The sequence below is a fragment of the Symphalangus syndactylus genome, chromosome 14 (assembly GCF_028878055.3).
Source record: "Symphalangus syndactylus isolate Jambi chromosome 14, NHGRI_mSymSyn1-v2.1_pri, whole genome shotgun sequence".
Taxonomy (NCBI): domain Eukaryota; kingdom Metazoa; phylum Chordata; class Mammalia; order Primates; family Hylobatidae; genus Symphalangus; species Symphalangus syndactylus.
The window spans coordinates 51,319,948-51,606,756 of NC_072436.2; the positions used below are offsets into that span (position 1 = coordinate 51,319,948).

Sequence of the window (286,809 nt, forward strand, 5' to 3'; positions counted from 1 at the left end):
CTCAGCTTCCTGAGTAGCAGGGACTATAGGCATGTACCACCATGCTGGCTAATTTTTGTATCTTTTTGTAGAGACAGGGTTTCACCATGCTGCCCAGGTTGGTCTCAAACTCTTGAGCTTAAGAAATCTGTCTGCCTCGGCCTCACAAAGTGCTAGGATTACAGGTATGAGCCATTATGCCAGGCCCAGTTGATCTTTTTTAAACAAATAAAAGTCTGAATATAAATGATGTCGCTTCGGCCAGGCGCGGTGGTTCATGCCTGTAATCCCAGCACTTTGGGAGGCCGAGACGGGCGGATCACGAGGTCAGGAAATCGAGACCATCCTGGCTAACACGGTGAAACCCTGTCTCTACTAAAAATACAAAAAATTAGCCGGCCTGGTGGCGGGCCCCTGTAGTCCCAGCTACTGGGAAGGCTGAGGTAGGAGAATGGCGTGAACCCAGCAGGCAAGAGCTTGCAGTGCACTCCAGCCTGGGCAACAGAGCAAGACTCCGTCTCAAAAAAAAAAAAAATGATGTCGCTTCTTACCCACCTACTGTTCTACTTGCAGAACAAAAGATACAAACATTAATTTAAACATAATTGCCAAGAGAGGGCTTTCAAACATCACCAGTTCTTCCCTCCTTCCATCCCTCCCTTCCTTCCCTGCCCCTTTCTTTCTTTAAATTATGTGCTTACCAGTTTTAGGGTAAGAACTATGAGAAGTCACAAATACAGGAGAACACTGGGAAAGTTCTGGGAGGAAATTGCATCCATTTGATAGAAGCCACAGGTTTACAAGTCATCTCAAGCCCATCCTGTATGACTCAGAATTCATTTTGAAAAGATTCCCACCCCATGTATTGCTTGCCGATTGAAGCATAAAAACATATCCACTAACACAAAGTTAATTCTCCCGAAACTTCTCACTGCCCAGATTATGTTCGGCGGAATATAAGCCACTGGATCTGCTGAGGCAAGTTAGGGAAGGGGAAGCAAGGAGCGTGGTAGGGAGTCCTCAAGTTCAGAGACTTCCATTCTGCCTCATGGCCTGCACCTCTCTGGTTCTATTTTTCTCATACTCATTCTAACACCAAGAAAAGTGGAAAATGTACCTTGAACTCCGGTGACCTTCATCCACTCTCTTTGAATGTGGTCACATGCCTCTATGGGCTGGACATTATTCTAAAATAATTCACCTCTTGGAATCCCCGAGGATAAAAAGAGTAACCCAGATGCAACAGAGCTCAGCACGTGGGCTAACATGGCTCCAACCACCTCTTTCCATGTTGATGCTCTGCCTGTAACTTAGAGGGTGGGTCCATTACACGAGCTTATGAATACTCTGGGATAACCCAGTTGAGTGTGATGCAGTAGAGGTTGTAGATTTTAAAAAGTCAAAGGACCCAGAATGTAATGCAGGTGGAGGAGAGTTGTCTTGGAAAGTGATAAATGTCCCACTGTGACAACACAAAGCCCTCCTCTGCTTTATACTGCAAGACCCACCTCTGGCTAAGAGACCAAAAAGGTAAAGAATGATCTAGAGGTAGAGATGGGTGTTTTTTAACATCCTAAGAAAAATATGAGAGTATGATTAGAAAAAATAGATGATACAAGGAGGATGGTGTAATGGTGTAAACATAAAAGAGAAGAAAACTGTATGAAATTCTCTAAATAAAAGCATTAAAAGATGTCATTTAAGAGTCTCCCCAAATTGTACTAAAAACCTACCTTAAGAGTTATGAGTCACGTAAGGCCCTGTTTGTAACTGCAAGTACTAGACCAAACAATTAATCTCGAGTTAGCAAATCTTTCATGATGTCAAAGCTTCAATGCTTTCAAATACTAAGATGCTGCTGCTGATGATAGTGATGATGATGATGGTCACTATTATTACAAGAGAAACAACAATGAAATTCTTCTAAGTAAACAAAACCTTAGCTAAGTACTGAGAAATCTTAGCCCATTAAATCCCCACACAATCATAGGAGTTGGATCCTTTTCACAGATGAGAAAACTGAGGCATAGGGAGGTTAAACACACTCATTTGGCACCATGAGAGGCTGCCAAGCTCTGCTGTAGGTGATGATAAAGACAAAGATGAAGCCATCTGCTCCAGGAAGGTGGGTCCTTTTGGGGTACTTTGGAGTCACCCTGGGTTTCAGGGTCTAGTCCTCAGCCTGACATATTCAACAAACTCCTTTGTTAATTCAGAGGTAATCGAGTCTCGAGAATTATACCAATTAACATAGGTTCAGATTTAATTATAAATCAGAATACCAAATTTTTAATTCAGAGGTTCCTAAACTTCCATTGGTTCATGGCTCAGTATTTTTTTCATTGTGCCCCTAAGTCAAAAGAAATACAGTTGACCCTTGAACAACAGGGATTTGAACTGCCTGGATCCACTTACATGTGACTTTTCTTCAACCAAATGCCAATTGAAAATACAGTATTCAGGCCGGGTGCGGTGGCTCATGCCTGTAATCCCAGCACTTTGGGAGGCCAAAGTGGACAGATCACGAGGTCAGGAGATCAAGACCACCCTGGCTAACACGGTGAAACCCCGTATCTACTAAAAAAATACAAAAAATTAGCTGGACGTGGTGGTGGGCACCTGTAATCCCAGCTACTTGGGAGGCTGAGGCAGGAGAATGGCGTGAACCCGGGAGACGGAACTTGCAGTGAGCTGAGATTGCGCCACTGCACTCCAGCCTAGGTGACAGAGCGAGACTCTGTCTCAAAAAAAAAAAACAAAAACAAAAAAAAAAAAGAAAAGAAAATACAGTATTCTCTGGATGTCAAACCTGCCTATAAGACCTTTTAGGGCCAGGTGCATTGACTCATGCTTGTAATGTCAGCACTTTGGGAGGCTAAGATGGGTGGACTATCTGAGGTCAGGAGTTTGAGACCAGCTTGGCCAACATGGCGAAATCCCATTTCTATTAAAAATACAAAAAATAGCCGAGTGTGATGGTGCACACCTGTAATCCCAGCTACCTGCAAGGCTGAAGCAGGAAACCTGCTTGAACCCAGGAGAGGAAGGTTGCAGTGAGCCGAGATTACACCACTGCACTCCATCCTGGGCAACAGAGCGAGACTCTGTCTCAAAAAAACAAAAAACAAAACAAAACAAAACAAAACCTTTTTATTTATTTATTTATTTTTGAGATGGAGTCTTGTTCTGTTGCCCAGGCTGGAGTGCAGTGATATGACTTCCGCTCACTGCAACCTCCACCTCCCAGGTTCAAGCAATTTTCCTGCCTCAGCCTCCCAAATAGCTGGGACTACAGGCCTGCACCACCACGGCTGGATAATATTTGTATTTTTAGCAGAGATGGGATTTTCTCATGTTGGCCAAGCTGATCTTGAACTCCTGACCTCAAGTCATCTGCTCACCTTGGCCGCCCACAGTGCTGGGATTACAGGCGTGAGCCACCACGCCCAGCCTAAAAAGACCTTTTAGTATAGGCAGGTTCTGCAGGGCTGACTGCAGGATTGAGTACGCGGATTTGGTTATTTGCTGATGGTCCTGGCACCGATTCCCCGCATACACTCAGTGAGACTGTAAAGACTTTTATTAAGCAGTTAGCGCCAAACAATTTATTTTTATTTTTATTTTTTTCAAACAATTTAATAAGGTTTTATGTCTTAAACTTTTAGATGCTTGACCAAATATATATGAAAAGTGAAAGGAAAATTACCTATTAATGTGAGTAAGTACCTGTTGGATGCTGTATAAGTCCTCCAACCTTGAAATTGGAGATACTACTCCCTCGTATCCTGCTCCACATTGATTTGAGCTGTACCTGCTCTTATCACAGCAACTGCTAAAAACCCAACTTCAGAAAAATCAAAGGAATGTAGCACAAGCTAATATTGGAACTGCAAACTGTTTGGAGCTAGTGGTTCCTGAAGTATTCAATAAATGTTCGGTATTGCAGGGCTTCCCTTGAGAACTTATCTCGTGCCCACTAACTTGCTACTGGGGTCTGAGGCACTTCAGCAAATAGTTTAGGAACTGCAGCATTAATTTATACTAAGAAATAGAACTGCTACTTAAGAAAGATAACTGCCGGCCGGGTGCGGTGGCTCACGCCTGTAATCCCAGCACTTTGGGAGGCCGAGGCTGGCGGATCACAAGGTCAGGAGATCGAGACCATCCTGGCTAACACGGTGAAACCCCGTCTCTATTAAAAATACAAAAAATTAGCCAGGCGTGGTGGCGAGCACCTGTAGTCCCAGCTACTCGGGAGCCTGAGGCAGGAGAATGGCATGAACCCGGGAGGTGGAGCTTGCAGTGGGCCAAGATCGCGCCACTGCACTCCAGCCTGGGCGACAGAGTGAGACTCGGTCTCAAAAAAAAAAAAAAAAAAAAAAAAAGAAAGGAAAAGATAACTGCCGAGGATACTGGACTTCTCACTTTTTGTTCCCAGTAGGATTGAGAAACAAAATCAGAGTCAGAAAGCCTTTGGTGCCCAGAGAGATAATGTGGGGATGATAGATTGACCCCGACATGGATCTAGTTATTGCAGTTACTGTGTGTGTGTGTGTGTGTGTGTGTGTGTGTCTGGGTGCAGGCATGTAATACATTGTTTTATTTAGCTATCTCAAATCTCAGATAGAACAAAAAGTTGCAAGTTTGTGATGCTTTTCTGCAACATTTGCTAAAAGACAAAGGATTGATTTGTTAATTATTCAACTTTTTATTAACTATAATTTTCATGTAAAACATGTAGATGTATTTTGCAATGTTTCTTTAAATTGTTCTGATTGTCATCTCAGAGAGAGTTACTTACCAAAGAAAAGTATTGGTTTTTAATTTTTCTTTAAAAAGTTGTATTTTATATATATTCCAGGGATATTAACAGTCTTTTTCTTCTCAGGAAGTTGGTATATTCAGTATTTTAAATGTCAATAAACAGATTCAGAAAGTTAAAGATCTGCCTTCAAAATTAAAAGCCAGAAGGGTCAAGTTAAAATAACCTAACACACCTTCATCCATTGTGGGATAAAACTACAACATTTAATGGGTTCTAAGCATCCTCCCCTCATTGTCAGTATCTCTGAGGTCAGGGTGCATCTTATGGTTACTGTGGCAGGTGGCAGCTGTGATCAAGTTGTCACAGGCCGGGCGCAGTGGCTCACACCTGTAATCCCAGCACTTTTGGAGGCCAAGGCAGGTGGATCATGAGGTCAGGAGATTGAGACCATCCTGGCCAATATGATGAAACTCTGTCTCTACTAAAAATACAAAAATTAGCCAGGCATGGCGGTGCGTGTCTGTAATCCCAGCTACTCAGAAGGCTGAGGCAGGAGAATCGCTTGAACCAGGAGTGGGAGGTTGCAGTGAGCCGAGATTGTACCACAGCACTCCAGCCTGGTGACAGAGCGAGACTCCGTCTCAAAAAAAGAAGAAAAAAAGAAAAAAAAAGTTGTCACTGCATGCCACCTTCTGGTGGGATCAAGAAAGCACCAGCATCAAAACTAGCTGAAAAGACACTAGAGCTGGACTCTCAATGGAAGGACATTTTTAGGAATACCTTCACCAACTTACAGGAAGACCTCATGTTATTGCATGTTACATATACTGTGTTTTTTACAAATTGAAGGGTTGCAGCAACCCTGCATCAAGCAAGACTATCAGTGCCATTTTTCCAACAGCATGTGCTCACTTCATGTCTCTGTCACATTTTGATAGTTCTTGCAATATTTCCATCTTTTTCATTATTATTATATCTGCTAGGATGATCTGATCAGTGATCTTTGATGTTACTGTTGCAATTGTTTGGGGGGCCACAAACCACACCTATACAAGATAAACAAACTTGCTCGATACATGTTGTGTATTCTGGCTGCATCACAGATGGGCTGTTTCCCTATCTCTCTCCCTCTCTTTGAGCCTCTCTATTGCCTGAGACACAGCAATATTGAAATTAGGCTAACTGGTAACTCTACAATGACCTCTAAAGGAAGCATTGGACATCTCTCACTTTAAATCACAATTTAGAAATGATTAAGCTTTGTGAGAAAGGCATGACAAAAGATGAGATAGGCTCAAAGCTAGGCCTCTTGCACCAAACAGTTAGCCAAGTAGTAAATGCAAAGGATAAGTTATTGAAGGAAAATTAAAAGTGCTACTCCAGTGAACACATGATGGATAAGAAAGCAAACAGTCTTATTGCTGATATGGAGAAAGTTTTAGTGGTCTGGATAGAAAATCAAACTAGCCACAACATTTCTTTAAATCAAAGCCTAATCCACAGCAATGCTCTAACTCTCTTTAATTCTATGAAGTCTGAGAGGTGAGAAAGCTGCAAAAGAAATGCTTGAAGTTAGCAGAAGTTGGTTCGTGAAGTTTAAGGAAAGAAGCCATCTCGGCTGGGCATGGTGGCTTGCACCGGTAATCCCAGCACTTTGGGAGGCCTAGGTGAGTGGATCACTTGAGGTCAGGAGTTTGAGATCAGCCTGACCAACATGGAGAAACCCCATCTCTACTAATAATACAAAATTAGCTGGGTGTGGTGGCGGGCACCTGTAATCCCAGCTACTCTGGAGGCTGAGGCAGGAGAATCACTTGAACCCAGGAGGCAGAGGTTGCAGTGAGCCGAGATCATACCACTGCACTCCAGCCTGGGACACAGAGTGAAGCTCTGTCTTAAATAAATAAATGGATAAATAAACAAATAAGCCATCTCCATAACACAAAAGTGCAAGGTAAAGCAGCAAGTGCTGATGTGGAAGCTACAGCGAGTTATCCAGAAGATCTAGCTAAGGTCATTGATGAAGGTGGTTACATTACACAATAGATTTTCAGTGTACATGAAACAGCCTTCTGTAGGAAGAAGACATTATCTAGGACTTGCATAGCTAAAGAGGGGATCAATGCCTTGCTTCGAACTTCAAAGGACATACTCTTTTATTTGGAGACAAATTCTCTTGTTAGGAGCTAATGCAGCTACTGACTTTAAGTTGAAACCAATGCTCATTGACCATTCCAGAAATCCTGGGGCCCTTAAGAATTAGGTTAAATGTACTCTGCTTGTGCTCTATAAATGGAAAACCAAAGCCTGGATAATAGCATATCTGTTTACAGCATAGTTTACAAAATATTTGAAGGCCTAATGCTCAGGATACAAAGATTCCTTTCTAAGTATTACTGCTTGTTGCAATGCACTTGTTACCAAAGAGCTCTGAAGGAGATGCACAAGGAGATGAATGTTGTTTCATGCCTGCTAACACAACATCCATTCTGCAGCACAGGGGTCAAGGAGCAATTCTGATTTTCAAGTCTTATCATTTAAGACATTTATTTCATAAGGCTGTAGTTGCCATAGTGTTTCCTCTGATGCGTCTGGGCAAAGTGAATTGAAAACTTTCTGGAAAGGATTCATCATTTTATATATATATATATATGGATACAGAGTCTGTCCTTGTCACCCAGGCTGGAGTGCAATGGTGTGATCTCAACTCACTGCAGCCTCCACCTCTGGGGTTCAACTAATTTTCCTGCCTCAGCCTTGTGCGTAGCTGGGATTACAGGTGCACACCACCACGCCCGGCTAGTTTTTGTATTTTTAGTGGAGACCGGATTTCACCACATTGGCCAAGCTGGTCTCAAACTCCTGACCTCGAGTGATCTGCCTGCCTCGGCCTCCCAAAGTGCTGGGATTACAGTCATGAGCCACCATGCCCAGCCAGACTCATCATTCTAAATGCCATGAGGACATTCGTGATTGATGGGAGGAGGTCAAAACATAAACATCAACAGGAGTTTGAAAAAAGTTGATACCAATCCTCCTGGATGACTTTGAGGGGTTCAAGAATTCGGTAGAGGAAGTCACTGCAGATGTGGTGGAAACAGTAAGAGAGCTAGAGTTAGAAGTGGAGCCTGAAAATGGGACTGAATTGCTACAATCTCATGATAAGACTTTAACAAACCGGAAGTTGCTTTTTATGGATGAGCCAAGAAAGTGGTTTCTTGAGAGACGGAATGTACTCCTGGTGAAGATTGCTGTGAGCATTGTTGAAATGACACATTCCACTGTTGAATATTCCATAAATGTACTTGATAAAGCAGCAGCAGGGTTTGAGAGGATTGACTCCAATTTTGAACAAGTTCTACTGTGGATAAAATTCTATCAAACATCCTTTCATGCTACAGAGAAATCTATCATGAAAGGAATCAGTGAGGAAAACTTCATTGTTATGTATTTTAAGAAATTGCTCCAGCCACCCCAACTTCCAGCAACCACCACCCTGATCAGTCAGCAGCCATTAACAGTGAGGCAAGGACTGGGTGCAGTGGCTCCCACAGGATTAAATGCCTGTAATCCCAGCATTTTGGAAGGCCGAGGTGGGCAGATTGCCTGAGGCCAGGAGTTCAAGACCAGCCTGGCCAAAATGGCAAAACCCCATGTCTACAAAAAATACAAAAAAGAAAAATTAGCCAGGCATGGTGGTGCACACCTGTAGTCCCAGCTACTCGGGAGGATAAGGTGGGAGAATCGCTTGAGCCTGGGGAGTTGAGGTTGCAGTGAGCTGAAATTGTGCCACTGAACTACAGCCTTGGTGACAGAGCAAGATTCTGTCCCCCCCCACCACGCCACACATACACACAAATTGAGGCAAGACCCTCTACCAGCAAAAATATTACAACTTGCTGAAGGCAAGATGATTGTTAGCATTTTTTAATCAATAATGTGTTTTTTAATTAGCATATGAACTTTTTTTACACACACTTAATAGTCTACAGTAATCATATAATGTAAACATATTTGTCATACATACTGAGAAAACTAAAACTTTGTGTGACTTGCTTTATTGCAATATTGAGTCTGGAACTGAGCCTGCAATATCTCTCTTATGCCTCTATTTTACCTTTTAAAAAATGTATGCACAAGAGGGATATGTAACAAAAATCTACATTCCATTTTGTCCAAGCAAGATCTTTTAAACATATAAAATAGAACCAAGGGAGCAGTGTGAAGAAGAAAAGGGGAGAATGACCCCCTGACCAACCAAGCCCATGTGCCGCTGCATCCCATGCCCAGCGCCCACGTCCTGCCACTGTCGCTGCCGTCACCACCATGCCCAAGAGAAAGGCTGAAGGGGATGCTAAAGGAGATAAAACCAAGGTGAAGGACGAACCACAGAGAAGATCTGCGAGGTTGTCTGCTAAACCTGCTCCTCCAAAGCCAGAGCCCAAGCCTAAAAAGGCCTCTGCAAAGAAGGAAGAGAAGGTACCCAAGGGAAAAAGGGAAAAGCTGATGCTGCCAAAGAGGGGAATAACCCTGCCGAAAATGGAGATGCCAAGACAGGGCAGGCACAGAAAGCTGAAGGTGCTGGAGAGGCCAAGTGAAGTGTGTGCATTTTTTTTTTTTCTTGAGACGGAGTCTGGCTCTGTGGCCCACGCTGGAGTGCAGTGGCATGATCTAGGCTCACTGCAAGCTCTGCCTCCTGGGTTCATGCCATTCTCCTGCCTCAGCCTCCCGAGTAGCTGAGACTACAGGCGCCGGCCACCATGCCCGGCTAATTTTTTGTATTTTTAGTAGAGACGGGGTTTCACCACGTTAACCAGTATGGTCTCGATCTCCTGACCTCGTGATCCGCCCGCCTCGGCCTCCCAAAGTGCTGGGATTACAGGTGTGAGCCACCGTGCCCGGCCCATGTGTGTGCATTTTTGATAACTACATACTTCTGGTGACTGTACAGTTTGAAATATTATTTTTTACCATGTTTTATAAAAATGCAGAATTTTGTTTTACTTTTTTTTTTTAAGCTATGTTGTTAGCACACAGAACACTTCATTGTTGTTTTGGGGGGACGGGGCATGTGTCACTAATAGAATGTCTCTGAAGCTGGATCGATGTGGGGAAAACACCTTTCCCTTCCAGTTTTGAGAGACTTCCTTTTGGCTCCCAGGAGGAGGGATTCCCTGACTTTGACACACGTGACCACCTTGGCACAAAAGCCTTGTGGTATGGAAAACAAATTCGTTTTTATGTCCTCTTCTCCCTTTCCATCTTTCAGCAGAGACTTAACTCCCTTAAACCAAGACATCTGTTGGGACCTGACCCTCAATCATTGGTTACCAGTGTGTCAGGCAATCTGGACTTTCCAGTGATGCCACTGAGATGGCACCTGTCAAAAGAGCAGTGGTTCCATTTCTAGATTGTGCATTTTCAGATAAATTCTACCATTTTCATTTCACTTCCGGAAAGTCAGGGTCGGCTTGTGAAAAGTTGTTAAACAACATGCTAAATGTGAAATGTCAACCCTCACTCCAAACTTTCCCTGTTCAGAGCATGAGACGAAGACTTCATTGGGTTTTATAATGGCTTTCTGATTTCTGGTAGTCCATCGAAGAAGAGAGTTTGAAAGTTGTTCTGTACTGTTAACGATTGTCTGCCCATGTCCTGCCTGAAATACCATGATTGTTTATGGAAAGTATCTTTAATAAAGCTGCGTACAGTTTGGCTTGGGAAAAAAAATATAGAACCAAGCTCCATGCAAGTTCAGACTCATGCTGCACCACAAGCATCCACACTGGGTCATCTGTGAAGTCCTTCTCCAAGGCACAGACACTTGCTCAGCCTTTGTGTAAGGACAGCCTGGAAGTGCAGGGCAGTTCACTCCCCTGGGGCACCCTCAAGTGGTGGAGGCCAGAGTTGGTGATAAAGCAAGATCCCATCTGTGGGTGGACAACTCTGGGAGGTCATCTACATGCTTCTTAGAGGTTTCAAAGGGATTGGGTTTCCACTGCCACCAGCCCTGACCTCACATTCCCACCCTTCTGTCAGCTTTTCTCTTTCCCGGCCTCTGTCTCTCAAAGCCCTCATGGCTTCATCTTTGTTGTTTTGTTTTGTTTTGTTTTGATACGGAGTCTTGCTCTGTTACTGAGGCTGGAGTGCAGTAGCACAATCTTGGTTCACTGCAACCTCCACCTTCCGGGTTCAAGGAATTCTCCTGCCTTAGCTTTCCAAGTAGCTTAAAGTACAGACGCGCATTCACACAGCCAGCTAATTTTTGTATTTTTTAGTAGAGATGGGGTTTCACTATATGTTGGACAGGCTGGTCTCGAACTTCTGACCTCAGGTGATCCGCCTGCCTCAGCCTCTCAAAATGCTAGGATTACAGGCGTGAGCCACCACACCCAACCACATGCCTGCATCTTTGGATCTCCTCTCAAACAAACTGTATCCAAGTCCCTGCTCAGGCTCTGCATCTGGGCAGACCCAAACTAACACCTATGTGTCCCTTTAGTTCTGGCACTTTACTATAGACACATGACAATCAAGAACTGAGTGCCACCTTTCTTACAGGAGTTACGATTTCCTTTTTCTTTTTTTTTTTTTTTTTTTTTTTGAGACAGAGTCTCTGTCAGCCAGGCTGGAGTGCAGAGGTATGATCTCACTTCATTGCAACCTCTGCCTCCTGGGTTCAAGCAATTATCCTGCCTCAATCTCCCAAGTAGCTGGGATTACAGGTGTATTGCACCATACCTGGCTATGTTTTGTATTTTTAGTAGAGACAGGGTTTCACCATGTTGGCCAGGCTGGTCTCGAACTCCTGACCTCAAATGATCCACCTACCTCAGCCTCCCAAAGTGCTGGGATTACAGGGGTGAGCCACTGTGTCTGGCACAATTTCCATTTTGATGTGATTCATGAACTGCCATATTTTAAAATACATTTAATTTTTTTAGTATGGTTTTAGATTTGCAGAAAAATTCGGAAGCTAGTACAGTGAGTGCTCATATATCCTGCACTAGTTTTCTCTCCTCTTAACATCTTACATGAGCATGGTACACCTGTTACAATTAATGATTCGGTATTGACACATAATTAGTAACTAAAGTCTATCTGCTTTCAGAGTTCTGTTGTTTCTGACTGATGCTCTTTTTCTGTTCTAGGACCTTATCCAGGACACCACATTCCATTTACTAGTCAGGTCTTCTTAGGCACCTCTTGGCTATAAAAGTTTCTCAGATTTTCCTTGTTTTTGATGACCTTGATAGTTTTTCTGGTCAGCTATTCTGTAGAATGTTCTTCAATTTGGACTTGTCAGATGTTTTTGTCTTAATTGTGGTTTGGTTTTCTGGAGGAAGACCAAAGAAGTAAAGGGTCGTTTTCATTACATCATCCCCAGGGTCCATACTACCAATATGACTCATCACTGTTGATTTTGACCTTGATCACCCAGCTGAGATAGTGTTAGGATTCTACACTACAAAGATACTCTTCCTAGCCGAGCGCGGTGACTCATGCCTGTAATCTCAGAACTTTGGGAGGCTGAGGTGGAGTTCCAGACCAGCCTGGCCAACATGGTGAAACCCCATCTCTACTAAAAATTAAAAAAAAAATTAGCTGGGCATGGTGTTGGGTGCCTGTAATCCCAGCTACTGGGGAGGCTGAGGCAGGAGAATCACTTGAACCCAGGAGGCGGAGGTTGCAGTGAGCTGAGATCGAGCCACTGCACTCTAGCCTGGGCAACAGAGCAAGACTCCAACTCAAAAAAAAAAAAGGTACTCTTCCCACCTCCCTTTTCATATTGTACACTTTGAAAGGAAGTTACTATGGACAACCCACACTTAAAGAATGGAATATCTTAAGTAGAGTATCTATACGTTATTTGGAACGCTGCCTGGGTGACAGTCTCTTCTCCTCCACTTATTTATTTTCATTCATATATATATACGTATATATTATGCATATACACGTGTATATATACGTATATATATGGGTTTCTTTGTGTTTTTTTTGTTTGTTTGTTTTTTAGATGAAGTTTCGCTCTTGTCACCCAGGCAGGAGTGCAAAGGCGTGATCTCGGCTCACTGCAACATCCACCTCCCGGGCTCAAGCAATTCTCCTGCCTCAGTCTCCTGAGTAGCTGGGATTACAGGCACTTGCCACCATTCCTGGCTAATTTTTGTATTTTTAGTAGAGATGAGGTTTCACCATGTTGGCCAGGCTGGTCTTGGAATCCTGACCTCAGGTGATCTGCCCGCCTTAGCCTCCCAAAGTGTTGGGATTACAGGTGTGAGCCACTGCGCCCGGCAACTTATTTATTCAATCATTTTTTTTATCAGTATGAACTCATAGATATGTACTTTACATTTTGGGCTATAATCCAATATTTATTTTATTGCTCAAATTGTTCTAGCTTTAGCCATTGGGAGATCTGTCAGTTGGCTCCTGGACCTCTGACATACTCTCATCATTGTGGTTTTGTGTTTGTTTGTTCAGCAGTTTTTTGCATTCTGGAATTACAAGACGCTCCAGGCTTATCCTGTATATTTCCTGCTCAAGTTTTAGAATCAGCCATTTCTTCAAAGAGCATTGGTTCCTTTTTTGGAGAATGAGATTAGAAATCAAGATCTAAGTGTCAGGTGTGTTCTTTGCTACTGGGGTGTCATTCCTTTTTAAGCCTCCCTGAACTGACAGAGCAAGGAAATATGCGTGTGTATACTACCCCATGCATGTACATTACCTAAATATTTCTGTTCATAAGCATCTATATCTATATTAAACTAAACAGGAGTGGCCAGGCACGGTGGCTCATGCCCATAATCCCAGCACTTTGGGAGGCAGAGGCAGGTGGATCACCTGAAATCAGGGGTTCGAGACCAGCCTAGCCAACATGGTGAAACCCTGTCTCTACTAAAAATACAAAAATTAGCCGGGCGTGGTGGTGGGCACCTGTAATCCCAGCTACTCGGGAGGCTGAGGCAAGAGAATTGCTTGAACCAGGAGGCGGAGGTTGCAGTGAGTTGAGATCGCTCCACTGCATTCCAGCCTGGGCAGCAGAGCAAGACTGTGTCTCAAACAAAAAAACAAAAACAAGAAAAACCTAAGCAGGAGTTCATGGTGATGACTCCAACTCTAATCCATTACCACATGGATTATTTTCACTTACACTCACCTTTGCCCCACTTATCTGTAACCTCTGATGCTAACAGTGAGAAACCTGGCTCCCACCATCTTCCATCTATGTATTTAACTGTTCGATTCTCTGCATATGTATAGCAGTGTTACAACTGTTAATTCACACCCATGTGATAAATGACTTTATCAACTAGAGACAGGGCTTGTGTACAGCTTGTTTTGCCCTTCCCCTCATGGACTCCACTCATTTCCAGTGCTGCTTAGGTTAGCACATTTCCCCCAGCCCCTTTCTGTGAGGTTGTTTCATACATTTGTAATGCAGTTAGATTGTCTTGTCCCATCCTGCATTTCATCCAGGCATTCCCCAACCCTCTAAAGATTTTTTGAAATTTGCATATATTAAGATTCACTCTTTGTGCCATGAAGTTCTATGAGTTTTGACGAACCCCTATTATCATCTCTCCACCATTACTGTATCATTCAGAATAGTTTGACTCCCTAAAAGTGCCATGTGCTTTACCTATTCAACTCTTCCACTCTCCCCTGAACCCCTGGCAACCACTGATCTTTTTAATGTATCTACAGTTTTGCCTTTTCCAGAATGTTATGTCTTAGTCCATTTAGTGTTGCTAGAAAGAAATACCAGAGGCCGGGTAATTTATGAAGAGGCTTATTTGGCCCACAGTTCTATAGGCTATACAAGAAGCATGGCAACAGCATCTGCTTCTGGTGAGGGCTTCAGCCTGCTTCCACTCATGGTGAAAGACGAAAGGAACCAATGTACAAAGATCACATGGCGAGAGAGAGGGGAGGGAGGTGCCAGGCTGTTTTTAACAACCAGCTGTCACGGAAATTAATAGTGAGTACTCATCCCATTGCGCGTACCCCCTTCCCTTCCAGGGAGGGTGTGTTAGTCTGTTCTCACATTGCTATAAAGAAATACCTGCGACTGGATAATTTATAAAGAAAAGAGGTTTAATTGGCTCATAGTTCGGTTCTGCAGGCTGTACAGGAAATGTGATGCTGGCATCTGCTTCTGGGGAAGCCTTAGGAAGCTTCCGATCATGGCAGAAGGCAAAGGGGGAGTGAGGCGCCTCACATGGTGGGAGCAGGAGCAAGAGAGAGAGTGAAGGGAGAGGGGCTACACACTTTTAAACAATCAGATCTTATAAGAACTCACTCACTATCAATTGTGAGGACAGTACCAAGGGGGATAGCGCTAAACCATTCATGAGAAATCCACTGTCATGACATAATCACCTCCTACCAGTCCTCACTTCCAACACTGGGGATTACAATTGAACATCATGGGATCTGGGTGGGGACACAGATCCAGACCATAACAGAGGGTATTAATCTATCCATGAGGGATCCACCTTCATGACTTAAATTCCTCCTATTAGACCCCACTTCCAACACTGGGGTCAAGTTTCATCATGAGGATGGGGAGATAAATATCCACATTCCCTTTCAGACTGGCTCATTTCACTTAGCATCCACGTTTTGTGTGTGTGTGTGTGTGTGTGTGTGTCTGTGTGTGTGGTTTGATAGCGCATTTCCTTTTGTTGCTGAAAAACATACCATTGTCCTGATATACCACAGTGTGTTTACACATTCATCTATTTTTTTTTTTTTTTTTTTTTTTTTTTTGAGACGGAGTCTTGCTCTGTCACCCAGGCTGGAGTGCAGTGGCCCGATCTCGGCTCACTGCAAGCTCTGCCTCCCGGGTTCACGCCATTCTCCTGCTGAGCCTCTCCGAGTAGCTGGGACTACAGGCGCCCGCCACCACGCCCGGCTAATTTTTTTGTATTTTTAGTAGAGACGGGGTTTCACTATGGTCTCGATCTCCTGACCTCGTGATCCGCCCGCCTCGGCCTCCCAAAGTGCTGGGATTACAAGCGTGAGCCACCGCGCCCGGCCCACACATTCATCTATTGATGAACATTTTGATTGTTTCCAGTTTTGAGCAATAATGATTAAAGATGCTCTAAACATTTGTGCGCAGGTTTTATGTGAACATAAGTTTTCAAGTAGTTGGGGAAATACCTAGGAGCATGATTGCTGGATCATATGGTAAAACTATTAAGAGTGTTATCTATTTATGTTTACTGTGATTACTGTTTTAGATTTCTTTCTAAAATCTTATTTTGGACTTTCTAAGACCTGCTTTCCTGTTTCTTTTTATTCTTCCATCTGGTCTTCTTTTGAATTAACTGAGATTTTTTCCCCCATTACTTTAAAAGTTATACACTCAATTTTTTTTCTTTTACTGTTACCTTGAATAAAATATTTTTAACATGCGTAAGTTTGCCAACCTCTTGAATACTTTGTAAAGATCTAAGAATGCTTGAACTCCAGTTTATCCTCCTTCAGCTTGTGTACTCTTTTGTCCTTTTTTTTAGTTGTATTTTGTTCTTTATGTCCCAAACAAGACATTCTTTGCATTACTATGTGAAGTCAATGTTCATTAAGATTTCCACTCCCCTTTTTTAGGCCAACATGCTTTCTTGAACCTTAGACCTTTCATCAGTTCATCATCCTTCTGCACAAAGCAAATTCCATTTTTTTTTTTTGGACAGAGCTTCATTCTTGCCCAGGCTGGAGTGCAGTGGTGCGATCTCAGCTCACTGCAACCTCAGCCTCCCGGGTTCAAGCAATTCTCCTGCCTCAGTCTCCCAAGTAGCTGGGATTACAGGTGCCTGCCACTACATCCGGCTAATTTTTGTACTTTTAGTAGAGATGAGGTTTCACCATGTTGGCCAGGCTGGTCTCGAAATCCTGACCTCAGGTGATCCACCCACCTCGGCCTCCCAAAGTGCTGAGATTACAGGTGTAAGCCACCGCTCTTGGCTGCAAATCCCTTAACTTTCCTTTAGTGAGTGTCCACTGGTGACAAACACATCCATTCTATGTCTGAAATGTCTATTTCATCTAGTTCATCCCTACAATACAGCTTTACTGGCTGTAAACAACTTTGGGTTAAGAGTTGCTTTTTCCCTTAAGCCACTGATGACACTATTCCACTGTCTTCTGGCTTTCCTTCCTGCTGTTGGGAAGTCAGTAAGCCTCATCATTACTATCTCATAGGTTGTCTGACTTTCGTCGCTGCCTGATATCCTGCAGCTTCAATATATATGGAGGTATGGATTTATTTTATTTAACTCACTTGGGATTTGTGTAAGTTTCCAAATCTGCGAATCGGTGTCTTGCATCAATTCTGGAAAATGTCTTTATATTTTCAAATACTTTATACTTCCAGTTCTCTCCTAAAATTTATTTGAGACATGCAAGACCACCTCAGTCTTCCACATCTTTTTTCTTTTTTTTTTTTTTTTTTTTTTTCGTTTTTTGTGTTTTTTTTTTTTTAATTAATTTTTTTTGCATACAAAAACAATAAACATTTTCTAAAAATACATACAAACAAAAAGATGTGTATCAAACATATTAGGAAGGTTGCACATGGGAAGTCGGGGAATAGAAATGGGGGTGGGAGTTAAAATAAATGAGAGAGGGACTTTATATGGATCAGTGATAATAACTCAATCCTCTATTTGACAAAGAAGAGGGAGAAGGAAGAGGAAGAAAAAGAAAGTGGGATAAAGGATCAGAAAGGGAGGAAAATAGAAAAAATTAGAGTATGACTCCAGGGTAGACCTGTTTTGTTGTCATTGAGTTGGTTGATTGGTTTGTCTGTTGTATTCTTCATGTTTCGCCAAGTTGGCCAGACTGGTCTCGAACTCCTAGCCCGAAGTGATCAACCCGCCTCGCCCCCCAGAGTGCCGGGACCACAGGCGTGAGCCACCACGTCCAGCCCCCACATTGCTTCTGGCCTCCGTGGTAGACCTCCCAGACGGAGCGGCCAGGCAGAGGAGCTCCTCACTTCTACCCAGACACGGGGCGGCCGGGCAGAGGGGCTCCTCACTTCCCAGATGGGGCGGCCAGGCAGAGACGCTCCTCACTTCTTCCCAGATGATAGGTGGCCGGGCAGAGGCGCTCCTCACTTCCCAGACGACGGGTGGTCGGGCAGAGGCGCTCCCCACTTCCCAGACGATGGGTGGCCGGGCAGAGGCGCTCCTCACTTCCTCCCGGACGGGGCGGCCGGGCAGAGGCGCTCCTCACTTCCCAGACGATGGGTGGCCGGGCAGAGGTGCTCCTCACTTCCCAGACAGGGTGGCCGGGCAGAGGCGCTCCTCACTTCCCAGACGATGGGTGGCCGGGCAGAGGCGCTCCTCACTTCCCAGACGGGGCGGCCGGGCAGAGGCGCTCCTCACTTCCCAGACGGTGGGTGGCCGGGCAGAGGTGCTCCTCACTTCCCAGATGGTGGGTGGCCGGGCAGAGGCGCTCCTCACTTCCCAGACGATGGGTGGCCGGGCAGAGGTGCTCCTCACTTCCCAGACAGGGTGGCCGGGCAGAGGCGCTCCTCACTTCCCAGACGATGGGTGGCCGGGCAGAGGCGCTCCTCACTTCCCAGATGGGGTGGCCGGGCAGAGGCGCTCCTCACTTCCCAGACGGTGGGTGGCCGGGCAGAGGCGCTCCTCACTTCCCAGACGGGGCGGCCGGGCAGAGGCGCTCCTCACTTCCCAGACGGTGGGTGGCCGGGCAGAGGTGCTCCTCACTTCCCAGATGGTGGGTGGCCGGGCAGAGGCGCTCCTCACTTCCCAGACGATGGGTGGCCGGGCAGAGGTGCTCCTCACTTCCCAGACAGGGTGGCCGGGCAGAGGCGCTCCTCACTTCCCAGACGATGGGTGGCCGGGCAGAGGCGCTCCTCACTTCCCAGATGGGGTGGCCGGGCAGAGGCGCTCCTCACTTCCCAGACGGTGGGTGGCCGGGCAGAGGCGCTCCTCACTTCCCAGACGGGGCGGCCGGGCAGAGGCGCTCCTCACTTCCCAGACGGTGGGTGGCCGGGCAGAGGTGCTCCTCACTTCCCAGATGGTGGGTGGCCGGGCAGAGGCGCTCCTCACTTCTTCCCGGACGGGGCGGCCGGGCAGAGGCGCTCCTCACTTCTTCCCGGACAGGGTGGCCGGGCAGAGGCGCTGCTCACTTCTCAGACGGGGCAGCCGGGCAGAGGCGCTCCTCACTTCCCAGACGGGGCGGCCGGGCAGAGGCGCTCCTCACTTCCCAGACGGTGGGTGGCCGGGCAGAGGCGCTCCTCACTTCCCAGACGATGGGTGGCCGGGCAGAGGTGCTCCTCACTTCCCAGATGGTGGGTGGCCGGGCAGAGGCGCTCCTCACTTCCCAGACGATGGGTGGCCGGGCAGAGGTGCTCCTCACTTCCCAGACAGGGTGGCCGGGCAGAGGCGCTCCTCACTTCCCAGACGATGGGTGGCCGGGCAGAGGCGCTCCTCACTTCCCAGATGGGGTGGCCGGGCAGAGGCGCTCCTCACTTCCCAGACGGTGGGTGGCCGGGCAGAGGCGCTCCTCACTTCCCAGACGGGGCGGCCGGGCAGAGGCGCTCCTCACTTCCCAGACGGTGGGTGGCCGGGCAGAGGTGCTCCTCACTTCCCAGATGGTGGGTGGCCGGGCAGAGGCGCTCCTCACTTCTTCCCGGACGGGGCGGCCGGGCAGAGGCGCTCCTCACTTCTTCCCGGACGGGGCGCCCGGGCAGAGGCGCTCCTCACTTCTTCCCGGACGGGGCGGCCGGGCAGAGGCGCTCCTCACTTCTTCCCGGACGGGGTGGCCGGGCAGAGGCGCTGCTCACTTCCCAGACGGGGCAGCCGGGCAGAGGCGCTCCTCACTTCCCAGACGGGGCGGCCGGGCAGAGGCGCTCCTCACTTCCCAGACGGTGGGTGGCCGGGCAGAGGCGCTCCTCACTTCCCAGACGGTGGGTGGCCGGGCAGAGGCGCTCCTCACTTCCCAGACGATGGGTGGCCGGGCAGAGGTGCTCCTCACTTCCCAGACAGGGTGGCCGGGCAGAGGCGCTCCTCACTTCCCAGACGATGGGTGGCCGGGCAGAGGCGCTCCTCACTTCCCAGATGGGGTGGCCGGGCAGAGGCGCTCCTCACTTCCCAGACAGTGGGTGGCCGGGCAGAGGCGCTCCTCACTTCCCAGACGGGGCGGCCGGGCAGAGGCGCTCCTCACTTCCCAGACGGTGGGTGGCCGGGCAGAGGTGCTCCTCACTTCCCAGATGGTGGGTGGCCGGGCAGAGGCGCTCCTCACTTCTTCCCGGACGGGGCGGCCGGGCAGAGGCGCTCCTCACTTCTTCCCGGACGGGGCGCCCGGGCAGAGGCGCTCCTCACTTCTTCCCGGACGGGGCGGCCGGGCAGAGGCGCTCCTCACTTCTTCCCGGACGGGGTGGCCGGGCAGAGGCGCTGCTCACTTCCCAGACGGGGCAGCCGGGCAGAGGCGCTCCTCACTTCCCAGACGGGGCGGCCGGGCAGAGGCGCTCCTCACTTCCCAGACGGTGGGTGGCCGGGCAGAGGCGCTCCTCACTTCCCAGACGGTGGGTGGCCGGGCAGAGGCGCTCCTCACTTCTTCCCGGATGGGGCGCCCGGGCAGAGGCGCTCCTCATTTCTTCCCAGACGGGGCGGCCGGGCAGAGGTGCTCCTCACTTCCCAGACGGGGCGGCCGGGCAGAGGCGCTCCTCATTTCTTCCCGGACGGGGGCAGCCAGGCAGAGGCGCTCCTCACTTCTTCCCGGATGGGGGCGGCCGGGCAGAGGCGCTCCTCACTTCTTCCCGGACGGGGCGGCCGGGCAGAGGCGCTCCTCACTTCTTCCCGGACGGGGCGGCCGGGTAGAGGCGCTCCTCACCTCCCAGACGATGGGAGGCCGGGCAGAGGCGCTCCTCACTTCCCAGACGATGCGTGGCCGGGCAGAGGCGCTCCTCACTTCCCAGACGGGGCGGCCGGGCAGAGGCGCTCCTCACTTCCCAGACAGGGTGGCCGGGCAGAGGCGCTCCTCACTTCCCAGACGGTGGGTGGCCGGGCAGAGGCGCTCCTCACTTCCCAGACGGTGGGTGGCCGGGCAGAGGCGCTCCTCACTTCCCAGACGGTGGGTGGCCGGGCAGAGGCGCTCCTCACTTCCCAGACGGTGGGTGGCCGGGCAGAGGCGCTCCTCACTTCCCAGACGGTGGGTGGCCGGGCAGAGGCGCTCCTCACTTCCCAGACGGTGGGTGGCCGGGCAGAGGCGCTCCTCACTTCCCAGACGGTGGGTGGCCGGGCAGAGGCGCTCCTCACTTCCCAGACGGTGGGTGGCCGGGCAGAGGCGCTCCTCACTTCCCAGACGGGGCGGCCGGGCAGAGGCGCTCCTCACTTCCCAGACGGTGGGTGGCCGGGCAGAGGCGCTCCTCACTTCCCAGACGGTGGGTGGCCGGGCAGAGGCGCTCCTCACTTCCCAGACGGTGGGTGGCCGGGCAGAGGCGCTCCTCACTTCCCAGACGGTGGGTGGCCGGGCAGAGGCGCTCCTCACTTCCCAGACGGTGGGTGGCCGGGCAGAGGCGCTCCTCACTTCCCAGACGGGGCGGCCGGGCAGAGGCGCTCCTCACTTCCCAGACGGGGCGGCCGGGCAGAGGTGCTCCTCACCTCCCAGACGGGGCGGCCGGGCAGAGGCGCTCCCCACCTTCCAGATGGGGCGGCGGCCAGGCAGGGGCTGCAATCCCAGCACCCTGGCAGGCCAAGGCAGGCGGCTGGCGGGTAGAGGCTGCCGCGAGGCCAGACCACGCCACCGCACTCCAGCCCGGGCAACACCGATCACTGGGTGAGCGAGACTCCGTCTGTAGTCCCAGTACCTCGGGAGGCTGAGGCGGGCAGAGCACTCGGCGTCAGGAGCTGGCGACCAGCGTGGCCAAGATGGCGAACGCGTGCCTGCATCCAAAGGAGAAAAGGCAGGCAGCGGTGGTGCATGCCGGCAGTCCCAGGCAGTCCGCGGCGCGGGCAGCAGCAAGCCGAGTAGATTGTAGCCTGGGCCAGAGAGGGAAAGAAAGAAAGAAAGGAAGAAAGAAAGAAAGAAAGGAAGGAAGGAAGGAAGGAAGGAAGGTAGGAAGGAAGGAAGGAAGGAAGGAAGGAAGGAAGGAAGGAACCCACATCTTTTTTCTTAAGCAAATTAACACAAGACTACATTTTTTATTTTTAAGATGGAATCTCGTTCTGTGCCCAGGCTGGAGTGCAGTGGCACGATTATCTCAGCTCACTGCAACCTCCGCCTTCCAGGTTCAAGTGATTCTCCCACCTCAGCCTCCAGAGTAGCTGAGACTACAGGTGTGCACCACCACACCTGGCTAATTTTTGTATTTTTAGTAGAGACGGGCTTTCACCATGTTGGCCAGGCTGGTCTCGAACTCCTACCTCAAGTGATCTGCCTGCCTCAGCCTCTCAAAGTGCTGGGATTACAGGCATGAGCCACCACACCCAGCCAGGATCACGATTTTAAATGTAACATTTAAAATTTGTCCCACCCGTTTGTCCCTGTGCTTTGGGGGAATTGGCTCTGCTTTCTAGTTCATTAATTCGCTGTTCTGTTAGTTATTTTTTTAAGGAATTCATTTTTATATAAGGTAGTCTGTTTTTTTTACACTTTTATATAACATAAAAAACTTTTTTAAATATGTTTTTACACTTTTATATAACATATAAAAAACATTCATCGTATATTTTATGCCTGAAAATTCCACTCTCCTGTCTTTGCAGGTCTGGCTGTGCTGTCTGTTTTCTGCTGGCTTTCATTCAGGATGCCTTATCTGTGGCATCCTGTGATTTTGTGGGTTTGTGATATTTTTACTAGAAGCTCATGTTCCTTGGAGCTTCTAGGAGAGAGTTTGAGGCTAAACCAAAGGTGTGCTCTAGCATAGATACGCAGTTGCTTTGGCCGTGAGCTCAGAGGTACTACCAGCTTAGGGCATCTTTTTTTTTTTTTTTTTTTTGAGACGGAGTCTCGGCTCACTGCAAGCTCCGCCTCACAGGTTCACGCCATTCTCTTGCCTCAGCCTCCGGAGCAGCTGGGACCACAGGCGCCCGCCACCATGCCCGGCTGATTTTTGTATTTTTAGTAGAGACAGGGTTTCACCATGTTAGCCAGGATGGTCTCCATCTCCTGACCTTGTGATCCGCCCGCCTTGGCCTCCCAAAGTGCTGGGATTACAGGTGTGAGCCACTGCGCCCGGACTTTTTTTGGGGGCGCGGGGGTGGGGGGTGGGGGACAGAGTTTTGCTCTTGTTGCCCAAGCTGGAGTACAATGGCGCGATCTCAGCTCACTGCAACCTCTGCCTCCCGGGTTCAAGCGATTCTCCTGCCTCAGCCTCCCAAGGAGCTGGGATTACAGGCGCCCGCCACCATGCCCAGCTAATTTTTTGTATTTTTTAGTAGCGACGGGGTTTCACCGTGTTAGCCAGGATGGTCTTGATCTCCTGACCTCGTGATCCGTCCGCCTCGGCCTCCCAAAGTGCTGGGATTACAGGCGTGAGCCACCACGCCCGGCTGGGGCTTTATCTGTGGAGAGCGTTTGAGGTTAAATCAAAGGTGTGCTCTAGCATAGATATGCAGTTGCTTTGGCCGTGAACTCAGAGGTACTACCAGCTTAGGGTGTCTCTCTCTTTCTTTCTTTCTTTCTTTCTTTCTTTCTTTCTTTCTTTCTTTCTTTCTTTCTTTCTTTCTTTCTCTTTCTTTCTTTCTTTCTTTCTTTCTTTCTTTCTTTCTTTCTTTCTTTCTTTCTCTTTCTTCTTTCTCCTTCCTTCCTTCCTTCCTTCCTTTTTCTTTTTTCTTTCTTTCGAGACAGACTTTCGCTCTTGTTGCCCGGGCTGGACTGCAACCTCTGCCTCCCAGGTTCCAGTGATTCTCCTGCTTCACCCTCCCAAGTAGCTGGGACTACAGGTGCCCACCACCACACCCAGCTAATTTTATATTTTTACTAGAGACAGGGTTTCACCATGTTGGCCAGGCTGGTCTGGAATCCTGACCTCAGATGATCCACCCTCCTTGGCCTCCCAAAGTGCTAGGATTACAGGCATGAACCACCGCGCCCAGCCTAGGGCCTCTTTGAGAACCTGGTTTGAGAGGATTTTAGACCTGATGTAGCACGAGAATTAGAACTACAAACCTGCATGAAGGAAGGCTTGTAGTTGGCATCTCAGAGACAACTATGTTCTCTCCCAACTAGTGCCAGTTTCCCCTAACACCGAATGCAATCTTTTGGGATTCCAGCTGTTTGCAGGGAGACTTCCTAATCAGACCCCCAACTTAGGCACTCCTCAGGCTAATCCCCTGTCACCTGGGCCCCACAAGTCCATCCTAATAGAAGTACAGCATCACTAAGATTTGGTTTGTGTCCCTAGGGAGAGAAGTTGAATGCCCCCTTACCTTCCTGGAGTTCTGCTTTCACTTCGTTTTTGGCCTCTCAGAATGTTTTCCTTTCTTACCAACTCAGTGAAACAGTTAAGAACATAAAATTTAAAAATAAGTTTTATCCAACAGCTTGAGTCGTCATCAGGTGGGTTGTTCAGTGTTCTTCAAGTACTGGAAATGGAAGTCCAAAAGCCGGGCCCATGAAGTTACTGAAAGGCAATGATGACAGCTAGTGGCAGGGAATACAGACTACCCTTCTGTTATGTCAAGTAATTCAGCATCGGGCAGTAGAAAGCTAGAATGAATGTTTTGTTTGAGGTTTTCTTTGACAGGTGGTTTTATCAGGAAATGCATCAGCTGCTGCTAACAGAGACCAAGACGGAAGTTATGTCTTTCCTAATGACAGAAGTCCAGAGAGGACAGTCAAGGGCTGGGATATAGTGGCTCCACAGCATCTTCGGGAGTATTGTCCTTACTGCTTTGCCTCTATATATAAATACCTCATGGCCCACGTAGGCTGCAGTCGCATCCACACTTCCGTCAGAAAGTAGAAGGGGGTTAAGTCCACAAAGGGCACATGGCAGTTGTCTCTCCCTTGTAGCAGCTTGCCCAGAACTGAACTCCCAGCCAACCACCCACAGCTCAAAAGAGGCCAGGGTTTACTCTTTCAGCTGGTCCCATTGCCACTGGAGTAGGGGGGGAGAATCCTGGATACTGGTGGGCAACCAGCAGTCTCTGCCACAGGACCCTAACACTGTTACTACCTGAAGGCCCCGTGTCCAGGGAGAAGCAGAAATCAAGACGGATGATTACTGGAGCAAAGAATGGGGTAGAGAATGTGGTCAAAAGCAGAGAGGGAGGGAGGGGACTTGGAGATAGGCACGTCTTCACTTGACACTGAGAGCCACCTGTCTCCAAGGTTATATCTGTAATAGCTGGTTTCTGTAAGCAGGACAAAAGCACTTTCTTTCTTTCTTTTTTTTTTTTTTTTTGGAGACAAAGTTTCACTCTTGTTGCCCAGGCTGGAGTGCAATGGCGCTATCTTGGCTCACTGCAATCTCCGCCTCCCAGGTTCAAGCAATTCTCCTGCCTCAGCCTCCCAAGTAGCTAGGATTACAGGGCGCCATGATGCCCGGCTAATTTTTGTATTTAGTAGAGATGGGGTTTCACCATGTTGGTCAGGCTGGCCTGGAACTCCTGACCTCAGGTGATCCACCCGCCTCGGCCTCCCAAAGTGCCGGGATTACAGGCGTGAGCCACTGTACCCAGCCCCTTTCATGGGAGCATGTTTCTCACGCAGGCGCTGCAGTCACAACACTTGTTGCCTGCCATACCTGAAAAGTAGTTGGTCAAGATTTGGGATTATAGGCTGGGCGTGGTGGCTCACACCTGTAGTCCCAGCACTTTGGGAGGCCGAGACTGGCAGATCACAAGGTCAGGAGATCAAGATCATCCTGGCTAACATGGTGAAACCCCGTCTCTACTAAAAATACAAAAAAAAAAAAAAAAAAAATTAGTGGGGCGTGGTAGCAGGCACCTGTAGTCCCAGCTACTCGGGAGGCTGAGGCAGGAGAATGGTGTGAACCCAGGAGGCGGAGCTTGCAGTGAGCCGAGATCGCGCCACTGCACTCCAGCCTGGGTGACAGAGCGAGACTCCGTCTCAAAAAAAAAAAAAAAATATATATATATATATATTTGGGATTATATAAGAAGGTTGAGTTTAAAGCTGGAGGTAATAAATGCCAAAAAAAAAAAACACAACTTTTGGCCCTCCCTGATGTGGGACACCCTTCTAAATTGCCCTTCCAAATTGCCCTTCCATCTCTCTCATAGATGCCTTTCATAGCCAGTACAACTTTTTTTTTTTTTTTGAGACAGAGTCTCACTCTGTCACCTAGGCTGGAGTGCAGTGGTGTGCTTGGCTCACTGCAACCTCCACTGCAACTTAAAAAAAATAAGTTTTATCCAACAGCTTGAGTCGTCATCAGGTGGGTTGTTCAGTGTTCTTCAAGTACTGGAAACGGAAGTCCAAAAGCTAGGCCCATGAGGTTACTGAACCTCACGGGTTCAAGTGATTCTCCTGCCTCAGCCTCCCAAGTAGCTGGGATTACAGGCGTTGTGCCACCATGCCCTGCTAATTTTTTGTATTTTTAGTAGAGATGGGGTTTCACCATGTTGGCCAGGCTGGTCTCAAACTCCTATCCTCAGGTGATCTGCCCATCTTGGCCCCCCAAAGTGCTGGGATTACAGGCATGAGCCACCTCGCCCAGCCCAGCACAACTTTCTGAAGTCCTTCTGAACCACCAGGAAGCGGCTCCGCTGTAGGTCTCTGCAGAAGCAATGACTCAGGGTGTGAGAAGGTGAAGTTAGGTGTGCAATGAAGGAGGTGTATGTCATCTATCCACATCCTTTCTCTCCTCCACAAAAGAAGGAAGTATTTGATTATACAATCCTATCAATTTCACTATTCCCAATCATTTATTATCCCAATTTTCTGGAACCATTTCCCACCAATCACTTAAGAAAGGGCTACCCAGGCCGAGCACAGTGGCTCACAACTATAATCCCAGCACTTTGGAAGGCTGAGGCAGGTGGATCGCTTGAGCCCAGGAGTTTGAGACCAGGCAGGGAACATGGTGAAACTCCGTCTCAACATAAAATACAAAAAAAAAAAAATTAGCCTGGTATGGCAGTGCTCACCTGTAGTCCCAGCTACTCAGGAAGATGAGGTGGGAGAATCGCTTGAGCCTGGGAAGTTGAGGCTGCAGTGAGATGAGATCATGCCACTGCATTCCAGCCTGGGCAACTGGAGACCCTGTCTCAAAAAAAAAAAAAAAAAAAAGTGGGGGTAGGGGTGGCTACCTAGTACCTGCTTAACCTTTCCCCACAACCCTTTCCTCCAAGCACAGAAGACAGCTTCCAGGTGTCCTTGTGTCCGCCACTGGTCACTGCTGTGGAACTGGGGGGACTCAGTGCTTAAGCACCAAGTCTTATCACCTCTGTCAAAGGAATTAGAAAGATAATAGTATTACAGGGAAGTCTCCGAGAATTAATCAGGGCTCATTTGCCAATGCCACAGGCACCTGAGCTTTTGCTGTGCTCAAACTAAATGCCTTCATCTGGTGTGCAGGCAAAATTATGGGGTGCAGTTTTCACACTTTGAAGTGGCACAACTAATAATTTAGAATTAGATCCTGTGTGGGCTTCATAGTGGACTCAAGCTCTTATCTGTCACTGTGGACGCTGCCCCGTTCATGCACCACCTTTTTTTCTTCGTAAATGTGCACATTAAGGCTCTCAGGCACATATAGCATTGAACTTTCCTCCTTTGTTCTTCCCTCAAGATCTCATAATAATGTCAGCTACCAAGACCAAAATCTAAGAAGGTAGCTCTCCTACAAACCCCACGGAACCAGCATCCAAGTAAGAGGACTGACCAAATTTGTTCCAACCCTGCAATTAAAATTCCATGAAACACTTTCAAAGTACACCACCAGGGAATATGTTATTGGCAGTGCTGGCTCTTGTGTATGTGGGCGGGATGCAGTGACTCACACCTGTAATCCCAACATTTTGGGAGGCGGAGATGGCAGGATTGCTTGAGCCCAGGAGCTCAAGACCAGCCTGGGCAACACAGGGAGATTCCGTCTCTATTTAAAAAAAAAAAAAAAGAGGAGGTGGAATCCAAATCTCAGACACCTCTGATAAAATGGGTCCAAGTTGCTTGTCATTCTTTGAATTAGAGCAAAAATAAATTTTACAACATAATCTAAAAGAACTCCATGCTGATTCTTAAGATTCTAACCAGCACTAAGTACATCATTCAACACAAATATCAGAAAATAATATTTCCTCTAATTGTTCAGTATCAATGTTCGTTTGTTAAGTGAGAAATACTAACAGGATCTGGTTGACAAAACATCTTGATATGTTGTTTTTTTCATGTCATATGGGTAATGTGCCAACAGCCTAACAATATTTGAGGGGGGCACATCTCACACACGTGATACCTATGAACCACAAAATGAGTTGATTTAGTTTATTTATGTGTATGCTTATGTATTTCCATAAATTTAATGTCCTCTTATAGTAATCAAAATTAGTTAACAGGCCAGGCACGGTAGCTCACACCTGTAATCCCAAAACTGTGTGAAGCTGAGGCGGGTGGATCAGGAGTTTGAGGTTGGGAGTTTGAGACCAGCCCGGCCAACATGATAAAACTATCTCTGCTCAAAGTACAAAAATTAGCTGGGCGTGGTGGTACAGGTCTGTAATCCCAGCTCCTCAGGAGGCTGAGGCAGGAGAATTGCTTGAACCCAGGAGGCGGAGGTTGCAGTGAGCTGAGATTGTGCCATTGCACTCCAGCCTCAGCAACACAGCAAAGCTCCATCTCAAAAAAAAAAATTAGTTAACAGTCTAAGATAAACTATTTTAACAAGAAAACACATTTAACCAAATATGGCAGTAAACTGGAACCTTTCAGTTATTGCTTCGATAAGGGAATGTTTCACAAAAATTGTCTGTTTCTTCAATACTAAGATTCTTTTGCCCTGGAGACCATTCCTGTAGTTTGAGTTAATAATCTCATTGCTCTCTTTATAAAATAAAAATAAACAATGTATCCAAAGGCTTAGTTTGCAATTTTCCACTGTATAATTTATTCACATTTAAAACTATTTCTTTTTATAGTTATATGTCAAAAAATAGTGACTAGGTTTTATGGCTTAAAATATAAATGAGGAAAACAGACATTTGCCATACAAATGGCTGGTTTTAATTTTTTTAAAGGAAATACTATAATTTAAAAAAAAGAGTTCCAAAATATTTAACAGAATCTCCAGCAATGATTATTTGCAAAATGTAAAGATTTGAAACATAATTTATACAAAACTAAAAACCACAAGGATTCGTTCTTGCTTTTTCCTTTTTTAAAAAATCCAGCCAATTTGTCACAAGGAAGTTCGGCATGTGACAGCAGCTGTAGCCTCAGTCACCCTCGGAATCGCTGTGCCTCCTCATGAGGACAGAGCGCCGCACTGACGACAGCAACACGTCTTCAATCGGCTTCTTAGGGTTTTCCTCCAGGTCCGTCATAATTGCTCCAGATTCAGACAGTTTCCATTCCAACTCTACATGGTAAAGGAAAAGCAAATCACCTAAGGAACTGTGCTGCAAAGGTCCCCTCACCCTAAGTCCATCAAACTAGTTTTTTCTAAGTAGAAAATACAATTATTGAAATTTGGCCCAGCACAATGCCTCACGCCTGTAATGCCAACACTTTGGGAGGCTGAGGCAGGAGGATCACCTGAGGCTAGGAGCTGAAGACCACCCTGGGCAATATAGTGAGACCCTCGTCTCAAAAAAATTTTAAATTACCTGGGTACGCCAAGTGCTGTGGCTCACGCTTGTAATCCCAGCACTTTGGGAAACCAAAGCGGGTAGATTGCTTAAGCCCAGGAGTTCCAGACCAGCCTGGGCAACATGATGAAAAATTAGCCAGGCATGGTGGCATGTGCCTGTGGTCCCAGCTACTTAGGAGGCTGAGGTGGGAGGATCACCTGAACCTGGGAGGCAGATGTTGCAGACATTTAAGATCACACCACTGCACTCCAGCCGGGGCAGCAGTGAGACTGTCTCAACAATAAAAATAAAACTAAATAAAAAATAAAAATTCGCTGGATACAGTGGTGGTGTGTTATAATCCCAGCTATTTGGGAGGCTGAAGTGGCAGGATCGCTTGAGCCCAAGAGTTCAAGGCTGCAGTGAACCATGATCATGTCACTGCACTCCAGTCTACACAATAGAGCAAGACCCTGTCTCAAAAATACAAAGAATAAACCTATCCTCTGATGACTACAATTTCCCAGTTTGGACAATTTCCCAGGAAGGAAATCAGCATGAAAAATTTGAAGGAAATAATTTTCACAGACCTGCTGGCAATCTAATCATTAAATCCAATTTTAATAAACTCTTCAGCCTCATGTCCAGTATCTCAATCTATTGGGGTCAAAGAATGTGGTGATACCCTAGAACTTACACATTTGTTCCAACTAATAAAAAAAAGTAAAGCACCAGATAAAGAATCAGTAACTGAAGACTCAGCTCCAATACTTCACTCTTAAAATCAGCAAAATTCCTGCGGTCTGAGACCAAGTGAAGCAAAATCAAGTGATGTATTTGCCTACTTCAGAGAAGAGCCCCGGCAGAACCAAAGGACTACCTAAGAGATTCTACAACAAATGGCTTCGCTTAAAGGAACATCAAGGCAGAGCGTTCTGCTAATTGGACACATCGATTAAAACCTGAAAACCAGGCTGGGCGTGGTGGCTCACGCCTATAATCCCAGCACTTTGGGAGGCCGAGGCGGGCGGATCATGAAGTCAGGAGATCGAGACCACCCTGGCTAACATGGTGAAACCTCATCTCTACTAAAAATACAAAAAATTAGCCAGGCATGGTGGCAGATGCCTGTAGTCCCAGCTACTTGGGAGGCTGAGGCTGGAGAACGGTGTGAACCTGGGAGGCGGAGCTTGCAGTGAGCCGAGATCACGCCACTGCACTCCAGCCTGGGCAACAGAGTGAGACTCTGTCTCAAAATAAAAAAAATCTGAAAACCAATTTTACTGAAGTCTTATCTTACTCTACTTTTTTGGAGACAGGCTCTCACTCCATCACCCAGGCTAGAGTGCTGTGGTGCAATCATAGCTCACTGTAACCTTGAACTCCTGGGTTCAAATGATCCTCCCGCCCATCTCCCTAGTAGCTGAGACTACAAGTGTGCACCACCACACCTGGCTAATTTCTTTTTTGTAGAGATGGGATCTCGCTATGTTGCCCAGGCTGGTCTCAAACTCCTGGCCTCATGAGATCCTCCAGCCTTAGCCTCACAACATGCTAGGATTACAGGCGTCAGCCAATGTGCTCAGTCGAATTTTACTTGTCTTATTAACTTAAAGTGTTCCATGAAACAGAATAGAATGGTGGTTATTGGGGGCAGGAGTGGAAATGGGAGATGTTGGCCAAGGATACAAACTTTCAGTTATAAGATGGGTAAGTTCTGAAGACCTAATGTAGAACATGGTAACTACAGTGAATAATAATATATTGTATACCTGAAATTTGCTAGGAAAGTAGATCTTAAGGATTCTCATCACAGTCACAGCAGCTATGTGAAATGATGGATGGTTAATTAGTTGGATGTGGTAATCACTTCACATTGTACCGCTATTAAATCTCCATGTCGTGTATCTTAAATATATTCAATTGTTTTGGTCAATCATACCTCAGTCATGCTGGGTAAAAAAAAAAAAAAAAGTGCACCACGAAGATGAGTAACACCAGTATTTTTAGCTCTAGGTACTTTGGTTGAATGTTACGCAAATTCAACCTGTTTCTTTAAAAAAAAAAAAAAAAGATTTCAAATTCCTTACTCAAGAATTTATATCCAGATGGATGTGGTGGCTCACGCCTGTAATCCCAGAACTTTGGGAGGCTGAGGCGGGTAGATCGCTTATCACTTGAGGTCAGGAGTTCACAACCAGCCTGGGCAACATGGTGAAACCCCATCTCTACTAAAAATACGAAACTTAGCCGGGCATGGTGGCGCATGCCTGTAGTCCCAGCTACTCAGGAGGCTGAGGCACAAGAATCACTTGAACCCAAGAAGCTGAGGCACGAGAATCGCTTGAACCCGGGAGGCAGAGGCTGGAGTGAGCCAAGATTGCGCCACTGCACTCCAGTCCGGGTGACAGAGCAAGACCTTGTCTCAAAAATTATTTAAAAAAAAAAATATATATATATATAAATCTTTATATATCCACACATACGTACATAAATGTATTTAATGTTACTGTTCACTTACACAAAGCAATCGTTATATGTAAGTTCACTAGACCTCAAGACTTTTTTTTAGAAATAAAGACAATTGCACACTTCTCTCTCCCCTCATGGTACATTCAAAAAAGGTCAAGATAAGATGCAAACATGTATTTAGTTTGAAATGCTGTACGCCTTTGAACACTGGAATATGTAACTGATGTATCTCCTATACATGTGTGTTTGTATATTTATACTTCCCCCAGCTGAATATCTTTTTTTTTTTTTTTTTTTGAGACAGTTTCACTCTTGTTTCCCAGGCTGGAGTGCAATGGTACGTTCTCAGCTCACTGCAACCTCCGCCTCCTGGGTTCGAGTGATTCTCTTGCCTCAGCCCCCGAGTAGCTGGGATTATAGGTGCCTGCCACCATGTCCAACTAATTTTTTTTATTTTCAGTAGAGACGGGGTTTCACTATGTTGGCCAGGCTAACTTCGAACTCCTGACTTCAGGCAATCCGCCCGCCTCAGCCTCCCAAAGTGCTGGGATTACAGGCATGAGCCACTGCACCTGGCCGCCAGATGAGTATCTTAGTGGTCTAGTATATAAAGTCATGTTTAAAAATGTTTTTCTAGTAAAGCATAGTTGGAAATATTATTTCTTTTTTTTTTTTTTTTTTTTTTTTTTTTTTTGAGACGGAGTCTTGCTCTGTCACCCAGGCTGGAGTGCAGTGGCGCAATCTCGGCTCACTGCAAGCTCCGCCTCCCGGGTTCACGCCATTCTCCTGCCTCAGCCTCTCCGAGTAGCTGGGACTACAGGCGCCCGCCACCACGCCCGGCTAATTTTTTTGTATTTTTAGTAGAGACGGGGTTTCACCATGGTCTCGATCTCCTGACCTCGTGATCCACCCGCCTCAGCCTCCCAAAGTGCTGGGATTACAGGCGTGAGCCACCGCGCCCGGCGGAAATATTATTTCAATAAAGAGATCAAGAGTTTCACCTAGCAAGAATGCCGCTGGGCTGAGGTTCTCTTTCACATTCTGTGTGGATACGTATTTTGATATCTCCATGTTTAACAGGTAGAAAGGAATTAAAAAAACACAGCTGGGCATGGGGGCTCACGCCTCTTATCTCAGCACTTTGGGAGGCTGTGGTGGGCAGATCATGAGGTCAAGAGTTCAAGACCAGCCTGGCCAACATGGTGAAAACCTGTCTCTACTAAAAATACAAAAATTAGCCAAGAGTGGTGGTGGACCCCTGTAACCCCAGCTACTTGGGAGGCTGAGGCAGAATTGCTTGAAACCAGAAGGCTGAGGTTCCAATGAACCAAGATCGCGCCACTGCACTCCAGCCTGAGCGAAAGAGCAAAACTCCATCTCAAAAAAACAAACAAACAAACAAACACCACCTCCTTGCAAGCTAACAGGCAGAATTAAATAAAATTTTAATTTAATTTAAAAGCTGGCCAGGCGCAGTGGCTCACACCTGTAATCCCAGCACTTTGGGAGGCCGAGGCGGGCGGATCACCTGAGGTCAGGAGTTCGAGACCAGCCTGACCAAATGGAGAAACCCCGTTTCTACTAAAAATACAAAAAAATGAGCCGGGCATATTGGCATATGCCTGTAATCCCAGCTACCAGGGAGGCTGAGGCAGGAGAATCGCTTGAACCTGGGGGGCAGAGGTTACAGTGAGCCGAGATCACGCAATCGCACTCTAGCCTGGATGACAAGAGTGAAATTCCGTCTCAAAAAAAAATAAATAAAAGCTACTACCCGGGCGCAGTGGGTCACATCTGTAATCCCAGCACTTTGGGAGGCTGAAGTGGGTAGATCACTTGAGGCCAGGAGTTCGAGACCAGCCTGGCCAACATGGTGAAACCCCGACTCCACTAAAAATACAAAAATTAGCTGGGCGTGGTGGTAGGTGCCAGTAATCCCAGCTACTTGGGAGGCAGAGGCAGGAGAATCACTTGAACCCGGAAGGCAAAAGTGAGACGAGATTGTACCATTGCACTCCAGCCTGGGTGACAGAGCAAGACTCTGTCTCAAAAATAAATAAATAAATAAATAAATATGTAAATAAATGTAAACGCTACTAAGATACTCAACTGAGAATATTTGTATAGAAAAATACAAATGTATACATTAACATCTCCCTGTGTTCATGTAAATTAAAGCAAAACTGAATGTTGTGATCTCAAGCTACAAAAACATCCAACTGTAGAGACAAAATATATTCCACACCAATACAAAAAATGCTTATATTTAAGTCTATCAATGCCTTCCTTGAACTAAGAATCCGTAGAGCCCAGTTGTAACTGCTCCTGATAATGCAACTAAGATGAGAGATTAAATGTGCCTCTGTCCTCTTAACAGTCACTCATACACAGGCAGGTGAACTTGACCCACCATCATAACAGGAGTCCACGAAACAGACACTCTCTCCAACAGAAATGCACCTCCCATCTCTCACGGCCCCGCCTGTCTCCCAGAGCCCTTACCATCTCTTGTCAGGTTCATGCCGCCAAACACCAGAGGACCAATAAACTGAGCCTTGATATCTCCTTCCAGGTAAACAAATATCGTGGGCAGATTCCTATCAGGATAATTGGGTATGCAGGTTGTTGAAATGGCTTTGATAAATTTGACATCAGGAAACTTCCTGGCAAGTCCACTGAGGTGCTGATTTATCAGGGCACAGAGGGGAATTCTATAAAACACATACAGAAAACAGAAGCAATTATGATCCTACATTTATACACAACAAAGTTCAATGACCCTTCTACCCTACGTAAAACCTTGTAACAGTTTCACAAGTAATTCTGCTGCTAGCTAAGATGAATTAACGTTGTTGTTTTTGACATAGGGTCTTGTTTGTCACCCAGGCTAAATGGAGTGAAGTGGTGTGATCTCGGCTCACAAGCAATCCTCCCACCTCAGCCCCCCCAAGTAGCTGGGGTTATAGGCACACACCACCATGCCCAGCTAATTTTTTGTTTTTTGCTTTTTTTTTTGTAAAGATAGGGTTTCACCACATTGTCCAGGCTGCTCTTGAACTCTTGAGCTCAAGATCCGGCCGCAATGGCCTCCCAAAGTGCTGGGTTTACAGGTGTAAGCCACCATGCCCAGCTGAATTAACATTTCTTAAAAATTTCCTAATATGCTGAGGGAAAGTGAAGAACACAAATCCAAAGTCCAATTTATTTGACAAAACAAGTCAGAAAAACAGCTTCAATGTAAAAGATAATGGCTATACGTTTCTTATAAAGTTGAATGAGAAAACGCTGAAGGTTTAGAAAGTGTGAAATGTCAGAAAATGTTTTCTGCTTTAAAGAAATTCCTGGCTGGGCGCGGTGACTCAAGCCTGTAATCCCAGCACTTTGGGAGGCCAAGATGAGTGTATCACGAAGTCAGGAGTTCAAGACCAGCCTGGCCAAGATGGTGAAACCCCGTTTCTACTAAAAATACAAAAATTAGCTGGGTGCGGTGGCAGGCGCCTGTAATACCAGCTACTCGGGAGGCAGAGGCAGGAGAATCGCTTGAACCCGGGAGACAGAGGTTGCAGTGAGCCGAGATCACGCCACTGCACTCCAGCCTGGTCAACAGAGTGAGACTCCATCTCAAAAAGAAAAGAAATTCCTAAATAAGCACTGGACTCTATAGTTTAAGACAAGACTGGAGAGCTGAGAAACATCAGAGGCCCTCAGTATCACACAGTTCAGGCAATTACTACTGTAAAGGCCAACCTTGCCATCTATGAGGATAAATTCATTACATAGAATGTTGAAATGTCAGAGTTCCTGTAAAGGAATAAATAACTTAGGAATTCCTTTTCAAAAACAGAAAAGCATAGTCTTCATTGCTATACTTTAACAAAGGCATTCGTATTAGTCACAGATATTAATTTGAAAGTCTTAAGATAAAAAATTAAGTAATAACGTTTGGGCAAACCGGCAAAAAAACACAAAAAACTCAGTACTAGAAATTTTTTTTTTTTTTTTTTGAGACAGAGTCTCACTCTGTCACCCAGGCTGTAGTGCAGTGGTGCAATCTCGGCTCACTGCAAGCTCCGCCTCCCGGGTTCATGCCACTCTCCCACCTCAGCTTCCCAAGTAGCTGGGACTACAGGCGCCTGCTACCACGCCCGGCTAATTTTGTTTTTGTATTTTTAGTAGAGACGGGGTTTCATCATGTTAGCCAGGATGGTCTCGATCTCCTGACCTCATGATCCACCTGCCTCAGCCTCCCAAAGTGCTGGGATTACAGGTGTGAGCCACCGCACCTGGCCCAGAAAAAAAATTTTTAAACCCTCTGATATAGGTAAGGCCTGAGATCCTGAAGACATAAATTCAAATTAACATTTGATAGATGGAGTGGAAAATCAGCTCACCCTTGTTTGTAAAGGTGCAAGATGACCCACAAGCCCTCGCCAGCTTTGGTAACTTCTTGAACATAATCCTTCCCTGAGATCTCCAAAACTTCTCCAAATTTATCCTTCAGTTTAGTTGCTTTCCACTCAGCCAGTCTCTGCCGTCTGCACAAAACACGGAGAGAAACATCTTACATCACACACACAAACACGTGTACACACACATCTTCTAGAAGGCAATCCTTGTAAAAGCCCAGGTTTATTTATTGGTCTCATGGCAAAAATCTAAGATCAGTTTGCTAAAATTCACAGTATTATTATTTAACTATAGTCGCTCAGATGAAAATTAATTTTTTGAAGGTCACACATTTCATTTTATTTTTTGAGACAGAGTTTGGTTCTGTCGCCCGGCCTGGAGTGCAGTGGCATAGTCTCAGCTCACTGCAACCTCCATTTCCCGGGCTCCTGAACAGCTGGAACTATAGGCGTTCGCCACCGCACCCAGCTAGTTTTTGTATATTTATAGAGACGGGGTTTCACAGGTTGGTCTCAAACTTCTGAGCTCAAGAGATCCGCCTGCCTCAGCCTCCCAAAGTGTTGGGACTACAGGTATGAGTCACCATGCTCAGCCCACACATTTTATTGCCACAACAAAACAAACAACAACAAAAAAACAAACAGCCCCTCTGGGTGGCACTTACCTGTACATTTCAATAGCACGTTCATCCTCCTCATTAAACTCGTCTTCATGATCCTCCAGCTCTTCCAAAGTCATATCTTCATATGTTTTCACTGAATTTAGTTACATTGGCAAAAAGCAAAAATTTAAAAAGATGAACAAACATGCATTTTTCTTTTTTCCCCTCTCTTTTCTCCTAAAGATATGCACACAACACCAGATCCTTAGCCCATCTAAACAAAAATTACTTAAGGCAGCACCACAACTACATTAGAAGCTGAGGCCGGGCATGGTGGCTCACACCTGTAATCCCAATTTCTTGACTGACAGCATTTTCCCCAAGCCCTCAAATCCTCCTCCCCTCTCTTCTCCTACCCCGCCTCACCCTGCCCCACTTTTTTTTTTTTTGAGACAGAGTTTCACTCTTGTCATCCAGGCTGGAGTGCAATGGTGCGATCTTGACTCACTGAGAACCTCTGCCTCCCAGATTCAAGCAATTCTCCTGCCTCAGCCTCCTGAGTAGCTAGGATTACAGGCGTGTGCCACCACACCCAGCTAATTTTTGTATCATTAATAGAGACAGGGTTTCACCATGTTGGTCAAGCTGGTCTTGAACTTTCTGACCTCAAGTGATCGGCCCATCTCAAAGTGCTGGGATTACAGGAGTGAGCCAACCGCCCTACTTTTGAACCCTTTTTTTATTAAAATTCCCCAGGCTCAAACCTTTGACTACTTTCCTTCTTTACCCACACCCACTCCCTCGGTGATTGCATCTAATCTCATGGCTTTCAATGCTATCAATATGCTGACAACTCCCAAAGTATAGGCCTCCAGCCCAGACTTCTCTAATGTGGAGAAAAACATACCCAAGGGCCCTCTTAATGTGGCTATTTGTCTAATAGGGATCTCAAAGTTAATGCATCCCTTGGCCGGGTGCAGTGGCTCACACCTATAATCCCAGCTCTTTGGGAGGCTGAGGCGGGCGGATCACTTGAGGTCAGGAGTTTGAGACCAGCCTGCCAACATCGTGAAACCTCATCTCTACAAAAAATTAGCCAGGCGTGGTGGCACATATCTGTAATCCCAGCTACTCGGGAGGCTCGAACCTGGGAAGCGGAGGTTGCAGTGAGCCAAGATTGTGCCACTGCACTCCAGCCTGGGTAAGAGAGCAAGACTCCCATCTCAAAAAAAGAGAGACAATGTCACTCCTCCGTTTAAACTTCCAAAAGCTTCCTGCCTCATTAGGTGTAAAGGCCAAGGTCCTTACTAGAAGCTACTGGGTCTGCTGAGGCTGCTCTGAACTCACTCTCCCCCAGTGCCTCCAGCTCCTCAGGAATTCCCAGCCATGCCAGGGCCCACGTTTCACTTGCTCACGTCACCCCCTTCAGGAATACCCAGATGTCTTTTTCACCTCCTTCAGGTCTCAACAACTCCCTCAGGTCTATTCAAATGTGTTCTTCAGCTCCTTCAGGTCTTTACCCAAATGCCAACTTCACCTCCTTCAGGTCCATGCAAATGTCATCTCAGTGGGGCCCTCTCTGACCCTGCTTCTCCTCCAACCCTTGCTAGTCCCTTTTACTGCCTTATTTTTTTTATTGTTTACTGTCTGTCTCCCCCACTCAAATGTTGGTTCTCTGAGGGCAGAGAATTGTGTCTGGCTTATGCAGAGCTAAATCCCCAACCCCAGAAAAGCACCTGACAATGATAATCATGCAGTAAGCACTCACTGGATACTTTCTAATAAATCCTTAACTAAATTAGCGCTAATGTGTCAACAGAGAACAAAAGTACTAGTACCTGTGACCAATGCTTCTCAAACTATGACACACATCAGAATCCTTTAAGGCACTTGTTTAAAATGCAGATTTCTGGGCCTCATTCCAGAGACTGCTTCAGTAAACACTAGGTGGGTGGGGTTACCAGCACTCCAAGGGACTCCAATACAGACAGTACGACTGCCTTTGAGAAAACCCCCCTCTGACTCCCACACATTGCAAACATCTTACACCTCCCCAAATGAAGCTATTTTTAGTTAATATCCTCAATGAAACCACAGAGAATAAAGTATATGTTCAGGAAAATACAAATACTAAAAACCTTGAACAAATTTCCATGACATTATCAATGGGAATCACAGACCAGAAAGCAGAAAGAAGTATTTTCTTCTGTGCTCATGTGACATGGACAAGGACTCGTGGGACATATCTGAAGTCCCCTAAGTCTATGGCTCAGGAAGGTGAAGGTGAGAGATGCCCTGTGTCTTGTCTGAGGTCCCACAGACACAGAGTGTCCATGCTGCCACTCCGACCTGTCTCCTGGCAATCAGAGGCTTAGGGAGCCATCTCCTAACCCAGACAGATGCAGAGGAAAGCGAGTGAACTCACCCACTGACTGCTGGAGGATGCGCTGCTCCTCTTCTGCCTCCTCTTCCAATTCTTTCAGACTTTCCTTGGGGGGTAAGATACCCTTTTTGCGTAAGATGTCATTCCACTCAGTGTCTGCGTTGGGGTCCTAGAAGAGCAGGACCAAGGTTACCATGAGTGCTAAGTCTAGTATGTAGGGCGCCATATTGGGCAAGGGGCCAAATGGGAAAAGTGACAGGAAGGGAGGAATTCATACCAGTCTGTGAACACTTTCTGAGAAAGTGTCAAAAGATCCACAGCCCCTGTTTTGTTCTTCCTGTCTACGCCTCCCTGAATGGAGGAGCTATTCTTGGGGTAAAAATTAGGATAGGACGTGCAGATCTGTATCAATACGGATACTAAGGCTCTGATTTGGCCTGTGTTCAATATTTTTAATAATGACTGAGTGCCGGGCACGGTGACTCATGCCTGTAATCCCGGCACTTTGGGAGGCTGAGGCAGACGGATCACGAGGTCAAGAGATATAGACCATTCTAACACAGTGAAACCCCATCTCTACTAAAAATACAAAAAATTAGCCGGGCGTGGTGGCAGGCATCTGTAGTCCCAGCTACTTGGGAGGCTGAGGCAGGAGAATGGCGTGAACCCGGGAGGCAGAGCTTGCAGTGAGCTGAGATTGTGCCACTGCACTCCAGCCTGGGTGACAGAGCAAGACACAGTCTCAAAATAATAATAATAATGACTGAGAGTGATTCATTCAACAGATAAAATTTAAGCATCTACCACATGTAAATTATTGTAGGCAATGGGGAAGAGTGGTGAATGCAAGAGTCACCTGTGTTACAGTCAAGAGGAAGAGACAGGCAACAACCAAGTATATATACAAACTGCACATAGAGAGATAAAACTGTGGCAAGTGCAATGACAAACAGGCTGTCGTTTTAGAGAATTACCCAGGACCCACATTCCACAGAGTAGATAGGGATGTTCCCTACAGAGGAGGTGACATTCCGTCTGAGGGTGGAAAGCAACCTGTGACAGGAGTCTGGGGGCTTAAAAATAATCTTCCAGGCCGGGCACGGTGGCTCATGCCTGTAATCCCAGCACTTTGGGAGGCCGAGGCGGGCGGATCACGACAGTCAGGAGATCGAGACCACCCTGGCTAACACGGTGAAACCCCGTCTTTACTAAAAATACAAAAAATTAGCCGGGCGTGGTGGTGGGCGCCTGTAGTCCCAGCTACTCGGGAGGCTGAGGCAGGAGAATGGTGTGAACCGGGAAGGCGGAGCTTGCAGTGAGTCGAGATCGCGCCACTGCACTCCAGCCTGGGCGACAGAGCAAGACTGTCTCAAAATAGAAAAAACAAACAAACAAAAAGAGCAGAATCCTTTCTACAGGGTGGTCAGGGAAGGCCTCAAGGGACCTGAAGGACAGGGGATGCAAAGGAGGCCAAGGCAGCCCTCAAGCTCCCACTTCACCATTTAAAGTGTCTAGGCCAGGTGTGGTGGCTCATCCTGTAATCCCAGCACTTTGGGAGGCTGAGACTGGGCAACATAGGGAGACCCCATCTGTACAAAAAAGTAGCCCAGAGTGGTGGGTGCACGTCTGTGGTCCCAGCTACTCCGGAGGCTGACAAGGGAGGATGGCTTAGCCCCGGGAGGTCGAGGTTGCAGTGAGCTGTGATAGAGCCACTGCATTCCAGCCTGGGCAACAGAGCAAGACCTGGTCTCCAAAAAAAAAAAAAAAAGTGTCTGGCTCCTGGCAGACACGCCCTCCCCTCCACCCCCTAATGCGTCCCCCTCCAGCCCCTAATGCGTCCCTCCCCAGCAAAACTCGCACCATCTCCTCTCCATCCGCCACTGAGCAGAGATTAGAATTTCTGACCACAGCGGGATCCTTGGACAGTGACAAAATTTAGTTGGCATAGGTTTTTGCCCACAAGGGTGCCCATTTCCACGGTGTTTTCATTCATTCTCTTTAGGCTTTAACCAAATTCCGCTAGTAAATTGCAGCTACAGAAAAATAATTTATTTTACCTAATTCAATTAAAAACAAACAACAAAAAAACACGAAACAGAAGGACCCTCGCGGGGAGCTCTGGAACCCGAGCGGTCAGATAGGGAGCGCGCCCCAACCGGACCCCAGGGCTCGGGTGAAGAGGGTGTAACTAAGCCCTCACCTGGCTCTCAGCGGAGCCAGAAACACCGGCTGCGCAGCTGCTTTACGTGCGGAAGACCCCGGGCCGGACCCTCTACTTCCTAACACCTCTGCCCAGGTGTGCCTTAGGGGAGTTCAGGAGAGGAGGTAACTTTTGTTAGGCGGGATCCGGCAAGACCTTCACAGACCCGGATGGGGAGAGACCTCGAGGAGACGTAGTCCCGGAGGACGAGGTTTGGGGGACGGGGCACACCGAGGCGGGTAGCCCAGGCCGCGAGTCCTGTTGGGACCACGCCCGCCCTCCCGCACTGCGCCTGCGCAGGGCCTGGACGCGCCGGGCCTCCCTCGTGCCTGCGGCGCCGATGCTTCCCACAGGGCGGGCGTCCACCGCCGGCCTGGGCCCAACGAAACAAACGAACGGACCGCAGCCCCCAGACCCAAGCCCCGTCCTAGCTCACCTGCATCTTGTTTCCAGTTCAGCTGCTCAAGCCAGCTGTGCCCTAACGCCCCCGCCCCTCAGTTCCTTTTTGTGCACGCGCACAGCGCCGCCACGCCTCTTCCCCCAGCCTGGCTTCGCCCCGCCCAGGGACGAGCTGAAGGGAGTAAGGGCGGAAGCAACAGCTTTGAGTCTGCGCCCGCTCTTCAAGGAACCGGCACAGAAGCTGTTCGCATGCGCAAGATAGGATCTGCCCACTGACCTGCCCGGAGTGCACTCCACCTGGTTCTAATTCTGGTCACTGACTTATTAGGGCTGGTCTTCAGCGGAGGAGGGGTGGGGCTGGGTGGAGGAGGAGCCCGGGGCCCTGTGCCTCTTCCAGCTGCCGGTCCAAACCTGTAAAGACGTCTCGCTCTGACTAGCCTAACAAGTCAGAAATAGAAAATTGCCTCTAGGCCGGGCGCGGTGGCACACGCCTGTAATCCTAGGCTGAGGCGAGCGGATTACTTGAGGTCAAGATTTCGAGATCAGCCTGGCCAACATGGTGAAACCCCGTCTCTAGTAAAAATACAAAAAAATTAGCCGGGCGTGGTGGCGGTTGCCTGTAATCCCAGCTACTCTGGAGGCTGAGGCAGGAGAATTGCTTGAACGCGGGAGGCGGAGGTTGCAGTGAGCTGAGATTGCTCCACTGCACCCCAGCCTGGGTGACAGAGCGAGACTCCGTTTCAAATTAATTAATTAATTAATTTAAAAAATGATGCAGGGTCTTCTGGAATTCACCCACAATCACTTCAGTATTGGAAAAGGCAACTCATTAATAAGACATTGAGAGCCTGCTGTGTACCAGGCACCATTCTAGGCTCTGCAGATGCAGCAGTGAGCAAAACACTAAAACAAAGGTGAAAGTCATCTGCCGTGCCTGAGTATCAGGAGACCCATGTATGCAGGCACACAGGCACTGAGCAAAAACAGCGATCTGACTTGTAAAATGGAGGTATTGGGCTCCAGAGCTTCTGCCCAGGCACACTCTGAGTTTAAGAGAGCAATATTCCTACCTGGTATGGAAGGAAGCATCTTGCACACGTGGGCTAACTTGCTGCCTCCTGGCAACTAAGCAGACACAGATAGTAGAGACCTACACACCTGTGAGATAGGCGCAGGGCTTCCAACCGTGGCTATGCTTTAGAATCACCTGGAAACCCTCAAAAACTACGACTGTCCTGGGGCTTCATCCCTAGACAAATTAAATCCTTGGAAATGAGGCCTGGCACAGATTTTCTTAAAGATCCTCAGGTGATGCTAAGGTGCACAATCGTTGATATAGAATGAATCAAATGATTGCTTGAGAGCAAGGAGTTTTTATTTAATTTATAAGGATCCTTAAGATTTTTCTAACTCATTTCAACTGAATTACAGGCCCTTTTAGGGATTTGTTTATTAATGTATCTGGCAGCACAATGTTTGTTAATAAATTTTCCTTGAGTCTCACCACCAAAGTCAGAACTGGGACTTACTTTGAGTTTGATCCTGTGCTTCTTGCCCAGTCCTGCACAGAAACAGAGCAGGTGGTGTTTTGTCCTTTCCTCATCCCCAGCCTTTGCTGTTCCCTGAGGCCTGTTTTCTAGGACTCAGCTATTCTACAGTTGCTCTTCCCCACATGATCCGGTCAGAGGCATTCCAACCAAAGCGACTCCATCTTGAATAGGGGTGGGGAAAATGAGGCTGAGACCTACTGGGCTGTATTCCCAGAAGGTTACGCATGCTTAGTCACAGAATATTTACACTTAAGGGAAAAAATTAATAATGTTTACCAAACAGACCTAAGACTTAACAGACCCAGGAGATGTCCTGGTGTCCTGAAAGCTTTCTTTTTTCTTACTTTTTTTTTTTTTTTGAGACGGAGTCTTGCTCTGTCACCCAGGCTGCAATGCAGTGGCGCGATCTCGGCTCACTGCAAGCTGCGCCTCCCGGGTTCACGCCATTCTCCTGCCTCAGCCTCCCAAGTAGCCGGGACTACAGGCGCCCGCCACCACGCCCGGCTAATTTTTTGTATTTTTAGTAGAGATGGGGTTTCACTGTGTTAGCCAGGATGGTCTCAATCTCCTGACCTCGTGATCCGCCCATCTCGGCCTCCCAAAGTGCTGGGATTACAGGCGTGAGCCGCCGCGCCCGGCCTTTCTTTCTTTTTTTTGAGATGGAGTTTCACTCTTGTTGCCCAAGCTGGAGTGCAATGGCGCGATCTCGGCTCACTGCAATTTCCACCTCCTAGATTCTTTTTTTTTTTTTTTTTTTTTTTTTTGAGACGGAGTCTCGCTCTGTCGCCCAGGCTGGAGTGCAGTGGCGCAGTCTCGGCTCACTGCAAGCTCCGCCACCCAGGTTCACGCCATTCTCCTGCCTCAGCCTCTCCAAGTAGCTGAGACTACAGGCGCCCGCCACCACGCCTGGCTAATTTTTTGTATTTTTAGTAGAGACGGGGTTTCACTGTGGTCTCGATCTCCTGACCTCGTGATCCGCCCGCCTCGGCCTCCCAAAGTGCTGGGATTACAAGCGTGAGCCACCGCGCCCGGCCCTCCACCTCCTAGATTCAAGCAATTCTCCTGCCTCAGCCTCCCGAATAGCTGGGATTACAGGTGTGTGCCACCATGCCTGGCTAATTTTTTTTTTTTTTTTTTTTGTATTTGTAGTAGAGACGGGGTTTCACTATGTTAGCCAGGCTAGTCTCAAACTCCTGACCTCAGGTGATCCACCTGCTTTGGCCTCCCAAAGTGCTGGGATTAAAGGTGTGAGCCACCGCACCCGGCCTTGTTTTGTTTTTTTGAGAGAGTCTGTCTTTGTTCCCCACCCTGGAGTGCAATGGCAAGATCTCAGCTCACTGCAGCCTCCACCTCCTGGGTTCAAGTGATTCTCCTGCTTCAGCCTCCAAGTACGTGGGATTACAGGCATGCACCACCAATACTAAGTTTTGTATTTTTAGTAGAGACAGCGTTTCTCCATTTGGTCTCGAACTCCTGAGCTCCGCCTCCCAAAGTGCTGGGATTACAGGCGTGAGCTACCACGCCCGGCCAAGAACAAAAGCATTCTTAAAGTTTTGTTTTAACAATAACATAAATTGGCCGGGCGCGGTGGCTCACGCTTGTAATCCCAGCACTTTGGGAGGCCGAGGCGGGCGGATCACGAGGTCAGGAGATTGAGACCATGGTGAAACCCCGTCTCTACTAAAAATACAAAAAAATTAGCCTGGTGTGGTGGTGGGCGCCTGTAGTCCCAGCTACTCGGAGAGGCTGAGGCAGGAGAATGGCGTGAACCCCAGAGGTGGAGCTTGCAGTGAGCCAAGATTGCGCCACTGCACTCCAGCCTGGGCGACAGAGCCAGACTCCGTCTCAAAACAAAAAAAAACCAATAAGATAAATAAATTATTGGGAAAGACAGTAGTTATGAAATCTGGCCCAATAGTCCCATAGACAGTTGTTTTTGGATAAACATAGACATTGACCCTCCTGCTGTTAAAACTTGAAACCTGTATCTGTTTTATCTGAGTTTCTTCCTCAGGAAAGGACCTTCAGGCCTCTCAGAAAAAGTATCAAAGAACTGAAACTCAACAGATCACCTCACCAGATGCCTCCTTGCCCCTCCCTGTTCTTGTTTTCTTACACAATGTTGCATTTCTTTCCTGCTATATAAACCCCTCGTTTTAGTCAGACGGGGAGATGGATTTGAGACTGATCTTCTGTCTCGTCTCCTCGTCTTCTCGGCTGCAGCACCCAATTAAAGGCTTCTTCCTTGGGAATACTTGTCATCTCAGTGATTGGCTTTCGTTGTGGCCAGCAGCAGGACCTAGACCTAACCCCTGGTGTTTTGGTAACAGTTACACAGTCGTTTGTCACAAGCCTTGGTAGTAGAGCACGTGTGCCCATGATTTTCACTTTGTTATATCTACATAAGCATTGTATCTAAGGTGGATGCGTTCCTCCTCTTGCTTTCTGGAATGCCCTACTTTGTCTATGGAGCAGCCATTCTTTCATTCCTTTGCTTTCTTAATAAGCTTGCTTTCACTTTACTCTGTGGACTTGTCCCAAATTCTTTCTTGCCAGAGATCCAAGAACCTTCTCCTGGGGTCTGGGTTGGGACCCTCTTTCTGCTAACAATCCCCCTCCAGGGATTAACAGACCAAACACCCATACCCTACTGCCCTATCAGCAGTTTGAAAGGTGTCCCTCTTATTTATTTATTTTTTTTCTGAGGCAGAGTCTCGCTCTGTCGCCCAGGCTGGAGTGCAGTGGCGTGATCTCCGCTCACTGCAAGCTCCACCTCCCAGGTTCACGCCTTTCTTCTGCCTTAGCCTCCAGAGTAGCTGGGACTACAGGCACCTGCCACCACACCTGGCTAATTTTTTGTATTTTTAGTAAAGACTGTGTTAGCCAGGATGGTCTTGATCTCTTGACCTCGTGATCTGCCATCCTCGGCCTCCCAAAGTGCTGGGATTACAGGCGTGAGCCACCACACCCGGTCCTATCCCTCTTACTTTTGTCAAAATCATTCTTTTGTTATTCTTTCCACCTGTGCTCCAGATCCTCTCACTTCCCTCAGGGACTTCTTCCATCTTTCCATCCTTCTTGGCTGTGGAGAAAATAATTACAGCTTATGAGAAAAGATTAGAGACACGCGAATTAGAAAAAATAAGCTATTTCTATTTGTGGATGATATAGCATTCCTAGAAAACTCAGCGGAACTGAGTCTTAAATTCATACTAACAATATGAGAATTCAGTATAGGAGCAGGATATAAAATTAACATAAAAATAGTCTTCATCCGTGTTTATAATAACAAACTACAAGATATAATGGACTCCAATTACAATAACAACAGAAAACAAAAAGCTCTTGGAAATAAAGAAGTAGGCAAAACCTGCATGAGTAAATTTAAAAACTTTTCTGAAGATACAAAAGTAGACTAGAACAAATGGACACACATCCTTTATTTTTGGATAGTATGACTCAACATCATAGAAATACCAATTTTCTCCAAGTCAATATGTAAAATTTAACACAATGTCAAAAATCCAACAAATTATTTTTTGAGGCTAGGCAGCTTGACTCCAAAGTTTTTATCAAGAATAGCACAAGGCAGGAGGGAGAACTAGCCCTACTAAACCTTAAAACAATGTGGTGTTAGTACACAAATAGACAAAGAGATCAAGAGAGCAGCATAGCAAGTTCAGAACAATCCCAGAAATAGAGCCCAGTACGTATAAACATTAGTGTATGCTTAGATGAGACGGCATCTCAATCTGCTGGGATGGACTTTAAATAAATGGTGTTGGGACAATTGGATAACCATTTGGAAATAGGTAAAACTGGATACATACTTCACAGTGTATATCAGAATAAAAAGTAAAAACTAAAAGTACTAGGAGAACACATGGCATAATTTCTTTATAACCTAAAAATGGAAAAAAACTTTGATTACTCAAAGTCTAAAAGAAATCAAATTAACACAATGATAGATTCTACTACTTAGTTTTTTTTGTATAGGAATAATGTATATAAGCATGCTGCCTTTTGTGTAAAATAAAAGGTGAAATAAAATACACTTATGTCGGCCAGGCGCAGTGGCTCACGCCTGTAATCCCAACACTTTGGGAGGCTAAGGAGGCTGGATCACATGAGGTCAGGAGTTAAGACCAGCCTGACCAACATGGTGAAACCCTGTCTCTACTAAAAATACAAAAAATTAGCCTGGCGTGGTGGCACATGCCTGTGATCCCAGCTACTGGGGAGGCTGAGGCAAGAGAATCATTTGAACACGGGAGGTAGAGGTTGCAGTGAGCCGATACTGTGCCACTGTACTTGGGCCTGGGAGACAGAGTGAGACTCAGTCTCAAAAAAAAAAAAAAAAAAATTCTGTATATATTCACATTTGCTTAATTTTATAAAAAGTATCATAGGAAGAGGAAATGGGGAATTTTTGGAAATGGTTAACTATTTGAGGAGGGAGCCGATGAAGTGGTGAGGACAGAGATAGAAATGAGATTCTTCTGATAAACTTTTATTTAGGAGCAAATAGACTTTAAGCACTTTCAATCCTGAATGCTGCTATAGTTCAGATGTTTGACCCCCAAACCTCACGTTGAATTTTGATCCTCAGTGTTGGAGATGGGGCCTAATGGGAGATGTTTGGGTAATAGGGCAGATCCTTCATGAATGGCTTGATGCTGTTCTCGTGGGAATGAGTGAGTTCTCCATCCATTAGTTTGCAAGACAGCTGGTTGTTAAAAAGAGCCTAGCACCTCCGTCCTCTCTCTCTTTCTTCTGTGCTCTCACCACGTGATCTCTGCACACACTAGCTCCCCTTCACCTTCCACGATGAGTGGAAGCAGCCTGAGGCTTCACCAGAAGCAAATGCTGGTGCCATGCTTCTTGTACAGCCTGCAGAACTGTGAGCCAAGTAAACCTCTTCCTTTTACAAATTACTCAGCCTCAGGTATTCATTTGCAGCAACACTAACAGACTAAGACAAATGCCCTCTTTAAGAATACAAAATTAGGACTGAAAAACTAGGCATGAATGTGAATATTTAGAATATTCTTCTAGAACTACACAACTACTTCATCGAAACAGAGCTCCAAAGATTATATTCATATCCCATTATATTCTCTGGCCCTGAAACTTCATGTCACATCACTGAATGAGTGGCTGGTAGTGGTATTCTTGGAAGTCATTTCTGCCCTGAGATGGCCAGCAATAATCATGCATGGAGACAACTGCAAACCACACAAATACTTATCAGTAAATCTACCCTCAATTCAGCTTTCCCTTAGCCATAGTGATTTCCAGTTAATTGGAGACCACTTCATTATTTGTAGCTAATTTCTACCAATTAACCTTTTTTTTGATGTGTGTACAAAGCTTTGGGATGGCTTTTACCAGATGTTGATTTTATCTCCTTACCTCCGGCAGTGTCTATAACAACGTCAACTTTTCTTTTTTTTTTTTTTTTTTTTGAGACGGAGTCTGGCTCTGTCGCCCAGGCTGGAGTGCAGTGGCGCAATCTTGGCTCACTGCAAGCTCCACCTCCGGGGTTCACGCCATTCTCCTGCCTCAGCCTCTCCGAGTAGCTGGGACTACAGGCGCCTGCCACCACGCCCGGCTAATTTTTTGTATTTTTAGTAGAGACAGGGTTTCACCGTGGTCTCAATCTCCTGACCTCATGATCCGCCCGCCTCGGCCTCCCAAAGTGCTGGGATTACAAGCGTGAGCCACCGCACCCGGCCAACAACGTCAACTTTTCTTGATATGTTTGCACACATTTGCTCACTGCAGAGATGGAAGACCTGGGTTTGGCCTGTCTGCCCTTCATACAGTGCCTGCTTGTTCCCCAGTCCTTTCTGGATTAGGTGTTTATGATCCCTCACAAAAGATAAATGGGTTTAATAAAACAGAGAGGAAGACAAATTCTAAAGTTATATACAATGTATGGATTTCTTAACAAGTAAGTATTAGAAAAATGTTTCAACTTAGCTCAAGCACTCATAGTCATGTGACTCACGCCTAGACTTACATAGGACTCCTTCGATGTACAACTGTGTAAGACGTTACCCTTCCTTTACAAGAGCAATTTTTCTAAGCAAAATACCTGGTATTAATGACTCTTGTGCAAATTGTTGGAAAAGCTGCTGCAGCTGGTGTTGAAGTTTGATGACTGTAAGTCTTTGCCCTTATGGGATCTTGGACATAGAAATGATGTTATTAGCTCACAGTTCCTTCTGCTCCTTAAGGGGAACAGGCAAGTAGAGTAACACAATAAGCGATGTCAAAATTTCATTTCCTTCTAAGATAAAAGGCCTGTATATAAAGATTCAGCTGAGTGGCAGTGGTTAAAAGAGCAATTTCAATGAGCTATCATTAAATGTGGGATTCCATGGCTACTGCCACATACACTGAAATTTCATTTTTTAAAATGTGATTTATGTTTGATCTTTAGACAACCATCTTCCCAAGATTTACTTGTGTGTAATTTCTCAGTGAAAAACTTTTCAGTGAAAAGGAAACTCCTTTCCCCTTCCTTTCATCAAATTGTCTCTCACCCCTGATTTAGTTGTATTAAAAAGAAAGAAAGGAATTGGAAAGAGTGTGTGCTGGTGTGTTATTTAGCTGAGTTCATGGCTGCTGGCTTCTATCCGTTTTCAGATTAGCTGAAAATTAAGAGGATTAAGAGATGGGGCGGTTGCCGGGCGCGGTGGCTCAAGCCTGTAATCCCAGCACTTTGGGAGGCCGAGGCGGGCGGATCACGAGGTCAGGAGATCGAGACCATCCTGGCTAACACGGTGAAACCCCGTCTCTACTAAAAATACAAAAAATTAGCCGGGTGTGTTGGCGGGCGCCTGTAGTCCCAGCTACTCGGGAGGCTGAGGCAGGAGAATGGCGTGAACCCGGGAGCCGGAGCTTGCAGTGAGCAGAGATTGCGCCACTGCACTCCAGCCCGGGCAACAGAGCGAGACTCCGTCTCAAAAAAAAAAAAAAAAAAAAAAAAAGAGATGGCTGAAGGTACAACTAGACGCTAAAATAGTGTCTACAGTAAAAACATCTAGAAGGTTGTAGAACTTTTAGGAGTGTTGAACCCAGTGAGGCAAACACTGAAATAAACATCTACGGGAAAGTTTGGGTAACCCATGATTATGGGCAGAGCTATTTTCCTAGAAAAGGTTTTTCATTTTTCTATTTTTTTGAGACAGAGGCTTGCTCTGTCACCCAGGCTAGAGTGCAGTGGCACGATCTCACCTCACTGCAACCTCCACTTCCTGGGTTCAAGTGATTCTCTTGCCTCAGCCTCTTCAGTAGCTGGGATTACAGGCATGCGCCACCACGCCCAACTAATTTTTTGTAGAGATGGGCTTCACTATGTTGGCCAGGCTGGTCTCAAACTCCTCAAGTGATATGCCTGCCTCAGCCTCCCAAAGTGCTGTGATTACAGGCATGAGCCACCACACCCAGCCTGTTTTCACAGAAAGTTAATTGGCTATTGAAATTCAGCAACACTGGCTGAGTGTGGCGGCTCACACCTATAATCCCAGCACCTTGGGAGGCCGAGGTGGGTGGATCACCGGGTTAGGAGTTCAAGACCAGCCTGGCCAACACAGTGAAACCCCGTCTCTACTAAAAATACAAAAGTTAGCTGGGTGTGGTGGCACGTGCTTGTAGTCCCAGCTACTTGGGAGTCTGAGGCAGGAGAATCACTTGAACCCGGGAGGTGGAGATTGCAGTGAGCCAAGATCAAGCCACCGCACTCCAGCTTGGGCAACAGAGTGAGACTCTGTCTCAAAACGAAAAAAATAAATAAATAAATAAAAGAAAGAAATTCAGCAACAATTTTCTAGGAAAAGAAACAAAATGAAAATGCAATACAGCTTTTGATTTTAAGAGCAGTTTACTATGTAGGCTTTTGTAGCTTTCATAAGGAGTGGTTCACCAACCTTGGTGCATGTAAAAATTACTTAAAGAGTGTTAAAAATGTAGATTCCAAGTCCTTTTCCCAGAGTTTCTGATTCTGCGGATTGCTGGGGTACAGCCCAGCAACCTGCCTCTTGGATAACTATTTCAGGTGATTCAGGTATTGGTGGTCTTTAGACCACATTATGTTTAATACTACTTCGGTGTTTTACTGAAATTCTATTTGATCTTTTAAAAACAGTCAAGACTATCATAAGCATTTTCCATGTCATTATATAACATCAAGTAGAAAAAAGCAGGTATAAGTAGGAGATACAATATAGTATTACTACAACACCTAAAACAGTGTCTCCTTCAAATGAAATCAGTATACAAAACATTACCTCACTTGTGTCAGATTTGTGGTGGACAATCATAGACCGATTTGTCCTCCTTCCCTAATTCCAACCAGCAGAAATTTACTAGGGGACTGGGACCCACAAACTAATTATTGCCACTTCCCTCCTCGCTGGCCTCCTGCGAGGTTCTGATTCTGGCAAGCAAGATGACAGAGCAGTGGAGGCGGGGAGGAGAGGCACTTCCTGTTTCTGAATTTTGTGGGCACCCCTCCCTCCAGCAGCAGCAGCACAGAGAGGGCCCCAAGCATCCTTTCTCATGCCCAGCAGCGCCTCTCCAGGGTTGTGGGACCAGCCCAGTGCCCCACCTTGGCTGTCCTAATACTCGTTAGACCCCACCCTACAGTAAGCAAACTTCCAGGTCGTTCCAGATTCTTGGAACACCATCCCTTCCCTTTTGTTCTACCTAGCCCTAAGGATGATAGGTGCTTTCTGCAGTTACTAATCTTGGAGTTTATCCCCAATGTTGGAGGTGGGGCCTGGTAGAAGGTGATTAAATCATAAGGGTGGTTTAACAACATTCCTTTGGACGCTGTTCTCTTGATAGTGAGTTCTTGTGAGATCTGGTTGTTTTTTTTTTTTTTTTTTGAAGTTTTTAGTTTATTAATGTTCTCGTGAAACATCCACAGTGGCCACAGATAACATCATTGCAGCACCTTTACCCCTTCGGCTTTTTGCCAGCACCAACATTGGCCTTTGCAGTCCCCCTGACTTTCTTCATTCTGTTCTTGCGTTCCTTTCGTTGCTTTCTTGAGGTCTTTTTCTTCTCATACAGGCCATGTCTTGCAAGTCTATGTTTGGGTTCATTTTTCTTTGCATAATCCAGGGAATCGTAAATCATGCCAAAGCCAGTTGTCTTGCCACCACCAAAATGAGTTCTGAATCCAAATACAAAGATGACATCTGGTGTAGTCTTGTACATTTTGGCTAGTTTTTCCCGAATTTCTGTCTTAGGCACTGTTGCCTTCCCGGGGTGAAGGACATCAATGACCATCTGTTTCCTCTGAAGTAGTCGGTTGGTCATGAACTTTCTAGTGCGGATAGTTACGGTGTCGTTCATGATGGCGACCTAACCTCAGACAGCCAAGGGGGAAAAAAGCGAGATCTGGTTGTTTAAAAGTGTGTAGCCCTCCCCTCTCTATTTCTCTGGCTCCTGTTCCTGCCATGTAAGACTCTCGCTCCATCTCCGCCTTCCACCATGATTAGAAGCTTCCTGAGGCCTCCCCAGATGCAGATGCCGCCGTGCTTCCTGTACAGCCTGCAGACCCAAGAGCCAATTAAACCACTTTTCTTTATAAATTATCCAGTCTCAGATATTTCTTTATAGCAATGCAAGAAAGGACAAATACACCTAGTGTATCTTCTTTTTTCCTCCCTGGACTCTGACTAACATAGTAAAATGATGGCCATTTCTTTTCTCTAGTTTTTCACTTTTTTTGGTATGTCTGTATTGCTTTATTTTAAAATAACAGCTTTATGGAGATACAATTCTCATGGCATAAAATACACTGTTTTGAGAGTACAATTCAGTAGTTTCTAGTGCATTCTCAATGTTGTGCAACTATTACCACTCTCTTTTTTTTTTTTTTTGAGACCGAGTCTCGCTGTTTTGCCCAGGCCAGACTGCAGTGGCACTATCTCGGCTCACTGCAAGCTCTGCCTCCTGGGTTCATGCCATTCTCCTGCCTCAGCCTCCCGAGTAGCTGGGACTACAGGCGCCCGCCACCGCGCCCGGCTAATTTTTTGTATTTTTAATAGAGACGGGGTTTCACCATGTTAGCCAGGATGGTCTCGATCTCCTGACCTCGTGATCCGCCCGCCTTGGCCTCCCAAAGTGCTGGGATTACAGGCGTGAGCTACCGCGCCCAGCCACCACTCTAATACCAAAGAAATCCTGTGCCCATTGACAGTCTCACCTCCCCACGTATTCTTTCCCCAAGACAGCCATTATTCCCCCCGGCAGCCATTACTCTACGTTCTGTCTCTGTGGATTTGCCTATCCTGTGTAAAATGGAATCATACATATGTGGCTTTTTGTATCTGGATTCTTTGATTTAAAATAATGTTTTGAGGTTCACTCATGCTGCAGCATGTTTCAGTACTTCATTTCTTTTTATAGCCAAATGACATTCCGTTGTCTGGATAGACCATGTTTTGTTTATCCATTCGTCAGTTGATGGGCATTTGGGTTATTTACACTTTTTGACTATTATCAATAATGCTGCTATGAGCATTCACGTAAAAGTTTTTGTGTGAGGCCAGGCATGGTGGCTCACACCTGTAATCCCAGCACTTTGGGAGGCTGAGGCAGGTGGATCACCTGAGGTGTGGAGTTCAAGACCAGCCTGGCCAACACAGTGAAAGCCCATTTTACTAAAAATACAAAAATTAGCTGGGCGTGGTGGCCGGTACCTGTAGTCCCAGCTACTCAGGAGGCTGAGGCAGGAGAGTCACTTGAACCCTGGAGGTAGAGGTTGCAGTGAGCCGAGATCACACCACTGCAGTCCAGCCTGGGCGACAGAGTGAGACTCCGTCTCAAAAAAAAAAAAAAAAGTTTTTATATGAATATATGTTTTTAATTCTTTTCAGTATATGCCTAGAAGTGGAATTGTTGGGTCATATGGCAATTCTGTGTAACTTTTTGAGGAGTTTTATTTCCCAAAGCCAATGCCCCATTTTACATTCCCACCAACATTGTATCAGGGTTTAAATTTCTCCACATCTGTGTCAGTACTTGTTACTGTCCATCTTTTTGAGTATAGCTGTCCTGGTGGGTGGGAAGTGGCATTTCATTATAGTTTTGATTTGCATTTCCTCACTGAATAATGATGTTGAGCATCTTTTCATGTGCTTAGTGGCCATATGAATATCTTTTTTTAGGATAATGTCTTTTACAATCTTTTGCCCATTTTAAAATTGAGTTATTTGACTTTTCATATTGAATTATAAGAGTTTTGAGCCTAGGCCAGGCGTGGTGGCTCACACCTGTAATCCCAGCACTTTGGGAGGCCGAGGCGGGCGGATTACGAGGTCAGGAGTTCGAGACCAGCCTGGCCAACATACTGAAAACCCATCTCTATTAAAAATACCAAAAATTAGCTGGGCGTGGTGGCAAGCGCCTGTAATCCCAGCTACTTGGGAGGCTGAGACACATGCAAAAGAATAAACTTGGATTCCTGCCTCATACAGTATACAAAAACTAACAAAATGGATCGCAATCCTAAAAGTAAGAGCTAAAGCTATAAAACTCTCAGAAGAAAATGTAGGTGTAAATATTCACAACCTTGGGTTAGGTAAGAGTTTCCTAGATATGATGTTGAATGTGCAAGCAATAACAACAACAATATTAGGTAAACTGTCTACGGCCATACCACCCTGAATGCGCCCGATCTCCTCCAAAATGAGGTAAACTGGGGATCATCAAAATTAAAAGATTGGCTGGGCACAGTGGCTCACACCTGTAATTCCAGCACTTTGGGTGGCCAAGGCGAGTGGATCACTTGAGGTCAGGAGTTCAAGACCAGCCTGGCTGACATGGTGAAACCTAGTCTCTACTAAAAATAAAATTAGCTGGCTGTGGTGGTAGGCGCCTGTAATCCCAGCTATTCGGGAGGCTGAGGCAGGAGAATTACTTAAACCTTGGAGGTGGAGGCTGCAGTGAGCCAAGATTGTGCCAGTGTGCTCTCCAGCCTGGGCGACAGAGCAAGACTCCATCTCAAAACACACATACGAAAGTAAGATATTTTGTGCTTCAAAGGAGAGAAATTGAAAAGAAATCCCACAGAACAGTGGAAAAATTTTGCAAATCATATATCTGATGAAGGACTAATATCCAGAATATATTTTAAAACTCTCTCTCTCTCTATATATATATATATATATATACACACATATATATATATACACCCATATGTGTGTGTGTGTGTGTGTGTATATAGTTTTTTTTTTTTTTTTTTTTTTTTTAGATGGAGTCTCGCTCTGTTGCCCAGGCTGGAGTGCAGTGGTGCAATCTCGGCTCACTGCAAGCTCCACCTCCCAGGTTCACACCATTCTGCTGCCTCAGCCTCCTGAGTAGCTGGGACTACAGGTACCCACCACCATGCCCAGCTAATTTTTTGTATTTTTAGTAGAGATGGGGTTTCACTGTGTTAGCCACGATGGTCTCAATCTCCTGACCTTGTGATCTGCCTGCCTCAGCCTCCCAAAGTGCTGGGATATGTATATATTTTTTGAGACAAGTGAAGTAACTCAGGAATGGAAAATCAAACATTGTATGTTCTTACTCATAAGTGGGAGCTAAGCTATGAGGACCCAAAGAATAATACAATGGACTTTGGGGACTCAGGGGCGGGAGGCAGGTAAGGGCTGAAAGAGTACACATTGGGTACAGTGTAAACTGCTCGGGTAATGGGTACACCAAAATCTCAGAAATCACCACTAAAGAACTTATTCATGTTACCAAACACCACCTGTTCCCCAAAAACCTAGTGAAATTAAATGAATAAATAAATGCATGCAAGCCTTTAACAACCCTACAAGGTTCTATGGGGGACAGCGTCACCTCTCTCTATTATCGTGGCTTCCTTGGCCATTCCAACTGTGCATCCCAGCTGTCTTGCCCATCTTTTTCCGGGGGTTCCTCCCTTGCGTGGTACTCTCTTTTGCTCTGAAGCACATACTTGAATTATCTCCGTGCCAGCAAGCTCCCAGACCACTCTTCCACTTCAGCTCAATTATGACAATAATCTCTTCCTGGTTTTCCTTTTGCACTGTGGTTCCCAACTCTTAACAGACCCCCTGCCCCCTAGGTAACAAATATGTATGCCCTGCATCCTAATCTGAAATGAAATCTATAGATATCATAATTACATGCAAAACAATTTTTAAAAAATCAACATACTGCTGCCGGGCACGGTGGCTCACACCTGTAATCCCAGCACTTTGGGAGGCCAAGGCAGGCGGATCACGAGATCAGGAGTTCAAGACCAGCCTGGCCAACATAGGCCAAGGTGGGTGGATCACGAGGTCAGGAGTTCAAGACCAGCCTGGCCAACATAATGAAACCCCGTCTCTACTAAAAATACAAAAAATTAGCCAGGCATGGTGGTGGTCACCTGTAATCCCAGCTACTTGGGAGGCTGAGGCAGGAGAATCACTTGAACCCGGGAGGTGGAGGTTTTAGTGAACAGAGATTGCACCACTGTACTCCAGCCTGGGCGACAGAGTGAGACTCCGTCAAAAAAAAAAAAAAAAAAATCAACATATTGCCTTAACTATAAAGTAGAATGGTAAATTTTCAGTATGCAAATCCTGTAGCACAACTATACTAGAATACACAATCAAGTCATCAGGAGATTATATAAATTTCTAAGGGAAAATATTCATTTTTCTTTACTTCAAATACTTTGAAATAAGAGCTAAATAAGCACATTTGTCTTTACACAAGTAAAATCACTGTGACTACCATTGGTACTAAAGCAGACTAACACTATGTTACTTTGGTAACTGAAATGATTTTCTAAAATAGTGAACAACTTGGTAAAATTCCAATCAAAGTACAATTTACCCTCAATGTAAAAGAAAGTTGTTTTCCTAGAAAATTTGGTGTATACCTAGAAAAATGCAGTTAAAACTAGAAAAAAAATTATATTTAAATGTAAGCAGGCTTTACAGCTAATAAAGGGCCTGTGTCTTGTAGGACATTTAGCATCCTGACCTTTCCTGGCCAATGAATGCCAGCAGTACCCGCCTGACCTCACCCATCACTGCAGCAACCCAAAAGGCCTCACTTACTTCCAGGGTGCCCCCAGCATGGCCATAGAAACACACGTAGCCAATCTGACTAGCCTTGCTTTACACTTATGACCACACATCTCCAGCAGGCTCCCCAAACTACATTTCCCTGCTCTATTCACTCTCGCTCTGTCCTAAATAACTATTTTACACCTTCTCCTCTCTTCTCAAAATCCCGGTGCCTCTCCCTCTCGCCATTCTCAGAAAAGAGTCTTGAATATTAATACACAGAGAAAACCAAAGCACTCTCTCTCTCTCTTTCTCTCTTTCTCTCTTTCTCTCTTTCTCTCTTTCTTTCTTTCTTTCCCTCTCTGGCCCAGGCTACAATCTACTCGGCTTGCTGCTGCCCGCACCGCGGACTGCCTAGGACCGCCGGCGCGCGCCACCGCTGCCTGCCTTTTCTCCTTTGGATGCAGGCACGCGTTCGCCATCTTGGCCACGCTGGCTCCTGACGCCGAGTGCTCTGCCCGCCTCAGCCTGCCAGCTCCTGACGGCGAGTGCTCTGCCCGCCTCAGCCTCCCGAGGTACTGGGACTACAGACGGAGTCTCGCTCACCCAGTGCTCGGTGTTGCCCGGGCTGGAGGGCGGTGGCGTGGTCTGGCCTCGCGGCAGCCTCTACCCCCCGGCCGCCTGCCTTGGCCTGCCAGGGTGCTGGGATTGCAGCCCCTGCCCGGCCGCCGCCCCATCTGGAAGGTGGGGAGCGCCTCTGCCCGGCCGCCCCGTCTGGGAGGTGAGGAGCACCTCTGCCCGGCCGCCCCGTCTGGGAAGTGAGGAGCGCCTCTGCCCGGCCACCCACCGTCTGGGAAGTGAGGAGCGCCTCTGCCCGGCCACCCACCGTCGGGGAAGTGAGGAGCGCCTCTGCCCGGCCACCCACCGTCTGGGAAGTGAGGAGCCCCTCTGCCCGGCCACCCACCGTCTGGGAAGTGAGGAGCGCCTCTGCCCGGCCACCCACCGTCTGGGAAGTGAGGAGCGCCTCTGCCCGGCCACCCACCGTCTGGGAAGTGAGGAGCGCCTCTGCCCGGCCACCCACGGTCTGGGAAGTGAGGAGCGCCTCTGCCCGGCCACCCACCGTCTGGGAAGTGAGGAGCGCCTCTGCCCGGCCACCCACCGTCTGGGAAGTGAGGAGCGCCTCTGCCTGGCCACCCATCGTCTGGGAAGTGAGGAGCGCCTCTGCCCGGCCGCCCCGTCCGGGAAAAAGTGAGGAGCGCCTCTGCCCGGCCGCCCCGCCCGGGAAGAAGTGAGGAGCGCCTCTGCCCGGCCGCCCCGCCCGGGAAGAAGTGAGGAGCGCCTCTGCCCGGCCGCCCCGTCCGGGAAGAAGTGAGGAGCGCCTCTGCCCGGCCGCCCCGTCCGGGAAGAAGTGAGCGCCTCTGCCCGGCCGCCCCCGTCCGGGAAGAAGTGAGGAGCGCCTCTGCCCGGCCGCCCCGTCCGGGAAGAAGTGAGGAGCGCCTCTGCCCGGCCGCCCCATCCGGGAAGAAGTGAGGAGCGCCTCTGCCCGGCCACCCATCGTCTGGGAAGTGAGGAGCGCCTCTGCCCGGCCACCCACTGTCTGGGAAGTGAGGAGCGCCTCTGCCCGGCCGCCCCATCTGGGAAGTGAGGAGTGCCTCTACCCGGCCGCCCCGTCTGGGAAGTGAGCAGTGCCTCTGCCCGGCCGCCCCGTCTGGGAAGTGAGGAGCGCCTCTGCCCGGCCACCCACCGTCTGGGAAGTGAGGAGCGCCTCTGCCCGGCCACCCACCGTCTGGGAAGTGAGGAGCGCCTCTGCCCGGCCACCCACCGTCTGGGAAGTGAGGAGCGCCTCTGCCCGGCCACCCACCGTCTGGGAAGTGAGGAGCCCCTCTGCCCGGCCACCCACCGTCTGGGAAGTGAGGAGCGCCTCTGCCCGGCCACCCACCGTCTGGGAAGTGAGGAGCGCCTCTGCCCGGCCACCCATCGTCTGGGAAGTGAGGAGTGCCTCCGCCCGGCCGCCCCGTCCGGGAAGAAGTGAGGAGCGCCTCTGCCCGGCAGCCCCGCCCGGGAAGAAGTGAGGAGCGCCTCTGCCCGGCCGCCCCGCCCGGGAAGAAGTGAGGAGCGCCTCTGCCCGGCCGCCCCGTCCGGGAAGAAGTGAGGAGCGCCTCTGCCCGGCCGCCCCGTCCGGGAAGAAGTGAGGAGCACCTCTGCCCGGCCGCCCCGTCCGGGAAGAAGTGAGGAGCGCCTCTGCCTGGTCACCCATCGTCTGGGAAGTGAGGAGCGCCTCTGCCCGGCCGCCCCGTCTGGGAAGTGAGGAGCGCCTCTGCCCGGCCGCCCCGTCTGGGAAGTGAGGAGTGCCTCTACCCGGCCGCCCCGTCTGGGAAGTGAGCAGCGCCTCTGCCCGGCCGCCCCGTCCGGGAAGAAGTGAGCAGCGCCTCTGCCCGGCCGCCCCGTCCGGGAAGAAGTGAGGAGCGCCTCTGCCCGGCCGCCCCGTCCGGGAAGAAGTGAGGAGCGCCTCTGCCCGGCCGCCCCGTCCGGGAAGAAGTGAGGAGCGCCTCTGCCCGGCCGCCCCGTCCGGGAAGAAGTGAGGAGCGCCTCTGCCCGGGCGCCCCGTCCGGGAAGAAGTGAGGAGCGCCTCTGCCCGGCCGCCCCGTCCGGGAAGAAGTGAGGAGCGCCTCTGCCCGGCCGCCCCGTCTGGGAAGTGAGGAGCGCCTCTGCCCGGCCGCCCCGTCCGGGAAGAAATGAGGAGCGCCTCTGCCCGGGCGCCCCATCCGGGAAGAAGTGAGGAGCGCCTCTGCACAGCCACCCATCGTCTGGGAAGTGAGGAGCGCCTCTGCCCGGCCACCCACCGTCTGGGAAGTGAGGAGCGCCTCTGCCCGGCCGCCCCGTCCGGGAAGAAGTGAGGAGCGCCTCTGCCCGACCGCCCCGTCCGGGAAGAAGTGAGGAGCGCCTCTGCCCGGCCGCCCCGTCCGGGAAGAAGTGAGGAGCGCCTCTGCCCGGCCGCCCCGTCTGGGAGGTGAGGAGCGCCTCTGCCCGGCCACCCATCGTCTGGGAGGTGAGGAGCGCCTCTGCCAGGCCACCCATCGTCTGGGAGGTGAGGAGCGCCTCTGCCCGGCCACCCATCATCTGGAAAGTGAGGAGCGCCTCTGCCCGGCTGCCCCATCTGGGAAGTGAGGAGTGCCTCTGCCCGGACACCCATCGTCTGGGAGATGAGGAGCGCCTCTGCCCGGCCGCCCATCGTCTGGGAAGTGAGGAGCGCCTCTGCCCGGCCACCCATCGTCTGGGAAGTGAGGAGCGCCTCTGCCCGGCCACCCATCGTCTGGGAAGTGAGGAGCGCCTCTGCCCGGCCACCTATCGTCTGGGAAGAAGTGAGGAGCGTCTCTGCCTGGCCGCCCCGTCTGGGAAGTGAGGAGCCCCTCTGCCCGGCCGCCCCGTGTCTGGGTAGAAGTGAGGAGCTCCTCTGCCTGGCCGCTCCGTCTGGGAGGTCTACCACGGAGGCCAGAAGCAATGTGGGGGCTGGACGTGGTGGCTCACGCCTGTGGTCCCGGCACTCTGGGGGGCGAGGCGGGTTGATCACTTCGGGCTAGGAGTTCGAGACCAGTCTGGCCAACTTGGCGAAACATGAAGAATACAACACACAAACCAACCAACCAACTCAATGACAACAAAACAGGTCTACCCTGGAGTCATACTCTAATTTTTTCTATTTTCCTCCCTTTCTGATCCTTTATCCCACTTTCTTTTTCTTCCTCTTCCTTCTCCCTCTTCTTTGTCAAATAGAGGATTGAGTTATTATCACTGATCCATATAAAGTCCCTCTCTCATTTATTTTAACTCCCACCCCCATTTCTATTCCCCGACTTCCCATGTGCAACCTTCCCAATATGTTTGATACGCATCTTTTTGTTTTTATGTATTTTTAGAAAATGTTTATTGTTTTTGTATGCAAAAAAAATTAATAAAAAAAAAAAAAAAAAAAAAAAAAAAAAAAAAAAAAAGAAAACCAAAGCACTCAGAAGATAACTTCCCCATGCTCCAACCACCAGCTCCTCAGATCCCCTTGCACTTGAACCCATTGACCCGACTGTCTTCCAGCCCCGTGCTTGTCCTGCCTGTGCTTCTGAGAAAGGGCAACACCCTCTTTGCACACTTGCATTTCTTTTTTTTTTTTTTTGAGACGGAGTCTCACTCTGTCACCCAGGCTGGAGTGCAGTAGCATGATCTCAGCTCACTGCAAGCTCCGCCTCCTGGGTTCACGCCATTCTCCTGCCTCAACCTCCTGAGTAGCTGGGACTATAGGCGCCCGCCACCACACCCAGCTAATTTTTTGTATTTTTTTTTTAGTAGAGAGATGGGGTTTCATCATGTTAGCCAGGATGGTCTCGAGATTTTTTTTCAGATGGAGTGTCGCTCTGTCGCCAAGCTGGAGTACAGTGGCACAATCTCAGCTCACTGCAACCTCTGCCTCCTGGGTTCAAGTGATTCTCGTGCCTCAGCCTCCCAAGTGGCTGGGATTACAAGCACGCACCACCACACTCAGCTTAATTTTTGTATTTTTAGTAGAGATAGGGTTTCACCATGTTGGCCAGGATGATCTCGATCTCCTGACCTCGTGATCTGCCTGCCTCGGCCTCCCAAAGTGCTGGTATTACAGGCATGAGCCACTGCGCCCGGCCTCCCCTGTCTCTTTTTTTTTTTTTTTTTTGAGACGGAGTCTTTCTCTGTCCCCCAGGCTGGAGTGCAGTGGCGCGATCTCGGCTTACCGCAACCTCCACCTCCTGGGTTCACGCCATTCTCCTGCCTCAGCCTCCCGAGTAGCTGGGACCACAGGCGCCCGCCAACACGCCCGGCTAATTTTTTTGTATTTTTTTTTTTTAGTAGAGACGGGGTTTCACCGTGTTAGCCAGGATGGTCTCGATCTCCTGACCTCGTTATCCACCCGCCTCGGCCTCCCAAAGTGCTGGGATTACAGGCTTGAGCCACCGTGCCCGGCCCCCTGTCTCTTTTATCACAGCTAAACTTTGTTCTAGCAATTCCTCCTCCCACTCCTGTGCCTGCTGTAGGTTTTCCCCTCTCTAGGAGATCATTCTCATCAACATTTGAATATACTAAAATATTTTCAATGATAAAGACAAAAAACCATTCCTTGAGTTCACATTTCCTTCCAGCTACAGATACATTCCTCCAGCCCCTTTCCAGCCCCTTTCCAACAAGATCCCAGTGAGCTCATTGTCTGCACCTCCTCCCTCCCATTCTATTCAACTGAGTTAGGCTTTTGTTCACGCAATGAATAGGCCTTTGTTGGGGTCACTCTTGACCTCCACAATGGGAAATGCAATAACCCACTCTCTATGCACATCTTCCTCTCAGTGGACTTGCCGAGGTTGTGTGAAACCCTTTCTTTGCTTGGCTACCCAGACATCATGTTCTCCTGATTTGCCCACCTCACTGGCTGCTCCTTTGCCCCCTTAGCTGGATCCTTCTTGTCTTCCTAAACTGAACAATGGCTCAGTTCTTTTTTTTTTTTTTTTTTTTTTGGAGATGGAGTCTGGCTCTGTCGCCCAGGCTGGAGTGCAGTGGCTCGATGTCTGCTCACTGCAAGCTCCGCCTCCCAGGTTCACGCCATTCTCCTGCCTCAGCCTCCCGAATAGCTGGGACTACAGGCGCCCGTCACCGCGCCCGGCTAATTTTTTTGTATTTTTAGTAGAGACAGGGTTTCACTGTGTTAGCCAGGATGGTCTCGATCTCCTGACCTCGTGATCCGCCCGCCTCGGCCTCCTAAAGTGCTGGGATTACAGGCGTGAGCCACCGCGCCCGGCCTACAATGGCTCAGTTCTTAGCCCTCTCCTCTGCCTACCAAGCTTGTCCAACCTGCCTTATTTTGTTGTTGTTTTGTTTTGTTCTAGGCTTTTAGCAGCCTGAAACCATGGCTGCTAAAAACTGCTTTTTAGTTTCTGTCTCTAGTGATAAGCAGAAAAAAGGCATGAGGAAGGGGCTTTACTGGCCCAACCAGAAACATAAACTAAGAACCCATGACTGTATTCTCTCCCTTGGATACCACTGATCCCTACACCCTCTTCTTGAGTGATCTCAATAGGTCCTATGGCTGTAAGTGCCATCAGTATGCTGAAGGCTTTGGAAATGGAGCCTCCACCCTTAGAATCTTCCTTGAACTCCAGACTCATAGACCCAACAGCCTACCTGGATGTCTGTCAACTGTGTCAATTTAACATGTCAGACACAGAGGTCAGGAACTTCAACCCCAATCTACTCCCTCCAGTATTCCCATTCTGATAGCACTGGGCTCAGCCCAAATGCTTCAGTTTCTTCATACCCCACATATAATCCGGCATTAAATTGTCCCCCTTCTCCCTTTCCAACCTGAATCATGCCACCTTCATTCTCTCGCCTCCTATTCGCCTCCATGTCCTAACCAAACACCAGCTGTAGGTTGACTTCAGGAGAGTTCCTGAAATAAAAAAAAATGTCCTCGAATCCTCAATATTGACCCCTCCTTGCGTGCCCTCCCCAAACGCACCATGAAACCAGAATGCCAGAACACAGAGCACCCACTCAGCTGCCTTCTTGGTGTGTGGAAGGGAAAATGCCTCCCACTATTTTTTTTCTTTTTGAGACAAGAGTCTTGCTCTTGTCGCCCAGGCAGGAGTGCAATGGCGCCATCTTGGCTCACTGCAACTTCCGCCTCCTGGGTTCAAGTGATTCTCCTGCCTCAGTCTCCTGAGTAGCTGGGATTATCAGCATGTGTTACCATACCCAGCTAATTTTTGTACTTTCAGTAGAGTCGGAGTTTCACCATGTTGGCGAGGCTGGTCTTGAACTCCTGACCTCAAGTGATCTGCCCGCCTTGGGCTCTCAAAGTGTTGAGGTTACAGGCATGAGCCATTGCACCCGGCCTCCTCCCATGATTTTGGATCCCTTACACATTAATATTCTATTACACTAGGCGATAATTGCACTTTAATTACACATTAAATATAAAAGCAACACAAATAAATATATAGAGAAAAGCAAAAATTTATCTCCTCCCCTATTCGCTAGACATAAGTGCAATTAGCAGTTTCTTGCATACCTTCCATAACACTGATGATGCAAGAAGCACGCATATTCACCTGCGTCTAGCTTATAACCCACACACATACTTTGGGGCTCTCTTCAAATAGCTGAACAACACGGATAATGGAGGTTCTCTTAGAAACCCAGGGTCTCCTTGCCACCCTGCATCCATCTTTTTCTGCACATGTACACAATTCTATCCTTGGTTCTGGAGCCAGAACACCTGGGTTCATATTCCAACTCACATGCTCACTACTAGTATAATCTTGGAAAGCTACTTTGCATCTCTGGTTCCCCCGCTTCTCTCCCTGTAAAATGGAGATGACAATAATTATGTCTACCTCATAAAAACAGTTGGGGGGCACTGAATGAGTTAATACACAGTTCATTGGTGTTTACTTATTCAATAAATAGTAGATATTTGAATCATTTTCTACCTCTCTCCTTATCCTTAAATGATAAGTTACAAAGATACACATAATAGGATACGATGAGAAATGAGTAAGTGAGAAACTCAAGACTGAGGGAACATAAAACATTAGGAAAAAAGAAACCAGGAGTAGTGTCATTACTTAAATCACTGCTGCCATGTCTTTCCTAGTTGCAAAAGGGGCTGAAAACTCGGCCCTGAGCTTCCTAGAAAACAAGGAATGCTCTATCAGTTTCAAGATTTACAATATCTCCAAGGTAAAAACAAATGATTTAATAAGGTGAAATGCAGCTTTCCCTTGTTTGAGACCTAAGAAAAATGTCTATGTGGTTTAAATTTCTACTCTACACTTCTCAGCCAAACCTAGGGACCATAAATCTGGAAAAGAAAAGGCCAATCTTAGGCTGAGCTTGGAGGCCTGAACTTTTGGAGGTTTGATATAAAATGATGATAGGACCCTTGATACTGCCACCCACATGTGAGTCCTAGGCAATGATGCTGAGCGCCTGGTGAAAGGCTAGGACTGAGTGACCTAAGGTGGTTTGCCTGATTCAGGGGGCTCCAATGATTTGATCCGGCAGAAGGTGGGATATTGGTGTTGCCTAGTAAAGAGAAATTAAAAAGAAAGAAGAAGAGCAGGTAATGGGGAAGAAGCTGGTTGCTCCTGAGAGTCTGGTTTCTCAGGGGGAAGTGAGCTCTTCAGGTAAGGCCGCTACCCCCAGCCTGCTGTGAGAACTAGAGCTCTTAGCTTGAGGCCAGCATTTAAGTAAGATCGGTAGAAGTGGGAACTAGTAAGTGGTTAGCAATATTTCAAGCAGCCTGGTAGAAAATGCATCTGAAGTTCACCAAACTATTACAGTTCTTTACTTTTTTAGGATAACAAATACTATAGAGATTATTACATCAATGATATTTCTGACAAATATAGTTTGGAAGAGTGGATGATTAATGTGGTTTATTTGGTGAAATAACTCTTTCAAAGTGAGGAAGTCACAAAAAGAAAAAACAATAGGAAGAACATTGCTGTAAAAAAAAAAATTGGACTGGGCGAGGTGAGTGGCCAAGCACCATGGCTCACGCCTGTGATCCTAGCACTTTGGGAGGTCAAGGTGGGTGAATCACCTGAGGTCAGGAGTTTGCGACCAGCCTGGCTAACTTGGTGAAACCCCATATCTACTAAAAATACAAAATTAGCCAGGCATGGTGGTGTACACCTGCAGTCCCAGCTACTCAGGAGGCTGAGGCTGGAGAATCACTTGAACCCAGGAGGCGGAGGTTGCAGTGAGCTGAGATCACACCACTGCACTCCAGCCTGGGCAACAGAGTCAGACTCAGTCTCAAAAAAAAAAAAAAAAAAAGGAAAACACTGGCATGGGGGTGAGCCTTAAATTGAGGAGGCATCTGAGAAAAAAAAATTTCTAGGAGGGGAGCAGGGGCTCACACCTGTAATCCCAGCACTTTGGGAGGCTGAGGCGGGAGGATTGCTTGGGCCCAGGAGTTCAAGACTGGCTCAGAAAACAAAGTGAGACCCCGTCTCTACAAAAAATAAAAAAAATAGCCAGGGTACATGGGAGGCTGAGGTAGGAGGATCGCTTGAGCCTGGGAGGTCGAAGCTACAGTGAGCTGTAATCACACCACTGCACTCCAGCCTGGATGTCAGAGTGAAACCCTGTCTCAAAAAATAAAAAGGAAAAGAAAAAAGAAAATAACTTTTATATAAGGAAGGCAATTCCTTTTAATTATCAGGCCCAGAGAGACATTGAATTGAGAAAGCGGCCGGGCGCGGTGGCTCAAGCCTGTAATCCCAGCACTTTGGGAGGCCGAGGCGGGCGGATCACGAGGTCAGGAGATCGAGACCATCCTGGCTAACACGGTGAAACCCCGTCTCTACCAAAAAGACAAAAAAATTAGCCGGGCGTGTTGGCGGGCGCCTGTAGTCCCAGCTACTCAGGAGGCTGAGGCAGGAGAATGGCGTGAACCCGGGAGGCGGAGCTTGCAGTGAGCCGAGATCGTGCCACTGCACTCCAGCCTGGGTGACAGAGCAAGACTCCGTCTCAAAAAAAAAAAAAAAAAAAAAAAAAAGAATTGAGAAAGCAATCACGCTTTGAGCTATGTATTCATGAACTGATTGTTATTGCCACATTAGACACGATAATCCACATTCTGTGGCTTAACAATGTATAGCCAGTCACTAGGCAATGTTATTTCTGTAAACCAATGAGAATTCCTGACAAACAGCTTTGTATCAGTCCACTCCCTGCCCCCAAGTTTTGCCTTTAAAAATCCCCTTGTAACTGCTACAAATTTGAGCGCATATTCAGGGCAACTTTAATCTATGATCTGGGGTTGCAGTCCTCAAGCTTGGCCCAAATAAACTGTCTGCTTATGTTAATTTTGCCTAAGCTTTTTCCTTTCAGGTTGACACACCTGCATTGGAGATGGCCATGTGGGCCACAAGAGAGATAATCTTCAGGTTTGAAGTCTTCCAACTTCTAAAAGTTGATTGAGAGAAAACAGGTGTTTATCTTTCTCATGGAATATTTGATGAGTAAGCTGCAATTTCTCCCCTTGAATTCAAATGAGCTTATGAGGCAGGTTTGTTGGACTTGAATGTAAGCGTTTGTCAATATCGATTCCTGCACTGACGACCTAACACCGCCTGTGTATTCTTACCTGATTCTCACTGCATCTCTAAGAGGTAGGCAGGGATTTTTCATATTCTGAGGGAAAAGAAATTATCAGAATTTTAAGTAAATGCAAAGTTACACAGCTGGAAAATGAAGGGATACGTTTTAAAAAAAACTCTTGCTCTTTTCTCTCCAACAGCTGAGAAAACAGGGAATGGAGCCAACGTGGATCTACAGTGTTCGTTGATACTGTACTGGGAAGGATGCAGACTTCTAGTGAGGAAAGAGAAGAAATCACAGTTTGGAGTGGAATCCCCAGTTATAAACTATCTCAGTGGCTCCCAACTATTTTGATATGATAAAGTCTCTCTAAAATAGAACTATGGCCAGGGCTGGTGGCTCAAGCCCATAATCCCAGCACTTGGGGAGGCCAAGGCAGGCAGATCACTTGAGGTCAGGAGTTTGAGACCAGCCTGGCTAACATGGTGAAACCCCATCTCTACAAAAATTAGCCGGGCTGTGGTGGGCATCTGTAATCTCAGCTACTTGGGAGGCTGAGTCAGGAGAATCGCCTGAACCCAGGAGGCGGAGTTTGCAGTGAGCTGAGATTGTGCCACTGCACTCCAGCCTGGGTGACAGAGTGGGAGTCCATCTAAAAAAATAAAAAATAAAAAATTGAATTGTACCATTCCACTGGCATGGAAAAGGTGTGACTGAGATGTCAAATCACCAAAAGTTACTATGACCTCATTACCAACCTAAAGGAACCTGATTTTTAATGGGTCTATGTCACATGTACTTCACATACTTGACATGTGTGTGAAGACAATGCTTGGCAGCTGCTGCCCAGTTTTTCTCAGTTTCCTTTCAAAGTCTCTGCAGTGCCCTCATCCACACCTACACAGACCGAGGTCTGCATCTCACAGGCTATAAACCTTCAGGACAGAGATGGAAGCTTGGGGTAAATGAAATGTTAAGTGGTTGGGGTAGAAAAATAGGAACTGTGGGATTTTAGGGAGCCGATGTGGCACAAAACCCCAGAAAGCCTTTGAGCCTCTTCAGCCAGCACCATGCCTCACCCTCCCTGCCCACCAAGCTCACTGGTGCTGACACCCAAGGCCTTGCGAGGGAGGCAGGCATTCTTATTTTTTATCACACTTGTAGAGTTGGCACACAGACATCAGCAGGAAAGGGAGCCCCTGGGGGAGGAAGCTCCAGAGATCACCTGAAATCTGCATGCTAAATATGCGTGTAGGGGAAGATACCTATGCAGAAAGGAATGTTCCAAACACCCCATCAGATGCCCAGTCACTGCTCATTCTGCTGTTAAACTGTCAGAATGTAGCTAGCTATATGCTGATAGGAAGGGAAAAAGAAAAAAGGGGAAATTCCTAAGAGAAACACAGGCACAATAGGTACAGATTTGACTGCTGTAGACCTTCCTGGTGTGGTGGTCTCGAGCAAGGCTACCATTAGGTAGGATTCGTACTGATCACCATGCCCCATGCATGCACGTCAACTGACCGGAAGGAGGAACCCCACAAACCTGGGCAGGGACTTAAGACAGGAATAGGAAACTAGACAAAGGCAAAGACAGAGACTTAAGACAGAAGTAGGCACTTAAATAAACAGTCCAACATAATAAAAACCACAACACAAGGCTCTCAGGGCTGCGTTGGGTCAGCCTGCCCCTCTCATGATGTGTTTTTTTATTTCCTTAATAAACCTTCTTGTTTACTTTATCAATTGGTCTCTTGGCTGAATTCTTTTCTCCAAGAAGACTAAGAATTTAGGACCCCACACTTCCCAGTAACAACATTACAACATTGGCACAGCACTCTTCATTTTACTCAACACCCATGTGAACAAGGTGGTATTATTTCTGTTTCATAGGTGAGAAAATGGAAGATCAGATCAAGAGACAAGCCCATTAAATGACAGAAGAGGGGCTGAAATCTGAGCCCTAGCTGCAGGTGAGATGGAGCAGGGATCCACTCTTAGGGGCCTGTGGCACCCTTTGAGCATGGAAATAAAGGAAAATCTTGAGTTCCCTTAAGGAAAATTCCAGCTACCTAGTTAGCACTGAGAAGTAAATAAGCAGCTTGATAAGCAAGAAGGTAGTAGTAGCCTATGGCCAGGTGTGGTGGCTCACGCCTGTAATCCCAGCACTTTGGGAGACAAGGCAGGTGAGTTGCCTGAGGTCAGGAGTTTGAGACCAGCTTGGCCTACATGATGAAACCCTGTCTCTACCAAAAATACAAAAATTAGCTGGGTGCGGTGGCGCACGCCTGTGGTCCCTGCTACTCAGGAGGCTGAGGCAGGGGAAATCACTTGCACCTGGAGGTGGAGGTTGTAGTGAGCCAAGACCGCACCACTGCACTCCAACCTGGGGGACAGAGTGAAACTCTCTCTCAAAAAAAAAAAAAGTTAATAGTAGCCTAAAACAATAGCCAAGAAAGCTAGAATCAAAGGACATATGGTTTCCTATAGAAACTACAGATAACATTTTAACATATGTCTCTGAGTTGCTTTTCAGAAACTCAGACCCTTACCAAATAGATCCATCAGCATGCAGACCTCAGATAAGAGGGAACTGGGGACTGAACTCTGACCACCATGTCTTGTTCTTTTGTTCTACATTTCTTCCTGAGGGGCCTGGAGAAAGTTATACCTACGAGCCAGAGCTAACATTCTTTTCTGCTGACCCCACAATTTTTATTTTTATTTATTTTATTGTTTACTTATTTAAAAAATTGAGATGGACTCTTGCTATGTTGCCTAGGCTGGTCTTGAACTCCTGAGCTCAAGCGATCCTCCCGCCTCGGCCTCCCAAGTTCTGGAATTACAGGCGTGAGCCACTGCGCCAAGCCCTCAAATTTTTAAACAAAGTATTTCTTCCTTAACAAATTGCCACTCAGAAAAATCTCTGAATCTATCTATGACCTGTAGATAGGTCCCCACTTCAAGACATCCCACCCCTTTCAGCCAATGCCCACGTGAAACCTCCACGTATTGATTTACGATTTTGCCTGTAACTTCTGCTTTCCTGAAACTTACCCTGCCTTTAAGAACCCTTACCTGTAAGGATTAAACTCTGACCTTCTTCCTCTCTTGCTCAAATTCCTATCTAAGGGGCCTAGGTTTGCCCTACAAACCATAAAATCTCATCAGAGAGGTTTTATTTAACCCGATATAACATGGCCTGCTTTCCAAACTGACTCTGGTATAACTGAAACCGCCATTGCAAAATTATAACTGAGACCATGACAGAGATCTGACCTAACAAACTCCATCTTGCTTCTAACCTCCAAGCTGTCCTTGTTCATTCCTGGGTATAGGCTGAAATAACTTTGGGAGAAATTTAGTTTATAGTTTGAAACGAAGATGATAAGAGCCGTTTTTAAAAAAACAAATCCCCTTCTTGCCTGGGGACCAGCCTACCTAATTTGTTAGGGGTAACAAATTAGTCAAATGGTTAGAAATTATGGTTTAGGAGTCATGCAGCTGGAGGCTACAAGACTCTGATGCTCCCCAAATTGCTACAAGGAATAACATCACTATTGTAAAACCGAAGATCAGTGCTTGAGATATTCTGCAGACCCTGCACTTGATGGATCAGCTGGCACCACCCAGATCAATAAACTGGCTCATCTGATCTTGTGGCCCCATCCAGGAACTGGCTCAGCACAAGAGGACAGCTTCAACTCCCTGTGATTTCATCTCCCTGTGATTTCATCTCCAACCCAGCCGACCAGTCAGCACTCCCGACTCACTGCCCTCCTCCAACCCACTAAAAGTCTGATCCCCGAATGCTCAGAGAGACTGATTTGATTAATAAAACTCTGGTCTCCCACTCAGCTGGCTTTGCATGAAATACTCTTTCTCTATTGTAATTCCTCTGTCTTGATAATTGACTTTGTCTAGGCAGCGGGCAAGGTGAACCCATTGGGCAGTTACATAATATCACATGACAGATAAAGAAGGTAATCAAAATATTTTACCCCAAAATATGTTTCTTTGCCATATTTTGAAATGGCCTGCAAAGTCATTTTTTGTGGGGGAAGATTGCATCTGTAAAAAATCTCCTTTCTTTTTTTTTTTTTTTTTTGAAATAGGGTCTTATTTTGTCACTGAGGCTGGAGTGCAGTGACACAATTCAGCTCACTGCAGCCTCGACTTCTGGGTTCAAGTGATATTCCTGTCTCAGTCCCCCAAGTAGCTGGGACTGCGGGTGTTTGCCACCATGCCCAGCTACTTCTTGTATTTTTTGTAGAGATGGAGTTTCACCATGTTGCCCAGTCTGGTCTTGAACTCCTGAGCTCAAGTGATCCGCCTGCCTCCCAAAGTGCTGGGATTACAGGCGTGAGCCACCATGCCCACCCAAGAATCTCTGTTGCTATAACTAAATTGTTCCCCTTTCCAGGCCCCTCCCAATCCTGAAGAGATTGACTGAAAGTCTAGTACTTTTAAGGGTCTGCGTAGGAAACATTTGCCATCCATTGTGTCTAAGGACAGCATGACCTTGACTTCTGCAACTCCTTATTTATTTATTTTTTTTGAGATGGAGTCTTGCTCTGTCATGATCAGCTCACTGCAAGCTCCGCCTCCCAGGTTCACGCCATTCTCCTGCCTCAGCCTCCTAAGTAGCTGGGACTACAGGCGCCTGTCAGCATGCCTGGCTAATTTTTTGTATTATTAGTAGAGATGGGGCTTCATCGTGTTAGCCAGGATGATCTCTATCTCCTGACCTTGTGATCTGCCCATCTCAGCCTCCCAAAGTGCTGGGATTACAGGCGTGAGCCACCGCACCCGGCCTTGCAACTCCTTACCTTGATCCAGACACTTCTTTCTGTTGATTTCAGGTCTTTAGACAATAACTTAACTCTTTCAACCAACTGCCAATCAGAAAATCTTTAAATCCATCTATGACCATCCCCTCCCCCTACCCACTTAGACTTTGTCCTGCCTTTCTGGATGGAACCAATGCAATGGATACCCCATACGTACTGATTAGTGTCTTATGGTCTCCATAGAATGTATAAAAACCAAGCTGTAATCCAATCACCTTGGGCACAAGTTCTCTCCAGACTCTGCCTTGGGCTTTGGTCACTCATATTTGGCTCGGAATACACCTCCTTAAATATTTTACAGAGTCTGACTCTTTTCATTGACACCTGCAAGCCATCAAGGAAGTCAGAATTTAAGCATTAGCTGTCTCGTCCTCCTTGCATGGTGCCCTGCAAATAAATATCTTCCTTTCTTCTGCTGCAAACCATAGTGCAGTTATCTGGTCTTACCGTGCTGGGCAAGCAGACCCTAGTTGGGCTCTATATAACACTGGTCCTGTCCTTCTTTCAAAACAACATAGCTGACTCAACACTAGATGGGTAACAAAATGCTATATTTTGCTTCCCTGATTCTCAAAACTATAAAAAAGCTACAACTTTGTAAAGTTTGATAGAGTAGGCTGGGAAACACTGATGTCACGTTGCAGAAAAATCTAGGCTCTGAAATAACACCACGTCCCACCCAACCCAACTCCACCCTAACTGTTTTTCCTTATCTCTGATAGCTGAGCGATTATGTTAGCAAAAGCAAAAGGATTTTAAAAATGAATGCTCCTCCTGAGAGCTCTGGGTGTACCAGGGCTGATTTGCAGTTTCCTTTGGGCTAGCTTCACAAGCACTTGAGAAATGGCAACCATACTTAGAGAACCGGCTGTTTGGCTTTCAGTTATCAAGCAGTTGTGATAGAATACCTGGTTGCCAAACTGCTATATCTGTCTGAAAACAATGTTTGTGAGAAGAAGAAAGCCTGAATCACGCTCTGCCACATCCAGCTAGAACCTGAATGCACGAGGATCTGAGCAAGCTCTTTCAAGCTGTGACCATCTGGAAGACTGGGTGACGCCAAACATTCATCCTAAGCTACTTCCCCAAACTATGGAGCCAAAACCCCACAATAATCTTTTGTCTTGCTATGAGGTCCCCCAACAGAAGGTGGAAAACAGCCTGGCTTTACTTGGATCCTTTTCTATAAGGAGCTGAATCATCTTCAGAAAATTTAATATTAAAATATTAATATATAAATTATATATATATATATGGTTTTTGCGACGGAGTCTATATTATTGCTACAAGCACACACCACCATGCCCGGCTAGTTTTTGTATTTTTTAGTAGAGATGAGCACAATGTTGGCCAGGCTGATCTCAAACTCTTGACCTGGTGATGTGCCCGCCTCAGCCTCCCGAAGTGCTGGAATTACAGGCATGAGCCACCACTCCGGCCTTAATAATATTAAAAATCAGCCCTGGTACACTGAGAGCTCTTGGGAGGAACATTCATTTTTAAAATCCTCTTGCTTTTTGCTAACATAATCACTCAGCTATCAGAGATAAGGGAAAACAGTTTGGGTGGGGTTGGGTTGGGTGGGACGTGGTGTTATTTCAGAGCCTAGATTTTTCTGCAACGTGACATCAGTGTTTCCCAGCCTACTCTATCAAACTTTACAAAGTTGTAGCTTTTTTATAGTTTTGAGAATCAGGGAAGCAAAATATAGCATTTCTTACCCATCTAGTGTTGAGCCAGCTATGATGTTTTGAATGAAGGACAGGACCAGTGTTATGAAATAATTGGAGCTTATATCATGTGACAACAATTATTGTAATGTTGTATGAGTTATTAAGAAATTATTTTAGGCAGATGAGGAGAAAAGGGGTCTTTGGAAAGTTGTTTCTTTTAAAGCAGCCCCAGAAACTTTTTTTCTTTGGAGACGGAGTCCTGCTCTGTGGCCCAGGTTGGAGTACAATGGTTCGATCTTGGCTCACTGCAACCTACACCTCCCGGGTTCAAGCGATTCTCCTGCCTCAGCCTCCCGAGTAGCTGGGATCACAGGCAACCGCCACCATGCCCGGCTAATTTTTTGTAAATTTAGTAGAGATGGGGTTTCACCATGTTGGCCAGCCTGGTCGGAACTCCTGACCAGAGGTGATCCACCCCGCTTAGCCTCCCAAAGTGCTGGGATTACAGGCGTGAGCCACTGACCCTGGCTGAAACGTTTCTTGTCTAGCAGGAAAGCCCCAGTTCTTAGAGCCAAGAGGCAATCTTTGATATGCAAATGCGAGCCATTAGAAACTGAGTCCAGCCAAACAAGGCGACCTCCGCCCTCTTCTCCTTGCCCTTGCCCTGACATGTGCCTGACAATATGGCTGCCCTCACATATCCCCACGTGTGTACAACATCCTGACGCCTTGCATATTAGAAGGCTAGGGTCGGAGGGCCAGTTTTTTCGCTGGCTACGTGGATGACATGCCTGGTCAAACCAATCCCCTGAGCCCTATGCAAATCAGACACCACCTCCTCCAGCCTACTCATACAAGCAGCCACTTTTCTGTGGCACATGGGGTCTCCTCTCTTGGGTTTGGAGCCCCCTCTGACTGTCACTGTATGGGGGAGCTTCTTCCTTGCCTATTAAACTTTCCACTCCTTAAAACCACTCCATGTGTGTCCACATCGTTTTACCCAATTTGTGGGAGACAATGTGTCTGGAATTGGTGGGTTCTTGGTCTCACTGACTTCAAGAATGAAGCCGCGGACCCTCGCGGTGTTACAGCTCTTAAGGTGGCGCGTCCGGAGTTTGTTCCTTCTGGTTAGTTCGTGGTCTCGCTGGCTCAGGGGTGAAGCTGCAGACCTTCGCAGTGTTACCGCTCTTAAGGTGACACGTCTGCAGTTGTTCGTTCCTCCCGGTGGGCTCATGGTCTCGCTGGCTTCAGGAGTGAAACTGCAGACCTTCGTGGTGAGTGTTACAGCTCATAAAAGCAGTGTGGACCCAAAGAGTGAGCAGTAGCAAGATTTATTGCAAACAGCGAAAGAACAAAGCTTCCACACTGTGGAAGGGGACCCGAGCGGCTTGCTACTGCTGGCTGGGGCAGCCTGCTTTTATTCTCTTATCTGGCCCCACCCACGTCCTGCTGATTGGTGGAGCCGAGTGGTCTGTTTTTGGTGCATTTACCATCCCTGAGCTAGACATAAAAGTTCTCCACATCTCCACCAGACTCAGGAGCCCAGCTGGCTTCACCCAGTGGATCCTGCACTGGGGCTGCAGGTGGAGCTGTCTGCCAGTCCCGTGCTGTGCACTCACACTCCTCAGTCCTTGGGTGGTCGATGGGACTGGGCGCCGTGGAGCAGGGGGTGACACTCGTCAGGGAGGCTCGGGCTGCACAGGAGCCCATGGAGGGGGTGGGAGGCGGGCTGCAGGTCCCGAGCCCTGCCCCACGGGAAGGCGGCTAAGGCCCGGTGAGAAATCGAGCGCAGCGCCAGTGGGCTGGCACTGCCGGGGGACCCAGTACACCCTCTGCAGCCACTGGCCCGGGTGCTAAGTCCCTTATTGCCCGGGGCCAGCAGGGCCGGCTGGCTGCTCTGAGTGCAGGGCCCGCCAAGCCCACGCCCACCTGGAACTCCAGCCGGCCGGCAAGCGCCGCTCGCAGCCCCGGTTCCCAGTCGCGCCTCTCCCTCCACACCTCCCCGCAACCTGAGGGAGCCGGCTCCCGCCTTGACCAGCCCAGAAAGGGGCTCCCACAGTGCAGTGGTGGGCTGAAGGGCTCCTCAAGTGCCGCCAAAGTGGGAGCCCAGGCAGGAGGCACCGAGAGCGAGCGAGGGCTGTGAGGACTGCCAGCATGCTGTCACCTCTCAACAAGAGCCCTGGTGGTGTTCCTCCACTCATCGGAGCTGTATCAGTCAGTGAAGATTGTATCTTTATTTTTAATTTTATTTTTGAGACGGAGTCTAGCTCGGTCTCCCAGGCTGGAGTGCAGTGGCCTGATCTCGTCTCACTGCAACCTCCGCCTCCTGGGTTCAAGTAATTCTCCTGCCTCAGCCCCCTGAGTAGCTGGGATTACAGGCACCCACCACCATGCCCAGCTACTTTTTGTATTTTTAGTAGAAACGGGGTTTCACCATGTTGGCCAGGCTGGTCTCAAACGCCTGACCTCACGATCTGCCCGCCTCAGCCTCCCAAAGCACTAGGATTACAGGCGTGAGCCACTGCGCTCGGCAAGATTGTATCTTTAAAGAGGTTTTGGATATCAGTGTTATTAAAGGAAGACAATATTTATCTAAAATCGCCCTTTTTAAATTTTTTGAGAGAGACTAACTCTGTTGCCCAGGCTGGAGTGCAGTGGTGAGATCTCGGCTCACTGCAGCCTCCGCCTCCCAGGTTCAAGCGATTCTCCTGCCTCAGCCTCCCGAGTAGCTGAGATTACAGGCATGTGCCACCATGCCCGGCTAATTTTAAGTTTTTTGTTTTGTTTTGTTTTTTTGAGATGGGAGTCTCACTCTGTCACCTAGGCTGGAGTGTAGTGGTGCGATCTCTGCTCACTGCAGCCTCTGCCACCTGGGTTCAAGCAATTCTCCTGCCTCCGCCTCCCGAGTAGCTGGGATTATAGGTGCCTGCCACCACACCCTGCTAATTATTGTATTTTTGGTAGAGACGGAGTTTCACCATCTTGGCCAGGCTGGTCTTGAACTCTTGACCTTGTGATCCACTGGCCTCAGCCTCTCAAAGTGCTGGGATTACAGGTGTAAGCCACCACACCTGGCTATTTTATAGTTAATAATTTAATTAGTTGAAATTCTTGGAGGTCTAATCTTGCTATTTGCTATGTAAGGCTATGGGGACACCCTTCTCTTTGAATAGAATTCTCTAAATCTGGAGACTGTGATTTAGATAAGTAGCATATATTACAGAAAACATTAATTCGATCCATCAAAGGGAGATTTTAGGCTGGATGCGGTGGTTCGCACCTTTGATCTCAGCACCTTGGGAGGCCGAGACAAGGAGGAAGAGGCGGTTAACTATTAAAGTGTTTTGAATGCTACATGCATTTAATGTTTGAGATGAACATAGCCTAGCTATTTCCCCCTGTGCCAACCACTTCTGACAAGGCTTTTAATCAATGGAAATACATACTTAGTGCAAACATTTTCAATAAACTACATCCATTGCTTTGCTTTATATTTATATGTTGCCAGGAAAATTACTTAAGCATCTTTGTTCATCTGTTCTAGCATATGTAAAGATTCAAATAAAAAATGTGGGGGCACATGTTCTCAGGATTTCCGGAGGCTGTGTCATGAGCCATGGTCGCTCATATTTGGCTCAGAATAAATCTATCCAAATATTTTACAGAGTTTGACTCTTTTTGTCAACAAGATCTGATGCTATCCCTCGGTGGAGAGTGTGGGGACTGAATTGAAGGCACACAGCTGCTGTCTGCTACTTGGTGGTTGGGAAAAACTCTGTAAACCAAAAATAAAATTCTAAGTCCCCCAACCGACTGAATGGATTGCTCCTTTTGGCCAAGGGCACTACAGAGTTCATCTGAAATTCTAGCTCAGGCCATAATAAGAAATGGGGAGGATGGGGAATGCCTCATTACTGTTCTCCCTTTGGAATTCAGGCACAGCTGACCAGCATTCACACTAAAACAGAGATCTTAGGACTGACCAAGCAATACGATATCAGTATGACAGATAGCAGGTCCTTAAAAAAAATGTGTTCAGCAACCTTCATGAAGGAATAAAACTCCACTTGAACTAATCACATCAAAATTCAAAGCTTTTTGCAATATTCTTTTTTTTTTTTTTTTTGAGACGGAATCTCGCTCTGTAACCCAGGCTAGACCGCAGTGGGGCTATCTCAGCTCACTGCAAGCTCTGCCTCCCGGGTTCACACCATTCTCTTGCCTCAGCCTCCCAAGTAGCTGGGACTACAGGTGCCCGCCACCACACCTGGCTAATTTTTTTGTATTTAGTAGAAATGCAGTTTCACTGTGTTAGCCAGGATGGTCTCGATCCCCTGACCTCGTGATCTGCCCGCCTCAGCCTCCCAAAGTGCTGGAATTACAGGCGTGAGCCACCACGCCCAGCCTGCTTTTTACAATTTTTTTTTTTTTTTGAGACGGAGTCTTATTCTGTCACCCAGGCTGGAGTGCAGTGGCATGATATTGGCTTACCACAACCTCCACCTCCCGGGTTCAAGTGATTCTCCTGCCTCAGCCTCCCAAGTAGCTGGGATTACAGGCGCCTGCCACCACACCTGGCTAATTTTTGTATATATTTAGTAGAGACGGGGTTTCACCATTTGGGCCAGGCTGGTCTTGAACTCCTGATCTTGTGATCCACCTGCCTCGGCCTCCCAAAGTGCTGGGATTACAGGCGTGAGCCACAGCGCCTGGCCTGCAATATTCTTAAATCTTACTTCTGTAGTACTCAAAACAACAGTTTGTTTTTCTCCTAAGGGATTAAGATAAAAAAAATCAAGAGCCGGGCATGGTGACTCATGCCTGTAATCCCAGCACTTTGGGAGGCTGAGGCCGGTGGATCACTTGAGCTCAGGATTCGAGACCAGCCTGGGTAACATGGTGAAACCCCATCTCTACTACAAAAAAAAAACAAAAATCAGCCAGATGTAGTCGCGTGTGCCTGTAATCCCATCTACTCGGGAGGCTGAGGTGAGAGAATCATCTGAGCCTGGCAAGTCAAGGTTTCAGTGAGCTATGATGGCACCACTGTATTCCAGCCTAGGTGACAGAGTGAGACCCTGTCTCAAAAAAAAAAAAAGATAAACAAAATCGCTCATTTTCAAAACAAGGGTTTGTTGCTTCTGACATCTCTTTTTTTTTTTTTTTTTTTTTTTTTGAGACAGAGTCTCACTCTGTCGCCCAGGCTGGAGTGCAGTGGTGTGATCTCAGCTCACTGCGAGCTCCACCTCCCAGGTTCATGCCATTCTCCTGCCTCAGCCTCCTGAGTAGCTGGGACTACAGGCACCCGCCACAACACCCGGCTAGTTTTTTGTATTTTTAGTAGAGATGGGGTTTCACCATGTTAGCCAGGATGGTCTCGATCTCCTGACCTCGTGATCCACCCGCCTCGGCCTCCCAAAGTGCTGGGATTACAGGCGTGAGCCACCACGCCCGGCATGCTTCTGACATCTCTTTAAGTTAGTAAAATTGAGAGAGTCAGAAAGGGGGTGACCCATTTCCCTGTCCTAACCAGCGGGGCCAAACAGCCAAAGGCTTGATTGGAGGCAGGGCCAAACGTTGTGACTTGTTGCATCAAGTCCTCTCCATGGTCTGTGGGACAGATGGCAGCAGTGCTCTATGGAGTGGCTGGGTCTGAGTCAAGGTCAATGGCACCAACTCGAAGCACTTGCAAACTGACGGGAGCTGGTATTTGGGAAGGGTCCAGGGGTCTGAAGGAGGCAAGTGGAGAAATGAACTTTCTAAGCCAATTCACCAATGACTGCAGCAGCTTTTTCTGTGGTGTCCCTGGCCAATGACATTGGAACACCCAGTGACATGGAGCAGGGTAGCCAAAAGCATTACCAAAATCACTGAGACTATTCTCCCTCAATTTCTTAGATCTTGTGTAGGAAATAAAATCTAGAAATTTAGGAGAAAAATAGCAAGCATTAGAGCTGTCTTTCATCTTTGCATAATAACCCACCTAATAGGAAGCTAGTTAAGTAAAATATTCTTGTATTCATTCACTTATGGACCTAATGAACACTTATTGAGCTCAACATTTATTGAGCTCCTACCATGTTCTATACCCAGTGGTAGATGCTATGGATCCAAAAATAAATAAAACACAACATTCCTACTTTTTTTTTTTTTTTTTTTTTTGAGACGGAGTCTCGCTCTTTCACCCAGGCTGGAGTGCAGTGGCGCGATCTCGGCTCACTGCAGGCTCCGCCCCCCGGGGTTCACGCCATTCTCCTGCCTCAGCCTCCCGCGTAGCTGGGACTACAGGCACCCTTTTTTTTTTTTTTTGAGACGGAATCTTGCTCTGTCACCCAGGCTGGAGTGCAGTGGCCCGATCTTGGCTCACTGTAAGCTCCGCCTCCCGGGTTCACGCCATTCTCCTGCCTCAGCCTCTCCGAGTAGCTGGGACTACAGGCGCCCGCCACCATGCCCGGCTAATTTTTTTGTATTTTTAATAGAGACGGGGTTTCACTGTGGTCTCGATCTCCTGACCTCGTGATTCGCCCGCCTCGGCCTCCCAAAGTGCTGGGATTACAAGCGTGAGCCACCGCGCCCGGCCAATTCCTACTTTCAAGGTACTCACTATTGAATAGGAAGACAAGTAAATGAATAAGTTTAATCAAATATTATGTAGGGTATATCCGTTAGCACTTGCTCTGTAACAAACACTTCAAAATTTTGTGGTTTAAAACAACCATTTTTATTTAACTCATGATTCTGAGGACTAGTTGGATAGTTTGGCCAGCTCAACTGAGCTCTGCTGCTTTCTCTTACGTATCTTACGGTCATTTGGCAGCTAGGCTGGAGGCTGGACTATTTCTTATGACCTCAGTCCCATATCTGGTGATTGGTAAGCTCAACCGGTAAGATAGGAGTGGGTGACTGGGCCATGCGTTGCTCATCATCCAGCAGATTAACCTGGATTTTTTCACACGGGAGTTGGAGGATTCTGAAAAGCAACAAGAGACTAAGCCCAGTGCTCACGCACTTTGAAAGCATCTTCTGTGACATACTTGATTTTTCATTGACCAGAGCAAGTCACAGTGTGTCCAGAATTGGTGGGTTCTTGGTCTCACTGATTTGAAGAGTGAAGCCACAGACCCTCATGCTTCTTAATAAAGGCGGTGTGTGTTTGGAGTTTGTTCCTTCTGGTATTCGGATGTGTTCAGAGTTTCTTCCTTCTGGGGGCCTCGTGGTCTCACCGGCTTCGGAGTGAAGCTGCAGATCTCCACAGTAAGTGTTACAGCTCCTAAACGCAGTACAAACCCAAAGAGTGAAGGCACAAAGCTTCCACAGTGTGAATGGAAACCCAAGTGGGTTGCTACTACTGGCTGGGGCAGCCTGCTTTTATTCCCTTATCTGGCCCCACCCACATCCTGCTGATTGGTCCATTTTACAGAGAGCTGATTGGTCCATTTTGACAGGGTGCTGATCGGTGCATTTACAATCCCTGAGCTAGACACAAAAGTTCTCCAAGTCCCCGCTAGATACAGAATGCTGATTGGTGTATTTACAAACCCTGAGCTAGACACAGAGTGCTGATTGGTGCATTTACAAATCTTGAGCTAGACACAGGGTGCGGATTGGTGCATTTACAAACCTTGAGCTAGATACAGAGTGCTGATTGGTATATTTACAATCCCTTGGCTAGACATAAAGGTTCTCCAAGTCCCCACTAGACTCAGGAGCCCAGGTGGCTTCACCCAGTGGATCCTGCAGTGGGGCCACAGGTGGAGCTGCCTGCCAGTCCCGTGCCTTGCCCTCGCACTCCTCAGCCCTTGGGCGGTGGGACCGGGAGCCTTGGAGCAAGGGGTGGCGCTCGTCCCAGAGGCTCCCGCCGTGCAGGAGCCCAGGGTGGGGAGGGGTACTCAGGCATGGCGGGGTGCAGGTCCCGAGCCCTGCCCCGTGGGGAGGCAGCTAAGGCCCCGCCAGAAATCGAGCGCAGCGCTGGTGGGCCAGCACTGCTGGGGGACCCGGCGCACCCTCCGCAGCCACTGGCCCGGGTGCTAAGCCCTTCACTGCCCAGGGCCGGCGCAGCCGGCTGGCTGCTCCGAGTGCGGGGCTTGCCGAGCCCACGCCCACCCAGAACTCGTGCTGGCCCGCAAGCACCGCGCGCAGCCCGGGTTCCTGCCGGCGCCTCTCCCCCCACACCTCACCGCAAGCTGAGGGACCCGGCTCCCGCCTTGGCCAGCCCAGAAAGGGGCTCCCACAGTGCAGTGGGGGCCGAAGGGCTCCTCAAGCACGGCCACAGTGCGCGCGGAGGCCAAGGAGGCGCCAAGAGCAAGCGAGGGCAGCCAGTACACTGTCACCTCTCAACAGGACCTGCCCAGAATCCACGGTGGAGAGGGAAATCTGCCTAGAAAAAAATCATTTTCTGGCCCTTTGAGCACTCCCACCCATGGAGTGTCATGGAAATTTTAGGGGGATAGAAATGAAGAAACCTATCCTCTTGGGGTGGCAGGGGCAGGAGGCAGGAGGTATTTCATAGAAGAGGTGCTGCTATAGAAAGAGAGTGAAAGATCAGAGGTGCCAACCAGGCAGACACCAACAGTGCAGAGGCAGCTGGCACAGTGAGCAAAGGCACCAAGGCAGAAGGCTGTCATGTGCTTTTTAATCACACTCAGATGTGCTAGGTGTGAGGGGAGCTCAGAGATGGCTGACAAAGTAGGGCTGGAGATGGTGAATCGCCTATGCCCTGCAACTGGAGATATTGAGGGTGGGCTAGCGGAAGACGTGTATGAACCAAATCTGAGTTTTACTTACTCACTTTTATTTTATTTATTTATTTATTTTTGAGATAGAGTTTCACTCTTGTTGCCCAAGCTGGAGTGCAATGGTGCTATCTTGGCTCATTGCAACCTCCCCATCCTGGGTTGAAGCGATTCTCCTGCTTCAACCTCCCAAGTAGTTGGTATTACAAGCGTGCGCCACCATGCCCAGATAATTTTTTTTTTTTGTATTTTTAGTAAAGACAGGGTTTCACCATGTTGGTCGGGCTGGTCTTGAACTCCTGACCTCAAGTGATCCACCCACCTCGGCCTCCCAGTGTTGGATTACAGGCATGAACCACTGAACCCAGCCAATTTATTGATTTATTTTTAAGACAGGATCTTGCTGTGTCACCCAGGCTAGAGTAGAGTGGCGTGATCATGGCTCACTACGGCCTCAGTTTCCTCGGACTCAGGTGATCCTCCCAACTCAGCTTTTTGAGTAGCTGGAACCACAGGTGTGTACCACCATGCCCAGATAATTTTTGTATTTTTTGTAGAGTCAGGGGTCTGACTATGTTGCCCAGGCTGGTCTTGAACTCCTGGGCTCAAGCTATCTGCCCACCTCAGCCTCCCAAAGTGCTAGGATTACAGGTGTAAACCACCATGCCCGGCCAAATCTGAGTTTTAAAAACATTTCATCTCATCAAATGACCAAAGACTTACAAATATAGCAAAACAAAATTAATTTTCTTCTTAAGATGAAAAGCTATGAGCAACTTGTGGAACTATATTTCTAAGAGGGGATGAATGGATTAGTAGGGATTGCAAAATCAATTTAGTTTACACCATTTTTTTATGTACCAAAATACTGGTACTTTATTATTTTATTTATTTATTTTGAGATGGAGTCTTGCTCTGTTGCCCAAGCTGGAGTGCAGTGGTGCGGTCTTGGCTCACTGCAACCTCCGCCTCTTGGGTTCAAGCAATTCTCCTGCCTCAGCCTCCCGAGTAGCTGGGATTACAGGCGCCTGCCACCACACCCAGCTAATTTTTTGTATTTTTAGTTGAGAAGGGTTTCATCATGTTGGCCAGGATGGTCTCAAACTCCTTACCTCGTGATCCGCATGCCTCGGCCTCCCAAAGCGCTGGGATTACAGGTATGAGTCACCTTGCTTGGCCACAATACTGGTATTTTAAAAGATGCAATATTATTATTTCAGTTATGTTTAAAAAAACCTGAAACCTGATTTGCTTAAATATTGAGACCAACTCAGAAGTTGCATTAACATTTAGAATAAAAAGTTGGCCTTCATCCTTCTCAGCACACATTTCTCCTGAGTAAAACCCTGCCTACATTTCTTTTTTTTGAGACGTGGTTTCACTCTGTCGCCCAGGCTGGAGTGCAGCGGCATGATCTCAGCTCACTGCATCCTCCGCCTCCTGGGTTCAAGCAATTCTCTGCCTGAGCCTCCTGAGTAGCTGGGATTCCGGGCGCCCACCACCCCATGCCTGGCTAATTTTTTTTGTATTTTTAGTAGAGACAGGGTTTCACCATCTTGGCCAGGCTGATCTTGAACTCCTGACCTCGTGATCCACACGCCTTGGCCTCCCACGGTGATGGGATTACAGGCGTGAGCCACCGCGCCTGGCCAACCCTACCTGCATTTCTTGCTACTGAGATAAGTCATCCTTTTGTCCTCCAGGCCCATCTTGGACTTCTTATTTTTTTATTTTTTATTTTATTTTTTGAGACAGAGTCTTACTCTGTAGCCCAGGCTGGAGTGCAATGGCACGATCTCGGCTCACTGCAACCTCTGCCTCCCGGGTTCAAGCGATTCTCCTGCCTCAGCCTCTTGAGTAGCTGGGATTACAGGCGCCTGCAACCATGCCTGGGTAATCTTCGTATTTTTAGTAGAGATGGAGTTTCAGTATGTTGGCCAGGTTTGTCTCGAAATCCTGACCTCACCACCTTGGAATTCTTGAATAAGCTCCTGAAGAAGATAGGGATGGGGAAGCGAGGAATATTAAGGCCAGGATATGGACCCAATGCCAGTCCTGCCTTGGAATCTGCCCACTTTTTTTTTTTTTTTTTTTTGAGATGGAGTCTCACTCTGTCGCTCACGCTGGGGTGGAGTGCAGTGCACGATCTCCGCTCACTGCAACCTCCGCCTCTGGGGTTAAAGTGATTCTCCTGCCTCAGCCTCCAGTGAGTAGCTGGGATTACAGGTGCCCACCACCACACTGGATAATTTTTGTATTTTTAGTAGAGATGGGGTTTCACCATGTTGGCCAGGCTGGTCTCAAACTCCTGACCTCAAGTGATACACCCACCTTGGCCTCCCAAAGTGTTGGGATTATAGGCGTGAGCCACTGAGCCTGGCTTTTTTTTTTTTTTTTTTACTTTAAAGGATCAAATTAGAAATTCTACATGACATTTGCATATCCTTGACATAATAAAATTGATTTCATTGTGCTTTCAAATTTTCCCACATCCTTATTGAATATTTTGACTTTGTACTTTTGCCGAGTTAAGAGTATTGAACCAAGTCTTGATGTCTGAGCAAATTTCAGAAGTATATTTATAGCTTTGGTTTTAAGAGAGAAAAAAGACAGAAATCCATGGTATGAATGTCTAGCCAAGGCATTCCATATGGCAATGGAATATGGAATGGTGGGGAGGTAATTTGGGGAGGAGCAGTTTTTTTTTTTTGTGAGGCGGAGTCTCACTCTGTCACCCAGGCTAGAGTGCAGTGGCATGATCTTGACTCACTGCCAGCTGGGGAGGAGCAGTTCTTTACCCTGCTAAAATCTCACTGTGGACACGGCTGCCTTCATCCGAGGTCAGCATGGCTATACTGATGATGCTCACAAAGAATCAAACTGACTCTGTGTGGTTACCAGACCACAGATTTTTTTTTTTTTTTTTTTTTTTTTTTGAGACGGAGTCTCGCTCACTGGAGTGCAATGGTGCGATCTCGGCTCACTGCAACCTCCACTTCCTGGGTTCAAGTGATTCTCCTGTGTCAGCCTCCCAAGTAGCTGGAATTACAGGCACTTGCCACCATGCCTGGCTAAGTTTTGTATTTTTAGTAGAGACATGGTTTCACCATGTTGGCCAGGCTGGTCTCGAACTCCTGACTTCAGGTGATTCACCCGCCTTGGCCTCCCAAAGTGCTGGGATTACAAGCGTGAGCCACCGTGCCCGGCCAACTACAGACATTTTCACCGTTTCTTGTTTGACCTCACAACAACCTGGTGGAGCCGGCAGGATTATCTCCAGTTTTCCTAATGAAAAGCTGAGGACCGCAGATGTTGAGCCACCTAATTAAGTTACATAAAGAGCAAATGGCTGAAGCCAGGGGTCCTGACTCACAGCTGTGTAGTGTCTGAAAAATGATTCAGTTCTGAGTCAAATCTTGTTTCACTGCCCTTCCTGCTAGGAAGTCTGCTACACGTGGCAGAAGGGAGAGCTGTCACGTACAGGATTTGGCACGACTTTTGTGGTGTTCCCCACAATGGGGATGGTCTGGGAAGTACTCCTCCCCAACTTTCTTACCTGGTCCCCCTGAAGACCAAGATCCTGGGACCCTGGCATCGTCCATATGAGGTGCTGGTTGAACTTAGAAGATACAGCAGGGTGCAAAATGATGACTGGCATGTTGCATAAGCCTCCTGAGACAGCATCTTGGAATAGGTGCTAATGAAGGTCATGCGTCCAGGGTTAGAAATGAAAACGTCCGGCCGGGTGCGGTGACTCATGCCTGTAATCCCAGCACTTTGGGAGGCCGAGGCAATATAAAGAGGGATATAAAGCACCACTGAGTAGTTGGGATTAGAGGCTGGGATTACTGAGGTCAGGAGTTGGAGACCAGCCAGGCCAACATGGTGAAACCCCATGTCTACTAAAAATACAAAATAGCCGGGCGTGGTGGCAGACGCTTGTAATCCCAGCTACTTGGTAGGCTGCTGGAGAATCGCTTGAACCTGAGAGGTGGAGGTTGCGGTGAGCCAAGATCGTCCCACTGCACTTCAGCCCGAGCAACAAGAGCGAAACTTCATCTCAAAAATAATAAATAAATAAATAAAAAATAAAAAGAAAAAGAAATGATGTATGAAAACATCCACTTGCAGCAGCCCGACGTGATCTCAGTGAATGAAGCTTGCCTCCTCTTTGCCAGTCAATTAAAGCAGGAACCTCTTGGTGATGCAGCTGTGTCCTGGTTTAAATGTTCTCATTTGTGAACCAAGTCTATGGCCGCTTTAGTTCTGGTAACAGATATCCTTTCTGCTGGTGCAAAAATTGGTTTGAAAATTAAAAAGAGTGAAGATTTTAAAGCAATGCATGACAATATGTACAAGTTTCTTTGGGTGGTAGGAAAACAGGACACTCTTCTATTTAAATTTCTGAATTTTGACATTTTATGTAATGAACATGTGCCCTTCTTATAGTGAGAAATGGCTTATAAGAAGCTAAAACTCCCCATAATAGAGACATTAGTAAGTGGAGTGTCAGGGACCACCAAGCACAAGAAGGGGCTTCACTCTGCAAACTCAGCGCCTGAAGGCAGCCTTCCCCCAAATATTCTTAGTAGTGATTTCCCAGTGTCCTTCAAGGAGTATCAAGGCTGCACACTTGGAAACCCCCGGCCCCTACTTTTCATCAACAGGTCTCTTTCAGCTATGGTAGCTCCTAAGGCTGTGAGTGGAGACCGGATTTTGCTCAGAACTGGAATCAAAATTGATATGGTTTGGATCTGTGTCCCCACTCAAATCTCATGTTCAATTATAATCCCCAATGTTGGAGGTGGGGCCTGGTGAAAGGCGATTGGATCCTGGGGGTGGACCCTTCATGAATCGTTCAGCATCATCCCTTTGTTGTTGTTCTTATGAAGGAGTTCTCACGAGATCAGAGTGTTTAAAAGTGCATGGCACATCTTCCCTCTGTCTTTTCCTCTTGCTCTGGCCATAAAATGTGCTGGCTTCCCCTTCATCTTCCGCCATGATGGCAAGTTTCCTGAGGCCTCCCCAGCCGTGCTTCCTGTACAGCCTGCAGAACCGTGAGCCAATTAAATCTTTTTTCTTTTTTTTTTTTTTTTTTTTGAGACGGAGTCTCGTTCTGTCGCCCAGGCTGGAGTGCAGTGGCGCAATCTCGGCTCACTGCAAGCTCCGCCTCCCGGGTTCACGCCATTCTCCTGCCTCAGCCTCTCCGAGTAGCTGGGACTACAGGCCCCCGCCACCACGCCCGGCTAATTTTTTTGTATTTTTAGTAGAGACAGGGTTTCACCGTGGTCTCGATCTCCTGACCTCGTGATCCGCCCGCCTCGGCCTCCCAAAGTGCTGGGATTACAAGCGTGAGCCACCGCGCCCGACCAAAACCTTTTTTCTTTATTTTATTTTTATTTTTTCTGAGGTAGAGTTTCGCTCTTTTTGCCCAGGCTGGAGTGCAATGGCGCGATCTGAGCTCACTGCAACCTCTGTCTCCCTGGTTCAAGCGATTTTCCTGCTCACCCTGTCTAGTAGCTGGGATTACAGGCATGCGCCCCATGCCCAGCTAATTTTTTTTTGTATTTTTAGTAGAGATGGGGTTTCACCATGTTGGTTAGGCTGGTCTCAAACTCCTGACCTCAGGGTGATCCACCCACCTCGGCCTTCCAAAGTGCTGGGATTACAGGCGTGAGCCACTGCGCCCGGCCACCTTCTTTCTTTATAAATTACCCAGTCTCAGGTATTTTTTTATAGCAGCGTAAAAACAGACTTATACAAAAGTGGTTAGCCAAGTACTGCTCTGGCCCAAAGCACCCCCCATGGTATATCCTTTGAAAGACGAAGGAGCCATTCTGAGGCCCTCTGCTCTCCTCTGTCTGCAGCCATGGCCCACCCACCTGCCCACCCTGTTGCGGGGCTGGCCCCTGCTTCATGCTTGCAGCAACTCTCTCCAGTGAATCTTAAAACACTCCTGACAGGAGCTACCAATGAACGTCTGAGCAGTGTTTTCTAATAAGACTGCAAGCTCATTCCTTACCCTGGAGTGAGGAGCTGATAGAGCCCTGAAGCCTGCTTAGAGTCAGGTGGAGGAGAAACAGTGACTGCAAAATGCATCCTGTCAAGCAGAGTATCTAAGATGGAAGCACAGCTCTTGATAGGTGGCCCACTGGAGTAGCTCTCCAATGTACTCTTTTGATGGGGGGCAGGGGGGCGGTGGAGGGAAGTGAATTTAAAAGTGTCAGTTTGCTGAGAAGGGCTAAGTTCTCTCCTTGCAAGTGTTTGTGGTACCTTCCTTGGCAGACAGTAGACTAGAACTAGCTTTGCAGGAGACCTAGCTTCTACAAAGTCCAAAGCCCTGCTGCTGGTGGTGACCTGAGCCACTCAACCTAGGGGAGAAGCACTGAAGGCCAAGGACGGATGACTCGTGGAAGGGAATGGCTGGGGGGCACAGGAATGTGTTTTCACCTGTGTCTTATAGGACCTAGTTACCATCTCACCTGGATGCCTTTGCACACCTCCTCCTTGCACCTGCCGTGCTATATGATGATGATCTCTCTGTGCCTCTTAGTCTGGTTGCTCCTCAATAGCAGGATTGTTTATCATGTTCCTGGCTGGCCCAAATGTTTACTGAAGGAGCCTGCTTTGACCATGTCTACTTGTCTCCTCTGGTCACTTCCCTACAGGCCATGTCCCTTTGTGCAGAAGGATCTGGGAGCCAAGGGGAGTAGAGCCTCCCTGGTAGGCCCACATTTCCCTATGGCTGCATTCACAGCTACCTGAGGAGGGGCTGCTATGCACAGAGAATGTATATGGAGGTGTTTGTCTGTGTGGCTGTCAAGCTGCAGTCCTCTCAGCCCAAGTGCTGGAGCCGACCAGTAAGGTGCCTCCCAAGCCAAGGAAAGCAAGGCCGCTGTGTTGAAGATGAAGTCCAGTCACGTCCAGTTGGCCACGTACAGCAACAAGGTGCTCAACAGGCTGTGCTCCTTTGTGGCACCGCCACATCTTCCCCCACATCCCTCTGGAGCTCATTCCCAATGAAGTGGTGAAGAAGTCCAAGGCCCTGGCTTAGGATGTCTGATTCGGGGGTTATCAGGCTCCCAGTCATGTGCAGGGTCACACAACCCCAATCTTAATTTAGGGTGCTGTGCTTTAAATAAGAATTACTGTATTTTAGAATGTCTTTTAATTGCAAGTATTTTTAGATTTGAATCTAAGACGTTACTTTTATGTAAAACAAAAAGTATCTGAGACAAGTCTCAATCATTTTAGAAGTTTATTTTGCCAAGGTTGAGCAGGTGCCAGGTGACAAGGTGACAAGTCTATGTCTTTCTCCAAAGATGATTTTGAGGGCTTCAATATTTAAAAGGGAAAGGGAAGATATTGGGGAAAGAATAATAATTTTATTTTTCTTTTTGAGACAGAGTCTCACTCTGTCGCCCAGGCTGGAGTGCAGTGGTACAATCCGGACTCACTGCAATCTCCACCTCCCAGGTTCAAGCAAGTCTCCTGCCTCAGCCTCCTGAGTAGCTGGGACTACAGGTGCATGCCACCACACCCGGCTAATTTTTTGTAGTTTTGGTAGAGACAGGGTTTCACCGTGTTAGCCAGGATGGTCTAGATCTCCTGACCTCATGATCTGCCAGCCTCAGCCTCCCAAAGTCCTGGGATTACAGGTATGAGCCACCTCGCCCAGCCCAGAGATTTTTTTTAAGGTGTGGGTAAGTAAGAGGCAAACAGTTGCATTCTTTTGAGTCTTTGATCAGCTGTTCACATATGAAAGTGTGTCCGGAGTTGGTTCCTTCTGGTGGGTTCGTGGTCTTGCTGACTTCAAGAATTAAGCCGCAGACCTTCATGTTGAGTGTTACAGCTCTTAAAGATGGCATGGATCCAAAGAGTGAGCAGTAGCAAGGTGTATTGTGAAGAGCAAAAGAACAGAGTTTCCACAGCATGGAAGGGGACCCAAGCAGGTTGCCACTGCTGGCTGGGGATGGCCAGCTTTGATTCCCTTATTGGCCCCTCCCATGTTCCATTTCTGTCCTATCAGGGTGCCCTTTTTTCAATTCTCCCTGTGATTGGCTACTTTTAGAATCCTGCTGACTGGTGGGTTTTACAGAGCCCTGATTACAGAGCACTGATTGGTGCATTTCACAACCCTCTTGCTAGCTGCAGAGCACTGATTGGTGTGTTTTACAATCCTCTTGGAAGACAGAAAATTTCTCCAAGTCCCCACTTGACCCAGGAAGTCCAGCTGGCTTCATCTCTCAAAAGGACGGTAGAGGAATTGTCACTTATGCATTCATCTAGCTCAGTGAATCTGCATTTCTACATAAGATAAACAGAGGGCAGAAGAAGCAATCAGGTATGCCTGCGTCCCAGGTGAGCAGAAGGATGACTTTCCGTCCTGCACCTGTGAAAATCAGCTGTGAATTTACACTGTAAGGGTGAAATTCCACAGAACTGTTTTAGGGTAAAGATCTTGGGGCCCACAGGAATTTCCTAGAGGGCAAATTGTGAGGGAGGTATGTAGCCTTTTATCTTTGTAGCTATCTTATTTAGGAACAAAATGGGAGGCAGATTTGCGTGACACAGTTCCCAGCTTGAGTTTTCCCTTTGGCTTAGTGAGTTTGGAGTCCCAAGATTTATTTTTCTTTCACACTTATAAGACATTCCTGTGATAAACAGGAAGACTCCTATTCTGTATTTTGCATTACTTTTGAAGTGGAAAGCCGTCTGTGTGCATGGGAGGCCAAGAATATGTGGACACCGTGACATATGTCATGATTGTCTATATTGGTTATTCAAACTGGAGTGGTGCTAGCATTTAATCATGCAGCCCCTCTAAAGGAGGCTGCTGGTAAGGTGTTGTTCATCTAAGTCCGTCTGGACTTAGCCTCCAGAGTTCAGGGAGCCAGCAGAGTCCTGCTTGCTGACAATGTCTCAATCATTGCCTTTGGTCGCTGTCTGACTCAGGATGTATGATAATTCTTCAGTTTTGTCTGGCACCTGGCTCTTAAAGTCTTCTAAATGTATAATAAATATTATATGGCTTATCATCACAGAGACCATGCAAAATAGCAGGTATGTTCATTTGACTGCTCAGTGTCTCACAGTTGAAGACCAAAAAATTGGGGCTGGGAAAAATATATCAGGATCTTCCAAAATGTAGGACAGGGCTATTCTCACCATGAGAGAAAGTCACCAAAATTCTCTGTGAAAACTGTTGTTGGCTCAAAGTTATACAAGGACAGAAGCCTGATTTGTCTGGTTTTTTTGTGTGTGTTTGAGACAGAGTCTCGCTCTGTTGCCCAGATTGGAGTGCAGTGGCATGATCTCGGCTCATTGCAACATCTACCTCCCAGGTTCAAGCGATTTTTCTGCCTCAGCCTCCCAAATAGCTGGGATTACAGGTGCCTGCCACCATGCTTGGCTAATTTTTGTATTTTATTAGAGACAGGGTTTCACCATGTTGGCCAGGCTGGTCTTGAACTCCTGACCTCAAGTAATCCACCTGCCTCAGCCTCCTGAAGTGCTGGGATTACAGGAGTGAGCCACTGTGCCGAGCCTTGTATGGCTTTTTTTTTAGTCTGGAATCCACTCTGTAATAATGAACACAGGCTGCTTTGTCATGTCAAATGATTTTAGAAGCCTCACAAATGATTAAGTTTCCATTATGGAGCCCTGGGAAATGAGTATGAAGGCTTTGTTGTGACTTAAAATATCAAGATGAGTCATGGTAGGATGGAGGGAAGGAAGGCAGAGATTCAGAAATTGTTACTGCAAAGTCAGTCTCCAAATATGGCTCAGATCTCACCATATTCAACTGTTCATCACCAGCATCAGTCTCTTGTCAACCAGCTTCCCTATACTCCCAAGGACCACATTTACCACAGCAAGAATGAGCAGGGATAGATTCTGACTGCCCTTGGCCATGATGGTTTGGGGGTACAGAGAAATGGAGTGGGAGTTTTCTTATTGTCTAGGGATGGGCATATGAAGCCCAAACAAAGGTCATAGGTGAAATAAACTCATGTTCTCAAAAAATGATGGTTTGAGGCCAGACACCTCCCTTGGACTTTCTAAGATGTGGGTTAACTCTTTGCATCCTATTAGTTAGATGTCTACTGACACAGGAGATGAGCAGGTTTGCCCTTGTGCCACAATGAGCAGGGAACTGGAGTGGCCTGCTTGGCCATCACCTGGTTGTCAAGGAAAGAACAGTTTTCCAGGAGCCTGGAAATAACCAGGGTCGAATCCCTTTGTCTGGTGCATTCAAAGAGGGCTCCATGGTCTCTGAGGGGGGCCTCTGGCACTTGAGAGGCACTGAGGCTTCTGCGGGAGTGAAAAGTCGAGTGGAAGAAGAAGGGGAGCCAGCTCCTGGGGGGCTGTGCAGTAGGATGCTCACCACACCCCTCCGAGGAACTCGCAGGTGTGCTGTTTGCTGAAGAGGATCAAGGCCAGGCTGGAAACTACTGGCAGGAAAAGCAGCTGAGGACACCAACTGTTGTAGACGAGGTAAGAAGTGCCTACCCTTCCTCTTCCACTGTCCTTCCCAGGCCCCAACATCAGAGGAGTTAGGCTCTGATAGTGAGGAAGTGGTGGTATCTCAGAACCAGGCCGCCACCTCCCCTTTCCTGAGGCACCTCCTCACCCCTGCGCTGGGAAAGGGAGGGTGTTTTGGGCTGAATTGTATCCCCTTCAATTCACATGTTGAAGTCCGAACCCGTAGTACATCTGAATGTGACAGTATTTGGAGATAGGGCCTTCAAAGAAGTAATTAAGGTTAAATGAGGTCATCAGGGTGGGCACTAATCCAGTGTGACTGGTGTCCTTATAAGAAGAGGAGTTAGGAGACAGACACACACCGAGGGAAGGCTGTGTAAAGAGAGGGAGAAGGCGGCGTCTACAAGCCAAGGAGAGAGGCCTCAGAAGGCCCGAACCCTGTTGACGCCTTGATCTTGGGCTTCTAGCCTCCAGAAGTGAGAAACCAATTTTCTCTTCTTTAAGCCACCTAGTCTGGGGCTCTTTGTTATGGCAGCCCTCACAAACTAATGCAGAGGGCATGAGGTTTAAATTAGTTGGGCAAGAGTTTAAACCAGACTAAACTTCAATAACTCAGCATGTCTAGAAAACTTACGATATCTGCCCACTAAAAGAGAGGAAAGGGGAATTAGAGAAAGCACATTTAAGATCAATAATTGCCATAAAGCAGTTTGAATTTTCAATCTTACGCTGTGTTTAGACTGCTCACTCCCCACACCAACCCCAGCTCCCTCCTGGGACTTGAAGCAAACGCTGCTTTCTTATTTTTTTTTTTATTTTTATTATTATTATTTTTTTGAGACGGAGTCTCGCTCTGTCGCCCAGGCTGGAGTGCAGTGGCACAATCTCAGCTCACTGCAAGCTCCGCCTCCCGGGATCACGCCATTCTCCTGCCTCAGCCTCTCCGAGTAGCTGGGACTACAGGCGCCCGCCACCATGCCCGGCTAATTGTTTGTATTTTTAGTAGAGACGGGGTTTCACCGTGGTCTCGATCTCCTGACCTCGTGATCCGCCCGCCTCGGCCTCCCAAAGTGCTGGGATTACAAGTGTGAGCCTTGTCTTTTGAGACCTTGTCTCAAAAAAAAAAAAAAAAAAAAAAAGTTGCGAGAACTTGAACAAATTGTTCAATTGAAAAATAGTTGCGAGAACTTGAACAAATTGTTCAACCTCTCTGAGCCTGCTTTTCCATATGAAAACAGAGATGCTAATAATTATAATAAATAATACCTTCAGGGTTCCTTGGAATTATAAAAAAGATTATGTTTGTCAAGGGACCTTATAAACTATTAAGTCTCATGGAAATGCTCTTCTTCATTCACCCTGCCTGGGATGAACTTCCTTTTCCCTTCCTTTATCTAATTTCTATCCACCTTTCAAAGTCTGAGTACAATTCCCTGTTAAGAGGGCCAGAATGCTCTATTCTATTAAATAGCAACTGTGACCTCTTGGGGTCCTGACACCACTAAAAAGAAGAAAAAAACATTGGTTTGAAATAGCTTGGGAATTTTACTACCCTGGGGAAGCCTAAGAGCAATTCCCACAACTGTAGCACTTCCCCCTAACTCAGAAATATTTGTTTCGCCTCCTGGTGAGCTTGTAGCAAGTTGTGACATTCCTCCCCAAAACACTAGGAATCAGGACCTTCCTCTTGGACCATTGGTGTCCAAACCCAACAACTAAAAAGATTAAAAACTCACTTTAAGGGAAATTAGAGGCTTACAACATTTCTTCATACTGCACCAGCTATGATATCAGACTCCCAAAATGTAAATGGCAGAGCCCAGAACACCTGACTAATCCTCATAAAAATGCCCTTAACAATCATCTCTTTTAGAAAATATTCTGAAGCGTTTCCAGTCTACGATATGTTCTATTTTTCCCAAAGGATTGCATTTCATAAATGCCACCTGATTCAGATGCCACTTAAACTCAAAATCCTTCTTTTGTTAGTTTTGCCTCTCACAAAGATGTTTAGTCATTTGAGACCAGGGACTGGGTCCTTTGAATCCACACTAGAGACATGGGAGACCATCCCTAAAGATTTGTTAACCAAGGACTTCCCGTGGGGAGTGTCATTTCCTGGAATGGGATAGTCATGCTCCATTATCATGTTAAGCATCCAATATAACCATTACAATATTGGGATTCTTGAAATCTGGTGTTCTTGAGCATTCATCTCCCCAGGTTAGCATGGACCCAACCACGTGGCACCACTCAGTGATAGGAAATGGGTGAATCACAGAGGAGTTTCCATTCATTCATCTGACAAATACTTATTAGATTTCAAAACCGTTCTTAGCCCCTGCAAGGAGTTTCAAGAGAAAAGGCATATATATATGATAAAGTCCCACTTTCTAGTCTAGTACAGTGACACCAGGTTATAAGCAGACCAATAAAGTTGGATAAAGAAGCAGGCAAGAGATTTAGAAGTAAGGTCCGAGGAGGCAACATTAGGGACAGGCATGTGGGAACATGACCCAAGGGAGGCCCAGAATTGAGAACAGGTTTCAACAGCTGTCTCCACTTCTCAGACTGGCAAATGTTAAAGACTGACAACACCAGGTGTTGCTAGGGTGTGCAAAGCAGACTCCCACGTATTGCTGGAATGCTGTAAATTTGCACCAACCTATCTGTGGGGCAATCTCACAAAATGTACCAGCATTTAAAATGTATATATGTATAACTCAGCAATTACAGTCCAGACATTTATCTTGTGGGAATAACTGGGCAAATGAAAACTGACATTGGGCCGGGCGCGGTGGCTCACGCTTGTAATCCCAGCACTTTGGGAGGCCGAGGCGGGCGGATCATGAGGTCAGGAGATCGAGACCACGGTGAAACCCCGTCTCTACTAAAAATACAAAAAAAATTAGCCGGGCGTGGTGGCGGGCGCCTGTAGTCCCAGCTACTCGGAGAGGCTGAGGCAGGAGAATGGCATGAACCCGGGAGGCGGAGCTTGCAGTGAGCCGAGATTGCGCCACTGCACTCCAGCCTGGGCGACAGAGCGAGGCTCCGTCTCAAAAAAAAAAAAAAAAAAAGAAAACTGACATTGGTACCACTGTAGCCTATTCATTGTGTCACTGCTTTGAGAGGGTAAAATTGTAATCACTTGGTCACAAAGTTGTCCCTGAACCAATCACAATGGCCGGAGGGATCAAGTCTGCTTGGCCGGACCTCAGTCACACATCTCTCCTCTGTTGCCAGGGGATAGAGGAGGACTGTGATTGACAGCTGAGCCATATGGATTAGGATTAGAGAAAAGACAATTCCCTAAAGGAAAAAAAAGGAAGAACATTGTTACTAGAGGACTGAGAATGGGAAAGCCAAATAAAATCTGTAACTAGGGCCGGGCGCGGTGGCTCACGCCTGTAAACCCAGCGCTTTGGGAGGCCGAAGCAGGTGGAGCACTCGAGGTCAGGAATTTGAGACCAGCCTGACCAGCATGGTGAAACCCCATCTCTACTAAAAATACAAAAATTAGCTGGGCGTGGTGGCATGTGCCTATAATCCCAGCTATTTGGGAGGCTGAGACAGGAAATGGCTTGAACCTGGAAGGCAGAGGTTGCAGTGAGCCAAGATCATGCCACTGTACTTTAGCCTGGGTGACAGAGCAAGACTCTGTCTCAAAAAAAAAAAAGAAAAAAAAAATCCTGTAATTACCCCAGTATACCATAGCAGGAGTCACTGGTGCAGGGGGAGAACTGCTTCAGGTAGATGGAATAGATTATCTTTTACAGAGCCTTTACAGTCTGTGATGAAACCACCTCCAGAGAGGAGGAGGAGGAGCAGAGAAGGCCACCCTTGACGAAGGAGACCCAGACTTGTAAATCCAGCTCTATGAATAATTGAATAATTTTAAAGACATGGTTGGGGCTGTGAGGTAGTTGTAAGAAAAATATAAGCAACCAAGATGAATGAGGATGCTATGGGCAGAGCCAGGAAAAGTCCCTGACCATGGATGGGTCCGTGTGGTGTCCACACATGTCAGCGAGACATTGGCTAGCATTGTGGGTACCACTTGCTGCCAGGCGACCTGGGACAAATGACTTAACCACGTAAGACCTCAGTTTCCTTATCTCTAAGACTGAGAGAAGAAACTGATCTATGGTCTGACTGTGAGAATGTCATGAGCCTGTGCAGGTAAAAACACCTGTGTGCCAGTCATTGTGTACAGAACCTCAGCAAGGAGAAGGGCAGGCCAGAAATGGCCCTCCAATTTAAACAGAAGAGAAAAAAGTAAACAGAAGAGATGAAGGATGGTGGCTCCAGGAAGTCTAAAAACTAGGGGTTTATTCTAGGGCAAAGGGAGCCCTCAAATTTAAGCCGGTGGCCATAATGAGGGTTACAATGGCACTTTCCATCAGAAACTATGTTAAAAAATTGGAACTTGCCCCCCTCCCACAAGTCCTTAACTGTGTATAAGTGTTTACTTGTACATTTTTATTCTCCCATGGCTCACTCTCACTGGCTACTGAAACACTTCAGGAACTTCTTAAACCCCCCAAGACCAGGTTAGGGCACCGTGCCACCACCACCCCGTTCCTCCATTTTGCCCTGTACCAAGAGCACCACAGGCCTGCTCCTGCCTCAAGTGTCCTTCCCTGGGTCCGATGGGGGACAACGTGTACTGTGGTTGCCTTGAATTTCCTCACCTCAAATTCAGATCTAGTGATACTTGCACCATCAAGGTGGCAAGCACGCATTGTTCTGTCTGGGAGGGAAGGGGAGATCAATACCACGAGAAGTATGAGTGCGGAGAGAGCACGAGGTGGTCCCACTGCTCCTGACCCCACGAGGTCCAGTCTGTGTGAAAAACAGCATTGACCCAGAAACACAAAGGCACCCCTGTGTGTGCGGTATTGGGCAAGCCTCTGGCCTCTCCAAGCCTGTTTCTTTATCCTTAAAATTGTGGCAATTCTATCCTCTGAGGGCAGCCATGAAAAATGGGGAAAATCTTGCAAGAGCCTCGTAGCCTCCTAAGCAGCCATGCCCTGAGATGTCTGTGTCTTCTTTTTTTTTTTTTTTTTTCCCCCTGAGACGGAGTTTCACTCTTTCGCCCAAGCTGGAGTGCAGTGGTGCGATCTCAGCTCACTGCAACCTCTGCCCCCCAGGTTCAAGTGATTCTCCTGTCTCAGCCTCCGGAATTCTAAAAGTCCACAGCTGGACAGGTTTTTTTCTTTTTTTTTGAGATAGGTTCTCACTGTGTTGCTCAGGCTGGTCTTGAACTCAAGCAATCCTCCAGCCTCAGCCTCCCGAAGTCCTGGGCTTACAGGCGTGAGCCACTGTGCCTGGCCTGGACAGCATTTTTTAATAGGCTATTTCCTAGGCCAGGATTAAGACTTGTTCACTGCCTAGATTTTGTGTAATCTGATTATCCCATGTCCTAGCAAATTGCCTTACAGCACCCAAATCAAATACGCCCATTTTTTTGGTAAAATGCCACTCTACCATTAATGTTGAATCTAAATGGTTCTATAAAACCTGCCTTATACATCCATGCTCCTAGTGACTTAATTTCATAGCATATCTTACTTTTTGACCATGACCAGCAGTAAAAAATTTACATCACGATTTGCTACACCTAATGTATATATCTATGCACAGATCTATACTGCAATGCAAAAATGCACCATCACAAAACTGTATGTGATGTGCTTAGATGTTCTAATGCATTTCATTAAAAAATTCCAATCACCCACAAAAATTGATTTCAGACCCTGCAGTTTGAAAGACAAATGCTACCCTATCTTAGAGAATATGGGTACATAACCAGTGACAGTACAATCTGACATCTTTTCCTTTAAGCCTAGTGCTTGGTATAGTGTTTACATAGCAGCTAAATGGGGTTTTTTTTTTTCCTTTTTGCTTTGAGGTTGCTGAAAGGGGAGTCTGCTTTACTGTGGTTACGTTAGGACTTCTCGAAGTTCTGTTTCTTAGGCGGTCATATGCCCTACCTGTAGTAGCAACATGACTAAGGTCTCAAAATCAATGAATACTTTGCAGAGTTGGTGGCATTCGTTAAGCATTTACTAAGAAGCACCTACGTGCCAGATTTGAGTTTGATTCTAGACATGTAGAATCTTTTGAGTGCCATCCAACCTCTTGAATACTTTGATGGCTATAAAACAATCCTCAAATGTTGAACCAAACTAGAAGTCTAGTTTCTGACTTCTACACATTGGTAATGTAACTCTGTGGCAACACTGAGCAAGTTTATTCCACATATAGTAAGATTCCCTTTCCCCTTCCCATTCCATGAGAGTCCTTAATCCCATTTGCTTTTTTTTTTTCTTGGAGACAAGGGTCGCTCTGTCAACCAGGCTGGAATGCAGTGGTGCAATCACGGCTACTGCAGCCTCAGCTTCCCAGGCTCAAGCAATCCCCCCATCTGTCTCCAGAGTAGCTGGGATTACAGGCATGCACCACTACGCCCAAATAATTATTAAAATCTTTTGTAGGGAGGGGGGTCTCACTGTTACCCAGGCTGGTCTCAAAACTCCTGGGCTCAGGTAATCCATGTTGGCACCCAAAGTGCTGGGATTACAGACATAAGCCACCGCACTCAGCCCCATTTGCTCTTCCGAAATTCTGGTTTCTCCGAGACAGGGTCTTGCTCTGTTGCCCAGGCTGGAGTGCAGTGGTGCAATCACGGCTCACTGCAACCTCCCTCTCCTAGGCTCAAACAATCCTCCCATCTCACCCTCCCGATTAGCTGGGACACAGATGCATACCACTGGTCTGCCTTTTTATTTTTTTGTAGATCTGGTGTCTCACTATGTTGCCCAGGCTGGTCTCGAACTCCTGGACCTAAGTGATCCTCCCGCCTCTGCCTCCCAAAGTGCTGAGATTACAGGTGTGAGTCACCATACCCAGCCAAAAAGAACATTTTACTGATAGTAGAGGCTAAAGACTATGATAAAATAAGCATTTACAGAGAATGCAGACTCATCCTGTGAGGCCTTAATTTTTCTCTATGTTCAAGGCAGTTAATTGCTCCGAGTATGGGTTTGGAGGATCTGTACCATAAACTTAAAAGTACCAAGCTAACAAATCACTCATTTTGAAAGTCTACTACAAATTCATGGGCCATCTACCCAGATGGATTTTCTCCTGTCAACTCTAGCTGCAGAGCAACACGGTGATTCAGAATTGGTGCCCGGATAGGAAGAGGCATACCATGAATCTAAGGACTGTATTGAATAGTAAGGCTAACAAGAGTCAGGCATCTGCAGGTGCTGATGAACTAGAGACAGGAAGGGACTGAGTTAACCTTTCAGGTGGCCAGGCTCTCCTTGGAAGCTGTAAACCAAGACTGAAGCCTAATTTACTCTCTCTGTCCTGCAAATCTGCTTTGATATGGAGCAATAACCATGGATGCTTAAGTAGCTAGCTACTATATTGGCTTTTTTTTTTTTTTTGTCCCTCAATTAAATGCCTTAAGACCTGACATTCCAAGAGAAAACACAAACCATACTTTGGTTCCTAAGGATGTATGACTGGGTCCTGGCCTTCAGAGGATGGCAGACACATGGGAACCCAAGTATAAGTAGACTAGAGCATTCCATAATTGTCAACTCTGGCAAGGTAAAAATGAAGCTGCTCATGTGGACAACTCATGGGGTACCTAAGTAAATCTGGGAGCCAGGTATGTTCAAAGTGGTCAGTGGTAGAAGCCCTCATGAAGGCAGGAATGCTGCAAACCTCCACTTACTGCCTTCCAGGACCATTTAAGTCATAGTGGTAAGAGCTGCTAGAAGTAGTCATTACCAACTTGATTACCAGCAATACGCGATGTCAAGAAGACATTCCACATCCTTCTGTCATCACTAGCTCTCATTTCAACCACTAAAATAGGTACCAGCTATAGACAAAAAAAAAGGGAGACATGAAACGTTCATGGCTGTTCAAGTTAGAAAACTATGGCAGCAGCTATATTAACAGAAATGCAAATGTGTACACTAATTACAACATTTATTTACAGTCATTTTTACCAGTTGTGCAGCCTAAACTGCCATTATCTTGTTTAGTCATTCCTAAGATGCATTATTTCTGACATCAAAATATCCTGAAATTGGGAAACTACTGACCCAACCCCAACTGTGATAGAACTGCATGAACACCTTTCTAAGATGAAGGACCAGCATCACAGCAGCACATCAGGCCAACAAAGGCAGAAGTCCAGCAGCAGGAGAGGGCAATCGCACGATGACAGCATCGTGAGGTCAGCTCACCGACACTGTAGGTGTGCAGGCTTATCCTGATGACAAGAGCCATGGACCTCACCACGTGTCTGAAAACTGCAATGTTGCTACTTAAATGCTAAGCCTTTAATGGTGCATTAATAGATTGTTATTAAGTAGCAAATTAGCAGCTTAAATCTACATAAGTCAGCTGTGTACTGACTGTACCTCACAGTAACAAATTCACCAAATCTGTATCTTGTCTTCTTTGTAACAGTGTTAAATATTCGTATATCTCAGTTCTCAGGTGTGATTCCAGCAGCTATGGTGAGGCAATTGCTGCTCCTGAATCTCCACCTTCATTTGCCTTCACTGGTGTCACTGTCGCTGTCACTGCTGCTGTCAGTATCACTGTCACTGGTCAATGCAGTTAGGTTACCTAGGGCTTCCCTGTTAAGAAAAGAAAATGGAGGATTACACTGCAATTCAACTGGGTGCTGGGGTTCTCAGTGTCTCTGACACTCACCTATAGCCTGTCAGTTTTGAAATCAGAAAAAGGGACCCTGCAGCTGCATCACACTATATTAGAAACAAAAATGTTCTAACAGTCAAATCTATAGGCTTTCCTGACTTGCATGACGAATGAAATAGTCATTAAATTACTACATTCTGACTTTTTGCAAGGAAATAGAAGGGATAGAAAGCTATGAACATTTTGAATGGGCAGATGGACAAAAGGTATCCATTTTACAAACTTTGCTTCATGGTGCCCACTTACTTTTGTTCCTGGTTGATTGCAAAATCACTCATCACTCTCTGGGTGAGGCCCTCACAAATAGGTAAGCTGAAGGCACTTGCCAGCTTTACTACTTCAATGGCCTGGGAAGGGCTGTTAGACACTTTTGCACTGTCCATAAGCTCATTCAGCAACTCACTTCTGTAAAACAAAGGCAAAGTGTGAACTTTCTCCAACCCCTTCAGTAAAATATTTATAGGCAAGATCCAGTGTAAGTTCAGTAATAGAATTCCCAACAGTATTTCTGGAGACAAAATTAGATGAAGTCTAACATTTATTTTTATTTGTTTCCAGTGAGGTTACAAAGTCTACAGGGCCAAAGGGATTATCAACATTCATTCAATATGACTTCATGATGATCTATTCAATGTAGCCCCAATGGATGATGATCCATGAGCACAGATAAAAAACTGCTTGCCTCAGGATGCCCTGGATAGTAGGGAGTCGACGGTATGCTTGCCTAACAGCAGAGTGCCCAAATGTAGTGGCTAAGGCTGGTGAAGAAATTCCAAATGTGGCTACTTCCAGGCTGTACCCAAAGAGAGCTGGTTGATTTCAACTTACCTAGGAATCTTATTATGCTTCCTGAAAAGCCCCAACATTTTCCTGCTCAAGAAAGGAAGAAGATTATGAATACTATTAGAAAAACAAGGCAATCAGATACTATAGCTGTCTTCCCTCTGAAATCAGAGACTAAATGCCCTTTTCTTAAGTATACTGTAAGCTCCCAAAGACACACATCTGTGGGCTCTACTAGCTCCCAGCCCTGTCTGTACATGAGAATCACCGCAGGTGCTTAAACTCCCCAAACGAATCTACACTGCAATTTTCACAGGTAAATCTGATATGCTGCCAATGTTGAGATTTGCTGGTATAGGTTGAATATTCCGAATCCAAAAATGCTCCAAAATCTAAAACCCCATACACTTCTGGTCTCAAGCATTTTGGAAAAGGGATCACCACTGTCCTTCTAAGGAGGGAATCCATCCTGTGCACAGCTGGAAAAGAGGCACAGAACAGAACCATGCTGTCTCCCTCTCTTAAAGTACGGCAGGGGTTCAGTCTGTCTTAGAATTCTGTTATGAAGTGCAGGCTCAGATTGAGGCAACAGTCTCATGTAAGTGCTCCTCATCAGCCTGCCACACGCAGGACAAAGGAGAAACACATACATTCAGCTCCCATGACTCAGCTGAGGTCCGTACCCCTGCGCCAATCATCACAGCCTGGTCGTATCAAGTGTGTGCCAAACTGCCTGCGCTAACAACCAAATGCAAATGTCATACGTCTCTGTCACTAGCAGTAAAGTTGCTAGAGAGACGTGTGTGAGCCACACCTCAAAAACAAGCCTTCATCATCTTTTCCTGCAGATAGTTGACTAGCAATCAGATGTTCAAATAAAGTTACTTTCTTGTACAAGGAGCCATGCACAAGCACCCCCCACTTATGACTCTCAGAACACACATTTATATACAAAACAAAATCCAGGAAAACCACCTGTCACTACCTCTACAAAAGATCCTTTTGCTCATTTTTGGAAACATGAATATGCATAAGGTTCCCATTCAAAAACACTAAAAATTAGTATGTGAATGAAGTGCTGATAAAAACATAACCAGAACACAGTGGCACCAACCAAGGATGGGTTGTGGTCAAGGCCAAGTTTAGTTAATATGCGTAAATGCCAGCTTCCAGAAGTCTAAGTACACAGCCCACGTTTTAAGCTGGAGAGTGGGATGGGAGAAGCATCCAAAAATACTTCAATAACCCAAATGACCAAAACATTTTCAAAACTACGTTTCTTTGATCATATATTTCTTTGATCTTTAGTCAAGTGGAGTAATGAGGTTTAGTGACTGACTTGTCCATAGAAAGTAGAAAGATAATTCTCAGCCTATGGTTTCAGAGAACTATGCCTTATCTCAACTACATCATGCATATTGTCTTCTTCCAAAAGTTTGCTTTTTAGTTGGTATTTGCAAGTTCCCGAATCAAATACTTGTTATATGGCCAAATCAAAGAACCTCTACCAGCGTGGGTCAATGTTTTAGATCCAAATACAAAAGCTTCTAAGTGTATACTTGTGGTACTGTACTCACCAGGCTTCCTGAGTTCTCCCAGCCCTTAAAAAGAGGATAGCTATACAGTTGAGAGAGGTGGCTGGCCAATCCTGAGCAGTCTGTCTGATGGGTTGGCTTTCATACGCAGATTTGATATCAGCAGCACAGTCAGCAAATGCCACCTGAAGCTGAGAAGCTTTAGGAGTCAGCAGAACTGCCTGACTTTATAAGAATTTCAGTTCAGGAGACTTAACACAGGATCCTTAAAATCTGAGCAATGCATTTTACCATTTGAATATATTATGTGTACAGCACACAAGTAATTTAATAAAAAAAGGACTCTGTCCTAAATATTTTGATTAGCCACAACTTTCAAATTCAGCTATGCATTTCCTTTGTAGATGGAGATTTTTTAAAAAGCAAGCTGAAGACAGAAGCTAATTTCATGTTGCTTGCTTTGGACTACAGGAAAAAGGGCAACTTTAAGAAAAGATTTCTGCTAAGGGCAAGATATGTTTAGATGTATCATCACTCAAATATGGGTTTGGGTGGCAGAACTCTCCAAAATGGCAGGTGAAACCGGGGAAGCTAGCCTTAAGAAGACCTCAGTATGGGAGGATATACTGGCTGGTGAGTTACAGGCCTACCTCTGGTGGGTGCTTGTCCCTTGCCATGAGCATCAGGATCTCTTCTCTCAGCTCGCTGCGGAAAGCATGACCATATTCTTTACTATCTTGAAACAAGAAAGGAACAAGGAGTGATCATTGTTATGTAAAACCAACACTCTCTTGTTCACTGTCAACCTATTTTTTGGTGGGTAAAAATAAGTTGCTGTTATTTATTCTAGGCTTATTCCAGGATTCCAGAAACCCACCAGGATTCACAGTGGAACAAATGTAAAAGCCAATGCCTGGGCCTTGTTCCAGTGACGTGTTCATCACAGCATGTGCACTACATGGGAGCGGCCACCAGCTCCACGTGGTAAGACGTTGTTTTATAGCACTTGGGAATTTTTGATATACTTTTATTACTCATGAGAGCAGTCGTGTGAAGCAGGAGGGCAGGACTAGAGCCTACTGACTTTATAGTACAGTAGTCACCTAGTGAAAGATACAGAGTATCTATTTCATTTTGCAGCCAAGTTATACACATAAGACACACACGCGCGTGATTCGTGATGCTCATGGCTATTACTTGGAAACATAATCATCACTGACTGTGGTTAGCAAAGTGAGGCAACAATGGCACAGAGGAATCACACAGGCTTTCGGGTCAAAAACCTTTATTCAGATTTAGGGTCTGCCACGTCATTAGCATTTATTTTCTTTGGGTCATATCCCACAACAGGTGCACAAAACTCAGCTCATTCCTATGTCACGAAGGGACTGACTTAAGTCATTTTCAACGAATTTTTCTCCTGATAGCCAACATGCAACATGAGCACATGACCTTGAAGTAGATCTCAACTAACACATTCAGTTCAGTCAAAATGGAAGTTTTCATCCCTAACAGTAATGTTAGCACATTCCTTATCAAAATAGAGGATACTGAGGTGAGATGCACCTGGACACATAAAAAGTAAAACTGACCTTTCCAAATTTTAGGAATCACTTCTAGCCGGTTGGCCACATCCAATGCTTGGAGAAGATGTATCAATGTTTGGGAGTGGGGAAAGTAGACCTGATTAAGAGAAACACATTTTTAAAGCATTAATCTGCAGAAACCCAATTCATCTAGAATGATAAATAACAAGTAATAAATGAACTATCTTACTGAAGGTATCAGGTCCTCATACCACTTCAAGGTGACATCAATTTGTTCCATTAGACAAATCAAATCGAAGAACTTGGAACTGTGATGAAGGCAAAAAGTATGTTTATTCTAAAGTCCCTATGTCTAACAAAAGGGGAAATAAGGATTTAAATTACAGCATATTATATGTTACAAAGAATTTCAAAATACTTACGACTTGAAGTTAAATGAGCCAATTATTTGGTTTAAGAGCTGCCAGTATGTGCTGACTTCTCAATTAAACACCCTACCCTCGACTGGTCATTTCTAACTATTTCCTCTGTATACTCTTAGGTCATAGTGAATAGATACTGAATTTCAAATTCATTTTAAAAACATGCAACGTGAAACAAGGATTTGGATACACAGAAAACAATTCTCACACATCTGTTAACATGCTGCCTTCTTAAATTCATGTTCTTATCTGCCTAAAAGCAAACCCATTTAGGGAGTATCTCTGGGTTCCAGTATCTTGATCTTTGAATACAAAAGCAAGGGAGGTGAGAGGAAATCTTCAGGGCTCACCATGCTATAACAACTTGAAAATGTAAAATGAGAGTGGGTAGAGGAAAAAGATATGTGGATTTTACAGTGCTGCAGAAAAAAAAAAAAGAAAACCCTTAAAGGACACAAACTAGTCTTTCAAATCTGGCAGTTTTACCATTGCTTTAATTCCTAAGTGCTCAACTAACATGTCCTATTTGATCATTGGCATGCTGCCTGAAACCAGAGGTGAGGTATGAAGGGACGTCAACAGCCTCCCACTTGCAGAATCTGGTAACTCATGAAAAAGGATACGTTTCCAACACACTTACTAATAGAAATTACGATGATGTTCAAGTCCAATGAATTTCCAGTTGTCTCCGGTATTTAAAAGGCCATGTATTTGGTAGGCAAGTTCTAGATCTCTGAGAGATGAGCACTGAAAATTTGCAAGTAGTAAGTATCACTCTGATACCGTCAGCCGGTGGTTCACAAATAAATAAAAACAGTAGAGCATCTTGTGAAAATACTTAATGTTGACTCAACGTATTATTGGTCGACAGCAAATAAGTTACAAGAAATGGGGGGGAGACAAATCCCAAGTTCTGTGAAATTTATTACAGTATTATTTTAATTTAGCAATTATACCATTAGAAATTAATCCTATAACAACACCTGGTCAAGTGCACAAAAGACACCTGTAGTGCAGAGTCTGGACTAGTAAAAATCTCCATGAAGTAACTCCAAAATCTACTCACAGGAAAGTTAAGTTATAGTTCTTACTATGAAATACTGATTGCTGTCAATAAATAAAACACCCTGAAAGTATGCCTGGATATACATACACTTGAGTACCCACAGTAAAAACCTTGCGAGGATCCACACTAAATACTAGGTCGGTGAAAAGTAATTGTGGTTTTTGCCACTGAAAGTAGCAGCTTTTGTAATTGCGGTTTTTGCCATGGAAAGTAATGGCAAAGGCCACAATTACTTTTGTACCAATCTAATAGTAAAGCAATTAAATTACCCTTAGGGAACTGGGTTCATCCTAAAACTGCTTGAAATTTTTCCTATCATAAGCATGATTAAATAAACTAAAATAAAAACCATTATCAATTTTAACTTACTAACCGGCAAATCTGAAATATTATGAAAATTCATAATATTCAGGGGCATGAAAAACGTCAATGTAAACAATAAACAAAGGGTAGGGATAGTATGAGATTGAAAAGTACAGATTTTAGGCCAGGCGTGTTGGCTCAGGCCTGTAATCCCAGCACTTTGGGAGGTGGTCAGGAGTTCAAGACCAGTCTGGTCAACATGGTGAAACTCCATCTCTACCAAAAAAAAATACAAAAATTAGCCAGGCATGGTGGCGCACACCTGTAGTCCCAGCTATTCGGGAGGCTGAGGCAGGAGAATTGCTTGAACCCAGGAGGCAGAGGTTGCGGTGAGCCACTGTACTCCAGCGTGGGTGACACAGTGAACCTCCATTTCAAAGAAAAACAAATTATAGATTTTAGAGAAAGAGAAAAAACAGAAACAAAGACATGAACACAAGAGTTAGAAAGTGAACAGAACCAGGGAGAACCCTCCAGTTACAGATTAATTTAGGAAATGGATAGCGAATTAATAAAGAAATGATACTTACTATGCTCATGGCTGACTGAAAAAACTTATCTGAAAATCAAAGTTCACAAGAGCTTTGGTTACAATGGATAAAATATATTTTCAAGTCAGTAACATTAACAAAAATCCTGCCAACAAAACTGGTAACATCAAGATAAAGCTAAGAACGTAAAAACTTAAGAGAGGCAGGAACGTGCCACAGACATTTTGGCTTTCTCAGAAAGATCATGGCAAATATTACTAAGCTATATATACCTACTGTGTACTCAAATTTATTTAAAAATAAAATAAAAAAATACTTCTAAGCTACAGGGATCACAAGGCCTCTAACTGGCACTCAGGGAAACCGGCCCTCTGTCTTTAGAGGAGGAAAACACAAGTGATTTCTATACATACCATCATCCGGGTCCTTTGGAGAAAATCTCTTTCCCATTAATTCATTCATTATATCATAAATGATGAAGGATGATCTCTTTGAAGGGTTTCCTGCAGAACAAGAAAGCAAATGTGTTTAATCCACTTCCTTTACCACCACCAAACTCACAGTACCTAATACAAAGGGACACATTTCTCCTTCCTCCACCTCCAGCCTGGGTCCTCGCATAGAGCTGGGTGGAGGCCAATGCTTGCTAAAGGAAACACTATACCCTGCAGAGAGCAATTCTCTGTAAAATCTGGAATAATCAAAGGTCTCTGTTCATGTGCTCCACTGAGACTTTCCCCTTCCTTTAGTCTCTTCATATGAAGCCTGACTTACTGGAGTAGGCGGCAGACAGTAACACACACTTCCTCACCAAAACAGCATACTTAGAAAAACAAATTTTTTTTTTTTGAGACAGAGTCTTGCACTACTGCCCTGGCTGGAGTGCGATGGCACAATCTCGGCTGACTGCAATCTCCGCCTCCTGGGTTCAAGTGATTCTTCTGCCTCAGCCTCCCGAGCAGCTGGGACTAAGGCCCCCGCCACCACGCCTGGCTAATTTTTTGTATTTTTAGTAGACACAGGGTTTCCCCATGTTGGTCAGGCTGGTCTTGAACTCCTGACCTCGTGATCTGCCCGCCTCAGCCTCCCAAAGTGCTGGGACTACAGGCATGAGTCACTGCACCCGGCCAAAAATGTTTTTTGCTAGTAATCATTTGTGTTCCCTTTAAATACAATCAGAATGAGGTCAAGAAAAAGTAAACTAGAATTAATGGACAAGGCAGTTCTTAAAAATAACATGAGCTGAGCACTAATACGTCAGAAAATCATCTGCAATATTCCCAGTCAAATATTTCTCTACACTCCTTTCCCTACCTGTGCTGTATGTCGTGGTAGTAGAGCTGTAATGACAGTACAGATAGAGTTTCACAGTTTACTCAAGCATGCTTCCCTTTGCTAACATTCTTAATTTTATTAGTTACATAATATTCTCTTTTCAATGTATTGTTTCTAGGTTATTTGAGGCTCTCTCTTTTGGGTAAATTCCTAGAAACTATTATTACTATTGAGACAGCGTCTTGCTCTGTCACCTAGGCTGGAGTGCAGGGGGACAAACGCAGGTTACTGCAGCTTCAACCTCCTGGCCACAAGCAATCCTCCTGCCTCATACTCCTGAAAAGCAGGGACTACAGGGATGCGCCACCATGCCCAGCTACTTTTTTCATGTTTAGTAGACATGGAGGTCTCTCTATGTTGTCCAGGTTGGTTTCAAACTCCTGGGCTCAAGCAATCCTCCTGTCTCGGCTTCCTAAATTGCTGGGATTACAGGCGTAAGCCAAAATTGCTGTTGCAGACAGGCAATTTATATACATAAGACAAACCAACACAGCTCCCCCAGATCCCCCATCCCCCAGTCCTGGCTGTTACTTATGAAATGTAAGTACATCTGACTTTGATTAGCAATTGAACCAGTGATGAGAGTTATAGAGGAAAGGAATATACTTTGGGGTCAGAAATACTAGCTTCATCACAATCTCACCAAGGTTGAACAAAATTTTAGGGGACACAATTATGGAAACTGTTTACCTGTTTCCAAGGTATAGTCAATTAACTGTTTGGTTCCTTTTCCTAAAGATAAAATTTGCCTATACGGGTGAGGATATGGATTTCACAAAGTTAGTCCTCCAAACCAGAGAGAATCAAGTTCCCTTCTGTAATTTTTATAGTCTATCCACAAGAAAGAATGACTAGAACTGTCAATTCTGAACTCAAGGGTTATTTCTTAGGCTGGGGATAATGGATAAGACCCAAAAGATTTTGAGTGCCTCATATGTGCCTTCCAAGCACAGTAGCAGACACGGTGGGGAACTCATTTAACTACCACACCCTGCTGCTATTCCTCAGGTAGGTATCCAGTCACTTTGACATAGCTGGTAATAAATGGTAGAGTGGACATCTCAGCTCAGGTGTGTCTCTCTTCAAAGTCCATCTACAGAGCAGAGCTCCCACTGGAACTGACCTAAAAGTGGACAATGAAGGGAGCCTTGAGGTCCTCCCAAAACGCTTCACAATAAGTTTACCTTTCCTCTGGAGCAGCAACGTCCACAAACTTTTGGCAAAGATGGAAATGTTCTGAATCTGCATCACTGAACATGGTAGCCACTAGACACATGGCTACTGAGCACTAATGTGACAAAATAATTTATTATTTTACTTAATTTTAATTAACTGGCCACATGTGGCTAGTAGCTATGGTATTAAATAGCATAGCTCCAGAGAACGAAAGGAACTTCAACCAAAATACATTCTACCCAATTCCTGTTTGTACAACATCACTGCCACTACAATCCATAACCCTCACCCCTCCAGCTCAAGTTTTAGACCACAAACAAGATTGCTACCCTCAAGAATAATTTTAGGTAGTAAGACCCTGTCCAATAAAAAAAAAAATCAGCTGGGCATGCTGGTGGGCATCTGTAATCCTAACTACTCAGGAGGCTGAGGAGGGAGGACTGTTTGAGCCCAGGAGTTCAAGGCTGCAATGAGCAAGATCCTGTCTCTAAAAAAAAAGCCACAACTTTCTGCTCAGGCTGTACAGGTTAATTTACAAATTCTCTTTTCTTAATTCATATGCAGAGAAGATAACCTACAACAATTAATCACATAAATTCAAGAAAGCTGGTCAATTTTCTACATAAATTAACACAATTTAAGGCCATACATACCAGGTTGATCAAACAGCTGAATAATATGGTGATATGTTGCCAGCGAGGGTTCTCAAATTACCAGGTAGATAGAAAAAATAAACAATGAGGTAAAAACACAGCAATCCAAAATATAGTTTACTGAGACACACTGAATTAAAAACATATTGTTAATATTTAAGCAAAATATGCATTTCTATTCCTTTGAACAAAGATATTTTCCAACTCATTAATGTAAAGGTGAAAAACTATCATGAAGACTGTATCACTTTTTGAAAGTCCAAATACTTACTAGTCACATTCTTCACTGAGAACAGTAAAACATATTGAAGTGAATTGATTCCCAAAGCAACTTTCAATAAAGTAATTAATGAAAAATATACAATACACTAGCACACACTTAGGTTCAAATACCTAATTATGCTGGGAAAATGTCATGAATTTAAAACTAGCTAACTCAAAGCAATCACTTCTCCTCAGATTCAACAGATCCATAAACAAAGTACCTAAAATACTAATGAACACTAAGATGATGAAGGCACTCCCACTATAATAAGTACATGTAATTAAATGTGCCAAACGTGGAAAGAAAATTTCCAACATATTATGTAAGCAGAAGAATAATTTAAAGCTCTTTGCTTATGTAGCCCTGAAACCTCTGGCTGGCACAGTCTCTGTCCTCAGAGTACTCAAGGGCGCATCCTCACCTATTCCAATGGCTTTCATTTCACGTAAAATCTGTAAGGCTGGCGATCTTGCAAGCACATGAAATCTTCGGAGACATTTCAGAATGGTATTAAAAGTCTGCAGATTTGGTTTCACCTTCTGTGCAATCATGTGTCTTAGCAGCTCCTAGCTGAATAAAAAACAACAAGTATCTTTCATGCCTGGGTAATCTGTCCAATAATCTATGTTTCATACAAAATAAAGAATTTAGCTTTCTTGCTTATGTTTAAAGCAGGTTAGTAACTATATCCCTATTTTAAGAACTGTTTATTGATTAGCAGGTTCCACGATTCTGCCTTTTAAAGGAGCCTAATTCAAACACCCACCCTACTTGATAGAGGTGGTCAACTGTCTTCAGTCTTCTACCTAGGAGAGTTTTCCAAGAAAAGATGCAAAAATAATAGACTAGTATGATATAAAAAAGTGGTTTTTTTTTTTTTTTTTTGACAGAGTTTCGCTCTTCTTGCCCAGGCTGGAGTGCAGTGGCGTGATCTTGGCTCACTACAACCTCTGCCTCGTGGGTTGAGGCGATTCTCCTGCCTCAGCCTCCTGAGTAGCTGCAACTACAGGCGTGCAACACTATGCCTCACTAATTTTTGTATTTTTGTAGTAGAGCCGGGGTTTCACCATGTTAGTCAGGCTGGTCACAAACTCCTGACCTAAGGTAATCCACCCGCCTCAGCCTCAAAGTGCTGGGATTATAGGCATGAGCCACCATGCCCAGCCGTTTCTAAAGTTACTAGGCAAGAATCAACCCAGTGATTTCAGCTTTTTGAATTTATACCTGATAAGATTTGACAACAAATATTTATTACTTTGTAACAGAAAAACTACTATGAAAAATAAATGAATAAAATGGTCCAGAATTCTAGCTGTATACTCTGGGTCAAGTGACTTTTTCTTCTTATATGCCAGACACAGCTGAGTTCCAGGGCTGTGGAAAGGGTAGTGAGCAGGTAACTGCTACACAGTGACTGCCATACACATGCTCATCAATGCTGTCTCCAGCCCATGTACTTCTTTTTTTTTTTTTTTTGAGATGGAGTCTTGCTCTGTTGCCCAGGCTGGAGTGCAATGGTGCGATCTCTGCTCACAGCAACCTCCACCTCCCGGGTTCAATCAATTCTCTTGCCTCAGCTTCCCAAGTAGCTGGGATTACAGGTGTGCACCACCACGCCCAGCTAATTGTTTGTATTTTTAGTAGAGACGGGTTTCACCATGTTGGCCAGGCTGGTCTCAAACTCCTGGTCTCAGGTGATCTGCCCACCTCAGCCTCCCAAAGTGCTGGTATTACAGGTTTGAGCCACCACACCTGGCCAGCCCATGTATTTCTGGTAAAGAGTATCTAAGCCCTATTAAAAAATAAACTGAGGATTCCTCCTTACCAGTATTTTACTCCATTTTTCCTCAAATTTCTCATTTATCACGAATACTGTTGCTTCAATCATTGCATTAAATGTGTATACATCAGCTGTAAAAGAATAAAATGATAAAATTTGGGGTTAAAGATTAATCCCTAAATGGCTGAGTTTAAGGCAAAGCAGTCATTCCTATGTGTCCCTTGGTTAATCACATGTCCACGAAACTGCAAAACTACTCTCCTCTCTGGATCTCTACTCTTGCTTCAATCATCTATGCCTCAGGAAAAGGCAAAGTGTAGGCCAATGACTGAGGCAAAATCCAAAGCCTTCACACAGACAAGAGAAAGAAGGAAACGGAGAAAAGGACGGAGGGGAGTTCTTAAACTCACCACGGAGTCTGTTGTTTAGTAACTCAGTGTACAAGTTTAATGCCTGCTCACAAGCTCGGTGCTGGAAAAGGAAAAGGAAAAATTAAGCATCATCAAATTCATTTACTTAAGAAGTCCTTGCACATTTCTGTCCCAGAGTTTGGTAATATAGCTCAGGCTCAACAGATCAGGCTCCTGTTCTCATGAAGCTCATACTCTAGTGCAGTGGGGTTTTCTATCCACTGGTAATGCCTGAACATATTTTTATTTGTCACAACTGAAAGTGGGGGAGGAGTGTACTACTCATATCCAGTGGGTAGAAGCCAGGGAGCTACTAACATCCTACAATGCACAGGACAGACCCCACAACAAATTACCTGACCCAAAATGTTAGGGGTTCTGAGGCTGAAACACCCTGATTGGTGGAAATGAAAGACAAAAATAAATAAAACAAATGTACCTTCACCATTCCTCGGATCATTGTGCAATAGGAATGGGCATTTTTCTCTGGCATTAGAGAAAAGATTCTCTCAGCGTTGTTTTTTGCTCTAGACACAAGAGAGTAAATGTGAACCCGGGCAACAGGAAATACCAATGAGAGCTACCACCATTTACTGATGGTTTATTATGTTCTAGGCAATGTGCCAAGTACTTTACATACATTATCTCAATTCTTACAGGGCTTTATGGTTATTATCATTTTGAAAATGGGGAAAATCAAGACTTAACGATCTTAATGTGTTGTCAGGGCTTTGCAGGTTAAGTGGCAGAATTAGAATTGAAAATGGAAAGTTTATAAACAAGTATATAAATATCTATGCTATTAAAAACAAGATGCAACTATATGACAAAGTCCCTAGTAAAGTTTCCTCACCTTTCTTCAATCTTCAGATACTACTTTCCAGAGGCAAAATGGTTTCTTTTGGATCCTTCTGGTCATATTCTAGCATATGTACTTTTAACTCTTCTCTCACTCCATAACCTCCGCCTCCCAGGTTTAAGTGATTCTCCTGCCTCCACCTCCCGAGTAGCTGGAATTACAGGCACGTGCCACCACGCCTAGCTAACTGTTGTATTTTTAGTAGAGATGAGGTTTCACCATGTTGGTCAGGCTGGTCTCAAACCCCTGACCTCAAGTGATCCACCTGCCTTGGCCTCCCACGGCGCCAGGATTACAGGCATGAGGCACTGTGTCCAGCTTACCCCAAGGAATTTAATCTTTCATCCTATCAAATTCATCACTTCAATAACAATTTTAGATAATCATGGTAGCTTTCCCTCTCCAGACATTCACATGAAATATATTCCTTTTAGACACCTAGCAAATCTTCAATATAATTAAGTTATTACCTTTCATTCAAACTGCTGTGTATGTCCACATGTTGGTCAGTGGTCTTAATTTAGCAGTACACTCTAGTGTCTATGATATTTTTACTAAACAAAAGTATTAAATCTTTCAGAATTAGAGGTATATATTCCAAGGTAGCACTGTTAATGAAACTACCAAAGGAACCACACCATATGAAAGTTATGCTGAGTTAAACAGATGAGGGGGAAAAAAAGGGTCAACCACTCAACAGATTCTTGTGTTGTTGAATGGAGATAAAGACCTTATTGAAAAACGGTCTAAATGTGTATGAATACAAATAGTGAAATTTATATTGCACAATAAAAATCAATTATTTTAGGACATCACAAGAAAACATCTTCACGGGGTGATGGGGCATATTCCATGCATTGTAAGACACTGTAATTCAAGGTTCTAATTACGTGTGACACACTGCCATGTAACTCCAAACTGACGACCAGCTTTCCTCCTAGATGTCTCATCATTTTCCTCTTCCTGAAATGAATAATCATCAAGAGAGATAAAAGTTAAGGCAATGGAATGCATTTCTCAGTCAGACTACTCAAAATCAGAAAGGTAAAGGGAACTCAGAAAAATAAAGGAAACACAGATCCAGCAGAAGGCAAAGAGGAAGCCCAATAATGCTTACACCTAGACAGTTAATTTCTTAAGTGCAAATCAGATGAAAAGCCAAGTTGACTCTCAAAGCAACAAGTGACAGAGTGGAGAGAAGATGAAGCCAGTTCCCTGTTTGTCCTGGTCCTCAGATAGAAAGAGGAAAACCAAACAACACAGCATATTTGCTCAGAGACTACATCTGGCTTGATCCATGCAAACTGTCATAATTAGGGTGAAAGCAAGATAAACAACATATAGTTAATGCCTAACACTCACCCAAGCAAACTAAGACTTTTTTTTTTTGAGACAAGAGTCTCGCTCTGTCACCCAGGTTGGAATGCAGTGGTGCGGTCTCGGCTCACTGCAACCTCCACCTCCTGGGTTCAAGCAATTCTCCTGCCTCAGCCTCCAGAGTAGCTGGGACTACAGGCGCGTGCCACCACGCCCAGCTAATTTTTTGTATTTTTTTTAGTAGGGACGGGGTTTCACCATGTTAGCCAGGATGGTCTCCATCTCCTGACCTCATGATCCACCCACCTCGGCCTCCCAAAGTACTGGGATTACAAGTGTGAGCCACTGCACCCGGCAAGACCTCTTACAAGACTAAATCTTGTCTTTATTTATAAACCAAGGTCTGGGATGAGGCTGACGTAGAGCAATACAGGCTTGGTTGGCATTGCAGAGGTCAGTGCTGGCTCTGTAGCCTGCTGCTTCAAGAGCTGGGGCTAGAGAGGCAGAGGGCCAACCCGAGCAGGGCTTCACGAAGTGATGCTCCGGAAAGCAAGGTGTAACTGCAATCTACTGCCTATGCACTTTTAAAAATGTAAGGTTCTCTACATAAATAATCTACATTTGGCCAGGTGCAGTGGTCAGTAATCCGAAAACTTTCGGAGGCTGAAGGATCGCTTGAGCCCCAGAGTTAAAGACACCATCCTGGGCAATACAGCAAGACCCTATGTCTACCCACCCTCCCCACCCAAAAAAAACTAGCCAGGCATGGTGGCCCACACTTGTGGTCCCAGCTACTTGGGAGAATGAGGAAGGAGGAACACTTGAGCCCAGGAGTTAAAGGCTGCAGTAAGCTATGATAGCATCACTGCACTCCACCCTAGGTGATAGAGTGAGACTCTGTCTCTGAGGGGGAAACAAGAAATCCACATTTAGTTGGGCAAAGAGTATAAAAGATAGAAACGAAGAAAAACACCAATAATCCCATCACCGAGAAACACTTTTTAAATGATTTTTTTCTTATGCATTTGTAAAAACATTTTTACAAAAATGGAATATATACTGCTGATAGCCTGTTTCCCACTTATTGGATGAATGCTTCCATAGCCAAACAAATCTACTCTAATGTGTTCAATGGCCACACAACTTTTATCATAATTTGATCATCTACTGTTGGACATCTAGATTGTTTTCAACATTTTTGCAAATATAAATACCTCCTTATGAAAAATGTCACATGAGCATCTCTATTTGATCCAAAGGATTTGAGACCTAGTTCTAGAAGTAAAATTCACGAGTCGAGAGAGAGGCTATGACTCAGCTTACAGGTGGTCCCCAGCACACTACTGTTCTGACTCCAGCTCAGTGTTCTCTCCTCTAGGTCCACGTATGAATTTTTGAGGGGGCCCAGGCCATGGAGTCTTTCCCTGGCCAGAAGACATCATGTTATTACTCTAAGTGACACAGGCCAGCCCAAACATTTCTGATCAACGCTTTGCCTTAATATGAAGTAGGTGAGGACAACATATTGTTAAAAATAAACTAGGACAGAAGTAACTGTTTAAAATCTCTCTTCCTCCTGTACCACCTTTTATCAAGGCTATAGTACCACACATCTCAGTACAAATCTCTACTACCCTGAAACATGGCAAAACAACTCATCTTATTTTTAAAAGCAATTTCTTCAAAAAGAAGCTTAAGGAAAAAAAAAAAAATCAAGGCCAACAGTTATTACCAATGCTTCTGACTGTTCAGTTTGTTGAAAATGATAATCAGTTGAGGGCTCCTGGTCACCACAGTAACACAATAAATCCAAGAGACTATTTGTTGTTTCAAGAGACACAGTGGTTCCTGTGGGCAAGAGACAGAAAGAGAAAGAAACCTTGAAACAATGAAGAACTAAAGCCTGTTAGGTTAAAATGCGTCATTTTTTTATATTAGGGGTGGTCTTCATGGCTACATACTTAATGTTGTCCACTACTTTACGCACTCAACGTCAACTTAACCACCTGGAGTGACGTAGACAGGGACATAACCCCTATTAACCATGTAATTTGACGTAGAAGACTGGAACACAAGATGAAGTTTGGACCTGTGCTCACTTATTTTATGTACTCATTATCCTCAAACTACTTCGTGGTTTTAATTATCATCACCAAACTGAACACACTGCAAACTATCCCCACTTAGTTCCCCCAGCCCAGTTGCATTTGAACGCAAGCAGAATTATTCCATTTGGATCCAGATACTCACTAAAAACTTACCTAGAAATACTAGCATAATTGTCTAACTATAGTAGTCTCTTAAAAATTGTTCAAAACATTATGTTCCCATCTTGACACTCATTAAAAAGGCTAAAAAGGGAACAGGAGGAAGAGAAGTATGAGATATAATCTGCTATCTTATAAGAAAAGTAAATGTATCTTTTTGTTTTGAGATAGGGTCTCATTCTGTCACCAGGCTGGAGTGCAAGGACATCACAGCTTACTACAACCTTGAACTTCTGGGCTCAAGTGATCCTCTCACCTCAGCCTCCTGAGCAGCTGCGACTACAGGTATGTGCCCCTGCACCTGGCTAATTTTTAAATTTTTTGTAGCAATGAGTTCTCACTATGTTGCCCAGGCTGGTCTTGAACTCCTGGGCTCAAGCAATCCTCCTGTTTTGGCCTCCCAAAGTGCTGGGATTACAGGTGTAAGCCACCATGCCCAGCCAATAAATTATCTTTCTAAACAAAATACATTGATAAATTTAAAATGCCCATCAGGAAATGTAAAAGTCCAGAAGAGAAAGCAGGGCAGAGGGTACAGGCTATGGAGAAGCAACTGGTTCACACCATCTCAAAGCTATGAGACCCTGGAAAAATTACCTAATAATTACCATCATAAGATTACTATAAAACACACCAATGAATACGGTATTGTAGAATTAAGTATGTGAAATGGCTAGCACAGTGTTTTGCACTTATTAGGGGCCTGACAATGAAATGTTCTAGGATCCTTTCCCTGGTATGTTAGCTCACTTTGTTACTGAGCTATGGGTCTGACACCTGTCTTTACTGAAGGACTGCACAAACCTATCCAATAAAGGGGGTAAAACTAGAAAAAGACAAGCCTTAGCACTAAGAACTTTAATGCAGATTCACACCAGATGCCGATCATATTAACAAGCAGAGGGAAGTGCCTCACTAAATTATAATCTATTGCCATCACTCAGACATACATCTGATGCTGTACCAATGTACACACCAAAATTCTCAAACATAGCTTTCTGCAAATGTTTCTTGTGCTCAAGTGTATAATGATTCAGTCCAGTTTCCACCACTTCCATGTTTATTCTAAATCACCGAATAGCACTCTAGATTCTAAAAACTTAATGCCAGCTGCTTCTGATGTTGCTATATGTAGATCTTCATGGTGACTTAGCAGCTGTGCTATTTACATGTGTAGCTCCGGAAGTTTACATCCAGCTCCAATTCAGAGAACCACACAATTTTAGAGCTAGAAGCTTTGAGAAATTAAGTAACTTTTTGAACGCTAAGAAAATTAGTGACACAGATGGCACCAGCATCAAAGCCCCTGAACCTAGTTGAGTGTGCTTTTCTTTTTACATATTTCTTTCTTGTGTGTTGTGGCCCTATCTTCCAAACATCCTTAAAGAGTCCAGGAAAGCTGAGCACGGTGGCTCACGCCTGTAATCCCAGTACTTACGGAGGCCGAGGTGGGTGGATCACGAGGTCAGGAGATCAAGACCATCCTGGCTAACATGGTGCAACCCCGCCTCTACTAAAAACACAAAAAAGTTAGCTGGGCGTGGTGGTGGGTGCATGTAGTCCCAGCTAGTCGGGAGGCTGAGCAGGGAGAATGGCGTGAACCTGGGAGGCGTAGCTTGCAGTGAGCCGAGATTGCGCCACTGCACTCCAGCCTGGGCGACAGAGCAAGACTCCATCTCAAAAAAAAGAAAAAGGGTACAGGAAATCTGGGAGCACTGTGCACCTACCTAATGTTAAAAACAGAAGCTAAGGTAGAAGGGTGATACAATTTCTCTACCAGTGCTACAATAAACCAACAAAGCTGCCATTCTACTTCGCCTGTAATTCTTAAATAACTCTAAAGCTAAAAATGAAATAAACTATTAAAAATATAAAGCACGCAGCCATCATAGCAGAGTAAGTATAGCAGGACCTGTAACTTTTACTCAAAATATCTGAATCATATAACTGGGGCCCACTTCAAAGCCCGTGTTATTACAGGGGCTTTAATCGAACTCAGTCACCTGCTTGCAAAAGCTGATCAAACATGTCCACAGAGGCTTTGACTTTTCTGAGCTCGATTTGTTCCTTCAGGGCGGCTTCACTTACGTCTTTGATCTGAGGTTCAAAGTACTCAGGCATTAAACACTAGGAAAACAAGATGACTAAAGTTACTACAAACAGGTAAAGGTGAGGAAAGGATAACCGATTAGGACAAGATTTTTATCACCAACATACCAAAGTAAAACTTCACTGCTCCAATTCACGTTTCCTGCACCAGATACTATTGATCATTTTAACATGATTGTCTTCACAGGGAATGGAACTAAACCCTTCATCTCTAATGCTGTGCATCCTCTAAACATTTAATACTACCCAAGGTATGCTGATTTTACCTCATTCACTAACTTATTCAAATACTTTCTGAATGCCTACTACTTTACCCCCAGACATTAAGCTTGGCACTGGGGATACAGAGACGAAAGGCATTCTCTACCTTTGGGGTACTCACAATCTAATGGAGAAAGCAGATAACCAACAAATGATTATTCCACCACTGCCACTGTCTTAGTTCAGGATTTTAATATTTTGACTTACACAATCACACTGGCTTCCTCATCTATCTACAAGTTCTACTATGAAAACAAGAAGTGTGTGTTTCCCTCTGAGCTTTGGGAAGCAGAGAGATGTGGGGGCATGGGAGCAGTTTAGATATGATGAGTCTGAGATTAGTACTTCCACCAACAAACTCAGGAGGGCAGAGGCACATCTGTTTTGCTCACCACTATATGGACAAGCACTAAGCACAATACCCACCACACTGCATAAATCCTCACTCCAAAACTACAGAACAAAAAGGGAGCTGGAAATACAATGTGGAGTTCAAAGTAAAGGGATCTAGGCTAGATACACAAAAGAGTACCAAATGGATTATAAGGGTCACTGAAACAGAAGAGTATACACAATAAAAAGAGAAAATGAGCATAACAATCTAAGAAAGATACCGATGCTTAAGAAGTGGATTAAGGCCGGACACGGTGGCTCACACCTGTAATCCCAGGACTTTGGGAGGCCAAGGCAGGTGGATCACGAGGTCAGGAGTTCAAGACCAGCCTGGCCAAGATGGTAAACCCCGTCTGTAATAAAACTACAAAAATTAGCCAGGTGCGGTGGCAGGCACCTCTAATCCCAGCTACTCAGGAGGCTGAGGCAGGAGAATTGCTTGAACTTGGGCGGCAGAGGTTGCAGTGAGTCAAGATCGTGCCACTGCACTCCAGCCTGGGCAACAGAGTGAGACTCCATCTCAAACAAAAACAAACCAAAAAAGAAGCGGATCAAGGGCAAGCAGCAGTGGCTTACACCTGCAATCCCAGAGATTTCAGAGGCCGAGGAGGGTGTTTGCTTGAGCCCAGAAATTTGAGACCAGCCTGGGCAGTGCAGTGAGACAAGACCCTGTTCTCTACAAAAACTAAAAATTAAAAAAAATCCGCCAGGCATGGTGGCACACCCCTGTAGTCCAAGCTACTTGTGAGGCTGAGGCAAGAAGATCACTTGAGCCCAGGGGTTCCAGGCTGCAGTGAGCTATGATTGCACCACTGCACTCCAGCCTGGGTGACAGCATGATGCCCTGTTTCAAAAAAAAAAAAAAAGGGAAGAGAGGTAGTGAAGGAAACTTCAGTCATAGAATTAAAGATCTAAGAGCATGGTGTCACAAAAATCAAATGGGGAAAATATTAAGATGAAGAGCAAATAAATACAGAAAGAATTTTAAAGAGTTAGTCTTGTGATCAAAGCTAACTCCACACTTTAAAAGGCTTATCATCCAAATATCGAGGGTATTCCAATGGCTACTGAAATATTAGCCATGAAAGCCTGGTTTAATTTACATTTAGAATAGTATTATGTAAATAATGTAACTACCTCTCCTTACCGGTATATGAGGTTCAGCTATGTCCTTCTGAAAATATTTGGGGTACGAATGAATAATAAACTTGGCCACATTCTCTCCAGATTTCTTTGCCAGTGAAAATGAACGCTATATAAAGAAAAAGATTTAAATACATGTAATTTAAACTCAAGCAAGATTATAGTTACACTCTCAGCAAGAATTTCTCCCCCCTCACAAAAAAAAATGCAACAACACACAGAATCCCAATTAGAAATTATAGACTATCCCACATTTTCTACTGTGATATAATTTCAGTTAGCATCTTATACACAGCTTGAAATATACAAAAAGCAAGCCATTTAAACTGAGTGGGTCCCTCCAGTGTGAAAAAGCCCTAAGTATTAGAAACCAAAACCAAAAATCCTCTCCCCATTGACGATATGTACATGTTTTTGAAAAAAGTAGTAAAGGGTTCACAAGGTCTATCAATTTCTCAGCATTTGTAAACCTTTCCCAGGTTATTACAACTAAATTATTTATGTACTGTTGTATACAAACCAGCGAGATAAAATACTGGAAAATTATATGAAAATACTCACAGATTCCAAAGAGGATGCTGGTATAAGGTAAGGATCATCTTGAAACACATAAGGCACAGACAGCTGTGGTATCCTGTGGAAAAGACATAATACAATTTCTATATTTATTTTGAAGACAGCTTGCTGTAACTTTTAGCTCCTGAGCTCAAGGGATTCTCCTGCCTCAGCCTCCCAAGTAGCCTGGGCTACACGTGTGTGCCACCACAGCTGGCCATTTAACAAAATATTTGTAGAGAGGGTGCCGTGCTGTGTCACCCAAGCTGGTCTCAAACTCCTGGCCTCAAGCAGTTCTCTCACTTCTGTCTTACAAAGGGCTAGGATTATAGACGTGAGCCACTGCATCCAGCCCACAAGTCTTTTTAGCTAAACTTTTAAGAGGACCTTGTGAGTTTTGATAAACAAAAATTCCGTAAGTTGTAATTATGTATGTAACCTAAATGCGCAAATGTGTGTGGGCGTATATACATGTATACATAGAGAAGAAAGACAAAAGACAAACACCTGCACTGTACTCTCAGCTCTACAAGACTTGCCTTTAATTATGCAAAGCAAACGATGGCTTAAGCCTCCCTCTCCATGGCTGATTTTAATATTTAAGTTTGCTATCACTGGGGACTGTTTTAAACTCTAGGTAAGAATCATCTGAATTAACTAGTCCTAACAGCAGAATCCCAGAATAGGATTTCCTCCAAAGCAAGGTCACTATCCACCCACGCTCAACTTCACCAAGAGTCCCTCCTCCAAAGGGAAGATATCACCGTGCCCTCTCAGGAGTGAACAACAGAAGCTTCTCCCACGTCTTGTTACCCATTAAAATTGCTCCCTAAACCCGAGCATAATCAACTCTCCAATACCACCAGGGGCCCCACTGAGAAATGCCCCAGAATTGCCTTCTCTATACTCTTCTGTGTCTGAGTGCCTTACTTGGGCCTTTATTCCAAAGCAAAAACTTATCCTATATCCTTAACGCTGTTTTACTGACCTGGACTCCTCAGGGAGGGGGCGCGGAAGCTTCCCTGCAGCTCTCAAGGGAAAGCTGCTCATAGCTGGAACCTGGAGGCAGTATTTTATTTTGGACCTAGCTTTTTGCTACCCCTTTCAAAAACCCCTTTCCCTTGAGCCTCACCTTAGGAGCCCTGTTGTGAACTTCAGTTTTTATTTGAATTATACTAATGGAAAGCCAATGTTGAATTCTTAAGAGTGATATGATCCAGGGTCACTACAGCTGCTGAACTGAGAGCAGTGTGTAGGGAGGTGCAGTGGGAGATGACAGAGACTGCTGCAATTAATCCAGACTTGTAAGACGACAATAACCAAGGTGATTGGTAGTGATATCAGGCATCTAAAATTTTGATATTGTGCAGAAAAGAGTTAACAGACCTGAAACCACTATCCTTAGGAACGTCTGCTTCCAAGCCTGGCCCTTGGCTGCCATCTGGGAATCTGGATATCGGAAGGGTTCCCACCATTCCTAGAACTGCTAAGAATGGTTCACTGTGCCTAACCTGTTTGTACAACGTGTTTTGTGCCAAACACCTGCTTTCCTTCTGGGAGTGTGGAAACTTGGTATAATATATGCCAGCCAGTGGGTGGTCTACATGGCCAGCCTCCCCTAAAAACTCTGGGCACTGGGTCTCTAATGAGCTTTGGTAGACACTTTGCATGTGTTGTCACAAGTCACTGATGGAGGAATTAAGCATGTCCTGTGTTGAATCTTCTGGAGAGGTCTTTTGGAAGCTTGTGACTGATTTCTTCTGGTCTTTATCCAATGAGCCTTTTCTCTTTGCTGACTTTGCTTTGTATCTTCTTGCTGTCATATCTCTTAGCCTGGGAGTGGTCACGGAGACCTCACACACACATATCTTTTGAAGAGATAAACAAAGGCTTTGCTAATATGATTCCCAGGATTTTGGCCTGAGCAGCTGTAAGAATGGAGTTGCCATTAATGAGATGGCAAAGAAATACGTGAGGAATGTTTGGAGGGAAAGGGGTTTGGTTTTGGATATGTTAAGCTCTTTATCACACTCTGAAGTGGAAAGGTTTCCCATTCTCCACATAGCTGTCTTTTCTAAAATGTCTGCTTAGAATTCCTTTCCCCCCATCCTGGCTAACACAGTGAAACTCCGTCTCTACGAAAAATACAAAAATTAGCTAGGCGTGGTTGGGGGCGCCTGTAGTTCCCAGCTACTCAGGAGGCTGAGGCAGGAGAATGGCGTGAACACAGGAGGCGGAGCTTGCAGTGAGCTGAGATCGCGCCACTGCACTCCAGCCTGGGTGACAGAGGGAGACTCCGTCTCTATATATAAAAAAAAAAAAAAAAAAAAAAGAATTCCTTTCCCAGTCTCAGTGATATAACCCCTTCTCAGTGCTACCTCAGTCTTCCCCTCTAGAACTACACAATAACTGTGTCTAATTCTATATCCAGCACAGTGCTTGATAAGCATCATAAGGGCACAAAATATTGTTGCTGAAATGAATGGATAAACAAATAACTCTTGGATTTTAAGGGCCAGATAAGTCACAATTCTACACATAATTTCTATAACTTCTTTGATTTGAAGGTGGCCCTGGGCCATTCTCATTGAAATGCTGAGAATATCTCAGAGGTCCATTTCTATGTTTACATTTCAGGTGCCTATTTATGGATAAGTGAGCTACTGAAAATCTCAATGCTTTGCAAGTAGGGAGATGTAGTAAAGTCCTTTTTCAGAAACTGGTAGAGTACACCAGTGCACATTAGACCCAACACTATCTTTGGTAGCTCCATCTTTATTTTATGTTATATTTAATTTTATTTTTGTGGCGAGGGGGGAAAGGATCTCACTCTGTGGAGTACGGTGGTGCGATCCTGGCTCACCGCAACCTCCACCTCCACCTCCCAGGATCAAGTGAGCCTCACCTCAGCCTCCCAAGTAGCTGGGATTACAGGTGCATACTACCATGCTCAGCTAATTTTTGTGTTTTTTGCAGAGACAGGGTTTCACCATGTTGCCCAGACTGATCTCAAAGTCTGGAGCTCACAGAATCCACCCGCCTTGACCTCCCAAACTGCTGGGATTACAGGCATGAGCCACTATGCCCGGCCTAGTAGTTCCATTATTAGATGTAGTTTAATATCTACAATATAAGAACAATTCTGCGTACTTGTAATAATCGACTTAAGGAGGATCAATATTCATACAGATACTGTGGCAGAAAGAAAGACTTAATTATTTTAGACTTTTCCCCACAGATGAAATTAAAAGTTTTCGGTTAATAAGAAATACAACCAAGCAGAAAGTTCCATTTCTGATGCATTTACCAAAGTTTCAGTGTATCTACCAGACTACAAACTCTATTCTTGAGTTGCCAACAAAAACAAATTTCATGTCAATGAAATCAACAATACAGTAGTAGCAGTAACAAAATACAATGTACCAAGCATTTCCTTTGTCTCAGACTCTGTGCTAAATCTTATGTATACTTAATTCATTTGTTAATAATTCCCACTGCAACCTTGAGGTTTGGTGCTATAATTAACCCCCAATTTATAAGTCAGGAAACAGAAGTATCAAGAGGTAAAGTAACTTGCCTAAGATCATAAAGCTAGTTGCTTGGCTATTAAAACAAACCAGTAGGCTCCAGGACCCAGATTATTAATCATTACATGATTGTCTGCATGACAGGTACATTATTTCTCCAAGTTGGTACACTACAGCCAAATCATCCCCTAAGAACATACATTTCAACAAGCCCTTCCAGGGATTAAAGATCACTGGTATGGTAGAAAAACACTGCATTTCGAGATAAAAGGCGTGGAATTAAGCCTTTAATTAAGGTTTTAACATCCTAACCAGCCACTGGCCACTTTCAAAACCTTAGCTTCCTCATTTGCTACATGAAGGGATTTGATAATTTTATCTAAAAAAATTTTTTTTTTTTTTTTTGAGACAGAGTCTCACTAACTCACCCACGCTGGAGTGCAGTGGCAGGACCTTGGGTCATTGCAACCTCTGCCTCCCGGGTTCAAGAGATTCTCTTGCCTCAGCCTCCTGAATAGGTAGCACTACAGGTACCACCATGCCTCATAATTTTGGTTTTTGTTGTTTTGGTAGAGACGAGGTTTCACCATGTTCACCAGGCTGGTCTCGAACTCCTGACCTCAAGCAATCCGCCTCCCTCGGTCTCCCAAAGTGATGGGATTAGTGACAGGATTACAGATGTGAGTCACTGCGCCCAGCCAATAATTTTATTCTTTAAAAAAAAAAAAAAAAAAAATGGCCAGGCACCATGGCTCACGCCTGTAATCCCAGCACTTTGGGAGGCCAAGATGGGTGGATCACGAGGTCAGGAGATCAAGACCATCCTGGCGAACACCGCGAAGCCCCGTCTCTACTAAAAATACAAAATAGCCAGGTGTGGTGGCGGGCGCCTGTAGTCCCAGCTACTCTGGAGGCTGAGACAGGAGAATGGCGTGAACCTGGGAGGCAGAGCTTGCAGTGAGCCGAGATTGTGCCACTGCACTTCAGCCTGGGTGACAAAGCAAGACTCCACCTCAAAAAAAAAAAAAAAAAAAAAAAATGTTTGGCGCAGTGGCTCACAACTGTAATCCCAGCACTTTGGGAGGCCAAGGTGGGCGGATCACCTGAGATCAGGAGTTCGAGACCAGCCTGACCAACATGGAGAAACCCCGTCTCTACTAAAAGTACAATATTAGTTGGGCGTGGTGGCACATGCCTGTAATCCCAGCTACTTGGGAGGCTGAGGCAGAAATGCTTGAATCCAGGAGGCGGAGGTTGCGGTGAGCCGAGATAGCACCATTGCACTGCAGCCTAGGCAACAAGAGCGAAACTCTGTCTCAAACAAAACAAAACAAAACAAACAAACAAAAAACAGATGGGGGTCTTGCTACGTCGCCCAAGCTGGTTTTGAACTCCTGACGTCACGTCAAGTGATCTTCCTACTTTGGCCTCCAAAAGTGTTGGGATTACCTTCATGAGCCACCTGGCTCAGCTGGATTAGACAATTTTAAAGAAACTTTCTAGATCCACAACAGTTTACTTCTGAGTAATGACGAGGTATAAGTATTAAATGTGTTATTAGCCGAGTTAAAAAGTGTGTTATTAGCCAAGTTTTAGGTTTAAAAAAAAAAAAAACCAAAATCCTACTTACCCTGTTTACTGTGGATGCAAGTGCCTGAAGAACGGCTACTTTATCCCTAAGAAAAGGAACCACAAGTTAATCCTCATCAGAGCTCTTCATAGCCACAAACTGAACAAGTGATTCTACTCTCAGTGTACTGGCCAATAACAAACTGCAGATCTCATCTGAAGCTGGTTCTTATGTCACAAGGTCACTAGAATAAATTAGAAATTAAGAAAACTGCCGGTTCTTTCCCCTAGTTGGTACATGTTCCTCTCTTTGCCTGTCCTCTCTGGCCTGGTGCATAATGCCATAACCCAGGGCTAGTGATTTCCATCCCGCCCTCATAAAACTATCTGGCCTACTTCCTCTATGCACTTTCCTATGGATTCTTACTGCAGTTTTCGGGACTACTGTTGCCTTTACTATCGTAATTGGTAGCTCTTGATTCAGTTATAGGAGAATAAACCACAGGCTTCACTCTGGACCTATTGCATCAAAGCCTCCCAAGATCCATGGAGGACTGTCACACACACTCTTACTGAATTCCCAGATAATTCTGATGCAACCTCCTAGTTTAGAACCTCTCAACCATACATAACCTTATGGTAAGAATTGCAGGCCAGCTGTCCACTGCACCTGAGTAGAGACCTTCACTGAACTATTAGAAAAGGCTTCACCGGAATAAATGACAGACAAGATAATTTGATCTCAAATATATTTTTGCTCCTATGTTAGATTTAATGTTGTTTCCTTTCCAAAAGGGAATTATACCAAGAGCATTTTTCTAAATAAAGTTTAACATAACATTCTTAAGACTATAAGTCATCTGAGGAAAACAAAAGTACAGGAAATTTTATATTTCGTCAAAACTAATTCCCTGATGCATATAATATTCACTAAATTTTCTATCCACGTTTAGAAGTCACATTTATGTAATTTCAGCAAGTGTGATAACGACACATTCTCACATCTCTCAGCATTCCTTCAGCAGATCTTTTATTGCCCTATTTAAGTCCTACCTAGTTAACATACTTTCCTAACATATTGAACAAATGGCAGTGAAAAAATGATGACATTCAGATTACTCACTAATTCTCTTTCTTAAAACAGTTACTTTAAAAAGTTATCACACATTATCTTAAAAAAAAACCTAGAACATTACACGTTAACCTAAAGTGTCTAGTGTCATCTTGTGACCCCTCTCCATGATGAATTTGGTATTTGTATTTCCAGAACTTTTAAAGGTATTTTTACACATAAACATCTCCCTAAAAAACGTATACACACTGTCATTCTGCATGTGTCTACATAAGTTTGACTGCACTATCCACGTTATTAAATATAGAGTTAATTAATTCCTTTCAATGTAAAAAGTTACTGTATGATAACCTTTTAAAATTATCCATTCACTTTTCAATGGGCATTCAGGCTGTTTCAACCTGTTACTATTCCCAAGTAATAAAGAACAGTCTTGTCCATGTATATATGCAAATGTTCCTCCAAAGTGGCTAACCAGTAAGGTACGCACATTTCTGATTCTGATTCTGCCAAATTTCCCTCCAAAGACTTGTTCCAATTTACTGTCCCATAAACAAACGTATTTCTTCAAATCTTCTCTGCCAATATGGTAAGTTTTAATTTGCACTTCTTTTATGATCCCAGTTACCTATGCATTGACATAACTGGGCTCCCTGGCCTCCCTAAAATAATCACACAATTCAGATTAATAAAGTTTTTTAAAAAGGCTTTTTAAATGAACCCGAGTCTTTTTTTTTTTTTTTTTTTTTTTTTTTTGAGATGGAGTCTTGCTCTGTCGCCCAGGGCAGGCTGGAGTGCAGTGACGCGATCTCGGCTCACTGCAAGCTCCGCCTCCCGGGTTCACGCCATTCTCCTGCCTCAGCCTCCAGAGTAGCTGGGACTACAGGCGTCCCCCCACCACACCCGGATGGTCTCGATCTCCTGACCTCATGATCCGCCTGTCTCGGCCTCCCAAAGTGCTGGGATTACAGGCGTAGGCGTAAGCCACCGTGTCTGGCAAACCTGAGTCTTTAGGTCACATAATTTTAAGACCTAGCTTTTTGAGGGGCCATTAAATGCATTCAATAGTACTACACTGTAACAAGCACTTTTGCGAAGTTTTAGTTCCTGCATATTCAACAAATGTTGAATAAATGAGATGAGGCAATTTGTTCAAGGATATATCCAGTGAAAAAAAAAGCTAAATTTTGCTGTCCACACCATTTACTTTATTTTACCCCATTAGAGATCATAAAGACAGTAACTGTCTGTTCTTCCAACCATATGAGAGAACTTCCTTAAAAAAAATTATTCTAATGATGATGTTCATGTATAACCATGTATTATTAACCACGTAAATAGTAACCCACACTAATTCAAAATCTCTTTCAATTGTTCTTTTAAGTAAATCTCATTGCTCATTCACTCACTATTCTCCACCTTTCTATTTTTTGTCCTTTAAACTCCTAGCTTCTCCCCGCTCAGCTACTCTCTTCAAGAATGCTCTCCTATTGCTCTTCGTGTCACTGTCTCCTTACCTAACCCTTATACTTCTCTCATAGTAAGAACTCAACCATTTGCTGAATGAACATGATAGAATACTTACCAAGTTTTCTTTCTTGGAATTACTACTTCTTCAATCCCTAATGTAAAAAATAAAACATGAATCAGTTTCCTAGTACTACAATGGAATCCAACGTGTTGATATAAAAATAGAATTCAATATATTTTAAAATATACCTGTTATATCAGTTCCTTCAACCTTTGAGAGGGTTGCACTACCAGAATAAAATCTGCAAAAAAACCAAAGCCTTAAAGCTAATAGTCATTAATGAAGTACCCAGCTCACCTCCACCTATGTGTACTTTGAGCCCAAATTTTCCAATTATCACGGATTAAACTGGATAACTCATGTCAATGAATGCTGAGAAGGCAGTCTGTACAGCATGTTCAATATCATTAACGAATGGATACAGGATATGGACAAGACTATCAAAACTTTTTTTTTTTTTTTTAGAGACAGGGTCTTGCTCCATTGCCCAGCCTTTAGTGCAGTGGTGCAATTATAGCTCACTGAACCCTTGAACTCCTGGGCTCAAGCGACCCTCCTGCTTCAGCCTCCTGAGTAACTAGGACTACAGGCATATGCCACCATGCCCGGCTAGTCAAAATTTTTGGAAGCAAGCAATCTCATTACATAAATGGCAGAGGGGGAGGAAAGTTTTTAATAGCACTTGAACAATCTGGTTTGAAATGCAAGAACTTTCAACTTCAGGAACCCAAAACACTATGACATTAAAAAGAACAATTCAGTGAGCTCTTGCTTCTATACAGATACTGCCCTGATCAGAAAGGACTACCTCACTTAAAGCAATTACAACATAGGGAAGATCACCCATGGCTTCTCATTCCACTTCTTTCAACAATCAAGAACGTACCGAATACATAAGGCCTGATTTAGACTTGGAATTGCTGATATTTTCTATATTCAGAGGTTCAATATGAAATCCTTTTTAAACCAAAATATAGAATCATTGGCCCATGACTGAGTTTTTAAGTGTTCTGTTTAAGTGTTCTGATCACACTAAAAACACAGTCAACACACCACACAGATAATGTGCACGGTTAGTATTATCTTGTGTTTCCCCTTACTAAATGGCATCAGTAACATTCAGAAAATTGTCAAGATGTGATTGCATAGAAAGATACTTCCTCCAGTAGTATCTGGTTTCAGGTATCATTTTAAAACAAGAATACCCCTCTATGTTAAGGACATTTCAGAAAGAGATCAACTCTTTCAAGTCGCACTATTTGTTTCTCATGACCTTAAAACAGAGATCACAGTTATTTTAAGAACGGATGCTGAGGGAGAGATTCTACTTCAGGCAAACAAAATGAGTAGAAAAATGCTAATGATGGCTACCAGGAAACGGAGGACTGGCATTGAATGGCAGCACAAAGGTTTCTGCAGTATCAGATGGAGTGGTTTCTGTTTCTTGAGGGGAACTAAGGGAGAGTACATATAAAAAACATATTGTAAATTACATATCCCACTTCTACCTCACAAACTTTTCGGATGGTTATTACCAACTCCAGTCTGCAGACGAGGAAATCTGTCTACTATCATCCAATTAAGTGAATGGCAAACACTAAAAATAAAATTAGGCTTTTAGCAAGTTTCCACTACAAATTACTGCCTCTCATATTCCCACAATGCCACTGGTTGTACTGAGTGAAAAAAAAAAAAATTACACAAATAGGTCATACATGTTTCAAGCTATAACTATCACAGATCAAAAGGGCATGGTCACATCTTTCAGACTTTTCTGCTTTTATGAAAACCTGATAACTTCTTTAGCCAAAGTCCCCACGGTGGCGACCAGAGACTGCCTTTTATTTGGGAAGATCTTGTACGGTCTCCTCGCTCCTCCTGATTGGGTTAAAATGAGTAATGGCGGATAATTTTTAATTTGGTGTAGTGTTGCTAATAGCCACACTCACTGGAACGCAAGCTTCACGAGAGCAGGGTCCTAGCTTTGCGGATGGTGTTAACTACAGAATATTGCAAGCAACCAATAAGTATTTCTCTAACGAATAAATGCGTTGCGAACCCTATTTCAAAGGGCCACCTCCCCGTACCTGGTCTTAAGGGCACGCGGCCGTAAGGGCGAGCATGAGCAAACCACTTCTTCGTGCCTACTTCCACCGCCAGCTGAGAAACATAGGACTAAGGTGACTCCGCGGTCTTCTTCGCGGATACCCGAAGCGTCTCTTACCTGTAGCTGCGTGCCTGTTCACACAGACGCGCCCACCGACCCGTCAGCGGCTGGCCAAGCCTGCTGCGGAGCCGCAGCCAGCGAACAGCAGCTACAGCCGCCATCTTTGACTTCTCCGCAGAGCATGTTGGGAAAGCGTTCCTAGACCTTCAGGAAGGTGGGGCGAAGTGGGCGGGGAGCAGGGAACAGCTCCGCTATTGGCTGAAGCGGAAGAAGACGGAAGCAATCATAAAATGGGAGGTTGCAAGCTCATGGTTTGAAAGACTTTGTCACGGAAGCTAAAAGGTCTATACACCCGATTTCCCTCGGAGGAATTTTCCTAAATAATTATTTTGATGTCTTATATATCTTTGTTTTCAAAACAAAAGAGCGAGCAGAGAGTCGTAAAACTATTTGTTCCCCCCCCCCGTGCAGAAGTGATCTCATCCACGTAAACGTCGTTCCTGCGACCGCTTCCGCGCGCAAGCGCACTTTGAATCGCGTGGTGACTTCCGGCTTGAGGGTGAATGAAGAATAGTCAGGTGGTGAGTGGAACGTCTCTCTGGGTGTCGGAATTGAAAACGGACCTGGAGGATGTTGATCTCCAAGAACATGCCCTGGCGGCGGCTGCAGGGCATTTCCTTCGGGATGTATTCGGCTGAAGAGCTCAAGTAAGGAGTTGGTCGGGTAGCGTGCCCAGCCTGGCTCTTGACTTCGGCGCCCTAAACTACGATTCCCAGAAGCCCTTGCGCCCAGTCTATCGTCTGAGTCCATGCTTGTGTGGCGCTTGTCCTGCTGGGAGCCGTAGTTCTGGGAACGTTCCTGGGCCGGCGTGGACTGCCTAGATAAGACTCCGGTGGGGTTGGGGGAAAGAGTTTGCGCTTGGGGTGAGGGAATATAAGGGTGGGGAGGGTCCTGGTCTGCAGCGTTATCATCTGCCAGTCTCCTTGTTTTTTTTTTTTTTTTTTTTTTTTTTTTTTTGAGATGGAGTCTTGCTCTGTCACCCAGGCTGGAGTGCAGTGGCGCGATCTCCGCTCACTGCAAGCTCCGCCTCCCGGGTTCACGCCATTCTCCTGCCTCAGCCTCTCCCAGTAGCTGGGACTACAGGCGCCCGCCACCACGCCCGGCTAATTTTTTGTATTTTTGGTAGAGACGGGGTTTCACCGTGGTCTCGATCTCCTGACCTCGTGATCCGCCCGCCTCGGCCTCCCAAAGTGCTGGGATTACAAGCGTGAGCCACCGCGCCCGGCCGTCTCCTTGTTAACTAACAAGCATTTGTGGAATTAACCATAATGTACCCGACATGGTTAATTAGGCACGTAGTAAGTTTCCTCTTGTTTGTAAAATGATTGTCCTTCAAGTGTCAGTTCAGGCTTTAACTTCTCTTTGCTAGGACCCCACTATATTCTGGGTCTGGTTGTTAAACCAAGGGAACTCTCTTTAGTCTTCATTTTGATCAAGGTAGCATTTGACATTCTCCAATGCACTCTCTTGAAACTTTCCTTTCTTCCAGAACCTTATTTGTCTTCAAGTTCTCCTATTTTTATGACAAATACTTCTACCTCCCTCTCTTCCTCTATCGATCTATAACCCCACAAACATTTATTGAGCATCCAGTTTTTTCCAGGCACCAAGCTAGGCGTTAATGACACATTGGTGAGCAAGGTCTGTACCTCGTTTTACTCCTTAAATGTTGATGTTCTTCAAGATTCTATTCTGGTAATGTTTTCTTCATGGTAAATATTGCCCCTAGACGATCTCACCACTTTCTTTTTTTTTTTTTTTTGAGACGGAGTCTCGCTCTGTCGCCCAGGCTGGAGTGCAGTGGCGCGATGTCGGCTCACTGCAACTCTGCCTCCCGGGTTCACGCCATTCTCCTGCCTCAGCCTCCGGAGTAGCTGGGACTACAGGCGCCTGCCACCACACCCGGCTAATTTTTTGTATTTTTTTAGTAGAGACGGGGTTTCACCGTGGTCTCGATCTCCTGACCTCGTGATCCACCCGCCTCGGCCTCCCAAAGTGCTGGGATTACAGGCGTGAGCCACTGCGCCCGGCCGATCTCACCACTTTCATGATTTATAGTCTCAAATTTAAATCCCCAGCGCAAATTTATTTCCCTGATTTTCAGACCCATTTGTTCAGCTGTCTGTACATCTTTAATTGAATTTTACACAGAGATCTTAAATGCATATCAAAAACTCAACATGGCCAGGCACGGTGGCTCACGCCTGTAATCCCAGCACTTTGGGAGGCCGAGGCCGGCGGATCACGAGGTCGGGAGGTCGAGACTATCCCTGGCCAACATGGTGAAACCTCGTTTCTACTAAAAATACAAAAATTAGCTGGGCGTGGTAGCGGGCACCTGTAGTCCCAGCTACTCGGGAGGCTGAGGCAGGAGAATGGCGTGAACCCAGGAGGCGCAGCTTGCAGTGAGCCGAGATCGCGCCACTGCACTCCAGCCTGGGTGACAGAGCGAGATTCTGTCTCAAAAAAAAAAAAAAAACAAAAAACCAGCCTGGGTAACATGGCAAAATCCTGTCTCTACAAAAACATATTAATCGAAAAATTGGTTGGGCATAGTGGCACATGTCTGTGGTCCCAGCTGCTCCGGAGGCTGAGGTGGGAGGATCACTGGAGCCCAGGAGTTCGAGGCTGCAGTGAGTTGAGGTTGCACCACTGCACTCTAGCCTGGGCAACAGGAGTGAGACCTTGTTTAAAAAAAAAGAATAATGCTGCCTGTGAAGCAGTCAGTGTATAGTAGATGCTTAACTCCTTTTTATAAAGTTTATCAATGTACTTAGTGCAAGTTTTGTTCTAAATCTGTTTTTAAGAAGTTACCACTCATTCATTTAGCACATATGTATTTTATGACTTATTCATTTAGCACATATGTATTTATTAACTATTGGGTACCAACTCTGCACTTAGTGTTGGGGTGCGCTAGTGAGAAGGACAGACAGAGATTGTGCCCTCCAGAGCTATCAAACAGGCATTAAATAATCATGTAACTATAGTTTTGTGTTGGAAAGGAAACATCAGAGAGGTTGGTAACCTTAACTTTCCTCTTGGTCTTTTTTATCCCCTTAGGAAATTAAGTGTTAAATCCATTACGAACCCTCGGTACCTGGACAGCCTGGGGAACCCATCGGCAAACGGCCTGTACGATTTAGCTTTGGGCCCTGCAGATTCCAAAGAGGTGTGCTCCACCTGCGTGCAGGACTTCAGCAACTGTTCTGGGCACCTGGGCCACATTGAGCTCCCACTCACGGTGTATAACCCTCTCCTCTTCGATGTAAGTGCTGCCTTAGTTGTGTGGGTCTCAGGCTGCTGGTGGGATTTGTGAGTGCTGCCTCTCTCCCACAAGAGTGGTCTAAGGAGGTTAAGCCCCAGGCACTCCAATGAAAGCATTCTGTAGAATGAGATTTTGAAGCTTTGAGCCAAATACAATAACTTCAACTTACCCTGTGGCCCTAAATAGATGAATATCAGTTTGATTCCAGTTGAGTAGAGCCACAGCCTGATTCTGTTTGCGTGGAGGGTCGGGGAGAGTTCAGATTCATCCGCTACACCTTTTGTTTCAGGGTCTTTGTGCTCTTCAGAAATCTCAGTGGCACCTGCCTGGTAATAGGACTTCAGTATTCTCAGGGTCTCCCTGAGCCCTTCAGGTGTCTCTATAGGCACTTATGTGGTGGCAGGAGAAGCAAAGCCCCAGAAAGCCCAGCAGTGAGGTCAGAATGAAGCTCCTGTCTAGAGTCATGCTGGTACATTTTCAGCTTTTTATTTCAGCTAACCTCACCTCCAGGATTTTTTTTTTAAGCTACACATATATTGGTATACATGGACATGATTTTTGTCTGTTAATCATGTTAAAGAGAAGTGTCTTTTTTTTTTTTTTTTTTTTTTTAAGACAGTGTCTCATTCCGTCTCCCAGGCTGGAGTGCAGTGGCTCGATCTTGGCTCACTGTAACCTCTGCCTCCTGGATTCAAGTGATTCTTGTGCCTCAACCTCCCGAGTAGCTGGGATTACAGGCACGTGCCATCATGCCCAGCTAATTTTTGTATTTTTACAAAAATTACAAGAGGCAGGTTCACCGTGTTGACCAGGCTGGTCTCAAACTCCTGGCCTCAAGTGACTGTCCTCAAGTGATCCGCCCACCTTGGCCTCCCAAAATGCTAGGATTATGGGCGTGAGCCACTGCACCTGGCTGAGAAGTCTCTTAATTAAATCTTGGAATAAAATAAAGATATTTCTCTACCTCAGGTTGTACACCCAAAGTAAATTTCAAATCTAAATGGATTAAAATAAAACCTTAAAAGAAAATAGAGGGGAATATTTATCTGGTTCTTAAGATAACAAAGGCCTTTCTAAGCATGTAGGCTGAAGTAGAGTTTTTAAAGGACTAGACTGACTACATAAAGAAACTTGTGAGGATACTGAAAATCACCATGACTACTGTGTCTCTTTCTAATATCCTGTTTGTTTTTATTCCCTCTCTTCAGAAGCTGTACCTGCTGCTTCGGGGCTCTTGTTTAAACTGCCACATGCTGACTTGTCCCCGGGCCGTGATTCACCTCTTACTCTGCCAGCTGAGGGTTCTGGAAGTCGGGGCCCTACAAGCAGTCTACGAGCTTGAGAGAATTCTGAACAGGGTAGGTGGGTAGCGGTGGGCACAGGAATCAGGAAAGGCAAAGTGGTGGGAACAAGAGATGCTTGTATGTTGTCGTAGTTACCATGCCCACAGTCACTAGCACGGTTGATCTTTGTGTCTTATAACTGGATACCAACAGCTGAGTGTGAAAACAGGAAGCCGGAAGAATAATAAAAGGAATGTTCATAGAAACAATAGTGAAATACCATTTAATCAATTTATGAGCTTTTTCTGATTTTCTGGACCAAGGATTCAATGAAGGTTTATTCAATCAAAAGACATTGCTTTTGATTGTTACATCTCTTTGATCTGTCTTAGAGTAGAACATTGTAATGTAGAAAATTGTTTTTCATGATACTGACTTTTTTGGAGACTCAAGGCCAGTTGTCTTATAGCATTTCTTACATTTTAGATTGTCTGATTATTTCCTGTAATTAGATTCACATTTCGGCAAGAATACAACCTACATGATACAGGGTACTTTGTACTGCATCGTTTTAGGAGGCATATGATGTCAGGTTGTTCACTTATTGGTAATGCTTACTTTGTTTACTTCTTGTATTTGGTTTTTTTGGTCTTTTTTTGTATTAACACATAATATTTACACATATTTTATGGGGTACATAGTGATGGTGTGATACAGAGAGTGTATAGTGATCAGATCAGGATAATTAGCATATCTGTCCTCTCAAACATTTATCATTTCTTTGTGTTGCGAACATGCAATATTCTCCTTCTAGCTGTTTGAAACTATATTATTGTTAGCTATGGTCATCCTATAATGGTGTAGAACACTAGAATTTATTCCTCCTGTCTAATTGTAATTTTATCTCCTTTAACAAATCTCTTCCTGTTCCCCTCTTTTCCCTACCCTTCTCAGCCTCTAGTATTCTCTATTCTGCTTTTACTTCTATGAGATCAACTTTTTTTTTGGCTTCCACATATGAGTAAGAATGTGCAGTGTTTAACTTTCTGTTCCTGGCTTATTTCACCTAATGTCCTCCAGTTCCATCTATGTTGTTGCAGATGACAGGATTTCATGCTTTATTATAGCCAAATAGTATTCCATTGTGTATATATATACCACATTTGCTTTATCCCTTTATCTATTGTTGGACATCTAGGTTGGTTCCATATCTTGGCTATAGTGAAGAGTGCTGCAATAACCATGGGGGTGCAGGTATCTCTTTGATATACCAATTTCTTTTCCTTTGGATAAATGCCTAATAGTGGGATGCTGGATCATATGGTAGTTCTATTTGTAGTTATTTGAGGAACCTTCATATGTTTCCCATAGTGGCTATTCTAGTTTACATTCCCACCGACAGTGTATAAGAGTTCCCTTTTCTCCACATCCTCCCCAGCATTTGTTTTTTTTTTTGTCTTTTGGGGATAGCCATCCTAATGGGATGAGATGAAACCTTATTGTGGTTTTGATTTGTATTTTCTCAATGACTAGTGATGTTGCACATTTTTTCATATATTTGTTGGCCATTTGTATGTGTTTTGAGAAATGTTTGTTCAGATCATTTGCCCATTTTTTAATCAAATTGTTTGGGATTTTTGCTGTTGAGATGTTTGAGTTCCTTATATATTCTGGATATTAAGCCTCTGTCTCCAAGATGAATAGTTTGCAAATATTTTCTCCTATTCCGTAGGTTGTCTTTTCACTCTGTTGACTGACTACTTTGCTGTGCAGAAGCTTTTTAGTTTGATACAGTCTCATTTGTTTATTTTGGCTTTTGTTGCCGTGCTTTGAGGTCTGATTCATAAAATATTTTTCCAGACCCAATTTTGAGTTGATTTTTATAAAGGGGAGGGGTGGAGATCTAGTTTCATTCTTCTGCATATGGATATTTAGTTTTCCCAGCATCATTTATTAAAGGCACTGTCCTTTTCCCCAGTCTATGTTCTTGGCACCTTTTGCAAAAATCAGTTGGCTGTAGATATGTAGATTAATTTTTGGGTTCTCTGTTTTCATTGGCCTATGTTTCTGTTTTCATGCCAATACCCTACTGTTTTGGTTACTACAGCTTTGTAGTATATTTTGAATTCTGGTAGTGTGATGCCTCCAGCTTTGTTCTTTTTACTCAAGATTGCTTTGGCTGTTCAGTGTCTTTTGTGGTTCCATACAAATGTTACAATTTTTTTTTTCTGTTTCTGCAAAGAATGTCATTGGTATTTTGATAGGGATTGTACTGAATCTGTAAATTGCTTTGGGTAGTGTAGTAATTTTAACAATATTAATTATTCTGATCTATAAGTATGGGATGTTTTTCCATTTGTATCCTCTCCAGTTTCTTTCGTCAGTGTTTTGCAGTTTTCCAAGTCTTTCATATCCTTGGTTAAATTTATTCCTAGGTATTTTTTTGGTAGCTATTATAAATGGGATTGCTTTCTTGATTTCGTTTTCAGCTAATTCATTGTTTGTGTGTAGAAATGCTACTGATTTTTTTGATCCTGCAACTTTACTGAATTTGTTTATGAGTTCTAAGAGGTTTTTATTAGAGTCTAGGTTTTTCTATTTATAAGATTATGTCGGCTGGGTGTGGTGGCTCACGCCTGTAATCCCAGCACTTTGGGAGGCCGAGGCGGGCGGATCACAAGGTCAGGAGATCAAGACCATCCTGGCTAACACGATGAAACCCCATCTCTATTAAAAATACAAAAAAATTATCCAGGCATGGTGGCAGGTGCCTGTAATGCCACCTACTCAGGAGGCTGAGGCAGGAGAATGGCGTGAACCCAGGAGGCGGACCTTGCAGTGAACCAAGATCACGCCACTGCACTCCAGCCTGGGCAACAGGGCAAGACTCCATCTCAAAAAAACAAAAAATAAATATGTAATCTGTAAACAGGGACATTTTTACATCCTTCTTTTCAGTTTGGATGCCTTTTCTTTCTCTTGCCTAATTTCTCTGGTTGGTTACTTTTGCATAAAGTGGGGATGACAGATCTCTATTGTAAAGAGAGATTTTTTTCATAGTTAATATTTACATGAGAATTTCTGGTGCTATTAAAAATACCTTATTTAAAATTTCATTTTGTTTGTTGATATGTAAAAATGTTATTGATTATTTATGAAGCAACGTGGCAAAATTATCTCATCAATTCTGATTGTTTATCTGTAGGTATTTTTAGATTTTCAATACAATCCTATCTGCAAATACTGGCCTTTTTGTTCCTTTCCAAGCCTTATATGTTTTCTTTTGATGGCTAGGATCTACATTACTGTGTTGAAGTGGTAGTGGGTATCTTTGTCTTATTTCTTGTCACATAGAAAAGTTGTTCCCCTTTCCTGTTCTCCTCCCTCTTCTTGGATACTTCAGTCCTGAAGACATTAGGTGAGCGGAGCAAGCTGGGATTCCACAAAGAGACATGGCCTAGTATGTGGTGTCTGAGCCCCAGCAGAGTGAGCAAAGCTTTGTGGGAAGGGTGTCCCTGCACAGGGACTCAGCCAGAGCAGAGTGAGAGGGGATCCCTGCACGTGTGGGCAGCCCTGTGCAGAATACCAGAGCTCAAATAGGGTACGAAGGATGTTCATTTGGAGATAAAGGCACAGCTTAGAGTGTGAGAGCCCAAATCAGGTGAGAGGGTGTCTGTGCAGGGTGGCCCAGCATGGGGTGTATGAGCCCAAATATGATAAGGAGGGGTCCACAAGGAAGGTGGGCTCATGTGGAGCTTGAGCCCAATTTGGGTGAGGGCTCCACACAGCGGAGGGGATGACGGCGGCAGTGGTGGGAGAGTGGATACATACGGAGGGAGAGAGACATTGATGAATAAGTACTTAATTGATTGAATATGTACTTAAGGATAGTGGGGGCCAGGTTTTAACTATCAGAAAAGAGAGTTACAAATATATGAAAGAGAGAAGACAGAATTAATCCTGTATTGTTAAAATGAAATTAAAAGTTCTGGTATAAAGTGTGTGTGTACACATGTATTTTCCCCTGGCCCTGTCCCTGAAAGGGCTCAGAGGAGTGATAGTAATAGGCACACTTAGCACCCCTTTCTTGTTTTCTAAATACTATTCTCCACTGAAAAAGCTTCTTGGAGAAATGGCTGATCTAGAGCTGGGACAGAGAAAGTACAAGACCAGCCTGGAATGTCACAGGCCAGAAAGGAAGTATGTGCTCAAAGAACGATGGGACATGTCCACAGGGCACAAAAGCCTGTGTAAAGGGCCCACTCTGGCCAAATCTAGGACAGTTTGAGCATCATAATAAATGATGATACTAAGTGATTATAACCCATTGAATGAAGTAGGAATCCATGAACCTACTTTTATGTTGATATAAATGAAAGAATGAATTGAGTGACTGAAAGTTTAAGTAATAGGCTACTTAGGCACTTTCAAAGTACCCTCCCTCCCATACACACACATAATCTTTTTTAATTACGAAGGTCAGAGGGAGAATAACTTTACCTCCCATGGAGAAGAATCCTTGCCTGGCAGTCACCCCCTTACTCAAGTGATCAAAGTGAAACCTACCTGATGGGACTGACTGAAATCATGCACCCCCTTATAGGATGCAGTGAGAAGAACACAACAGTGCTTCTGGATATTCCTGCCAAAGATGCGTTAGCCGAATCTGATAATGAGGAAACATCAGACATGCCCACAATTGAGGGATATTCTATAAAACTTGCCTTTAATCTTCAAAACTGTTAATGACTAAAGACTAAGGAACTATTCTAAACAAAGGAGACTAAAAAGTGTAACAGGTGGCTCTAAACTGGATACTTTTGCTATAAAGGACATTAGTATTGTTATTTTGAGACAGAGTCTGGCCCTGTCATCCAGGCTAGAGTACAGTGGCACTATCTCGGCTCTCTGCAACCTCTGCCTCCGGGGTTCAAGTGATCTCCCACCTCAGCCTCACGAGTAGCTGGAACTACACCCAGCTAATTTTTGTATTTTTTTAGTCGAGACGGGGTTTTGCCGTATTGGCCGGGCTGGTCTTGAACTCCTGACCTCAAGCGATCCACCTGGCTCGGCCTCCCGGAGTCCTGGGATTACAGGTATGAGCCATCACTCCCAGCCTGTAAAGGATATTACTAAAGGAGTTGGCAGAATTTGAATGGTGTTTGAGGATTAGAAGGTAATAATTTATCAATGCTAAGTGACCATTTTTTGATGATTGTATCATGGTCGTATTTGTGAGTGTCCATGTTTATAGAAAATGTTCACCAAAGTATTTGGAGTTGATGGTATATCAGATCAGCAGTGTACTGTCAAATGGTTCAAGAAAGATAGATTTCTGGAAATACTTGGAATTTTTGTATAAATTTGAGATGGTTTCAAAATATAAATAAATTGTACCCTTAAAATAGTGAACCCTTTCAACATTTCACTATAAAGTATGGTGTTTACTGAGCTTTTAATCAGATTAAGGAAGCTCCTTTGTATTCCTATTTTGCTGTGGTTGCTAAACACTAAATTTTATCAAATACCTTTTCAATATATACTGAAATTTTCAGATAATTTGGCTCCTTTTAAACCAGCTAATATGGTGAATGACTCCATTCCTTTCCTAATGTTAAACTAACCTGGGATTCCTGGGATAAACCCAAATTGTTTATGATATATTACCTTTTTAATATGTTGTTGGATTTGATTTCTTAATATTTTACTTGGGATTTTTGCCTCTGTAATCATGAGTGAGATTGGTTTACATTTCCTTTCTCCTATTGTCTTTTTGGGTTTGGGTATCTAGATTATGTCAGCCTCATAAAATAAGTAAGATAATTCTTTCTTTGTTTTCGAGAGAGAGTCTCACTGTGTTGCCCAAGCTGGAGTGCAGCGGCGCAATCTTGGCTCGCTGCAGCCTCCGCCTCCCGGGTTCAAGTGATTCTGGTGCCTCGGCCTCCCAAGTAGCTGGGATTATGGGCGTATGCTACCACGCCCAGCTAATTTTTGTATTTTTAGTAGAGACACTGTTTCAACATGTTGGCCAGGCTGGTCTTGAACTCCTGGCCTCAAGTGATCCACCCACCTTGGCCTCCCAAAGTGCTGGGATTACAGGCATGAGCCACTGTGCCTAGCCAAGTTAGATAATTCTCTCTTTAAAACACCCTGGAGGAGATTGAAGACATAGTATGCCAGCAGGGCAGTGCCACACATTTCTCTTCAGCAGGTGTCCTCACAGGGACTAGTTGTCTTTGGCTCCCCACATGACAGACGACTGCTCAAACGCAAAGGAACGAGATCACATCAGCGGCTATGGGAGTCACCCTGGCCTAGAAGCCCCATCTCCCAGAAAGGAATCAATATCGTTTCTAACAGTTCCACGGGCTGTGCTTCCAGGGACCCTAGGATATGCCCAGCTAGGACCCAGGGAAGCTCAGAGCTGTAGTCTCTCCAGTCCAGATATAGCCTGGACTAACCAATTGGGGTCATTTTTACCATCAGTAGTGTTGCCTAATAACACAACTGACATTTCTACTTTTATTTATTTATTTGTATTTATTTATTTTTTGAGACGGAGTCTTGCTCTGTTGCCCAGGCTGGAGTGCAGTGGCGCAATCTTGGCTCACTGCAACCTCTGCCTCCCATGCTCAAGCGATTCTCCTGCCTCAGCCTCCTTGAGTAGCTGGGACTACAGGCAAACGCCACCATGCCCGGCTAATTTTTTGTATTTTTAGTAGAGATGGGGTTTCACCATGTTGGCCAGGCTGGTCTTCAACTCCTGACCTCAGGTGATCCGCCTGCCTTGGCCTCCCAAAGTGCTGGGATTACAGGTGTGAGCCACCGTGCCTGGCCTATTTCTACTTTTATTACATTTCCGAGGGAACAGAGCTAAAAAGTTAACTCATGGTCAAATTTGTCCAAAAGAGAGATTGAGAGAGAGAAAGAATTTTCTTAAACCAGTGCTCACAGTAAGTTATATGTTTCTAGGAATTTCCCCATTTCATTTAAAGTTTCAGATTTATTGGCATAAAATTATTCATGGTGCCTCCTATTATACCTTAAACTTGTTTTTGTAAAATTTACACAGAAATGCATTGATTCTATGTACAGTCCAATACAAAGTAACTATCACGCTTAGAGTCCAGTTCAATGTCAGCCTATTGTTTATGTCCCCAAAACCCTCCCTCCTTTCCCTGTCCCCTTGTGTATTTATTTTTGACAGTGTGTCTGCCATTCACCTTTAAAAATTCTTTGTTGGGGCTGGACACGGTGGCTAATGCCTGTAATCCTAGCACTTTGGGAGGCTGAGGTGGGAGGATTGCTTGGGCCCAGGAGTTAAAGAGCAGCCTGGGCAACTTAACAAGATGCTACCTCTAGTTTTCTAATAATTATAAAAATAAATGTAAAAAGAAAAATCATTTATGGGAATAATTTGAGGGCTAGGATGATGCTGCCTTCTCCAGAGAAGATTCTCATTGCTTCTGCTGTGTGCATGGCACTGATGCCAACTTGGGTCTGTCATTATCCAGGTTCAACGCTTAAAGCTCCCTGGATGGCCTGAGTGATTGTACAAGGGCTGGTAGTTCCTGATAGTATAGTCCTTTGTGTTCCAGCTTACTATGTTTATGTGTTGGGGGGCGAAGAATGATGGCTTCCTGTTAGATTTCTAACCTTGTACTAAAGAAGCTTTAGGTTTTTAAATTTGTTCTTTTTAAAGGCAGGATCTCACTGTGTTGCTTAGGCAAGCACTGGAGTGCAGTGGCAATTCACAGGTACGATCATAGCGCATTGCAGCCTCAAACACCTGGGCTCAAGCGAGCCCCTGCCTCAGCATCTGGAGTAGCTGGGACTGCAGAGGCACCACTGTGCCCAGCTTAGGTTAAGACTTTCATTTCTGTTTCCTGCATCATTTGAGAGTTTGTGAATAAAAAGTCAAAATTGCTGCACTGGAAAATGCACTCAAGGCCAGGGCTCCTGGGGAGCATCATAGGCATATTCCCTGGGGCACATGAGTATACCAAGTGATGTCTTGCCTCAGCACAGCACCAAAGCTCTGCATCAACGCATGTGGCTGCATGCTTTTTCATCTTGCTAGATTCCTAGTTTCCCTTTAGTTTGCTCTGGTTACTTATTCCTCACTGTCCTGTCAGCTCTTCAGAACGTTAAGATTTTTAAAATATTTTAACCTATCTTGGTTCTTTGCAGCCTTAGGTTTGGTCTGGGGAATCCAGCCCACCATTACTGGAAGTAGGATGTTCTCATTTGATTGTTTTTTTTTTTTTTTTTTTTTTTCGAGATGGTGTCTGGCTCTGTCACCCAGGCTGGAGTGCAGTGGTGCGATCTTGGCTCACTGCAACATCCCCCTCCCAGCGATCTTCCTACATCATCCTACCAAGTAGCTGGGACCACAAGTGGATGCCACCACACCTGGCTAACTTTTTGTATTTTTGGTAGAGACAGGATTTCACCATGTTGCTCAGGCTAGTCTCAAACTCCTGAGCTCTAGTGATCCGCCTGCCTCTGCCTCCCAAAGTGCTGGGATTACAGGTGTGAGCCACCGTGCCTGACCTTGTTTGATTTTTTAACAGCGATGCTGTCTCACTCTTTTGAAAGTGCAACACAGTAGCCATAGTTTCTTTTTCTCCCTTCAAATGAACCTTTTCCACCCTTGGAGAGGCTGGTCCCAGTTGTGCTGCTCATCGGAGGTGTACATTACTGTGATAATGGAGTTTTCCTCTTTGTTTTCCAGTTTCTGGAAGAAAACGCGGATCCCTCTGCCTCTGAAATTCAGGAGGAATTAGAACAATACACAACTGAAATTGTGCAGAACAATCTCCTGGGGTCCCAGGGCGCACATGTGAGTTAACACTGTCTTTCTCCCATGCTGTTTTGGGCATCATTTTATCACTCTCCCTCTGTGCTGTCCTTTGCATATACTTCTGGCTTCCCAAAGTAGACCTGAGTTTGAATCTGAGCTCTGCCTCTCATGGGACCTGCAACCTCACAAATTACATAACTGTCCCTAAGTGCCCACTACCTAATCTCTAATGCCTACCTGCAGGACCAATGAGAGGATTATGTGACAAATGATTTTGGTATAGCATCCATCAAGCCTCTTCTTAAAAAATGGCATCAGGTCTTCTTTTCCTTCTCCAACACTTCTCTCTAACCCACCGCTACCTTATTCTCCCCTCCATGCACTGCCTAAGTATTAATTTGTTCAACAAATGAATGAATGGGTAGATAATTCACCTGTGATACTAGTCTTGAAATCTGCTTCACTTCATCCCTGGGTTTCACACCAGAAATGCTGATTTAATTGGTCTGGGGTAGGGTCCAAGTGGAGTTACAAAAGCTCCCAGATGGTTCCCATCTGCTGCCAGGTGCAGAGCCACTCATGTGGCTGGACTGTGGATGTGCCTTCCTCAGAACCCTGAGGTCCTTCTGAGGCAGGCCAGCTGCATCCAGAGGGCTTCCTTTTACAAGTGAAAGTAACTAGCGCTTATTGAGTACCGGCTGTATTTGAAGCCCCCACTGCATTCATGATTCTTTATCTTAGTAAGAGCTTACTGAGGTGGTTACTACTCTTATTCCCATATTATAATTGAGGAAACTGAAGGCTTAAATAGGTCACTCAGTAATTATCAGAGATCAAGTATATTAGGGTTCTATGGAAGATTTTGTTTAAGAAAGTGGGGGTGTTTCCTCTGGTTAAAAATAAAAGGTGAAAACCATAAAGTAAATATATTAGATTCTCTTCAAAATGGCACTTCAAGATTCTCTGACTTTTTTTAAAAAAACAGGTAAAGAACGTGTGTGAGAGCAAGAGCAAGCTCATTGGTCTCTTCTGGAAGGCACATATGAATGCTAAGCGCTGTCCCCACTGCAAGTAAGTATCAGGGCCCTTGCCCCAGGTGAGACGCCTCTGGGCAGTCACTCATTGCTATTATTAAATATCTTACTGGGTTTTTTCTCTCCTCAATCACAACTGTCCTCCTGCGCAGGACCGGGCGATCCGTTGTCCGAAAGGAACACAACAGCAAGTTGACTATCACGTTTCCAGCCATGGTGCACAGGACAGCTGGCCAGAAGGACTCGGAACCCCTGGGTGAGCAGGCTAGGTCCGCAGAGGAGCTCCACGTGAGGCCAGCAGATGTGTCCTAAACCCTGGGAATACCTGGTTCTCCTCACCACGTGTTTCTCCGCTGCGTTTGGGAGGGGCCAGCAGAGGCACAGTGTGCAGGCCTCTCAGGCCTGAGGGGACCCTGGCGAGTGCCCAGCTCAGGCCTCTCACAAGGGAGAGCTGATGGGAGGGGCTGCTTTATGAGGCAGTGCCCCACAGGCGCCTCTTGCCTTAAGTGGTCGTTTTTCTGAAAGATTTTTCAGGAAGAAATTAAGAAATTTACCTGGCAAATATTTTGAAACATTTTACTGTAAAACAAGTGTGGATCTATTTTGGAATAAAATGTAGGCGAATAATTTTTAAGAAAATGCAAGAATTCAGCAAAACATTAGCGCCTCCTGCAGGCTACTCCTGGCTGTCCGCTCAGATCCCCCCCAGGTAGAGTTCTTTCCTCAGCTCTGCCCCACCCAAGCTCTGCTTGGGAAACATTTTGAGATAACTTAATACTCCCGCTTTGTAATTTTTATAGTCAGAGGCTTATTTAAAAATGTTTTTTGGTTTTTATTCTGAAGTGGTCAGAAGATTAAATAGAGTATTCCAAGAGAAGCACTGAGAGCAGTACCTGCTGTGTAATATGTGCTATATAAATGTTAACTGTTCATTTCTTTTTATGTCATCAGTGTGCCAGGGTAGAAAATGCATAACCTGGCCGGGCACGGTAGCTCACACCTGTAATCCCAGTACTTTGGGAGGCTGAGGCAGGCAGATCACTTGAGGTCTGGAGTTCAAGACTGGCCTGGCCAACGTGGTGAAACCCCATCTCTACTAAAAATACAAAAATTAGCCAGGTATGGTGGCGGGCACTTGTAATCTCAGCCACTCAGGAGGCTAGGGCAGGAGAATCGCTTGAACCCAGGAGGTGCAGTCTACAGTGAGCTGAGATCGTGCCACCGCACTCTAGCCTGGGTGACAGAGCAAGACTCCATCTCAGAAAAAGAAAGAAAGAAAAAGCACAACCTGCAATTGTCACTTGGCTCTACCACTTTTTCTGAGTGGCGGATAGTAGGCTGTTTTGAGGCGTTTCCATTTCCAACTCTATGTACTGGCATTCATAAAGCCTCTTGCCTAGAATTGAGGAAATTACATGCATGGCAGTCCATAGCAGATACTGTTACTAAACCTTTCACCAGGGCTTGAGAATATGCGATAAGCATGGAAATAACATCCCCTCCTGGAGATGCATGATGTATGTTTTACATTGAACACTCTGTCATGGCCTGGAGTAAATGAAAAACCTATTTATTATTTTTTAAAAATGTTATAGTTTAGGATAATTTTTAGACTTAATAGAAGAATAGTAAACATAGTACAGAGAATTCCTTAATACTGTTTACTTCATTTGCCCTACTGTATAACATAGTAGATTACCATGGTGCATTTGTCAAAACTGAGTTTAACATTGGTGCAACACTATTACGTAAACTACAGACTTTTTAAATTTTGCTGTTTTTCCAGTAATTTCCTTTTTATGCTCCAGGATCCAACCCAGGATACCACACTGCATTTAGAAAGCCTTTTTAATTTTGTTTCATGGTTGGCAGTTAACACCCTAAGAGTGGATTTTCCTACACTTAACCACTAAATAGCCCTCAAAACAATTTTCTTGTAATACCAGTTGGGAATTGCTTCTGTAGCCCTTAGGATGTCTTATAAAATGTTCATAGATTGAGAACAAAGATGGTTAGAATTCTAGAAGATAGTTTTCGTAGGGCAAATGTCCAGCAGCTAAGTAGCCTTTCAATGCCTTCACCAAACCCATTCTTCTAAAGTCATCTTTCATTGCAGCCACGCGAATATGATGGTGCAACCAGAAGTCTGTGCATTAGAAACAAGTAGACCATAGTCTTCTACAGCTCCAGGCTTCTTGGGTATTCAGTATTTAGCACACATTTATTTGTTGGGCGCTCAGCATTATGCCAAGGACCGTGTTTGTGATGAGCACAATGCCAAAACACAGACCAGACCATGTGGTCTTGCTCTCTGAAGGGGCTGCAAGTGACACCGATCAGTAACCCTGGGGAGCAGTGATGTGGAGGAAAGTGAGCACCCTCAGCATGGGTCTGACCATGTTCCTGGTATCAGAGGGAATCAAAAAGTGAGGGCTAGGCTGGGAGTGGTGGCTCACGCCTATAATCCCAGCACTTCGGGAGGCTGAGTCAGACGGATCATCTGAGGTCAGGAGGCAGGCAGATCATCTGAGGTCAGGAGTTCGAGACCAGCCTGACCAACATGGTGAAACCCTGTCACTACTAAAAAAAAAAAAAAAAAATTATCCGGCTGTGGTGGTGCACGCCTGTAATCCCAGCTACTCGGGAGGCTAAGACAGGAGAATCACTTGAACCCAGGAGGCAGAGGTTGCAGTGAGCCGAGATTGTGCCATTGCACTCCAGCCTGGGCAACAAGAGCGAAACCCCGTCTCAAAAAAAAAGAAAAAAAAAAAAGCGAGGGCTGTGCCTGAGTAGTCCCCATGGACTGGTGATCCCACAGGGAGCGCTGTCAGCTTGTGAAATGCCACACGTGCTGCTCCAGTGTGCTCCCTGTGCTCCATGTGCCCCCCCGAGCCCCACAAGGCACATTAACATTTAAAATGAGAATTCATATAGCCAAGACACTTCCAGCCATTGTGATCCCAGGTTATTTGACCTCTGAATCCCTTTTTCCTATGGCACCCCTTACAGCTGAAAGAAAGACACATTCAAGATGCTCTGAAATCCCAGCTAGGCAGAAGTCATTGTTGCAAGCTGCAGAAGTTCTTGTTAGGAGGGGATGCAGCTCATGTGAGGAGATGGGCTTCCACAGCTCTCTTCTGACTCTAAGATCCTGTGATTGAAGAACAGCCTCTGCTTTCACGGTGACCAAACTGCAGTGGGGGCATTGCTGGGACAGGAGCTGAGGAGATTCGACCCATCTTCTTCAGCATTTCCAATCTATTTAGTAGAAGAGAAAGTTCAGACATTCATTTTCAGAAATGCCCACACAATGCAGGTTAATGGGGTCTGTTTTCTCCCACTGAACATATGTATCTTTCTAATGCTGTGGTTATCCCTGAAGGTCAAGGCCATTCTTCATTGCATACCCATGCTTCCTTCAATTGCGTTAACTCATTGAAATATTATGCTTTTATTGACATCAAGACTTTAAACATGCAGACTCCTTGACTTAGCAATTCTGCTTTGATGACTTTATCCTAAGGAATTAGAATACTCACAGTGTTGTTTGAATAGTTTAAAACTGGACATGGGCCGGGCACGGTGGCTTACGCTTGTAATCCCAGCGCTTTGGGAGGCCGAGGTGGGCGGATCACGAGATCAGTAGATCGAGACCATCCTGGCTAACACGGTGAAACCCCGTCTCTACTAAAAATACAAAAAATTAGCTGGGCGTGGTGGTGGATGCCTGTAATCCCAGCTACTCGGGAGGCTGAGGCAGGAGAATGGCATGAACCCAAGAGGCAGAGCTTGCAGTGAGCGAAGATTGTGCCACTGCACTCCAGCCTGGGCGACAGAGTGAGACTCCGTCTCAGAAAAAAAGAAAATACTGGACGTGACTTAAATACCTATTAACAGAGACTACTTAAATTATGGTGCATTTAATTGTTCTCCAAGTTAGAGATTTCTCTAAAAACTTATGATGACATATCCTCTGCACATTTTAAAGAAACTAGCTGGAGAATTGGAGGTGGAATGAAGCTAGTTTTTAAAAATGGAGGAGGCCGGGTGTGATGGCTCATGCCTGTAATCCCAGCACTTTGGGAAGCCAAGGTGGGTGGATCATGGGGTCGTTAGTTCGAGACCAGCCTGGCCAACATGGCAAAACCCTGTCTCTACTAAAAATACATAAATTAGCAGGGCATGGTGGTGTGCGCCTGTAATCCCAGCTACTCGAGAGGCTGAGGTAGGAGAATCGCATGAACCTGGGAGGCGGAGGTTGCAGTGAGCCGAGATTGCGCCACTGCACTCCAGCCTGGGCGACAAGAGCAAGACTCCGTCTCGGGGGGGAAAAAAAAAAAGAGGAAAAGGCAAGAGTGGTGTTTTTAAGTGTAGACTATCTTAGGCTATTTTAAACATCTATATTTGAGCCATATACTCTTAATTTAGAATTTGCTGTGAGCTAGACACCCTGTGAAGTGTTAGGAACACAGGCAAGGCATAGTTCCTGTCCTGATACGTGAATAAAAAGGGAAAATTGAGCAATGTTTAGTTTCAGTGGATGTATCCAGAAAAGGTTTTTTGGGTTTTTTTGTTTTGTTTTGTTTTGGGCTTTTTTTTTTTGAGACAGGGTCTCACTCTGTTATCCAGGCTGGAGTGCAGTGATACGATCTCGGCTCCCTACAGCCTCTGCCTCTCAGATTCAAGCGATTCTCCTGTCTCAGCCTCCCTAGTAGTTGGGATTACAGTCATGTCCAGTATTTTCTTTTTTTCTGAGACGGAGTCTTGCTCTGTTGCCCAGGCTGGAGTGCAGTTTCACGATCTCCACTCACTGCAAACTCTGCCTCCTGGGTTCACGCCATTCTCCTGCCTCAGCCTCCAGAGTAGCTGGGACTGCAGGCGTCCACCACCATGCCCAGTTAATTTTTGTATTTTTCATAGAGACACGGTTTCCCTGTGTTGGCCAGGCTGGTCTCAAACTCCTCGGGTGATCCGCCTGCCATGGCCTCCCAAAGTGCCCAGAAAGTTTTGAACCTGAAAGACACACTACTTACTTGTCTTAGTTAATCATCTAAATGCCTGGACCCTACCTCCTGAATGACAGCCCCAAGCCTGGTCTTCTAATGTAACCTGGGTATTGCTGGTAGATGGCATCCCAGAGTGATCTTCCTTAGTGTGAGAAACCAAGCGCAATCTATTCCTCGCACACCAGTATGATATTTGTAAAAAGAAGTCAGTATATATTTACCCATAAAAATACTTATTTATCCATAATTCAACTTACGTGAACTTTTCTGGTAAAAACCAGGTAGATAAAGATATTTATTATAATGTTACTTATAACAGCAAAATTTGGAAATCAATCCAGATGTCCAATTATGAGAATATGGTTAAGTGAATTAGGAATCATCCTTAATGGAATATCACATAGCCATGAAAAATGGTGATCAGGCAAAAGCTACATAGCAACGTGCAGAAATGCTGATGAGATGATACTAAAAGGTCAAAGTAGCACAAAAATAAATCCACACTGAAAATTACAGTTGTGTAAAATACTTGTATAGACAAAAAGGCCTGGGAAACAATATATAAAAGCGATAGGAGTTGTTCATGTGATAGGATTATGGGTAATGTTTTCTTTTACTTTGCTTTTTTTTTTTTTTTTTTTAGGTTTTATACAATAGCCATATGGTTTTTATTACCATAGAAATGAGATTAAGGACCAGAGGGAATCCAGGCCTGATAATATGCTACCGTAGAGATTGATTTTTGTGGTCAAGTTGCAGGCTTGGGGATAAAGAATTGATAAATCCCATTGCAGAAAGAGTACCTGTTACTGATTTATTGCACTTTGATTCTCCTCCTTGGCTCCAGGAATTGAGGAAGCTCAGACGGGAAAACGAGGATACTTAACACCCACCAGTGCCCGCGAACACCTTTCTGCCCTGTGGAAGAATGAAGGTGCTGTATCAGTCTAAAGAAATAGCCTTGATCTTCTCTAGGCTGTTATTTCCTGGACTCATTAACCCTGCCTTATTACTTCTTTTAAGTTGTAATGACTGTAGCTCCCTCCTGTAACTGATCCAGAGGTTTGGGGCAGTCTTCAGGGCACAATGACATTGAAATATCATAGAGCAGGGGAGGTCATACCCAGCACGAAAAACTTGACAATTATTACAGCTGAGCCTGGTTATCAAATGACAACTTCTGGTGGGCCTCGCTTAATACAGGTTGGCATATTTTTAGAAGGTTCAGTGTAACTTATTTTAAATGCCCCTAAGTAAAATGCTGTGTCCTTCTGTGAATCAAAGAATGAACCCTGTCTTATTTAAATTGAGACTTTACTATAAGGGAAATCCTTCTTTCCTTGTGAGTGTATAACAAAACCTACGCAGTATATTCAAGCCCTTGTGAGAGTATGTGTAATAAGCACTTACAAATGAACACGTTGTTAAAGAGGTATCAAAAAAAAAAAAAAAAAAACACTGGAGTTAGTATGATTGCTTCTGTGGCAGGCCCTAGCACATTTTAATCTTTTTCTCTAGGCATTTTTTAAAGTAACCAGAAACCTGAAATAAAGCTTTAATCCACAGAAGATCCTTTCTTGGCAGTACCTGTTAGGGGTGGGAGGAGGCTAACTTAAAAAAAATTTTTTTTATTCAACATATTTTTTAGGAAGATCAAAGTAATAATGATGTGTGTGATGTCTATGTGTTTTAATAGTCCAGGAGGGTGATTAAAAACAAGTGAAGTTTCTTCCCCATCCTTGCCCATCTCAGTCCCTGGGTTAAGAGCTATTGTCCCTGTAGTACCCATTTTTATGCTGTCATATCCCCTGCATACAAACCGTCATGTACACAGAGGCTATTTTTTGTTTTTATAAAGAAAAATGAGGCCAGGCACATTGGCTCATGCCTCCAATCACAGCAATATGGGAGGCTGAGGCAGGTGGATCAGTTGAGCCCAGGAGTTCGAGACCAGCCTGGGCAACCAAGCAAAACCTCATCTCTTAAAAAAAAAATACAAAACTTAGCTGGACATGATAGCACGCACCTGTAGTCCCAACTACTTGGAAGGCTGAGGTGGCAGGATTGCCTAAGCCTGGGAGGTCAAGGCTGCAGTGAGTCATGATCTCACCACTGCACAGCAGCCTGGGTGACAGGAGTGAGACCTTTTCTCAAAAAAGAAAACTGTGACCTTAACTCTACATATTATCTTGTATTCTGTTTTTTCCTCACTCAGTAATATTTTTATGGTTGTCCTCCCATGCCCTTAGTGATAGATTTAAATGGTCTCCTTGGTTTCTTTCTTTCCAATGCAGGATTCTTTCTGAACTACCTTTTTTCGGGAATGGATGATGATGATATGGAGTCCAGATTCAATCCCAGTGTGTTCTTTCTAGATTTCTTGGTGGTGCCGCCCTCCAGGTAATACCCTTTAATTAACTTATTTCACCTGAAAAAAAGCGTACTAAGGAACTGAAACGTGACCTCTAAGAGAGGTGAAAGGGCCAAGGGCACTGAGAGACAAAGCTGCAGTTCCGCTCCAGGTGCAGGCGGTGGGAGGGCTTGCTTTCCTTCCCGTTTGTTGTGAACGCGATAGGAATGTTGGTTGTTTTTGTTTAGTTGTTTTGAAACGGAGTCTTGCACTGTCTCCCAGGCTGGAGTGCAGTGGCATGACCTTGGCTTACTGCAACCTCTGCCTCCTGGGTTCAAGTGATTCTCCTACCTCAGCCTCCCGAGTAGCTGGGATTACAGGCACGTACCACCACACCCAAATAATTTTTGTATTTTACATAGAGATGGGGTTTCACCATGTTGGCCAGGCTGGTCTCGAACTCCTGACCTCCAGTGATCTGCCTGCCATGGCTTCCCAAAGTGCTGGGATTATAGGCTTGAGCCACCACACCCAGCTGGAATGTTGGTTGGGAAGGTTGGTTGTTTTGAGCGTGGTGGGGTGTTCTCCCTACAGTAGATATGGGTGAGAGGCTGAAGAACATGACCCTTTCCTCACACTAAACATTCGTTTATTCTGTATGTCGCCCTGCAGGTATCGCCCAGTCAGTCGCCTAGGAGACCAGATGTTTACCAATGGCCAGACGGTGAACTTGCAGGCTGTCATGAAGGATGTAGTTCTGATTCAAAAACTTCTGGCATTGATGGCCCAAGAACAGAAGCTGCCAGAGGAAGTGGCCGCACCCACTACAGATGAGGTCAGGGCTGCTCTGGTGCTGATGTGATGAGCACACACGCTTAGTGCTAACTCTGTGCGATGTGGATGTAGACACTGGGTACCGGGAGATGCTTCCTGGAATGTTCTGTGCAGCTGGCGGCAGCCTTAGTGTGAGCTCTGGGCTTAGGGGGCACCTAGGAACATTAGGGGGACACACATGGGTCTGAGAATGGAAAGGTCTGGGTTCCGGTCTAGGTTCTGCACCAAACGACCATGCCAGGTGACCCTAGTTGAGTCACTTCCTTATACTAGTGTCTGCTATAAAATGCATGTGATTTGTGGTGAGATTTCATACCTAGGCTGTTCCGGGCTACCAGCTCTCAGCAGCTCTAGAAAGAATAGCCTGCTTCCCTTAAGCTCTAAGAGTGTCCCTTCTGGGTCACAGTACTAGAGCTCATGTCGCCAGCTCTATTTTGGACACGTTAATGTCTCCAGCATTGGGGTCAGGAAGGCAGTATTGCAGAGTGGAAATTCCTCTCAGAATAGGACAGTTTCAACTAACATTTCCTGAGCCCCTTCTGTGTGCCGGGTTAAGTAGTAGATCTTCAGTGGGTACAAAGGTGAATTGGGCACCCAGGGAGCTTGCTGAGGTCATCAAGATCCTTTCCAGCTTTAAAGTACTCTCTGGATGCAAATGGGCAGCCTTGGGTAGACAGTCCGGGTTCTCAGACTCCAGCCACTGCGACAGTCCCGCTGTGTGCCGGGCCCATCACAAGGTGGCGCCACTGTCTCCTGGACACTTAGGCTGCAGGTTACACTTGGGGCTTTCTGTGGTTTTGCTTGTTTCCTGATCGGCCAGCATTGGTGTGCTTTTAAAAACTCCTTAGTGTAAGAGACATCGACCATCTGCATGCCTTAGTGCAGTTTCCGAGGAAAGACCATGGGATAACTGTACCCAGTGACCAGGGTTGAGAATCTTAGTTTGATGTCCCTTAAAAATCGGGCAGCCTGGCCAGGCATGATAGCTCACGCCTGTAATCCCAGCACTTTGGGAGGCCAAGGCAGGAGGTTCACTTGAGCCCAGGAGTTTTAGACCAGGTGGGCAACATGGCGAAATCCTGTCTCTACCAAAAATACAAAAAATAGCTGGGCGTGGTGGTTCATGCCTATGGTGCTAGCTGCTCAGGTGGCTGAGGTGGGAGAATCGCTGGAGCCAGGGAAGTTGAGGCTGCAGTGAGCCATGATCGCACCACTGCACTCTAGCCTGGGTGACAGAGTTAGACCCCATCTCAATAATTTAAAAAAATAAATAAATAAATAAATAAAAAATTGGTCATCCCATTTGTCAAATAAATGCTTGGCCTCTGAGGGGCAAATAGCATCCTCTGATTCCTATGTCCCAGTGCCCTCTTTCCTTGTGATTGACAGGACATGTTTTTTCTTTCCCCTTACTCTCTGTGTTCCATCCTCATGGCAGCCCTTGCCAGGCACTGTGTAGGCACTGGGGCTACGCCAGTGAGACAAGTTCTCACTCATTTCACAATCACTGATCCTGAACCAGGTAATGCCATGAGCAGTGAGTTGGGTTAACAGGGCTGGGTCATCATGCAGGCGACTGTATCTCCCTCCGGGACTCTAGCCAGAAGGGGACCCTGAGTGTTTTATGTAGAATACATCTATTTTCCCTAGAACTAAAGAAGATTCCTGTGTTCCTCAGGTTTGAGGACAAGCCCGCTTCATCACTACTGGGTTTTCATGACATTCTCGTTTCCTGAATCTTCACCCACCCTCACCCTCCCACCTCAAGACACTGACCGGTTTCTTCTCTTATCTGCCCACACTGGAAGACATGGGACCATCTGTCTCCTTGTGTCATACCCAGCCGATGGGGCCAGTAGGTGGCTAGACAGTATCAATAGGTGGTGCTCTAAGCCAGCTGAAGGCTTCTGTGTATTTCTGTCCCCTGGGTAGGGAGTGGGAGAGGAGGAGACGGGGCTAGGGGCAAAAATATTAAAAAAGGATTGGTTAAATATTCCAATGAGACTTGGCAATCAGCCAGTGACTTGATATAGCTCAGTTGGAGACCCACATCTTAATTGAAGACATAGAATATCATATGGCAAACCTAGTTCCTTTTTAAAAATTGTTCCACCTGCATGTTTGTAATTGGTTTGGATCAAGTTTTTCAAAGCCATAAATAAAACTGAAACTGCATATGAGAACTGGTTATCTGGCAAGATGACAGAACTTCATAAGAAATGTACTGATGTGGGAAGGACTTCCTAGTTTTCTTTAGGAATTGCGTATTAAGCGATTTCAGCAAAAATGCCTTAAGGAAGGAGCGTGCTTATAAATTTTGAGTTCATCTTACTACTAGAAAGAGACAGGCTGGTAAATATGTAATAGTACTGATATGTCTTATCGACATGTACTTACAAGATTGATTTATTAGCATGTTTGTCTCCGATCTGTCAGGTTCAGAGGAGATAAACTCCAGAGTGCATAGTTATCAGAGCCAGGGTAAGAAAGAAAAATTAAATCAAGCCAGGCCTTTTGGAGCTTTTTTTCACCATCCCTGTTTTCTTGGTTTTTTATCTTCCAGGAAAAAGACTCTTTGATTGCTATTGACCAATCCTTTTTGAGTATACTTCCAGGCCAGTCCCTCATAGACAAACTTTACAACATTTGGATTCGCCTCCAGAGCCATGTCAATATTGTGTTTGATAGCGAGATGGACAAACTAATGATGGACAAGTACCCAGGCATTAGGCAGGTGAGCAAAAAAACTGGATTCCCATTGCTAGCTACAGAAGATAAATAATAAACATTGTGTATTGAAACAAGAAACTAATAAGCCTACTGGAATTCTTGTTGAATGTTTTTTATGGCCTTTTTTCTCCCATAAAGATCCTGGAGAAGAAAGAAGGCCTGTTCCGAAAACACATGATGGGAAAGCGAGTGGACTACGCTGCGCGCTCAGTCATCTGCCCAGACATGTACATCAACACCAACGAAATTGGAATTCCCATGGTGTGTGTGTGTGTGTGTGTGTGTGTGTGTGTGAGTAGGGCTCATTTGCTCCCCGTGGGTGGCAGACAAGAATGCCGCAGAGGGCTGGGGACAGGATGTGCAGCAGATTATACTGGCTTGGGCGGAACTAGCTTCTGCCTCTTCCTGGACAGCCCACAAGGAGGTGACTGGAAGCTGCATGATAGCATTGCTCTCACTCCTTGCCAGGCTTACAGACACCTTCTACCCACAAGTCAGCACCAGGGAGCTGAATCCGGGGTGTTCCACATCCCCGTCCACAAAGCTTCCTCCTGCCCACCTCAGCCTCGTCTTTTGACCTTCCTTACCAGGTTGAATACATGACAGGGGAGAGGAAGAGGGCATGGGGCATATCAGTTATCAGTCCTGTGTACATTCCAGGCATCAGAAATGTGTACCCATGGAGAGGCTGAGGCAGGAGAATGGCGTGAACCCGGGAGGCGGAGCTTGCAGTGAGCCGAGATTGCGCCACTGCACTCCAGCCTGGGTGACAGAGCGAGAGTCCGTCTCAAAAAAAAAAAAAAAAATGTGTACCCCATGTTACTGGGAAGAGGAAAGGGAGTGAGTCCCGGAGAGAGGCGTGTACATGTTGCCCAGGCCCTGTTTCACTTCTCAGGGTCAGCAGCTTGCTGTTCACCTGTTAGTGCTCTCCCCCGACCCCCTCCGGGAGCCAGCTTCATCTTCTCACATCCTTAGCACTTCACACCATGGTGCTCAGCAGCAGCAGCCTTTAATCAGCTTCCTCCTTAATGGGCCGGCCTCTAGGTCAGTAATGTGAGGGTGGTTTAATTTCCCTCCATGGAGAGCCTCATTTCCTTGCACGCCACCCCCTCCACCCCTCTCTGGGGACTGGTGATGAGCAGCGCTGAAGTGTTCTTTCCGATCATCCTGTGTCCCCATGGCCTCATCTCTTTGTGGCACACTTGGGTTTCCTGGACAAAGGCGTGGTGTGTCAGGAGACAGCAGTCCGAGAAGGCCCAGTCCTGTGCCCACTGCCTCCTGGGAACCATAGTCCTTGCATCCAAAAGCTGGATCATGTGGCGAGGACAAGCTTTGCGAAGTCCAGTGGTGACATTCCCAAATCTGAGGCCCCGAGGAGACATGTAGCGACTTTTGGTTTCCCTCTCTGGACAGAGGGCAGGGGCCACCCTTGTTGGCCTTGACTTCATAGCGCCTACAGTATCCCCAGCTCCGTGAGAGACCTTTTGTGCTGCCTCTTCTGTCCTCTAGGGTGCTGGGTTCTCTTTCTTAGATCTGCGTTTGTTTGGTAGTGGCTTGTCCCTGGAGGAGAGACCCTGAAGTCATTTCTCTGCCCACTTGCAGACTGCCGCAAGTCTCAGGGCCATGGTGGCCTGGGGCATAGGTATTCCTCACAAGATAGCTGGGAAGATTAGAGTGGATAGAACTGCCTCTGGCCCCTTGGATCACATGCTTCCCATAGAGCACTGTTGACAGGTGCCACAGGAGCAAGGAGCTAGAGACCAGCAGTGAAGCACAGACTAGTGTGCTCCCATATAAAGCAGTGTCCGGGGTGGAGACAGACAGTAAATAGATGAACAAGTATATATATGCTCTATTGAACGGTGATGGGTGGTAAGTGCATCGGCAACAGTAGAGCAGGCTCAGGCTGAGGAACGCAGGGGCCGGGGTAGCCCCAGGAGCCTTCTGAGAAAGTGCTGCTGCGCGGGACCTGTACAAAGCTAGACAAGTTCCTTTATGTAGGACATCTCAGAGCCTCTGGTGTATTTGTGTACATTTGGAAGCATTAGAGGTTTATAATATTCAGTAGCTCAAAAACTCATTTAACAGGGAACTTGTTTTACTTGGAGCGTATCCCAGGCCCAGCTTTAAACACAGCACACTGCATTTTCTTGGGTATCAGAGGAATGCGTCAGTTTCATCTCAAGTACCACCTTGATTGTAATGGCTACCAGAACTGTAGAGTTGAGATATTCCGATGCCATGTCTGGGCTCAGGGACAGCGCCATGATCCATTAGTGATGTCTGCTAGGGTGGATGAGGGATATCATGGCATTTGCCACCTGTTTCAAGCAAGTGCCCCATGCCACCTTTGGGAACTTTGAATTTATTGGCAGATAAGAAAATGAAGTTTTAGAGTGGGTTAAAAATATTGGCCAGGCGCGGTGGCTCACGCCCATAATCCCAGCACTTTGGGCAGCCGAGGCGGGCAGATCAGCTGAGGTTGGGAGTTCTCTACCAGCCTGACCAGCATGGAGAAACCCCGTCTCTACTAAAAATACGGAATTAGCCAGGTGTGGTAGTGCGTGCCTGTAATCCCAGCTACGCGGGAGGCTGAGGCAGGAGAATTGCTTGAACCCAGGAGGCGGAGATTGTGGTGAGCCGAGATTGCGCCATTGCACTCCAGCCTGGGCAACAAGAGCGAAACTCCATCTCAAAAAAAAAAAAAAAATTATATAAACTGCTGCGCTTAAATTATTCTCCCCAGACTAACTGATAGAAAAGGAGGCCTAGTCTCTATACTATTAAGGGAGTAGCAGAAGACAGGCACGATGTTACTTTGCTCACTGGAAGACCTTCTTGGCCAAGTCAGACAGCTCCTCCACATCTTGGGTGGAAAAGACAGCGTATTGAGACAGATTTGGGGTCCATGAGACCTTTTTTTCCTCTCTGCCCTGAATTTCTACCTCCATTCCTCATTTCCAGGTGTTTGCCACAAAACTGACCTACCCGCAGCCAGTTACCCCGTGGAATGTTCAGGAACTTAGGCAAGCAGTCATCAACGGCCCCAATGTGCACCCAGGAGCCTCCATGGTCATCAATGAGGACGGCAGCCGCACAGCCCTGAGCGCTGTGGACATGACTCAGCGAGAGGCCGTGGCCAAGCAGCTCCTGACCCCAGCCATGGGGGCACCTAAGCCCCAGGGGACAAAAATTGTGAGTAAGGGCAGCTTTGGTCAGGGACCCATCCAGCTCCTGTTTGGATCCTGGTGATTGGTGGCCATCAGGCATGGCTCCAGTGAGCACTGACACAGGAGCCTATCCCCAAGAGGAAGCTCCCCGACACGTGGGTGGCTTTTTAGATTCACCTGTAGTCCCCGGCCAGAAGAATGGCTGCTCTTAAACAGGACTACTCAAAGGGCAGTCCCCAGACCAGCATCAGCAGCATCCCTGGAGCTTGTGAGCAATGCACATCCTCCGACCTCTACTGAATTTGAATCTCTGAGAATAGAGTTCGGAATCTTTCCTTACCATGCTTTCCAGAGGGTTCTTCTGCATGCTGATGTTTGAGAGCCACTCTTAGGAAGGGAGTGCTCTGTGCCAGTGATAACCAACAAATGACAGGTTATAACTAATGTTTCCATTTTGGGCAATTGCTAATGCCAGCCCATAGTGCTGTGGTAGGGAATCCTGAGGCTCTATCGAGTTCCACTGGAAGGAGCACATGATCGATTAACAATGTTGCTGAGTGCATGAAATCAGCAGGTGACAGCTCTGTGGCTCTGTCACATAATAGCCATTCCTGCTGGGAGGGGAGTAGCAGATGACCCCTAACTAGGCAACAGTGGCAGCAGTTGTTGGAGGGAAATGGATTCAACTTGGATGTAACCCACACGTGACTACCGGAGTCAACATGTGACTTCCTGGATTTTCCTCACCCACCTGCACAGCAGGCAGGCCTCTCCTTGCCCTCTGCCCACCCATACCCATGGCTGACCTGCCCTTCTTTAACACTGAGTTCAGCTCTGCAAAGTTGCATCAGCCTTGAAGGAAGTTTGGAGGAACCGAGAGGAAAAGGAAATGCTCCTGGCCTTGCGGTGGTGCCCATCACTGCTCATCACAGGCCGTCTTGCTTCCTCTCGTTCTCACCGCCGTCCTGAGGGACAGCAGTAATACACCGCCTGTATTACTGTATTCTCCTTTGGTGACAGGGCACATGCAAACATAGAGATCAAGTCACCTCTTTTGTTCTTCTCTAGTGCACAAAGTAAGGTTTGTATTCAGGTTCATAGAATCGATCTGCCTTTCTTAAGTGCCTGGCGTTTTGCTAGGCACCGTGTGAGCAATGCAAAAAGAAGCAAGGTGTGTTTCACTTCACTTACATTTAACTCAGGTCAAACATGTGAAACAGACTCACAGTAGGAAAGGAGAGAGAGAGACTAGGAGAAGGGGTGAGGGATGAGGCAGTACTGACGCCCCCTGCATGCTAGCACTTTGCAGTCCCTGCGGACGGATCCTCGCCACCGTGGAGTTGACAGCATGGTGGGGGAACCACTAGGAAGTGAGCATATAAATGTATTGCTGTTGCGGAGGGGTGTGGTAGACACCATAGGGAACAGCAGTGACGGATAGTGACTTTAAGCACATAATGCCCAAGAAGAAACAAGTTTGAGGGGAATGTGCAGGGCAAGTGGGGAGGGAGAGTTTGGGGTCATCAGGAAGCAACTGTGAGCCAGGTGCTGGGGCCAGCCTCAGGGCTAAAGAGGGGACTGAAGGCAGCGAACTCTTGCTGCTCTCTCAGGCCTTAGCAAGCCCTCATTCCTCTGGGGTCAGATAGTAAATATTTCTGTGGTACTGGGCCACGCAGGCTCTGCTGTAGCTGCTCAGCTCTGCCGCCTAATACCAAAGCAGCCACAGGTAGTACACAAACAAATAGGCATGGCTGTGTTCCAATAAAACTTTATTTATAGAACCAGGTGGCCAGCCTGAGGACTGTAGTCTGCTACCCTCAAAACCTGTGATTTTTTTTTTTCTTTTTTCTTTTTTTTTTTTTTTGAGACAAGGTCTCTCTCTGTCTCCCAGGCTAAAGTGCAGTGCTACAATCACAGCTTACTTCAGCCTCCACCTCCTGGGCTCAGGTGATCCTCTGACTCAGCCTCCTGAGTAGCTGGGACCACAAGTGTGGCTAGTTTGTGTATTTTCTGTAGACATGGGGTTTCACCATGTTGCCAAGGCTGGTTTCCAACTCCTAGACTCAAGAGATCTGCCCTCCTCAGCCTCCCGAAGTTCTGGGATTACAGGCATGAGCCACTGCTCCTGGCCTGTAATTTTTGAAGACTTTGGTTAATGTGTTGCATATGGGTCAGGGCAAGGCTGAAGGGGCTGTGTGAGGTTGATTGGGAAGGAAACACTGAGGTCTCGTCCGAGGAGGAACCACAGGCTAGGTGAGGAGAGGAAAGGCCAAAAGGACCCATTTCCCCTGTGAAGTATGAAAGCTCTGCCCCATCCCCTGGGCCTTGTAAATAAAAAGAGGGAATGGCCCAGAGAGCCAAGGCTCATTGCCCTGCTCAGCATCCTGCCAGAAGCAGGCCTTTGGCTCCAAGCCTGCCTCTGAAAATTCTGACCCTGGGGCACTGGGGCACGCTAATTTTCACTGCAGTATTTATTTAGAGACAAGAGAAAGGAAGGGCCTCGGGTTTGGGTTGGCAAGGGGAATACCCTATGCTCCAGGGCTTCTGTTTGGATTGGCCAGTGCCTACCAGACTGGCCTGTGTACCTTCCCAGCTGTGGCGAGTTTGCTTACGCTGGAGGATGCCTCAAATTTTCAAGACTCAAATCCTAGGCCCAGCCTGGCTTTTTGGGCTTGGGCCACAGGTCTAGGCAGTTTCTCCCTTGAGAGGCTAAAGAAAGAAGACCTCAGCTTATAGGACGCAGTCAGACAGCGGCCAGTGCCCTGGGCAGATGCTCATGGGAACCCTGAGTTTAGGTCTCCTTGGAAACATGGGACTTGGCAATGGGGAGGGGAAGGTTTGAATTCCTTCGGGAGCAAAAAGACGGACTCTAGGCTAGGTACTTTTAGGATTGCTTTGTAGCACTTGAGGGTTTTGCTCCCTGCTTCTCTGAGCTAGAGAGAGAGAACTTTTAACCTCACTGAACAGGAATCAGGGAGAGAGTTTTGGGGAGTATCTCTTAATTACTTCTAGCCTCTCTCTTTAATGAACTTTCTAACGCAGTTTCATAAATGTGGGCAACATAAGAAGAAACTAGACTTCCAATAATTTGTTGTTTTCTCCTACCTGCTATCTGTTGTGATTTAGAGGAGATTTGGGGTGGCAGAGATTTCACCAAGTCTCCATAATTCCTTTGTACTAGAGGAGCCCTTCAGAATGCATGGGGTGGCAGTTACCTTCATGCATTTGTCTTTTAAGGTGTCACTTGATGTTCAGTGTTTAGGAGGCCCAGTAGTTAATATAATTAAAGATAAGGATGGTAAGGGTCTTAATAGGTGGTACGGGAGAGTCAGCTTTGTGAGAGAGATGTCTGTCAGAAGGACATGACCAGCCAGATATTTATAAGGGGGGAAAAGTATGAGCAGTGGTCATCTTAGAGGGGTACAATTACTTGTGATTTTTAAATTCTTATCTTTAAAATTGTCTGTATTTTCTGTTTTCCCTCTCACAGTGAGCATAGCACTTGTTCAATATTTCTTTCTTTAAAAATAAGTGAAGATCTTTTTTAAAATATACAGAAGCATCACATATTCATTATAGGAAGAACAATGCTAAGATGTAGGAAAGTAGATGAGTGTGGTGACTCATGCCTGTAATTCCAGCACTTTGGGAGGCCAAGGCGGGAAGATCATTTGAGGCTAGGAGGTTGAAGCTGCAGTGAGCCATGATCGTACCACTGTACTCCAGCCTGGCAACAGAGAGAGACGCTGTCTCAGAAAAATGTACAGCCTAGTGAGGATCCAACCACCCCTTTCCCATACACACACACTCACACACACACACACACACGCAGAAGCTGGGTTGGTTTTCAAATTTTTTTTTTCATCATGTCACATGCCACCTGGGTTTTTTTTTCTTTGCTGTAATACATTATTGCCATCACTTCAGGCCTTCTATACATTTACCTTATCCTTGTTCATCACTGCATAATATTCCATAGTGTGGATATACTATTGCCCCTTCTATGGGGCAGTCAGGTTATTTCTAGTTTTTGCCTCTAAATGCTGCTACACAAACATACATACTCATCTAACCTTGTGTGGGTGCTTTTTTTTTTCTTGAAGAGCCAACAGGAAATGTGTTTTAAGTGTTCTAATAGCTATTTTCAAACTCTGTTCCCAAAAGACTATGACAATTTACAGCTCTTAATTTTTGAAGTGCAATAAAGTGTTCTCTGAGGGCATTGAACTAACTAAGAACCCTCTTCTGGCTCTGCTATATGAAGCTGGGCAAAATTTTTGTGAAATGTAGAATTTCTATTTAGAATAGTGTACTCACATGTGATCATTTGGTGGGGGGGATTCGAGAGTCTGCCAATGCCTTTCATACCCAGTGGTTTTATGGTTATGTCTTCATTTTGTTATGGTTATGTCTTCAGGAGTTGTATCCATTTCTTTCTTTGGATTAGTTTTCAGAGGAATCCAGGAACCCGGGAGGCCTATGCATTTCTAAAGAAGACAAAGACCTGTGGTCTTATTTGTTCCTTATACTTCTGAGCCTAGAGCCAGGATCAAGGTTGTAAAGGGCCAGGACCAGAAGGGCCTAGGACGTATTTCTCAGAGATTTCCAGGGTTTTGCTCTAGATGAAAAATTCCCCTTGCATTTAGTTGACTAGAACGTGAGACAGAAGCCACACCTTGGTCAAGTTGAGGTGAGCACTTGGAAAGAGCCGTGGTGATACTGACGTTTGCACTGATCACCCACCTGTCCACTCTGTTCCCAGGTGTGCCGGCATGTGAAGAATGGGGACATTCTGCTACTGAACCGACAGCCCACCCTGCACAGACCCTCCATCCAGGCCCACCGTGCCCGCATCCTGCCTGAAGAGAAAGTGCTGCGGCTCCACTATGCCAACTGCAAGGCCTATAATGCCGACTTTGATGGAGACGAGATGAATGCCCATTTCCCCCAGAGTGAGCTGGGCCGGGCCGAGGCCTACGTCCTGGCCTGCACCGATCAGCAGTACCTTGTTCCCAAGGTAGGTCTGGCCTTGAGGCCGTTCCGTGGTCATCGTCAGCATGACTTAGCACTTTTAAGTTGGGTCCTGCCAGCCCCTAGGGTCATTGGGCAGCTCCAGGACAGGGGCACCTGGAATGGAGGGTCCTGGTTTCTCCCAGGTGGGGTTTTTAGCCCATCTAGTTGCTTAGAGGCTGGGAAATGTTTCTGTCTTGCTGCGTTGTAAAATGTAAATCAGGACAGAAATTGTGATAGCCATCCCAGAAAGCCAACCTTAATAACTGTGTAATAGGTCTTGTGTTCAGCACTGAAGTTTGGATTCTGCAACTTAGTAGCCCCCAGCCAGCATTAGCATCCCAACACTGTAATGGTTCTCATGGTCCACTGATGACTTTGATCCTTTGTTCTGACAAACATGAGTTTTAAGAAGCAGCCTAACCCCAAGAGCCCAGAAGAGATCCCCCAGCAGCCCGTGAAGGCATCTTCTTTCCTCTTTGAATCCTTTCCTTCTTTCTCCAAGTTCACTTCTCAAGGGCAACCCCACGTAGTCGCAACTATCCGGAGGGACACGAGGAAAGGATAGAACTTCCTCCCCCGTCTCCTGAGCAGCTGACTCGTGGCCAAGAGTGGCAGGGGCCTGAGTTAGCATGTGCTCATGAGAGGGAGAGAGCGGGGAAAGAGGCAGGCTGCAGGGAAGAAGACAGAGTGTGCTCCAGTGCCTCCTTCACCCTCACCACCCACCCGAAGGCCTGAGTCCTCCTAAATTATAAGCCATTTGTGCCACAGTGATTCACAGTTATACATCATTCATTTGGATTGTGGTGGAGTATGAAGAATAATCGTAACGTCAAACCAAGGCTCCCATTTCCCAAGTACTTTTTCAGTGCCATACACTGTGCAGAGAGCACTTTAGAGGCTCCTCATCTCACCCTCCCCAGAGTCCTTGGAGGTAGGTGCTATTCATGTCCACATTTTACACTTGAAGGATTCGTGTAACTTGTCCAGGACACTCAGCTGAGAAGCAGGAGGAAGGACAAGGAGCTGCTGGATCTTCCTAGGGTTTGTGCTGGCCGCAGGGTTGGAGAGCTCTGTGCACAGGGAGTGCCAGGGGCTGCTCAGAGATGCCTAGCGTCAGTCAGCATCCTCTGCTCCTTGGAGCTTCTCTATTCCCATCAGCCATCTGCCACTAGGGAATCAGGCAGGTGGCCAGGAGCCCGGCATCCCGGACCCTTTTCCCACCAGATGCACCACTGTGGCTTCACAGGGGTCCTGGTTGTTTGAGTTGGCCTTTCCCTTCTCTGCCACCTTTGTTGGCTGTGGATTAGCAAAGGGACTAAATGTAGGAAGAAGTGGTGAAGGGCCTACCCAGATTACTTGGAAATTAAAAAAAAAAAACATTTGCTAATTTGAAAAGTGGCTTTTTATGTTTTCATTTAAATAATAATGTGGCTCTGTGGTGGTGGCAGTAAAAGCTGCCGTTTATTAAGTGAGCCACGGGCCTTAGGCACTGCTGTAAGCAGTTTGCAGGCATTCCCTTCCTTATGAGGTTGGTGTGATTTTCAGACAAGGAAACACCAAGTGAGTAATATGTCAGCCAGCAATGAGGCCAAGACTCGAACCCAGCAGCTTTGGATGACACCCAACCCCCCACCCCGCCCCCCCACCTGTGCGCTTGGCTGTGCATGTTCTTAGCGTGTTCTTAGCCCCACTCGACAGGCAAGGCTGGTACTAAGGGAAGGCAGGTGACCCGAAGTGGCTCCCAGAACTGTGTGGGTCTCTGACTCTATAGCAGCCAAGTCATATTTCACCAGAGGGGACACAACTGGGGAGCAGCAGATGGTTTTTTGCTGGCAGAGTGACCTGAGGCATTAGCTATGTGGGGAGTTGAGGTGCTCGAAGTCCTCAGACCAACGACCTTGAATGTGCTGTGCTTGATTTTGATTGAATAAGGTGCAAAGCCGTAGGAGACTTGATGCTTACATTGTGTCCTGCAGTGGGCTGAGTTATATAAATCCAAGTGGACCTCATCACGTGCTCATATGCCTCTGAGTTTTAGGTTGGGTGTACACTTAAGGGAGGCAGGAGAACACAGGTAAATAAGCTTAATGTCAATAATTTATTGAAAAAAGCTTATGGGAGATGGCTTGAAGATTCTCTGTACTTTCATTCACTTTCTTTTGTCAGAGGTAAAGAGCTCTTGATTCTTGATAAATTTTATTTAGTCCTTGGTGTAAATGCCAAGAAGTGGAATCCTTATGTTTGCTAATGGTTATAAAAATGCAACATGTCTTTATTGGCAGAGTCCTAAGAAGACAAGAGCTGATTTGGTTAAACTAGGAAAACCAGTATTTTGGGGTCATTTTTCTTAGTGTATCTTTATTTCCCTTAGTTTCCATATTTCTTTATAATTCAATTTCTTCTCTATTACCAGATTATCTTCCTTAAATAACCATAATACTAAATTAAAGTAAATTTTGTCATTGGTTTTATGTACTTAGTAGAGTTTTGTGGCGTGTTTTTACTTAAAATAGGAGTTGAATGGAACTCTATTTCTTTTCCATGAAAACAGTTAAACTTTTCATTTATGTGTTACTTTTTGGACTAATTTTTTTTCCTTCTGTTTATTTATTGAGGGCCCATGCTTTGTGGAAAGTTTTTAAGCAAGGCTTGAGATACGTTTCCTGACTTCTACTTAGTCAGCTAGAAAACTCAAGTTACAGGATACCCTATTCCCAAAGCATCCTGACCAGAGACATTAATTGTAATGTCATTTTGCTGTGCTATTAAGGAGAACAGTAAAGCTGACAATTTTCTGGGGTTTTGATTCGGAGATGTTCTTTCTGATCCTAAGCAGGAGTTAGGAAATTTATAAGTAGACCTTTAGTAATTGCTTTAATCAGCATTCTGCCATAGAATTTGTGATGATTGCATTGAAAGCGATTTAGCCATCAAAGTAATTGTCTAGTCATGGAAAAATCTGGGCAGAGAGAGGAAAAGGCACTGAATAGATCACAGAACCTGTAATTATGTTCTTTAAGGAAGAAAACAAAAGGAAAAATCAGTATCTGCCCCCCAAAGACTGTGAGATGAGTCCAATGCATAATACTAGCTTGGCTTTTTCCCCCAAGCAAAATAAGACCATCTAGGCAACAAGAGGTAGAGCGTAATTTTTTTAGGTACGTTATTAAGTCAAAGCCTTCATAAGAGGGGCTGTGTGCTCCATCTCATCTTGCCTTCGGTCTGTGCCACCTTTCCAGCCCATCTGTAATCGTTATCTTTGAGTTTACATAGAGCCCATCACTGTAGTGTTTAGACCATTTGACAAGGAGCTTTTTTTAGCCTTTGAGTTAGTACATGTGGTTAAATTTCTAGTGCTTCTCCCAGGCTGCATTTGTGAGTTCCCTTAGCCTTAGTTATAAAACATGACCATACTGTTGGCTAGTATTTAACAAATAATCAAATTATTAACAATCTTTATATCCAAGGCACAGGTTTTTCTCAAATTCCTATAAACATTGAAAAGTTTACAAAAGCTATATCTTAAAGAAGTCAGTGAGCATAGCTGTTTTTCCTTCAGCGTGCATTATGTTGCTTTGAACACAGACCCGACAGATAAGGTTCAGGAGACCGGGGATCAGAATGGCTGTGAAAGTGTCAAATGAAATTAATGCACTCACCAAATCTCGGGCTTTTCATAAAAGCCTTTCTTTTTGGCATCTGGTAGATAACAGCCTTTATTAAGGGCCCACCATGATCCCTGTGCCGTATTGTGAAGAGATAACTAATAATGGCTATTCTGCCTTCTGCAGTCATGCACATCAGGCCCACTCGCAGCTCTCTTGAGGAACCTGTGCCGGAACCCCTTCCTCCCTACACTGGCCAGCTCAGCCCTCAGGCCTCAGCTGTGAAACTGCCCTTCGGAGAGGCTATTTCTGACCATCCCCCCCACCTCAAGTCTATATTATGACCCACCCTGTTATTTTCCTCTTTGGCATTTAAAACACTTTGTGATTTTGTATTTATCCGATCATTTGTTTACTGTCTAGTTCTCCTTCATCATAAAGGACCATGTCTGTTTGGTCCCCTGGAGTAGGGAAAAGCCTACCCAGTGCCTAGGCATTCAGGAGGCTCCTGATCAATATTTGTTGAGTGCATGACTGATTTACAGAAGAGCCAGGCCAGAAACGTGTGAAAAACACTAAAGCATAAAACCAAAGTATAAAAACAAGAACACAGCTGACAGCAGCCAGACCAAATTTAGGCATAAATGCCAAAAATATGCTGGAGTAACTAGAACCAGATGGGATTAAACAGAGAAGGCTTGGGGAACTGGATGAGTTTGAAGCAGTTTTGATATAGGATAGTGGGCAAATGGCAAACGTAGAAGCCAGTGCTAAACCCTGGTCATGTGCTTTGGGAAGCAGTTGGCTCCCAAGCAAGAACATAGTGAGGACGTGGGCAAGACAAGACAGGGATATAAGAAGGGCTCTTGCTAGAAAGTGGCTTCCAGGCAGGTGATTAGGGACTAGAGTTTGACTTAAGATTTATTTTCATTCTTCTTGTGTTGTCTGTTTACGCTTATAGGATGGCCAACCATTGGCGGGACTGATCCAGGATCACATGGTTTCAGGGGCAAGCATGACTACTCGGGGTTGCTTTTTCACCCGGGAGCAGTATATGGAGCTGGTGTACCGAGGACTCACGGACAAAGTGGGGCGCGTGAAGCTCCTTTCTCCTTCCATCCTGAAGCCCTTTCCGCTGTGGACAGGAAAACAGGTAATTGGGAGAGAACAGCCAGTATATGTAACAAAAGGAAATAGGCCACTCATGTAAAAAGTTTTATTCTCAGAAGAGCCCAGACCAGAGACAGAGAAATGGCTAAGCTAGCAATAGTCTGACTTTCTTTCCCCTTTGTTTGGGGTTCCTGAGTCTGGGTGGCTTCAAGGGAGTGTCTAGCAAGAGTAGACTGCATAGTAGCTTGGTGTGGTGGCTCACGCCTGTAATCCCAACACTTTAGGAGGCTGAAGTGGGCGGATCACCTGAGGTTGGGAGTTTGAGACCAGCCTGGCTAACACGGTGAAACCCTGTCTCTACTAAAAATACAAAATTAGCTCGGTGTAGAGGTGTGCGCCTGTAATCTCAGCTACTGGGAGGCTGAGGCAAGAGAATCGCTTGAACCCAGGAGGTGGAGGTTGTAGTGAGTCAAGATCAGCCACTGCACTCCTGCCTGGGCAATAGAGTGAGACTCCATCTCCACAAAAAAAAAAAAAAAAAAGTAGACTGCATTGTTTCTGTCCTTTGCTTCTAACTTAAATTTAGTGTCCTCATAATACAAATATGGTGGTAATAGGCAGTGGTGCTGGTGGAGTAACAGTAATATTTGTTGGAAAGTTCCGTGTGTTTGCTGAGTGCTTTAGACACATTATCTGATTTAATCCTCACAACTAATCTGCAATGCAGAAACCATTATTATCTCCATTTAGGAGATGATAAATTACATGCCCGAGACTGCAGGAGACAGATCAAACCCAGGACTTTTCAACCCTGGAAGCATCATACCATACTTCCTCTCAAAGTAACCAAATTACATGATATGTGGTGACCAAATATTGAAAAACAGTAAAATATGTTCTTCTACTGTTGCCTGAGTCTCCAAATTCAGCCTTAAGGATCAACTTCTAGTTGGCTATGTGATCTTAACCCTGTGGGTCTCAGTTCCTCATCGTTTCCTGGGACAGTAGAAATTAACTTTCTAAGCTAAGTTCTGATTCTAAACATGGTTTTTCTCTTTGAAACCAGACTGACCCACAAACAAATTCTTGTGTAATATAGTCACTCTTGCCCTTTTCACCTATTTGCAAAAAAAAAGCCTCTACCAATCTTTAGAGACACACTAAAAAATCTCACCCGTGACAGAAGCAAAACCTGGACCTATTTCCTAATTTTATTTGGTACAGAGGATTTTAAAAGGATTCAAGGTGTGGCCTCTGGGCATAATGGAATTACTTTGGAAATCAGCAACCAAGATATTTGGAAAAGCCCTCAATATTTGTACTTCTAAATAACGTACTTCTTAAATAGCTCATGGGTCAAAAGAATCAAAAGGGGAATTAGAAAGCATTCTGAAGTAGATGAAATGAAAACACAACATAAAATTTGTGGGATGCCACTGAAGCAGAACTTAAGGGGGAAATTTATACATAAAATGCCTAGGTTAAAAAGAAGAAAAAGGGTCCCAAATCAATGACTTCAGCTTCAAGTTCATGATCTCTAAGGTCTCTTCCTGCTCTCCAGTTCATAGTCTGTGGACCTGGAACTTGATTTTCCTTTTTAAGCCAACCTTGCATTCCTGGATAAACCTTCCTTGGTCGTGAGGTATTATCCTTTTTGTATATTATTGAATTCAATTTGCTAATATTTTTGTCTAGAATTTTTTTACTTCTGTGTTTGTGATAGATATTGGTCTATAGTTTCATTTTCTTATAATATGTTTGTTTGGTTTTGGTATCAGGGTAATGCTGGCCTCATAGAATGAGGTGTTAGGAGGTATTTCCTCTGGTTTTCTGTAAGAGTTTGTATAGTACAGTATTCATATTATTTATTCCTTAAATGTGTTGTAGAATTCACCAGTGAAGGCATCTGGGCCTAGAGTGTCTTTGTGGGAATGTTTTCTTTTTTTTTTTTTTTTTTTTTTGAGACAGAGTTTTGCTCTTGTTGCCCAGGCTGGAGTGCAATGGTGTGATCCCGGCTCACCGCAAACTCCGCCTCCCAGATTCAAGCAATTCTCCTGCCTCAGCCTCCCGAGTAGCTGGGATTACAGGCATGCGCCACCATGCCCAGCTAATTTTGTATGTTTAGTAGAGATGGGGTTTCTCCATGTTGGTCAGGCTGGGCTCGAGCTCCCAACCTCAGGTGATCCACCAACCTTGGCCTCCCCAAGTGCTGGGACTACAGGCCTGAGCCACCGCACCCAACCTGTGGGAAGATTTTCAATTAAAATTTCTATTTCTTTAGTAGACATAGAGCTATTTTTGGTTATCTACTTCTTGAATGAGCTTTAATTGTTTGTGTTTTTCAGGGAATTTGTCCATTTCGTCGAAGTTACTGAATTTGTAGGCACAAAGTTGTTCGTAATGTTCCTTTGTTGACCTTTTCTATCTGTATTGCCTATAGTGGTGTCACTTCTCTCATTCCTGACATTGATAATTTGTGTCTTCTCTTTTTTCCTGATCAGTTTGCCTAGAGGTTTATCAGTTTTATTCTCAAAAAAAAAAAAAAAAAGTTTTTGGTTTTATTGACTTTTTCTGTTTTCTGTTTTGTTGATTTGAACTTTATCACTCTTCTGTTTACTTTGGTTTAATCTGCTCTTTTCTTTCCTAGTTCTTTAAGTTCTTTAAGTCAATTTGAGACCCCTTTTCTTTTTTTCAGTGTAGGCATTTTATGTATAAATTTCCCCCTTAAGTTGTGCTTAAGTAGCATCCCACAAATTAGTATGTTGTGTTTTCATTTCGTCTGCTTCAGAATGCTTTCTCATTTCCCTTTTGATTTTTTTTTTTTTGATCCACAAGTTATTTAGAAGTGTGTTGTTTAGTTATTTAGACGTACAGATATTGAGGGCTTTTCCAAATATCTTCATTGTCGATTTCCGGTTTAATTTCATTGTGCCTAGAGACTACACCCTGGATCCTTTTAAAATCCTTTGTACCAAATAAAATTAGGAAATAGGCCCAGGTTTTGCTTCTGTCATGGGTGAAGTTTTTCATTGTATCTCTAAAGGTTGGTACAGGCTTTTTTATTTTGCAAATAGGTGAAAAGGGCAAGAGTGACTACACTACACAAGAATTTGTTCATGGTTCAGCCTGGTGCTACAGAGAAAAACCATGTTTAGAATCAGAAGATAAGGAACTTAGCTTCGGAAGTTTATTTCTACTGCCCTGGGAAATGAAGTCTTAAGAGTGTTTCTCCAGGACATTTCATACAGCCTCTTGATTGATTTTCTATTTACAAACCGAAGGTCTCTCATTATTTGTTCAAAGAGCATGCAAAGAAAGAGATTTGCCTGTCATTGCAAATCTCGAGTTTATAACTCAGTGCACATTCACAAAGTGAATACATCTTTGCAAACTCTCACCCAGATCAGAAAGTAGCATATCACCAGCACCCCCAGAAGACCCCTCCACGGCCCCTCCCAGTTTCTACCCCTCGTCAAAGGTAATTACTAACTTGACTTCCAACACTACAAACAAGTTTTGTCTTTCCTTGAAGTTTATTTAAATGAAATCTATCTTTGTGTGGTTACCCATGTTATTGTATATAGTAGCAGTTTATTTTTCATTGCTTTATAATATTCTATTATGTGAATATGCCATCATATATTTATCCATTTTTCTATTGATACACATTTGAGTTGTCTTCACTTACCTTCATTTGGCTGTTACAAATGGGGCTACTGTGAACACTGTCGTGTGTATCTTTTGTTGAACACATATATATATTTCAGTGGGTAACTATTGAGGCATGGAATTACTAGGTCACAAGATATGTGTTTAACTTTAATAGATAGTTTCCTAAAGTTTTCCAAAATGCTTGTAATAATACACACTTCTACCAGGATGGAGTGCAGTTGTGCCATCTCAGCTCACTGCAACCTCTGCCTCCCAGGTTCAAGTCATTCTCTTGCCTCAGCCTCTCGAGTAGCTGGGATTACAGATGTGCTCCACCACACCTGGCAAATTTTTGTATTTTTAGTAGAGACGGCGTTTTTCCATGTTAGCCAGGCTGGTCTCGAACTCCTGACCTCAGGTGATCTACCCGCCTCAGTCTCCCAAAGTGCTGGGATTACAAGCATGAGCCACCTCACCCAGCTGTTGTTGTCGTTTTCTTTCTGGTTTATTTGGTTAATTTTAGCCGTTCAGGTGAGTATGTAGTGGTAGCTTACTGTTTTAATTGTCATTTCCTTAATGACAAGAGAGGTTGAGCACCTGTTCATATGCTTCTTGGCCATTTGGATATCATATTTTGTGATGTGCCTTTTCAAATCTTTTGCCTGTTTTCTATGTCATTTTCTTATTGACAAATGAGAGGTTTTTTAAAAATATAATTTGGTGTAAGTCCATTTGCAGATCTATACATTGCAAATACCTTCTACTTGGTGGCTAGTCTTTTCACCTAATGCTGTTTTCTAATGATCAGAAGTTTCCAATTTATAGCTAATCTGGGCTTTTTGTGACTAGTCCTGTAGGAGCTCTTTGCCTGCCCTGAGGTCTTGTAGGTATTCCCCTCTGTTATTATCTAGTAGCTGTATTGTTTTACCTTTCACACTTAGGTCTGCTATCTGCCTAGGGATGATTTTTGTGGATGTGCATGAAGCGAGGTAGGGGTCAAGGGTCATATTTTCCCATATGGATTTCCTATCCAGTGAATGCAACATCATTTGTTGAAAAGTCCACTTCTCTACTGCTAGTACTTCTATGTCACAAACCAAATAGTAATATATGAATGGGTCTGTTTCTGGACCCTGTTTGTTTCCATTGTACCAACAGCACACTTAATTACTGTGGGTTTATACTAAATCTTGACTTCTGATAGTAAAAGTCTCCAGCTTTGTTCTTCAAGACTGCCTTGATAGGCTTTAATTACATCTCAATATACCTTTAAAAAAAACAAGACTGTCGAATATTTTGGGGTGTTTGTATTTCCATATACATTTTAAAGTCAGCTTGTAAACTTTCACACCGTGCACACAAATACCTGCTAGAATTTTTCATTGGGATTGCCTTGCCTCTGTAGGTCACTTTAGGGAGAATCAGGGTATTTACACTATTGAGTCATCTAAATGATGAACATAGTATGTCCTTCAATTATGTAAAAGCCTTATACATCTTTTCATTAGATTCACTCCTGGATACTGCTATGGTAGATGATATTGTTTATTAAATTTTCTAAGTGTTTATGGTTGGTATCTGGAAATACAATTAATTTTGTATATTGTCCTTATATTTGACAAGCTTTACGAATTCAGTTATTAGATCTCTGTCCTTCAAGTTCTTTAAAACTATAAAAGTAAACAAGTTTGTTGATAAAGATAAACATAAAAGGAAAAACTCCCTCCCTCCCCAACCCCACTCTCCATATACACACATACTCTCTTAGAAAATAAATAAGAATGAGGCTGGGCATGGTGGCTTATGCCTGTAGTCCCAGCACTTTGGGAGGCCATGGTGGGTGGATCACATGAGGCTAGAAGTTTGACACCAGCCTGGCCAATATGGCAAAACTCCATCTCTGCTAAAAATATAAAAATTAGCCAGGGGTGGTGGTGCACATTTGTAATCCCAGCTACTCAGAAGGCTGAGGCACGAAAATCACTTGAACCTGGGAGGCAGAGGTTGCATTGAGCTGAGATTGTGCCACCGCACTGCAGCCTGGGCAACAGAACGAGACTCTGTTTCAAAAAAAATAAAAGAAATAATAAGATCATATCATACCATCCTTGGGACTGTTCAGGAGAACCATGAACCACAATTAAATCTGACATTCAATTTTGAGCTTCTATTTACAACCACCTGTTTACCCATGACATCCTGGTACCTGAAGCATGCATTTTCCTGATCGCCAGGCACGTGGACCTCAGATTGGGCTGGTCTTTAAGATGGCTTACTCTGAACGAGCCACCAAGTCCTCCAAAGGGAACTCCATTATATCAGACAGTCTGCTTTTTCACTGGGACCACACTAACACACTCTAAATACGGCAAGAAGTTCATTTAACTGTTTTCATAGGCTATTCTGACAAATGTTTTTGTAATTGTCTTGTGACTGATTTCATTCACTGGATGTACTGGGTGCTCATTCTGTGTCTGTACATGTAGATCTGCCTCGTTCTTTTTAACCCCTCCTGTGTTGAATTCAGTGATATGGATATACCACAGATGACTTAACTGTCCCTCTGTTAGTGGATGTTTAGATTATTACCTGGTTTTTACTATTCTAAACAGTGCTATGGTGAACACCCATTTCTGTATATGTTAGTGTACTTTCATTGACATATCTTTTTGTTCTTATTATTATTGTAGAGCTGGGGTTTCACTGTGTTGCCCCGGCTGGTCTCGAACCCCTGGCCTCAAGTGATCCTCCTGCCTTAGCCTCCCAAAGTGCTGAGATTACAGGCATGATCCACCATGCCTGGCCAAGTATATGTTTTAGATAAATTCTTAAAGTACAATTGCTGGGTCAAAGGATATAGACATTTCAATACATTTTTTTTAAATCCATTTTATTTTTAAGACTTTTTTTAAGGTTAATACAGGCTTAGTATAAATAATAATTCCCATAGATATTGCTGCCCTTCTTGGTTTAAGAAAACATTGCAGATTTTTTCTCCCTAGCATAGTTTATGACCAGAAAGTAAATTATACATTTCTAGAATGTTAGTGCAAGAGGAGACTTCAGTTCCTCTTGTCTGGGTCCCTTATGTTTTTTTTTCATTGAGATATAATTCATATTCAACATAAAATTTACCATTTTATGAGGTAGGAGGATTGCTTGTGGCAACACAGTGAGACCCCCATCTCTATTAAAAAAAAAAAAATAGGCTGGGCGAGGTGGCTCACGCCTGTAATCCCAGCACTTTGGGAGGCCAAGGTGGCCGGATCACGAGATCAGGAGTTTGAGACCAGCCTGACCAACCTGGTGAAACCCTGTCTCTACTAAAAATACAAAAATTATCCAGGCATGGTGGCACGTGCCTGTAATCCCAGCTACTCAGGAGGTTGAGGCAAAAGAATCGCTTGAACCCAGGAGGTAGAGCTTGCAGTGAGCCAAGATCGCGCCATCGCATTCTAGCCTGGGCGACAAAGCAAGATTCCGTCTCAATAAATGAGTGGAATGGAATGGAATGGAATGGAATGGAATGGAATGGAATGGAATGAGATGGAGATGGAGGTGGAGGTGGAGGTGGAGGTGGAGGTGGAGATGGAGATAGATGGAGATGAGATGGAGATGGAGGTGGAGATGGAGATAGATGGAGATGAGATGGAAATGGAGATGGAGATAGATGGAGATGAGATGGAGATGGCGATGGAGATAGATGGAGATGAGGTGGACATGGAGATGGAGATAGATGGAGATGAGATGGCGATGGAGATAGATGGAGATGAGATGGAGATGGCGATGGAGATAGATGGAGATGAGGTGGACATGGAGATGGAGATAGATGGAGATGAGATGGAGATGGAGATAGATGGAGATGAGATGGAGATGGCGATGGAGATAGATGGAGATGAGGTGGACATGGAGATGGAGATAGATGGAGATGAGATGGAGATGGCGATGGAGATGTAGATGTAGATGGAGATAGATGGAGATGGAAATGAAAATGGTGGCACACGCCTATAGCCCTAGCGACTTGGGAGGCTGAATATAAGGCTGCAGTCAGCTATGATTGTGCCACAGCACTCCAGCCTAGGTGACAGAGCAAGACCCTGTCTCTCTTTTTTTTTTTTTTTTAAGGACCATTTCAAAGTGTATAAGTCGGTTTTTAGTGTATTCACTATGTTGTGCAACCATCATCACAGTGTAATGCCAGATCATTTCCATCACTCCAAAAAGATGATGTGTACTAATAGGTATAGCAGTCAGTCTCAATTCCTCCTTCCTTCTCATCCCCTGACAACTACTTTTTACCCGTATGAATTAAGCCTGTTTTGGACATTTCACGTAAGTTGTATCAAACAATATGTAGCCTTTTATGACTTATTTCTTTTACTTAATGTTTTCCAGTTCCATCCATTTTGTAATGTGTAATAGTACTTTATTCCTCTTTATGGATGAATAACATTCCATTGTTTTCTCTGTATCCATTTGTCAGTTGATAAATGGATACTTTGGATTGTTTCCATTTTTTGGATACTACAAATAAACTTGCAATGAACATTTATGTTCGTACAAAAACTGGTACACGTGTTTTCAGTTTTCCTGGGTATATGCCTAGAAGTAGAATTGCTGCATCATATAGTAATTCTATATTCAACTTTTCTGAGGAACTTTCAAACTATTTTTCAAATCAGCTGTACTATTTTACATTTCTACTAACGATGTGTGAAGGTCTCAGTTACTCCACATTTTCACCAACACTTATTTTTTGTTCTTTTTTTTCCTTTATAGATTCTACTTCTAATTCTGGTTCTATTTCTACCACTGCTGCCGTTACTTCCTCCACTGAAGTCTTGAACCCCTGAAAGTCATACTTAAGGGTTGGAATCAACTTGTTCCAAACTCCTGTTAATATTGATATTCCTCCCATGAATCACAAATTTTTTAATGACATCTAGAATGGTGAATCATTTCCAGAAGGTTTTCCATTTACTTTGCCCATATGCTTCAGAAGAATCACTATCTATGGCAGCTATAGCCTTAATGAAATGTAGTTCTTAAATAATAAGGCTCAAAAGTCAAAATAACTCCTTTATCCGTGGGCTGCAGAATGGATGTTGTGTTAGCAGGCATGAAAACAGCATTAATTTCCTTGCATATCTTCAGAGCTCTTGGGTGACCAGATGCATTGTCAGTGAACAGTAGTAATATTTTGAAGGAACCTTTTTTTCAGAGCAGTAGGTCTCAACAGGGACTTGAAATATTCAGCAAAACATGCTGTAAACAGATGTGCAGTCACCCAGGCTTTGTTGTTCCACTTATAGGCACAGGCAGAGTAGATTTAGCATAATTCTTAAGGGCCCTAGGATTTTTCACAATGGTAAATGTTCATTGGTTTCAACTTAAAGTCACCAGCTGCATTAGCCCCTAACAGGAGAGCCAGACTGTCCTTTGAAGCTGTGAAGCCAGACTTCTCTCTAGCTGTGAAAGTCCTAATAGATGGCATCTTCTTCCAACAGAAGGCTCTTTCATCTACATTGCAAATCTGTTGTTTAGTGCAGCAACCTTCATCAGTGATCTTAGCTAGATCTTCTTCTCGCTTAGCACTAGCTTCTTTTTTTTTTTTTTTTTTTCTTTTTGAGATGGAGTCTCGCTCTGGAGTGTAATGGCGCAATCTCGGCTCACTGCAACCTCCAATTCCCTCGTTAAAGCAATTCTCCTGCCTCAGCCTCCCGAGTAGCTGGGATTACAGGCATGTGCCACCATGCCCAGCTAATTTTTGTATTTTTAGTAGAGACAGGGTTTCACCGTGTTGGCCAAGATGGTCTCGATCTCCTGACCTTGTGATCCGCCCACCTCAGCCTCCCAAAGTGCTGAGATTACAGGTGTGAGCCACTGTGCGCCTGGCCATTTTTTTTTTTTTTTTAATAAATTTGAGATGGAGTCTCGCGCTGTTACCCAGGCTGGAGTGCAGTGGTGCAATCTCAACTCACTACAACCTCCACCTCCCAAGTTCAAGTGATTTCTTCTGCCTCAGCCTCCCTGGTAGCTGGGATTACAGGCGTGCACCACCATGCCCGGCTAATTTTTGTATTTTTAGTAGAGACGGGGTTTTACCATGTTGGCCAGGCTGGTCTCAAACTCCTGAGCTCAGATGATCCACCCACCTCGGCCTCCCAAAGTTCTGGGATTACAGGCGTGAGTCACCACACCCGGCCAGCACTAGCTTCTTTACCTTGTGCTGAGATGTTATAAAGACAGCCTGTTTCCTTAAGCCCTGTGAACCAGCCTCTGCTAGCTTGAAACTTCTTCTGCAGCTTCCTCACCTCTCTCAGCCTTCATAGAATTAAAGAGAGTTGGGGCATTGCTGTGAATTAGGATTAAGCTTTGGCTTACAGGAATGTTGTGGCTGGTTTGAGCATCTACCTAGACCATTAAAATTTTCTCCCTATCAGCAATAGGGTTGTTTTGCTCTCTTACCATTCACATATTCACTGAAGTGGCACTTCTAATTTCTTTCAAGAACATTTGCTTTGCATTTATAGTTTGGCTGTTTGGCACAAGAGGCCTACCTGTCAGCCTGTCTCAGCCTCACTAAGCTTAATTGTTTCTAGCTTCTGAGTTAAAGTGAGAGACCTGTGAGTCTTCCTTTCACTTGAATACTTAGAGGCCACTGTAAGGTTATTAACTGGTTTAATTCCAATATTGTTGGGTCTCAGAGAATAGGGAGGCCCAAGGAGAGAGAGAAAGAGAGAGACAGACAGACAGACAGACATGGGGGACAGCCGGTTGGTGGAGCAGTCAAAATACCAACATTTAGAGATTAGGTTTGCCGTCTTATAAGATGTGCCAGCCTGGGGTGTCCCAAAACAACAACAGGAACATCAAAAATCACTGATCAGAGATCATCATAACAGATACAGTAATAATGAAAAAGTTTGAAATATGGTGAGGATTACCAAAATGTGACACAGAGACACAAAGTCAGCACTTTCTGTTGGAAAAATGGTGCTGGACCTGCTCCACACAGGGTTGCCGTTAACCTTCCATTTGTAAAAAACCATGTTATCTGCAAAGGAGAACAAAATGAGATATGCCTGTATTTAGATCCTCTTTCTTTCAAGTATGTTAGATTTTTTGATGTACAAGTTTTGCACTTCTTTGCCTAAATTTATTCTTTTTTTTTTTTTTTTTTGATGCTAATGTAAATGGAACTCTTTTTTTTTTTTTTTTTTTTTTTTTTGGCAGGGGATGGGGGGAACAGAGCTTCACTCTTTGCTTCCCAGGCTGGAGTGCAGTGGCGTGATCTCGGCTCAGTGCAACCTCCGCCTCCCCAGTTCAAGCAATTCTCCTGTCTTAGCCTCCCGAGTAGCTGGGATTACAGGCACCCGCCACCATGCCCAGCTAATTTTTGTATTTTTAGTAGAGACGGGATTTCACCATGTTGGCCAGGTTGGTCTCAAACTCCTGACCTTAGGTGATCCGCCTGCCTTGGCCTCGCAAAGTGCTGGGATCACAGGCGTGAGCCACCACACCTGGCCGGAACTTTTTCTTAATTTCATTGTCAGATTGTTCATTGCTAATATATAGAAAGAGAATTAATTTTTGTATGTTGATCTTGTATCCTTCAGCTTTGAAGAAGTCATTTACAAGCTCTAATAATTTGTTTTGTTGGCACTTAAGGATTTTCTCTCTATAATATCATGCCATCTGCAAATGTAGTTGTACTTCTTTCTCTCTAATCTGGATGTCTTTTATTTCTTTTCTTGCCTAATTGCCCTGGCTAGCACCTCTAGTACATTGTTGAATAGAAATGGCAAGCGTAGACATCCTTGTCTTGGTCCTGACTTTAGGCAGAAGGCACCCAGTCTTCCATCATTGAGCATGTTAGTGGTAGGTTTTTCATAGGTGCCTCCCTTTATTAGGTTGGTGACGTCTCCTTCTGTTCCTAGTCTGTTGAGTATTTTTATCCTGAAAGGGTGTTGGAGTTTATCAAATGCTCTTCTGTCCCCTTGATTTTATAGATGAAGTGGCAGGTCATATTTCCCTGCCCTTGTATGGGTGTGTTTCTGTTACCTTTCACACCAAGTTCCAGTCTTGATTATGCCTAGCCTAGGGGGTCCCCACTGTGCATGTGGCACCTTGGTTGAGGTGCAGCTTGAAGTAGGCACCCCAGGGAAGCGTCACTGTCCTGCCTTTGCTCCTTCACCCCACTCACCGCACAGTGCCGGCCTTCCATGGAGCTGAGGCATGGAGAGTGTGGGTCATAACCTTTCTGGTCATCTTCTGCTGAGAAAACGGAATATTTTCTGCTCTCCTGCTCTCTTTAATGATGCTGTTGTCCATTGTCCCCTGCTGCTGGTGCACGTGGGTGAAAAGGCAGCTGCTCTTATAACTGCCCTGTCCCGTTGCCCACTCTTTTTTTTTTTTTTTGAGGCAGAGTCCCACTCTCTCACCCAGGCTGGAGTGCAGTGATGTGATCTTGGCTAACTACAATCTCTGCCTTCTGGATTCAAGCGATTTTCGTGCCTCAGCCTCCTGAGTAGCTGGAAGTATAGATGCATGCCACCATGCCCGGCTAAATTTTGTATTTTTAGTAGAGACGGGGTTTCACCATGTTGGCCAGGATGGTCTCCATCTCTTGACCTCGTGATCCGCCGGTCTCAGTGCTGGGATTACACGCGTGAGCCACCGCGCCCTCGTTGCACACATCTAAAGACACTACTTTGTGGGGCCTGCTGCAGGCACATTAAGCACTGTTGATGGCGGTTAGTCTCCCAGCCCTGGAGCCTGTCACACCTGCCCGTCTGCCCCTGCCCTGCTTCATCTCTGGGAATGTGTGCACCTGCATTCAGCCCTTCTGTAGCCAACTTTGGTTATCTCCAGATAAAGCTGTGTCCCTTTGAGCTCTCTGCAGAGCAGCTGCTTGAGAAAGTGCTTCTCTTGGCTTCCTGTTAGCAATTGCTTGTTGGGTGGATGTCCCCTCTGAGGGATCCAACTGGGGCCGGGGAAAGATTCCTTGGCCTTTCAGTAGCTATAATTAATTCCAGTCATAGTAAAGAAATATCTGAGTATGTGGCATAAAATGAAAACACTTTACTTTTTCCTCTCCTTCCTTTGGTCTATTTAGGAATTTATTTCAAGTCTAGGGGATTATTCACTTTAAGAACTATTTTAGAGAGTAAAAATCCCAGTGAAGTTCTTTCTCGTGTATTTTTGTTTTCATTCCTCATTGGTTTAAATAAAAACCGAGATCACCTTGTCCTATGGAGGTGGACCTGTCTGTTTTTCTTGCCATACCTGAGATCATCAGAAATGGCATTGCGAGGGCAGGAGGTCCTAAAAGGGAAGTTCTCAACTCTTCTTTTTGCCATCAGTTTGTCCTCTTTTTGCCATCACTTTTCTTTTTGCCATCAGTTTGTCCTCTTTTTCTTTGCAGGTTGTGTCAACGCTGCTCATAAATATAATCCCAGAGGACCACATCCCACTGAATTTATCTGGAAAGGCAAAAATCACCGGGAAAGCCTGGGTGAAGGAAACTCCTCGATCCATTCCTGGCTTTAACCCTGACTCAATGTGCGAGTCCCAGGTATGGCTGTCCAGCTGTGTGGAGTGGAGACTTGTAGTCCTGGGGTTAGACAGATTGGTTTAAAATGGAGACAGAAATGGGGGCACATTCACAGAAGCAGGTACTGTGCCTCAGAACAGAAGGAGTTGTGCCTGAGTTGGTGTCAGCTTTTGTTTTGGAAAGGTTTAGGGTTGATCTCCAGCATTTGACCCTCAGTGTAAAACTCACAAGCAGTTTAGGAAGGCTTCTCCTGCAAAAAGGCTGAAATTCATTATGCAAAGGTTGGCAACGCAGAGTCCTGTTTTCCCGCAAGACTGCTGAGTGGCTTGAGATAAACTGGTGTAAGACTCCACACCCCAAACTCTGAGCCTTAGGAACCAGGCCGCAAAAGGGCAGGTCCAGGGCAGAGAGAGCTGTCCGCACTGAATATTTCCAAGGCCTCTGCGTGTTCCCTGTGGAGAAGTCTTTCCGGGTCCCCAGTGCACAACGTGTTATCGCAGAGTCTTAATGGACAGTCCATTCACCCCTGAAACTGCCAGGTTTCTTTTCCTTTATAGACCATATGCTTCATGGATGCTACATTATGCAGCTAGAAATGCTTTTCTTTTCATTAGCTTCTAATGCTTTAACCCAGCTTTGAGGGTAACCTGAAGGCCTGAATAACCCACATTCAGGCCTTAGAGGATGTTAGGAAGATTTTGTTGTTACTCCCAGGGTTCAAGGGAGGAAGTACCTAGGCCAGAGGCATAGTTACGAGGTTGAAGCTCACCACTTCAGGAAGACCTTGTGGCTAGAAGCTCCCATGTCCAGAGTCACAGGTCTTTGTCAAGGATACTTGACCTCAAGTCAGCATGGGTGGGTGTGGGGAGTAGGGGATATAAAACACATGGAGAGAAAGAGTGTGAGTGTGTGTATGTCTATGTGGTATAGTCCCTGAAGGGAACTGTATATGCTGGTCTGTATATGCTTGCCTCCATTATATTAAAAAATAATAATATATAGAGGGAGAAAATACTAGTTTCACATATGCCCTACTTTTTTTCCATGAAGGATTCTAGGCGGGTCACAGTAGAGGGACTTGTACAACGAGGGTCACACACGGAGTAGCGGGTGGGTGGCTCCCACAGGAGGCATCGCCCGCAACCCGGCATTGGTGGCCTTGCCCTCCGCAGGTGATCATCAGGGAAGGGGAGCTGCTCTGCGGAGTGCTGGACAAGGCGCACTACGGGAGCTCTGCCTACGGCCTGGTCCACTGCTGCTATGAGATCTATGGAGGCGAGACCAGCGGCAAGGTTCTAACCTGCCTGGCCCGCCTCTTCACTGCCTACCTGCAGCTCTACAGAGGCTTCACGTTGGGTAAGTGCCAGGCTCGCTGCCCTGGGGCAGTGACCAGTCAGCGCAGCCGCCTGGCCATGTCCCGGGCCCAGGGCAGAGAGAGCCGTCCACACTGAAGATTTCCAAGGCCTCTGCGTGTTCCCATTGCAGAAGTCTTTCCAGGTCCCCAGTGCACCACGCTTTATCACAGGGTCTTAACAGATAGTCCATTCACCCCCAGAACTGCCAGGTTTCTTTTCTTTTATAGACCATATGCTTCATGTGTGCTACATTACGCAGCTAGAAATGCTTTTCTGTGTCCTCTCAGGGGAAGAAGCTGGGAAGCAACTAGGCTCCTCCTACAAAGGCGCCCTCACTTGGCCACCCCTCTCCTCCACAGCCAGTGTTTATTCCCCTTCACAGTGCAGAGCGGCACCCTTGTGCCCATTTCCATTCTGTTCCTTTCCTAACCCCTCCCTTTACAGGGTTCTGTCCTCGGACTGATTTCTCATACTCGTACAACCGCATTCCCTGCTACACAAGTGCCCTTTCAGAATTCTCGGGGCCCATCCCACTCCACAGAGGGGCTTCCCTGTTGTCAGAACTGCCCACTGCCGGCCAGACGCGGTGGCTCACACCTGTAATCCCAGCACTTTGGGAGGCCGAGGTGGGCAGATCACTTGAGCCCAGGAGTTCGAGACCAGCGTGGCCAACATGGAGAAACCCCGTCTCTACTAAAAATACAAAAATTAGCCAGGTGTCGTGGCATGCACCTGTAATCCCAGCTACTCAGGAGGCTGAGGCGGGAGAATTGCTTGAACCCAGAAGGCAGAGGTTGCAGTGAACCAAGACTGCGCCATTGCACTCCAGCCTGGGTGATAGAGCAAAAGAACTGCCCACACCTTCCCACTGCAGCGGGGTCATCAGCACTCTTGGAAACACTATGCTGGGCAAACCTGTCGGGGTGATCCTAAGACAGGAAGAGGAACTACCTTGTTTGCACCCCAGAAATGAGAGCACGCTGTTTTAGGAAAATGGCTTTGATAAAGAGGCTTCACCTTGGGTGAGTGCTGGGCTCACTGCCCTGGGGCTCCCCTGAAGCAGTCACCTGGCCCCTTCTAGTGTGGGCTTGAGATCAGATCTGTCCAAAGGCTCAGCCTCTGGCCAGGCTTATGGAGGATGCTGCACCTCATGTACACAGAGCAGGGTCCAGCCCTTCCACAGTCCCGTTAGGGGGATGCGAGATGCTGCATGTCAGGCATGCACCGCGGTGTGCATAGGCGTTGTCTGGTTCGTGGTGGAAGTAAGGCTCCTCTGCTTCACAGACCCACTCGTGTGCAGACAGAGTAGGAGTCTCAGCGTCGGGCCTGTGGACCTGCACCTACTGCAGCTAGAGTTTGTTCATTGGCCCACACTGGGGCCTACATTATACATTTTATTCTATTTTAATTGTATCATATATTTAATTATGGAAAGGTTAAAAAAAAAAGCATACGTGAAGATAATTTCAAATCACCCAGCATGCATTTGTCAGAGATAACCACTAATAGTAATCTGATGTTTCTTTTTCTAGACTTTTCTAGTACAAATACATTTGGAAAAAGTGGGATCCTACGCTACATACTCTACTTCCCTTACCCACCCACCCACCAAATGTCCAAATGTATTTATAAACGTCCTTTGGGATCAGCTAATACAAATCTACATCCTCATGTCTGGTAACTACAGATTATTCCATTCTTATGGATATATCATAGTTTATTTAACCAGTTCCTATAATTAAACATTTAGGCTGCGTCTAGATTTTCACATTATTGCTGGGATGAGCATCCTTGAAGAAACATCTTGGCTTATATGTCCCATTATTTTACCAGGATAAGGATTATAAGTGAAGTCTGTTTGGCAGCTGAAACTCACCTTCCCCCATCTTAATTCCACTAAGAGACCTGAGCCACTTCTGGGGACAGAGACCTGTCCAAGATCACCCACTTCCAGTTGGGAACCAGACTAGAGTCCCTTCCAGGATAACCAAAGAAAGTGAAGCATGATGACTACACCCCATGAAATGTATATTTCAATTTCAAATGGTGACCTAGAATAAGCACAAGGATTTCTGCTAACTAGAAAAAATCAGAGCGCTTTTGAAACAAAAATGAGGAAGATCCCACACCCAGCTCATCATGAGGAACAAATTTAACAAAGGTGCCAGGCTTTAGCTCTGCTCAGTGCATGGTACAAAGAGCAGTTGGTCCCTCGAGTGTGAAGATGATCCAGAGGCTCAGGGCTGCAAAAGGAAGCAGGGCCAAGCTGGGAGTGGGGCTACGAGGGGGAACAGGCGAGAGATTGACTTCACTCCAGCCCATCTCAGCTAGCGGGGTCCATAAAGGGCAGAGCTAGATGGCCTGGAGCTGACCCCATGGGAATGCCCACTTTCATGGTGTGGCCTGCTTACAGAGGAACTGTTTCTTTCCCCTTCTGTTCACACATGTTCTTAGAAGCCCTCCAGGACCTTGCATTAGGAATTCCAAATATTTCAGCCCCATCTTTTGAACAGTACACCTGCTGTTTTCCTTCCCACTCAGATCTTGGCTGAGGGACTTTTGAGTCCAGTAGCACTTACAGTCACAGAAAAGAACTAGTTTTGGCCGGGCGCAGTGGCTCACTCCTGTAATCCCAGCACTTTGGGAGGCCGAGGCAGGTGGATCATGAGGTCAAGAGATCGAGACCATCCTGGCCAACATTGTGAAACCCTGTCTCTACTAAAAATACAAAAATTAGCTGGGCATGGTGGCGTGCACCTGTAGTTCCAGCTGCTGGAGAGGCTGAGGCAGGAGAATCACTTGAACCTGGGAGGCGGAGGTTGCAGTGAGCCGAGATCACGCCACTGCACTCCAGCTTAGGCAACAGCAAGACTCTGTCTCAAAAAACAAACAAACAAAAAACACTAGTTTGATCAAGAGTTGATGTGGAAAGACCTACTGCTGCCCAGGATGAGGAATTCCTCAACCCTTTGAGCCAGAAGGGCAGGCTTCACTGAAGTGACCCAGGCTGTCATCCTCCTGAAGCAATGCTGAGGGACCTGCGGTGGTAGTCCTTGTCACCCAGGCTTGGGTGTGTCTGTGTGTGTGCCTACACAGGTATACTCAGCTACGTAGGGTGGCCCCTGTGACATGTGACTTCTGGGACCCCAGACTGAGATGTTCTGTCTCTCTCTGTCTTTTCCCTGAGCTTATCTTTTCATCCAAAACCTCTTCTTCACCTTCAGCCTATTCATCCAACACATATCTATGGAATGGAGATAGTATAGCTGGTGGCTAAGAACATGAATTTGGGACCCAGGCCTGAGTTTACTTTCTACCCATATGACCACGAGAAAGTAGCCCAATTTTGAACCTGAGTTTTGTCATTTGTAAAATGGGGATTATAAGGTTTGGGCTCTGGTAAGCACCTAAGAGATGCTGGCAATCTGTTAATAATAATGTTAATATCATCTTCATTACTCAGGTATTTCCTGCATCTGTGGCACTGGGCTCTGTGCTCTGGCCTTACTGAGTTTAGTCTGGTGGGAGAAATCAGGCCTGAGGTCCCCTACAAGCTTGTCTGTTTCACTTCACAGGCGTGGAAGACATTTTGGTGAAGCCAAAGGCAGATGTCAAGAGGCAACGTATCATTGAAGAATCCACCCACTGCGGGCCCCGGGTAAGGAGGGACTTCAAGGCCTTGGCCTGCCTTAGAGGGGTGAAGTGTGTGCCGAGTCAAAACCCACACCCTCCTCGTTTGGCTTCAGCCTCCGATGTGTTTCTGATCTCATTGTAGGCTGTCAGGGCTGCATTAAACCTGCCAGAAGCCGCATCATATGATGAGGTCCGAGGAAAATGGCAGGATGCCCATCTGGGCAAGGACCAGAGGGATTTTAACATGATTGATCTGAAGTTCAAAGAGGAAGTGAACCATTACAGCAATGAGATTAACAAGGTTAGCCCAGCATTGCATGCATTTATCCCCACCACTATGAATGCTAATTTTTTTAGAAATTACATTTTGATTCTCGCCCAGGCCCTACGGAGCACTTTGGCTGTTTTAACAGCTGACTAGGTGAGATGCGAGGTGGGATGGGTAGAACTCGTTGTTTTGAAGGGCCCAGGGCATTGTTCCCTGCCCCAGTTAGGGTCTATACAGGCCTGGGAATAGTGCCGAGAGAGAATGCTTTGTGCTGTTTTTCTTTTTAAATGTTTTCATTTTGGGGTGACTGCATTAAAGGGGCTGAATGGGGCCACCAGGGGTGAATAAGCAGGGTGAGGGACCCAGATCGCCCCTGCTGCTCGTGCAGCGGAGCCAGGAGTGAAGGCTCAGGTTCCAGTCCTGGCTCTGCCTTGAACTTGCTGTGTGACCTTGGGCAAGTGAGATAACCAGTCCCTGCCTTGGTTTCCTCACCTGGAAGTGGGGCTGTGAGGGGCACCACCTCACAGGGCTGCAGAGAGGCTTCAGGAGCTACTAGTACACAATGCCAAGCCAGTTCCTGGGCAGTTAAGAAAGGAGAGGGAAATCTCTGCATGAGCTGAAACCGCAACCTGCTTTTCTCTGCCTTTCTGCCCCAGAGCCAGGGTTCTCCATCCTGCTGCTTGGAGGAGCTGGCCTGGCCCTCACCCTGCCTCCTGGGCCCTGGGGCCCAGCCTGAGGAGTGGGGAGGAGGAGGCAATGCCAACGCTCATCGAAAGTCAAAGTTCGTCTGTAGTGCTCTCTTGCCTGGCTTTTAGCATCCCTTAGGCTGCTGAGAAGACCGACCTCACATGGGGACAGGTTCCATCCTTGAGGAGTTTTGTTGACAGGAGCTTTCCTAGCACCTCCCTGAGAACCAGGAAGCTCAGCTTCTAGGGCTGACTGGGAATGCTAGGAGTAGGGAAGTTGTCTTCAGATGCATCTCAGAATGGTTCCTTGTCCCTCCAGTTACCCTCTTCCCACCACCTCTGCCCACCCAGGCTCTGCCTGTCCTGTGTTGGGCTGAGTCTGTGGAATTCCAGGCACAGGCTAGAAGCCCCAGACTCAGAGCCCCCTTCTCAGCATCTCCCCAGGATCCCCCTGAAGGGGCATGCTTGGTTCTGCTGGCACTTGAGCTAAGACAGAGCTTCCTACATGGGGCTTGGGTGGCATGTTCCTAAATGTGACGTGATGCGGATGTTGGTATTCACACTGGGAGAGGACCCAGGCCAGGCTCTGCTGGGCGAATCAAGGGCATCACCTTAAATTTTATTCTTCTCCAGCTTCTTGTTAGAATCACGAACTGGATCTGCCAGCCCCTCTGCTTCTCCTTTTCCTTCTCCCTTTTTGCTGCTCTTTGGCCAATGAATGAAACCTCGGGGATCCTGGCAGAGGAAGTCCAGCGAGTGCAGGGCAGGGAGCACCTGTTTGACCTCTCAGGGGTTCCAGGGAAGGATTAATGCCGAATGAGGCTTTCTCTTACCTCGAGTGGGATTTGGTACTTAGGTCTGAATAAATATTCTGGCTGTATTGCTTCTGCCTCCTGGATTTACATCCTGATTCTGGGATTTTTAAAGGAGGCGAAGTCACTGACCACTGTGCTGATTTAATCTGCAGGCATGCATGCCTTTTGGCCTACACAGACAGTTCCCAGAGAACAGCCTGCAGATGATGGTGCAGTCAGGAGCCAAAGGTTCAACCGTGAACACGATGCAGGTATGTGCAGAGGCAGGTTGGCAGCTTTACAGGTGTCAGCAAAGGCGGGGGATAGCAGGAGGTGGTTTCGGTTTGTTCCCTATGAAACATGGCAAGTACTGAAAAAGAGAAAAGCGTGTAGAAATCACTATAGGAGCTAACCACTGTTAACATGCCAATGTTAAAGGCAGATGTAGTTATGAATATGCAGATGGGATATGTATAACATAGATACATATTATAAATTTACAAACTGTACTATTGCATATATTCACGTTATATAGATACGTTATGTACACTCATACAATTTTCACGTAATTTTGCATGATCTTTTCATCTTTTCTTTTTTTTTTTTTTTTTTTGAGATGGAGTCTTGCTCTGTCACCGGGCTGGAGTACAGTGGCACAATCTCGGCTCACTGCAACCTCCGCCTTCCAGGTTCCAGAGATTCTCCTGCCTCAGCCTCCCGAGTAGCTGGGACTACAGGCACGTGCCACCACGCCCAGCTAATGTTTGTATTTTTAGTAGAGCCGGGGTTTCATCATGTTGGCCAGGATGGTCTCAATCTCTTGACCTCGTGATCTTCTCGCCTCGACCTCCCAAAGTGCTGGGATTACAGGCATGAGCCACCGTGCCTGGCCGATCTTTTCTTAATATTAAATTATAAACATTGTCCTAGAGATTTCTTAACCTTATACCTTGATGACCTTGAGAGGGTCTAAAGGCCCACCCGGTTGTCTGTTGAGTGTGACAACAGAAAGGCTGAAAGCCGTTAGGAAATCCCGACTACATCGAAACCTAGGTATACCGCTCTCTCCAACACACCGAGAGTATTAACAGGCAGCTTTCTAAGCAAACAGCTCAGTAGCTTGAGTTCCCATTTTGTTGTTGTTGTTGTTGTGTTTTGTTTTGTTTTTAATTGAAAATAAGACAGAGTCTCCCTGTATTGCCCAGGGTGGTCTCAAACTTCTGGGCTCAAGGGATCCTCCTGCCTCAGCTCCGCAAAGTGCTAAGATTATAGATGTGAGCCACCACACCCGGCCCTGAGTTCCCTTTTGACTCTAGAATGTGAGGATCGCAGTAAATGGCTGTTTCCTGCAGGCCTCTCTTTCCCCCATCAGGACCCTCCAGTCCCTTACAGGTATAACATGAGATGCTTCTGAGACATGGCTCCTTTTATAGATAGCACCCATTTTCAACTGACCCCAAATGTGAAAATCCAGATCAGTCAACCAAAGGAAGGTATTTTTTTTTTTTTTTTTTTCTTAAAATGAAAGCTTCCTGGTTTGTTTAGAAATGTAGGTTAGCCTTCAAGAACTCAGTTTCCATGCAGCTTTTCTTCAAGGTCAGATTATACTTTCCCTGCTGGGACAAAGCACTGTTAAACACATGTGGATCTTCAGTTTCCTGTGGGTTTCCTGTCCTCCAGATCTCGTGCCTGCTGGGCCAGATTGAATTGGAAGGTCGGAGACCCCCACTGATGGCGTCTGGCAAGTCACTGCCCTGCTTTGAGCCTTATGAGTTCACCCCCAGGGCTGGTGGCTTTGTCACTGGCAGATTCCTCACCGGCATCAAACCTCCTGTATGTATTTTGGTTTTTCCATTTAGCTTTTTCCCTCGTTTCTAGGCTTAATTGTAGGTGAACTATGACTGCCCTACAGGGTAGGGCAGAAGACACTGGGGGCTATTGTAGCTGTCGAGGTCAAAACGTCCTAGGAGATCAGGGAAGGGAGTGGCCTGTCTGGTCAGGAAAGGCTGCTGGAGGTGTTGGCCTGAGCCCTTCGGGAAGCACGCTGTCCTCACTGTCACCTTTGGGACTTGGGTCCATTCTCTGCAGGAGTTTTTCTTCCACTGCATGGCAGGACGAGAGGGCCTGGTCGACACTGCTGTGAAAACCAGCCGCTCAGGCTATCTCCAAAGGTAAAATGTATCTGCCGTGCCCCTTGAGGTAGGGTGCCAGGGCCCTTCATCCCGTCGTCTTTCACATTATATCGACAGCTCGTTTAAGATTCCTTGGATGAAAAAACTTTTGGAAAGTTTCCATGAGTGGTCTGAGACAGGAAGCAGCAGACACTCTTCCCCTTCGCATGAGCTCAGAGGCTTATACAAAGGGCTGTGTGTTCTGAGGGTCTGCCATTCCCTGGGGGAAGCTGTGGCTGTGGGAGAAGGTCTTCGGCAGTGGCAAGCTTGTCTTGCTTCCTGGAAGGCTCAGCTGCCAAGACAGTAGTGACTAACGTTGAGCTCTGTCCCCACAGCTTGGGGTGGGGGGACAGTGACTCCTGGGAAGCCCCGTTAGGGTGGCAGGAGGGGAAACCTAGGCAGTGTCCGGAGAGGTAAGCAAAGGGGCTAGGACCAGGGCAGAGAGCAGGAGAAGTTGAGATAAAACTGAGGAGAAAGGCCGCCAGTGGAGGGATTCACATCAGCATGTGGTTCCCAATACGCCTTAGTGTCCTTGGCAATCCCTGGGCTGACCAAGTTTAAGAATGCTTGACAGCTCCCCTGCTTCGCCCGCCTTGTGGTTCTAAGGACACTGGTCTCTGGGGAGCTCTGCATTGTGGGAAGAGTGTAGGGTCAGGCAGTCATTTCAGCAGCTGGGGCTAGATGGAAGCCCAGGTCTAGGGGTGGCAGCCAAGCCTCTCAGTAACATGGCTGCAGCCTCCTCCGCTTAGAAAACCATCAGGAAATGCAGCCCCTGGCTGGGGACACTGGAGAAAGCCCAGATCCCGGGGCATTGGATCCAGCCTGTTCTGAAGTCTTGTTTGCCTGCAGAACAGCAGCCCCCCTTTCCCTCCCCTCCACTGCCCCCAACCCTCATCAGAGGCTGCCCTGGGAAGGTGATGGGCCGGCGGGGACTGAGCCAATGATGTCCTTACAGGTGCATCATCAAGCACCTGGAGGGACTGGTCGTGCAGTATGATCTCACGGTCCGTGACAGTGACGGCAGTGTGGTGCAGTTCCTGTATGGGGAGGATGGCCTGGACATCCCCAAGACACAATTCCTGCAGCCCAAGCAGTTCCCCTTCCTGGCCAGCAACTACGAGGTAGTGTGCTAGACCCCGGAGCCTGGGGGCTGAGCAGTGGGCCTCCCCCACTGAGGTTAGAGAACTGGAATGCACTGAGCTTTGCAACCCAGTCCAAGTGGCCATTGGAAAGTAGAGTGGGAAGGGTTTATAAGACACCGGTCAATGCCCTGAAACACTTGACAATTTCAAAGCCTGTGAACTTTCATCACCTGAGGTGGCTGGAGGGCACGAGCACCTCTGGAATCATACCTACTCTTTGGGGCCATTTGCCACATGCGGGGCCCTCAGCTAAAGCACACTATCAGTACTATCCGTTTTCCTCCTCACTGCAACCCAGGGAAGTAGGCATTACTCTGCCCATTTTGCAGCTGAGGCAACTGAGTATCAAAGCATAAGTAAACAATGGGTTAGTGGCAGAGCCAGCATTTGAACATGGGCCCATCAGACACAAACTCATGATTTTCATTGTATACCTTAATGCCTTTGTAGTGACCATCACTGTTGACTGGGCAGTTACCTCATTTGGCAGATAGGGAAACTGAAACCGATGTGACCTGTCCAAGGTCATCAAGCTGATGGTAGAATTGAGGGTTGTGCTCTGGTGCTGAGTCCTTTCCATCCTGGTTCCTATCCCCGAGGTTGGCCATCACTCTTCCCCTCTTCCTTTCTTCCCAGAAACTCCCTTGTGCTCCTGGAGGGGCTCTGAGTGTGCTGCTTTCTTTCCTGTGCCTCTCTCTGCTCCCAAGACCGTTGGTTCCCAAATCTGGTTTGCACAAAGTGAGGGCCCTGATTAACAATGGATGCTCAGCCTCTCTGAGAGTGGGTGCTCGGCCCCATCATGAGGGCTCCACACCAGCTACTTGGGTCCCCTGAATTTGTGCTCCATGGCCCTCTGTCACGCCCTCATCTCTTTGATCTCATGTGTGTGATTTGTTTGTTTGTTTGTTTGTTTAGGTGATAATGAAATCACAGCATCTCCATGAAGTTTTATCCAGAGCAGATCCCAAAAAAGCTCTCCGCCACTTCAGAGCTATCAAAAAATGGCAAAGCAAGCACCCCAACACCCTGCTGAGAAGAGGTGCCTTCTTGAGTTATTCCCAGAAAATTCAGGAAGCTGTGAAAGCCCTGAATCTTGAGAGTGAAAACCGCAATGGCCGCAGCCTCGGGACTCAGGAGGTGATGCAGGGAGGTGGTGTCCTTAATGTCCAGCACGTCCAGGCTTAGTCAGTGGGTGAGGGATGAGGGGCTGTTTTCCTAAGAGAAGGTAGAATCATGAACTCCAGCTTCGTTCACCGTCAGTCAGAACAGAATGGTTCTCAAATGGGAATGTAAGGTGGGGACTCTTAACAAGGGTATAGGCAGGGTTTGGGGGAACTAATTGGGGCCTGTGACTTTGGGTTCCCCACGATCCCAGGTATGAAGGAATGGGGAGCAGTCATGAGAAACGGAGAGGACAGCTATGTGCTAGGGCCACTGGATAGAGCCCTGGGTAGAGACCCACTAGAGGGGGGGTTGGGGATAAGTACCAGGATCCCCTTCCTCCTGGCTTTCCCTCTGCTGCTGGTGCCTCCCATCAGCCAAGCACACCTGGGAGCTGGAAGCAGGGGATCTCTTTGAAGCAGTCACTTTGGGACAGCCTTGAGGGCACAGAGTGTGTGAAAGAGCCTGGATCCAGAAATAAGCGTGGATCCAGCACAGTGACTGCATCCTAGCTGGCCTGAGACAGTCGTGGCTTTGCCTCTTACCCTAGCCTAATCATAACAATCTTCTGTTTCACTCTAAAAGAAGCCCAGTTTGCTCAGTAAATTACATGCTCGTCCTTCCTGGGCTTGAGTGGGCCAGGATGAAGAGCTGCTAGGCTTGTAGTCAAGCAGGGTACCCTAGGACAGGTTGAAGTCTCTCCCCGTTTTAAATGGGGAGATGGTTTCTCACTGCAGTCAGGTTTCTTTCTGTCTGCCTTTATTCTCATTGGAAGCCAATGCTTTTGATCCCTCTTATGCTACTGGGTATCCCTCTCACATAGCTGAGACCCATCCTTCTGTTCAGATGCTGAGGATGTGGTATGAGTTGGATGAGGAGAGCCGAAGGAAATACCAGAAGAAGGCGGCCACTTGTCCTGACCCAAGTCTGTCTGTCTGGCGTCCTGACATCTACTTTGCGTCAGTGTCAGAAACATTTGAAACAAAGGTTGATGACTACGGTCAAGAGTGGGCAGCTCAAACAGAGAAGAGTTATGAGAAATCAGAGCTTTCTCTCGACAGGTATTGACAGTGATTTGTTGCACAACATGTGCAGGAGAATCTGCCTCCTAGCCCCTGCGTCCTAGCCCCTGCCCTACCCACTCCGGAAGAGGGATGCCTCCTGGGTTTGAGACTCCAGCTAGAGGGAGGGCAGTAAGACAGCCAGGGGCACCGCACAAGCCCCGAGGGCCCAGGAGTGAACAAGTGCAGAGAGGCAGGAGTGGACACCCCCATCTGGGCCAAGATAGGGATAGTGGTCTGCTAGGACAGGCTTGCACAGACAGTGTCTGCTCTCTTGGATTTGGTGTGGTGGGTGGGGCTGACTGAGAGTCAGGGAATCTGGTTGCTATTCACCTGCTGCCAACCGTGTGACCCAGGGCAGGTCATTCATGCCCAGGGACACCAGGTCTTAACTTTTCATGAGGCCTTGGATCTGATTAATCCAGTGATCCTTTGAGCTTTGGGTTCCCATTTGAAGGCCTTAGCTTGGACTAGTACAGACAGACAGACACACACACACACACACACACACACACACACACACAGTGTAGCTCAGTGCTCCTAGTGGCTGTTCTTACAGGGTCAGGCTTCATAGGAAAAATGGTTCGTAAATTACAGAATTGTGCAGCATGAATACTTCTGATGTGGTCTGCAGCCATTTGCACTAACTAAAAATATAAACGCTCTCATCACCCCCATCCCCATAATGGCTTAGTGAACCTCTTTCTAATTTTTATAGCAGGAGGTTTAAGCTGTCTCCAAATTGTCGTAATTGAGAAGAAAGAATGGATAAAGGAAAAAGTGAATAATGAACCCAGAAATTCTCCTGCTTAGGGGGCTTGTGGTAACAGGCCCAGAGTGGACATGTGACATTCTAGGGGCAAATATGAAGAGTCCAAGCATGAATGTCGAGAGCTTCAGCCACCCAGCTGAGATCTGTGCTGTGTAATTTCAGGACATCTCAGGGTCACTGGTGGGAATTTGAAGATTAGAGGGATCTTTTGCCTAGGAAAAACGAGTCCAGAAAGAGGTAGAGGTTTCAGGTTTCTGGTTTCGGGCAGCATTGACAGTCTGTGGTGTCTGTTCCTGACCCCTGCCACTACCCCCCCTCCTGACCCCCCACCACCGTCTCTAGGTTGAGGACCTTGCTGCAACTGAAGTGGCAGCGCTCACTGTGCGAGCCGGGCGAGGCCGTGGGCCTGCTGGCTGCCCAGAGCATCGGAGAGCCCTCCACCCAGATGACCCTCAACACCTTCCACTTTGCAGGCAGAGGCGAGATGAACGTCACCCTGGGCATTCCAAGGTGTGGGGCACAAGGGAGCACGGGGTGGGGTCTGTGCTAGCCTCTCTTGGAGAAGGAGCCATTTAATGAGAGGGAGTGAGTGAGTGTGTGTGCGTGTGTGTGTGTGAGAGAGGGACAGGGTCTCATTAAAGTGGGGATCAGGGTTAGAATTTCCAGAGCCCAGCTGGATTCTTTGGTGCCCAGGCCTGGTAGGATCTCCATTTATCCCTCTGCCAACTCCTGCATCCAAGTTCCTGGGGATGCCCGTGAGACTGCACACTGCTGGGGGAAGGACTCAGGAACGTACATTGTTGACAAGCCCCACACAAGGTGCCTGGTTGCCCAACTCCAGGGGAACCATTCACATAGAACGTGCCCCCATGTGGCCCTGGGCCCTGGCCCTTCAGGTAAATATATGCGCTGGACAAGGGGAACGAGTGTGGGGTCAGACCCATCTGCATTCAGTCCCTGGTCCTGCGTTTTTCTAGCAGAAAGACTCTGGACAGGTACCTCACTTTCCAAACCTCAGGGGGTCCTTCTGTGGAAGGCCAGAGGCTGGGACCCCCTATACATCTGGGCAGTGAGGGCTGGCTGAGCTCAGCAGGAGCACGGTGGGTGCTAGTTGCCTTCCCTGCATGGCTTGTTCATTCAGTAAGCGTCAGCAGGCACCTGCTGTTTGCAAGGCACAGGTGATAGGAAACAAGAATCAGACAAAGCCCTGAGCACAAGGAGTGGGCACTCCAGGGAGGAAACTGACAGGGGAGTCACTTACTGTCGCGCACGGGACCAGAGCTGGGATTCTGTGATCTAGCATATTATCCCTGTGAGATCCCCAGGCCTCTCTCAGATCCCAGAACTCCGACATCATTAGGAGAAGCTGCACCCAAACAGAAGGTCTGGTTGCCACTCATGATTGGATGTGCCCTTATTCTGTGACAGGTTGCGGGAGATTCTCATGGTGGCCAGTGCCAACATCAAGACGCCCATGATGAGCGTGCCTGTGCTCAACACCAAGAAAGCCCTGAAGAAAGTGAAAAGCCTCAAGAAGCAACTCACCAGGGTGTGCTTAGGAGAGGTAACGTCTCTCCTTCCCGGGTTGCAGACGTGGTGAAGGCATGTTCCTATATCCTCCCCATGTGTGAAGAACAGGCTTTGCTTACTGCTCTGACCCTAGGCTCAGATTCCCACCAATGAGAGATAAGCTGTCTCTGCCAGGTGATGAGCAGAGATGGATCAGGAAGCTTTTAAGAGAGTCGTTAGTTCCACAGCGTCCTCCTGTGCCTGAAAAATAAACCATTTCCTGAGTTTGCCTACCACCTCTTCTGAGGCCACTCCTAGGAGGTTCAGGCCACTCTCTGGAGGTGACTGCAGGCTGTGGGCCCCCCAGCAGATCCACACCAGTATAGCTCACCAGAGTTTCTTTGGGGTTTGGCCTGTGATCTCAGCTGCTGTCTCTGTAAGCCTTTGGGCCTCGTAACCCACTCACATTGCACAGTCACCTAGGACCTGAACAAGTCAAGTTCTCTCTGTCCGTCTGGTTCCAGGTGTTGCAGAAAATTGACGTCCAGGAGTCCTTCTGTATGGAAGAACAACAGAACAAATTCCGGGTGTACCAGCTGCGGTTTCAGTTCCTGCCACATGCATATTACCAGCAGGAGAAGTGCCTGAGACCCGAGGACATCCTGCGCTTCATGGAAACAAGGTCAGGGCTCAGGCTGTGATTGTCATTGACCTTGACCCAGAGAATGCGCTTGAACTGGGGCAGGAAGCACCTAGCCACAAGGCTCCTAGAGATTGAGTGCCTTTGCCCAAATGAGCCCTTCAAGGGAAGTGTTTAGGAAACAGAGGGCCTTGCAGCCTGATCTGGAAACCTGACCCCCAATCTGCCTTGTGGGTGTGACTTTATTAGCCACGTGTCACTCCCTGAGCCCATTTCTTCTCTTGGGTTGACGTCAGGATTCTTATCTTCCGGGGCTTGCAGGCATTAAGACATGGAAATGTGGGTGTGGTAAAGAGAAGGGAGCACCATCAAAGCAGTGCTTGTGTGGTGTCAGAGCAGCACATGCTGTTAATGTTTGCTAGGATGTTACTCCAGGCAGTATAATGTGGTTCCTGATGCATTCAGATTCTGTGAATAATGAACAATGTGCGGGTGGCTTGCTGCTGTTAGATCTCCATTCTATAACCAGGATTGCCTCCAGAGAAATTCGAGTTCCTGTCCCGAGTTCCTGTCCAGTAGGGAAAGGAACTTTTGTCTCAAGTTCAAGTTACTGTTAGATATTTGAAAAGCAGAGGCCACAATGCTGAGTTCCAGGGAGCAGGAGGATGGGCTTTTTGGGGACTGGGGCAAGCCTGGAGGGGCCCACGAAGCACTTTTGACTCACCCTAGACGGTGAAGTGTGAATACAAACAGGCTGCATAGTCCAGCAGGTGACAGGCCAGTGAAGCAGGCTTGGAGGCCCCCAGCAGACTGAAGAGTGTGGAACCTGTGTCAAGGGGCACCTGTTACCATGCAGGAATGGAGGCCGGGGGGGCCACATCTTGATTTAAAAAGAAAACAAGCTTCCCACCCCCTACTTTTTTTTTCTTTCTTGGGTCACTTGTTTACTTGTCTTTGCTTTTATATAATTGAGGTCTCCTGACTTTTAAACATCAGCAACTAATTCATGTGTTTTTAAAAGCCCAGTAAGGCCCAGATGGATCTCATCTGTTGCAGGATCTGTCCACAGGCCACTGACCACTGCCTCTAATCTAGACCAGTTCTTGGGTCTTCTGGGAGCTGCTGAGATAGAGAAGCAATGACAGAGCAGAAGCAGAAAGCTCCCTGCACTCATCCATCCCACAAACACATACTGAGCCATGCCCATTCGTCACTGAGTCATAGGGGCAGGCGTGGGCAACACAGTACGACTTTTCTGCCCTCAGCCCTCTGCCCTCTCACTTTATGGGGCCTGGCCTCGAGCCAACCCTCTGTGCAGGTGGCATTTGGGATGGTGGGTCTTGGGGTGGAGGAGCTTGGATGTGAACTCAGTCCTTTGGATGGGGGTCACTGGCCAGGTGCTTCCTGCCCCAGTTCATGAGCCCTGGGTGAAGTTGTTGTTGGCTGGGCCTCAGGAGCACCTGCGTTGGTGCCGGCCTGGGCTGAGAACATTCCTTCTGTCGAGTGGGCCTCCATGCTATCTGGGCACTGGGCAGAGTGGCAGGGGAGTGCTGTGTACGCCTGCTGGCTCCTTAATTAACAGCGAGGAATGTAACTACCAAGTGCAGGGGGCGTTTGTTCTGGCCTGGCAGTGGTTTTCTGGGAAATGGGAATTCGGATTTCATGGCCTCTTGAGAATAACTAAGGGTGGGCGGAGTTAGATGTTCTGCCCCAGTTCTGCTCACAGGAGGCCCAGGCCTGCCCATCAGATAGGTCGGCTCGAGGCCGTCGCCAGCCCATGCTGGGGTTCTTTTTACTTATATTACCTCATGGAACTGAAAATAGGAAATCACTTTTTAAGACTTCTTCCTGATGAGGGACAGCCCTGGCTCGTTCCCAGCCGTGAAGTACTTTTTCAACTCCTCCCTGTGTTTTGCTTGTGCACTTGAAAAGCCATGACAAATAAAGCCATGCGCAGTAGCTTTTGGTGGAGGTGGCCTCAAGGACTCAGCAGAATGGGGCTGAGGGGTTAGGCAGAGCTAAAAGATGAGGCAGTAGATGAGCAGGGTGCGGTCTGGACTCCCTTTGTCAGGCCCCAGGCAGCAGAGCAGCTGCGTTCAGGCCTCTGGCCGCCCACAGGAAATGGGAGGAAGTGTGAGTGCACTTTAAAAAGAGCAGCCAACCCCCAAGAAGCTTTTTCTCCTTCCTTTCTCCCTTGCCTCCCCCTTCCTTCCTCTCTGCCACCCTCCTTTTCTTTTTCTTTGCTCCCACCCTCCGTTCTCCCAGCTGTGGGGTCATGAGACCCTTGACAGAGCCTGGAGAAAAAAAGCACGAGACAGATGGTTCCCTAGTAGAGCTATACAAGCGTAGAAGGCCCCCCAGATCTATGCACCGGCACCCGTCACATTGGCTGTTCGTGTAAATTGTCTGGCAGGTGGCCAGGGAGGTGAAGTGGAAAGGGCACTGAGCTAGGAGTTAGGGGCTGTAAGTTTTGGCCTCCGGTCCCCAGCCATGAAAAGACCCAGCTGACAGTCTGTAATTGTAGCTTCTGTGAATCTGACTTTCCAAAACAGCAGGTGGTGGAGCTGTTGCCAGGAGCATTCAGAAACCACCAGGGGTCATGTGCTCTGTTCGTAATTATTTACCTGGGATGGGAGGCTTCTCTGCCCCTGCCCCTCCTGTTCCCTTTCGGTTGCTACGTTCTGATGAACTGCACAACCTTGAGAAGGCAGTCACTGTGGGCCATTAGTTCCCCTGCTCTTGGCAAAACCACAGAAGGGCAAATTGCACCTCCAGGAAAACTGGCACACTGGTCGCATGCCTACCACTTACTCACCAGGTGTTCATTCTGCCTCCTCACCTGCTTCCCTCCTACGTTCTCCACAAGTCCTGGTCACCAAGAGGCAGGGAAGGCAGAAAGCATCCCCAACTGGGGAAACCAGGGAGGGCTTCTTGGAGGAGTTACAGCTGCTGAGGCCCGGCCTTGAAGGATGAGTACAGCTTCAGTAGGTAGATATTGGCCAGGGAAGTTACTGGCAGAGTGAGCCGCTCAAGCAAAAGCCCAGAGGGTGCACGGGGTGGAGGGAGCAGATGGGCAGTTAGAGTTGAGGCCGGATGTGAAATGCTGGGGGCGAAAGCATTAGAGCCGTGACTTTGCCACAAGTTGAGACAGGCTGGGACGCCCAGCTGAGGGAAGCAGCCCTGTGTGTGGCAGCAGCTGAGCCCCGCACCCCCACTCCGCCTCATTCCATCTCCTCTGCTCTGCACAGTAGCCTCGGGCGTGGAGTGAGAGTGATCCCATGTTGCAGATGAGATCAAGGCCCTCCTCTCCAGTCTATGGCAGGATCAGGACTTTAACCTGAACCTGTCCTTACAGAAACATCTCTCCTGCCCCCTCTTTCCAATGGGATTGTATCTTTCTAAAGTCAAGCCCGGCCTCCTCTCATCTGGCCATCCTGTTCCTGTCCCCAGTGCCTGGTAAACAAGCTCTTCTCTGGATTAATGGATGAGGGGGCTTTGTTTCTGCCAAGGGCAAACCACGTATACCTTTAAAAAGTTAAAAAATAATATTGGGGTCCGGGTGCAGTGGCTTATGCTTGTAATTCCAGCACTTTGGGAGGCCAAGGCAGGTGGATCACCTGAGGTCAGGAGTTCACAATCAGCCTGGCCAACGTGGTGAAACCCCGTCTCTACTAAAAATAGAAAAATTAGTCGGGCATGGTGGTGCGTGCCTGTAATCCCAGCTACTCAGAAGGCTGAGGCATGAGAATCATTTGAATCCGGGAGGCGGAGGTTGCGTGAGCCGAGGTCACACCACTGCACTGCAGCCCGGGGGATTAGAGAGAGACTCCATCTCGGGGTGGAGATGGGGGGGGAAGAAAAACATAATAATAATATTAGGGAAGATGAGGGGCATTCTTTTGTTTTTAATGAGCAAAATAGTATACATTTGACCTGCCTACTTTTTCAAATGAAGACTCTAAGCTCCTTGAGGGCCTGGAGTCTGTCTTTTCGTCCTTGCTTTGCCACCAGGGCTGGCACATGCTGGGCGCAGTATAGGCGCTCAGAGAAAATGGGATGGCTGGCTGGATGTGTGAGGGACCCGATTCTCACAGTCACAAGCAGCCCTTTTTGGTGTGCTATTCTGGCCTGTTGGAAAAGACAGGCAAGGGGTTACATGAGGAAACAAGTGGTATGGAGGGGACAGGGTGGATCCTAAGAGGACCTAAAAATAGATGGCTCTGGAGGAAGTGGCAGGGGGCCAGGTTCTGAGCTTCAGCTTGGTTCTTTTAAATTGGTGTGGTCCTGACTTGTTGACACGATTCATTGCCACAAGCTAAGTTATCCCTGCCCTTCGAAATTTTGATGAGCCCTTCCGAAGTCCTTGTTCTTTCATCACATTGCTGGGGCTCCCACACCAAGGAGATGGGAGTTCTCTGGCCAGAGCAACACCACCTTCTGGAGATGCTGCAGGTGGTGGGCAGGGGAAGGTCCTAGTCCTGGGTGGGGTTCCCCTCTCCTACAGTAGACTCTGCCTTCCTTGTTAGAGGGCGACCACAGCGACACCTGCAACTGTCCTTCACCAAGCACCCACTCTGCCAGGTGCTGTGAGAGGAATCAGACATAGGGTTGTTTCTCATCGTTAGCAAACAAGATTGCAGAATACATAGTAATTCCCATATTTTCTAGACAATGGGGCTTAAAGCTGAGGAAGCTGCCTGTCCTACTCATACCCCGGGAGTGGCAGTGCACCTATTGAGACCAGGCCTGTTGGGCTGTGGAACCGGTGTTCCTGACACTCCAGAGACGGTTCCAAAACGGCGGGTAGGGAAACGTGAGCGGCTAGGAGAGGCTGGGCCTCCATCTCATGCACTAATCCCCTGTGGGAATCCCTCGGCGTCCTATCCCCGAAATGAGAGCAGGGCTGGACATGCTGGTACTGCACAGGGCTTTGTGGCTTTCTTCTTGTTTTAGATTCTTTAAACTTCTGATGGAATCCATCAAAAAGAAGAATAATAAAGCATCAGCCTTCAGGAGCGTAAATACTCGAAGAGCTACTCAGCGGGATCTGGACAACGCTGGGGAGTCGAGGAGGAGTCGGGTGAGTGAGTCCCCGAGGGTCGCTAGGGTCGCACAGGGAGCGCCCCCAGACTTGGCAGGCTCTGTGCCTATTCTGTGTGCTCCTCCAGCCCCGTCCTGGTGCTGGCCCATCTCCTGCCTATCTCAGCTTTTACCTGCTGTTCTGCGAGCCCAGAAGCAGCATTCACTTCTTGGCCTGATGGGCCAGGCAGGCGAGGCTGCCAGGCAGCATGGTGTAGCCAGCCCCGGGGCAGGCCTCCGCATCATAGCTCTGCTCTCCGAGACCCCGCCGTAAGTGGTCTTCATCCTGAGGAGGGGCTCGAGGTCATGGCGTGTGCTGAGGCTGTGAAAGTTCTTTTTCCGGTTTCCTTTAGCTCTGCCTTCGACTTGCCCAGGCAAGATGAACTGTGGCCCACCAGTGCACTGGCAGGGACCAGAGAGGTATCTGGAAGCAGAGAAGTTGGGCTGCAGTGACAAAAAGGGGAAGAAGAGGGAAAAACCAATGGGAGCAAAATAGTCCAGGAATGGATAATCAGACATCTGCCAGGAGACCCAGGAGCAGGCCAGACCTGAGGGTGGTGTGGGAGCAGGTCCCTGGGTGCCATCTGAGCCAGCAGTGAGCCTGCTCGGGTTGGGGGTGATGTGGACTGGGACTGCCCCCAACCAGCTCTGTGGTCTCAGTTGTGTCACCCTTCTCTGGGTCTGTCTCCTCACCCCTAAAATGAGGGGCTGGCCTACACCAGGGAAAATGCTAGGTCTCTCCTGCTCCGTGAGATCACCTGCTAGCTCACTCAAGCACAAGCGGGCATGGACTATCTTTAGAATGCTGCCTGGTCTTGATTCTTAATTCACCCACAAGGAGAGTATAAAAAACTAGGAGCCAAGTTCAGGATGAGAAAGGAAGAGATACTCAGAATTCCACAAGATAACCCTTCCTCCTCATCCCCACCTGCAACTGGGTTTGATCAAAAATATTTGGGACAATATTTGACACCATCTTCTTCTAAGAAAGCAAGTCCTGGCACTTTTTTTTTAATTTTTAGGAATGAAACTTTGCAAGTAAGTGGTGCATGTAAAGATGAGGACTGAAGGGAAGGAGGCCTGGGATCCGGGGCTGGACAGAGTTAGATGCCAGTGGACGGGTTGGGTTGGGTGGCAGTGGATGGAGAGTGGTGGCTGGATGGGGGAAGGGGTTAGAAGGGTGGGGCATGGATGGTTGGATGGGTTGGTGGGTGGATGGATGGATTCACTGAGCACTAGATATTGGAGTTAATCGTTTTCCTCCTTGCCCACAAACCACAGGGAGAGCAGGAGGGTGATGAGGAAGAGGAGGGGCACATTGTGGATGCTGAAGCTGAGGAGGGGGACGCCGATGCCTCTGATGCCAAACGCAAGGAGAAGCAGGAGGAGGAGGTGAGAGACCGTGTGTGGGGTGAAGGGGCTGTGGTCCCAGCCCCCTTCCCTGTTAACCTGGAGGGATTATCTCCTGGCACCCAGGCCACACCTCTGTGTCATGAACCCACAAGGAACCCTGAAGCAGCACCTGCCTGCCCAGCATACCTCTCTCTTGAGAAGATGGGGTTCATAGGGCGGGAATTTGGCACGGGTCCACTCTTGGGCTGCCTTTTAGATCTGGCCATCCCTGGACTTGAATCAGACTCAAGGACCTAGACAGGCTTCTGGCAAGAAAAAGTCAGGCTGCCTCTGGTTTTTACAATGAAAACATACCTCTCTCTCCTCCCGCAAACCAGTCCCCTGCTGTCATAGTGGCCGAGGGAACTTACTGGTGAGTGGGTGCACCAGCGAGGGCCGAGTGAGGGTGAGCTCCACCTCTGTGGGGGGCTCAGTGGGACAGACAGGTGGCATTCTGAAGGAAAAAGGAAGAAGAAAGACTAACCAGGCCGGAGCAGAGGAGTTGGGAGTGTGGAGCAGGTTGGGCCTGGGTAGCCCAGGCCAGCCAAGGCTTTGCGGGGGTCTTTGTTCCACAGGCAGAGTCCAGGTAGATGGTGGGGCCCCAAGTGACACAGCCTGTGCTCCCTTTTCTGCCAGGTGGATTATGAGAGTGAGGAAGAGGAGGAGAGGGAGGGCGAGGAGAACGACGATGAAGACATGCAGGAGGAACGAAATCCCCACAGGGAAGGTGCTCGAAAGACCCGAGAGCAAGATGAAGAGGTGGGCTCAGGCGCTGAGGAGGACCCGTCCCTTCCCTCCCTCCTGACGCAGCCCCGGAAACCCACCCACAGCCAGGAGCCCCAGGGGCCCGAGGCCATGGAGCGCCGGGTCCAGGCTGTGCGTGAGATCCACTCGTTCATAGATGACTACCAGTATGACACGGAGGAGAGCCTGTGGTGCCAGGTCAGTGTGGCCGTGCAGGCCAGGGCTTGGGTGGTCGGTCCAGCTGGCCAAGTGCCTCTGTGGAAGGGGGCTGCTGAGCTCCCCTGCACAGCTGGGCAGGGGGCAGCCAACACTCCCCATGGTCTCCCGCTCGGAGCACACCCAGGCCTCCTGTTTGGGGCCTGTGAGAGTCATTTGTTCTTTGTAATCCCAGATCCCTTTAGGAATCTGGTGATAGCTATAAACCCTCTGCCCCAAAAAAGGGCCCACACATGTCATTTTCAAACCCCTAGTAAGCCAGTTCTCCCTGATCTTTCAAGACACATAGGACTGATTTACCAGGCCCTTTAGGTACTTTCAAATACACCACCTCCTTTAATCTTCAGTACAACACATATGTTAACATGGACCACATGTGTTGTAGAGACACTGTTCGTGCCCTCAGGCAGGGACACTTCAGTTCCCCACATGCACAGCCCATGTCACCATCTTTTTAGGGCTTTCATGGTTCCCTTAAAACCCGGATGGTCTGGATGCCTAGACATGTGCACACGCTTACGCTTTGTCTTTCCTTTGATCCAGTTCAGTGGTTCCCAAGTGATGGGGTAATAACAAGAACCACTGATGGGATTTGCACACATGAAACAACGTGTACTGTGCTCTGTGGTCTTTAAGGACATTAAGGGCAGTGCAGAGTGGATGTGAATCTCAGCGTTGCCACCGACAGCTGTGAAAACAACCCCACTGTTTCCCCCTGAATCTGGGGGACTGGAGATGGGTGACCTGTACACAGCTCAGCCATCTCCAGTGTTGAGACTACCTGCCGGCTTGCCCAGCAGGACCACCTTCCCCCCGCCAGGGAGTTCCTGAAAAGGTTTTGAAGGAGTCTCGCCTCAGTCCTCTTTGTGGGGACTGGGGTGGCTGTCACCCTACCCAGCTCTCCCTCCTTTTGCAGGTGACAGTGAAGCTCCCTCTGATGAAGATCAACTTTGACATGAGCTCCCTGGTAGTATCTTTGGCCCATGGCGCCGTCATCTATGCGACCAAGGGCATCACTCGGTGCCTCCTGAATGAAACAACCAACAATAAGAACGAGAAGGAGCTTGTGCTAAACACAGAAGGAATCAACCTCCCAGAGCTGTTCAAGTATGCAGAGGTAAGACAGGCTGTCTGCTGGCCTAGGACAAAGCATTAGCCCTCACCCCACGTTGTCTCAGGACCCGGCCACCGGGAGGCTCGCACCAGCCGATTTACTCTGGCCCTTCCTGAGCCATTCGTGCTTCCAGGCCACATTCCCCAAACCAAGTGTGCGTGCCCTCGTCCACCTCCCGGGGATTCTGGGGCATGTTAGCCTCATTCAGGTCCCCAGTGAAGCACCGTGCTGAACTTATCCAACCCAGAGTTGCCCGGGCTAATTTGAGTAGAGTTTTTTCCTTGAAATTAAGACCCTCGGGCCGGGCGTGGTGGTTCACACCTGCAATCCCAGCACTTTGGGAGGCCGAGGCGGGCAGATCATGAGGTCAGGAGATCAAGACCATCCTGGCTAACATGGTGAAACCCCGTCTCTACTAAAAAATACAAAAAAAAAAGCCGGTCGTGGTAACGGGCGCCTGTAGTCCCAGCTACTCGGGAGGCTGAGGCAGGAGAATGGCGAGAACCTGGGAGCTGGAGTTTGCAGTAAGTCGAGATCGCGCCACTGCACTCCAGACTGGGGGACAGAGCAAGACTGTCTCAAAAAAAAAAAAAAAAAAAGAAATTAAGACCCTCCCGAAGTAGAGTTGTAGGAAATCATTGCTGCATCACCTGCCTAGATGCTGTTCGCTTTATCTGGTAAAGGGGGTCCCGGGGTAGAGGTGCCCTGGCATTCCTGTCCCACCTGCTCACCAGCTCATCTGTCCTTTCCTCTGAGCTGTGTCTCCAAGTTCTCCCACTTCACCAACTCTCCCAGAACTTTCTGGGTTTCCCCCACAGAACACTGAGGATCTGGAGCCCTCTAGCCTAACCCCCCAACAAGTCTACACCAGGCTACCAAAGCTCCCCCTGCCATGTACGCTTCTGCCCCCGCCAATGACCACCCTGCAAAGTCTCCTGCTCCCCTGAACCCTTTTACCAAACACTTCCCAGAGGATGAGCAGGGAGATTGGCACCTGCCGAGAGTGCAGGGTGAGAGGCTCCTCCAAGACAGCTCAGCCGTAGCCTTGGCCCCTTGGTGAGGCCCAGCAGATGCCTGTGCAGCTGACCGGCCCCCACTCCATGCACCCTGGAGGGGTGTGTAATGTGTCACTGCTGGGGGAGCTTTCCTTGCCTCCCAAAGGAAGCCTTAATCCTAGTAAACAGGTGTCTCAGTTTAAAAATAAGAAGAAAAAATCCTTTTCTTCCTATTGAATCTAAAGCATGTCCAAAGTTATCCCTGGATTCTTGTAATGACAATACAGACCTTGGGCCCCGGCCAGCGAGCCGTCAGCAGCTCTGCCTAGCCATCTCCTTCTGCTAATCCTGGGCCACCTCTTGACCACTTTGTCTTCAGCTGTACCGAGCTGCCAGACACAAGGAGAGAGCGGCCAGGGGGAGATATGCAGGCAGAAGGGAGCAGAAGGCCAGGCCCTCTAAATAAATCCCTTCCTTCCTCTCTCCAGGTCCTGGATCTGCGCCGCCTCTACTCCAACGACATCCACGCCATGGCCAACACGTACGGCATCGAGGCCGCGCTGCGGGTGATCGAGAAGGAGATCAAGGATGTGTTTGCCGTGTATGGTAAGAGGAGCTTGCAGATAACACCCCAAGGTCTGGGTGCCAGCCGGAACACCAGAAGGCTCAGGGCAGGAGGGTCAGGACCGTGTCGGTCCAGCATCGAGTCAGTCCAGCACCAAGGCAGGCACTGCAGCATGGGTGCAGTGAGTGCACCTGTAGGAGACTGCAGATCTGTGAAGAGGTGACATCTCCCATCACTGAGGCTGCTTCAATGGTGTCTCATCTGCTGGTCCCTTAGAGGAAGCTCCTGATTGATGACTTGGCCCCATCCTGCCTTTGGGGTTTTAGTTCCCAAGTGAAAACAGTGCGGTTAGATCCTCATTTCCTGTGCTGCTGGAAGGAAACGGGAAGCAGGATGCAGGGGTCAGGGAAAAGATGCCCCAGACCACAGGGAAGGGTTAAGTAGCTTGAGCAGGTGGCGGAGCTGCAGGGGAGCCCCAGAGTCTAACTCCCAAGCCATGTGCTGATGTGGAGGCAGCCTGGCTTGTGTCTGCTGACTGTTCCCGTGGTCACTGCTTAATCCCTCCTAATTTTACCTCCCGTTTGACAGGCATCGCGGTCGACCCTCGCCATCTCTCCCTGGTTGCTGATTATATGTGCTTTGAGGGTGTCTACAAGCCACTGAATCGCTTTGGGATCCGGTCAAACTCTTCCCCGCTACAGCAGATGACATTTGAAACCAGCTTCCAGTTTCTGAAGCAAGCCACCCTGCTGGGTTAGTGCGTGGGCAGGAGCCCTGGCCTCCCCTCTCCTGACCACCCATGGGCATCTTTCCATGGTTCCTTGCACACCAGTGGGATCTTGGGATCTGAGGGGAGCTGGGGCAGCTGGAGGGGGCTGAACAGCAGACACGACAGCTGCCTCTACCCTTTGAAGGAACAGGAAGAGGGCCTTCCCCTCTCAAGTGCTAAAGCGGGCTTGCCTCGTGATCCCACCAGCTTCAGAGACTCAGGACCCACCTGAGTCCTGAGGCTTCGGTGTTCAGCCCCGCAATCCCCTCATGGCATTCCCAACTTCCACCTCAACACCCTGACACGTGTTCTTGTGTCTCTGCCAGGATCCCACGATGAGCTGAGGTCTCCTTCTGCCTGTCTTGTGGTTGGGAAGGTTGTCAAGGGCGGGACAGGCCTGTTCGAGCTCAAGCAGCCCCTGAGATAGCGGCTACCCCGGCACCATCTGCCCAGCTCCAAGGACCTTCGGTGAAGGCGTGGCCCAGCCTGCCTTCTGCATGAGAGGACCAGGAGACTGGAATCCAGGGCAGTTCCAAGTGACAGTACAGAGCATAGCAGCGACCTTGGGCCTGAAAGCAGTGGGCCTCTGAGCTGGGCCAGCTTCACCTGGAAAGTGACAGAGTTGCTCATCCTTGCCCCTCCCTGTCTCTGGATTTTTATCAAGGTTTACCAAGTCTTCTGAGTCCCCCTGAGATGGCTGGGGCCTCACCTGTGCTGCAGCAGGCCTCTGTGGCATAACCCTTAAGGAGAAGTCCTGATTCACTGAGAAGACCAGGGGGAAGCCATGCTTTGCTACTGGGGACCCCAGGCACCTCCAGAGTAGAGAAGCGGGGTTCTTTTGCTGTGAGTGGCCAGGGACAACAGACAAGATTCCTGGGGGCTCCCGATGAGCAGGAACATGGAGCCTGCTGCCCAAGGCCTGCTTCTTCCGGCTGCTCCAGCCCCTGGGGGCAGAGTCCACAAAGAGTCCCCATCAAGACTTCTTCCTTAAGTCAAGTACAGGGTAGCACAGTCCTCCACCCACCCAACCTCTCTGCCTGTCCAGGGTCCTGGCCCTGCCACTGTGTGGCAAGGTGTCCTTCTAGATCACATCAGCCCCAAGGCTGGGGGCAGTCGCTCTAGGGCGGCAGCAGTTCACTCCCACACATAAAACCCAGGTCACTGCTGGGGCGATTGAACAGGTTGCCTGGCTTTTCTCTGCTGTCAGTTTGGTGCGGAGGCCTATGTTCCGCCCCATATGCCCCGTAGGCCCTGCTTATGGGAAGGAACACAGGCCTCCATCCCAGAGGACTGTGCCGCCCTGTTCTTGGTCGTCCACATTTCCTCTCCCTCTAGCACCAGCAACGCATTTCCCTGGCATGGGCAGAAAAGACAGGACTGCCCGGCCACCCATCGTCTGGGAAGTGAGGAGGGCCTCTGCCCGGCCACCCATCGTCTGGGAAGTGAGCGCCTCTGCCCGGCCACCCATCGTCTGGGAAGTGAGGAGTGCCTCTGCCCGGCCGCCCTCTCTGGGAAGAAGTGAGGAGCGCCTCGGCCCGGCCGCCCCGTCTGGGAAGTGAGGAGCCCCTCGGCCCGGCCACCCATTGTCTGGGAAGTGAGGAGCACCTCTGCCCGGCCGCCCCGTCCGGGAAGAAGTGAGGAGCGCCTCTGCCCGGCCGCCCCGTGTGGGAAGTGAGGAGCGCCTCTGCCCGGCTGCCCCGTCCGGGAAGAAGTGAGGAGCGCCTCTGCCCGGCCGCCCCGTGTGGGAAGTGAGGAGCGCCTCTGCCCGGCCGCCCCGTCCGGGAAGAAGTGAGGAGCGCCTCTGCCCGGCCGCCCCGTCCGGGAAGAAGTGAGGAGCGCCTCTGCCCGGCCGCCCCGTCCGGGAAGAAGTGAGGAGCGCCTCTGCCCGGCCGCCCCGTCCGGGAAGAAGTGAGGAGCGCCTCTGCCCGGCCGCCCCTTCCGGGAAGAAGTGAGGAGCGCCTCTGCCCGGCCGCCCCGTCCGGGAAGAAGTGAGGAGCGCCTCTGCCCGGCCTCCCCGTCCGGGAAGAAGTGAGGAGCGCCTCTGCCCGGCCGCCCCGTCCGGGAAGAAGTGAGGAGCGCCTCTGCCCGGCCACCCCGTCTGGGAAGTGAGGAGCGCCTCTGCCCGGCCACCCATCGTCTGGGAAGTGAGGAGCCCCTCTGCCCGGCCACCCGTCATCTGGGAAGTGAGGAGCGCCTCTGCCCGGCCACCCGTCGTCTGGGAAGTGAGGAGCGCCTCTGCTCGGCCGCCCCGTCTGGGAAGAAGTGAGAAGCGTCTCTGCCCAGCCGCCCCGTCTGGGAAGAAGTGAGGAGCGTCTCTGCCCAGCCGCCCCGTCTGAGAAGTGAGGAGCGCCTCTGCCCGACTGCCCCGTCTGGGAAGAAATGAGGAGCACCTCTTCCCAGCCGCCCCGTCTGGGAAGAAGTGTGGAGCACCTCTGCCCGGCCGCCCCGTCTGGGAAGAAGTGAGGATCGTCTCTGCCCGGCCGCCCCGTCTGGGAAGTCAGGAGCGCCTCTGCCCGACCGCCCTGTCTGGGAGGTCTACCACGGGGGCCAGAAGCAATGAGGGGGCTGGACGTGGTGGCTCACGCCTGTGGTCCCAGCACTCTGGGGGGTCGAGGCGGGTTGATCACTTCAGGCTAGGAGTTCGAGACCAGTCTGGCCAACATGGCGAAACATATGAAAAATACAACAGAAAATCCAACCAACCAACCCAGTGACAACAAAACAGGTCTACCCTGGAGTCATGCTCTAATTTTTTCTATTTTCCTCCCTTTCTGATCCTTTATCCCACTTTCTTTTTCTTCCTCTTCTCCTTCTTTGTCAAATAGAGGATTGAGTTATCACTGATCCATATAAAGTCCCTTTCTCATTTATTTTCTTTAATTCCCACTCCCCATTTCTATTCCCCGTCTTCCCATGTGCAACCTTCTTAATATGTTTGATACGCATCTTTTTGTTTGTATGTATTTTTAGAAAATGTTTATTGTTTTGTGTGCAAAAAAAAAAAAAAAAGACAGAGAGGACTTGTACAAAGGCTTTTGTAAAACCAGAGGCTGCTTCTATCTTTGTCTACTGTTATTTCAGCTCAGGGTGGGTAATAAACATCACTGGAACTAGCTGTTAGGAAAGAAAAAAAACTTGGGTTTTTTAAAACAATTTTTTCCCTTGGTTTGCAGTTTCTGCATCTGGATTTGAGAACCCAGGGCAGGGATTTTCTTGGCACAGTCAGGTCTTGGGTCCCTCTTCCTGTTCTTTCTTGTCTGAGGCCTTAGGGGGAAGAGCTCAGCCTCTGCAGCCTCCTCCACCTCTGCCCCTGGCCTACCTCTGCAGTGACCTCCTTCCAGAGCTAGCTGCTGGCCCTGTGGCCAGGAGAAGCACAGGGGAGAAACCTTTTTGCAGAAGCTGTGCTAGCCTTGGTCTGGGGTGGGGAGGCTGCTGCTGTGACCTTAGGGGTAGGGTTGGGGATCAAGGGAGGCTTTGTCAAGGGAGAGTGACCATGTTGCTCCCTACAGACATGCAATAGGACCCAGCCTGCACTTCCTAGGCCTACGTTGGGGAAAGCCTGACGGAAATCAGTACCTCCTAACGCGGTCTGCCAGGTTCGCCAAGGCATGGGCATAGAGGAATATGACAGTTTTGAGGCAGGCAGGAAGGGCCCAGCCTGCAGGGTAAGACATTCATTCTTTGAGTTAAAGGGCATGTTCACTTGATTTCTACGCACACTAGAATTGTGAGAGTGTCCTTAAAGGAGATCACAGAGTAACCTGGTGACTGACACATGGTGAATGGATGACTGTTGGTTCCATGGGTTCCATCTCTCCCAGGCACTGAGGGCGCAGAGGCAAAGGAGCAAGCCCTGCATATTGGCAGGGCTGTGACCATCACACTTAGATCAGACCCCCGACGTGTTTTGGGATGTGAGGGATGCCCTTCTGCCCCACCCATCCACATGGTTCCTGGGCAGCTCTGTTTCTTTCCTGATGGATGAGTATTAAGACAGCATGTCTGGTTTTTAAACACATTTGGGAGCCTGCACATCCTGATGATGAAGGACTCTCACTGTGGTGGCCTTAGGGAATTGCACTGTCACTTTGGTGGTTCCCTATGCTCGGAAGCCTCTGAGAGTGGCCTTGGCAGTTTAACATGGCAGAGGCTTTGGAGTCTTCTTAGGACTGTAAGTGCCCATTGAGGATGCATTTGAGTTTTGGAAAGTAGGCCCAAGTCAAATCTGATGGATGGATTCAAGGACATGGACTAATCTGCATTGACATTTTTAATCAAAATGTAATGGAGAGGCTGGGCGCGGTGGCTCACACTTGTAATCCCAGCACTTTGGGAGGCCGAGGCGGGCGGATCACGAGGTCAGGAGATCAAGACCACGGTGAAACCCCGTCTCTACTAAAAATACAAAAAATTAGCCGGGCGTGGTGGCGGGCGCCTGTAGTCCCAGCTACTCGGAGAGGCTGAGGCAGGAGAATGGCGTGAACCTGGGAGGCGGAGCTTGCAGTGAGCCGAAATTGCGCCACTGCACTCCAGCCTGGGCGACAGAGCGAGACTCCCGTCTCAAAAAAAAAAAAAAAAAAAAAATGTAATGGAGATTGATCATTTGGTGGGGTTCACAAACTTTTCATGAGAGCTGTGAGTTCTTTTTTTGAGATGGACTTCTGCTCTTGTTACCCAGGCTGAGTGCAATGGCGCAATCTCAGCTCCACTGCAACCTCCAACTCCCGGGTTCAAGCGATTCTCCTGCCTCAGCCTCCCAAGTAGCTGAGATTACAGGCATGTGCCACCACGCCTGACTAATTTTTGTATTTTTAGTAGATGGGGTTTCACCATGTTGGCCAGGCTAGTCTCGAACTCCTAATCTCAGGTGATCCGCCTGCCTCCACCTCCCAAATTGCTGGGATTACAGGCGTGAGCCACCATGCCCGGCCTCGACTTAAGCATTTCATAGAAATCCTGAGATGCCATTAGCTAGCCACTGTTTGGACATCCTTCTCACCTTGCCCTTTGGGGTGATATCCATACCTACTTGCTTGCCTCTAACAGTTTTTTTAATTTGTTTTGTAGAGACAGGGGTTTTGGTTTATTGCTCAGGCTGGTTTCAAACTCCTGGGCTCAAGCGGTCCTCCACTGTGGCCTCCCAAAGTGCTGGGTGGTGTGAGCCACTGTGCCTGGCCACTTAATTTTTTTTAGTGTCCCTTTTCTGGGTTCTCAACAGAAACACTGTCAGCATTCCCAGAGATATTCCTGTGAGTCTTTGAAACATTTTCTATCCTGCATTGAGTAAGAATAAAACCGAGGAAGGGATGCAGCACCTTGTCTCATCCCCAGTCTGGAATTTGAACCTTCTTTTCTCTTCACTTTGCCCTGCCCCCAAATAATATGTACAAATGTCTGTACCCATTGAGCACTGACTCCCCATTCCTTCCACCTCCCCAGCCCCTGGCAACCACGGTTCTACATTGTGTCTCTGTGAATTTGACTTCTCTAGGTCCCTCATACAAGTGGAAAAGTACAGCATGTCTTTTCGTGACCGGCTTATTTCACTTAGCATAATGTCCTCAAGGTTTATCCATGCTGTAGCATGTGTCAGAATTGCCTTCTTGCTTGAGGCTGCTGATACCTCATCATGTGTATATACCGTATTTTGTTTAATCACTCATCTGTTGGTGGACACTTGAGTTGCCTCCACCTCTTGGCTGTTGCAAATAACCCTGTGAACATGGATATACAGATATCTGAGGCCAGGCCGGGCGTTCACACCTGTAACCCCAGTACGTTGGGAGGCCGAGGCGGGCAGATCACCTGAGGTCAGGATTCGAGACCACCCTGGCCAACATGGCGAAACCCCGTCTCTACTAAAAATAGAAAAATTAGCTGGGTGTGGTGGTGCGCGCCTATAATCCCAGCTACTCAGGAGGCTGAGGCAGGAGAATCGCTTGAACTCAGGAGGTGGAGGTTGCAGTGAGCCGAGATTGTGCCACTGCACTCCAGCCTGGGTGACAGAGTGAGACTCTGTCTCAGAAAAAAGAAAAGTATCTGAGACCCTGCTTTCCTTTGAATATATACCTAGTAGTGGAATTGCCGGATCATATGGTAATTCTTCAATTTTTCTGTGGGAACTGCTGTCCCATTTTCCACTGCAGCTACACCATTTTATGTTCCCACCGATGGTGTACAACAATTTCAATTTCTCCACATCCTTGTCCTTGTTATAGTAGCCACCCTAATGTGTGTGAGGTGCCATCTTGTGGTTTGGTGTGGGCTGTGTTTCAATCAGATGTTGGGACCCTTAAGTGTTCTGCACCTGTGGAGAGTTAGGAACCACTTAAGGAGTGTCTCTTGCTTGCCAATCTTAAAATTTTTAGTTTGCACCTGAATCAGGGGCTGTAGGAGTCCAGACTGCTCTTGAAAAAGAAAAGACTGGTCGTTAAAGGCTGGTTCATTGAGTCTTTCATCGTTGAGTGATAGCACCTCTGCAGATGGCTCAGTGGGGCAGCTCCATACCACAGCCTGCCCTTGTGGTTGTGTAGTTTAGATAGGCTAGGCCTAAACGCTGCTTTCTTTAAAGCTGATGGGGAAGCTGGATCTGCTATTTTCTACCAGCACTTTTGTGAGATGGCACAGCCAACACCTGGGCTGGCTTCAGGTGTTGGAAGGTACAAGGCTAGGAGCCAGCAGACTGTCAATGCTGCCCCAATATTCAGGGTGTTTGGAGGGTCCCTGCTTTTCCTTTTGGCTGCTTTGAGGGTTGTCACCTGGCACTAGGGCACTTGAATCTTTGGACTAGTGGTCTGCAGGCATGTGAGGAAGCAGCTGACACCCTGCTCTGCCAGTCATTAGCTTTAGCAATTATATAACACAGAGCAGGGACTTTGCACTCTGAGATAAACACCCCCGCACCCCAATCACTTTGTACCAGTCCTGGAACAAGATTAAACCTGAATTCCTTCTTGTAAATTACAGACTTTCTCCCTGACTTTCATGGTGCTGGTGACTCCAGATGTGGGATAGCCTTTGTGGATACAATCCCTGGCGGGGGGAAACACTGTGTTTACTTTTTAATTTTTTTTTAGAGAAAAGGTCTCATCGTCACCTAGGCTGGAGTGCAGTGGTGCGATCTTGGCTCACTACAACCTCGACCTCCTGGGCTCAAGTGATCTTCCTGCCTCAGCCTCCCAAGTAGCTGAGACTATAGGCCTGAGCCACTGTGCTCAGCCAAAACCACTCTTTTTCACCATGATCAGACCTATGTAACATTGTGTGTGTGTGTGTTTCTTTCCATGTTGTATTATTTCATAAGCCAAACTTTCTGAAGTCTTAATTCCTTTGCAAGCAATCTCATTTTCTCAATATTTTGAACTGTTTTCCTTTGTCACAGGTTTTGCTTTATTTTGACTCTAAAGTCAAAATGTAACATAGCTTTGCAAGTCAATTTCTATCAATGAAGATTCCCCTTTGCTACCCCTGTGCCCACTGCTCTAAATTTTTATTAAATTCAATTTTTATTAAATGTCAGGTTCAATTTTTTATTTTTTTATTTTTTATTTTTGAGACGGAGTCACACTCTGTTGCCCAGGCTGGAGTGCAGTGGTGCAATCTCGGCTCACTGCAAGCTCCGCCTCCTGGGTTCACACCATTCTCCTGCCTCAGCCTCCCGAGTAGCTGGGACTACAGGCGTCCGTCACCATACCCGGCTAATTTTTTGCATTTTTAATAGAGACAAGGTTTCATCGTGTTATCCAGGATGGTCTCGATCTCCTGACCTCGTGATCTGCCCATCTTGGACTCCCAAAGTGCTGGGATTACAGGCGTGAGCCACCGTGCCTGGCCTCGTCAGGTTCAATTTTTATTAAATGTCAGGACATGTTTAGGAGATTGGAAGACCTGGGTATCAGGCTGTATTAGTCCATTTTCACACTGCTATAAAGATACTACCCAAGACTGGGTAATTTATAATGAAGGAGGTTTAATTGACTCACAGTTCCATATGGCTGGGGAGGCCCAGGAAACTTACAACCATGGCGGAAGGGGAAGCAAGGACCTTCTTCACATGGTGGCAGGAGACAAAGAGTGAGGAGCGAAGGGGGCAGAGCCCCTTAAAAACCATCGAATCTCAGCCAGGCACGGTGGCTCACGCCTGTAATCCCAGCACTTTGGGAGGCCAAGATGGGCGGATCACAAGGTCAGGAGATCGAGACCATCCTGGCTAACACAGTGAAACCTCATCTCTACTAAAACTACAAAAAAAAATAAAAATAAAAAATAGCCTGGCATGGTGGTGGGCGCCTGTGGTCCCAGCTACTCAGGAGGCTGAGGTGGGAGAATGGCGTGAACCCGGGAGGCGGAGCTTGCATTAAGCCAAGATCGCAACACTGCACTGCAGCCTGAACGACACAGGGAGACTCTGTCTCAAAACGAAACAAAAAAACCATTAAACCTTGTGAGAACTCACTATCACAAGAACAGCATGGGGGAAACTGCCCCCATGATCCAATCACCTGCCACCAGGTCTCTCTCTAGACACGTGGGGATTATGGAGATTACAATTCAAAATGAGATGTGAGTGGGGAACACAGCCAAACCATATTGTGTCCGGAATTGGTGGGTTCTTGGTCTCACTGACTTCACGAATGAAGCCGCAGACCCTCGCGGTGAGCGTTACAGCTCTTAAGGTGGCGCATCCGGAGTTGTTCATTCCTTCTGATGTTCGGATGTGTTCGGAGCTTCTTCCTTCTGGTGAGTTCGTGGTCTTGCTGGCTCAGGAGTGAAGCTGCAAACCTTCGCAGTGAGTGTTACAGCTCATAAAAGCAGTGTGGACCCAAAGAGTGAGCAGTAGCAAGACTTATTGCAAAGAACGAAAGAACAAAGCTTCCACACTGTGGAAGGGGACCCAAGCGGGTTGTCACTGCTGGCTCGGGCAGCCTGCTTTTATTCTCTTATCTGGCCCCACCCACGTCCTGCTGATTGGTAGAGCCCAGTGGTCTGTTCTGACAGGGCACTGATTGGTGCATTTACAATCCCTGAGCTAGACATAAAGGTTCTCCACGTCCCCGTCAGATCAGTTAGATACAGAGTATCGACACAAAGGTTCTCCAAGGCCCCACCAGAGCAGCTAGATACAGAGTGTCGATTGGTGCACTCACGAACCCTGAGCTAGACACAGGGTGCTGATTGGTGTGTTTACAAACCTTGAGCTAGACACAGAGTGCTGATTGGTGTATTTACAATCCCTGAGCTAGACATAAAGGTTCTCCACATCTCCACCAGAGTAGCTAGATACAGAGTGTCGATTGGTGCATTCACAAACCTCGAGCTAGACACAGGGTGCTGATTGGTGTGTTTACAATCCCTGAGCTAGACATAAAGGTTCCCCACATCTCCACCAGACTCAGGAGCCCAGCTGGCTTCACCCAGTGGATCCTGCACCAGGGCTGCAGGTGGAGCTGCCTGCCAGTCCTGCGCCGTGCACTCGCACTCCTCAGCCCTTGGGTGGTAGGTGGGACTGGGCGCAGTGGAGCAGGGGGTGTCGCTCGTCGGGGAGGCTCGGGCCGCACAGGAGCCCATGGAGGGGGTGGGAGGCTCAGGCATGGCGGGCTGCAGGTCCCGAGCCCTGCCCCGCGGGAAGGCAGCTAAGGCCCAGTGAGAAATCGAGCGCAGCGCCAGTGGGCTGGCACTGCTGGGGGAACCAGTACACCCTCCGCAGCCACTGGCCCGGGTGCTAAGTCCCTTATTGCCCAGGGCCGGCAGGGCCGGCCGGCTGCTCCGAGTGCAGCCCTGGTTCCCAGTCGCGCCTCTCCCTCCACACCTCCCCGCAAGCTGAGGGAGCCGGCTCCGCCTTGACCAGCACAGAAAGGGGGTCCCACAGTGCAGCGGTGGGCTGAAGGGCTCCTCAAGTGCCGCCAAAGTGGGAGCCCAGGCGGAGGAGGCCCCGAGAGCGAGCAAGGGCTGTGAGGACTGCCAGCATGCTGTCACCTCACAATATCACAGACCTAACCTACTTTACTCCTTTCAGAATAGGTTTCTCTTTTTTTTTTTTTTTTTTTTTTTTTTTGAGACGGAGTCTCGCTCTGTCGCCCAGGCTGGAGTGCAGTGGCGCAATCTCGGCTCACTGCAAGCTCAGCTTCCCGGGTTCACGCCATTCTCTTGCCTCAGCCTCTTTGAGTAGCTGGGACTACAGGCGCCCGCCACCACGCCCGGCTAATTGAGAATAGGTTTCTCTAATGGCCAAATCTCCATTAAATAAAATGAATAAAATGTTATGAATAAAACATAATGGATATGTTCAAAGAACTTTTAGGCTAGCCTAGAAAACATTTACAGATACAACTAACTGAAAATACTCCATTCTCCCCATTTCAAATGTACACTGCTTGACGAATTTATGTACAGTCTTGTTTAGCAAAATCCATGAGTTTGGTGCAAACTTCAAGCCCTGGCTCAGCTATTACTCACTGTCTCAAATCTCCCATGGAAGTAGCTCAGATGCGGAAGAGCTGCACGTTTATTCAGGAGCATGAAGGTAAGTTGTTGTAAATCTAAATGCATGAGAATGTCACACCATGAAATATTCTCCCATGCTAGGAGTGTGCTCTTGTCTTAGCAAGCAGCAAATGCAAGCATTGAGTCTCATTGATTTCTTCACCTTGCCCAATCTCTCAAGAATGTGCTAATAAATTGTGAAGTCTTCAAAAATGAGTCAAATGAAGAGAAGCAACAACGCAGCTGCATTTGCAAACTTGAGAGAAACTTTTATTTGTCTAGGAGCCAGGTACTGTGGAGGTGGCAGGAAAAATGTAAAAGGGAAGCTCTTCCTTTAGAGCACTTATAATTCCTCTTGTGCTTGCAGGTGTAGCAATTTCAGACTTGTCATATACATATATGTATATATATGTGTGTGTGTATTTAAATGTGCTTTAAATGTGCCATCGTACTTCTTAATAGCTTTTTAATTTAATTTGTGGTCTTCATGTAATTTTAGTTTTTTTTAAAATGGAATGCTACTACTAAACTTATTAATCCTCCACTTTGTACCCTTTCCTTTGCTTCCATTTCCCTTTCCCTTTCCCTTCCCTTTCTTTTCCTTTCCTTTTTCTGAGATGGAGTCTTTCCCTGTTGCCCAGGCTGGAGTGCAGTGGCATGATCTCAGCTCACTGCAACCTCCAACTCCTGGATTCAAGTGATTCGCCTGTCTCAGCCTCCCTAGTAGCTGGGATTACAGGCACACGCTGCCACACCTGGCTAATTTTCGTATTTTTAGTAGACACAGGGTTTCACCATGTTGTCGAGGCTGGTCTCAAACTCCTGACCTCAGGTGATTTGACCGCCTCAGCCTCCCAAAGTGCTGGGATTACAGGCATGAGGCACTGCACCAGCTGGATTGTTTGTTTTCTTATTGTTGAGTTTTAATTGATCTCTGCATTTTTTTGGATTCAAAACTTTTATCAGATGTTTGTCTTACAAGTATTTTCTCTCAATCTGTGACCTTAAAAAAATCCCCTTCCCAGGTGCAGTGGCTCACGCCTATAATCCCTGCACTTTGGGAAGCTGAGGAGGGTGGATCACTTGAGGGTATGGGTTCGAGACCAACCTGGCCAACATGGTGAAACCCCGTCTTTACTAAAAATACAAAAATTAGCCGGGCATGGTGGCGCACTCCTGTAATCTCAGCTACTCAAGAGGCTAAGGCAGCAGAATTGCTTGAACCTGGGAGGTGGAGGTTGCAGTGAGCCAAGCTGGTGCCACTGCACTCCAGCCTGGGTAACAGAGTGAGACTCTGTCTCAAAAAACAAAACAAAACAAAACAAAAAACAAACAAACAAAAACAAATTACCATGTCATATCAAAAGCCCAACATCTCTTGATTTTGGGTTATAAGGCAACTGATTGATTAGCTGATGCTGATCTCTCAGCCGGCAGCCAATTGAAGAGAGAAGGTTGCTGCTGTTCCTGCAGCTAGAGAAGTGACCAAACAAGCAGAGGAGGCTGTTTCCTATGACTGGATTGCCCTTTCCTCCCTCATACAGCTCATAGTGACAGGGCCAAGACCAGCCTCCTGTCCCAGATCCTGCCTTTTTTCTTCTTTGCCACAGCTACCTCTACAGACGTAAAATCACTTGGTCGTGAGTCACACAGTATCATTGGAATGCATATGCAGCCATTGCCCAGGTAGCACAGTCCTAGAAAACTGTCAAAATCCCAGAAACATAATTCTTCCACCAAAAACGAAATAAAAAATAACTTTACTCCTTCTTGTTTGTCTCATACACTAGACACGGAACTCACAGATTACAGGAAGACTTATTTATTTATTTTTAAATTTAATTATTATTATTTTTTGAAACAGGGTCTCTCTCTGTCACCTAGGCTGGAGTGCAGTGGCTCAATCTTGGCTTACTACAACCTCTGCTTTCCAGGTTCAAGTGATTCTCCTGCCTCAGCCTCCCAAGTAGCTGGGATTACAGGCACACAACACCATGCCCAGCTAATTTTTGTATTTTTAGTAGAGATGGGGTTTCACCATGTTGGCCAGGCTGGTCTCGAACTCTTGACCTCAAGTGACCCGCCCGCCTCGGCCTCCCAAAGTGCTAGGATTACAGGCGTGAGCCACTGTGCCCAGACACGAAGACTTGTTTAAAAACCGATTTCCTGTTCCATCAATTGCCATACTTTTTGTGTAGCTGCACCCACAGCTCTCTTTTCAAAATAGCATGAAAAACACTCCCTCCGACCTAAACTTTAGACCTCTTGTCTTACCCCCATTTCCTTTCTATTCTGTATCCCCAAATCCCAAAGAACAAATTTTGCAAGGCAGGATGCTCCTCAAAGCTGTTTAACTCAGAATCTTCTTGGTGATCAGAGGGTAGTTGGTAGGAATTGCAGCTTCAAAGTGTTTCCCCAAAACACACAAATGTTTGTAGTGGACTAAAAGTTTACTTCCTGTAACTCTGATCTTTGGGAGCCCTCCCTTCAATATCTTCACAGTGACCTTTCTCCCTGGTCCTTCATGTTCTCATGTTTGTACCCTACCCCAAATAAAATTCCTTTTATTGTCTTCTATGTGTATGATAAAGTTATCTTCCAGGGGTATTTATATTTATAGGGGTACATGTGTTTAATCCAAGGGACTTTTTCCTCCCAGCAAATCTAAGAATGAAGCTGAGATATCATCCATCTCCAGGAGAAATTAGACCCTAGAGGTCTCCTTCTAGCTAAGAGATTTATATGAAGAACTCTGCCTGAACTGCTCTAGGGATACACAAGCTAAAATCAGAAAATCAAGTTTTTTTTTTTTTTTTTTTTTTGAGACAGAGTCTCGCTCTGTTGCCCGGGCTGGAGTGCAGTGGCGCAATCTCGGCTCACTGCAAGCTCTGCCTCCCGGGTTCACGCCATTCTCCTGCCTCAGCCTCCGAGTAGCTGGGACTACAGGCGCCCGCCACCGCGCCCGGCTAATTTTTTTGTATTTTTTAGTAGAGACGGGGTTTCACCGTGGTCTCGATCTCCTGACCTCGTGATCCGCCCGCCTCGGCCTCCCAAAGTGCTGGGATTACAAGCGTGAGCCACCGCGCCCGGCCCAGAAAATCAAGTTAAAGGAGCAGTTGTTGAGCTCCTTCTGCCTCTTCTCCATAGAAAAACTCCTTAACACAAGAAAACGTGCTATAACTTTGAAAGTTCTGCTCAGCATTGTCCTTAGGGAGACGTTTTCTGCAGGCTGCTAAATGACTGGTCAAATTCATTCATTTTCATTCCATCCCTCAGCCTTAGTGAGATCTTTCTATTCTCTAACATGAATGAGATGTTGAAGATTCATGTTTATCTTAATGTACAGAGAACCTGGGTGAACCTTTCCTAGGAATTAATGTAAAACAGCCTGTCCATTGTTGAAGATGTCATAAAGAATTAGATGCAGCTAAGGGTAAAAGAAAAGTTCAGAGCTCATGTGTTATCTTAAAGCTACAGCAGTTCAGTGGGAGGTATAGAAATTTCAAAGGTCTACTCAAAAACAATTACATTCACTGGATACTTAGGGATACAATCCTAATTTAGGAAGGAGTTGTTCTTTATTTAGAAATGAATATCTGCCAAGAGTTATTCTATGTGTTTTGTAAATATCTCTCATTTTTGCAGTTATTCTATGAAATAGTTGATGTTATCTCTCCTTGGCCTATGAAGAAACTGAGGCACAGAAGGTCGAATACCACCCCTGAGGCCATGCCATGGCTGCCCAGAGCTGTGTTCCAATCCATGATTTCTCAGGCTAAATCATGAGGTTTGCAACTCTACCATCCTACCTTTCTTTTAGGCCGTAAAGGTACCAGGGGCCCAGAAATACATTAATTTATGTCGATCAGACAGGACGTCTGACACCTTTTTTTGATTGTAGACCACAGGATTTTGGGGCCCTGCTCAATTATGTTTTGTTTCTGTTTTCACAGCACATAAACTCAGATCTGTGCTGTATTAAATAGTTTCTCAGAATTATAGCTATTAGTCTCACATACAAAAAATAACATAATTTTTAAGAAGTAACTTGACCTTTTGTTGAAAGGGCTGTTTCTTCTTCAAAACACTGGTTAATGGCTGGGCACGGTGGCTCACGCCTGTAATCCCAGCACTTTGGGAGGCTGAGGCGGGCGGATCACGAGGTCAGGAGTTTGAGACCAGCCTGGCCAACATGGCGAAACCCCGTCTCTACTAAAAATACAAAAATTAGTCGGGTATGGTGGTGTGTGCCTGTAATCCCTGCTACTTGAGAGGCTGAGGCAGGAGAATCGCTTGAAACTGGAAGGCGGAGGTTGCAGTGAGCGGAGATTGCTCTACTGTACTCCAGCCTGGGCAAAAAGAGCAAAACTCTCTCTAAAAAAAAAAAAGTAAACAAACGAACAAAAAAACAAACAAAAAAAAACTGGTTACCATTTAGCACCTGAAAAATGACAAAGCATATTAACCGTCCTGACTATTGTGGCAGGTATATTTTACTGCATTGCATTTCCTGAAACCATAGAAGCATTTTTTAAGCAGCTGGGGCTTGTTTTAATAAAGGAGGTACCTTGATTCCACTCAAGAATGTGGCCCTGAAGAATAACACTGTTGTTTGTAATTGCAGAAACAGAATCTTCTTCCCCAGCTTCAACTGGAGAAACAGCCTAAATTCAGCACTGAGGCTGTATGAACGTATGAGCAGAGGAGTGAAGCAAAATCTATGAGAACTAAGAAATCTGCAACATTATTTGGAACCCTGATTATTTATGGACAGTAAAATTAAGACCCAGAATAGAAACAGGGTCAGCAGAAGAAAATGTCATGCTGGGGCCCAACCCTCTACTCCCAGCCTTTCCTTAAGGCTTAAAAATCCATGTGCACATTGGAGCTGGTAAATGACATACTAAAGCCAAACCAAGCCTTTCTGATTCTGTGCTCGCCCTGTCCTATTTTTACTTCCATACTGTGCTCTATGAGGACACCTTCCTCAACTCCTGCACTCCCCACTGCTGGCCCCCACTTCCCCACCTTTTCCTGGCCAGCTCCTTGTCAACTCGCTTAGCTCGTCTACTCTTCCGGAAGCACTACCGAAGCTGAGACTATGCTTCTTGCCACCATAGTGGACGTTGCTCTCTCTGCACCGTCACAAGATCATGTACATCTGTCTCCCAGCCTGAAATGGGAATTCATTTGGGGCAAGTCCTGGGCCTTCTGTTTGTTCCTCAGGCACAATGCATAGGACTTGGCAGAGAGTAGGTGCTCAATAAATATGCTGAATGAATGATTAAATGAGTAAATCTAAAACAAAGTTAAACATAAAAAGTCATTTTAAAGTGCTGGCCGGGAGCGGTGCCTCAAGCCTGTAATCCGAGCACTTTGGGAGGCCGAGGTGGGCAGATCACCTGAGGTCAGGAGTTTGAGACCAGCCTGGGCAACATGGTGAAACCCCGTCTCCACCAAAAATACAAAAATTAGTTGGGTGTGGTGGCACGTGCCTGTAATTCCAGCTACTCGGGAGGTTGAGGTAGGAAGATAGCTTGAACCTGGGAGGCGGTGGTTGCATTGAGCTGAGTGCATTGTACTCCAGCCTGGGCAGCAAGAGCAAAACTCCATCTTAAAAATAAAAAGGTGTTAATCATGAAGGAATTTACTTTTTTTCTGGATATGGATGTTGGATATATGGATATTGGCTGACCTGCAGGATGCATGGAAAAGAACAATCTAGGCCTATGAGGATGTGCTTTCTTGGAGCCTGAGACCAAGAGTGCCAATCAGGGGCTAGTGCTCCAGCTATTCTTCTAGGAAAAACGGAGAATGGATGAATGAACATAAAATTTTCTAAGGAGTTTCAGTTGGGTCAATAATAACTTAATTAGTTTGAAGAAAATTAACCTTGAATTTATCCTTAGAGCCTTTCCTAGTCTCTTTCCTTTGTGATAATTGAGATATATATTTAAACTTATTCATTGTTTATCTGAAAATCAAATTTAACTGACATCTTAAACTTTTATTTGTTAAATCTGGATACTGTACTTTCAATCCTTCTTCACTCTTCTGAAGCAGGATGTGCAGGGTGCTAGCTAGTTTCACCTACCAATCTCCTTTCCTCTGTGGCCCATGTTGCTCAGCAAAGCTATTGCAATTGAGTTTTTCCAGGTATAACAAATAAAACTTAGCTGGGGGCCAGGCACGGTGGCTCAAGCCTGTAATCCAAGCACTTTGGGAGGCCAAGGTGGGTGGATCATGAGTTCAGGAGTTCAAGACCAGCCTGACCAACATGGTGAAACCCTGTCTCTATTAAAAATACCAAAAATATTAGCCGGACGTGGTGGTGTGTGCCTGTAATCCCAGCTACTCAGGAGGCTGAGGCAGGAGAATCGCTTGAACCTGGGAGGCACAGGTTGCAGTGAGCCAAGATCGTGCCACTGCACTACAGCCTGCATGACAGAGCAAGACTCTGAGACTCTGTCACAAAATAAAATAAAATAAAAATACAAAAATTATCTGGGTGTGGTGGTGGGCACCTGTAATCTCAGCTACTGGGAAGGCTGAGGCAGGAGAATCACTTGAACCTAGGAGGTGGAGGTTGCAGTTAGCTGAGATTGCTCCATTGCACTCCAGCCTGGGCAACAAGAGTGAAACTCCACCTCAAATAATAATAATAATAATTTCAAGAAACCTGGCTGGGAATTCTATATTTTATCTGGCAATCTTGGTTTGAAGTAAAAAGTCCTGATTCCAAAGTCCAACTGTACCATCCACCCAGCTGCATGGTGCTGAGTAACTGGAGACCTTCTCTGAGCCTGTTTTTGGAAGGACAAAGGCACCTTGTAGGCTTAAAGTGCTACAAATACGTTGTTGTTTTCGTATCTGGCTCTTATACTTTTTAAGCTTAGAGAGAAGTGCCGTGTGTGTAAACTTGATTGGATTGAAGGATGCAAAGTATTGTTCCTGGGTATGTCTGTGGGGGTCTTGCCAAAGGAGATTAACATTTGAGTCAGTGGACTAGGAGAGACAGACCCACTCCAAATCTGGGTGGGCACCATCTAATCAGCTGCCAGGGCCGGTAGAATAAAGACGGCAGAAGTTGGAAGGACCAGACTTGCTGAGTCGTCCGGCCTTCATCTTTCTCCTGTGCTGGATGCTTTCTGCCCTCAAACATTGGACTCTAAGTTCTTCAGGTTTTAGACTCTTGAACTTACACCAGTGGTTTGCAGGTGCTCTCAGGCCTTCGGCCACAGACTGAAGGCTGCATTGCCGGCTTCCCTACTTTTGAGGTTGTCGGACTCGGACTGGCTTCCTCGCTCCTCAGCTTGCAGATGGCCTATTGTGGGACTTCACCTTGTGATCGTGTGAGTCAATACTCCTTAATAAACTTCATATATATATATCTATCCTATTAGTTCTGTCCCTCTAGAGAACCCTGACAAATACAATGTGTTATTCAGTTCTGACTCTTCAAAGCACCTCATAGGTATTTTGACCGGTGGTAGGTAGTATCATGATTATTGAGACAATAACCACATGACATCCACGCCCTGGTGGAGTCTCATGTTGGATGTCTAGAAGGATTGGTTACGCCTACCTCTCAAAGTGAGATAGAGGCAGACAGGCTAAGAGAGAGCAGACTGTCCCCAGGCAGTGAGGCATTAGGAGTCATGGTTAGATGAACCCCGGGAGTTATGGGAGTTAAGATGTAGAAATGATTTATGTTGTAATTGCAAGGTTCGGACAAGTGAGATGCAACACCCAAATTCTGCAGAAGTGTCTTTTATACCAGTGCTTCTCATCTTTAAATGGCCATGAGAATCATTTGAAGATTTGGTGAAAATTCAGACTGTGATTTCAGTAGATCTGGGTTGGGGATCAAGAATCTGAATTTCTGTTGTTGCTTTGAGACAGGTTCTCATCCTGTCGCCCAGGCTGGTGTGTACTGGTGCAATCATAGTTCACTGTAGCCTTGATCTCCCAGGCCTAAGAGATCCTTCCACCTCAGCCTCCCAAGTGGCTGAGACTAGGTGCATGCCACCACACTCAGCTAATTTTTTAATTTTTTGTAAACATGAGGTCTCACTATGTTGCCCAGGCTGGTCTCAAACTCTTGGGCTCAAGTGATTCACCTCCTCAGCTTCCCAAAGTGCTGGGATCACAGGTGTGAGCCACTACGCCTGGCTGAGATTCTGCATTTCAAACAAGCTCTGTGGTGATGCTGATGTTGCTGGTCCATGAACTTCACTTTGAGTAGCAAAGCCCTAAGTCAATCTCCACTCTTCCAGGATGGGAGGCTCTAACATGAAGCCACTGTGGCAGCTACTGCAGGCAGTTCACTGCAGTTTCTCTCACCAACTGAGCCATGATGATATTAATAGGCATGAAAGCCAGTGGTTCTCGGCCATGGATGTATGTTAAAATTCACCTATGGCCAGGCCCCAACCCCCAAACAATTCACTCCCAATCTCCGAGACTATCGTATTTTTTTAAGTCTCCATCTCTTTTAAGCTATCTATGGTGACATCATCCCCCTTCCTAGGGAATGATTTAAAAATAAGGTGGATTCCATTCTAGCCAGTGAGACAGACAGCTGGGTAGTTTGGGGCACGATTTTGTTGCAGGCAGCACAAAGGAGGAAAGATTTGTTCTTCAGGCCTATATTGTCCTGGCTGCTTTTGATGATGTTTTGCAAACCCGAGTTAAGTCTTGACCCGCTGAGGATGGAGGAACCCAGAGCTGGGAAGATCCTGCATCTTTGAGGTTAACCTTCAGGGCTGCTCTTCTGTGAGACAATTGTCCATTGTGTTGGGGTTTCCACTACTAGGCAGCCAAAAACATTTATCTGTCAGGCACTGGGCTGGACATTTTGTACATATCACTTATTCAATCTTCACAAGAGTCATTCAAGATAAGTATTATCATCCCCATTTTACAATAAAAAAATGCAGGCCAGAGAGAAATAAACTGTTACCATACAATATAGAATTTAATTGGTATCATGTCTATGGGGAAGGCTCAGTATTTTCTTTCTTTTTTTTTTTTGAGATGGAGTGTTGCTCTGTTGCCAGGCTGCAGTGCAGTGGTGTGATCTCAGCTCACTGCAACCTCTGCCTCCTGGGTTCAAGCAATTCTCCTGCCTCAGCCTCCCGAGTCCCGAGGAGATGGGACTACAGGTGTGCGCCACCACGCCCAGCTAATTTTTGTATTTTTTGTAGAGACGGGGTTTCACCATGTTGGCCAGGATAGTCTCGAACTCCTGATCTCAAGAGATTCCCCCTCCTTGGCCTCCCAAAGTGCTGGGATTACAGGCGTGAGCCACTGCACCCGGCCAGGCTCAGTATTTTCTTAACGGTGAAACCGTTGGATATATACAATGTTTTTTGTGTATGCAAATCTCTTCTCTCATCAGGCCAAGGAGCAAGTCAATCAGCCTGTATACCTTACCAGTAGGTCTCAACTTTGGATGCACATTAGACTCCCCTAGGGAATTTTTTAAAAATTCCAGTTCCCAGGCTAGAGTTTTTTTAATATTGCTAGAAGTTTATCAATCTCAATGAATTTTTTTTTTTAGGAGAGCCAGCTTCTTGTTTCACTAATTTTCTATGTTTTTCTGTTTTCAATTCCGTGAATTTCTGCCCTAATCTTTATTATTCCCTTCCTTCTGCTTGATTTGGGCTTATTTTTCTCTTCTTTGCCTAGTCTCTTGAAGTAAAAACTGAAATTATTAATCTGAGATCTTTCTCTAATCTAAGCATTTAGTGTGCTAAATTTTTCTCTTAGCATTGCTTTACATGCATCTCAGAAATTTTGATATATTGTGTTTTCATTTTCACTCAGTTCTATGTACTTTTAAAATTTTTATTTATGTGTTTATTTTTTGAGACAGAGTCTTGCTCTGCCACCCAGGCTGGAGTGCAGTGGTGTGACCTTGGCTCACTGCAGCCTTGACCTCCTGAGCTCAAGTGATCCTTCTGCCTCAGCCTCACATGCAGCTGGGACCACAGGCTCACACCACCACACCCGGCTAATTTTTTGATTTTTTTGTAGAGACAACGTCTCACTTTGTTGCCTAGGCTGGTCTTGAACTCCTAGGCTCAATGAATCCTCCTGTCTCGACCTCCGAGGATGCTGGAATTACAGGAGTGAGCTAACATGCCTGGTCTCTATGTACTTTTTTATTTTCTTTGAAATTTTGTCTTCGATCTTTGGACTATTAAGATGTATGTTGTTTAATTTTCAAGTGTTTGAAAATTTTTGTGTATGTTTTTCTATTATTTATTTCTAGTTTGATTCCATTATGGTCAGAGAATTTATTCTGTATGATTTCATGTCTTTTAAATTTGTTTAGGTTTGTTTTATGACTCAAAATATGGTCAATCTTGGTGAATATTTCATGAACATTTGAGAAATATGTGTTTCACACCCTACTGTGAATGGCATGTTCTATAAACATCAATTAGATTCTATTGATTGATGATGTTTTTCAGTTTCCCTATATATTTTTTATTTTTTTGTGCAAAACTATTGTATTTACAAAAATGACACAAAAGTGAATTCGTCAATGCATATGCATAGTTTATTCACATCTTCAACAACAAAAGGTATTTTAACTTTACAGAACTGAGTAAGAAGAATATTAGCTTCAACGGCAGCTGTTAATCACTAGAGTCACGTAAGTTACACCAGAATGGGCAAATATTGCCCAAGTAAAATTCTACTGTTAAAGCCGAAATAAGTTTAAGGCCATTCAAGTTCAAGCAGAGAGATAGGAATCCTTTGGAGCCCCATCTAGCAGTGTTTGAAATATGTGACCTTTCTTCTAACTTGTGGTCTTAAACTTCTGTTTTACAAAATCCAAAATACAGAAGAAATCAATACAATAGAGATTATATTAACTAAGAGTAACATACAAAGCTGTAATTAAGATGAAGTAATGAAAGCCAAAACATTAAAATTTTAAAACTTGCTTGTTACTTGTTAGAACTAGTACTACACTAGGAGTTAGGTAATATATATACAATTATTTTCAAGTAGATTACTTACTTATGTTGCTCTAACACGTCCTCTTCACCAATGCACTGTTAAACTAACCAAAAACTCTACACATGTATATTCCACAATAGCAGCACACACTACTGCTACCTGCAAAGCTGTCAGTCTCAAATGACTGAGTGAATGAAAGGAAATAAAAAGTTGCTAAGTAACATATTAAGGAGAAATAATGGGAATTAACAGATTCATGCAGTTCAGTTCTTTCCATCAGCCAGCTTGCTAGCAACAAGGGATGGTTTCCATTGAGGAAGGTCCCCTGGAGTGGGAATGTGGTCACCAGTGACTTCCGTCTTATCTGGAGCTGCAGTAGGAAGTTGTTTGTTCTTCATTTTTGCTTTAGCCATGTTGTAATCCCCAGAATCAAAATATTTTTGCCCTTTCTGCAATTGTTTCCTTAAGAAATCTGAACCTCCAGGCATTTGTCCCAGATGAGGATATCTTGCTTTTAATTTTGCTTCTTCAGCTTTCTCTGGACTAGTCACTGTATCTTCCATTTCCTTCTGCTCCTCCAGAGAGGCTGCCTCGGAGACTTCCACAGACATAGTGCTCCCTCTACTAGGCCCCGCTTCTTCCAGTCGCTGTCGTATTCAGTTTCCCTATATTCTTACTGATTTTCTGTCAAGTAATTCTATCAATTTCTGAGTGAGTGTTAAATTTCCCAACTATAATCATGGATTCGTCTGTTTTCTTTTAGCTCTCAGTTTTTACTTTATATATTTTGAAGCTCTGTTTTTTGATGTGTACACATTTAGGATTGCAATATCTTCTTGATGGATTGAGCTGCCCACCAGTGTTCTGGTGGTGTAGATGTGGCTGTATGGCCCAGGAATTTGCTACTGCTGTGGGTGGCTTGGCCAGCTTACCAGTGCCCTGGTTATAGAATGAGGATGGAGGCTTCTCACTAGGTCTTTGTTAGACTTCTTATTTCCTGATCCTTTGGGCAGAGTTAAGGCTTTTCTCAGAATTTATGTTTATGCCTATGTACAGTTCTGGGTCGGTTTCTCCAGTGTCCAGTCCAGAAGTAAACGAGAAATAAAAATAAAACCTAGGGATATCTCCATGGTGTCACTTCCTCAAGTCATATAGTTCCTATCCAGTTTATCTTGTTCTTTCCAGGATTCAAAGTCCTTTTAGCATTGCCTATTATAATTTCCAGGGCATCCAGTAGTATTTAGAGGGGAGAAAGTGTGATTCAATGCTGTCTTGTTCTGGAATGAGAAAAATGGATGTTTTTTATTTCTTTTTCTTGCTCACTTGCCCTGGCTAGATCCTCCAGTTCGGTGTTGAGTAGAAATGTTGAGGATAGATATTATTGTGTTGTTCCTCCCTTTAAAGAGAAGTAATTCATGATTTCCCCATTGCATAGCTGTGAGTTTTTTGTAGATGTCTCTTTTTGAGGAAATTTCTTTTAATTACTTATATTGCTGATAGTTTTTAATCATAGGAGGATATTGGATCTTGTTAAATGCTCTTTTCCTGCATTGATGCAGTTGATCTTGTGACTTTTGTCCTTCATTAATAGGATGGTGGATATTGATTGATTTTGTGATGGTAAACCAACCTTGCATTCCACGGATAAATCTCATTGATCATGGTGTATAATCCTATTTAGATAGACCTGGATTTAGTTTTCTACAATCTTATGGAAATTTTAAAAATCTGTAGTCTTACAGTCTTAGTCTGTAGTTTTCTTTTCTTGTGATATCTTTGTCTGGTTGGGGTATCAGGGTAATAGTGGTGTCATAGAATGAATTGGGAGGTGTTCTGTCTTCTTATATTTTTTGGAAGAGTCTGTGAATGACTTTTATTCTTAGTTAGATATTTGATAGAATTCCCCAGTGAAGCCATCTGGACCTGTGTTGTTTTTTTGTGGGAAGTTTTAAATTTATTTTATTTTATTTTATTTTGAGATGGAGTCTTGCTCTGTCATCAGGTGGGAGTGCAGTGGCATGATCTCGGCTCACTGAAACCTCTGACTCCCAGGTTCAAGTGATTTTCCTGCCTCAGCCTCCCGAGTAACTGGGATTACAGTCATGTGCCATAATGCCCAGCTAATTTTTTTTGTACTTTTAGTAGAGATGGGGTTTTACCATGTTGGCCAGGATGGTCTTGAACTCCTGACCTCGTGATCCACCCACCTTGGCCTCCCAAAGTGCTGGGATTACAGGCATGAGCCACTGGGCCCAGCCAACGTTTTAAATTTATTAATCCAATCTCTTTATTCATTATATGTCTATTCAAATTTCTTCTTTGAATCATCAGTTACTTAAGAGTATGCTATTTAGTTTTTACATATTTGTGAATTTCTGAAATTTCCTTCTATTATGAATTTCTAGTTTAATTCCGTTATGGTCAGAAAACATACCTTGTATAATAGGAATTCCTTTAAAGTTACTGAGACTTGTTTTTTGAACTACCATATGGTCTACCCTGGAGATTGGTCCATGTGAAGAATGTGATTTTACTGTTAGAGGGTGGAATGTCTATGGACCTCTTTTATGTCTATTTTGTTTATAGTGTTACTCAAGTCTCCTATATCCTTGTTGATATTCTGCTTAGTTGTTTTATTCATTATTAAAAGTGGAATATTAAAATCTCTACTGCTGTTGAAACATCTATTTATCCCTTCAATTTTGTCCATTTTTGCTTCATGTATTTTGGAACTGTGTTGTTAGATGCATATATCTTTACATTTGCTATACCTTCCTGATGGATTAACATTTTTCATTATAAAACAGCCACTTTTTCTCTAGTAATAATTTTTTTCTTAAAGTCTGTTTTGTCTGATAATTAGTGTAATCATTCCAGCTCTCTTATAGTGGCTGTTTGCATGATATGCCGTTTTCCAACCTCTTACTTTTAAATTATGTGTATCTTTGAGTCTAATGTGTGTCTCCTGTAGCTAGCATATAGTTGAATTTTTTAAAATACTATTTGACAATCTCTGTGTTGGACGAAATTGTTTAATCTATTTGAATTGAATATCATTATTAATATGGTTGGATTTACCTCTACCATTTTGCTTTTTCTTTCTATATATCTCATGTCTTTTTAGTTTTTCTGGTCTTCCTTTATTGCTTTCTTTTGAATTAAGAGGATATGTGTTTGTATACATATATATATATTTTTTTGAGACCTAGTTTTTCTCTGTTGCCCAGGGTGGGGTGGAATGCAGTGGCACGATCTTGGCTTACTGCGACCTTTGCCTCCTGGGTTCAAATGATTCTCCTGCCTCAGCCTTTTGAGTGGCAAGTGGCCAAACCTGGGTTCAGTTATAAGAGGGGACCCTATCCCCTCATAAAAAGGTACACTTTACAATCCTGTCCATCATGTAAGTGCCAATCAAGGGTAAAATTACTCTCCTGTAGCTCTCCTTCCCACAAACGCTTCTCACTCTTCTTCACCTGCTTAAGGTCCTGGTTACAAATGGGAGTGCTTCCCTCAGCCACCTCCCCTTCTGAGTCTGCAGCCACATGGTCTACCAGCTGGCTGCCCAGTGACCCAGCATCTGCGTTGCTGCCATGTGCTGAAAGCTTCCTCCCCTGAGCTTTGCTTTATTAGAACAATTTCCTAAGTTCCATTTCACCAACATCCAGAAGACAGAGATGAACTATCTAAATAAAATAACACCTACCATCTTTTCCTTCAGTTCCTATTGATTGTGACTTAATCTCTTGAGGCAAGTTGATGGGCTTAATATTAAACTGAAATACCAAGAGTTAGCAAAGGAATCAGAGAATTGAGTACAAACAAAATTGTTCACAAGTGGAATTTTTCCAACTCTCCAAAAGGGTTGGTTCAGGGCATGCATGTTTGTTTTCCTTCTTATCTTACACAAGGTAAATACCTTTAGAAAGACTCAGGAAGCCAGACTGTCTGAAGAATGCTGGGTAGGAAAATAATCTGAAACCCTCAGCAAAAGTGGAGGAGGGCCTCTGCTTAACTTCCCCCAAATATGCTGCCCACTGGGATTTCCTTTCAGCCCCACATCAGACGCCACCCTGGCTTTACTTGACCATGGCAAGCCCTTGCCTTGTTGTACTCTTACACAAGGTACATCACCTCCACCTAACAATTCAATGACCCAGATGATAGGGATTGTGGCTTTGTGAGTTCACATCCAACTGGGCCCTGTACCTTCATCCCATCTGATTGCAGGACTCAGCCCAGGGATAATTCTGTGCCCCTGTGAGACAGCCTAGACAGTGACAAGCTAAAGATATTGAAGCCAGTGGGACCTGGGTTTGAAGTCTGACTCTGCCATTTAGTGAAAGACCTTGAGCAAATATTTAATTTCTGTAAGTCTAAGATTTCTCACCCCCTAGGGATAATACTCCCACTACAGCAGAGACTGGCTAGCTGTCTGCCAACTTGGCCTCTCCTTCCAGGCCACACAGGTAGATTGCATTTCCAGCTTCATTTGCAGTCAGACACAGTTATATGACTGTGTTCTAGTAAAAGAAATAGCCTGGTCCATAGAAATTCTCTCTCCTGACCTACTGCCTTCTCTCCCCATCCACTCACTACACTGTTGAGAACTCACTGGCCCTTGAGCCAATCTTGAGCAGAGCCTATAAGGCAGAAGGAACCAGACTCTGAATAACCAGAAATGCCTGCAGTAGACCATGTGAGTGATGGAAATAAAACTCTACTGGGTTAAGTCACTCAGATCTCATGGTTTATGTGGCAGTAACTAGCATTACTCTAATACTACTTAGCAGGACTGTGGGAGTTTAAGTACCCACTACCATGCCTGAAAGAGTACATACTCAGGAAACATAACTATTCCAGGCTTCCAGAAATGGAAACTCAAGGCAAAATATCTATGATGTGACGTTAGTGTGTGTGGATATGTTTGTAACTGTACATACAGCACACTTACTGAGAACTTATATTCATTCTTTTTTTTTTTTTTTGAGATGGGGTCTCACTGTCACTGAGGCTGGAGTGCAGTGGCATGATCTCAGCTCACTGCAACCTCTGCCTCCCAGGCTCAAGCAATCCTCCCACCTCAGCCTCCCAAGTAGAATGGACTACAGGCACATGGCACCACGCCTGGCTAGTTTTTTTTTTTTTTTTTTTTAAATTGAAACAGAGTCTCACTCTGTTGCCCAGGCTGGAGTGCAGTGGCATGATCTTGGCTCACTGCAACCTCCATCTCCTGGGTTCAAGCGATTCTCCTGCCTCAGCCTCCTGGGTAGCTGGGATTGCAGCATGCACCACGAAGCCCAGGTAATTTTTGTATTTTTAGTAGAGACAAGGTTTTGCCATGTTGGCCTGGCTGGTCTCAAACTCCTGACCTCAAGTGATCCACCAGCCTCGGCCTCCCAAAGTGCTGGGATTACAGGCATGAGCCACCATGACCTGGCCCATGGCTACTTTTTTATATTTTTGGTAGAGACAAGATTTCGCCATATTGCACAGCCAACATGTTTAATCATAATAGCAGGCTTATGTGGTAGATGCTATCATTTGCCCCATCTTCCAGATGAGTAAACTGAGGCTCAGAAAAGTTAAGTAAGTTTTCCAAGATCACACAGGTAGTTGTCAACAATAGAGCTGAGCCCCTAACCCAGCTCTTAGCCCTCTAGTGTACTCAAAAGCTAATCACTAATTTGATGCAGAAGAGGGAGAGATTTCAGAGCCCAGTCGCAGCAACCTGCTTAGTACAGGTAGAAGATTGTCCCCAAGTAGAAGAACATTTGCTCATGCTATAATAATAATAATGAAAATCAACAATGAGCACTGAGTACTTAGGAGGTGCTAAGCACTGTCTAAATAAATTATTTACAAGAATCAGCTCATTTGGCCTGGCACGGTGGCTCCTGCTTGTAATTCCAGCACTTTGGGAGGCCAAGGCGGGCAGAGCACTTGAGTTCAGGAGTTCAAGACCAGCCTGGCCATCATGGCGAAAATCTATCTCTACTAAAAATACAAAAATTAGCCGGGAGTGGTGGCATGCACCTGTAATCCTAGCTATTTGGGAGGCTGAGGCACAAGAATTGCTTGAACCTGGGAGGCAGAGGTTGCAGTGAGCTGAGATTGTGCCGATGCACTCCAGCCTGGGTGACAGAGGGAGACTCCATCTCAAACAAACAAACAAATGAACAACAACAACAAAAATCTACGCTGCAAGGTAGTTTCTCTTATTATGCTCATATTAATGGTGAGGAAACTGAGGCATAGAATGATGAAAGTAAGAGGCAAAGGTGGAATGTGAACCCAGTCAGTCTGTTTCTTGGTTGTGTGTGTATGTGTGTTTGGGTTAGGGTGAAGGAGGTTTGTAGTGGAAGAAGGCACAAAGACCCCTCTGCTGTGTCCTCTGCCCTCTGGTCAGACCAGGATGCTTGTCCCTGGAGCATACCCTGTATTGTCCCACTTCCCTATTTTGTGTTATCCTCTTTGTTAGGGACACTCTCTCTTCTATCACCATTGACGGGCATCCTATGGATCCTTGAAGGACCAATTCAAGAACCACCTCTCTCCTTGATTCTCCTGGACACAAACAATCTCTTCCTGTGTTTTCATATAAATTAACTTAAAATTATTTTCTTCATATATAAATTATTATTTTTTACACAATTGACATCCAATGTACCTGCCACCACCTTAAGAAAAAACATTTCCAGTATAGTTGAAGCCCCTTTGTAGCCTTTCTTGTTTGTATCAGTCTTCCCAGGAGTCACTGATCTCCTAAATTTGATGTTTATCCTCACCAAGGTGCTGAACTTATATAAATGTTATCTTGCTATAAAAAGCATCCTGCTTGTTTCACTCAACATCATGATTTTAAGGCTCATCTAACTTCATGCAAATGGTTCATTCATTGTCACTGCTCTATACATTTGATTTCTGTGAATAATATAGTATTTACTCATCTCTTCTCTTGTTAAAGGACATCTGGGTTCTTAATAACCTTTGCTTTAACAAACCACGTGAACACTCTTGTCCTTGTGCCTTCCAGGACTTTGCAAGGCTTTCTCTGGTACCTAGATATTACAAAGAGTAATGTGGCAGTGAAGACTTATGGGACCAAGATCTGATTAACATATAGGCCCAGAAAGGCAAGCCAAGTCTTTGGAGCTGGTACATCTCTTCTAGGGATGTCTGAAGGTTTCAGGAAAAGTAGTTGTGATACTGAAAATTGGGCAGCAATTTATGTCACTCCTATGGGATGACGGGGTAAAAATTACAGACCAGTGTGTGCAGTGGGAGAACCCATGACAAACTCTCAACTATTTCAGTTAGGACCCTAAAGAACTGTAAGAGTAAGAGTGGATAATAAATAAAAACAAGAGAAATAGCAGACAATAGAAACTGACATAAATGAGATGGAGATAATATAGTTATCAGAAACTGACTCTAAAATTTTCTGTGTTAAAGGAGAAAAAAAGATGAAAAGTTTAATCAGAAATCTAGAAATTATAAAATGAACAAATAGAAATTCTATAACTGAAAAATATAATAACCAAAATGAGTAATACAGCTGTGGTCTTAGTAATATAAGATATACAGCCAAATGGAAATTAGTGAACTGGAAGTTAAATCAAAGGAAAATATTCATCATGAACACCAGGCAGTCAAGACAGTGTGGGGGATGCATAGATTGCAGTGAACAGAACTAATATAAAAGTAACTGGAGAAAAATAAAGTATCAATATCAATATTTACAGAAATAATGGCCGGGAATTTTTTAAAGCTGATAAAATATATCAAGCAATAGAGATATGACATCCTATGAACTCCAAGCAGAAAAAAGTAGAAAGTCACACCTAGGCAGATTAGCCATAGAAGTAAAACTTTTGAAAACCAAAGAGCAGAGAAAAATCTTAAAAGCAGCCAGAGAAAAAGCAGGCAAGCAAACAAACAAACAGATTAATGGACAGTAAATATGCCTTGCCCTTTTCTCTGGAGGGAGACATTGTCTGTATCTTCCAAGGCAATTCTCTACACAAACATCCTTGAAAAGACAGGAGAAAGGGAAGTCAGTGTCTCTGCTCCCAAGGTGTGAAGAAATGCAGGAAACCCATAGAGGATTGTCTCCCAAAAGTAGCAATCTTCTTACAGTTTTACAAGTGATAGAAATTGAGGATGGAGAAGGAGGTTGAAAATTTAACCAAGGTCTGACATCCAGGATTAAACCCAGGCATTCTGACTCCAGAGCCTAAGGTCACATACAGATGAGTTGCACAGCAGGAATGGGAGGGAGCAAAAGGTCCACTCTTGTTCCCTGTGCCACACAACTCCTGAAAAATTGTGTATTAACTGCATTGGTATGAATATAATTCTATACATTCTCCTTAAGCTGCTTTCAGAAGGGATCCTCAGTCTATAGGGAGATTCAGAGGAGGTAGAGACTGCCCCCAAACAAGGTGCCTCTGAAAATTCATGTTAAGGCTGGTTCAAGGCCAGTCTTCGTTTTGGAATGGGAGAGGTTCTCTGGGGTGTGACGTTTGGGGCAAGGAGTGGCCAGGGCCTGTACCTCAAAACATCTCTTCCAAGAGCCCAGGGGTAGCCTGTTAAGATACAATTTCTAGAATGAATTATTGAACAATACATTTTTCAATAAATGGAAATAAGAAAAGTGATCACTAGAGGTCAGTTTGGTTCTTGGGAACAGTCCCACTGTTTTTATCTGTCTGAAGACAAAGTGATTGCCCCATGAAGCTGTGAGCTCCTGCCCCAGAGATGTTGAAGAAGAACATGGATAACCCCCACCAGAACTGGGGGGCCCATCTGCTCTGGCCATGGGTTTGGATTTACAAAGTCCTCCAATGTCTCCAAGGTCTCTTCTCCTTCTGATTCTGGGGATAACAGGGAGAAGAGTACCCACTCACCCATGATAAGCTATTGGGCTTTACTCTGGACTGGCTTGGGTGAGAGCACAGCCTATACCTTGTGTAATTCCGTTATCCCAGCCAGGATTGGTGGTTTAAATTATAGGTTTTATTAGTATTCGGATATGGTGAGGCCAACAGATCAGGAGACAACTGCCCTTGAAAAGATTGTTATACTCACAGTTCCCAAGAGGAAGGGGCCCACCATGCCATGCAGAGGGCTAGAGGGGACATGGGGAAGTCCTAGGGTCAGTCGGGAGGCAGAAGTAATGAGAGGAAAACATGGCCAAGAGCCTTTATTGTGGTTTTCATGGGAAGGAGCAAGCCAGCCAGTTTAAGAGGGCTTGACATTGGCTAGTTTAAATAACTTCAGCAAATTCAGGGGCATCGAGGCTGTCCCTAGTTGTCTGGCATCTGGCCCTGGGTGAGAACCTTATAGAGAAGGTGGTTGGGGATATGGGCTCTGGATTGGTTAGTGTGCATTTGAAAGGCACATTCATAAGCAAGGTGCTTGCCATTTCCAGGGATTATCCCTGGGAGAGGCAGTCTCTCCAGGGTCAGCAAGTCCCCAAGATGGCAAAGCATCAAAAATACAGAGTAAAAATAAATGATTAATACACTTTGTATCTGGCAGGCATTCAAATATTGAAAGAATGAATGAATAAGTGTTTGCACCAGTGAGATACTGAGCGGACCTATTTGAAAAGAGAGAGTGGAAGAATGGGCTCTGGATGTGGGACTGCAGAGGACACTTGGAACAGGGGCCGGCAAAAGGGCTCTGAGCTCCAGAGGGGAACAACAAAGAGTAATCCTAAGGATGCAGCTTGAGCTGTGGCCCCCAAAAGATATGTCCACAACCTAATCCATGGAATCTGTGAATGGACCTTCTTTGAGAAAAAGATCTTTACGAAGGTAATTAAGTGAGAGACCTGAAGATGATAACATCCTAGATCAGGCCTGAGCCTAAATCCAATGAGATGGATTTAGGATGGAGCCTAAATCCAATGTCTTTATAAGAGACGTGAAAGGGAGAAGACACAGACACAGACACAGAGAGAAGGCCACGGGAGGGCAAGGCAGAGATTGGAGTGATGCTGCCACGAGTTGAGAGGAGCAACTGGAGCCACCAGAGGTAGACGAGGCAAGGACAGACTCTCCCTTGGTGTTTTCGAGGGCAAGTGTGGCCCTGCCAACACCTTGATTTTGGACTTCTGGGCTCCAGAACTGTAAGAGAATAAATTGCTTTTGTTTTAAGCCACCAAGTCTTGTTTATTTGTTATGATAGTCCTATAAAACTATTAAATAATACAGGATAGTAATATTACAGTGGAAAAAGCAACTAGGCTTTTAAACAAAAGACCCAGGCTTCATCCTAGACATGCTGCCTGTTGCTGTGTGGCCTTGGGCAGGCCACTTGGCCTTTCGGGGCTCTTTTCCTTGGCAGCCCATGAGAAGGCAGGGCTGAATGATCAATGAGACCTCTGCCCACTCCAAGGTTCTAAGAAGTCCCTTTCACAGTTCTATCCTGCCCAGACATGGACCCCTGATATTGCTGAAGGCCACACAGTGACCCTGTGCAATGGGCTGAGGTGTGGCCTCTCCTGTTAAAGTGAGTGCCAACACTAAGTAAGTGAGCATCCTCCATCCAGTGACTGAATCCGGGCCTTGGATTCAAACTTATTAGAAAGGACACTAGGGTAGAGTAACCTTATAAGGCTCCTTTTCATGGGAAACCAGGCCAAAGGCAGCCCAGCTCCATAGGTTGGGAGGCCCAGTTCTCACAGTGTAGAAACTGTCAGTTAGAGTCTCATTTCATCTTTGGATTCACTGGCAGTGGCAGAGCGTTGCTGGACACTGCTGTGAGAAAAAAGAGTGAGGTGATGTCTGGGAAGGCAGAGTCTGTCTCCAGCTCCCCAGCATCACAGACAGGCTTGGCCAAGGAAGAGTTTTTAGCTCACATAGTGTTCCTGAGAAACAGGGGTCTCCTAGGCCTGCCCCACCCTCTTTAACCATCATCCCCCTGGCCTCGTGCCAAGGGTATGGACCCTCCATTGAGGTGGGATTTATTATTACTGGTTTAGCAAAGAGGATTCTAAGGCTCTGTTTGGGGTAGAAACTACCATCTTTGGTCAACTTCCAAATCTTGAGATTGTTTCTGAAGACTGGTGTTAGCAGCTTCTCACACCAACACTGTACTCTGCTCATCAAACCTGATCTGCTCCCTACAAATGCCGAGCACTGGGTCAGTGGCTTGATCCCTGCCCTGCACCTGTGCACTCAGAAAAATACCAGGTAGAACTAGGTTTCCTCATCTCATCTCTGTGTGGCAAGATCTACTGAGGGGTCTTAAAACATCCTCTTCAAGAAATAGTCTTCAGACTTAATACAGAGGCTTACAAACGATAAAATACAAAAACAAATTCTAACTGACATTTTAAAAGGAGGACTTTTAAGTTTGATGAAGCACTTGAGAAGTTAAAAGAAGGAATAGCCAGTGTGATTTAGGTCATGTCATTGGGGTCCCTCCTTGCGTTGAACACACATCTTCTGCCTCATCTCCTCCATAGGATAATCTTGGGAGGTCTTCTAGACTCCTTCTAGTCAAATGCAAACACAGATATTTACAGAGGAGGAGGCTGAGAAAAAAGGCTGAGTGAAACCACCTTTGCAAAGATTATGACAGTAAGACAAATCTAGCATGGATGACTCCATCTTGCTTCTAACACCACAGGCTGGCTGTCTGCACTTCTTGCTACGCATAGGCCAATCTAACCATGGGAGGAATTTAGTTTATAGTTTAACTTGTTGTTGTTGTTATTCTTATTTTGAGATGGAGTCTTGTTCTGTTGCCCAGGCTGGAGTGCAATGGCACAATCTCAGCTCACTGCAACCTCCACCTCCTGGGTTCAAGCGATTCTCATGCCTCAGCCTCCCAAGTAGCTGGGATTACAGGTGCGTGCCACCACGCCCAGCTAATTTTTGTATTTTTTAGTGGAGGCAGGGTTTTGCCATGTTGGCCAGGCGGGTCTCAAACTCTTGATGTCAGGTGATCCTCCTGCTTCGGCCTCCCAGAGTGCTGGGATTACAGGCATGAGCCACCGCGCCAGGCCCATAGTTTAACTTTGAAGCAAGGATAATAGTTTCTCATTAAAACTAACCTCCTTCTTGCCATGAGATTAGGATTATATGAGGGGCATGAATTCTGCTAAAATGTCAATGTCATTTCTGTAATTTCTTATTGCTCAGGAGTCATGTGGCCAGAGGTCTCAAGATTTGTGACTTCCCCAATTGCTCCTACAGATAACGACACTACTGTAGAACCTCAGATTGAAATGCTTTTCAGACTTTTGCATTCTGGCAATTGACTGATCCCATCCAGACCCATGACTCATGACTCAGCTGTGTCCCCCACCCAGAGGCTGACTCAGAGCGTGAGGACCCTTTTCCACACCCGTATGACTTCATCCTCAACCAACCAGCAATACCCACTCCCTAGCCCCCTGCCCACCAAAGATTTTATCCATAAAATCTTTAGACTCTGAGTCTTTGAGGAGACTGATTTGAGTAATAACTCTGATCCTTCCACTTGGCTTGCTCTGCCTTAAACTCTTTCTCTACTGCCATGTCCCTGTTTCAGTGAATTATTTTGTCTGTGTAGTGGGCAAGAAGAACCCATCAGGCAATTACATGAGCTTTGTGGCTTCTTAAGAGAATCTGGGGTTGCTGTGCTTTAACTTAATGCTGTCAGCAATAAAGAAACAGCCCTAGAGTCCCTTTGGTACACGTTGTGTTATGCAAGCCATCTGAATGTAATCAGAGCCAATGGTTATTGATTGTTCACTGTGTCCCCCCATGACAAGATGCTCTCATATGGACCATCTTCTTAGGCCTCACAAAGTCTATGTGAATAAGTTACTATTATTACCATACCAACACCATTTTACCATAGAGGAAACCGAGGCACAGGAATGGGAAGTGACCTGTCCAAGGTCACCCAGCTAAAAGTAGAGGAGTCAGGATCTGGAGCCATCCAGCCTATCCCAATCCCATCCCTCAATCCTCAATAATAACAAGATAGTTAGGCCATGCTAAGCCAATGCCAAAGATGGTGAATTTTAAAAATATGTCCTATTATTAAAAAAACATATACCCAATCCTCCCACCCCCCAAGACTTTCCAATAGGATAGGAAAATAATGTGTCAGTGTGAGTGGAAAAAACAGTGTTTCCTCTGCTCTCATACCTAATGCCTGTGGGGTTTTCCCCCAAGCAAGCATCAGTTCTGCAGCAGATATCAGCTGGTGCCCTCCAGTTCAATTCTGATACCATCTACCTGGAGATGGCGTCAGATCCCACAGGTTCAGGGCTCAGTCTCCAAGACTGTGCCCCACTTCCAACACCAGTCACAAGCCCCAGGTTATTTTACCTGTGCTTCTGGCCAACAGGCTATGAATTGGGGCTCCCATGACCACCTCCTGAAGTTTGACTAATTTGCTAGAGTGGCTCATAGAACTCAGGGAAACACATTTACTAGTTTATTATAAAAGGTATTACAAAGGATACAGATGAAAAAATACCACCATCCAGCAACCTCCATGTGTCCAGCCATCTAAAAGTTATCTAAAACCCTGTCCTTTTGGGTTTTTATGGAAGCTTAGGGTTACATAGTGTCCTCCTTAAATAATGAGATTCAGAAAATATGATTAAATACAGAGTTTATTCTATTTGAGCTCAAAGCTTGAGAATAGCCACCTGGAAATGCCAACTCCAAGCTAATGGAATCAGCATTCTGAAGTGGAGAGGTCTGAGGGTTGTTGATATCGGCAAAGTTGCAGGAAGTTAAATAGGATTTTAACATTGTCCATACAAGGTTAGTGCATAGTTACAACAACTGGACTGGTTATGGGCTATGTTCTTTTTCGGGATGGGTATTTAACATCCCACATTGAGGATGTAATAGTCATGGGGTCTTCTGCGTCATCTGGTCTAAGTTGTGTGCAAGACAATAAAGGAAGAAGTTAATCTCTAACAAAGGTCAGTAATTAAGAGCGGAGGGGTCTTATCTCTGGTGCCATTCAGTCTTTTTTAGTCATTTTACAGAACAAAAAATAAGGAAGGGAGTTCATCCATAATTGGAGAAGCCGAAGTGGCAGCTTCATGTAACACAACTGAGGCCACACAGTCACATTTCTCTCAAGGCTCAAATCATTTAAAGTTCTAGTAGCCTTAAGTTTGAATTGTTTAATTTCACAATAGGCATGACTGATTAAAACATTGGCCATTGTTGACCAACTCAACTTTCAGTGCCTCTTCTCCCTGGAGATTGGGGTTGGGCTGAAAGTCCAAATCCTCTAGTCCTGCCTTGGTCTTCCTGGTGACCAGCCCCATCCCAAAGCCACCTAGGGGCTGCCAGCCTCTGCCAATCATCAGCATACAAAGAAACACTGAACATTTTGAAATTTTCAAGAATTTCAGAACTTGTATGTCAAGAAATATGGACAAAGACCAAATATATATTTCACAGTATCACACAATGCTACTTTATTTTTATAAAGCTAAATATCTAGTGAATATAGAGCAAGAGAAATATCTTTAAATATTGTTCATGGAAAGAAATTTGATATTTGTTCAACATAATCCCTGGATGGCCTAATCAGATCCAGCTTTCTTTCACCATTGAATCCTAAAAAAAGAAAAGAAAAATGCACCGCTCAGGTCAAATCACTCTCAGAATCAAGACAAAGCCCATGGGCAGGTTATTATGTAACATATTTTACAATTAGACCTCAGTTTGATATGTCATAAGTGCCCAGGTTGCTTTCCCCACAATCAGTACTTACAAGATTTGTTTTTGCTCTATCTAATTAGGCCATTAGGTTGGTGTAAGCACTATGGCCTCAGGGAACATCTTTGCCTTGTGTTTGCTGGGTAGTGCCATTTCCCAGCAGTGGGACAGCTTTCTCAAGACACCTTGGACTGCTGGGACCCTGACCGCTGACCCCTGCTGGCAGCATCCATAGGACAGCGGCCTCATGTCCTTGGGACCACATCCTCATGAGAAACAGAGGAGGCCTGGAGCTGCCCTTGAGCATTCACTGCCTCTTCCACAGCCTGAAGGCCAAGGAATCGCTCCAAATTAAAACTCTGGGTCTCAGAGCACCACTGGAAGGGGGAAACAGACTTGCCTGGCTGTACTTAGAAATGCTCTCACTGTAAGGAGCCTGGTAGCTTCCAGAACTCCTTGGTGCACCGCCCAAGCATGACAGGGTGATGTTTCCTTATCAACGGGGCCAGTTGAGAAGTCACGGAGGGCCCAGCTGGGCTGCAATGAGCCTGCATCCCCATCACAGTGACAGCTGGAGACCACATGCCTCCGAAGAGCTGCGCATGGAAGTGAAGGCTGCAATATTGCCCAGACAGCCTACATCTGCTAGGCTGGGGTAGGGGTCTCTGTGGTCCTGTGTGCAGGAAAAGGGAAGGGGCAGAGTTCTTGGGGGTTATGCAGGGTCCTCATTTCTTGAACAATGGTCCTCCCCGTGGCTGCCTCTTACTCTCTCCAGTCAGACACATAAAATTTGCTTGAAAGAGAAAAACGGTGATGAAGCTGACCTTGGACTACCTACTGGGCCTCATCTTCAATGTTTCTTCCATTCCTGGGCTGAAAAAAAAAAGGAGCAACTTACGGATACTGAGACACAACTTTCTGCAGCCTGTATCTTGATTCAGCTCTTCTCTCTGTTGAACCCTAAGGCCTCATTCTTCTAACTGGGACTTCACTCCTCTCCATGGGGACTCACCTGGGAAGCCCTCGCCCTGTGCTAGTGCTAGTCTGTAGGTCCTCTGGGACAGTGCTCCAGGAACCTTGCTGCTCCTAGGACCCCAACACTGTCACCCATCATTCCCACCCTTTAGCCTTTGCTTATGTGGTGGGAGGTTCCACAAACCATCCAGCACAGGACTGCCCAGTCTGGAGACGTCAAGGAGATGGACTGTTTCTCAAAGCACTTTCCAGGAAAAGAGTAGGTCATGCAGACCCATGGGAGTGAGAGAGTGGTGGGAAGCAGCTCCATGGTCCATATGTTTGGGAAACAAATGATTAAGCCAAGAGACACAGGTTGTGTTCTGCAGGACTTCTTACAGCCTGTGATGGGCCAGTGTGTATTGTGAGTCTTCGCGAATGTCGGGTGCAGTGTTTGCCAATCTTAGCTGACTTTTGCAGAATACCTTTTAGTGCCAGTGATTCACAGAATGCAGTTTCTGGGGGCATGGATCTAGTCTGATTTGCTCATTTTTCTATGCAAATACTGAGAATCTCAAGGGTGGAGCACAGCTAGTGAATGGCTGATCAAAATCTAAAAGATAACTCTTCTGACTCTGTGACCTTTGCAAGAATCTCTGTCACCCAGGAAGGAGTAGAGGATGGTGCCTAAGCTCCTCCTGCCATGTGTTTTTGAGGCCACGAATCCTAGTCCCTAATGCTATAAAACATGGGCTCAGATTCTGGTCTACCTTGTGTCTGTCTGTCAGCAGAACTCCCTTATGCCTACTCTGGTGCTCTCAGCCTCTCTCCTGTTGGACCCTTGCCTTTGCAAGCTTGTAGGAGGAGATTTTGACTTGGAGTGATTCCCAGTGAAGGATGAGAGAGTCCCCACAATTATCCACCAGTTTACCAAGGGGTCCTGGCTCTGCTGTTTGCAGTCACTCCATGATTGGGATGGCTACAGTGAATCGAGGTTAGAAAGCAAAGGTGAGAAAACATGCTATACCCTGAAAAGGAAAAAGGGTCGTCCCCAGGTCGCAGTGTGATCCTGCAACATAAAAACATAAGCCATTATGCAACCATGTTGCATTTCAAGTTCTTCAAAAATGTCTATAGAAACAGTTTTCAAAATGGGTGGTCCCAGACCAGTGGCACCAACAGCTTCTGGGAACTTGTAAGAAATACAAACTCTTTGCCCCAATCTAGACCCACCAGATCTTTGGGGGTGGGGCCAAGCAATCTGAATTTTAGCCAGGTGACTCTGATGCATGGCCACATTTGAGAACCACCGGTGTTTGGGGTTTGTGCTCTGGCAGTACCTCTGCTGGCGTCTGTACAATGGCATGCGGGCCCCTGAGCGAGAGAAAGCAAGGCCTCAGGAGCAGCTGGCTCCAGGTGACTCATCTCTGGGGCTGGAGGTGAAATCTGAACAGCCAGAGGCATCGCCCTATGGTTCCTCTCTGCCCCAGGGAAACCTGAACTTAATTGCTCAGCCACAAAGGATTCTTAGGGTCCTTTGGAGACCAGCTCTGCCCAGAAGTGGTCTGGAGGGGCTGCAGGTGGCTGGCTCCAAGGACTTCCCCATCCTTCTCGGGTAGGGCTTTCTTTGGGGGTTGCAGTCTCCAAGGCTCTTGTGTACCTTCTTGGTGAAGTCCACTGCAGCAGTCCCTGAACCCTGCAAGGATATGAGGCACAGGTTAATTCAACAGGAACCACATCATGACCTTGCAGTTGTCTTGCGGTGATCCTGCCCTCCCTGGATTCCTTCTAAGGTAGTCAGAAGTCTGGTGCAAAAGAGGAGGTGGAGAGCACGGCAAATGGTGGGATCACCGCCGTGATCTTCTCTAGCAAGCTCCTGCTCAAGAAGGCAAGCTTGTTGTCTTGGCTGAGTTACCATCTGTGTCCAAGTACGTTAAGTTTGCTTGCTCCTCCCAACAGTGCCAGCTTTGAAATGGGCACATTGCAAAGCTTAGGAAACTTTTAAAGGATTAGCTATTTTGGCTTCTTCAGCTTGTTCATTGCCTGTGAATCTGGTGTAAGAATGGAATCAGACTGGACTTGGAGGCTTGCGGTTAGCAGGGGGTCGGACAAACTGCTGCTGGTGCCCAGGACGGCCAACCAGTTTTTCAGGCACTTGGGGCCCTGGGATTTTCAGAGCTAAAACTAGGAAAGTCCTGGACAAACTGGGATAGCTGGTCACGCTACCTGGGTAGGGTGTTCAAAATAAATTTTCTCTCTGCTATTTGTTTATTTATTTTTGCTACCATGAAACAAAACTTTGATTACCATTAAAAAGGTTCAGCTGGTAATTTCTAAATTAAAAAATAAAAACAAAAGAAGAAACCCCTGAGAAATGGACAATGGGCAGGTAGGGTAATGGGAAGCAGAAGATACCGCCAGGGCAAGTTTCGTGTCAGGAGAAAGAGACAGGCGAAGTGAAAAAAAAGTACAAAACCAAGGCTCAACTTAGGGATGAAAGGAGCAGAAGAGGAGAGGGATGGAAGCAGGCTGGGTCATGGGGTCTCTCTCCGGGCCCTTCAAACCACCTCATGGGGTTTCAGTGGAGGAAACTGAGGCCCAGTGAGGTCAAAGGACCAGCAGTTCTGCTCAACACTACCTGCCAAGGTGGAGACTGAGATTTGAGGAGAGAATGACAGCAAGCCCCAAGGTGACAGCATGCTTTTACCATGATTCAATGAACTGTGAGGGGCATTAACTATGGTGGAAGAATAAAAGCACGTACTCGCTGCAGAATTCTCTTCATCCGTCTGTTGGCAAGCTTGGCAGCCAGGTGCATTAGAGGATGCACTGGAGGAAACTGCAACAGAGAAGCGCAGAGAGGGTCAGACAGGGGGACATCCACAGAGGGGTATTTTGAGAGCCCAGGACTATGCGCATTCCTTTCTACTCACTTCCCTTACAAATGGGTTTAATTTTCAGAGTAAAATCCATTTTCGAGTTGAAGCCTGAAATTTTATGTTTTCAATAAAGAGCCGCTTGCCTTGAGAACAGGTTTCAATTCTAACACAGCCCTTAAAAATATTCCCTTAGGATAAATCGGACTTTTCTCTGCATTAACCCTCAGCACTGTGTGCTCCTGGAGCGGAGCACCTTCTCCTAGAAGCAGCTCCACATGCATTCTTTCTCCCTCCCCAGGGGTGAGCTCCTCATCCAAGGGAAAAGGTGGAGGGCAGCCCCCTTAACCCTCCCCAGGCACTTCTGGTTTACTAATCTTGTCTGCGACTGCCGTGCATACCCAGGTGTACACACCTGTCCTCATCTAGTCCTCATGAATCCTCCCTGTGTGCTTTGCTTTAGAGTAAAACTTGATTCGTGTTACAGAGAGTTTTTTTGCTTTCCATTGTTCTTTTTCCTTTCCTGGTGCCCTTGTTGGTCTTGATAATGTTCGCCTCCTTGGCCGGGTGCAGTGCGAGGCCAAGCACTTTGAGAGGCCAAGGTGGGTGGATCACCTGAGGTGAGGAGTTTGAGACCAGCCTGGCCAACATGGTGAAACCCTGTCTTTACTAAAAATACAAAATTTGCCAGGCGTGGTGGCGTGTGCTTGTAGTCCCAGCTACTTGGGAGGCTAAGGCAAGAGATCATGGCTTGAAGCCAGGAGGTGGAGGTTGCAGTGAGCCAAGATCACACCATTGCACTCCAGCCTGGGCAACAAGAGTGAAACTCTGTCTCAAAAAAAAAAAAAAAATCTCCCTCCTTACCTGAGCCCCATTCCTACATCTATAATACTGATTGATTCTTAGGGGAAACATTTTTTTCCTGGTTATTTGCTTTTTTAAGGATCCTCTTAAGACTCAGAGAGCCTTGAATATATAAATAAGAGACTTTCTAGTGGTAGAGTTTTACTTGCTATGACTGGGTACCTGAATTAAAAGTTATATTCTGGCTGGGCATGGTGGCTCATGCCTGTAATCCCAGCACTTTGGGAGGCCAAGGCAGGCGGATCGCCTGAGGTCAGGAGTTTGAGACCAGCCTGGCCAACATGGTGAAACCCCATGTCTACTAAAAATACAAACATTATCCAGGCATGGTGGCGCATGCCTGCAATCCCAGCTACTTGGGAGGCTGAGACAGGAGAATTGCTCGAACCCCAGAGGCGGAGGTTGCAGTAAGCTGAGATTGCACCACTGCACTCCAGCCTGGGCGACAGAGCAAGACTCTGTCTCAAATATATATATATATATTCTATGGCCTCTCCAATATTCCTCAAATCATACCCCATAGAAATTCACCTACACAAGCTGCTCTCAAGGGTAACTCAAGTCTGTAGGAAGAAAGTTAGAGGTGATGGTTACTATTCGCATTGCACATACACATGGCGACAGCCATGGAAGATGTTCATCTATGGATCACCACTGGGGGATGGTACCATACACATCACAAAGCACAAATTTAAAAACAGATGGTAATAAAAAACAATATAAAGAGAACACAGTGTTTACCAGGCTCTTCCTGCACCTCTGTTTAAGTGCATAATAAAGTTATTTCCTACTTATTTTTCCTTTTCTATAATTTATTCTTTAACTTCTCAGATCAGTTGGCCACCAACCACCCCCACCCCAGAGGGACAAAGAGAATCCCTGTAGCCCCAAGGAAAAGCCCCTGGGAAGCTACTACCCAGAGGATGTCCGGAAGCCCCAGCTTTTCTACTTGTTTGCACATATTAAGAAGGGATGGATGACAGGCAGAGGAGAGCCACTTTTACAGACAGATGATTATGATAAAATACTGACCCCAGTTTTAACTGGATGTGTTGCCTCCTGAGTTCTGGAGTAGTGAAACAAAAACTAAGTAAGAAAAGAAAGTGATATTAGTATCGAGTGTCACTTGCTCTAAACATGGAAGCTGCATGCACTTGTACTGGGCTGGGCGGTACTCACCCTTTTGTATATGTCTTGATTATCCTGGAAAGAGAATTGTGAGGGTAAGTTGGGTGAAATTTTACAGGGGCAGGTAACGGATAACGTTTTCTGTATAAGGTACACCATGGACCTTACTGGATTTACCTGAATATTATGATAAATTGGCAATCTAAAAAGAAATTATTACACAAATTTAATGAGACTATAGTTGATGCAGGATCTTATAATAAAGAAAATTGCCAGCGATACATCATCATGTGAAAATATAATCTCATTTCAACTTTTCAGTTTGCAGGGGTTGGGGAGGAGAGACCTACTCTCTGATGCAAATAACCATCTGACTACAGGTGGAATAAACTATTACAGTTTTTAATTTGCTGCAGAGTGTATCCTAGTATTCAGTTTTTATAGTTTATATTGACCAAGCTTCTTTTTCTCCAAAAGCTTTCTACATGAATTTTTGCTCTCCTTGCAGAAAGTCCAGTTTTCCATTTCTAAATCCTTGCCAGTGAACACATCTCAGCGCTCACTTGTGTAGATGATGGCTGCATGTGCACTTATCTGACTCAAGGAGATGCTGAGAAGAAGGCTTCTTACAAAACCATAGCGTAAGTGTTCGTGTCCGTGTTTTAGAAAGTCACTAGAGATGATTACTGTGAATAATCATTTAAATCTTCTGTTCTGGCTAGTACTGATCATTCACATCTCACTCATGCTTAAAGATTTTTGAATCAGCTGAAACCTCAATCAAGACAAAAATTAAAGTTGTTAATAATACTTCTAATTGTGTTGCTGTGAATACAATTACATCTTTCTGCAAACTTTGTGGAGAATTTCTTCAGTGGAAGAGAGCAATACCTATGCATCCTCTCTCTCTCTCTCTCTACCATGTACATGTGTGGATGCACAAACATGGGCACACACACACAGACACACACTATAATCCACCAACATTACCAGTAGTGGAGGCTCTGTGGAAATTAACTCTATTTTATTTCCTTATAATCACCATTTTTAACCAGCAGAAAGTACTTGCTATTTTTACAGCTCCTGGTCTTCTTGTCAGCATCTGTTCACAACAGTGTGTGTGTGTATGTGTGTGTTTATGGATGCTTATTGGGCAAACAATTGTTTTTTGTACCACATTCATTGGCTGTATACTGTTATGTTTACTTTTCAGGTCAAAAATTGATGAGGAATGTGAAGATGCTTTTCCTGGTGCTAATTACCCTGCTCAACGTTTCATATGCCCCTTACTTTACTTTTTTTTCTTTTCTTTTCTTTTCTTTTTTTGGAGACAGGGTCTCGCTCTGTCACCCAGGCTGGAGTGCAGTGGTATAATATTGGCTCACTGCAGCCTCCACCTCACAGGTTCAAGCAATTCTCCTGCCTCAGCCTCCTGAGTAGCTGGGATTACAGGCACATGCCACCACACTTGGCTAACTTTTGTATTTTTAGTAGAGACGGGCTTTTACCATGTTGCCCAGGCTGGTCTCGAACTCCTGACCTCAAGTGATCTGCCCGCCTCAGCCTCCCAAAGTTCTGGGATTACAGGCGTGAGCCACCACGCCCAGCCTACTTGTTTCTTTTTAGAGAAAAAATTATTTCAAAGTTTACTGATCTATGTTGTTTATTATTCATTTTCCCAACTAGAATACAAATGCCATGAGAGCAGGTGCTCAGTTTGTTTTACTACCGCATCCCTAGCACCCGGCCTGTGGCATGCTCTCAATAAATATATCTTTTGAATGAGTGAATGGTAGAGCTCTGTTCACAAGAACTTATTGCAGTTTTCTGAATTGAAACATCTTCTAATCCCATGTGGTGACCAGAAACATGAAACATGAAGAGTTTTGTGGATGTCATCATTTGCAGAATGTGACTGCTTTCTGAATTGCCTTGAGTTAAAGGTCCCCTAGAGTCACAGACTTGGCCTATTCTGGAAACTAGAACAGGAGTGAACTTAGAGCTCCAGCAACACATCCAGACTTTGGGCAGTTGAGGAAACCAAAGCCCCACGAGACGAAGTGTCATGCCAAAAATCACATTTCAGGGAAGCAACAAGCCAGGAAGAGCCAGTTTTTCTATTAATACCTTTAAATATTGGCAGTTTTATTCACTGAGTGACCCCTTGCTCTTCTGCAGTTGGAAACAATGAGTGGGATAGGCTTGGAAAAATGGAGAAGGCAGAAGGAAATTCGTTCCTAGTGGGCCCTTGCTCTTGGGGATCCTCATAACTCAATTTAATACTGCAGGTTGTGCATGGGACAGCCACATTTCCACTGCCTCTGCTGGTGCAGAGGACAGCCCCACAGTCTTCACCTGAGGGATAGGGAAAGCCCTTTTGTGCAACATGTGGAGGAAGTAACAAAGGGATGAAGAACTCTGAGTTTTCAGCCTGAATTTTTGCTCCAGGACCAAGGCTGTAAAGATTATTCCTGAAAATGAGAGCTAACCATTGCCTTCAAATATATGCATAGTAAACTGAAAATAAGAAGAAATGGGCGAGATATATTCATGAAATTTGAGAAACTGATGTTTGAGTCTCGAAGAATGAGAATTAGTTGCATCAAGAGGCAATGGCAACAACTAGCACTTAAGTGCTGTCGTTTGCCACGTTCTGGATGCTGTTGAAAGCACTTCACAAATGTGAAGCATTTAATCCTACAACAGCATTCTGGGGTACTATGAAAATTACCCCTATACTACAGATGACAAAACTGAGGCACAGAGCAACTAAGAAACTACCAAGTTTAAACAGAGCTGGACTTCGAAACCAGGTATTTTTGTTTTAGAGTCTGGACTGTTAACTGCAGCCAGTGAAGGAGGCAAAGTCATTTCTAACTAAGGAAAAGACTGTGCAAGGACATCAAGGGCCTGGTGTATTTGGGGAATACTGATAGATTCATTGGTAGATTCACTGTGGCTGGAGCATAGTGTGCTGTGGGTTGGGGGAGGTGAGGGATAAAGAGATGTGGCTCAAGGTGAAAATGTAGAGGCTATCCTAGGCATCATGGGCTATCCTACCACCCTTTTGTACTTTCAAGTAAATCAACTTACTTTATATTCATTGAAATATTTGTGTGGTTACTACAGTTACTGTAAAGTTTTTTGTTTTCGTTTTGGTGAGACGGAGTCTTGCTCTGTCACACAGGTGGGAGTGTGGTGGCATGATCTCGGCTCACTGCAACCTCTGCCTCCCCGGTTCAAGCAATTCTCCTGAGTAGCTGGGATTACAGGCATGTGCCACCTCGCCCAGCTAATTTTTGTATTTTTAGTAGAGACAGGGTTTCACCTTGTTGGCCAGGCTGGACTCAAACTCCTGGCCTCAAGTGATCTGCCCACCTTGGCCTCCCAAAGTGCTGGGATTACAGGTATGAGCCACCACGTCCAACTAGTTACTGTAAAGTCTTTTAAATGATAACTATTGTTTTGGAGAACTGCTATATCATGGTATATCAATTTATAATATATGCAATATAACATAACATATAATTAGCTTAACTATACATAATTATAATAATTGTAAGAATATACATGAACTCACCATATTTTATAGTAATTTATATTTAAGATATTTGCTTGATTTTTTCTAAAATTATATTCTCAAACATACATATGCATGCACAGTTACACATACATACAGCATTCTCCTGTAGGTAGCAAGAGTGTGTTTGTTGCATATATATATATACACATTTTTTTACCTTAGATTGGTGAGAAAGAGGTGCCCACTGACTCAGACAATATGCCAGTTGCTAAAAAATAAAATGAAGAAAATAAATCAAAAGGATGAGGGGAATGAAGAGAGATTGATTAATGGGTAATCAAATACAATTAGATAGAAGAAACAAGGCCTGGTGTTTGATAATTCAGTAGAGTGACTATAGTAAACCATAATCTATTGGATATCTCAAAAAAGCTAATAGAGAATAATTCAAATGCTCCCAGCATAAAGAAAATGTAAATATTTAAGGTAAATGTTTAATATCCATCAATATTCCATTTCCCCCAACTTGGTTGTAACACACTATATGAAAGTATCAGAATATCACATGTACCCTGAAAGTATGTACATCTATTATGCATTTAAAATTTAAACAATGAATCAAAGATAAGCTTAAATTCTTCAGTCAGCAGAATTTTATTACAACAGATTTAAAATTCTAAAATTGTCCTATTTCTGAACCTCACATTATCTTCTCACACAGTGGCAGTGAATTTCAATACAACCCTCAGGATGCCTTAAATGAGGCCATGAAAAATGGCAACAGTGACTTTCTGCTGCAGCCAAAAATCTAATCTCAAAATAGTTTTAAGTGAACATTATACACATGATGTATTCAAGGTCCAGACTAAATAAAAATCTCACATTACTGAATAATTGGGTACCTCAAGCTGCACAATATCCAAGCCATCTGGAGGATCAGCTAAAGACTGAGGAAATCCTATTGTGAGAAATCATAAAATTATTAATTAGAGAAAAGAGGTCATAGCATTTACTTCAAAGTCTTTACCATGAAAAACAGACAGAGATTCTATTAGAATAATAAACCACCAAAGAACCATACAAAAGAGGTCAGTGGGAAAGTAAGATTTGATCTGATGTTGTTAAAAGGATTTACAAAGAAAATACACTTCTACTTGCCACTAGCAAATCTGAGATTTATACAAAGATTAATTTAAAATAGCATGGTTGTTAATTTACCATGAGTGTTCAGTACAACTGTTAGCAAGTCGGCAAAGAGGAGGAAAAAAATTCCAATGTAACAACTTAGTTTTTATTTTGATAGAATTCATGAGGATGGCATATCAGAAAATTGTGTCAACAAAGGATGGACATCAGAATCACCTTTGAATTTTGAAGACACATGGATACCCATCTCTCTGCTGCTACACACTCTCTAGGGATGGGCTCTGGGGAAGGCTGCTGGCATGCAGCTGGACCATATCAACCTTTTGTCTAACTTCAATGAACTCCTCTTCTCATTTGCTTGTGATAGAACACTTGATGGGATAGCTATAGTGCAGTTGAAAGAATCAATTGGATAGGTCAAAACTAACAAGATGAAATTAGATGGATAAATATAAAACCTGGCACTTAGATTTTTAACTTGTGGAACAGGGAATGTATGGCTCAAGAGCAGTTTATGTTTAAAAACAAGACAAAAGAAAATTGTGTGGTATTTTGTTCCCTGCGTTCTCTCTGAGCCAAGATAAAGTGAAGGTAATGTTATGTTATATTCAAATAACAGTGCCTAAACCTTAAAAGGAAATAGTCTGACTTGAAATGATAAGATACAAGGTAAAGGCATTGAGCATAGTTTTCTCTGGAAACAGGAAAATTAGGAAGTATATGTTAACTGCTTTCAACTATTTTGAGAACTGCAATAAGTAAGAGATATTAGTCTTATCCTGTGTTTCCCCCAAATAACAGAATAAAGGCTGATGGTTAGAAAGTTTCATGCGATCACACTTAAGCTTAGAGTAAAGAAGTTTTTGATTATTGGAATCATTCAATAATGCAAAGTAATGCAAACCAATCCTATAAGGATTTATGGAAAGGTTCTTTGCTAATAAAACGTAAAGACCTACCCTCAGGAAACATAAAGTTAAATAGGAAAAAATAGGGAGGTGAGTATAAACATATAGAAAGATAAATAAAAGGTAATAACAGATTTACAAAAGTGTAATATAAACAGGACTCTACTGGAGCAAAGAGGCAGAACCTGGCTGTCATAGCTGGCAGTGAGTTGGGGTCACTGAAGTAGTTAAATAGAATCGGGAAGCTACAGAAGGGATCCCTGCACCCTGTGAGAGGTTAAACCAGATGACCTTCACAGTCCTTTGCAAGGCCCAGTTTTGTGATTACATTGTAGGACATGACAAACAAACATACTGTTTGAAATATGTTTTCTCTGTCAATATATTTCCAAAGATTTTCTACTCCCCTAAGTCAAAATTCTAGTGGAAAAATCTAAAATGGTATGTGTTTCCAACCGTAGTTTGTTCTGCCACCGCCTACTTCCCTGCATCCTATGAAGATGGTGGTAACAGATTCCAACCACAGACCCTCACTCCACCCCTGTTCCCTAGAAGCTAGTTCGCAGAGTTGGTGAGGCGATGCCCGCGCCCGGTCAGCCCCTCGGACAGCTCTAGCGGCTTCCAGTACACTCTGGAACCCTGCCTCTCTAAAACCCAACGGAAAGGCTTGGAAAAGATGCCTTTTTCCAGTGTGCGCTCCTCCCGCGCCCGTCTGGAACTGCCCATCAATTCCCACTCTTTGGGGCTGTAAGCTCAGTTTTACCAACTCTGTCCTTGTCTCTTCAGAATCCGGGGAGCAGAAATGGCTACAAGTGGGATCTTCCCCTAACTCACACCAGGAAGTGCCTCTTCCTTCAGTTTTAGCAACACATGTTCAGGACATCCCTAGGGCACGAGCAGCTTAAAGACAGTCCCACAGGGAAAAGTCTCCTTTGGTAAAAGGCTGCAGCATCTTGCTCTGTCGATCCTCTCCTAAAGGTTCAAAACAAATTGCAGCCAGAAATCAAGAAGGTAGCAATGAGGGCTGGCGGGGGAGAATAAAGCTTGACTCCCTCCAGAATTGCCCTGGGGGAACAAAGTCTGTCTCAGATATCCTCAGAGTTCAGACCAGATGGAGTCTGATGAAGCTCCCCTTACCTGTGGAGGGAATCTGTAGCATGCAGAAGCAGTAGATGGCCAAGATGAGAGGGAACTGGGGACGAAGATGTTTCATTGTGAGAGTCTGGTTTTTCCTTGCTGGCCACAGACAGGTGCTGCTAGGACAGGAGCTGCGCATTTCCCCAAGGTCCACAGGCAGAGGCAACCCTCTGTCCTGCATCTGATCAGCCCAGCGAAGAAAGTTCCTTTATTTGCAGCGCCCCAGAGCCCACTGGCTGATCACCAATCAGCTTTGCACAGGAGGACTCTGGCTTTCTCATAAATGCCATGCTGAGCCCTTATTTGTAGAATAATATCTTTCTGGAGTAGGCATTGTAGAGAGCCATCTTTTAGAACCCAGCAATGAAAATAAAAGGTGGAGAGTCCTGATTGTTATTCTATAATGATCTGAGAAATATTTCTGAATCAAGAATGGCTTTTTCTCTTTTTAATAAAAAAAGGACACAAATCTATAAATTATTGCGTGATAAAGTCTTGTTTCCTATGAAGCTGTTTATTTTCCACCTCTAACAAAGGATGTTGTGTCATCTTGGTGCATTTAAGAAGCACAAAATTTGGAGTCTTGGGTATGATATTTTTAAAAATCTAAAGTTCAATTGGGGCTCTGTTTGTTTTTTAGATCATGGCTGGAAATTAGCCTCTTTAAGGTCTTTCCAGATTCATTTTAAGGAACAAGTTAAATATTTCAAATTGTCAGTATTCAGGAAAACATGACAATGTTTAATAATAATAAATAACTTCATCTACTGAGCTTCTACATGTTGGGATCTGTTTTAGGCATTTCACATAGGTTATTTCATGTAATTCTCACAGAAAATCTATTAGGAATGTGTTATTACCCTAATTTTATGAATGAGGAAACGGAGGCTAGGAAAGATGAAGAAACTTGTCCAAGATCGTCCAGCTATCAAGGATCAGAGAAGAAATTTGGACTCAAAGCTACCTGAGCCCAGTCATTTCTGTAAGAATATGGAATTTTAATTGATAAGTAATTTTTTAAACATGCTTCCTTGGATTAGATATCAGATAGAAAGAAGAAGGAGAAAGACTGAAGTCTTCTGTTTCTTGCAAAAAGGGCAACATACATAGCATACATGAAACAAATATCTTTTGTTTTTTATTATGCATATCTTTAATTTTTTTTTTTTTGAGACGGAGTCTCACTCTGTCACTCAGACTAGAGTGCAGTGGTGCGATCTTGGCTCACTGCAACCTCTGCCTCCCAAGTTTAAGCGATTCTCCTGCCTCAGCCTCCTGAGTAGCGGGGATTACAGGCGCCCACCACCACGCCCAGCTAATTTTTGTATTTTTAGTAGAGACTCGGTTTCACCATGCTGGTCAGGCTGGTCTCAAACTCCTGACCTTGTGATCTGCCCACCTCAGCCTTCCAAAGTGCTGGGATTACAGGCGTGAGCCACCCGCCCAGCCGCCTATCTTTAATTTTTGCTCTTTTAGTGATTAGGTGGTTACTAATAACTGCTGGATGTTTACACATGGATCAAACATGTTAATACTTTACCTAAGTCATAATATATAATTGTTTTAATGAATGAGCTTTTAAAGAATAATTTTGAGTGGGAGTTGCTCAGAAGGAGCTGTTTATTTTTGACTTAAAATGTAGCATTTTGCCAAAAAATTTTCAATTCATAACAGAGCGATAATTATAAACTACTTTATAGCCATAGTATTTTGCCTACTTCTTTGAGCCGGTAAGAAATAGAGATTTCTATTTATTACAGTATTTACCACTTTGGTTCTAGGAGACTAACCCAAGGTCTTTAAATACCAGGCAGAGATTATGCCATTTACGTTAACATCCACCCACTGCCTAACAGCAAGTCTTTACAGAATGAAAGGAAAAAACATGAATAAATGCTTTTTCAACTTAAACCACTTATCTACATGGTATTAAACACAGTTACTTATGCTCATTTTAGATACACAACACACATATAATAGCAAATGGCTGTGGTATTTTTAATAAGTGTCAATCAGCAAGTACTTTTTCAACATCCACTCTGTCTACCAGTGAACTGATGTTTATGCATAAGCATCAAGTAAACCTCTGTGATAGCTCTGATTTATATCAACTCTATGTTTCTTCTGCATATTTTGCCTACACTATTTTTCAGATATTCAGGAGAAAAACATAAAAATATTATTTTAAATAACTTAGGTATGGAAAAAGATTTTAGAAGTCCATGCTGTTACTATTCAACAACATGGTTATGAACTAATTTGTGTTTTCCTCACAATTCATATGTTGAAGCCCTAGACCCCAATGTGACTGTATTTGGAAACAGGGCTTTTAAGGAGGTAATTAAGGCTAAGTGAGGACATTACGATGGGCCCCTAATCCAACAGTGCTGGTGTCATTATAAGAAAAGGAAGGGATGCCAGAAATATTTTTCTCTCTGCATGCATGCACAGAAAAAAGGTTGTGTGAGATTGTCTGCAAGCGAAGTAGAGAGCCTCACCAGGAACCACCTTGCTGGCACCTCGATTTTGGACTTGCATCCTCCAGAGCTGTGAGAAAATACATCTCTGTTGTTTAAACTACCCCGTCTGTGGGTTTTGCTATGGCAGTCCAAGCAGACCAATACAAACATGTAAGCATTTTTAGCCAATTCAATACAAAAATAAAATAAAATAATGAAAATTAAAAATTGGAAACTCCTTGATTTCAAATTATATGATTATCTACCCAGATTATCTACTAAAAATTCAATGAAAAACTGGTGGATGATTAGAATTAATAAAAGTTTACCAAATTGACCACATTTAGGGGAAATTATTTTCAGTACTAATTTTCTTAGGACAAGAGCAAAAACAAATTTTAAAATGTGTCAAAATGTAAATAGCTTAAAAACCTATGAAATACTAGGGCAAAACTGGAGAATAAATGTGCAACACATTTTAAAAGAAAACCACAAAACTGTACTGAAGGACATTAAAGAATGTGTGAATAAACGAAAAGCCATATCATTATCCTCACCAGCAAGATTCAATGTTGTTAAACATTCAATTGACAAAATTCATGTATAAAATCAGTGTAATCCTAATTAAATTCAAAATGACCTTTCATGAAATTTTAAGACTTATTCTGAAATTAGTTTGGGAGAGAAAATATTCAAGAACATTTGACAAATTTTTGGGAAAAAACTTGACACTTTACCAATACCAAAATGTACCATAAAATGGTAGCAATTGTAGTATTGTGGCTGACATTTTGTTACTGATCTAGTAACAGGCAAACCAATCCACAGAATGGGATATAGAGAGTTGAAGCAGATTAGATTAATATAGAATAAAGGCACATTTCAAATCAGTGAAAAGTGGTGAATTACTCATTGAATAGTGTTCAGGATCATTGGCTATCTATTTGGTGAAAATTAAATACCCTATTCCACGCTATACAGTAGTCTCCCCTTATCCTAATGGGATATATTCCAAGAACTCCAGTGGATGCCTGAAGCGGAAGATAGTACCAAACCCTATAGACAGTATGCATGAATTTCTCGTTCCTTCTTCACAATTTCACAGCTAGAAAATTGTTCTTAATGTAGATCTTAGCCACCTCTGCATATGATTTTTTTTCTTTCCTTACTATGCCAATAGCTTTCACCTTTTCACCTAAAGGAAGCACTTTATGGCCTCTCTTTGGGGTATTTCAATGGCCAGCATCATTACTCTTGTGCTTTGGGGCCACTATAAAGTCAAATAAGTGTGACTCAAATACAAGCCCTGCGATGCTGCAACCATCAATCTGTTAACCAAGGCTGCTGCAGACAGACTAACGAGCACGTAGACAGCGTGGAGATGCTGGACAGAGGGAGGATTCAAGGAGAGAGGGGCAGGACCTAGAGACTTCATCATGCTACTCAGATGGCCACGCAATTGAAAAACCTATTAATTGCTTATTTCTGGAATTTTCCATATGTAATATTTTCAGACCACAGTTGATTAGGGGAACTGAAACTGTGGAAAGTGAAAATGCAGAAAAGAGGGGACTACTGTAGGCTGGGCACGGTGGCTCACATCTGTAATCCCAGCACTTTGGGAGACTGAGGCGGGTGGATCACCTGAAGTCGGGAGTTCGAGATCAGCCTGGCTAACATGGTGAAACCCTGTCTCTACTAAATATACAAAATTAGCTGGGCATGGTGGCACGTGCCTGTAATCCCAGCTACTCAGGAGGCTGATGCAGGAGAATCACTTGAACCTGGGAGGCGGAGGTGCGGAGGTTGAAGTGAGCCGGGATCAGGCCACTGCACTCCAGCCTGGGCAACAGAGTGAGACTCTGTCTCCAAAGAAAAAAGAAAGGGGGGGGACCACTGTAACTTAAAATAAATTCCAGAAGATCAATAAACTAAACCTGATTCACACACACACACACACACACACACACACAGAGTATTATAAATATTTTAAAATTCTGTGTACATTATGCTGTTTTGAGATCTTAAAAAAAAATCTTCGTGGCTAGAGAGAGACTGTTCCTCCCAGGGCTAGCCATGCTTAAAGATAGCAAGGGCTCAGCCTGGAGCACGCCTGTGATGATAAACTAAGCAGTGCAGGGCCATAACTCCTCTATCTGGCCCCTAAGCCCCAGGAGGCAAAATCCCTCTGCCTTAAACATCCCAGGATCAGCTGCCAGGCAACTAGCAACCACTCCCACAGCCCCAAACCTTCCGCAATTATTCACATTAGCCAATCCTAAACTGTTCACCCTGCCCTGCCTTGCCCTTCCCCATAAAACCCCATACAGGGGGTGGACTAGGCCTTCTCTTTGCTCCTGTCTTCCAGCTCCTGACCACCCTGGTGCCTTTCCCACATGGTCCTCCTGTCTCCAGGACCTGTGAATTAGTACACTTTGTTTTTTCCTGTGCCACTCCTGTGTCTCCTCTTGAGGTCACACCTGACTGAACATCACATAAAAGAAAACGAAGTACACATACACAGACACACAGATACTTATGTAAAATCCTGTATTAGAAAAAAATTGAGCAAAATTTTTTTTTTTTTTTTTTTTTTTTTTTTTTTTTGAGACGGAGTCTCGCTCTGTCACCCAGGCTGGAGTGCAGTGGCGTGATCTCGGCTCACTGCAAGCTCCGCCTCCCGGGTTCACACCATTCTCCTGCCTCAGCCTCTCGAGTAGCTGGGACTACAGGCGCCCGCCACCACGCCCGGCTAATTTTTTGTATTTTTTTAGTAGAGACGGGGTTTCACCGTGGTCTCGATCTCCTGACCTCGTGATCCGCCCGCCTCGGCCTCCCAAAGTGCTGGGATTACAAGCGTGAGCCACCGCGCCCGGCCATAATTTTTTATAGGAAAATTGCTCTAGAGCAAAACTTAAAACAGAGATGACAGTAAGGGAAAGATTGACATATTTTAAAGTATTTTTTAAAATTCTGTGTAAAAAGATGCCATAATCAATATTAGCAAAGAACAAAACACCATAGGATAAGTGTTTCCAAAAGTTATAGGGGTACTTACTGATAATACAAAAAGAGAGGGAAAGAAAGGAAGGAAGGCAAAAAAGGAACAAGGAAAGGAAAGAAGGAAGAAACAATATAACTGTCCATCAAGAGGTGAATGGGAAAAAAAGCTGATATATACATACAATGGAATCCAATATTAAATAAACTAAGGGATCCATAATATGGAAATTTATGTAACTGTGTTTTTTTTTTTTCTCGAGATGGAGTCACTCTGTTGCCTAGGCTGGAGTGCAGCAGTGTGATCTCAGCTCACTGCAACGTCTGCCTCCTGGGTTCAAGCAATTCTCCTGTTTCAGCCTCCTGAGTAGCTGGGATTACAGGCACGTGCCACCACGCCCAGCTAATTTTTAAATTTTTAGTACAGATGGGGTTTCACCATGTTGGCCAGGCTGGTTTGAACTCCTGACCTTGTGATCTGCCCAACTCAGCCTCCCAAAGTGCTGGGATTACAGGTGTGAGCCACCATGCCTGGCCTATGTAACTATTTAGAAGAATAAGATAGGTCTACATGTATTCACAGGGAAAATTCTTTATAACATGAGTAAAGAAAAAATGTTACAAAATTTCATGTCATAGTCTCTTGCCTGCCACCATGTAAGATATGACTTTGCTCCTCATTCGCCTTCTGCCATGATTGTGAGGCCTCCCAGCCATGTGGAACTATCTGGCTCATTTTCCACCTTTGCTGTGATCTCTGAGCAGGGAAGGCTTGTGTCTCTATTTCCAGACTACTCCCTCCTTTAGATCAGAGTGATTGGCACACCTCTCTCCAGCAGGAGACTAAAAGCTACCTGAAGCCCTGGTGTATGCTGCACTCATATGGGTCCCCTCTGTTATATTCTTACACATTGCTTCTTTTCCTTGGTACAAGAAAATACTAGGAGCACTTAGAGGCTCCTAGCACATGTAGAACAGCCATAAATGAGGAGTCTGAAAAGAAAAAAATTGCATGCCATGTGCTCCAGTATCAGTTAGCTTCTGCTCATAACAAATCACTCCAAAACTAAGTTGTTTAAACAACCATTTATTTAGCTCAAAATTCTGAAGGTCAGCAATTTGGGCTGGGTTCTACAGGGCAGCTGTTCTCAGGTGGACTCACTTACACATTTGTAACCACCTAGTGAATAGGCAGGGTGCCTGAGACCTTTCTCCATGTAATCTCTCATTCTCAGGGTGGTTAACCCAGGCTTGATCTCACGCTCATTTCAGAGTTCTAAGACAGTGAGAGAAGCTACAAGGCCTCTTGAGTCCTAGGTTTGCAACAGACACCACATCACTTCTGTATTATAATGGACAAAGCCAGTCACAAAGCTAGCCCAGATTCAAGGGGTGGGAAAATAAATTTCACCTCTCGATGAGATGAGCCACAAAGTGTTATGGCCAATTTTGCAATCTACCAAGTTATGTAAAAGTTTTAAAAAATAGAACATGTAGTTATGTATGTACAGATGTAGGTAAATGCAGAGTAAAAGAATGGGATGCTACACACACCTAAAAATAATAGCAGAGATTCTCATGCAGTGAGATTGTGAGGAGTCATTAAAAGCTTCTGAATTCTTGGCCGGGCGAGGTGGCTCATGCCTGTAATCCCAGCAGTTTGGGAGGCAGAGGTGGGTGGATCACGAGGTCAGGAGATTGAGACCATCCTGGCTAACACGGTGAAACCCTGTCTCTACTAAAAATACAAAAAATTAGCTGGGCGTGGTGGCAGGCGCCTGTAGTCCCAGCTACTCGGGAGGCTGAGGTAGGATAATGGAGTGAACCCAGGAGGCAGAGCTTGCAGTAAGCCGAGATTGCACCACTGCACTCCAGCCTGGATGACAGAGCCAGACTCCGTCTCAAAAAAAAAAAAAAAAAGCTTTTAAATTCTTGCATTCTATATTTTTGAATTCTTGCATTGATTATTCATGAATTACTTGTATAAGTAAAACTAAATTTAAAAAATTTAATAAAGTCTGAAACACTCGTAAGCATATGGATGAATATTCAAAGATCTAAACTTGCATATATAAAATATCAACTACTTTCATATCCTTTGCAGGGACATGGATAGAGCTAGAAGCCATTATCCTCAGGAAACTAACGCAGGAACAGGAAACCAAACACCACATATTCTCACTTATAAGTGGGAGCAAAATGATGAGAACACAAGGACACATGGGAGTGAACAACACACACTGGGGTCTGCTGGAGGGCGGGTGGGGTGAGGGAAAACATTAGGAAGAATAGTTCATGGATGCTGGGCTTAATGCCTAGGTGACAGGATGATCTGTGCAGCAAACCACCATGGCACATGTTTACCTATGTAACAAACCTGAATACCCACATATGTACCCCAGAATTTAAAATAAAAGTTGAAGGGAAAAAAAAGATCAACTCCTTTCTTTATGTTATTCCATTTATTTTTTCCAAAGTGTTTCATTTGTTAGCATTATTTAAAAGGCTATATAACCAGTGGATTTGTCAGTGCCAAGCCAATTTAATAAGCTATAACTTTTTTGAATAAATGAACTAACCATGCAGAGTTCCCAGACCACTTGAAACAAGCAAATGTCAGAGAACTACACTAAAATGTCAGAGAACCACACTAAAAATGCCTCCTCCTTTCCACTTTAAATTAGCTTCCTCTTTGTGAATGGTTACTATGATAAAACTCAGCAGTCTTTCAAGGAACTCAATTTTAATTTGTAAAATACAAGAAAATGCAATTTCTAAATCGATTATAAGTTTCTATATTCAAAGCATAACTTTCTGGGTGCCTCAGTGATACCCAATGTCCTTCACGAACTCTTTTAAAAGTCTAACGTAAATTAAGATGTAGACATGAGAATATTTGAGAGCACTGTAAGGGAGGAAAAGATAATTCTTCCTCTACCCTTAATTGAGATCTTAATTGGGATTGACCCCTATAAAGAAAGAGAGATTAACAGGAGAAGAACAAGCAGAAGTTTAACCATGGTGCTATGGTTTGAATAATGGTGTTCCCTCTAAAATTCATACTGAAACTTAATCCCCAAGGTAACAGTATTAAGAGACATGGTCTTTGGAAGGTGATTATCTCCCAAAAGGGCAGAGCCATCATGAATGGGATTAGTATCCCTATGAAAGGGCTCCAGGTTGAAGGGCATACTCTCTTGCCCTTCCATTCCTTTCACAATGTGAATACCTCACATTCTTCCCCTCTAGAGGATACAGCAATAAGGCACCATCTTGGAAGCAAAGAGCTGTCCTCACCAGACAATGCCAGCACCTTGATCTTGGACTTCCCAGCCTCCAGAATTGTGAGAATTACATTTGTCCCTTATAAATTACCTAGTCTAAGGTATTTTGTTAGAGCAATACAAGTAGACTAAGAAATATAGATACTGCCTGTGTCTGTGGGAGATACCCAGGGAAAAAGTACATCTCAAAGAAGTGGCTCAAATACCATCCTCAGCTGAAACAAAGAAAGAAGGGAATGAAGAAGGCCAGGGAAAGCACCATAAAGGTAGGTGAGGTTTGTTATGCAGATTTAAGTCGGTGCCTTCTCCATTGATAAGAATTTCTAGTGATTTAGGGTCATCCTTCTCATCCTGCTGCAGAGAGACACTCTTACAACTGGAGATTTCTTTGCAAAAGTACATTTTTCTTAAAAGGGATAATGTCTGTTTTTAGAGCTTCTCCTGTGTCTGCTGCTTCCAAAAATAATCAGCTGAAAATAAACTTTATGCCAAAATGACATATTTTGGGGTGGCATTTTCTGGTCCTCTACCGTCACACTCTGGGGTGGCATATTCTGGTCTCCTACTGTCATATTTTGGGGTGACATATTCTGAGCCCGAGCAGCATTTATCTACACAGCAAGGGTTTGTAGAAAAGTCTATTTAGAGCCTGTCTGTCAAATCCCCCAAAGCTGTTTGGTGGCAGAAAAGGCCAGCTTCCCCCATTAGCTGACACTGTCCCCACCCACATGAATACACTCTCCCATTTCCTCCCACCCTCTGTGCCCGAGTCCTGCACTTTCTCCTGGGCTTTATAGCTGCTTTTACACTGGGCTATTTAGTAATGGCAGGGGATTAGAGAGTTATGTAATGTTGGAAAAACCAGGGTGTTCTGACAAAGATCCCTCAAAGTAAGAACCACATAGCCTTCCCCGTTTTATATTTTCCTTGTCAAAAGTAGTATATCAGAGAGTTCTGCCAGCTACTTGCCCATTGGACTTTGACTCCACAAACATCTTTCCTTATTCCCCCCACCACATCATACAGAGCTGTAAACATGCAAAATAAACTCCCTTCCTAGCTGGCTTGCAGTTTGTTTCTGTCAGTGGGATAGAAGGCTGGAAAGAAGCTGGACAACAAAAAGAAGAAAGAAGTCTTTTTTTTTCTACCTGGGGTTATGCCTCCAGCAGAAGTACTCATGGGTTCTAGCTCCAGCAGCAAAAACAACACCTATGCATGACTTCAGGCTCCCCAGGTCCTGCAGGGTAATGAGAGTGTGTGCTCCTAGCTTTCCTGAAGAGAAATAGAGATGATAATTAAAATAGCAGCACCAGTGGGGTCCCATCAGTCTTAGCAGCCAAGTAAACACAGGATTTGCAAACACACCATTTTTCCTTAAATTCCTCAAACCCTAGGCATGAATGAGGCTTTCTGTGGTTGCTAATCCCTGGGTAATGTTTCTTTTTACCATTTTGTAATTCTAGCCTCCATCCAGGATGATTTCTTTACAGTTTTGTTGAGATATAACTGTGTGAACCCCAAAGATCTGAGACAGGACTCAATTAATTTAGAAAGTTTATTTTGCCAAGATTGAGGACAAATGCCCATAACACAGCCTCAGGAGGTCCTGATGACATGTGCCCAAGGTGGTCAGAGCACAGTTTGGCTTTACACATTCTAAGGAGACACGAGACATCAAGTAACATATGCAAGAACATTGGTTCCGTCTGGAAAGGCAGGACAACTTGAATCAAAGGCAGGAAGACTTGAAGTGGGGAGGGGACTTTAAGGTCATAGGTGAATAAGAGACAAATGGTTGCATTCTTTTAAGTTTCTGATTAGCTTCTCCAAAGGAGGCAATTAGATATACATTTATCTCAGTGAGCAGAGGGGTGACTTTGAATAGAATGGGAGGTAGGCTGGCCCTAAGCAGTTCCCAGCTTGACTTTTCCCTTTAGCTTAGTGATTTTGGGGCCCCAAGATTTATTTTCCTTTCACATTTCCCCCCTTTTCTTTTTAAAAATCATTTGGAGAAGGCATTTTAGAATAAAATGGGTCTCTGGTCTCAGGTTTTGTCTGATCTCTCATGGCTAGGATGGTTTATTCCTAGAAAGGTAGGTCCCAAGTTATTAGGAAAGCTCATTTTTAGCATGTTTTGAATTCTTATGTCCTATGAAGAGAAAATAGGGGGAAGAAGAGAGAAAAACAACAACAAACAAAAGAACAATCCTGGAAAATTGACATAGGCCATATTACTCTAAAGCCTATATATCAGTAGGCAGGTATGAAAATGGCTTATGTATGTAAATAGGTTGCTGTTATTTTCTTCTGAAGTTTAAGTTGTCTGGCTTCATTTCACAGGGCTTAAGCCCTGTGAAATGAAGCCAGACAACTTCAGCTTAGTTATCAGTGACTCCAAATTAGAAAAAGTGAGGGGAAAAAAAGAAGGAAAAAACATAGAAAACATTATTTTGAAGACTTGTAGCCAAAATAAATTAGAATTCAGTCCAAACTGTAGAAAATAATAAAAATTGAAAAACATTAGGCAAGACTAGAATCTAACAACAGGTGTACTATAGTTTTTGAAACATAATTTTTCTCTTCAGTTTCCCATATTTACTAAAGACAAATCATGGTAGGACTAATTTGCTTTATTATACTTGGCCTGATTATTTGTATATACTGCAGCAAGAATATATATATTTTTTACATAGGCTTTTAAATTGGCTTTGATGGAACTTTGTTCCATAGAAGGAATCTCAGATGAGATTTTTGTAAAGCCAAGCCCAGCCATGGATTTTTAGCATCAAATATCTATGAATTGAGTGAATTCCTCTCTTTTTGAGGTCCCAAGATAAACTTGGGGCTCCTGGGCCTGTCAGAAAGTGACATTCTTTACTTACCACAGATCAGAAACCCTGTACAGATAAATGTGTAGACAAGGTATAAGGCCAGTTTTCCCAAAGGGGATTTTATTGGCTCCATAAGTCAAGTTTGATTCCTTAAAGGAAAGCACACCATTCCACTCAAAGCCTTGGTGAAATAACCAGTTTCTCCAATTGTGTACTGCTACAAATGAAAACAGATTCTTATTGCACTTACGCAAATAACTCTATTGCCATAAGTTAAGAATACTCAAAAATAGTTTCCAAATTCTAGAGAAATCAGGTAGAGAGAAACAAGTATGCTCCAAATTCTGTTCACAGGAGTATACTAAATTGTTAAAAGCTGTCAATAGCTCAAAAGAAAAGTTCCCTTGACTCTGAAAAATAAAACAAAGGATCAACAATGTTTTATGCAAAAAGTTAAAAAGATTACTTCAGACTTCTATTAGTTTAGTCCATGCAGTTAATGCTTGTTCTGCTTGATATTTATGAACATTTCAGCTGTCTGTGAATCCTGAAAGTTTTTCCTCTATTCTGATGTTACAATCTCCAGAGTTATCAGAAACCTGCACTCAAGAGCACCTGTTAGAGTTTTATAGTTGATTATGAAACCACCTTCTAAAGATGACCTAAACAAGACAATTGTCTGTGGATGACAAAAAGTTTCAGGACAGCCATAGTCAAAGACACAATTGACAAGGAAATTTGTTACCTCTGTGGCACACAATAATTTAACATAATAATTATAATTATTACTTATAATGTACATTAAGTCATATCAGAATTATAGGAGTTTCTCATAATTTTGGAACACATACCAATAACATATTTATACAAATACAGCCCAAAGAAAACCAAACACTGTTTCATATTTGATAATGCTTCCTGTATAATTTTTATACCAAATAAGCCAAATATGTCATTTTTGGACTTTAGGGACCCTAATATCTTAAAAGATTAATTAGGCTAGAAAAAGACATAATTTATAATTTGATTTGGAAAGTTTGTCAAATATCAAAGGTTTAAAACACTTGATCATAGGTCATTGTAAAATAACTCATTCATTTAACCAAAGTGATAAAGATTTCCAAAAAAAGGTGAAAACATTTATTCTTTGAGAGAGGACACTTAATTTTCCAAACAATAAGCCCTAATAGTAACAGCATGGAGCCCCGCCATAAAGAAACATGTACACATATGTTTACTGTGGCACTATTCACAATAGCAAAGACTTGGAACCAACCCAAATGTCCATTAATGATAGACCTGGATTAAGAAAATGTGGCACATATACACCATGGAATACTATGCAGCCCTAAAAAAGGATGAGTTCATGTCCTTTGTAGGGACATGGATGAAGCTGGAAACCATCATTCTGAGCAAACTATCCCAAGGACAGAAAACGAAACACCGCACGTTCTCACTCATAGGTGGGAACTGAACAATGAGAACACTTGGACACAGGGTGGGGAACATCATACGCCAGGGCCTGTCATGGGGTGAGGGAAGGGGGAGGGATAGCATTAGGAGATATACCTAATGTAAATGATGAGTTAATGGGTGCAGCACACCAACATGGCATATATACACATATGCAACAGACCTGCACATTGTGCACACACACCCTAGAACTTAAAGTATAAAAAAAAAAAGCATGAAGCCAATTAAATTCTTTAAAATTTTACAAACAATCTATAAAATTTTAATCTTGATCACAAGATATAACTTCCATAAACCTTTATAACCTATATAACCTTCATTAATGAGTTGGTTAATGCTTCAAGAAAACCTTGTTAATCCAACACAGGGGCCTATATCCTGGTCTTGCATCAGTGTGCTTTTCACACCAATAGCTAATTTATAAAGAAATAGAACTTATTTTATCTCTTAAAATCACCCCTTACAATCTTATATGCCCATCTCTTCCATGATAGTCCCTGGGCCTTGAGGAGTTGAATGGCTTTAATTTCTGGCCCTGTGTCTGGGGAATGCAGTTTATTTTGATTGGCATCTTCTATGGGGCCTGAAGATGAGGCTTTAACTTCTGTCAGTGTTTAAGATTTGGACATGGTGTCCTTTTTAGACCCAGGAGTCAAAACTCTGTAACATAATGTCACAAGTACTTTAAAAGCACATATAGAAAGATACACGGATGTAATAACCTTAATTTGAAAAAAAAGTTTTTTAATCTTGTTTTTTTTTCCTAAGCAAACCCAAACATAATAATAATGGCATAGGAATTATTTCAATAAAACATAAAATCCGTTAGGCCAGTTACCAAAAGGCAAAAAAAAAGACCTTCTGCAGTATATAGAATATTACGTTGGAAGAGAACATTTCCTTTAGATCTTTAAGAAAATATTAGCATCAGATCACAACAAAAAGAACTTGAGAAAAAAACTTATATGAGCTGAAAATGAGTTGAAGGAGAGTGTTATTTCATGCCTTGTAAAAGGGGAGAGAAAACTGAAAATGGTGAGATGCAATAAAACTTAAACTTTGGGTTAAACAAAAAATTAAAATCTCTTATAATTTATTAAGAGTAAATCAATCCCTTAAGGAAATTTTGTTGTTCTAATTAATTCTTTAGTGTATAAGTGCTTTTTTTTTTACATTAAACCCAATCTCTAGAAAGACTATTATAATTTCCCTTTAATTATAGACAACTTGATCATATAAAAGTTTTTTTTAATAAATCCTTTTATATTGTGACTGACACAGACCATTCATGACATGCTTAGACTTTCTGGTTTGTCCTGAATATCCCTCTTTCTTAAACAACCAGTCATTTTATTCTAGGTCTAAATTTACCATACAAGGTTCTTTCTTATATAAAACTATTTCTCTTTAAGCTTTCTTTCCAAAAAATACCTCTTTATTTCTATAACTTCCTTTACATCTCTCTTATTTTCTGTTTTTTAATCTAGTTTTATACGTAACCCTTGAATTAGACAAAAATTATTCACCTTTTTTAAAATGACACTTTTTTTAGAAAGAATATTTTTCTACAATATTTTTTATAGAAAAATACCCAAATAATGAAATATATATTATTTAATTTAATATAACTTTAGAGTCTAAATTATGACAAGTTTCTCTACAAGTATTTATCACATTACATTTGCCCACATATTTTATTTTATTGGTTTACCTAGATTGTTTATGAAAATTGCAATAGTCATGATGCAAAGTTATGAAACTCGCTGTTGCAAAATTCTAACTGAGACAGTGAAAAAGATATGACCTAACTTACTCCATCTTGCTTCTGACTTCCAAGCTGTCCTTGTTCATTCTTGGACTTTGGAAGAAACTTAGTTTAGCTTTGAAACAAAGATGATAACAGTCCTTTCCCAAAACAAACCTCCTTCTGCCTGTGGACTCGAATGCCGAAAACCACAAGATTAGAAGTTACGGTAATTTTACTAAATAATTCAAGATGTAGCTATTTTCATTAAACCAATATCAATTTCTTATTTATTAAAGATTACACAAGCAAAGATCATTCTGTCTTGGGCTGCGTTTATAGTTTTGTAACTCCTATGCCAAATTTTAACACCTTATAGTATTTGGCAGGGATAAGTATGAAATTACTTGATTGATAAATGCAAACAAAAATGTATGCTGGCAATTCTTAAGACATGTCTCATGTTACTTTACCAATAATCTTAAAGCTAGCTTATTTATTAAAGATTTTACTTAAGTCATGTAAACTTGAAAAAGCATTTGATTAGTCTTTCCTTTTTCTGATGAAGTATTTGATTTAAGTGCTTTTATTTTTCTTTAAGCCAGTTAATTAGAGTTCCTTTATATATTTTTCAGTAGTGAAACTACTGAATACTTTAGTACACAACACACAAATGCATAGACGTATTAGGCATACCAACAGGAGTACATCTTATAGATTCATAAAAACCTTTTTTCCCGTTCTTAGATTTTCAGATTCTTGATAATCTGTTTCACAACCCTAGGCAGCTGTCCGCTAAATAGCTTTAAATTTGCATATGAAAGGAAACAACTCAGATGAAAATCAAATAGCAAAATTTATATCATAAGGTATGGAGAGAAAAAGTGTGGTGTGCTAGACGGAGATTAAAGATGAACACCAAATCAAACATAAAATCATAAAAATCTACCGTCAGATTGTATAAAGAGACCAATTTTATTTAGATATGGACTATATATTTTTTTTTTTTTTGAGATGGAGTCTCACTATGTCACCCAGACTGGAGTACAGTGGCGCGATCTTGGCTGACTGCAAGCTCTGCCTCCCAGGTTCATGCCATTCTCCTGCCTCAGCCTCCCAAGTACCTGGGACTATGGGTGCCCACCACCATGCCCAGCTAATTTTTTGTATTTTTAATAGAGATGGGGTTTTGCCATGTTAGCCAGGATGGTCTCAATCTCCTGACCTGATCCACCCACCTCAGCCTCCCAAAGCACTGGGACTACAGGCCTGAACCGCTGTGCCCAGCTGACTACCTATCTTTTAACTGGATCTCTAAGCTCTGGGCAGAGCCCACACTGAATCCTGGGTTTCCAAAAAGGGAGAATTATTGTGAGGCTAGACCATGTGATGTTTCTACAGTGCACTTAAAAAATTTTTTTTAAACAAACACATTTCTAAGTGTCTAAACTACACTCTTCTTAAAAAATAAAAAACCCAAGAGCAGTTCTCTGTTGTAATAATAATTTTAGTCAATAAATCCTGTAATGCAATACAAAAGCAAGCAGTTTAAGAGCTGAGGTGAACTTGTCTGTTTACACTCTTGGCATTCCATAAGGAAAAACAGGTTTCACTTCCAAAGGGAGTCTGGTGCATTCGCCATTTTTTTAAGGAAACCCAGACTACTGTAAATGATTTTAGGTCCCTCATGCAGCAGAGGGTGCAAGAGAAAGGAGAGACAGCAGAAGTAAATGAAGAAAACAGAATCCAGTCAACTGAGAAAAAAAAAAAAAAAAAAAAAAAACACTTTTCCTCAAAAAAAGGACAAGGTCCTAGAAGAGAAAAAACAAAAAAACCCAAAACATTAAGGCCTTTTAAATACAAACATGCACACATGCACACATACACACACACATCTTGGATATGAACTTTTAATTAAGCTGGCTTTTAACCATTGAGCTCTTTGTAAAAAAATTTTTTAAAATTCTCATTACTATATTTCAGCTAGGACAAATTGTTGCTATTTCAGAAGCATCAAGTATCAAACCCAAAAGGCCTTGAATTAGGAACCAAACTGAGGCTGTCGTGGTGGAAAAAAAAAAGACAGAATCTTAGCTGTGGAACTGCAGCATGGGGTGACAGCCAAGGCTAGCAAAAAGGTGGCCTTGTTATGTAAATAAAGACCTTCTAGCAGTTAAAATTTAAAAATCCTTCTTTTTTTTTTTTACCTTTTGCTGGCCATTTCTCTCCCCCACTACACCACCTTTGTGTGTGTGGTGAGGGTAATTTAGCCACTTCAGAGGGCTTGTTCCCCATAATTTGGAACTTTCCTTTGGATTTGATCAAGTCAGATAGAGTTGATCAAACCCAATGGGAAAAGACTGAAACAACAAAAACAGAAACAAACAACAACAACAACAACAAACAGTTAAGCAAAACAAACAATGGCACAACTTATATGGTCATTATGATCTAATGGTAAAGAGAAATTAAGACCAGCTGGTTGTCAATCTTAACTTTAGCCAAGACAAAACCCAATTCAGTAACTTACTTAGGGATGGGTCTCAATCTGTAGACTGCTCTCTACCATCCTAAAAGCAAGAAAAACAAAACAAAACAAAACTCAACTTCCCTATTGGAAGTGAGCTCAAACTCCATAAAGCAGTTACCTGCCTTCCATCATCACAGAAATAGGAAATCTTGCCTTCCTCCAAAAACAGAGGAGTTGTACAGTGAAATAAACTTTAGATCTCAACCAAATTTTGGAAGATCAGGGACTCTCTGGAGTGCGTACTCTCATACCTCAGCAAATTGTCCTGTAGGTTTGAGCCATAAAGTTAGCTTTTGCTGGTACCAAGCACCAATAGGAGAATTGTCAAAGATCAGGGATATTACCACTTAGAACCCCCTTGTAGTTACTAAATGTGAACCCTGAAGATCTGAGGCACATCTCAGTTAATTTAGAAAATTTTGCCAAGTTGAGGTTGCACACCCATGACACAGCCTCAAGAAGTCCTGATGACATGTGCCCAAAGTGGTCAGAGCACAGTTTGGTTTTATACATTCTAGGCAGACAATCGACACACGCAATATAAACATTGGTTCAGTCTGGAAAGGCATGACAACTTGAAGCACAGCCAGGGAGACTTGAAGCGGGGAGGGGGCTTCAAGGCCATAGGTTGATATGAGACAAAGAGTTGCATTCTTTTGAGTTTCTGATTAGCTTATCCAAAGGAGGCAATCAGATATGCATTTATCTCAGTGAACAGAGTGGGTGACTGAATAGAATGGGGGATAGGTTGGCCCTAAGGAATTCTCAGCTTGATTTTTCCCTTTAGCTTAGTGATTTTGGGGCAAGATTTATTTACCTTTCACAATGGACATACAATAAACTATGTATATATCTAAAGTGTATAATTTGATCAACTTTAACATAAGTATAGACTGTGATATCATCATTGCAATAAAAATAATGAACAGCTCCATCACCTCCAAAAGTTTATTGTGCTTCTTGGCAATCTCTCCCTCCCCTTTCCTGCCTGCTGATCGGCTTTCTGTGATTACAGCTTGCATTTTATAGAATTTTATATAAATGGAATTATATGTTATATAGTATGCACTTCTTTTAATTTGTTTTTTGAATTTTTACTTACCATAATTAAACTAATTCCTGTTGTTGCATGTTTCAATTGTTTTTTCCTTTTTATTGCTCAATAGTACTCCATTATGTGAATATACTGCAATTTATTTATCTATAACTCTGTTGATAAACATTTGGGTTGTTTCCAGTTTTGAGCCATTATATATAAAGCTTCTGAGCATTTTTGTACAAGTCTTTGTATGAGTATCTGCTTTCACTTCATTTAGGTAAATGCCTACATTTGGGATGGCTGAATCATACGGTAGTCATATATCTAACTTTTTAAGAAACAACCAAAATTGTATTATTTTACATTCCCACCAGCAGTGTATAAGAATTCCACTTGTTCCAAATCCTTGTCAACACTTGGTATAATTAATGTTTTTAATTTTAGCAGCTCTACTCTTTCCAACATTTTTGTAACCAGTTCCCTAAATTAAAGTACCTCTGTTTAAAACACCTGCAGTGACTTCTTTCTTCCTAGTTGGGTGATGACTCAATACAAGTATTCGGTGACTCAACACTCACTACCTGTTAGATGAATGAATTAATGAGTTATTTAGAGGAAAGCTCTCAGGGATATAAAAGGTTGAAAAAGTAAGAATCATTTCTAGGCAGTCAGAGACTATGATGAAATGACACTACAAAAACTCTATTTTAAACATAGACACAGAAAGAAGCAATAAAAGAATCTCTAACAAATACACAGGGGAAGGTTCAGAGGCTTGGAATGAGAACCATTTAAGAGTAGGAAAGAATAGTAAGTAGCTACTGTTTGAAAATAGAGACTAAGTAATTGGAGAGTACAGATGAAGGTCAGGTAATTTAACAAGAAAGAGTGAATAGGAATGGCAATCAATAGAAAAGATAATGGCTTACAAAGAATGGAGAGAGTTTCCAAGGGCAAGTTTGAAGAAGGAGGAGTTTCATGGGGACCAATTAGCCTAAAAGTTTAACTGAAGGTGAGAAAATATAAGTGGCTTGCAATAAACTCTGAACAGTATATTACAAAGTATGCAGATTATAGAGAAACAAAGGCTGTGAACAGGGGCAAGCAGCCCACGTGCCCTTGGGCAGATTCAGAAATGGATGTGATACTGACACAGGCACTGGCTCTGGTGCCTGCCCAGCCTGTTTCTTCTGGGTTGGTGACTGGGTTGGGTGGGTGGTATGAGTCAGTTTGCTGTAGGCAGATACACGAGTCCTTCTATCCCACTGATTAGGGAAGGAGCTGGAGGAGAAGGGGGGACTACTGGCTTTGGGAAGAAAGGAGGACTCTTGCTTTGTGTGTGGAGAAGCTGGACACAATGCCTCCTCCTCTCAACCTCGCCGTGTATTTGTTGCTTACACCACCTTGTCTTATGGGGTTTCCTATATACTCACACTGCAGCCCCTACCACCTGTACCCTCAGGAGGATGGGGGCTGTGTTTTCTAGCTCCATTGCTCTTCCACAGCCCTAGGAACAATGACAGTAATTCGTTCGTTTCTTTAAACATTCATGGAGCTCCTACTCCGTGTCAGTCTCCAGGGGTAGGAAGATGAAGACATAATTCCTGAGCTCAAGGAGGTCACAGCACAGCAGGAAAGATGGACACATCAGTAGTTCCCTACAAGAGCATGCGAGAAATGCTATAAAAGAGGTATTCATCAAGAGGCAAGGAAGTAGGCAAAGTTCTACAGCTGAACTGGAGCTGGCTTTGACAGGGGGCTTAAGGACAAGTGGGGGTTTGCCAAGCAGAGAAGGCAGGGGAGGGGGAAGAGGGAAGCCAGGGGAGCGGGAACAGGGAAGCCAGGGGAACAGGAACAACAAGAGAGGTAGGGAGGTTGGAAAGCATCCACAGAAAAGTGAAGTTTGAGGTTCCTGGTGTGCGGGCACTGAAGTATGGCTGACAGCTAGAGTAGAGGGAGAAGGTGAGTTGCAGCATCTTCCAGAAAGTTGCTAGAACTGGGCCAGAAGATGCTAGGGGAACAGTAAGAAGGGCCCAAGGGAAATAGGTTTTCAGGTTGCAGATTGTAGAGACAGTGGTAAACAAGTGGTGTTCTTTTTATACAATTATTTTCTCTATTTGCAAGCTGCACTGCCCACCATCAGCTGGGTATCCTCTGATGTTAGAACTTGACCTCACCTCTGATTGAGAAGGGAAGTGAAAAGGAAGGGGAATACAATAGTTACAGATGAGGCTGGCACTGAGCATTGTATTTAAAGAGCCTGATGGGGCAGTGGGGACATGCTGTGTAAGTGTCAAGAAGACATCAGTGTTTGAAAGCAGAGATGTTGGGATCTGACCCAGCTGTGGCTACAGAGAATCTTATGGTAGACATAGGAGCTGAAATGAGAAATCAGTTGGGAGGCGTGTGCAGGGGGAAAAAGTGTGAGGGCCAGACGCATGGTAATTTTGCCACAAATGGAAAAGGAGGAGGTGGATACAACAGACATTTTAGCAGAAGAACTGGCAGAAATTGGAAGTGATTGTGTGGAGGCCAAATGACAGGAAGGGGTCAGGCCTGCAAGGCAGAGCAGAGGGTGGTGGTCTTGACGGAGACCGGGAATGGAGGGCTGGAGGGAAACCATGGGTTGATAGGTTGGATTCCTGCCTGTGGAGGAAGCAAATGGAGGTGTTAGGATGTCACTGGAAACGAGTGCCTTGCGCTTAGGAAAGAGACATAAGTCACGTGTAGATTTAATCACCAGAAGCACACACATGGTGGCTGACTACTTGAAAGGGTGAGATTGCTTTAGGAGAATGAGTGAGTGAAGGAACATGAGACCACGGATGGATGAGACCCAGGAGAATATCAGGGCTCAATGACAGGGTAGGAACAGAAGCCAATAAGGGGTTGGAGGATTCGTCAGGGAGAAAACCCTGCAGAGGAGGAGCGTTCAAGGAGGAGCGGGCTCAGGAGCATTGAAGCTGTGTGGGGGCTGGAGGGAAGGCTTTGGGTTTGGCATTCAGGATGTCATGGGTGAGCAGGGGTTGGGGTGGGTGGCAGAAAATGTGACAGCAGAGGAAGCAGATGCAGGCCAGTCTTGCAAGGACAGAAGGCAGGCCCTGGTACAAAAAAAAGGCTGGTATTGGCTTAAGAGTGGGGTAGACTTGAGAGTGTGGGTAGACAGAGAAGAGGAATTGGTGGAGATGGGAAGGTGAAGGGAAATTAAGGAACCAAGTGTAGTAACATAAGAGGAGAAAATCATAAGCCAAGGGGAGACAGTCATAAGCCAAGAGGAGGGATGAGTCTTCTTGTGCCTCTGACAAACAGGAGGGAAGGTAGAGGAAGGTGCAAATGGGTCTGGGGGTGGTGGGCAGGCATCGGAGCCAGGTCAGGAGATGGACAGCTAAATCACCCAGTCAGAGGCAGGGAGGAAGAAGCCAGGCATTAGAAAGGATAATTTAGATGCAAAACATTACAAACCCCATATTCAATTTATTAAATTCTCTTTTCACTTTTTCCTTCTCCATATTTTATTTTAAAAATATTTTGATACTTTAATAAAGCAGGCCTATTTTATCTCTCTCAGTGCTAGGTAATGGAAATCCAGACCTTGAAATAACAGGCACTTTCAATTGCTGGTGAAAAAAATCATAGCTAGTTAAGGAGAAGGAAATATATCCCTCTTTCCCTAACTGAAACAAATAAAACTAAATGAAAACACAAAATGTTCTTCTACATTATTTAACTATGGTTGCCAATGTTATTAATATTTCTAATACAAGAGTTTTACGATGGATCTTAACTTCAGAGACTGTTGCTGTGGCTTGTGGAAGTAATCTGTAGCTTCTGTGAAGGCTGTAATTCTCACTGATCTTGCTTTAAAAAATACAAAAAATTAGCCGGGCGTGTTGGTGGGCGCCTGTAGTCCCAGCTACTCGGGAGGCTGAGGCAGGAGAATGGCGTGAACCGGGAGGCGGAGCTTGCAGTGAGCCGAGATCGCGCCACTGCACTCCGGCCTGGGGAACAGAGCAAGACTCCGTCTCAAAAAAAAAAAAAAAAAAAAAAAAATGTGTTGCTCTGGTAATATTCCATTTGAGATCTGTTTTCTGGAAGGTATGGGTACCTGTGCATCTTCTCTGCTAAGTCAGAAGAGGATTATGAGCACTTCCATCATATCTTATTTGCACAAAGGTAAAATAATAATAACAATAAACTAAAACCTATGACTCTTTGGGGTATCTTATTTAAACAAAGAGTTTGAAAGAATAACTCATCTAAATTAATGTTTAAGTATTTTATAATTAAATGTTTGAGAAGACACGTGAGAAATGAAAACATGACTAAGCTTGGGGTTGACGTTAGCATGTCAATGGAGACGCCCTACGTAACTGTGGACCATTCTTTACAGTTTTGCACAGCTGAGGGGGCAGGTGAAGAAGATTCTGGGGGCCCAAGGAGGCATAAAAGGGGCTCTGAAACTGAATTCAAAGGACTAGAGGACCTCTTCTTTCTAGTCAGATCTTTGATAGAGAATCTCGGGCCACCTCCACGAGTTGTTGTGATGAAGGAAAAGCAGCACCAAGGGGAACTTCTTCCTGTTCTTGCTTTTTGGAAGCCATTAGGGGGCTGGCTTGCTAATGACTGCACAGCTGTCTCTGTTTGCAGAGACAAGCTGCTTATCCACCTCGGCAGGATGTCCCTTTGAATCACTTTTTCAATAGTGAAGATAAAGTCACAGAGACTCAGCCATTCTCTATGACCAAAACCTTCTCTTGGTGCCAAGAACATGTCTCTGTGAGATGCTGGATGGATCTCGGGGAGCAATATGAAGCTGGAAGTGGGAGAATTAGTTAAACAGCTCCATTGGAAACTGTGATGCAATCATTAGCTTTGGTACCATTTCAGGAATTCAGGCACATGATTTTTTTCTACAGTTCTTTCCGTGAACCTCCATCACAAACAACTACCTACTCTCAGGAGAAGGTTTCTCTGGATGTAGTCCCCTGATTGCCTGCTTCAGAAACATCTGGGGCATGCATGAAAAATGCAGGTTCTTAGGTCTCGTTCTATGCTCTCAATCAGTATTGCTGGGTGCCGTGCACAGGAACCTGAATGGTAAACTTTCTAGAAGATTCGCTACAATCTAAGTTTGAGAACCCCTGCTTATAGGTGAGAATCTCAGTTTGAGTAGAACTAGGCAATTTCTTAGGTTTGCTCAACGGCTCATTCTCAGCCTGCTTTGGATCCTTTCTGCCTTCTGCCTCTAGCCAGCATGATCCTGGCTCTCCTCTCACTGTTCCCATAGGGATGCTCAGGACATGCAAAGGTATTTTTCATGCTGGTTCTGAAAAAACCCAAAGATAAGTCTTATGCCAAAAATAGACAAATAACTGACAACTTCCATGAAGGCAAGTGAAACATCTTGGGTGATCCGAGCCACAGCCCAGCTCCATCGCAGCTGCTGTCATCCATGCTATCTATGTGCAGTTATCCGACCACTTTAAATACCATTTGTGCGCTCATTTAAGCAGCCCTCATGGATGGGAAGTTTCAAGGAGCCTTTTATGACCAGAATTTGTCATTTAGAGAGGCAGTATGCAAACCAAGCTTTGCTGGCTCCTCTGCTCTGTGGGCATCCTGGCCTTTTCATTTTATGACCCACCGTGAATAATTTGCACGATGCTCCAACTCCCTGTTAGTCGGATGTCACAAGCTCACTTTTTCATCCCAGGTCTATACTTTAATGCCATTTAGCAATGATCTTCCTTGGGATTCTGTGTTTTTATTGCTTGTCGTGACACCACAGGAGCATGTTTTCCAGAATGCACTGAGGCATACATATTACTCACTATGGAGGAAGCCATCAGTTCACAGGAAATAAAGCTGAACTATGACAACACATTGATTCCACCATTTCTCATGTTAGTAATTTTCTATTTGGAGAGTCTGCAGATGAATTCATGGGCTGACTCAGTTTCTTACTGTGTGAAGGCTACACGATTCTTGCAATTATAATTACCCAGCTATAATATCTGACACCACTATATTTATCAGAAAGCACAAACCCATATCCTAAGTCCATGCCATACCATTAAGCATCTTTATGAAAAGATTCTGGGCTATCTTATGAATCTTGAAATGTATCAGCAAATGGAAAATTAGGATTTATTTTTCTTTCACATCCGCCCTGAAACATTCAGACTATTATTTCCTTTGGACATTTGGAATCCACAAACCAAAATCAAGATTGCCAATATTTGAAGTTGTCTATTTTATATGTATTATTACATTAGCTATTTTATTCATAAAGAGACCCCAGCTTCAGGGTTCCTTGGTCTAGGAGACGATACCAATACCAATCACTGGGAAGGCCTGGTCCCTGAAAAGTAGGTAGAAGAAGGCATACCAGCTGGGAAACTTGAGACCCAAAGATTGACATGGCGGTGAGTTCCTTGGGTTTTTGACTAGGTACTGGAGGAGTCAGTGACCCAGAAATGTCAACAAGTTTCTTTCTTTCCTTTTTTTTTTTTTTTTTTGAGAGTCTCACCCTGTTGCTCAGGCTGGAATACAGTGGTGCAATCTCGGCTCACTGTAACCTTTGCCTCCCAGGTTCAGGCGATTCTCATATCTCAGCCTCCAAGTAGCTGGGATTACAGCTGTGCACCACCATGCCCAGCTAATTTTTGTATTTTTAGTAGAGATGGGGTTTCGCCATTTTGGCCAGGCTGGACTCAAACTCCTGGTCCCAAGTGATCTGCCCACCTTGGCCTCCCAAAGTGTTGGGATTACAGATGTGAAGCCCTGTGCCCAGCCAAATGTCAACAAATTTCTCATCAAAAAAGAAAAGCCCAATTTATTCTAAGTATGTAAGGCTGGTTCAACATTTGAAATTTATTCATTGTAATCTACCATGTAAAAAGGTCTAGGAAGAAAGAAACCACATAATTATATCAATCAATGCATTAAAACATTTGACAGAATTCAACACCCATTCACGACAAAAACAAAAAAACCTAGAAAAATAGGAATAGTGGGGAGCTTCCTCAATTTGTTGAAAAGTATCTAAGAAAAACTTACAGCTAATGTTATATTTAATGATGAAAGGCTGAATGATGTCCTTCTAAAATCAAGAATAAGCCAAGCATGTCTGTTTTTACGACTCTTATTCAACATAGTGTTACAAATTCTAGCCAGAGCAATAAGGCAAGAATAAGAAATAAAAGACATACATATAGATTGGAAGGAAAGAAAGAAAACTGTCCTTGTTTTCAGAGGATATGGTTGTCTGTTCAGAATATCTCAAGGAATGAAAAAGAAAACTGTCTCAAAACTAACAAGCAAGGCCGGGAGCAGTGGCTCACGCCTGTAATCCCAGCACTTTGGGAGGCCAAGGTCGGGAGTTCAAGACCAGCCTGACAAATCCCATCTCTACTAAAAATACAAAACAAAACTAGCCAGGCATGGTGGTGCATGCCTGTAATCCCAGCTACTTGGGAGGCTGAGGCAGGAGAATCGCTTGAACCCAGGAGGCGGAGGTTGTGGTGGGCTGAGATCACGCCACTGCACTCCAGCCTGGGCAATAAGAGCAAAACTCCATCTCAAAAAACAAACAAACAAACAAAAACTAACAAGCAAGTTCAGGAAAGTGACAGAATACAAGGTAAACATAAAAAAAGTACTTCTATATGCTTGCAATAAACAAGTGGACACCAGAATTAAAAATACAATACCATTTACAACTGCTGAAAAAATAAAACACCAAGGTGTAAATCTAACAAAACAGATACAGGATTTGGATGCTGAAAAGTACAAAGTGCTGATGAGAGAAACCAAATAAATTCTAAATAAGTGGAGACACATCATGTTCATGGGTTAAAACACTCAGCATAGAAAAGATGTCAATTCTCCTCAAATTGATATCAAAGTTCCAGCAAGAATTTTTGTATAGACAAGTTTATACTCAAATTTATATGGCAATGTAAAAAAACTAGAACAGCTAAAATGACTTTAATAAAGAAGAACAAAGCAGGAAGAATGCATCTAACCAATCTCTAGACTTCTTATTTAGCTTTGGCAATCTAGAATGTGTGGCATCAGCAGAGAGATAAACACAGAGGTCAAGGGAACAGAATCGAGAACTCAGAAAGAGGTCTACATAAATATGTCCAACTGTTTTTTGACAGATGCAAAAGCAATTCTATGAAGGAAAGATGGCCTTTTTTTTTCTTTTTTTACTTTTAGACTCAAGAGTACATGTGCAGGTTCGTTACATAAGTAAACTCAAGCTGTAGGGATTTATTATACAGATTATTTTGTCACCCAGGTACTAAGCTTAGTACATGTTAGTTATTTTTTCAGATCTTCTCCCTCCTCCCACCCTCCACTCTCAGGAAGGCCCCAATGTCTGTTGTTCCCTTCTCTGTGTCCATGTGTTCTCATCATTTAGCTCCCACTTATAAGTGGGAACATTCAGTATTTGTTTTTCTGTTCCTGCATTAGTTTGCTAAGGATAATGGCCTCCAGTTCCATCCATATTTCTGCAAAGAACATGACCTCATTCTTTTTCATGGCTGCATAGTATTCCATGGTGTATATGTACCACATTTTCTTTATCCTATTTACCACTGATGGCCATTTAGGTTGATTCCATGTCTTTGCTTTTGTAAATAGTGCTGCAATGAATATACGTGTGCATGTGTCTTTATGGTAGAACAATTTCTATTCCTTTGGGTATATATCCAATAATGGGATTGCTGGCTTGAATATAAGTTCTGTTTTTAGTTCTTTGAGGAAACACCCCACTGCTTTCTACAATGTTTGAACTAATTTACACTCCCACCAACAGTGTATAAAACGTTCCCTTTTCTCCACAACCTTGCCAGCAAAAAATAGCCTTTTCAACAAAGGATGCTGGAGCAATTGAATATCCATAGGCAAAAAAATGACCATCAGTCTAAGTCTCATGCCTTACCCAAAAGCGAACTCAAATTAGGTCCTGGATCTAAATGTAAAATGTAAACCTATAAAACATTTAGGAGAAAGAAATCAGAGAAAATATTCAAGGGCTAAAGTTAGGCAAATAATTCTTATACTTGAAACGGAAACCATTGAGTCCTAAAATGAAAAACTGATAAATTGGATTTCATCAAAAGTAAAGACTTTTGCTCTGCTAAACACCTTGCAAAGAGAATAAAAAGGCAAGTTAGCAGACTAGAGGAAAATATTTGTAAACCACATATCTGATAAAAGACTGTGTTAGTCCGTTTTCACACTGCTATAAAAAATACCTGAGACTGGGTAATTTATAAAGAAAAGAGGTTTAATTGACCCACAGTTCCACATGGCTGGGAGGCCTCAGGAAACTTACAATCATGGCAGAAGGCAAAGGGGAAGCAAGGACCTTCTTCATATGGTGGCAGGAGAGAGAAAAGTGAGGTGCGAACGGGGAAGAGCCCCTTGTAAAACCATCAGATCTCATGAAAACTCACTCACTATC

At 45.3% G+C, this 286,809-nt stretch overlaps 6 protein-coding genes, 2 long non-coding RNA genes, 1 other non-coding gene and 1 pseudogene across 16 annotated transcripts; 2 read left to right on the plus strand and 8 right to left on the minus strand.

The window, feature by feature from the left end:
* Positions 1-28,081: 28,081 nt before the first annotated feature.
* Positions 28,082-28,167, minus strand: LOC129463368 (uncharacterized; annotated as a pseudogene).
* Positions 28,168-28,772: 605 nt separating this feature from the next.
* Positions 28,773-42,239, minus strand: PDCL3 (phosducin like 3). Its single transcript, XM_055242460.2, has 6 exons — positions 41,978-42,239; positions 39,384-39,510; positions 37,022-37,112; positions 36,342-36,485; positions 34,453-34,661; positions 28,773-29,267 (listed from the first exon to the last, which is right to left on the minus strand). Exons 1-6 carry the CDS (start codon positions 41,981-41,983, stop codon positions 29,125-29,127), a joined length of 720 nt encoding a protein of 239 aa, XP_055098435.1. The 5' UTR covers positions 41,984-42,239; the 3' UTR covers positions 28,773-29,124.
* Positions 41,514-71,465, plus strand: LOC129462465 (uncharacterized). Its single transcript, XR_008650856.1, has 3 exons — positions 41,514-41,666; positions 69,557-69,636; positions 71,210-71,465. It is a non-coding gene; the product is annotated as an uncharacterized lncRNA (long non-coding RNA).
* Positions 52,383-52,878, minus strand: LOC129462464 (small ribosomal subunit protein eS24-like). The gene has a single exon (XM_055242463.2). The coding sequence runs from the start codon at positions 52,854-52,856 to the stop codon at positions 52,455-52,457; it is 402 nt and encodes a 133-aa protein (XP_055098438.1). The 5' UTR covers positions 52,857-52,878; the 3' UTR covers positions 52,383-52,454.
* A 29,931-nt stretch (positions 71,466-101,396) lies between the features above and the next one.
* LOC129462965 (small ribosomal subunit protein mS39-like) lies at positions 101,397-132,916 on the minus strand. Of its 3 annotated transcripts, XM_063617622.1 has the most exons (24): positions 132,808-132,916; positions 130,772-130,824; positions 130,638-130,674; positions 128,042-128,087; positions 122,891-122,963; positions 122,334-122,438; positions 120,427-120,550; positions 117,889-118,004; positions 115,741-115,802; positions 114,420-114,507; positions 113,981-114,041; positions 113,616-113,701; positions 112,212-112,356; positions 111,526-111,576; positions 108,775-108,864; positions 108,401-108,429; positions 107,082-107,188; positions 106,249-106,327; positions 106,065-106,155; positions 105,123-105,208; positions 104,515-104,663; positions 102,983-103,024; positions 102,401-102,559; positions 101,397-102,072 (listed from the first exon to the last, which is right to left on the minus strand). In XM_063617622.1, exons 7-24 carry the CDS (start codon positions 120,542-120,544, stop codon positions 101,982-101,984), a joined length of 1,650 nt encoding a protein of 549 aa, XP_063473692.1. In that variant the 5' UTR covers positions 120,545-120,550; positions 122,334-122,438; positions 122,891-122,963; positions 128,042-128,087; positions 130,638-130,674; positions 130,772-130,824; positions 132,808-132,916; the 3' UTR covers positions 101,397-101,981. The 3 variants fall into 3 exon arrangements, with proteins under 3 accessions (XP_063473692.1, XP_063473693.1, XP_063473694.1); XM_063617623.1 differs by lacking the exon at positions 111,526-111,576; XM_063617624.1 differs by lacking the exon at positions 102,401-102,559.
* LOC129463342 (small nucleolar RNA SNORD94) lies at positions 103,508-103,644 on the minus strand. Its single transcript, XR_008651130.1, has one exon. It is a non-coding gene; the product is annotated as a small nucleolar RNA SNORD94 (small nucleolar RNA).
* Positions 132,917-133,226: 310 nt separating the features above from the next.
* Positions 133,227-217,802, plus strand: LOC129461615 (DNA-directed RNA polymerase I subunit RPA1). Of its 6 annotated transcripts, none has more exons than XM_055240791.2 (34): positions 133,227-133,457; positions 135,874-136,078; positions 137,287-137,436; positions 146,096-146,203; positions 147,150-147,235; positions 147,351-147,454; positions 153,052-153,138; positions 154,499-154,604; positions 155,227-155,389; positions 157,952-158,122; positions 158,257-158,379; positions 161,083-161,313; positions 166,051-166,305; positions 170,868-171,059; positions 184,095-184,244; positions 185,396-185,579; positions 189,154-189,236; positions 189,354-189,512; positions 191,133-191,231; positions 192,640-192,792; positions 193,048-193,130; positions 194,086-194,251; positions 195,188-195,409; positions 196,280-196,494; positions 197,609-197,776; positions 198,695-198,830; positions 199,300-199,457; positions 204,369-204,495; positions 205,776-205,886; positions 206,523-206,828; positions 207,763-207,963; positions 209,444-209,561; positions 210,109-210,273; positions 210,616-217,802. In XM_055240791.2, exons 1-34 carry the CDS (start codon positions 133,381-133,383, stop codon positions 210,714-210,716), a joined length of 5,163 nt encoding a protein of 1,720 aa, XP_055096766.1. In that variant the 5' UTR covers positions 133,227-133,380; the 3' UTR covers positions 210,717-217,802. The 6 variants fall into 6 exon arrangements, with proteins under 6 accessions (XP_055096766.1, XP_063473679.1, XP_055096767.1 ...); XM_063617609.1 differs by having other exon boundaries at positions 206,523-206,645; XM_055240792.2 differs by lacking the exon at positions 197,609-197,776 and having other exon boundaries at positions 133,262-133,457.
* Positions 191,190-200,960, minus strand: LOC129461617 (uncharacterized). Its single transcript, XR_010115625.1, has 4 exons — positions 200,697-200,960; positions 200,140-200,241; positions 199,167-199,331; positions 191,190-191,329 (listed from the first exon to the last, which is right to left on the minus strand). It is a non-coding gene; the product is annotated as an uncharacterized lncRNA (long non-coding RNA).
* A 14,206-nt stretch (positions 217,803-232,008) lies between the features above and the next one.
* LOC129462966 (cAMP-regulated phosphoprotein 19-like) lies at positions 232,009-232,393 on the minus strand. Its single transcript, XM_055243429.1, has one exon. It carries the CDS (start codon positions 232,354-232,356, stop codon positions 232,009-232,011), a length of 348 nt encoding a protein of 115 aa, XP_055099404.1. The 5' UTR covers positions 232,357-232,393.
* Positions 232,394-246,184: 13,791 nt separating this feature from the next.
* NMS (neuromedin S) lies at positions 246,185-259,154 on the minus strand. Its single transcript, XM_063616801.1, has 10 exons — positions 258,972-259,154; positions 256,683-256,738; positions 255,998-256,048; positions 252,309-252,332; positions 252,162-252,215; positions 250,154-250,228; positions 249,050-249,085; positions 248,417-248,458; positions 247,260-247,308; positions 246,185-246,333 (listed from the first exon to the last, which is right to left on the minus strand). The coding sequence occupies exons 1-9, from the start codon at positions 259,150-259,152 to the stop codon at positions 247,270-247,272; spliced, it is 558 nt and encodes a 185-aa protein (XP_063472871.1). The 5' UTR covers positions 259,153-259,154; the 3' UTR covers positions 246,185-246,333; positions 247,260-247,269.
* Positions 259,155-286,809: the final 27,655 nt, after the last annotated feature.

Excerpts from the sequence above, each read along its gene's own strand:
- LOC129462965 (XM_063617622.1), bottom strand. The coding sequence starts at position 120,544 with ATGCCTGAGTACTTTGAACCTCAGATCAAAGACGTAAGTGAAGCCGCC. Across the intron at positions 113,702-113,980 it reads ACTAAACAACAGACTCCGTG|CTGATGTATACACATTTAAT; the intron begins GTGAGTTTAAGA and ends ATTCTTTTACAG. Across the intron at positions 102,560-102,982 it reads AAGCATAATAAGATTCCTAG|AAGTGAGTTGCTGAATGAGC; the intron begins GTAAGTTGAAAT and ends TTTGTTTTACAG.
- LOC129462464 (XM_055242463.2), bottom strand. The coding sequence starts at position 52,856 with ATGAACGACACCGTAACTATCCGCACTAGAAAGTTCATGACCAACCGA.
- NMS (XM_063616801.1), bottom strand. The coding sequence starts at position 259,152 with ATGCAGGACAGAGGGTTGCCTCTGCCTGTGGACCTTGGGGAAATGCGC. Across the intron at positions 252,333-255,997 it reads CTCTTTCTCACCAATCTAAG|GATAATCAAGACATATACAA; the intron begins GTAAAAAAATGT and ends TTCTCTTTCCAG. Across the intron at positions 248,459-249,049 it reads CAGTGGACTTCACCAAGAAG|GATCACACTGCGACCTGGGG; the intron begins GTACACAAGAGC and ends TTTATGTTGCAG.
- PDCL3 (XM_055242460.2), bottom strand. Across the intron at positions 34,662-36,341 it reads TTGCACCTTTACAAACAAGG|AATTCCCCTCTGTGCCCTGA; the intron begins GTGAGCTGATTT and ends TGTGTTTTATAG. Across the intron at positions 29,268-34,452 it reads CATGAACCTGACAAGAGATG|AGTTGGAATGGAAACTGTCT; the intron begins GTAAGGGCTCTG and ends TTTACCATGTAG.
- LOC129461615 (XM_055240791.2), top strand. The coding sequence starts at position 133,381 with ATGTTGATCTCCAAGAACATGCCCTGGCGGCGGCTGCAGGGCATTTCC. Across the intron at positions 146,204-147,149 it reads TGGGGTCCCAGGGCGCACAT|GTAAAGAACGTGTGTGAGAG; the intron begins GTGAGTTAACAC and ends TTAAAAAAACAG. Across the intron at positions 196,495-197,608 it reads TCAGAGCTTTCTCTCGACAG|GTTGAGGACCTTGCTGCAAC; the intron begins GTATTGACAGTG and ends CACCGTCTCTAG.
- LOC129462966 (XM_055243429.1), bottom strand. The coding sequence starts at position 232,356 with ATGTCTGTGGAAGTCTCCGAGGCAGCCTCTCTGGAGGAGCAGAAGGAA.